This window comes from Equus quagga, chromosome 1 (genome assembly GCF_021613505.1).
Source record: "Equus quagga isolate Etosha38 chromosome 1, UCLA_HA_Equagga_1.0, whole genome shotgun sequence".
Classification (NCBI taxonomy): domain Eukaryota; kingdom Metazoa; phylum Chordata; class Mammalia; order Perissodactyla; family Equidae; genus Equus; species Equus quagga.
This window is the reverse complement of record NC_060267.1, coordinates 181176907-181427646: the sequence shown is the minus strand read 5'-3', so window position 1 is coordinate 181427646 and position 250740 is coordinate 181176907. Positions and strand designations below refer to the sequence as shown.

The window sequence follows — 250740 nt, the reverse complement described above, 5'->3', positions numbered from 1 at the left end:
TTTTTTTTTTTTTAATTCTCCAAGATGGCGAACTGCCATTGATCTCTCTCCGCCTATGGAGACTCATCGATAGACCGTTATCCCCGGTGACGCAACGCAGCCCCGCAAAGGGGGCGCTCCCGCGGGGCGCCGGCGAGGTGCGGGCCGGGGAGTCCCCGCCGCCGAGCCCCACCCTGCGGAGCGCGGGCGGGCGGGCGGGCGGACGGCGCGGCTCGGCGCCCGCGGCGCTCTCGGACCGGGCGTTTGACTTGGGCGCCACACGTCTGCGGAGGACTCGTCAGCGACCTGCGGGCTGCCGTATTGTTGTGCCTCTCGCTAAGGTCGTGGCGAGCCGGTCGCACACGGGAGCGTTCCCTTAACGTGCTGGCCTCGCGCTCCCGGCCCGGCGCCGGGCCCGCGCCGCCCCCTGCCCGTGCCCCGGGCTGCAGAGCCGCGGCGGCCGTCGCCCGGCCCTTTGTGTGCGGCCCGCGGCGCTGCGCGGGTGCGGGCGCGTGCCTGCCAATGGCTGGGCCTGCTATGACTCTGCAGTTCCGAGGGGGGCGACGCCTTCCTGCTCGCTCGCCGAGCGTTGGCAGGCACGTTTCTGCTTTCCGGTTTGCTGGCTGCCTCAGTTTCTTTCCCCCGCCGTCTCCCTCCATTTTCTCTCGCCTCTCCGTCGCCCGCTGCGCTGCTGCGGGCAGCGGCCTGTCTGCGTTTGGCGGGAGGGGAAGGGAAGTTGGAGAGAGCGAGGAGGGAAATCGGAATCGGGCCGCGCGCTGAGCTCTGCGGTTGGAAGTTCGTCCGGGGCTCGTTTCGGGCGGCGCGGAGCCGAGGGCAAGCGCACGGATCCGCTGAGCACCGGCTTTGTGTCGGACTTTCAGGCAACTTTGGATCTGATGCAACACGACTGACTAACGTGACTGATGCTGATGGAACCGCTGTCAAGTTTCTAGGTGGCTCCTTACCATTACATAAGCTCTTCAGGGACCGCCTGACTTGATAGTTTATAAATAACTCAAGTTTGCGGTTTGTGTAGTGTCAACGACCAGCTATTTGAGAGTCTCTGCCTGGACTGGTCTTTAGTTCGCAGACTGCACTAACTGAACTCTGGCTAACTGATGTAGAATATGGAATCACGTGGGATCGAGTAATTCTGTAGACCAGACTGAAACCTCATTTTACGCTAGCGCAAAGTGGATGTCTTGCAGTGGTAATACACACTTGGCGCACAGTCTTCTTTCCTGTTATATTAAGGCCTGAAAGAAATTAACTGTAACTTCATGTTTCTTTTTCTTTTTCTTTGGTGGGGGCAGCCAGTAGAAATAGATATGATTGTAGGAAAAGACCGGGAAGGTTTCTTTACCAACGGTTTGACTCTTGGCGCAAAGAAGTGCTCAGTGATCAGAGATAGCCTATACGTCGATGGTGACTGCACGATGGACATCCGGACGAAGAGTCAAGGTGGGGAGCCAACATACAACGTTGCCGTCGGCAGAGCTGGTAGAGGTAAGCCAGGTGCTCTCTTGGTTAAAAGCTGCAGGCCACATTACAACTTATTAAGCAGTTTCTTTACCATTTTGAATAAAAGTGTTAGTCCATAATGGCTATTAAGGTGGTTTTTGTGAACTGCCAGCACTGAAGGGTGGCACTGCTTTAGAGGTGCTCACTCCACAGCAGCTGCATGTACAGCCTGGTCTCCGAGGTCCGGACTTTATTCTAAAATAGAATGTTCCTGTGAACTCTGCGTTTTCAGCTCCAGTAAACTGAAAGTCTGAATTCGTCTCTTAAACTGCTTGACATGATGAATGATGATCTTATGGTATATCCAAATTGTAAAATCATTCAAACTGTTGGGTGCTTTAATCCCCTTGAGTCTTTGACATTTGGATCTCTTCCCCTTTTTTCTTGCTCACATTTTAATCATTCACTGCTCAGCATACAAAAGGAAAGATTAATACTGGCTCATTTTCCTATTAGATTGCTGAGGAAGAGAGAAGGAATTAGAATGAGGGTTTTGGAGCAAGTTCATTTACTAAAATATTTTCAAAGTAAGTGTGTCTGTAATTTAGATTTGAAAAGTAGCAAATTATATTTCATTTATACACTTGGTCCAGATATTCTGCTGTTTCCTGACTGTTGTCAACGTTGCAGAAATTCTTACTGCACTAAATAAGTCTCACTACTTTTATAAAAGAAACTTTCAAAACTGAAGTTTATTATGACATCTGATTTACAAATACGTTTAGATGTGATAACCTGTGAAAATATTGTGTAAATAAAGAAGGCTCGTGTAGGCTTACATAGCAGTCTTGGCACATCTAATTTTAAGATCAGCTCGAAGGAACGGAAGCTGCTCTGAGCTGCAGTTTATTGCAGTGGTCCTCCCAACTCCCTGCGATTGTCCCAACGTTTACTCTTACTCTGCTGTGAGTGGATGCTCATAAGTATTGTCGATAGGAAACTTAGATGACTGTAAAATAGTAGGCAAATCTCTAAACATTAGCCGAGCTCAGATAAATATGTTAAAAAGAAGTATCAACCATGTGACAAAACCAGAATGAGATTTTCATGTCATGAAGCACTACTGACATCTAGTGGCCGTGAATATAAAATCTGACATACACATCTACTTTGAGGCTAGACCTTTGAATTGCATCATAGAAGAACCTGTTGGAAATAGTAAACCTATTTCAGGATTTTAGACTCAATTAAAAACAAAGCTTGCAGAGTGAGGATGTCAGTAAGCAAAAGCTTTAAGTGCTTTCAATTTGGCCTTTTCTGAATGGCACTGAAAATGCTGTTTAAAATTTGGTCTTAGTTTTCCTCTGGAAGTAATAGACCCATTTAACCTCAACTTAATGGTTCTTAAGCATGTTAAATTTTGGGAGAATTTTGTAAATAAATAATCACCTAGGTTTTTTACGTTTATATTTTTGGGGCCAGTCTAATATGTATTTGTCATATTAACTAGAAGTTTTTTGGTCATAGAATAGGAGATAAATGATGACACTTTTTTCCCCTGGCTAGCCTAAAGATGTGTTTATGCACTGCTGCAGCTGTATTGATTGGACTTCCAAGATGCACTTAGTAGTTACAGTGTTTTTAGTCTATTACAAGTCGGAAAGTTCTCCTTTTTGGAGATCTGGTTGACTTCAGTGCTTGACTGTTCATGGAAAACTAACTTAATGTTAACTTATTGATCGGGGTTCTGTCTGCTGAAACTTATGTGACTTTCTTGATTAACACTTCTTTTGAAACACTTTTCTTCTTTCTCTTTCAGTCTTGGTCTTTGTAATGGGAAAAGAAGGGGTCCATGGAGGCGGATTGAATAAGAAGGCATACTCAATGGCAAAATACTTGAGAGACTCTGGGTTCTAGCTGCTAGGCAGACTGTTAAGTATTAGGGGAAAAATTGCTCTTAAACTTTCCTAGCTGTAAGCTTGAGTCTTAATTCTGGAAATTTTATTAGCAATGCAGGGTGATGGGGTATGAACCTGTGTCTCCTTTGTATCCCTCTGTTGGTGGGGAAAGGTGTCTTTCTTTCTGCCCTCCCCCCCTTAAATAATTCTGTTCACTTTTGTTTTGTTTCCTTGTGTACTCCAGCATTGGTTATAGTCATGGGAAAGGAAGGTGTCCACGGAGGCACACTTAACAAGAAAGCATATGAACTCGCTTTATACCTGAGGAGGTCTGATGTGTAAGCAGCCTCTCCCCATCTACCTAGCAACTGTCTTCATCACCACCCCAATTATGGTCATAGTGCTACCAGACTATAGATGGTGGCTAATTTTTCTTTACCTCTTTTCTAATGTCACAATTCCTGTTTGCCCAATGGATCATTTGTATGTTAACCACTGTATGTAACCACCCTTATCTGGCAACATAATTGCAGCACAATAATGATTTGCATGATACCTTGAAATTTGGGGGGCGGGGGCATGCCAAGTTGGGCATCACTTTGTCTTAGCAATTAATGGGATATTGATTACTAAAATAAGTTAATCTTAAGCAAGGTGCCGGTTGTACAATCTCTGATTTGATCAATGTCTTTTCAGCACTTTGAGCATTTACTTAGCTCATTTAGTCTTCCTTTGGTAGCGCATGGTTGGGAGGAAGAAGTGCATGCATCTTTCCTTCACTCCGCTCTCTCCCACCCCTCCCTTCACACGTAAGGTGTTTGGTTTGCTTCCCTCCTCTTTTGCGCAGTGCCTGGTTTATAACAAATTACTAGCCCTTCGTGGATGAGCTCTCGAGAGCTGCGGGAGTTTGCTTTCAGTGTTGTTGTTGCACTTGAGTAGCGACAGCCCTTTTTTCAGAGTGCACAGGACACATGAAGAGTGCAACTTCAAAACAAGAGCAAAGGCACTTCCTCCCACGACCTCACAGTCACCACACTGATTGATCCCCAGGGACATGCCATCATCGCAGTAGCTCAGATTTTTGTTCCTGTCTTTTTCTTTGCACACCAGCTCTACTCTTTAGTAAAATTGTAAAAGGCTGCCATTATGGACATTAGGTATCCCAACATAACCATCTGGAGTGTGTCCAGTTTGTTCTTCATAGGACCAATTTTTATTTGCAGCTTGAGTTTTTATATGAAGTTGCATTATTGTGGACTTGGCTGTCTTGTGATGAGTTTTTTTCATATGTATTCTGTGCCATACTATTGTTAAAATGAACTGTTGCTATTGTGAGATGGATTTTAACTGACCTATTAAAGGTTTCTTTCGAATGGCACTACTTTAGGGACATTCTAGTATTTGCTTCTATTGTTTGGGCCTTGTGGATAATGTACAGATTTAAAAACAAATCTTGTTGCTGATTTGTCCATTTTCTTTCCCTGCACTTTGTTACATCTGGGATACAGTCTAACTCATCTGATTTAATATGCATTTCAAAAAATGCCATAACTATTAAACACCTTGTTTACAGACAGATGAAATAAATTTATTCCAACCAAATATTCTAGACTCCTGTTGTTTATATAAATCATTGGCTTATGTTAATTTTTGACACAATGGGAATATACAGAATAGGCCAAACTGTGCTGCAAGCAGAAAATCTTAAAAAACTTAAGCTGACAGCCTACTCCCATTTCCTGTGGTATTTATTATAAATAATGAGCACCTGGGAATTTCTTTGTAATGGGCTTTGATCTCTTAAAAATGGCTTTTAGTCATTTCAGGCTTATGAGAGGAAAATGAACTTATCCACCAGAATTTAAGTATCTTTCTCTTGTTGCTGGTCTCTACATGTGAAAGCTTTGTGAACAGTAAGGGGCCCAGTACCAAGCAGGGTTTCTGCATTGTGGATTCTTCTGTGTTGAACTGTCACATGGCTAGATTTGGAGGCTGTGTTGGCGGGCTGCAGCCAGCCAGCTGGGCCTCTCAGGAGACAGGATACTCTTTAGGCAGCCTCTAAGATAACTGGGGAGTTCTTGCAGTTTCTGGCTTTGGAGTGACATGTTCACTATGCCTGTGTAACAGTCAAGTTTAATCCCAGAAGTCATAAGGTCCCTGAGATAGACTGAAATTCAGTAAATATGTTAGTTTAATACTACTTAGATAAATCATTACGATGAACTGTCAAGCAGAAGTTCAGAGCAGGGTGCTCAAAAATGTGTGGCTCTAAGAAAAACTGGGGAGCTGGTTATAGTGCAGATTCTGGGTTCTGGAGATGGAGATTCCATAGACCCTGCAAGTCCCTAGAAACAGTCGCCAGGTCAGTCTCACTGCAAGTGGCCTGTTGCGCTACCCTTTGAGAAACGGTGGGTTGGGTTAGGGAATGGGAGTTAATCTCTTTGCCTTACTTAAAATATACGTGCATAACCAATTTTTTCTTTGACAGTGTTGTCAGGTATCATTTCTGAATTTGTACACACAGCGATGTAAAAGTATGCAAGATAAGGGAATTGGTGCTACTTTGGTAGTTGGACATATCTTAGAAATTGGAAAACAACAAAAACCTCAACTTTTTGACCTATTAAGATCCCTGTTAGGAAAAGGTTGGTCAAATGAAAATTTGGTGATTGAGTTGTGATGATTTGAGATTTTACAGTAACACACTCACACTTCAGTTGTACGCAACTGTTAGGGTAACTAGAAAGCAGTGGCCAGAACTGTGAAACCCTTAATGAGCGAACCTCTAAGTAGGTGAGGGGGGCGTGTGTTGTGGGTTTGGGGAGGGGAGTAGAAGAGGTAGAGGGCACCCATGTCACTAAAATAGTAAATAAGGGACTGTCATTGGCCCCATCCACAGCTTCATTAGAAAGACACTTAGGAAAATGCATCCGTGTGCCTTCGCTTTGGACTCAGATCTAGGACTAACCTGAGGAGATGGAGCCATACAAATTCGCATACCAGGTTGTCCCTCACAGCATAACTTGGAATGACTCAACTTGGAAAACTACAAGATTTAACTTTCAGGGTTATGGGTTCAATAAATGATTGTATGTCCAGAGGATAAAATACTCATTGAGGGGCTGGCCCTGTGGCCGAGTGGTTAAGGTCGAGCGTTCTGCTTCAGCGGCCCAGGGTTTCGCCAGTGCAGATCCTGGGTGTGGACATGGCATCACTCATCAGGCCATGTTGAGGCAGCATCCCACGTGCCACAACTAGAAGGACCCACAGCTAAAAAATACACAACTATGTACTGGGCTTTGGGGAGAAAAAGAAAAAGAAAATCTTTAAAAAAAATAAAAGTGATTGAATGACTTGAGAAAATGCTCACCAATGAATGTTACATAATATGAGGCTGTAAACAGATGTTACAGGGTAACTACATAGAGTGTGTAGAATAATATACAGGTATTTTACGTATGTATTTTTGAAGAAAAAATTTAACTCTGGGGGCAGGTTTCCGGGTGACTATGCTTTTATAATCAGGAAAATTTTAAGTTGGGAAGGTACTTTTTAATAGAAATTGGATTTTAATTTTATTTAATGTCCTATTTAAAAAGCTGTATATTTATACCATGAAATTATAAAAGATTTCAAGAGAATATTAAGAGAACTAATAATAATCCTAGACAGTGCTGTTAAATAAGATACACTCTGTTAAATTTTTTTTTTTACAACTAAAAGTAACAATTTTGAGTTGCAAAAAAAAAGTAATTTTTGCCTCAGGAAAACTCCTAACTTCAAGGAACTAGGTCCTGGATCTGAACTGTGGAATAAGGACTGAGGGAATACAACATCTAATACACGTGACAGTGACTTTTAACTTTCCCCTCATTAAAAAAAAACGTGTTTTAGGTATGATGTCTTTATTATTTACTTCAGTAATTATAAAGCTATTACTAACTGTATTTCTGTGTCAGGCACTGAGCTCACTGTTTGTCCTCACATCTCCCTTAGGCTAAACAAAATTACACAAATGACCAAACAGGTTTAGAAGGGTTAGGGCCACGCAAGTATGCCGAACTCCCAAGTTCTGCTTAACGACCATAGTAAACAATGTTCTGTTTTTCAGGCCTGTGTTGTATTTTTAAAATGGGAGGCGGGGGGGGGGGGGGGGGGGGGGGGGCGACATGGCACTGCTTGGTAAAAAAGCCATGCTGCGGTAAGCATCCCATGTATAGAGTAGAGGAAGATGGGCATGGATGTTAGCTCAGGGCCAGTCTTCCTAGGCAAGGAGAGGAGGATTGGCAGTAGTTAGTTCAGGGCTAATCTTCCTCAAAAAAAAAAAAAAAAAAAATGGGGGTTATGGCAGGGAATGAGGTGGTATCATACAGTAGATATGGAATTCAACTTTCTTTTTTTCTAAGTGGAAGTACCTATTTTTTTGGTTGATTATGAGGAGTTTTTTAGAAAGCGATTCAGAAAGTGAAATTTCCCCTAATAGTATTAGATTTCTTTTACAATGTATTAAATTTTTTCTTTTTACAACAAAAGGCTCATATACATAATGTACTTATTCTCTGATGTGCTTTTGTTCACTAACAGTCTCCCATGTCAATACAGATACACCTAGATGCTTCATCCTTTCAAGGCTGTACAGCAGCCTACTGTAAGGATTACCATGATTACAGTAGGGTACCATAATACACACTACTGTTGGAATGATTTTCGCTGCCGTTTTAACTTCTTTGGGATTACATAATTGCTTGTGAGCAGTCAGTTACCTTGTATAAAATTCTAAGGTGATGTGTCTTTACCTGACCTAAATTGTTTTAATCATTCTACCTTTATAGGACCACATATAAATAAGGCTAATGTGGGTAATACCACAGTAGAACAAATATTTGCCAGTTCTTAAAGTGGAAAACGTGTTTATTAACATTCAAACTCCCTTCATACAAGGCCATATAAAAATTCTTAGCATTTTGATTATACATGAGTCTATATTTTCAACATAGTTACCGTGACGTATAATATAATTTAGCTTTTCATAATACGTTGTTTAAATACATCATTAGTTCTGTCTGTTAAACATAAGCAATTATTTTCAAATCCAATACTTGAATGGTTTCCTCTGTACATAGTTTAGCAGGGCTAATTAGCATAAGATGCTCTTTATTAAGAGGTATATGATCTGAGTATTAACAGTTGCTGAAGTTTGGTATCTTTATACAGCATTTTCTTTTTGCTTTGATCACAACATAAAACCCTTAAGGATACTGAAATTTAGTAAGTAAAGTCCAGAGACATGTTACTTTAGCTGATGAATTAAATTCATACATAACACTATAGTATTAAAAATCTTGAAAAAAAGCTTTTGAAATCTGTGCTAGTACAGACCTTTCCTATCAAGATAAGACTACTTGGGAATAGAAAGGAAAAAGAGCTTTAAGTTTCTCTGTGGTGCCGATAGGAGGAAAAATGCTTGATTACCTTGTGGCCTCTCACTAATGATGGCATTTGGGGAAACAGCAGAGCAGACATACGCCAGCTCGCCGCCTCAAGGTAACTGAGGGAGACGGAGCTGCTTCAGCTCGTGCTGGGGCCACAGCAAGGATCGCGTGTGTAAAACCCGGAACATTGGCACCCTGTGATCTAGGCCTTAACTGCAAGCAATACTGAGGAATTTTTTTTCATGTTTTGGCTATATTTCATTCCAAAAAAGAGTTGATGTGATGCTTGACTGCAGCACCAGTCAGTTGTTAGTGAAATGAAGTACACTCCTGCAGACAGACACCAGACCAGAACAACCTGCTTCAGTATCTGATTAAACTGTAGAATACTAAAAACTAAGTTATTTCTACAGAAATCTCTGAAGGGAGCAAAAAGATCAAATTATATACCTAAGTAAACATATTAAAGGGAAATAACGCAGTCACCCTCTGAAGGTCAGACAGTGTTCGCTACGCTGTAATCGCGTTCACCGTTAGGCTGCAGCTGGACCACAACACTGTGTTCATTAATTTCGTTTTCTGCATCACTACTGTCGGTATCTTCATTGTCATCTTCCTCATAGTCTGAAGATTCTGTCATGTTCTGTTGTGAGCGGGATTCCGACAAAGCCCCAAATGACTGGGTGCTGACAGAAGCCAAAGGTCTGAGTAAAGGGGTATGTTCTGAGACTTCGTTTTCTTCTTGACTAGTGTCTGTGTCAGAGTCTGAATCGCCTTGAGAAGGAACAACTTTTTGCTTGCAGACTGGACAGGTTTTTTTGGTTTTAGTTAGCCAAGGGTCTACACACTTGCAATGATAAGCTGTTGAAGCAAAATACACGTTTTAGGTAGTATACTGTGGTCGAGAACATTATTTTTAATCTCTTGCTGTGTTTATTAATGTTCTGATCGATATGCATCATGTAGGGACAAGAGAAGAAAAGTACACTTTTATCACTACACCTCCATCCTTTAACGAGACCACTAATTAGTACAGGGCCTGGCCTGTGGTGTGCTAGTAACTATTTTCTGTCTCCCCCTGTAATATTGAACCTAAATATAAATTACTTGTTGCATAAATTCAAAGAAGTGTGTAATTATTCATACCATGGGAACAGGGAAGGACTCTCAGCTTGTCTCCGTCTTCATATTCATCCAAACAAATGGCACATACGTCATACTCATCTCCTGTGACAGAAAACAACACATAAAATTAATTAAAAGAGGTAGAGAAATATTCTTTTCAAACTTTTTAAGTTATCTTCCTCAGTTATTTTAAATGCTTTTTGGGTTTTTTGCTTTTCTTGTGTGTGAGGAAGATTGGCCCTCAGCTAACATTTGTTGCCAATCATCATCTTTTTTTTTTTCTCCCCAAAGCCCCAGGACATAGTTGTATATCTTAGTTGTAAGTCCTTCTAGTTCTTCTGTGTGGGACGCCGCCAGAACATGGCTTGATGACAGTGTGTAGGTCCACGCCCAGGATCCGAACCGGTGAACCCCAGGCCCGTGGAAGCAGAGCGTGTGAACTTAACCATGTGGTTACGGGGCTGGCCCCTCTGGGTCATTTTTTAAGTAAAAACAGAAACATGTTAGAACACACTCAAAATTGTAATATGTTAGCAAATAAAAACATACTTGGAATAAGATGCACTGAGCTTTAAATCTCCATTCTGACATTTACTAGTTCTGTGGGGCTGGCAGGTTCATTAGCTTTGACACCCAGGGCTTTTATCTGTAAAAAGGTTCTGTCTACCTCGCCAGGTTGTGAGGATGGAATGAGATAGTGTGAGCCAAGGGCCAGGCACAGAGGGATTCACCAAGTGGTGTTTATTATTAATATCACTGCCCTTTTCTTATTGTTGAACTTATCACCTTTATAATCATGAACGTTTATTAATTCATAGCTCTTTTTGGAATTCAAGTGCAGTATAAGTTTTTAAGGAACTGTCAGTCTCACATACAGCAGCTTTTAAAGTTGAGTCAGTAGTGGCTTTTTGTGTAATGGCAGTGACCATTGTGACTGCCTTCAATTCAGTGTTTTCCATTAAATGTATATGTTAGGTAAAAACTTACAAAAATCTCAGGGAACAAAAGACAGTTAAAGTCATTGCCTGTCCCACACACAGGTGACAATTCTGGGAGGCATGTGAGAAATAAAGCCACTGGATGGATGGACGGACATGATGCATGGAGAAGGGAATGATGGTTCCCTCCCAACAATCTCGGTAACAGCCTCAGCCATTTAAAATAGCGCGTTCAGGAGGAGTTCCCAGTAGAAGCCTTTCATGTACGTTACTAATTGTTGTTCAGTTTCTTGAATTCGGTCACTGTAGTATCACCCATCAAGTATATTCTATAAGAAATACAAGATTCCATTAGAGGCCATGGTTCTACTAGAACCTTGTGTGGGGAATGTGGTGAGATTGATCATACACATCTCAAACTATCAGATGAAAGGATTCCAATATATCTGTAATTATCTTTAATTACACAGTTGATCCATTTACATGGACTTCGAGGATAGTTTTAATATGGTAAGCAATTCAATCATGACCAATTTCTCACACAAATCAAACTTTCAGTCTTACGACTTCGTGAAAATGCCCATTAAAAACATACAGTTAATATAATTGAACAGGAACAGACTGGTCCAAAGCTGTGCCAAGACCCTGAGCCTCGTTTTCCTAAAGTAAGCAGGTCATCCTGCACTATCTAGGAGCCCAATGTAATCGTGGAACAGTGAGGCAGAAGAGTTCGGAGTCAGAGGGAGATGCGATGTTAGTGGCTTTGAAGATGGAGGGCAGGAGAGTCACAAAAGAATATTGTGGCCTCTAGAAGCTGGAAAAAGCAAAGGAATGGATTCTCCCTGAGAGCTTCCAAAAAAGAATGCCAGCCCTGCTGTCATCCTGACTTAGCCCAGTGAGATCGTATTGGACTTCTAACCTACAAAACTGTAATATAATAAATTTGTGTTGTTTTAGGCCACTAAGTTTGTGGTAGTTTGTTACCACAGCAGTAAGAAATGAATAGGGAGTACTGGGGTTAGCCCTAAATGTATGGAACTGATGCTTCAGCAAGTCCCTCTGCTTTCCCATTAATCCTCTGAATTGTTGCAAGTGATGGATTTATATTGAGCTCCCGTATTTTCTAGACACAGCACCTTTTTTTTTAAAGATTGGCAGCTGAGCTAACATCTGTTGCCAATCTTTTTTTCCCTTCTTCTTGTTCTCCCCGAAGCCCCCGAGTACGTAGTTGTACATTCTAGCCGTAGGTCCTTCTGGTTGTGCTATGTGGAACGCCGCCTCAGCACGGCCTGAGGAGCAGTGCCATGTCCACACCCAAGATCCAAACCAGCGAAACCCTGGGCCACCTACACAGAGTGTGTGAACTTAATCACTGGCCATGGGCCAGCCCCTAGCCACAGCGCTTTACTTTGAAGATGACAGGTCAAGATTCAGAGGTGTAGTCTGTGATCATGGACCAGACTGGAGCCTCGTGCTCTGTAGAGAATTAACCCCCGTAGCCTTGGACTTATGATGAAATGGTAAAACATGTTAGATGCCTAGGTTTCTCATCCTAACTATTTTATTTCTTAGGTGTGTAACCTTGTGCAAGACACTCAGCTCTATGTTTCACTATTAAAGGCAAAACAAAAATTTTGATGTATCTATGTCTTAGGATTGTCGTGGATTAAAAGAGATAATCAAGGTAGAGTACTGCATAACGTTTGGCCATACAGTACCTCTTACTCAGTGTCCACCTGATGACACTGGCATATGACGTGGCACACTGAAGGCTGTGGCTAGGGGGCTGCTCTCTTGATACCCACAAGTGCTTCTGTCCCATCACGTGAACTGTTGCTTACAGAGTTCACGGCAATGGTCACTGAACCTGTTTGTTGTAATTAGAAATAATTATGTAACTTAATTAAATATTCAGCCGCTCTAGAACTGTGAGGATGAAAGACTTCTGGTTTTATTTGAAAGCGAGCTTGACTGTATTAGGAGCACTTACTGAAAGCCAGGTGCTTCTCCAACCCTCTCCAGCCAAAATGTTATTAAAAGATCGGACTAACTTACGTGTCAATAAAAAGAATGAGAGCATAATCCAATTTTTGTCCCATTTTAAAATACCTAAAACTAAAAATGGTAGAAAATACATCATGCACCGTGACAACTTGGACATCTAGTCAGTGGATTCATATTCAGGACCATGGCCCAACATCAAAACATACTGAATGGATTTTTATTTACTTTTAACCAGGAGATAAATTTAAGGCATTTATGTATTTTTTTTTATGATTCACAACTTTATCAGATGTTTTTAAATAACTAATCTGTCCACTGGTTCTGGCAGCATAAGACAATTTTGGTTTTCACAACTGGGAGTTGGGGCTGCTAATAGGCTAGGGATGCTGCTGAACCTCCTACAAGGCTCTGGACAGCCCCTCAAAGAATTATCTAAAGTGTCAACAGTGCTGAGGTTGAGAAACCTGACATACAACCTCTCCAGGCTTTATCAAAGACTTGCTAACTCACCAGTGGATGATGTTCAGAAGTTGTGGGCAGGTAAGACTCATGTCTATTGTGTGAAACAATATGGAAATACTTCTGTCTGGAATGTTTCTGTCATGACTGTTATTTGAATAATGTTTCAGAAAAATTTCATAAAGCACTTTTAAAGTCTCATCAATCTGGGAATGTTATAATATGTAGGTAGACAGAACTTTGATTTTCCCCTCTAAACCTGTTCTTCCCTAGTTTTTCCCCCAAAACCTGGGGTCATCAGGTACAGCAAAGGCAGTGACCCACCAGAATGGGAATCACAGAAAGACTCAAGGCAGCCATTACAGTGGTGTGACTGATTCCTGGGCATATTCCTGATGCCTCTTTCCCTGAGGGCCTACATTCAATCTGTCACCAAGCCCTGTGTGGCTTTTCTCCAGAGCAGCCAGGGTGGTTTTTTAAAAACGTCAATTCCATCATGTTAATCCCATTTAAATAGTTCCATAAAATCTGAGCTCCTTATCATGGCCTTCAGATAGCTGTATATGATCTGACCCCTGCCTCTCTCTCCCATCTCATCTCACACCAGCCGACCCCACTTCACTCATGCTTCAACCACACTGGCCTTTCAGTATTGAACAAACTACTGCAAGAGTTAGGTGGGGACCTGCATTTAGCCTTGTTACAACAAAAACATTTGGACATAAGATTAGGTATAGAAAGAGGAATCACCATTTCTAGAGATGACTCAGAAATGAGCTAGTATGAAATAATCTAGTCAGAGTGCATACAAATTGATGCAGGGCTTAACTGTTCAATTTTGTAACAAACTCCTCCAGGCCTTAAGTCAACCAGAATGGGCTTCCTCAAAGTAAAAGACAAAAGAGAGTGAACTTTCAGGGCTAAACACACAGGCTTCAGGAGACAGAATGACTTACCATATACAGTGTGAATAATCTGCCCAGGGAAGATGTGGCATTGGATTCAGGAGCTTTAAAGCAAAAATGACTGTTCTCCTAGAGTATTGCTCCATTTTTATGTAAATATTATAAAATGCTATATTGCTTTTTTCCAGTCTCTGAAATAAAATCTTTCTCCTTCTGTACATATTATCTTGGAAAATCACAATGATTAAGCTATAAAAGAAAAATGCCTAGTAACTTAAAATCTCAAATATGAAACCCATTTTTTATCATTTGTATCTCAGGGTTCTGGCTCCTTCACATACTGATGGAGTAGGAGACAGTTCCCCCAGGACAGCCTGAAATGCTTAGTAGAGGGACCGTTAAGTGAAAACATAAGAATTTTTCATCTGCTAGGAAACATGGTGTGTGGTAACCAGTCCTTAGGGTTACAGACTTGGAGAAATACATTAATTGAAATGACACAGGAAACTCAGGAAACCACAATTTCAATTGAAGAGCTATTTTTGAGGACAATAATGAGTAATGAAGAAATGCGTGAGGAAGCTGGCTGCTTCAGAAGCAAGAAAACAACTGTGAGGCTATTATTATTTTATATGTGCTAGAAACGGCCAAGTCAATATTTAGATCATTTAAGTATTAATCAGCACAAACATTTCTGAAAGAGTTACAAAGGTGAAGATCAATAAGAGTTAGGAAGATTTAAGATGATCAAGTTCATGTACATCCTTACATACTTGTGTGTTCTAATCCAGTAATTATTTTTCTTTTCTTTATATAGAGGAAATAAAATAAAGAAACTTAAGCAGCCTCAGGTACACTTGGAGTTTAAAGTAGAGGTGGCACTGGGCCTACAGTGTTTAGCATAAAGCAGAATTGCTTGTAGATGACTTCTTCCTGTTGACTAAATTGGGCTGATATTCATTACAACTCTGAATGCAGCACAGATGACTATAAAAACCACACATAAAACTTCCTTCTATAAAGTGCATATAAAGTGATAAGAAAACACTAAGATCCCAATAGAAGCATGAGCAAAGGACAAGACAGGTTACAAAAGCAGAAATAAATAGGTAATTTACCTTGTCAATGTAGAATATGATGAAATGAATATTCTCATATACTGCTGGTAGACTTGAACTGTTAGGAAATAGTTTGGTCTCAAAAATGTTCTTTTTCTTTGACATAGTGAGTTGAGGAGGAGGGTAAGTGCAAGTGGAGATAGGAGAGGACGAGAGAAGGGAAATGAGTAGGATTAAAGCCAGGAGGCAATTTGTTTTATTTTGCAATAGTAGTACCTGGAGAGGAAAGATAGGCTAGGGTAGTATTTACAAGTACAGTGTTTGGAGTCAAGAATTTGAACTGCAGCCCTGCCACGTACCTTTACTAGCTTTGCACACTCAGGTAACTTATTTGACCTTTCTAAGTCTCATTTTCTTTATCTATAAAATGGTTGTGACAATACTTTTCTAATTGTGCTGCTCTCAGAGCTAAAATGGAAAATTATCACAATTTTATTGGGTGCAGTGCCCATCTCAATCCAATTTAATCCCAGTTAACTCATTTGGTATAAAAGTGGACTGAAGGCACAGTTCTCTGTAGCAGTCACAGCTCCAGACAAGAGATAAAGGTCAAGCGTGCCATGACAGAAACCACCCTACAGGACCAGCTCTCAGTCCCTCAGTCCATCTCAAGGCTACACTGCAGACCTCAGGATCTCTGTTTCTGGACATGAAATAATAAAAGAGTTCATCTTCCAGTAACTCAGGAATGCACTGATCTCCCAGGAGCCATAGCCATGACAGTAACTCCTGCCCAACTTGGAACCTCACTGTTGTACTACTTTGTGGCCGTTATGAAGAGTACGCCTTTAGAGGAACTGAGAAATATTCCCTTTTCTGATTGGCTTTTTGAGAGTAAATTCAGAACAGTTTTCCCTTGAAATAGTTCGACACAGAACAAGTATCAACTAGCATTGGTTGGACTGAACTCTGGTTAAAGATTCTTAGCTTTATCAGTAGATGGGCTGTATCTTTTACTCACCGTTATATCCCTAGTGGTTACTACAGTGCCTGGTACAGAGTAGGCTCCCATAAATATATGCAGAATAACAAGTGCCACAAAGCATTTGTTCATTTCATGATGAATGGTTAACAAGGAAGCATCCACCTCTCACCTGGAACCTGCCACGTGGGCTCTCCCTGCTTCGCATCAACCCCTAGTCTGTTCTCCATTCACCAGTGTGAGGGATCCTTTTTCACGGTAATCTGAGCATGTCCTTCCTCTCAAAGTCCATCCAAGTTTTACCATCGCCCATCAAATCACAAGTCCTTCCCATGGCATGATCTGCCTCCCCATCTACCTCTCTGATTCCTCTAACGACTCTCCCTCTAGGCCGCTACATTCTAGCCACATGCTCCCTTTACTGTTCCCTGAAGATACCAAACGCACTGTTGCCTCAAGGCCTCTGAATTGCTGTTCCTCCGCCTGCAGAGTTCTCCCCTCCCCTTCCCGCCTTCCTCCAGTATTTATTCTCTCACTTTATTCAGATGTCTGTTCAAAGTCTCCTTCTCAGAGACGTCTTCCTGTCTTATCTAAAGTAGCAACCCATCCCTCCCCCATCACTCATCATTTGTTGTCCTTCATTGCACTTATTGCTATATGACTGAATTTCTTTACCTATTTGTCTGTTTGCCCCCACTAAGCTCCACAAAGGCAGGAGTTTTTTGTTTTACTTGCTGCTGTTTCCCTAGCACCTTCACGGCGCCTGGCACATAGTACGAGCGCTTGGTAAATATTTATTGAAGGAGCATATGAATAACTACACAAGTTATTTCCAGGAAATCCTGATTTCTGCTGCTAACTGCTAATTGGAGGACCTAATCACATAGATCTGACTACAAAAAGCTAAATATTTTAATGTAGATAAAGTCTATATAGACCCTGACTGATAGAGTAAAACTGGCCTCAGATATTGCCACCCTAATTCAATGCTGAATATGCCAGCCAGCTCTCAAGACCACAAAAAACAATATACAACAAAGCACTGTAAGGAGTATGATGTTTGCACAGTGGCAATACTAGATACTGTGTCTACTGATAATCAGAAGACATCCAAGAAAGAAGAGCTCACTGTACCAGGAGACACTGGAGAAGGGTTCTGAGAGAGGGACTAGGGCCAGGCCTTAAAGACAGGCTAGATTTAGAAAACTAAGGAGAAAAAGACACTACTGGGAGAGTAAACAATTGAAAACATTTGCAAAGAAGAAATAAACACGGGAAAATCAAAGTTATGCAAGGTTAGAAATAAGGAGCAGTGGAAAATAAGGTTGGATGAGTACAGTGGAGCCAAATTATGAAAAGTTTTGAATACCAAGATGAGGACTCTAATGTGATCTCTTAGGCAGCAGACGCCAATTGAAAGCTTTCAAGCAGAGGAATGCTTGATGTATGAAAACAACACCTTAAAAATTCTTCATCAGTGTGCTGATGGGACCTGGGCCTGGGATGTGGAGGTGAGCCTAGCCACAGTAAGACTGACCGACTGTTTGGCACCCCCAAGATTCAAGTAATAAACTGATGTGGGCCTGAATGATAGAGTGACAAGAATGGAGAGAAATGGTCAGATCCAATAGTCATTTTGAAAGAACAACTCAGTGGATTTGGGGACTAGACACAGGTAATAAAAGGGGTCGACGAATCAAAGATGATGTACATAATCTTACTTGATGGCTGTTTCCTAACTTTTAAGTGTGTTATTTGACATTAAGATACACTGTGTAAAAGGAGCAGGAGGGGGAATGGGAGCAAATTAACTATTTACAAATAATCTGGTAATTTTTTTTAAAACTAAGAATTGGTAAGTTAATTCTAGATATTAAGGAGATGGTTAGTGATTTGTGAGCATATATATATATTTTTTATTGAGTTCCTAATAATTTACATCATTGTGAGATTTCAGTTGTACATTATTTCTTGTCCGCCACCACATAAGTGCTCCCCATCACCCCCTGTGCCCATCTCCCACCCCTGTTCCCCCTGTAACCACTGAACTATTTTCTTTGTCTATGTATTTGTTTATATTCCACATCTGAGTGAAATCATACGGTGTTTGTCTTTCTCAGTCTGGCTTATTTCGCTTAGCATAATACCCTCCAGGTCTATCCATGTTGTTGCAAATGGGATATTTTATCCTGAAATAATGTGTAACTACTGCTAAAGACTAATTATAGCCTGAACAACACATGCAGCTTATTTAGACTACAAGATGTCAGAATGTAATAGCTCTGCAAAGACAGAGTATCTACTCTTCCTCACTGGACCACACACTTTATTGTAATATGAGAAATACAGTACTGTGATGGAAAGTCATGCCCTCTATGGAAATATATATATATTACATTTTGCCCTATCTCCACTGGATTGGAAATTCCTTGAGAATGGAGGGGCCACATTTCTTCAAGTTTTCTAAAATATCCATTATAATAGCAGACATACATTAACATTTATTTGGGAAATACAGATTAAGTACCTGCTAGGCACCACGAACTGTATTAAAGCTGAGCTTAAAGGAACAATTGAGACTTCAAGGTAAATAAAACAGAGAAAGGGAATAAAAGCCAAAGAAACTCAAAGAGGTATGTGGGCGGCACAGGAAGTAGCTTATTAGGCTAGTATGTAGGATGAATGGAAGAGAACAGAGGATAAGGCTGGGGTGTAAGCAGGGGTCTGGGACCATAAGGTCCTTATGCCATGCTAAAGTGTAAGTCTGACTTTATTCTTACATATAAACGATTCTCAGAATGAACCATAGAGGTTCTCTTGCTGTATATAATTATGGACAGTGAGCTCCTATCGCCAACATCAAGCACAGTGGCTGGTCAAATAGATGCTGACTAAATACATAAGGAAAAACAGTTTTGGACATACTACATTTGAAGAGTGTACAGGTTATCCTGACAGAGATGTCCATTAGTTAACTGGATATATGGGACTGGATCTTAGGATAAAGGTCTAGATGGGAGATGCAAGTATGGAAGTCTTCGGGAAACAGCTCACCAGGAAGAGCCAAGGGATAAGGAGAAAACAATCTGAAATAAAACCATAGGTCTGTGCCTAGCACACAGAAAGCTCTCACATGTTTGCTGTGATTATAAGTAAGCAGTGAACCAAAGGATAAATGGCAGCAAAGGAGAATCCTGCCTTACAGAAGCAGAGGACAGAAAATACTGATGACGGACTGCAACAGTGCTCGTGGGTTTCCATCCAACCATCCCCCACCATGATGAGACACATGGCACCTAAGAAGAGAAGCCGCTGATGGCAGCGGGGTGCACATGTAAATTCTATGGAAGCAGAAAGCAGAAAAAGGTTGAGGATCTCTGGACCACAACATACCTCCTTTTTTTTTTTTTGAGGGAGAAACTGTGACCTCATTGTATAAATGCTTCATTCTGTCTTTCAGAGTGTGGCCAACGTGAAACCACTTAACATTTGTTAAATTACTAAAGTCACAAAGGATGATCAGGCTATGAAAATTTGCTGATATAATACCATTTGGGGAAAAAATGTATTTAAATAAGTCATAAAATAGGTCATGGATAAAGAAGCCAAATGAGGCAATTACGTGAAAACATTTCCCATAAGACAGAGTACAAAACAAATGTAATTTTACAACTAGAAAAAAGTGAATACTGAATAATTGAGAGGATAACCATCCAGTAGGACACAAAGGAGACACCGCTATATAAAACAACTTCAGATTTCTTTTTCTTCAGAAGACAAGGCATCCTGAATATCTAACCTGGCCTGTGAGACTTCAGAGACTGGACAGCTAGCATGATACTAGACTTGCTTAGTTTTGGTCTACAACAATTGGTATTTGCAAAGTCTTGGTTTTGCATTATTTCCTCCTCACATCTTAGTGAGGTACTTAGGGCAGGTACTACCACAGAGGCAAGTTAAGTGGTTTGCTCAAGTTCACACATCTAATCATGAATAGAACCAAGTCTTTTGGTTCCAAATCTTGTATTCTTTCCATTGTACCATTTTACTGACTTTCTAAATTAACTGCTAACTTCCTCATTGCTATGGGGTTCATAAGAACTACTTCCATTACTTACATACCCCCACCCTTCCAATTAATACACTTTTGATATGAACTGAAGTTTGTGGTAAAAGGAAACCTAGGAGCCAGCTAGAGGCAAGGAAATGACTTGTGATCCCAGTGGAGTTCTGGAGCTCTAATTCCTAATGGAATGATTCCTGCAGGGAGCATAGGTAACATAATTAACATTCCTCACTGACTTCTACTGGACTTCCCTTTGGACACAAGATCCAGTGAGAGTAGGTAGTTTCTTTCTTTATTCCTTTTTTTTTTAAGAGAAATTTTCAAACATGATGAACCATTATACCACCTCATGTACCATCACTGACTTTCTTCTGCTATTCTTGTTACATCTACCTTCCTCTGCTTTTTTTCCTGAAGTATTTTAAAGTAAATACTGAGACATACCATTTTACCAACACATACTTTAGTAAACACCTCTAAAAGATAAGGACTTTAAAAAACATAATCACAAACTATTCTCACACCTAACAAAATGAGTAGTAATTTCTTGATATCATTCAATGCCCAAGGCATATTCAAATCTCCTCAATTGTCTCAAAACTGTCTTTTTACAGATGATTTATTTAAACTAGGATCTAAGCAGGATCCAAACATTGCATCTGGCTGATGACTTGTAAGTCCCTCTCAATCTAAAACAGCCCTGCCCCCTTTGTATACCTTATTGGTTAAAGAAACTGGATCATTTTTCCTGTAAATTTCTCTGCATTCTGGATTTGGGTGATTGCACAGATGATTGTTTTTTAAGATAGCTACAGAGCTTCATCAATCATTCTACATTCAGACCAGAAACTCTACCGGCTCAGTGGCACCTTTGTGCAAATTAGGGGAAAAGCAACACTTCGTCAATGTACTTTATTGCTATCTGCCAAAAAATAACTTTATCACAAATATAAAAATCTCTGGTGACGAAGACTGAATGATAACCTTCCAGAGCTGTGCAGTGTACTACCTGTACAATCCTATGTTGCAGCTGGATTCAGAATTCGTGGTGAGATAATTTCCCACGAGTAAGAAGAAGTGGGTGGAATTTCTTTTTGATAAACTGGATTACTTTAGTCCTTAAACTTGAAAGGCAGAAAAAAACATCAGTTTTCGACACTATTGTTAGTCTCTGACAGTCCTGAACCTCACAGGCTTTTCATACTCTCAGGCTGTGTAGCCCCAGGCATCTAGATCAAGAAAAAAAATTCCAGTTTAAGGTGTCTGGCAAGGAATAATTTTTTTAAAAATCAAAATGGTCTCCAATTCTCTGTTCATGTGGAAACCATTTTGATTTTATTCTTTTCGTAACTATGACAAAAAGTATGACTTTTTCACGGACAATAACAACTATCAAAATGTGTGCAGCCTGCCACTTCTGAGAAGAAACCCATCCATTCAGTGATTGGTTCTAAGTTTCTCATAATTCGGCTTGCAATGGGATAATCATGGGTATACTGAGAACAGAGTTTTATAATGTTAAATCAGTTGTGCAAATTAAAAACTATCTACTGTCAATGGATACAATAGAGGGTATATTAGCAAAGATGTGGAACTCTGACAGCTGCTGGTAAGTTTAAGTAATATTTCTAGTCCAACGTAACTGAATTTAAATGGTTTGTGATTTAACTATAATTTGGCACAAAGAGTAAATATTTGAGTTCTGACTAAGTGCCATGCTAGGAATGAATGTTTCTTAGAAATTAAAGTAATACAACCTATGCAAAGGAAAATATCTTCAAGATGTAGACTAATAAATAATTTTAAAATGTGAGGCCTATCTCATTGTATGCATTAGGAATTCACAAAAGCTGCATTACATCAAAATGTTTTCTAAACTATCTCTATTAATTCAATATTAAAGAAACCCAATGTGAGATTTTCTGGTAAATTTTATTAAAAAAATAGCAATATGACAGTTCCTTCTTGATTTACATTCACTATGGCATCCCCAATGTTTAAGTAGTGTATCTAGAGCACAGCAAGTGCCCAGGATATATTTATTGAATGCATGAATAGTATTTAAATCTGGAATTTACTATATAAGTTAATGTATAAGTTAAAGGCAGCACTTTTTAAAACTATTTGTAAAAAAGCAGTCTGTATAAATTAGTAATAATATTAATGAATAATTTTGTTGGTACTAAAATACTAAATGAAGACCTCATGTAAAACAGGTGGATGTGATCAGACTTAAAACTTGCTAATTATGCTGGATTGACCTGGAAATGTGTACAAGTAGCAGGAATCCTCATCCTCCTCTTGTAGGAAGGTAAAGTACTATAAGTACTTTGGAGATCAGTTTGGTGCTGTGCAGTGAACTTGATGATGTACATACTTCCTGACTTAGCAGTTTCACTCCTAGATTTGTAAATAAATGATCTAGAGAAACACACACATATGACCAAAGTGGAATGAAGTAGTAGTAGGACCAGAAGGGAAGGGAGGAGACTTCCAGTTTCTGGTCTGGCACATAAGGAGCTTGGAAGTTGTCACTCCTGTGCTCACAACAAGGGAAAACCTGAACAAACTGAAAATCAACACCTCTTCTTAGAGCTATCAAAAGAAAGAGGTCACAGAGAAAACTGCTGCCCCCAAACTGGACAGACGGGCAGGCAGCAGAGAATCACAAGCTACTGGAGCTGAGCCAGGAGCAAACCAACCGTGGGAACCAGCGCTAGGGGAGAAAGAGAAACTGTAACTGATAAACTGCTGGAGGCTCAGGGTGGACAAGGTTGAGAGTCAGAAACTCTACAGAAGGTTTTCTGGTCCAGCATGTGAGGAGCTTGGAAATCACCACTCTGTCTAACAAAAAGTGAAAAGCTGAGCAAACTGAAAAATCAACAATTCATCTTAGATCCACCAGAGAAGTGAACTCACAGGGCAAACTGCTGAACCCAACACTGGAGCTACAAATGCAGATACAGAGAATCTTACAGATCAGAAAGCCCCTGAGTAGCAAATTCCACGGGAGCTAGTATCAGAGGAGGAAAACCTGAACTGTAATGGATGAATTCCAGAGGCTCAGTGTGCACAAGTCTGAGAGTTTACAACTCCAGGGGAGCTGGACATTTTGTGTTTTCCTTGTGGAGCTCCACCAGGTTTTCACAGTGGACGATTGGGCTTCTGGCAGTGGAGGGGGAAAGCAGCCATTTTGAAATAACGCCAGCCAGAGCATTCTGTTCTTAACAAGCCTGCCCTCAAGAGGAACTGTCTAACCAGATCGTAACCTACTGGGGTTTTTATCAGAGTCTAACTGACCTGAAGGAAGAGAAATACCCAACTCCAACCAGCTCCACCGTTCTACGTTGGGGCAGGGAGATACCAACTCCAACCTCTCCAGCCATCAGTTTCCACCAAAGGCTGGGAAAAAACTGAGAGGCACTTGTGAAGTTCACAGCCCAAAGCCACAGGCTCACTAAAGGACACACATGATCATAGGACTACAGAATGCTTCCCAGCCCCCACCACACCTTACCACTGCATCACCAACCGTCTATTTACTGGAGTTCCTTTCACTCAGAACATCATGTCTGGCTTTCAACAAAAAGTTAACAAGAATACTAACAGGCAAAAAACACAGAAGAGGGGCCAGCCCCATGGCCAAGTGGTTAACTTCGCACACTCTGCTGCGGTGGCCCAGGGTTTCGACGGTTCGGATCCTGGGCACAGACATGACACCGCTCATCAGGCCACACTGAGGTGGCGTCCCACATACCACAACTAAAATATACAACTACATACTGGGGGGATTTGGGGAGAAAAAGCAGGGAAAAAAAAGAAGACTGGCAACAGTTGTTAGTTCAGGTGCCAATCTTTTTAAAAAATAAAATAAAATAAATCCTTAAAAAAAACAAAAAAAAAACTGAAAGAAAAAGACTCAAAAAAAGAAACAAAAAAAGAACAGTAGGACAACTAAAACAAAAAGAAAAGAAAAAAAGGTGTAATATATGCATAATGGGAATACCAGCAGAAGAAAGAAAGAAAGGAACAGAAGCGATATTTGAAGCAATAATGACTGAGAATTTCCCCACCTTATTGTAAGATAGCAAACCACAAATCCAGGAAGACCAGAGAACATCAAACAGGGTAAATGTGAAAAAACACAAGGCATATCATATTCAAACGGCAGAAAATCAAAGATAAAGAGATCATCTTGATGCTGATCATCACTGATCATCAGGGAAATGCAAATCAAAACTACACTAAGGTATCACCTTATACCCATTAGAATGGCAAAAATAACCAAAACAAAAAGTAACAAATGTTGGAGAAGTTGTGGAGAAAAAGGAACCCTCATACACTGCTGGTGGGAATGCAAACTGGTGTAGCCACTATGGAAAACAGTATGGACATTTCTCAAAAAATTAAAAATAGAACTACCATACGATCCAGCCATCCCACTACTGGGTATCTATCCAAAGAACTTGAAATCAGCAATTCCAAAAGTCCCATGCACCCCTATGTTCATTGCAGCATTATTTACAATAGCCAAGATGTGGAAGCAACCTAAGTGCCCATCAACTGATGACTGGATAAAGAAGATATGGTGTGTGTATATATATATATATATATACACAATGGAATACTACTCAGCCATAAAAAAGGATAAAACCGTCCCATTCACAACAACACAGATGGACCTTGAGGGTATTATGTTAAGTGAAATAAGCCAGATAGAGAAAGACAATCTCTGTATGACTCCACTCATATGTGGAGTTAAACATGTAGACAAAGAGAACAGATTAGTGGCTACCAGGGGAAAGGGGAGGGTTGGGGGTGGGCACAAAGGTGAAGGGGTGCACCTACAAAGAACTGACAAACAATAACGTACAACTGAAATTTCACAAGATCGTAAACTATCATAATCTCAATAAAAGTTTAAAAAAATACTAAAAAAAGAGATGATCTTGTAAGAAGCCAGAGGAAGAAAACACCTTACCTACACAGGAACAAAGGGAAGGGTTGCATCCGACCTGCCTCAGAAACCATGTGAGCAAGAAGAGCGTGCAGTGAAATATTTAAAGTGTTGAGGGAAAAAACCACCAACCAGCAAAATTATCCTTCAAAAGTGAAGGAGAGGAGTGATGCTAGCAAGACAGCAGAATGGGAAGCCCTAGAGCTGCGTTCTGCCATGGAGACACAGACCACCAATAACAAACAGACCAGATGCTGCTGGGAGGAGTCCAAAAAGTAGGTAAAACGTTCCTGCCCCCAGGCCAGGGTGCAGCCTACAACATTAAAGCCCAGTAAGAAAATTCATGACACTGTTCCCTCTCTCATGCCAGAGCCCTCTCCCCTGGCATGGCACATTTGGGAGGAAATGCCCAACTCCTCTCTTCTACCTGGGGAGGGAAAAGTGTAGAATGTATGTTAAATGGCAAAATTTTATGGGGGCCGGCCCCGTGGCCCAGTGAGTAGGTCTGGTGCACTCTGCTTCAGTGGCCCAGATTCCATTCCCAAGCACAGACCTATACCAATTGTCAGCAACCATGCTGTGGTGGCAACCCACAGAGAAAATAGAGGAAGATCGGCACAGATGTTAGCTCAGGATGAATCTTCCTCAAGCAAAAAGAGGAAGATTGGCAACAGATGTTAGCTCAGGGCAAATCTTCCTCAGCAAGAAAAACAATTTAGATGGGCTGCCCAAGGGCATGGTTTCTGTCTTGATGCATCCAAGTAATGAGAAAAATAGGGTGCCAGGTTGGGGATCTCTAAGAACAAAGATGATACACCATGCACTAGAGTCTGCAGTACCACAGACACACACTAGGTAGAGCGCCAGTGTCACAATTTACTACAGCACCAGAGAGGCTGCAATATCATACACAGACACCAGAGGGAGCTCCTGAACAGAAACTAGCAAACCTCTTCAAATAGGGGATTACATGCACAAGCCCAGAGAGGATGCAGACCCAGAAAAGGATTTAGAGATCTCCAAATCTTAGCAGTGCTGAGTGGAGAAAATCCTCCCTACTTGAAACCAGACTGCAAAGTCTGGGAGAGTTGGCTGATTCTTCAAATGCCAAAATCACAACAATGCATAATAACAAGATACACAAAGAAACAGGGAACTGTGACATATTAAAGGAAGAAATTAAATCTCCAGAAACCAAACCTAAAGAAAGAAAAATATATGAATTGCCAAAGAATTAAAAAGTACTATCGGGCCGGCCCGGTGGCGCAGCGGTTAAGTGCGCACGTTCTGCTTCGGCAGACCAGGGTTCGCCAGTTTGGATCCCCGGTGTGGACATGGCACTGCTTGGCCAGCCATGCTGTGGTAGGCATCCCACATATAAAGTAGAGGAAGATGGACATGGATGTCAGCTCAGGGCCAGTCTTCCTCAGCATAAAGAAGAGGATTGGCAGCAGTTAGCTCAGGGCTGATCTTCCTCAAAAAAGAAGGAAAGAAAGAAAGAAATTTAAATAAATACATAAACATTATTTTAAAAAGTACTATCAAAAGGATCCTCAATGAATTAAAAGCACAGGTGGACAACCAAACAAAATCAGGAAAATGATGAAAAACGTAATATCAACAAAGAGAAACTATGAAGAAGAACCAAATAAAATCTGCAACTGAAGAACACAATAACTGAATTGAAAAATATGAGAAGGATTCAACAACAGACTTGACCAAGCAGAGGAAAGCATCAGTGAACCTGAAGACAGGACTTCTGAAGTTACTGAGGCAGAGGAGCAAAAGCAAAAAAAGGATGAAGAAAAATTAAAACAGTCTAAGGGGCTTACAGGACACCATCAAGCAGAACAACACATGCATTATGGGATCCTTGGAGGAGAAGGAAGAGAAAGGGGCAGAGAACCTATCTGCAGAAATAATGGCCAAAATTTTCCCAAATTTACGAGAGAAATGCACGTACAAATTCAAAAAGTCCAAATAACTCTAACAGGATACGTCTAAAGAGACCTATACCAAGACATATCATACTCAAACTGTCAAAAGTCACATAAAGAGAATCTTGAAAGTCAAGAGAAAAGCGACTTGTCACATACAAAGGAACTCCTTCTAGATTATCAAATTTCTCAGCAGAAACCTTGCAGGCTAGGAGGAAGTGAGATGAGACATTTGAAGTAGTGAATGAAAATAACTGCCAACCAAGAATACTATATCCAGCAAAAAATTTCTTCCAAAAATCAAAGGAGAAATGAAAACTTGGCCATCTTAAAAAAAAACAAACAAACAGGAAGTTCATCACCACTAGACACCCTACAAGAAATGCTGAAGAGAGTCCTACAAATTAAAGTGAAAGGACAATAAACAGCAACACAAAACCATGTGAATATATAATATTTCCTGGTAAAAGTAAATATACAGACAAATATAGAATCCAATAGTGTTGGAATTTAGGGGAGAAAATCACATATAAACCTGGTATCAAATTTTGTAAAAAGCATAAAAAATAATTATAAATCAATATTAATGGATATATGCAATATAAAACATAAGTTGTGTAACTGATACGACAACACGGGAGGAGGCAGAGACGTAAAGGAGTAGAGCTTTTATATGTGACTCAAGTTGTTATCAGCTTAAAATAGATTGTATAACTTTAAGACATTTCATGTAATTGCAATGGTAACCACTAGGAAAATAGTGATAGAATATATACAAAGGGAAATGAGAGGAAATCATAACATATCACTAAAGAAAAAGATCAAGAAAATACAAAGGAAGACAGCAAGAGAAGGAAAGAGATACAAAAAAGCAATAAGGCAGGCAGAAAACAACAAAATGGCAATAGTAAGTCCTTCTCTATCAGTAATCACTTTAAATGTAAATAGATTAAATGCACCAATTAAAAGACATAGATTAGCTGAATAGATAGAAAAGATCCAACCATATGCTCTCCACAAAAGATTCGTTTTACACCTGAGGACACATATAGGGTAGAAGTGAAAAGGTGGAAAACGATATTCCATGCCAATGGGAGCCTAAAATAGCAGCGGTGACTACACTAAAAGCACACAAAATAGAATTTGAGATAAAAACTGTCACAAGAGACAAAGACATTATATAATAATAAAAGGTCAATTCATCATGTAGATGTAACAATTATAAATATATACACAACCTAACATTAGAGCACTCAAATGTATGAAGCAAATATTGACAGACTAAAGGAAGAAATAAATAGCAACATAAGAGTTGTAGGAAACTTCAATACCCCACTTTCAGATGTGGACAGAACAACCACATAGAAGTTCAGTAAGAAAACAGAGGACATGAACACCACCATAGACCGACTGTGCCAAACAGACACATACAGAACATTCCACCCAGCAACAGCAGTATATACATTCTTTTTAAGAGCACATGGAACATTCTCCAAGGTAGACCACAAGTTAGGCAACAAAACAAATATTAACACATTTAGTAAGACTGAAGTTATACAGAGTACATTCTCCAACATAAGGGGAAAAAACGAGAAATCAATAGACAGAAAACAGAGAAGTCCATAAATATGTGGAAACTAATCAACACACTCAAATAACTAATGGGTCAAAAAAGAAATCACGAAGAAATTTAGGAAACATCTGAAGACAAATGAAAATGAAAACACAACACACCAAAATTTATGGAATATAGCAAAAGCAGTACTAAGGTAAGTTTATAGCAGTAAATGCTCATATTTAAAGATGATTTCAAATCAACAACCTAACCTAACACCTCAAGGAACTAGAAAAAGAAGAAGAAACCAAACCCAAAGTTAACAGAAGAAAGGAAATAATAAAGGTTAGAGCAGAAATAAATGAAATAGTGAGTTAAAAAAGAATTGTAAAAAAAATCAATAAAACCGAGAGCTGCTTCACTTTAAAGATCAACAAAGCAGACAAACCATTAGATAGAATAACTAAGAAAAAGAGAAGACTCATAGGTAAAATTATAAATGAAAGAGGAAACAATACAACTGATGTCACAAAAATAAAAAGGACCAAAAGAGACTACCGTGAACAATTATATGCCAACAAACTGGATAGCCAATAAAATCTGGATAAATTTCTAGAATCATACAACCCACCAAGATTGAATCATGAAGGAATAAAAATCTGAATAGACCTATAACTAGTGAAGAGATTGAAGCAGGAATCAAAAACATGCCAATGAAGAAAAGCCCAGGACTGGATGGCTTAACTGGTCAATTCTACCAAACACTTAAAGAAGAATTAACACTGATCCTCAAATGCTTCCCAAAAATCCAAGAGGAGGAAATACTCCCAAACTCATTCTATGAGGCCAGCATTAGCCTGCTACCAAAATCAGACAAAGACACAAGAAAATTACAAACCAAATTCCCTGATGCAAAAATCCTAAACAAAATACTATCAAACCAAATTCAACAGCACTTAAAATGATCATACACCATGACCAAATGAGATTTACTTTATAGAATGCAAGGATGGTTCAACATATGAAAATCAATCAATGTAATACACCATATTAACAAAATGAAGGACAGAAAACACGTGATTATCCCAATTAACGCAGAAAAGGCATGTGACAAAATTTAACACTCTTCCATGATTAAAAAACACTCAACAAATAGGAATAGAAGGAAACTACTTCAACATAATAAAAACCATATATGAAAAGCCCACAGCTAAAGTCATATGCAATAGGGAAAGGCTAAAAGCTTCTCCTCTTAAGATCAGAAACAGGTCAAGGATGCCCACTCTTGCCACAACTATTCAACAAAGAACTAGAAGTTCTAGCCAGAGGAATTAGACAAGAAAAAGAAAGAAAAGGAATACAAACTGGAAAGAAAGAAGAAAAATTATCTCAGTTTGCAGATGACTTGATCTTACTTGTAGAAAACCACAAGGATTTCCCGGAAAAACTGTTATAATTAATAAATAAATTCAACATAGTTACAGGATACAAAATCAAAAATCAGTTGTATTTCTACACACTAACCATGACCAATCTGAAAAGGAAACTAAGAAACAATCCCATTTATTATAGCATCAAAAAAGATAAAGTACTTAGGAATAGACGTAACCAATGAGTTAAAAGACTTGTATACTGAAAACTACAAAACACTGCTAAAACAAAATAAAAGAAGTTACAAATAAGTGGAAAGAGATCCTGTGCTCATGGACTGGAAGACAATATTGTTGAAGTGCCCACACTATCCAAAGTAATCTACAGATTCAATGCAATCTCCGTCAAAGTCCCAAAGACATTTTTCGCAGAAATAGAAAAAAAATCCTGAAATTCATATAGAGTCTTAAGAGATACAAAATAGCCAAAACAATCTTAAAAAAGAACAACAAAGGCCTCACACTCTCTCATTTCAAATTTACCACAAAGGAACAGTAATTAAGACAGTGTGGTGCTGGCATAAAGATAGCTATGTACACCAATGGAAAAGAATAAAAAGCCCCAAAATGAACCCTTGCATATCTGGCCAAATGATGTTTGACAAGGGTGCCAAGATTACACAACAGGGAAAGGATAGTCTCTTCAACAAATGGTGTTGGGAAAACTAGATTTCCACATGCAAAAGAAGTTGTTGGATCCATATATAAAGATTAACTCAAAATGGATTAAAAACCTAAATCTAAGACCTAAAACTATTAAACTCCTAGAAGAAAACACAGGGAAAAAAGTTTCAGGACACTGAATTTGGCAATGATTTTTTGGATATGACATCAAAAGCACAGGCAACAAAATTAAAAAATTAAAATTACACCAAACTTAAAAAACTTCTGCACATTAAAGGAAACAATCAACAGAGTCAAAAGGCAACCTATGGAATGGAATGGAAGAAAATAACTACAAATCTTGTATCTGGATAAGTGAATATGGAACTTCTACAACTCATCAATAACAATAAAAATAATGCAATTAAAAATTGAGTAAAGGCCTTAAATAGACATTTTTCCCAAGACAATATACAATGACTAATAAGCACATGAAAAGATACTCAATATCACTAATCAGTAGGGAAATGTAAATCCACACTGCAATGAATATCCCCTGACACCAGTCAGGATGGTTACTATCAAAAGAACAAAAAATAAGTGTTAACAAGGATGTGGAAAAGTTGGAACCCTTGTGCATGGTTGGTGGGAATATAAAACGGCACAGCCATTATGGAAAACAGTACAGAAGTTCCTAAAAAATTTAAGAATAGAATTACTACATCATCTAGCAATTCCACTTCTGGGTACACACCCTAAGGAATTCCAAGTAGGGTCCTGAAGAGATGTTTATATACCTATGTTCATAGCAGCAATATGCACAACAGCTAAGAGGTGAGAGCAATCCAAATGTCTGTCAACAGATGCATGAATAAAGAAAAAGAGTTATATATATACAATGGAATATTATGCAGCCTTAAAAAAGAAGGAAATCCTGCCACATGCTATAACATGGATGCACCAGGAGGACATTATGGTAAGTAAAATGAGTCAGTCACAAAAGGACAAATATATGATTCCATGCATATGAAGTATCTAAAGTATTCAAAAGCATAGAAATAGAAGGTAGAAAAGTGGTTATCAAAGACTGGGGGAGGGAAATTAATGAGTATAGGGTTCAGGGTTGCAAGATTAAAAAGTTTTAGAGATGTATAGTACTATATCATAACACATTTAACACTACTGAAGCATACACTTAAAAAATGGTTGTGATAGTAAATTTAATGTTATGTGTCTTTTATCACAATTAAAAAAAGATAAGATTTAAGAAAAAAAATTGCTGAAGGTAAAATAAAGACTTTCTCAGACAAAAAAAACTTAAGGAAATTTATTGCCAGTATACCTGCCCCATAAGCAATATTAAAAGAAGTTCCACAGAGAGAAGGGAAAGGATACAGGTCAGAAACAAAAATATACATAAAGAAAGGAAGAGCGCCAAGGAATGAATAAGTGAAGCTAAAATGAAAACTTTAATTTTTCTAATTCTTAATTGACCTAACAGATAACGGTTTGTTTAAAATAACAGCAGCAACAATGTATTCAAATATGTATGCTTATCTATATTTATATATGCCTACATATACTAAGATGAACAACAGTAATGATGCAAGGGATGCGGGACGGGAGAAATTAGGAATATTTTGTTATAAGCTACTTCGGTACCTGTGAAGCAATATATTGTTATTTGAAAGTACACTTGGATTAGTTGTAAATCTGTAGTGCAAACTCTAGGGTAAGCACTTTCTAGTAAATTTTAAAAGTATTATAATTGATATACTGAGACAGGAGGGAAAATGGAATCATATAAAATGCTCAATTAAAACCACAAAAGGAAGAAAAAGAGTAGAAGACAAAAAGTAGGAAGAAATAAGGGCAACAACAACAAAAAGTAACAAATATAGCAGATATTAATCCAACTACATCAATAATCAGTTTAAATGTCAATGGTCTAAATATGTTAACTAAAAGACAGATTATCAGAGTGGATCAAAAAACAAGGACAAGCCAACTACATGTTGTCTGTAAGAAACCCATTTTAAATATAAAGACATATATAGCTTAAAGGTAAAGAAATGGAAAAAGGTATACCATGCTGCTTTAGACTGCATGTGTTTCCCCAAAATTCATATATTGAAGCCTAATTTCCAATGTGATGGCATGGAGGAGGGGGTGCATTGGGAAGTGATTAGGTCATAAAGATGGGAGCCCGCATGAATAGTATTAGTGACCTTATAAAAGAGACCCCAGAGAGCTCCCTCGCCCCTTCTGCCATGTGAAGACACAGCAAGAAGACAACTGTCTATGAATCAGGAAGAGGCCCTCAACAGACATCAAATCTGCTGGCACCCTGATCTGGGACTTCCCAGGCTCCATAACTGTGAGAAGTATATGTTTGTTGTTTAAGCCACCCACTCTATAGTGTTTTTGTCATAGCAACCTGAACATACTAAGGCGCATGCTAATAACATTAATGAGGCAGAGTAGTTGTGTTTCAGACAGAGCAGACTTCACAGCAAGGAAAGTTATCAGAGATAAAGAAGGGCATTACACAATGATAAAGTGGTCAATACTCCAAGAAGACATAATAGTCCTTCATGTGTACATGCCTAAAAATAGAGCATCAAAATACATATGGCAAAAACTGATATAACTAGGGGCTGGCCAGATGGCGCAGCAGTTAGATATGCAGCGAACCAGGGTTTGCCAGTTTGGATCCCAGGTGCGGACATGGCACCATTTGGCAAGCCATGTTGTGGCAGGCGTCCCAAGTAGAGGAAGATGGGCACAGATGTTAGCTCAGGGCCAGTCTTCCTCAGCAAAAAGAGGAGGATTGGCTGCAGATGTTAGCTAAGGGCTAATCTTCCTCAAAAAAAAAGAAAAAAAACCTGATATAACTACAAGAAGAAACAGATGAATCCACAATGATATTTGAGACTGCAACACCCCTCTATCAGAAAAGGACAGACTCAGTAAGCCAAAAATCAGGATATAGTGGAACCCAATAGCATCATCAATCAAATAGATATAACTGACATAAAATATTTCATCCAACTAGAAGCAGAATATATATTCTTCTCAAGCTCACATGGAACATTCACCAAGGTAGACCACATTCTGAGCCATAAAACACACATAAGCAAATTTAAAAGAAATCACACAATGTCTGCTCTCAGATTACAATGGAATTAAACTGGAAATCAATATCAGAAAGAGGGCTGGAAAATTCAAGAACACTTGGAGATTAAACAACTCATTTCTAAATAACACATGGATCAAAGGAGAAACCTCAAGAGAAATTTTTAACTAAATGAAAATGAAAATACAACTTAGCAAATTTGGGGAATGCAATGAAAGCAATGCCTACAGGGAAAGTGACAGCACTGGATATATATATCAGAAAAGAAGAAAGATCTAAAATCAATAATCTAAGCTTCCACCTTAGGGAACCAGAAAAAGAAGAGCAAATTAAATCCAAGGAAAGCACAAGACAAGAAATAAAATTTAGAACAGAAATCAATAAAGAAAACTCAATGAAACAAAAAGCTGGTTCTTTGAAAAGATCTGTAATATTGACAAGCTTCTAGCCAGGCTAAGAAAAAAACACAAATTACTAATATCATAAATGAAAGAGGGGTCATCACTACTGATTCCATGTATATTAAAAGGATAATAAAGGAATAATGTGAACCATTTTATGCCCACAAATTTGATAACATGAAATGGGCCAGGAGAAATAGATAATCTGAGTAGGCCTATTATCTGTTAAAGAAACTGAATCAATAATTAATAACCTAACAAAACAGAAAGCACCAGACCCAGATGGTGGTGCAGGTGAATTCTACCAAACATTTAAGGAAGAAATGATACCAATTCTTTAATAATCTCTTCCAGAAAACAGAAGCAGAGGGAATACTTCCTAATTCATCATACGAGGCCAACATTGCCCTAATACAAACACCAGGTAAAGATATCAGAAGAAAAGAAAACTATAAATATCTCTCATGAACAGAAGAAAGGAAAACTATTAATATCTCTCATGAACAGAGATGATAAGTTCTCAACAAAATATTAGCAAATTGAATCCAACAGTGTATAAAAAAATTATACTCCATGGTAAGTGGGAATCCCAAGTGGATCAGAGATTCAATGCAATCCCAATCCCAGCATTTTTTGCTTTTTTGGATGTTAACAAACTGATTCAAAAGTCTCTCTGGAAACACAAATGACCAGAACAGCCAACACAATATTGAATAAGAAAGTTGAAGGACAGCTACTGTCCCACTTAAAGACTTACTATCAGGCCATAATAATTAAGACAGTATGGAATTGGTGAAAAGAACAGATGTATAGATAAATGGGACAGAATAGAAAGCCCAGAAATAGATCCACACAAATATAGTCAAATGCTCTGACAACAGAGCAAGAGAGAAAGGACAGTCCTTTTAACAAATGGTGCCAGAACAATTCGGCATGCCAAAAAATGAATCTAAATAAAAGAATTTTATCAACATGATAAAGGGCATTTTTGAAAATCATACAACTAACATCATACTCAACAGTGAAAGACTAAAAGCCTTCCTCCTGAGATGAGGAACTAGACAAGGACGTGCACTTTCACCACTGCTATTCAATGTTGTACTGAAGGTTCTACCCAGAGCAGTTAGACAGGAAAAAGAAATAAAAGGAATCCAAATTGTAAAGGAAGAAGTAAAACTATGTCTATTCACAGGTGACATGATCCTGTATATAGAAAATCCAAAGAATCTACAAATAAGCCGCTAGAGCTAATAACTTCAGCAAAGTTGCAGGTTAGAAGCTCAACATGTGAAAACTAGTTGGGTTTCTATATACCAGCAATGAACAATCCAAAATGGAAATTAAGAAATCAATTCCATCTGCAATAGCATCTAAAAGAATAATACACCTAGGAAAAAAAATCTAACAAAGGAGATGACAGACTTGTACACTGAAAACTACAAGACACTGATGAAAGAAATTAAAGAAGAACTAAATGGAAAGACATCCCATGTTCATGGATTGGAAGACAATATTGTAAAGATGTCAACACTAACCTAAGAAATCTACAAATTCAACACAATTCCTATCAAAATTCCAACAATCTTTTCTGCAGAAATGAAAAATTTGACCCTCAAATTCAAAAGGAATTGAAAGGAATCCTGCATAACCAAAACAATCTTGGAAAAAGAACAAAGTTGGAGCACTGAACGCTTCCCAATTTCAAAACATGCTGCAAATGTAGAGTAATCAAAACACTGTGGTACAGGCATGAGGACAGACATATCGACCAATGGAATAGACTTGAGAGTCTAGAAATAACCCCATACATCTATGGCCAATATTTTTAACAAGGGTGAAAGTCCATTCAATAAGGAAACAGTTTCTTCAACTGATGGTGCTGGGACAACAGCATTTCCACATGCAAAAGAATAAAGTTGGAGCCCTACCCCACACTATATAAAAAGATGAACTGAAAATCCATCAAAGGGGGGCTGGCTCGTGGCATAGTAGTTAAACTTGTGCACTATGCCTTGGCAGCCCAGAGTTCGTGGGTTCAGATCCCGGGCACAGACCTACACACCACTCATCAAGCCATGCTGTGGCAGCATCCCACATGTAAAAGTAGAGGAAGACTGGCACAGATGTTAGCTCAGGGCCAATCTTTCTCACCAAAAAAAAAAAAGAAGAAAATCGATCAAAGACCTAGTATGAGCTAAAACCATAAAACTCTTAGAAGAAAACACTGGGGTAAATCTTTATGACCTTGGATTTAGCAATGTATTCCTAATTGTGACACCAAAAGCATGAACAACAAAAGAATAGAGAAATTATACTTCATCATAATTAAAAATGTTTGTGTTTCAAAGGACATCAGTACGGATGTGGAGAAATAAGAACACTTATGCACTGCTGCCAGGAATGTAAAATGGTGCAGCGCCTGTGGAAGATAGTATGGCAGTTGCTCAAAGAGTTAGACACAGAATTACCACATGACCAAGCAGGACCACTTTTAGGTATGTACTCAAAAGAACTGAATCCAGGAACTCAAACATATACTTTTACACCAACTTTCATTGCAGCATTATTCACAATAGCCAAAAAGTAGAAGCAACCCAAGTGTCTATCAGCAGATGAATACATAAACAAAATGTAGTAAAAACATACAATGGAATATTATTCAGCCATAAAAGAAATGAAGTTCTGATCCATGGATACAACATGAATAATCCCTGAAAACATTATGCTAAGTGAAATAAGCCAGATACAAAAGGACAAATGTTGTATGATTCCACTTGTATGAAATGTCTTGGATAGGCAAATTCATAAGGACAGAAAGACTAGAGTGTCCCAGAGATGAGGAAGGTGAGAACAGGGAGTTATTGTTTAAGGGGTACAGAGTTTCTAGAGTCATGAAGATGTTTTAGAAATAAACGGTGGTTATGTTTGCAAAAACATTGTGAAAGTAATTAATACACTGAATTGAACCTTTAAAAATGGTTAAAATGACAAATTTTATATGTACTTTATTAGAATAAAAAGAAATTATTAACAAAAGAATCTAGACAAGACCTTACACTATTCCCAAAAATTAACTCAAAATGGATCACAATAAAAGGCAAAACTATAAAACTTTCAGAAGATATATCTTCTATGTTATCTTCTAGAAGGTAACAGAAATCTAGATGATCTTGGGTTTGACAATGAGTTTTTAGGTAAAACACCAAAAGACTGATCCATGAAAGAAAAAACTGATAAGAGGGACTTCATTAAAATTGAAAACTTCTGCTCTGAGAAAGACATTGTTAGAGAATGAAAAGACAAGTTACACAGTGGGAAAAAATATTTGCAAAATACATATCTGATAAAGGCCCGGTATCCAAAATATATAAAGAGCTCTTAAAACTTAACAATAAGAAAACACAACCATCTTAGGCTGCTATAACAAATACCATATATTGGGTGGTTTAAACAACATTTACTTCTCAGAGTTCTGAAGGCAGGAAGTCCAAGATCAAGGGGCTGGCAAATTCAGTTCCTGGGAGAGCTCTCTTCCTGATCTGCAGATGGCTGCCTTCTTGCTGTATCCTCACATGACAAAGGATCATCTCTCTTGTGTCTCTTCTTATGAAGGCACTTAATCCCATTCATGAGGGCTCCACCCTCATGACCTAATTCCCTCCCAAAGGCCCTACCACCAAATAGCATTCCAATGGGGATTATGGCTTCAACACTGAGTTCTGGAGGGACAGAAACATTCAGTCCAGTGCACAACCCAATTAAAAACTGAGCAAAAGATCTCACCAAGGAAGATACACAGATGGCAAATACAAATAAGCACATGAAAAGATGCTCAACATTTTATGTAATTAGGTTATGAGATATCACTATACACCTATCAGAATGGCTAAAATACAAAACACTGACAAGACCAAATGCTGAGGAGGATGTCGAGCAACACAACTCTCGTCCATTGCTGGCAGGGATGCAAAGTGGTACAGCCACTTTGGAAGACAGTTTAGTAGTTTCTTATAAAGTCAAACATAGTCTTACCACATGATCTAGCGATCATGCTCCTTGGTATTTACCCAAATGTGTTAAAAACTTATGTCCACACAAAAACATGCATACAAAAGTTTATTGCAGCTTCATTCTTAAAAACAACTAAGATGTCCTTCAACAGGTGAAATGGATAAACATCGTTTGATACAGCAATAAAGAGAAATGTGCTATCAAGCCACAAAAAGTCATGGTGGAACCTTAAATGGGTATTGGTATTCCAACTATATGACATTCTGCAACAGGCAAAACTATAGACAGTAAAAAGATCAGTGGTTGCCAGTGGTCTGTGGGAGGGAAGGAAGGAGAGAGGACCAGATAGAGCATGGGATTTTTGGAGCAGTGAAACTATTCTGTGTGATATCATAATGATGACTATATGACATTATACATTTGTCAAAATGCAAAGAACTGTACAATGCGAAGAGTGAACTCTAATGCAAACTATGTATGCTAGTTAATAGTGTATCAATATTTATTCATCACTTGTAGCAAATGTACCACATTAATGAAAGATAATAATATTAGGAAAAATTGTAAGAGGGGAGGAGCATATGGGAGCTCTCTCTACTTTCCACTCAGTTTTTCTATAAACTCAAAACCTCTCTAAAAATAAAATCCATTAACTAAAAAGCAAGCAAAAATGTTCTTTAACCAAAGGCAGGGGCACTATTATTTAAAATGTCAATGTCATAAAAGACAAAGAAAGGCTGAAAAACAAGTCCAGATTAAAGAAACTTAAAGAAATATGGGGGTCTGGCCCTGTGGCCAAGTGGTTAACTTTGCACGCTCTGCTTCAGTGGCCCAGGGTTTCACCGGTTTGGATCCTGGGTGCAGACATGGCACTGCTCATCAGGCCATGCTGAGGCGGTGTCCCACATGCCACAGCTAAAAGGACCCACAACTAAAAATACACAATGATGTACCGGGGGGGGCGGGGGGGGGGGGTGGGGCCTTTGGGCAGAGAAAGGAAAAATAAAATCTTTAAAAAAGAGAAAAAAAGAAAGAAGTATGGTAACTACATGCAATAGGTGATACTGACTAGATACTATAGTGGAAGAAAAAAATAAAGGAATCTTATTGGAACAATTGACAAAACTGGAAAAAGGACAGTAAATTAGATTGAAATAGTCCATCAACAAACTTCCTGAAGTTGGTGACTTCAGTGAAGCACAGTAAAGGAATCTCCTTATTCTTAAAGAAATACACATGAAAATATTTGGAGATAAAGGATCATGATGTATGTAAATTACTCTCAAATCCTTCAGATGAAAAATTTTATATACATACATACGTAAAGAAGGAGAGAGAAAGCAAAACTGATAAAGTAGTGGGTTGACTAGTGGCCTCCAAAAATCCATGTCCACCTGGAACCTGTAACTGTTACCTTATTTAGATACAGGTCCTTTCCACTTGTAACGAACTAAGATGAGGTTCTGGGTTTGAGCGTCCTTATAAGAGAGGGAAATTCGGATGCACACACGCAGAGGGAAGAAGCCCATGGGAAGATGGAGGCAGAGATTAGACTCACGCTGCCACAGCCAAGGAAAGCCAAGGATTGCCAGCGGCCTCCAGAAACTAGGAAGAAGCCTTCCCTGGAGCCCGAGGAAGAAAACACCTTGGCAACCGCTTGATTTTGGAATTCTACCTTCTAGAACTGTGAGAAAATAAGTCTCTATTGTTTTAAGCCACTCAGTTTGTGGGACTTTGTTATGGCTGCCCTCTGGAAACTAATACAGTAAGTAACAGGTGACTCTGGGCAAAAGGCATGTGGCTGTTCTTTGTACTATTCATGCCAAGTTTTTGCCCTGTTAACAGAGTCTTTCTCAGAGCAAAAGGTTTTAACTTAGAAGCAAGATTTTTCTAGGTTTGAAATTATTTTCCAAAAGGTTAAAGAAGAATACAATAGGACAAATGACTTGAATAGACACTTCTCCAAAAAAGATGGACAAATGGCTAATAAGCACATGAAAAGAATTTATAAAAAAACCCAGAAAATGACAAATGTTGGCAAGGATATAGAGAAAGGGAAACACTTGTGCACTGCTGGTAGGAATGTAAAATGATGTAACCACTAGGAAAAGTGGCATGGCATTTCTCAAAAAATTAAACAGAGAATTAGCATATGATCTGGAAATTCCACTTTGGCTATACACCCAAAAGAAGTGAGAGCAGAGACTCGAATAGGTATTTGTGCACCCATGTTCACAGCAGCGTTGTTCACAATAGTCAAAAGGTGGAAGCAACCCAAGTGCCCATCGACAGATGAGTGGATAAATAATATGTGGTAGACACACAGAATATTATATTATTATTCAGCCTTAAAAAGGAAGAAAATTTTGACACATGCTACAACATAGATGAACCGTGGAGACATGGTAAGTGAAATAAGCCAGTTACTTACTATTTCACTTAAATGAGGTCCCTAGAGTAGTCAAATTCATAGAGACAGAAAGTAGAAGGGTGGTTGTCACCGGCTGGGGGAGGGAGAAATGGGGAGATGTTGTTTACTGGGGACAGAGTTTCAGTTTGGAATGACGGAAAAGTTCTGGAGATGGATAGTGGTGATCATTGCACAACAATGTGAGTGTAATGCCACTGAACTATACACTTAAAAATAGTTAAAATGGTAAATATTATGTTATGTATATTTTCCTATAAGAAAATACAATAGCTGTGTGTACGTGTTTGGAGTGGGGTGACCTGACAAGCTGATTTTAAGTTTTACGCGAAATGCAAAGTGTCAAGAATAGCTAAAAACTGTTGAAGGAGAACAAGGTGGGAGGATTAACTCTATCAGAGATCAAGACCTGCTCTGACCCTACAGTAACTGAGACAGTGTGACACTGGCGTGAGGATAAACAGCAAGGTCAACAGAAGTCCAGAAACAGCCCACACATACATGGCCACTTGATTTATGTCAGCGGTGACAGTGCAGAACAGCGCATTTTTAATAAGTAGCTCTGGGACCACTGGATATGCTTATGTAAAACATCAAATTGGAAACAACTTAAATTGGACCCCCATTTTACAGAATCACTTTAGGTGAATTAAACACCCAGACATGAAAGGCAAAACTATAAAGCTTCCAGAAGATCATATAACACCTATGTGATCTTGGGGTAGGGAAGAAGTTCTTTTAAAACATGCAAAAACTACCATAAATGAAAAGAACTTTAGTCCTGTGAAAAAAATAAGCCACAAACTAGAGGACAGTTAAAACACATAAAATCAGGGGGGCTGGCTCTGTGGCCTTGTGGTTAAGTTTGGCATGCTCTACTTCAGCAGCCCAAGTGCAGGTCCCAGGCACAGACCTACACCACTTGTTAGCGGCCATGCAGTGGCAGTGACCCACACACAAAATAGAAGAAGAGTGGCAGAGATGTCAGCTCAGGAAGAATCTTCCTCAAGCAAAAAGAGGAAGACTGGCAATAGATATTAGCTCAGGATGTATCTTCCTCAGGAAAAAAAAAAAAAAAAACGACTCCTGAAGCCAGTCCTCAAACTACTTCTGGTCTATGAATAACTCTTACTTAATCCATACTGTATGATGATAGTGCACGGCACTTTTATAAATTTTCATCTCTATTTCTTTTAACATGTGATTTTTCCTATTTTTTGTTGTTAAATTTTGTATTTTTCATAAAATAATAGTTATTGTAAATGGTAGGTTTTTCAAACATTTTATTACTTAGAAAATAAAAATTTGGCAGAACTAAGTTTTAATGCCTTCTTATTTCTCCTCTCCATTCTCTTTACATTTTCTCTGCTGAATTAATAAACAGAACATTTTTACTAGTATATGAAATTGAAAAGTGGGAACTACTAGCCAAAAGGATTTAACAACCATGTACCTGCACTCAGAGCTCACCAGAGCATGGACAGGAGAAACAATATTGGTTAGAGTATTAGACCCATGCCCCTCCTAGCTCTGTCAGTACTGGCTGTGTGACATTAAAGGTTTTCCCCTCTCTGACCCTCTTATTTCCTCATTTATAATACCTGTTATAGTACCCATTTCACAGAAATATGAAAATTAAATGGGCTGATACATTTAAAATGAAATGACGCATAATAGCTACTTAGGTGTTTAGTTAATAAAACACTATTAACCATGTGTTTAGTTAATACAATGTTAATACAGTGATGTATGGTGGGAGAGAGTGGGAGGAACTCAGTGGGAGCAGGCCACCTGAGCACAGAGAAATAGATTTAATCCACTGATGTTTAGAACTGCTAGCACATTACGATAATAAAAAGCATTTGATCAACTTCATTATTGTTTTTAAATTCTCTGCAGACCATGTACCCACTTCTTGCCTTCACCAGAACAGACCACAGCAAAAGAGCGTCTCCCACCTTCATTCACTCCTGATTAACTGAGCGTCAGGCACAGAGCATGGCAAGGACTGAGAGGGCAGGATCAGAGCACGGTCACCATGTATTCTTAGTAAGCTAAGTGTACTTCTTTAGAAATGCAAGCGTTCCTTTACCTTTTTTGAATTTATGTACAGGCAGTTTCTTCAGTTGATCTTTACGAAGTCTGTTTCTTCTAGCTCTATGTCTATCCTGGACAAATTTTGTGATCTAAAAATAAAAGAGAAAAAAAGGGAATTAGATATTAAATATGCAAATAGGAAATGACCAATATCTTTGAAATAACAAATATCTTCTAAGCTGCTACAAATCAATTCAATTTACTTAAATTCTAATTGCAATATTATTAAAGCATTAAATTACAGTAGTGATTAGTTACCCCATAAATTATTCTTTGAATTTTTGTTCATTGACTTAAATGATCTTTAATGTACTCTGAGAGAAACATTATAAATCACATATGACTATTTATTTGTAAAAATACAGATGGTAGACTATAGGTTACAAAGACTCCACTGGCTCAAAAAAAACAGGAGGGCTGAAATTCCTATAAGTTACAAACTAGTAAATTTTCAAACATTCACTTATTAGTCACCACACTTTCAGTTCTAGTCGCAAAATAGACAGAACTAACACAGAACGCCTGTACTACAAATATTCAGAAACACTAAATAAAATATATAAAATATTTTTAACTATAAATTACTATGCTTACAAGAATGAAAAGGAAGCCCAGAGGGTGAGAACTAAATGCCAAAAGCAACATCCGTAAAATAAAATTTTGACAAATTTGACTGTATTGAAGTTAAGGAGTTCTGTCCTCAAAAGACACTGTTAAAAAATAAAAGATAAGCCACAGAGTGGGAGAAAATATTGGCAAATTTCATATCTGATAAGGGCTTTTCATCCAGAATATATAAAGAACTCAAAATTCAATAAAAAGAAAACAAGAGGAGTGAAGTCAGCATCACGGCGGAGTGAACTTGCCCTTCTCTCTTCTCCAACATATAATGAAAAGGGACATTCCTACTCCAACGGAGGACATCCTAATACAACCCAAAAACATCGGAGAGGCATACGCAGCCATATGATGCAGGGCAGAGAGGCTGGAGCCCCCCTCAGAAGAGCTGGAACGGGGTAAGAGAGAACTTCGCTCACTCCCCTAAAGACTGCGATCCAGGACCAGGGGTGGCCTCTGAGAGGAAAGGAATGGAAGACGGGATGTCCGTTTGCAGGAACATCAAGGACCCCCAAGAGCCAGTGCAGCCTAGAGGGAGGACCTCTACCAGGGCGAGAGCTTTCGCGGGGGGTGAATTCATCAAGCCAACACCCCAGGAGAGCAGATAGCGAGAGCAGAGCAAGAAAGCCCCAAGAGCACACAGGAGAAAGCTGCCCTCCCCCCACCCGCCCCACACCTGCTCCAAGCCTGGGATCTCAGCTGAAGGCACAGGGCTCAGAAAACATGGATCTTGACCCACACACAGTGGTGATAGCCAGTAACTGCAACAAAATAATATCAGGACACATAAGACAAGAACCACCCCTTCTAGCAATATCAAACATTATATCAAATCTCCAGAGAGAAAACGACAAGAATCCAGAATTCAGTCATGAGGACACAGAAATATGTAATCTAAATGACAATGAATTCAAAAGAGTTATCATAAAAACTCAACAAGGTAAAAGACAATGTAGAGGAACAATCCAATGAGTTCAAGAGCTACTTCACAAAAGAGATTGAAACTATAAAGAAGAATCAGTCAGAAATATTAGAGATGAAAGACACAATGGAAGAGATAAAGTATGGATTCCCCAAATGCTCAAGTGGACATCACAGAGGAGCAAACCAGCATAATCAAAGATAGACATGTTGAAATGTTCCAGACAGAGGAGAGAGAACCAAGACTAAAAAGAAATGAAGAAAGTCTCCAAGAAATATCCCACTCAATGAGGAAATGCAACATATGAATTATAGCTTTTCCAGAAGGAGAAGAGAAGGAGAATGGAGCAGAAAATGTGTTCAAAGAAATAATACCAAAGATTTTCCCAAACCTAGGGAAGGAGATGGAAATCTGTGTGGAAGAGGCTTCCAGATTTCCTACATTTGTCAGTGTAAAAAGACCTACTGCAAAAGCATATAGTAGTAAAACTGGCAAAAATGAATGACAAAGAAAGAATACTCAGGGCAGCAAGGCAGAAGAAAATAACCTACAAAGGAACCCCTATCAGGCTTTCAGCGGATTTCTCTGCAGAAACCTTACAAGCTAGGAGTGAATGGAATGACATATTCAAATCTTTGAAAGACAGAAATTTTCAGCCAAGAATACTCTATCCAGCAAAAATATCCTTCAGATATGATGGAGAAATAAAATCTTTCCCAGACAAACAAAAGCGAAGGGAGTTCATAGCCACAAGACAACCCCCCTACAATAAATCATCAAGAAGGCCCGCATACCTGAAAACACAAAGGGGGTTGAGAAAGGGGTTAGAAAGCATGGAGTAAGGAGATAAATAGGTAGACAGAATCAGAATAGGATAAGAAATATTCAACTATAGCATTAGGCTAAAGAGAAGGAAAAAACAAAAAATAAAGATAATCGCCATTTTAACCAAAAACTCACAATACAAAATGGAATAAAATGTGAGAAAAAACAACTTAGGAGGGGAGGAGGAAAGGGACTGAATCGGTCTAGACTAAGGAAATAAGAGGCCATCAGAAAATGGACTACCTTATACACGAGATTCTGAATACAAACTTCAGGGTAGCCACTAAACAAAAAAGCAAAACAGACGCACAAGTAATAAGGAGAACACAAAGAAACACATCATAAAAAACTACATAAGTCAATGAGTAGACCAAAACACACAAGACAAGAAACAAAGGAAATGCAGGAGAACTGGAAAAGGAGTGATAACATGACAGCATTAAGCCCTCATATATCAATAATCACACTAAATGTAAATGGACGGAATTCTCCAATAAAAAGACAGAGAGTGGATTGATGGGTTAAAGAACAAGACCAAACAACATGCTGCCTCCAGGAAACTCAGATCCAATGACAAACACAGGCTCAGAGTGAAGGGGTGGAGGATGATACTCTAATGGCAAACAAAAGAAAGCAGGTGTCACAATACTTATATCAGACAAAGTAGACTTCAAAATAAAACAGGTTAAGAGACACAAAGAGGGGCAGTTTATAATGATCAAAGGGACACTCCACCAAGAAGAAATAACACTTATAAATATCAATGCACCCAACACAGGAGCACCAAAGTACATAAAGCAACTATTAACAAACCTAAGAGAAGATATTAATAAGAACACAATAATAACAGGGGACCTCAACACTCCACTCACATCAATGGACAGATCATCCAGACAGAAAATCAACAAGGAAACAGTGGAATTAAATGAAAAGCTAAAACAGTTAGACTTAATAGACATATATAAAACACTACATTCAAAAACAGCAGAATACACATTCTTCTCAAGTGCACACAGAACATTCTCAAGGACACACCATACGTTGGGAAACAAGGCAAGCCTGTATAAATTTAAAAAAATTGAAATAATAACAAGCATCTTTTCCAATCTCAATGCTATAAAACTAGAAATTAATTACAAGAAAAAAGCTGAGAAAGGGACAAAGATGTGGAGACTAAACAACATGCTATTGAACAAGCAATGGGTCACTGAAGAAATTAAAGCAGAAATCAAAAAGTATTCAGAGACAAATGAAAATGATAACATACCCTACCAACTCATATGGGATGCAGCAAAAGCTGTATTAAGAGGGAAATTCATTGCAATACAGGCACACCTTAACAAACAAGAAAAATCCCAAATAAGCAATCTCAAATAACACCTAACTGAATTAGAAAAAGAAGGACAAACAAAGCCCAAAGTCATCAGGAGAGAAATAATAAAAATTAGAGCAGAAATAAATGCTATTGAAACAAGAAAGCCAGTAGAAAGGATCAATGAAACAAAGAGCTGGTTCTTTGAGAAGAAAAATAAAATTGACAAACCCCTAGTCAGACATAAAAAGAAAAAAAGGGAAAAAGTTCAGATAAACAAAACCAGAAATTAAAGAGGAGAAATAACAATGGAAATAACAGAAATAAAACAGATTATAAAAGAATGCTACAAAAAACCATATGCCAACAAAATGCATAATCTAGAGGAAACAGATAAATTCTTAGACTCTTACAATCTCCCAAAGGTGATTCAAGAAGAAACAGACAATCTGAACAGACCAATGACAAGAAAAGAGATTGAAACAGTAATCAAAAGCATCCCAAAGAAGAGAACCCCAGGACTAGACAGCTTCCCTGGGGAATTCTACCAAACTTTCAGAGAGGATTTAATACTTATCTTTCTCAAGCTATTCCAAAAAATTAGGGAAGATGGAACACTTCCTAACACATTCTATGAGGCCAACATCACTCTGATACCAAGCCTGACAAGGACAGCATGAGAAACGAGAACTACAGGCCAATATCACTGATGAACATAGATGCAAAAATCCTCAACCAAATTTTGGCAACCTGAATTCAGCAATACATCAAAAGGATCACACATAATGATCAAGTGGGATTCATACCAGGGGCACAGGGATGGTTCAACATCCTCAATTCAATCAATATGATACACCACTTCAACAAATTGAGGAATAAAAACCACATGATCATCTCAAGAGATGCAGAGAAAGCATTTGACAAGATCCAACAGCGATTTATGATAAAAAAAAAAAAACCTCTTAACAAAATGGGGATGGAAGGAAATTGCCTCAACATAATACAGGCCATATATGACAAACCCGCAGCAAACATCATACACAATGGGGAAAAACTGAATGCCATCCTTCTGAGAAGAGGAACAAGACAAGAATGCCCACTATCACCACTCTTATTCAACACAGTACTGGAGGTGTTGGCCAGAGCAACTGGACAAGAGAAAGCAATAAAGGAATCCAAATAGGGAGTGAAGAAGTGAAAAACTCTCACTGTTTGCAGATGACATGCCCTTATATATAGAAAACCCTAAAGAATCCAACAGAAAACTATTAGAAATAATTAACAACTATAGTAAAGTTGCAGGGTACAGAATCAACTTACAAAAATCAGTTGCTTTTCTATACTCTAATAACGAACTTACAGAAAGAGAACTCAAGAATACAATTTCATTTACAATGGCAACTAAAAGAATAAAGTACCTAGGAATAAATTTAACCAAGCAGGTGAAGGACTTAAACAATGAAAACTATTAAGACATTCCTGAAAGAAATGATAATGATGTAAAGAGATGGAAACAGATTCCATGTACATGGATTGGAAGAATAAACATAGTTAAAATGTCTATACTACCCAAAGCAATCTACAGATTCAATGCAATCCCTATCAGAATCCCAATAGCATTCTTCATGGGAATAGAACAAAGAATCCTAAAATTCATATGGGGCAACCAAGGACTCCGAATTGCGAATGCAATCCTGAGAAAAAAGATCAAAGCTGGAGGCATCACAATCCCTGATTTAAAAATATACTACAAAGCCATAGTGATCAAAACAGCATGGTACTGGTACAAAAACAGGCAAACAGATCAACAGAACAGAACTGAAAGCCCAGAAATAAAACTGCACATCTACGGACAGCCAATTTTCAACAAAGGTGCCAAGAACATACAATGGAGAAAAGATAGTCTCTTCAATAAATGGTGTTGGGAAAACTGGACAGCCACATGCAAAAGAATGAACATAGACCATTATCTCAAGCCAGACACAAAAATAAACTCCAAGTGGATCAAAGACTTTAAGATAAGTCCTGAAACCATAAAACTCCTAGAAGATAATATAGGTAATACACTCTTTGACATCAAAGTTAAAAGGATCTTTTTGAATACCATATCTTCTCAGACAAGGGAAACAAAAGAAAAAAACAAGTGGGAGTTCATCAGACTAAAGAGCTTCTGCAAGGCAAAAGAAACTAGAATCAAAACAGAGACAACCCACCTACTGGGAAAAAATATTTGCAAATCATATATCTGACAAGGGATTAATCTCCATAATATATAAGGAACACACACAACTGAACAATAAAAAAACAAACAGCCCGATCAAAAAATGGGCAGAGGAGATGAACAGACATTTTCCCAAAGAAGATATACAGATGGCCAATAAACAAATGAAAAGATGTTCAACATCCCTAATCATCATGGAAATGCAAATCAAACTACACTAAGATACCACCTTAAGCCTGTTAAAAAGGCTATAATCACACTAAAAAGAACAAATGTTGGAGAGGGTGTGGAGAAAAGGGAACCCTCATACACTGCTGGTGGGAATGCAAACAGGTGCAGCCACTATGGAAAACAGTATGGAGATTCCTCAGAAAACTAAAAACAGAACTACCATATGACCCAGCCATCTCACTACTGGGTATCTACCAAACAATTTGACATCAACAATCCAATATAACACATGCACCCCCACGTTCATTGCAGCACTATTCACAATAACCAAGACATGGAAACAATCCAAGTGCCCACTGACTGATGATTGGATAAAGAAGACGTGGGATAAATATATACAATGGAATACTACTTAGCCATAAAAAAGACAAAATCATGCCATTTGCAACAACATGGAAGGACCTGGAAGGAATTATGCTAAGCGAAATAAGCCACACTGAGAAAGATAAACACCAGATGATTTCACTCATATGTGGAATATGAACACACACATGGACAAAGAAAACAGTTCAGTGGTTACCCGGAGAAGAGGGAGAAGGGGAGCACTTATGTGGTGATAGTCAAGAAATAAGGTACAACTGAAATCTCACATTGATGTAACAATTATGAACTGAGTAAAAAAAAGAAAACAAGCAACCCAACAGGAAAAAATGGGCAAAATATTTGAATAAACATTTCACCACAGAATATAGATAGATAGCAAATCAGCACTTGAAGAGATGCTCAATATAATTAGTCAACAGGAAAATGAAAATTCAAATTACAAATACCACTATACAACTATCAAAATGACTCCAATTAAAAAGACTGAATGCGGGAAGCTATGAAAAAAACATATATTTTGGAAATTTGAAACTTTATTAAAACAGTTTACAAGTCGTAGAAGAAATCACAATGGATATCTGAGTTCCTGAGGGGGCCTTATAATCAGCATGCCTCTTTGCCACCTGGGTTCTAAATAACTTGAGAAATAAGATCATGAACTGGCAAGTGGAGGCAGGTGGAGCAGCTAACTCAGTGGAGAAAGAAAGAGAGCTTTTTACTGAACCATAGGATTACAATACTTTACCCACTCAGATACAGACAAAAACGACTCTGGAACAGAGCTGGCCTTCCCTTCCCCCTCCCCCAGAAGTGCAGAACCAGGTCTGGAGGAGCTGAAGACAGGCTGGCCCCAAAAGAAAGGGAGAGCTCAGCCAAGCATGCCCTAGTTTCTTCTTCCCAAATGTACCACACAGATAAGATACTGACTTCATCTCTTTGCCAAAAAAGCTAGGAGTTGCAGCTGAAGTGATTGTTAAATTTATAACCTAAATGCATATACTAGAAAGAATAAATAATAGTAAGCATTCAGCTGAACAAGCTAGAAAAGCAAAGCAATATATCTAAAGTAGAAGGCAGAAAATGATGCTAAGAGCAGAAATTCATGAGGTAGATAAAAAAGAAAGTAAAGACTTTAGAACGTAAGTTCCACTGGAATGTAAGCTGCCCGACATCAGGGCTTTGTACCTCTGTTGTTCACTGCTGAGTCTCGGACCCTAGAGCAGCGCCTGGCTCATAAGAGGTGCAGAATAAACGCTGTCTGAAGGAAAGGGAAAAACTCTCCAAGTCTACTTCTTTGAAAGACAGAACAGATGAACTTCTGACATCATGAAAGGCACAGATGGATAGGAATAAAGAGAACTCATTCCACATAGAGTAGAAATTCCTGTTATATCTATATAAATATAAATAACTTTATGCCACTATACTTGAAAATAGAAAAACTAGACAATTTCTTAGAAGTATAATTTAGTATGAAGAAGCAGACAACCATCTTAATGTCCAGGTAACTATGAAAAAGATCAGTAGGCCTAGATGATTTTATAGGCAACCTTCACCCAAAGGTCAAGTAATAGATAATCCCAATTTTATAAAAACTACTTTAGAAAACAGAATACAAGGGAAAGCTTTAGTTTTATGGGGCTAGTTTTATCTTGTCTAGTTGTTTTTATGTTATTTTAAGTTTCCGTAAAATACACATAACTTAAAATTTGCCATCTTAACCATTTTCAAGTGTGCAATTCTGTGGCATTAAGTACATTCACATTGTTGTGCTACCATCACCACCATCCATCCATAAAACTCTTTTCATCTTGCAAAACTGAAACTCTGTACCCATTGAACAATAATTCCCCACCCTTCCCTCCCCATAGCCCCTAGCAACTACCTTCCTATTTTCTGTCTCTGAATCTGATGACTCTAGGGACCTCATACAAATAGAATCATACAGTATTTATCCTGCTGTAACTAGCTTATTTCACTTAGCATAATGTCTTCAAGGTTCAACCATGTTGTAGTATACGCCAGAATTTCCTTCCTTTTTAAGGATGCATAATATTCTATTGTATGTATATACCACATTTTGTTTATCTGTTCACCCATTGACTGACAACTGGGTTGCTTCCACCTTTGGCTATTGCAAATAATGCTGCTATGAACATGGGTGTACAAACGTCTGTTGGACTCCCTGCCTTCAATTCTTTTGGGTATGTACCCAGAAGGGGAATTGCTGGATCATATGGTAATTTATGTTTAATTTTTTGAGGAACTGCCATACTGTTTTCTATAGTGGCTGGTCCATATAACGTTCCTACCAACAGTGCTTTACTCTAGCCCCATAAAACTAAAACTTTCCCTTATCTGGACATTCAGATTGCTAATATTTTATTTAGGATTTTTACATCTACGTCCAAGTATAAAACTGACTGACCCATTTTAGAAATCTGAATAATCCAAAATGCAAAAACAAAATTTATACATCATCATCAAAGGCAGCTTATCCTCGAAATAAAAGGTCTTTTTAAGTTTGCAAAACAAATTAATGTAATCCAACATAAGAACAGAGTAAAAGAGAGAAAAACCCATGGTCACTACAAAATCCCCATGATATACTACAGTTCAGCACCCATTCATTATTAAAAAACACAAAAAGCAAATAAAAATTTGGCTCCTTTATTTCTAATCCTTCCATTACTGGGGTTCTTTTTTCTTGTTTTACCAGGAAATACAGCACAATGTTAAACAGGAGGTACAACAATAGCCATCCTTTTTTTGTTCCTGACTTTCAAGGAAAGGCTTCTAATAATTCACCATTTAATGATGTTCATTTTAAGTTTTTAGTCAATAATCCTTGTTAGCTTGAGGGTATTTACTTCTACTCCTGGTTTGCCAAGGGTATTAGTTTGTTGTTCTAACCTTCTATACCTCCTTGCTTCTAGGCTGAAAACCCCAAAGAATCAATAATTTCAAATTACCAGAATAGGAGAATTCAGGAAGCTTGTAGATACAAGATTAATATATAAAAATCAATAATGTCCAGGGACCAAATCGTGGTTTCTATCTACAACTCTTCAATAAAAGAAACCAGGGTTCCTTGGAGAAATGTCTGATTCTAGGGCTAGGGCAAGAAAATGTAAGATGAGCCTGGAGCTTCTTATAGCACTGGACACTAAAGAAGTGCTTGCAGGGCCAGCCCCATGGCCTTGCAGTTAAGTTGGTGCACTCCACTTCAGCAGTCCGGGTTTGCAGGTTCAGATCCTGGGTACAGACCTATGCCACTCCTCAGCCATGCTGTGGCGGTGACCCACATATAAAATAGAGGAAGGCTGGCACAGGTGTTAGCTCAAGGCTAATCTTCTTCAAGCCAAAAAAAAAAAAGGAAGATTGGTAACAGACACTAGCTCAGGGCTAATCTTCCTCAGCAAAAAAAAGAAAGAAAGAAAAAGGAAAAAAAAAAAGAAGTGCTTGCAAAATAGAAGGATGGGTTGAATCCAAGGGACATAGGACCCAGCCTATCAGAGCTCCCAATGGACAAAGCTCACACAATTTAAACAATAAAAATAAGTAATATAGTATTAGATTATAACCCAAAGTATAAAATAAAAATACTTGAGTACATATTAATATAAATAAATGATTGAATAAATAAATGACAAGAGGAGACAGATCTTCCTTACAAAAGAATTTCAAATAATATATGTAGATACTCCCTTGCTCCAGTAAGTGGAGCTTAACTCCTGCCCCTTCTCACCTTTAAGGTGGGCTATACTTAGTGCCTCACTCCCAAAAAAAGAATAGAATATAGAGAGAAAAATATTAACTTTATAGTGGAGAAACTGGCAAACACTACCTTAACCCAGGGATGAAGGTTAGCATCATCAGTGATTTTATGCAGATATCATGTGCCCCCTGACATGATATGATGAGATGGGCACTGGACTGGACCTCTGTGATTTTCTTAAAAACCTATAACCCAGTCTAATCACAAGAAACATGAGATTGAGGGACATTCTACAGGATACCTGGCCAGGACTCCTCAAGACTGTCAAGGTCATGAAAAACAGAGAGTGAGAAACTGTCATAGGTGAAAGGAGATAGGGAAAACATGATTAAACTAAACACAATGTGGTACCCTGAACTGGATCCTGGAACAGAAAGGGGCCATGAAATGGAAGAACTGGTGAAATCATTACAAAGTCTGGAGTTTAGTTACTAGCAATATACCAATGTCAGTTTCTTAGTTTTGATAAACGTAGCATGGTAATGTAAAATGTTAATAATGGGGGAAACTAGATGAGAGACATAAAGGAACTCTCTTCTTTGCAATTTTTCTGTAAATCTTAACATTATTCCAAAATTAAGTTTATTTTAAAAAATTAGTGTTTTATATCCTAATAATAACCAAGTAGAAAATGTAATTTCAAAAAAGTCTAACAAAGGACATGCAAAATGTTTACAGAAAAGAAATTATTAAACTGATGGATATGAAACACCTACATAAATGAAAAGAAATATCACAGCATCACAGGTAGACTGAACTTTTCAAAGATGGCATTTAATCTTTAATCTGTAAATTCAATACAATAATAAACTCACTGGATGTTAATATAAATATTCTTCATGAAAAATAAACAAAAAAGTGAGAATAGTGGGGTTGTTTTATATCTTTGCAAATCTCTTTAAATATCTGTCTTAACAGAATCAGAGGGATTCTCATATCTGCTTTTGCCTTCAGTTTGTTTTGACATCACACACCATGTAGCCTCTAGAAACCTACACTATAAACCCTGAAAGAACAAGAGGGACAAAGGCATTGCAAAAATAATTGTGACCTTGCAGACCCACCAAGAGTCCTGTGACCATACTTTGGTAACTACTGTTTTGGAGAAAAAAATATGTCATCCCCCTTAATCTACCACTACCTAGATTCTACAATTAATATTTTACTATACATTTTATCATGTACTTATCCATGTCTCTGTCTACCCATCAATATGTCTTTTTTCTCTTAATTTTTTACAATGCATTTCAAAGTAAGTTGCAGGTATCAGTATACTTCCCACAAAATATGTCAGCATGTATATCATTACTTAAGAGTTATGGTTTTTGTACAGTTCTTTTTAGGTAAAATTTACTTACAATAAAATGCACAAAATTTAAGTATACAATTTGGTGATTCAGACATTTGTGCAACCCAAACCCATCTCAAGACACAGAACGTGACTCTCACCCTAGAAAGTTCCCTCGTACCTTTCTCAGTAAATCCTTCACCCCTCCCTAGCCCTCCAGAAGCAATCTCTGTCCTGATTTTTTTCTATCCAGATTATCTTTGCCTTTCCCAGAACCAGTCACATAGATGGACTCATACAATATGTACTCTTTTATGTAAGGCTTCTCTCACTCAATACAATGTTTTTTAGAGCCATCCATACTATTTTTTAAAAGTATTTTAAATTAATTTACTTACCATGAAAATGACTATCAAGATGAGGCAGATGCCTACTATGATAAGAAAGGGGATTAGGTAGTATTCCAGAGGCAGACTAAATTCTGGAACTAAGAGAATGTGGCCCCTGGAAGAAAAAAAAAATTAATAATTGAGAAATACTAAGAGTTGTCAAATATATGTTAATTAAAAACATATAAAAATATTTTTAAAAGTTATTTAGACATTACAATTCAATCCACTAGACACATCTCAATTCCTAATATATGATTTCTAATATTTTAAGGGATCCTTTTTCCATCTTTAAGGCTATTTTACATATTTGCCAAAATAACTTCCCTACATAATTAAAAGAAGCTTTATACTGGGTAGAGGAAATCAGTCAACCAATACTTACTGTGTCCATCCTGCAAACACGTTATTTACTGAATTTAGTAACCTGGGTAAAAGTTTGCATATTTTACATGCAAAATCAGCATTTAAAAAATGGTAGTACCCAAGCCAGCCCTGATGGCCTAGTGGTTAAAGTTTGGCACGCTCCACTTTGGCAGCCCGGGTTCAGTTCCCAGGTGTGGAACCACACCGTTTGTCTGTCAGTAGCCATGCTGTGGCAGTGGTTCACATAGAAGAACTAGAAGGACCTACAACTAGAATGTACAACTGTGTACTGGGGTTTGGGGGAGGTTAAAAAAAGGGAAGATTGGCAACAGATGTTAGCTCAGGGCCAATCTTTCCCTGACAAAAAAAAAAAAGGCAGTCCCTTGGGTAGGATGTCAACAAGAACCCCACCCCAACCAGATGACTGTTCATTGGTTCCTCCTACAGAAACACTCTGGAGCCACCACTGATGAAAACATACTCCCTCCTCCCTACACACTTTACAAGAACTTGTACCAGATACAGTGGACACAGCCCTGTACTCTACATCCACTTGGGAGAGATGGAATGGAAAACTGGTAAAGGAATCCAGCAGAGCTGTAGCTTCCACTCTATTCTCCACCTTCTCCATTGCTGGACTGAAAGAAAGTACAAAACTGTGTATGCTGTGGAGGGAGGGGTGGAAAGTGTGACATGCCTTATTCCCCTTTGTTATTAACCACGTTATTAGTTACTGTGATATTACTATTATAAAAATTGACAGGGATTTGTGACATGAAACTGTAATCAGAATAGGCACACCATCTGTGTTGCACAAGCAAATTTTACAAGACAGCAAAATCCTGCATTAGAAAATATACTCAGTCTAGGGAAGGCTCTCTACCACGGTCAGTAATAGGACTGACTTCTCCACTGTACTCCTGTCTGCTTGACTAGTATGGTGCCAGCAACACGACTTTGTTACCCACTGTTCAGTGATTTTTGTAGGTACCCAAGCTAGTTACCTCATAACACAAGGGGTTAAATGCAAAACAAAAATTCACAATATAAAGGGAAATAAAAACAGGTTGACTCCTTCCCCCATATACAGATGCTCAGGATACCGTAGTTCTTAAGAAAAATAACATGAAAGCAAATTATTTCTATTCCAAAACGATTTTTAAGACTTGATGCTATTATTTATTATATTCAAATCCAAGAAGCTCTATCAAGCTTCACCAGAAACAAAAATATACAAAACAGATAATACCAGGAATCCACCCCCCATAATTTAAACATTTTCTAAAACCTGCTAAGATTCCTACAGTAATCTACTGCGCAGTAGGGTCTACTGCGCGTCCTACATTCAACCCATTGTGGCATCTAAATATTTCAGTAACAGCAAAGTCTACATCTCTGAAATTCTGTACTTTTCTTCTCCTTTTGTGTTAATGACTTCCAAAGGTTCATTTGGTATGGATGGGATAAACAAATAAAGACTGTCCTTTGAGGCAAGCCCAGGGTTGCTCAGAAATGAAAAGAATTGCCAGGTGAGAGGAAGTAAAGCTAAAAGAACAAAGCAGGAAGATCCAGTGAACCAGAAATTAAGAGACTTCACTGGAAACTTCCTGTGTGCGCATAACCACAGAAAAGGAATCAGTTCCACAATTTCCTAGTAAGCACTACTAGCATTCATAGGCCTGGGTTCTCAATCTAATGTTCTATATGTTCTATTAATGCTTGCCTACAATATCTCAAACCACTTTAGTTTACTGTCAAGATACATCATGAGGATTTTTGAAGGGTCTACAATTGATAGAGGGTTTTAAGCATCTTACATCAAAAGCTCAGTGCACATTCAAGATACTGCTTTTTCTTAACCAAACCGCTAATGGTAGAGGTGGGGACAGTGATGGTACAGGGTGGAGAACTACAACAGAGTGTCAGTCCCCTAGCTTTATTTCTATTTCCTCTGTCCAGGCTCCACAGCTGAGCCTGCAGACTCATCCCTGGTCCTAATCCCAGATCAATCTGTATTTGAAGAAAGACATTTAAACAGCTTTAGTAAGTATCTTACCACATTCGCTCCATGTCCACCCCTAAACATAGTGCATTCCAAGAGCTCTGCAGCTAAGACTTGATCACTGAAGCAGAGCCCTAAGCAATCCAGGAAACAGTGTCTAACTCTCCTTTGCATGAGTTCCCAGGCTAATTTCAAACCAGGTGTCTAGGTCTAAACTTTATAACAACAATCTATCTAATTTCCTAATCCCTCTGTTGACACATGAGATCTTGCCTTCTTGTCTTTTGATATCTCATCCCCACCATCTTGGATCAAAGAACTGAGCCCCAATGGATATATAGCCAAACACTAAAGCTTTCTTTTCTATAAACCAACTTTCCAGGCAATGACCTGTGATCAGCCCAACTGTTGGACACCTTCCTATTTCAGATGAATACTTGCTTGAACTTGCCATTTTCAGATAAAGCTCACAGCTCCTTCACCAAACATCCTACATCCCCTACTACACAGACGTATTGCTCAGTCCTGTGTCACCATTTGTGGCACATCCTCTTTTGCTGCCAGTACACTGCTCTGTCTTGTTGAAGAATGCTGAGGTAGCACAATAGCAGTTTAACTTCACCTGCATTTACTGAATAGTGACTTGACGCAGTCACTGTACCCAGGGCTGGGGATGAGATATGAAAAACAGAGAGTCCCTAAATATGAGTGATGGAGATTTTAGAGTTGAAAGGAACTTTAAGGATTCTGTCTTCAACTCCTCATTTCCAAAAGAGAAAACAGGTCCACAAAGATTAAATGATCCTCTAAAGGCCACACCCCAGCTGTCTCTGCAGTGCACCTTGCTAGCACTGTGATCAGAACCAATCCTTTCCCCTGCCCACAGTTGTCAAAAGTTGTATGTCATCCAACATGTTATCCTTCCTACTAAAAAAATGACAAAATGCTTTTAGAGTTCAATTTTTAAAAAGACCAAAATAGACAAAGGACACCAAACAGTATACTAGAATGTTCTCTATGAATAAAGAAATGCTAACTTGACTAATGAGTTTTCTTCTTTTTTCTTTAAGATTGGCACCTGAGCTAACATTTGTTGCCAATCTTCTTCCTTTTTTTTCCTTCTTCTCCCCAAAGCCCCCCGGTACATAGCTGTACACTCTAGTTGTGAGTGCCTGTGGTTGTGCTATGTGGGACGCCGCCTGAGCATGGCCTGATGAGCAGTGCCATGTCCACACCCAGGAGCCAAACCTGCAAAACCATGGGCTGTCGAAGCAGAGCACACGAACTTAACCACTCAGCCACAGGACCAGCCCCTGAGTTTTCTTCTTATTAGAGTGGTGGGTAATTTAAAAAACTGATAATATACATTATTGGCACGAGTAGAGGAAAACGTGGGCTTTCCTAAAATATTGATGGAAACATAATTGGTTCACATTTTTTGGAGGGCATTTGTTTACTAAATGACAATTGTTTACTGAAATCTAAAACTGCTGTACTCCAACAATTCGACTTTCAAGTGCTTTTGATAAAGAAATGTTTGTATAACTGCACATGATATATGATCAAGGATACCGTCATAGAACTCTCTGAAGTGGACAAAAATTGGGAGAAGGGATTAAAAGTTAACATTTGTGAACCATTTACTATGTACCAGGTACTCCTGTAAGAATTTGATTAATGTTTTTAATCCTCATAGTAATGCTGTACTATTAATAACATCATTTTTAAAGATAAGAGGCTAAGGCCCAGAGATGATAAGTTTTCTGTTGAAGGTCACAAAGCTAAGAAGTGATGGAAGCCAGGATTAGAATCCACACAAGTCTGACTTCAGGGCCCATGCTTATAACCAGTGGCTTTACTAGTTAAGTAAGTAAAGGAATATCTAAACAATGGACTACTTTTAACATTAGTTAAGGAATGAACAGTAGTTAAAAAGAATGAAGTACAATAAAACAGAAGTTGATGGGTATTTTCTTAATATGATAAAAAGCCAGAATCTTACTTTAAGAGGAAATAAGAAACTTTCTCACTAAAGTAAAGAAGACAAAGATGCCTACCATCTCCATTCTTCTTTAACATGGTGTTGAAGGTACTGACCAATGCAGATAGATAAGAGAAAACAATTAGAAGCAGAAGAATTAACAAGAAAAAGATTAAGCTATTCCTATTGGCAATGGAAAAATTACCACCAGTGGTAAGAGAATTTAGTCAAATTACAGGTTATAAAGTCGATATACAAGAAAACCTCAGTAGATATAATGAAAGAGTAGACCCACTTATAATAGCAAAGAATAAAATATCTAGGCATAAATTTAAGAAGAAATGTTTTTCTCACACAGGTTTTGGACTAAAAAGATACCTCCGGAGTCTATAAAAGCAGAATTGAACAAATGGAAGGATATAGCATGTTCTTGGATAAGGAGACTTAACATCCTAAAAAATCTCAATTCTCCCTTATTTAATTTATAAATATAATGTAATTCCAATAAAAATATCACCAGGCTTTTCTGGAGGTAGAAGACAAGTTGATTATTAAACTCCTTCGGAAGGAGAAAGTGGAACCCTCATACGCCGCTGGCAGGAATATAAAAGACTGCAGGCACTCTAGGAAAGAGTCTGGCAATTCCTCAAAAAGTTAAACAGAGAGTTACCATATAACCAGCACTTCCATTCTAGGTATATATCCAACAGAAATGAAAACATATGTACACACAAAACTTGCACATGAATGTTTACAGCAGCCTTGTTCATAATAGCCAAAATATGGAAACAAGCTAAATGTCCATCAACTGATGAATGGATAAACATTGCATGGTATGTCCATACAGTGGAATATTATTCAGCAATAAAAAAGAATAGGGGCCAGCCTGGTGCTGCAGTGGTTAAGTTCACACCTTCCACTTCGGCGGCCTGGGGTTCACCAGTTCAGATCCCAGGTGCGGACCTACACACCACTTGTCAAGCCATGCTGTGGCAGGCGTCCCACATATAAAATAGGGGAAGATGGGCATGGATGTTAGCTCAGGGTCAGTCTTCATCAGGAAAAAGAGGAGGATTGATGGTGGATGTTAGCTCAGGGTTAATCTTCATCACAAAAAAAAAAAGAAACAAAAAGAGAATAAAGTGCCAACATGGCTGAACCTTGAAAAGATTATGTTAAGTGAAGAAAGCCAACCACAAAAGACCCCCATATCATATGATTCTTTTTATATGCAATGACCAGAAGAGACAAACCCACAGAGACAGAAAGTAGGTTAGTAGTTGCATGGGGCTGCTATGGTTGGAGAGGAAGCGGGGAATAGAGAATGACTGCAAATAGACACATGGTTTCTACTTGAGGTGTTGGAAAATTCTAAAATGAGAATGTGATGATGGCTGCACAACTCTGTAAATATACCCAAAATCATGACCTGTATACTTTAAATTGGTAAACTTATACTATGTGAAATATATCTCAATAAAGCTGTAAAAAAATTTGTTTGAAAGAACAAACAAGCAAGAATAGCTATGAAAAGTCTGCAAAAGAGGAGAGGCTGTGGGGAGGGCTAGCCCTGCTTATTACAAAACCCTGCAATGAAAAACAGTGTGGTATCGGCACACAGAAGATGAAGAACGGAAAGTTTTAAATTATATACGGAAATATGGCAGTATCTCAAATGGAGTGAAGGGATGAGCATTTTAAGGAGTAATGTTGGGATAACTGGATGTTTATCTGGAAAAAGGTACAGTTGGATACATTCCTCAAGCCATATATAGGATAAATTACAAATGAGCCAGAGATTTAATGTTAAAAATGAAGCCATACAAGTATACAGGTGGGTAAATTCCTCTGAAACCTTGAAGCAGGGGAAACTTTCCTAAGAATCAAGACCAGCAGCCCAAAAGAAAAGATTAATACATTTGATTACATTAAAAACCAGCACCATAAGTGAAATTACAATGACAAAGTATGAAAAAATATTTGTAATATACCTCAAACAAATGATTAACATACCTAAAAAATAAAGAGCTCCTAAAAATATAAAAGAAAATTACCAACAATCTTAGTGGGAAAAATGGGCTAAAGATAAACAGTTCATAGAAAATGACATGCAAATAGCTCTTAAGCATAAGAAAAGATGCTCAAATGCGCTTCTAATAAGATAAATACATATTAAAACTACAACAAGATGCTGTTTCTTACCTACCTGATTAGTAAAAATCTAAAAATCTGACAACATACTTTGTTGGTGAAGCTGTGTGAAAAGAGACACTCTCATCTACTACTGGCATAACCCTTATGGTTGGGAATTTGGCAGTATCTAGCAAAAATACACATTTAACCTCTGACCTTGCAATCCCAGATCTAGGAATCTATTCTGAAGGTATACTAGCAAAAACATGAAAATACTTCTACATAAGGCAGTACACTCTTTGACATCAGTATTAAAAGGATCTTTTCGGACACCATGCCTTCTCAGAGAAGGGAAACAATAGAAAGAATAAACAAATGGGGCTTCATCAGATTGAAGAGCTTCTTCAAGGCAAATGAAAACAGGATTGAAACAAAAAACAACCCACTAACTGGGAAAAAATATTTGCAAGTCATATATCTGACAAAGGCTTAATATCCTTAATATATAAAGAACTCTCACAACTCAATCACAAAACATCAAACAACCCAATCAAAAAATGGGCTGGAGACATGAACAGACATTTCTCCAAAGAAGATATACTGATGGCCAATAGGCACATGAAAAGATGCTCATCATCGCTGATCATCAGGGAAATGCAAATCAAAACTACACTAAGATATCACCTTACACCCGTTAGAATGACAAAAATATCTAAAACTAATAGCAACAAATGTTGGAGAGGTTGCGGAGAAAAAGGAACCCTCATACACTGCTGGTGGGAATGCAAACTGGTGCAGCCACTATGGAAAACAGTATGGAGATTCCTCAAAAAACTAAAAATAGAACTACCATACGATCCAGCCATCCCACTACTGGGTATTTATCCAAAGAGCCTGAAGTCAGCAATCCCAAAAGTCCTGTGCACCCCAATGTTTATTGCAGCACTGTTTACAATAGCCAAGACGTGGAAGCAACCTAAGTGCCCATCAACAGACGAATGGATAAAGAAGATGTGGTACATATATACAATGGAATACTACTCAGCTGCAAAACAGAACAAAATCATTCCATTTGCAATAACATGGATGGACCTTGAGAGAATTATGTTAAGTGAAATAAGCCAGCAAGAGAAAGATAATCTGTGTATGACTCCACTCATATGAGGAATTTAAAACTATGGACCAAGAACAGTTTAGTGGATACCAGGGGAAAGGTGGGGTGGGGGGTGGGCACAAAGGGTGAAGTGGTGCACCTACAACATGACTGACAAACATTAATGTACAATTGAAATTTCACAAGATTGTAACCTATTAGTAACTCAATAAAAAAAAAAATACTTCTACATAAGGTTAGTCATTGCAGCACTATTTATTACAGCAAAAGATTGCAAACAATTCCAGTGTCCATCAACAGGAGACTAGCAGATTAAATTGTGGCCCATGGACAAAATGGAGTTATATGCAGCTGTTAAAAAGGAATAAAGAATATCTATATCTACTCACATGGTGTGATCTCCAGGATACGCTGTTATATGAAAAAAAACAAGATGGAGAATAGTATTTATGTACTGAAGGTGGAAGATGGGGAGGAGAGATAGGTTATTTGTTTATAATTTAAAAAAATAATTAAAGAATAAATTAAAAACTTTTAAAAATTGTTACTTGTGAGGTGAGGATGGGAACAGGATGGACAAGGTACATGATACTTAGATAGAAGCTGGCCTCCTCTGAATACACATTGTTTTGTTGATTTTGACTTTAAGTTTACATATAATTATAAAAGTCACAATGGGAAGTCTTTAAAACATGATAATTTGACTTTACATCCTTATTATGATATACTTTAAGCAGAGAGAGAACTGTTTTTTAAAAATATTGGTAGTAGTGTTGGAATTTTCTTTTGAATCTGTTGTGTGTACTGTATAATTAAAAAACAAAATAAATAATTAGTTGGAGTCTTTGAGCATGAAAAAATAAAATACAGATGTAAGATCAATGAAGTAAAGCAAAAATCCTAAAGTCCTGAATTTAAATTGAAAGTAACAGTATGCACTCATGATTTATTGTATCTTTAAAAACATATATACTTCCTAGCTCTAGCCACTGAAAAGCCATAGAAAAAATGACAAATCCAGGAGCAATGATCACCCCTTTTCTCTATCATATCCAATTAAAAGGAACCATAGCTCCCTGAAGAAATGCTGGTTGCAGGTCAGGAGGTGGAAAAGAAGAGAGGGGGCTGGAATAGCGTGTCATGCAGAAAACAAGAAGCAATCAAAAGCTTCTAGATTCATGTTGAAAGAAACCAGGAGTAAACGTGAAGAAGTTTGAAATGGGACAGTGTGAACATCAGTAAAGATAACTGCAATGGAATGAATGAAGCATACAAAATAGGTTTACACCACAAGTTCATTATGATAGTTTAAATATATATATTAAATTAACTTTGGAAGAGGCTAGTGAACCAAATAATTTGAAAAATAGTAGTAAAGGGAAAGAATCAAGTGTCTATCCTATCTTTCCTAAACAGACTGTACATCGAGGTAATCAAATAATTGATAAGGTGCAAGTTCTCTTTATAGAAGTATTTTAACTAACAAATGAAGAAGGAATTAAAAAATTAGGTTACTTGCAACTCCTAGAGAACTAATGGATCTAAGCAATGATCATCAGTGACTGTTCACATCTCAAAGAGAGAACCAAATACTGTGTCTCCTGAAGGAAATATATAAAACCGTATATAATGTATTCTTGCCTTACCTACCCTTCCACCCCCCAATCACACATGAACTGGGACAAACCTCAAGATCTAAATGAAGTAACAAAAGAATATTCTACGCAATACTCCAAGGATGCAATCAGAAAAGTCCAGACCTTAGTAAACTTTACAGGACAAAATGACACTACTTCTTCAATAAACAAATGATTAGGGAAAAAAGAGGCATGGTAAACTTAAAGATTAAAACTAGGGTGATCACACATGCCCTGATTTGCATGGTTGAGTTGTGGTTTATGCCTATTGTCCCAATTTAATTATTAAAAGTGACCCTTCTCACTTTCGAGAGTCATCTCAACTAAAGGAAACTTAAGACATAAGAACCATTACAATGTATAGACATTATTCGGATCCTGATTCAAACAAGTGTCCTAGAAGAAAATAAGATTTCAGACAGTAGGGAAAAACTGAAGACTGAAATATGTGTTGATATTGAACTAATGTTTACTTTAAGGTAATAATAATGATAATGTGGTTCTGTTTTTTATATATAACCTCATCTCCTAGTGATATATTCTGAGATACTTACAGTTGAAATGATGGAATATTTGGGACTTACTTCAAAATAATCATGCCAGGGGTGGGAGGGAAGTGGGAGAGGGTTGAAGGTGGACGGTCAGAACAAAATTGGCCAAGAGTTTATAATTTTGAAACTGAATGCTCATTCATTATACTCATCTCTCCACTTTTAAATATGTTTGAAAGTTTTCATAATAAAAAGTAGAATAAATTAACAGGTGGGTAGGCAGACAGATGGACTGACCGACCTTGCCAGCCAGCCAACCGACTGTTGGACAGATGGATGAGGTGGATCTGCATGTCCAGGTCTACAATCCTTGATGCACAATTCTGAAACCTAAGAAGCTTTAAAAAATAATGTTTGGGGGAGTGATGTCAGCATCATGACAGAGTGAACTTACCTGGGACTCTCTCCCCTCCAACATACAACAAAAAGGGGCAACCATAATCCAACAGAAGACATCCTAACAACACAAAAACCTTGGAGAGACATGCAGCCACATGACGGAGGGCGGAGAGGCAGGAGCCCCGCTTAGAGGAGTTGGAACGAGGTAAGAGAGAACTTTGCTCCCTCCCCTAAAGACTGCAGGCTGGCCCAGTGGTGCAGCGGTTAAGAGTGCATGTTCCACTTTGGCAGCCTGGGGTTCACCGGTTTGGATCCTGGTGTGGGCATGGCACCACTTGGCATGCCATGCTGTGGTAGACATCCCACATATAAAGTAGAGGAAGATGGGCATGGATGTTAGCTCAGAGCCAGTCTTCCTCAGTGAAAAGAGGAGAATTGGCAGCAGTTAGCTGAGGGCTATTCTTCCTCAAAAAAAAAAAAAAAAAAAGACTGCAGTCGCTGCTGGGGAGGATCCATGAGGGAAGGAGTCAGGGAGGGTTGCATGTCCACAGGATCACCTAGGACTCCCTAGGACCCTTGCAGCCTAGAGGGAAGCCCTCTAACCGAGTGAAAGCTTTCCCATGGGGTGACCTCATCCATCCAAGACCCCAGGAGACCAGATAGTGAGAGCTGATTGAGAAATCCCCGACTGCACACAAGAGAAAGCGCCCCTCCACCAACCCGACATGTGCCCTCTCAGCTGAAGGCACAGGGCTCAGAATACGGGGCTCTCAACCCCAACCCAGAGTCGAAAGGCTGTAACTGCAAACGAATAATATCAGAATGAGAAAGAGCCAATGTTCCAACATCAGACACTACATCAAATCTCCAGACCAGAGAGAAAATGACAAGCACCCAGGACTCAGTTCTGAGGACACAGAAATATGCAAGCTAAACAAAAATGAATTCAAAATAGCTATCATCAAAAAACTCAATGAGGTAAAAGAGAATGCAGAGAAACAATTCAACGAGCTCAAGAGCTACTTCACAAAAGAGAATGAAACTATAAAGAACCAATCAGAAATATCAGAGATGAAAGACACAGTGGAAGAGATAAAACAAAGTACAGATTCCCTGAACGCTCAACTGGATATCATAGAGGTGCAAATCAGCATAATCGAAGATAGACATGTTGAAATGCTCCAGACAGAGGAGGAGAGAGAACTAACACTAAAAAGAAACGAAGAAAGTCTCTGAGAAATATCCCACTCAATGAGGAAATGCAACATAAGAATTATAGGTATTTAAGAAGGTAAAGAGAAGGAGAATGGAGCAGAAAGCATGTTCAAAAAAATAATAGCAGAGAACTTCCAAAATCTAAGGAAAGAGAGGGAAATATGCATGGAGGAAGCTTCCAGATCTCCTAGATTTGTCAATGTAAAAAGACCTACTGCAAGGCATATAGTAGTAAAACTGGCAAAAATTAATGACAAAGAAAGAATACTCAGGGCAGCAAGGCAAAAGAAAATAACCTACAAAGGAACCCCCATCAGGCTTTCAGTGGATTTCTCTGCAGCAACCTTACAAGCTAGGAGAGAATGGAATGACATGTGCAAAACTTTAAAAGACAAGAATCTTCAGCCAAGGATACTCTATCCAGCAAAAATATCCTTCAGATGTGAGGGAGAAATTAAATCTTTCCCAGACAAACAAAAGCTGAGGGACTTTGTAGCCACAAGAACTGCCCCTCCCCCTGACCAAGAAATATTCAAGAAGGCCCTTATGTCTGAAAAAAGAAAAAAAGGGAGAAAGGGGTCACAAAACACAGAGTAAGGAGATAAACAGGTAGACAGAATCAGAATAGGATAACAAATATTCAACTATAGCATTAGGCTAAAGAGAAGGAAAACACCAAAAGCAAAGACAATCTTGTCACTTTAACCACAAACTCACAACACAAGTTGGAATACGATATGAGAATAATAACGTAGGAGGGGAGGAGGAAAGGGACTGAATCGGTCTAGACTAAGGAAATAAGAGGCCATCAGAAAATGGACTACCTTATACACGAGATTCTGAATACAAACTTCAGGGTAGCCACTAACAAAAAAGCAGAACAGAGACACAAAACATAAATAAGGAAAAAACAAAGAAACACATCATAAGAAACTACATAATGAAATGGGTAGACCAAAACACATAGGACAAAAAAGAAAGAAATGCAGGAAAAACGGAAAACAAGTGATATAATGACAGCATTAAGTCCTCATAGATCAATAATCACACTAAATGTAAATGGATTGAATTCTCCAATAAAAAGACATGGAGTGGCAAGATGGATTAAAGAACAAGATCCAACAATTTTCTGCCTCCAGGAAACACATCTCAGCTCCAGTGACAAACACAGGCTCAGAGTGAAGGCGTGGAAGACAATACTCTAAGCTAATGGCAAACAAAAGAAAGCAGGTGTCACAATACTTATATCGGACAAAGTAGACTTCAGATAAGGTGGGTAAAGAGAGACAAAGAGAGGCAGTATATAATGATCAAAGGGACACTCCATCAAGAAGAAATAACACTTATAAATATCTATGCACCCAACACAGGAGCACCAAAGTTCATAAAGCAACTGTTAACAAACCTAAAAGAAGATATTAAAAATAACACAATAATAGTAGGGAACCTCAACACCCCACACACATCAATGGATAGATCATCCAGACAGAAAAACACCAAGGAAACAGTGCAATTAAATGAAAAGCTAAACCAGTTGGACTTAATAGACATATATAGAACACTCCATCCAGAAACAGAAGAATACACATTCTTCTCAAGTGCACACAGAACATTCTCAAGCATAGACCATATGCTGGGAAACAAGGCAAGCCTCTATAAATTTAAAAAAATTGAAATAATAACAAGCATCTTTTTCGATCATAATGTTATAAAGCTAGAAATTAATTACAAGAAAAAAGCTGAGAAAGGGACAAAGATGTGGAGACTAAACAACATGCTATTGAACAAGTAATGGATCATTGAAGAAATTAAAGGAGAAATCAAAAAATATTTAGAGACAAATGAAAATGATAACAGACCCTACCAACTCATATGGGATGCAGCAGAAGCTGTATTAAGAGGGAAATTGATCACAATACAGGCACGCCTTAATAAACAAGAAACATCCCAAATAAGCAATCTCAAATTACACCTAACTGAATTAGAAAAAGAAGAATAAACAAAGCCGAAAGTCAGCAGGAGATAAATAGTAACAATCAGAGCAGAAATAAATGCCATTGAAACAAAAAAGCCAGTAGAAAGGATCAATGAAACAAAGAGCTGGTTCTTTGAGAAGATAAATAAAATTGACAAACTCCCAGCCAGGCTCACAGAGAAAAAAAGAGAGAAAGCTCAAATAAAATCAGAAACGAAAGAGGAGAAATAACAATAGACTTCACAGAAATACAACAGATTATAAAAGAATACTATGAAAAACTATATGCCAAAAAAATCAATAACCTAGAGGAAATGGATAAATTCTTAGACTCTTACAATCTCCCAAAGCTAAGTCAAGAAGAAGCAGACAATCTAAACAGACCAATCACAAGGAAAGAGATTGAAAGAGTAATCAAAAGCATCCCAAAGAACACAACACCCCAGGACCAGATAGCTTTCCTGGGGAATTTTACCAAATCTTCAGTGAGAATTTAATACCTATCCTTCTCAAGCTATTCCAAAAAATTAGGGAGGATGGAACACTTCTTAACACCTTCTACGAGGCCAACATCACTCTGATACCAAAGCCTGACAAGGACAGCACGAGAAATGAGAACTACAGGCCAATATCACTGATGAACATAGATGCAAAAATCCTCAACCAAATTTTGGCAACCTGAATTCAGCAATACATCAAAAGGACCATGCATCATGATCAAGTGGGATTCATACCAAGGACACAGGGATGGTTCGACATCTGCAAATCAATCAATATGATACACCACTTCAACAAATTGAGGAATAAAAACCACATGATCATCTCAATAGATACAGAGAAAAGTATTTGACAAGATCCAACAGCGACTTATGATACAAACTCTTACCAAAATGGGGGTAGAAGGAAATTACCGCAACATAATAAAGGCCATATATGACAAACCCACAGCTGACATCATACCCAATGGGTAAAAAGTGAGCACCATCCCCCTGAGAACAGGAACAAGACAAGGATGCCCAGTATCACCACTCTTATTCAACACAGTACTGGAGGTGTGGGCCAGAGCAATTAGGCAAGAGAAAGCAATAAAAGGAATCCAAGTAGGGAGTGAAGAAGTGAAACTCTTGCTGTTTGCAGACGACAGGATCTTATATATAGAAAACCCAAAAAAATCCATCAGAAAACTAATAGAAATAATTAATAACTACAGTAAAGTTGCAGGGTACAGAATAAACTTACAAAAATCACTTGCTTTTCTATACTCCAGTAACGAACTTACAGAAAGAGAACTCAAGAATACAATTCCATTTGCAATTGCAACTAAAAGAATAAAGTATCTAGGAATAAATTTAACCAAAGAGGTGAAGTACTTATACAATGAAAACTATAAGACATTACTGAAAGAAACTGATAATGACTTAAAAAGATGGAAAGAGATTCCTTGCTTATGGATTGGAAGAATAAACATAGTTCAAATGTCTATACTACCCAAAGCAATCTACAGATTCAACGCAATCCCTATCAGAATCCCAATGACATTCTTCACAGAAATAGAGCAAAGAATCCTAAAATTCATATGGGGCAACCAAAGACCCCAAATTGCTAAGGCAATCCTGAGAAAAAAGAACAAAGCTGGAGGTATCACAATCCCTGACTTCAAAATGTACTACAAAGCCATAGTGATCAAAACGGCGTGGTACTGGTACAAAAACAGGTACACAGATCAATGGAACAGAACTGAAAGCCCAGAAATAAAACTGCACATCTACAGACAGCTAATCTTCAACAAAGGTGTCAAGAACATGCAATGCAGAAAAGATAGTCTCTTCAATAAATGGTGTTGGGAAAACCAGACAGCCACATGCAAAAGAATGAAGGTAGACCACTACCTCACGCCATATACAAAAATAAACTCCAAGTGGATCAAAGACTTGAAGATATGTCCTGAAACTATAGAACTGCTGGAACATAGTATTGGGAGTACACTCTTGGACATCGAACTAAAAAGGATCTTTTCAAATTACCATGTCCTCTCAGACAAGGGAAACAAAAGAAGAGAAAATAAACAAGCGGGAACTGATCAGACTCAAGAGCTTCTGCAAGGCAAAAGAAACTAGGATCAAAACAAAGAGACAACCCACCAAATGGGAGAAAGTATTTGCAAATCATATATCTGACAAGGGATTAATCTCCATAATATATAAAGAACTCACACAACTGATCAATAAAAAAACAAACAACACGATCAAAAAGTGGGCAGAGGAGATGAACAGACATTTTTCCAAAGAAGATATACAGACGGCCAATAAACACGTGAAAAGATGTCCAACATCACTAATAATCAGGGAAATACAAATCAAAACTACATTAAGATACCACCTCATGCCTGTTAAAATGGCTATAATCACTAACACTAAAAATAACAAATGTTGGAGAGGTTATGGAGAAAAAGGAACCCTCATACACTGCTGGTGGGAATGCAAACGGGTGCAGCCACTATGGAAAACAGTATGGAGATTCCTCAAAAAAACAAAAATAGAACTAGCGTATGACCCAGCTATCCTACTACTGGGTATCTACCCAAACAATTTGAAATCAACAATCCAAAGTAACATATGTATCCCTATGTTCATTGCAGCACTATTCACAATAGCCAAGACATGGAAGCAACCCAAGTGCCCAGTGACCCATGATTGGATAAAGAAGACGTGGTATATATATACAATGGAATACTATTCAGCCAGAAAAAAAAGACAAATTCATCCCATTTGCAATAACATGGAATGGCCTGGAGGGAATTACGCTAAGCGAAATAAGCCAGTCTGAGAACGACAAACACCAGATGATTTCACTCATATGTGGAATATAAACAAATACGTGGACAAAGAAAACAGTTCAGTGGTTACCAGGGGAAGGCGGGTGGGAGGTGGGCACGGGGGTAGAGGGGAGCACTTATGTGGTGACAGTCAAGAAATAATGTACAACTGAAATCTCACATTGATGTAAACTGTTATGAACTCAATAAAAAAAAATAAATAATGTTTGCAATTCATTTGAGAGTCAACCTGAGCTAAAATGACATGATAAATATTCAGACATTCATTGCAGATATATAGAATTTGTTTGATTATGGGATGCTGCCTCAAATGCTATTTGCGACATAACTTTTAAACGTCTGAAAATTTTTCAATCCCATTATACATCTGTCTCTAAGAGTTGGGATAAGGGACTTTGTGGACTTGTATTAACATGGATGGGGCTAAATATAAAGTACATAGAGCATGTTACAAAATACCGTGTATTGTATGGTTCTATTATATGAGCACGTTATCAGTAATAATGTGAACATTCAAATACGGAAAAACATTAAAAGCTTTTTTTAAACGGTAGCTGTTGTTAAGAGAACAGCATCAAAGGGGCTTTCACTTAAATGCTTTATATTTCTGAATTTTTCAATATTTTATCAGCACGTATGTACTACTTAAAAAGGTATGATTTTATAATTAAAAACGAAAGGACTCTTTAAAATACATACTAATTCGAATTTTTCTAAGGGAACAATATTGAGGTAAAACCAAGTATTAATTTTCCCTTCTGTTAACTACACAAACATGGGTAACCAAGAGCATCTTGCATAACTATTTTTAATACATCCAAAATTATGTCCCTAATTTAATAAAGATGTTCTAAGTATATAATACGTGAACAATATTTTAAACATCAAAACTGAATAGAGAAAATGACAAAAACAGTAAACGGAAAATCTTTCCCTCTTCTTTTTATGCATTTTCAAACTCAAATATTCATGGATTTTTTTCCCCCCCTAAATAATAATAATTGAATTTCATTGTGCCAGTTTCCTCTTTGGGCAAATGTAGACAATAAGAGATGATAATAACCTCTAGAGGGTTGTTGTGAGAATTAAATGGATAACAAATATTAGTCTTGCTTTCATGAGAGCCTGATACTTGCTAAATACTCAATAAATATTACGTAATAAATATTTTATTATTAATATTGTTGTTATTGTTCCTTTTAGTCAAAAACCTGTTCCTGCCCACGATTACTTGGGGCTGTTTCACGGAAGAAGCCCTCAAAGGTCAGCGGTGCTGTTTTCAGTGTGAGATGAGACAGCAGTGCCTTAAGTGAGTTCCAGTCTGTATGTCACCTTGGTAATGAGATTTCTAGGGGAAATTCCATATGGAAGTTTTATTGCAAATAAAATTTTTAAACTTGAAAACAAATTTTTTATCGTTGTAAACGCCACTTAACACACTGTTTTGGATTCTGTGTCTATAAAATAACAAATTTCTTTTTAATAAAATACAAGTATGGCTTAAAGTGTCACAGAAATGTAAATCACATTGTCTGTAAATACTAATGGTTTGATTAAACTATAAAAATGAAAGTTTTATCTTTTTAGCAACATAGGTGTCAACCTCTCCAGCATGAATATATTTTCAATATGTAATCATACACAGAGGAAATAGTAAAGTCTTAAAATCATGACTTAAGAAGAAATAATTTAGCACAGTAGAGTTCATTCTAAAACATGACCTTGATTATAACTAGTATTATATAATTCTACCCTAATATAAAGAAGAATTTTAAGCTACATGATTATTTTTTATATCCATTACTTACCCTTTTTCATATGTGAATTCATCTTTCAGGGAATTAGCTGATGATTCGCCAATAAAGACAGATGGAATGTCAATTTTCTTTAGCACATCAACTGTATAAAACAATAATGAAATTATTCTCAAAAGCCCATACTTAATGTACAATCAACTTAACTTTCTTCCTAATAGCAGCAAACGCAGGTAGAAACGATTAGAATCAACTCGAATTGTCTAAGGACTGATTTTCCCACTTGGAGATTTACACCATCATCAAAGTGGTTCAGAAGCATTATTACATTTAGAATAACAAAAGCTGTTTGCATATAAATATTACCATATTATCTCAATAATCGTATGAGATTAAGATGTAATTATTTTTAATATTTCCATTTGATTTTTTCCTCTGTGGACATAATTAACTATTAAAAAAGGAAGAAGAGGAAGAAATTTTAAGTTTTCTTTGTACACATAACTTAATTCCTAAGTGAAAAAGCTTTTTTTTACATACCCATTCCCAGGAGAAGTGTAAGCCAAAGAATGTAAGAAAAGACCACTTTACAACAGTCTGAAAAATAACACCACAGATCTACGGCTGTGCAGAGTGAAGAGCTGACAGGAGTTGAGAAAGGGCTTAGGAGAGGAAAGCTGGGTAAATTTCTACTTCCTCCTAAGCCTGGAGTTCGTGGTAAAGCTTTGTGTTTTAATTGGTATCTTAAAAAATTTGACTCTCATACCTATATTACAAAACCAAACTCAAATGCCAACAAAAAAGAACTTTGTAAAAATTACTCATTTCTCAGAAAGAGAAATAAAAACAACCCTCTTAATGTCACTAGAGAAACACCCAGTATGCGTTATCTTCCAGCTTTGGCATTTGCTGTTCCCTTTCCTTGGAACACTCCTCCTCCAGAAACCTACGTGGCTCAGCCTCTCACTTTACACCGAAGCCAAATGTCGAAATCTCACGGAGCCCTCTCTGACCGCCCCATCTAAAATAGCCACCCTCCTCTCATCCCTATTACCCCTTTAGCTGAACATGTTTCTCTTCATAGCACTTATCACTACTTGACATTTGCATACCTCTTTGATTATGGGTTCATTTCCTCTCCCACTCTAGAATGCAATAATAATACCAGCAGCAATAACAATAATATCTAAATAACCATTAAATGATTACTAAGAACCAGCAGTCTTCTAGCTGCTGTATATGTCTTAATTCATTCAATCCTCACAACAACCCAATGAGTACTACTATTATCATCCCCATTTTGCAGATCAGAAAAGTGAGGCACAGAGATGGTGGGTACCATACCCAAGGTTACACAGCTGGTAAGTGGTAGAACTGGGATTCAAACCCCGGCAGGCAGTATCCAGAAACCACACTCTCAACTACTGCCTTCTGCTACCTCAATGAAAGGCAGGAGAGCAGAGCCTTAAACTCAGTCATTCCCTGCTCTAGGCATGGTGCCTCAAACAGTGCTTGATGCACAGGAGGCTGTCAAAAAATATTTGTTGAAGGAGAAAAGAAGAAACAAACCTAGTTATGTGGATAACTTGCCCTGGTTATACAGTAGGAACTTGCACAGCTTAGACTCGAACTTAGGGCTCTGATCCCTGATCCAGGCTCTTCCCACTCCGCCGTGGCAGGGGCTTTCTCACACACCTGCTCTCATGTTCTTCACAACCACATCAGGTCCAGTACAAACTGAAGTTATTCACACTTTTACAGATGAAAATAAAGGCTCAGAAAGTTAGGTAACTTTCCCAAGGGCACAGGTTAGGTTCGTATACTAACCAGCCTGGAATAAACCCACATTTCCTGGGTCTGAAGTTGTGTTTTCCCCATCACATTCTGCTGCCTCCCGAAGATGACACATTATCGGCTCACTGACTTAACACCTCCCATGTCCTAGCTGAAATAAAGACACACACATTGCTCATGTAAAATGTCGGCAGCAAGGGCCTTTTAAAACTTCCGCTTGCTCCCAGATTTCAGAACCTCTGCTCTTAGGAGCACGTGTGCGGCACTTCTTGTGGCTGTGGACTAAGCTAAAAAGGCGGAGATATAAGCCTCTTTTAATCAATCCACGCTTTCTTTTTCTGTACCAAGTAACGGCAAAGATGAAAATGGTAAAGATCTTTACAACCTGTGTCTTTGGATATACGAAATGTTCACACACACACACACACGCAAAGACAGAGTAAAATATCACAGGCAGTAATACAAGCAACACAGTCAAGAACTAAAATTCTGAGCACTCTTCGACATATGATAACTCAATTGGAACATTTCCATGGCAACAGCAGGATTATACGGTTATGTGCTACTTTGACTATTTAGCACATTTTCCTTAGGAACTGACATGAGTATCACAAAAAGGTTTTATGGTTTTACAAAGGTTTTATAAAGACAAAACAGGTGCTAAAGGGAACGTACAATTCCAGCTTGCAAAATTTTTAGTGGAAACATGTCACAAGAGTAAACAGTTTACAAATACTAATCAATTTGTTCAACCCAAAACCCTCGAGCAGGTCTTGAGGGTTGCTAAACTCTGGGCTCAGGCCTTCAACAAAATGCAAAGAGTAAGTACCTTGCTCAAAGTTAACCAGCTAATACAAGTGGGAGTTTGGATATGAACTCAGGCCTGTCTATTTCTAGACTGTCTATGCTTTCCATTTTGCCAATAATGAATATAGGTCACAAAAGTCACTGACCTGGAAGGTATCACGTGGGATGATATTTTTTTTAAGGGACATAGTTAAAGGAGAAGAAAAATGTCAACTTTGAAATACCAACAATACTAGTTTATTTGGTAAGTAAAATCCCTTCATCAATTCCTCTAATTCCCAAGCAGCAGTTGTCAAACTTTCTGTGAAATGCTAGAACCTCTTAAGGATACTTTATGCATTCTACAAGTATGATGATTTAATCAGCTAGAAGATTAAAATCATTTAAAATATAAAGAAATTAACTAAGGAACTTACTACTAAGTTGTAATTTTTATACATTGTAATTTTTCCTCAGATTATATCACAAGAAGGAAAAGAGTTCTACTCAACAACAACAAAAAACACTGTATTACGCAATAAAAAGACTTTTTTGGTCAAGGAATCCAAACTACTTCCTATTGAGAATGTAGTTATTTAAAGTCCTAAATACATCCTAATGTAGTATATCAGTCCATAGCTTGATGTCTGCTCTTTGTTCCAAGTTCTTTCTTGCATATATGAGTCAATGGAACCTAGTAGCAAGACGTATTATGGTTACGTATGTACTCAAAAAAAAAGGAACAAAAATAAAATACTTAATCATGGATGCTGGCACTGTATTTTAAGTTCTGGACCCAACTTTTAATGTGTGTGTGCAGAATCTCCCCCATACCATCAAACAACTCAATTCCCCTCAGTTCTGACACTATCTACCCAGAGACGGCATCAGATTCCACAGGTTAAGGGTTTAGTCTCACAAGACTGCCGCCTCACACTTCAGACACCAGTTGCAACTCCAGGTTGTCACCTGTGCTTCTGACCAACAGGCTATAGATTGGGGGTTCCAACAACCCCCCTCCCTTTTGAGTTCAATTAATTTGCTAGAGTGGCTCCAGAACTCAGAGAAACATTTTACTTACAAGATCACTGGTTATCATGAAAGGATGTAACTCAGGAACAGCCAGATGGAAGAGATGTACAGGAGGGCAAGGGATGTGGAAAGGGTGTAGAGCTTCCACACTCGCTGCAGGGTGCAATTCTACCAGCACCTCCACGTGTCCACCAACCAGGAAGCTCTCTGAACTCCTTCCTTTTGGGTTTTTATAGAGGCTTCATTACAAAAGCAGGACTGATTAAACCCTTGGCCACCAGTGGTGACTGATTAAACTTCCAGTCCTTCCCCTACCCGGGAGGTCAGGGGTATAGGACTGAAAATTCTAACTCTCTAATCACATGATTGATTCTCCTGGCAAGTGGCCCCCCCATCCTTACTTGGGATCTAAAAGTCCCTTCATTAACGTAATAAAAGACACTTTTTAGCATTCTCACTAAATTAAGTGAACGCATACGGATTAAAAATCACTGTCTGATTAAAGCCAGTTATTTCATTAAAATTGGTTCATTTTCCCTATAAGCTAATATTTAGCAGAGAGTAAGGAAAGATATTCCCATTTTGAATGAAAAACAACAGGCATGCCAATGTATGTTAAGGGGCTAATAACCAAAAGGAGTAAAAAAGCACAAGAATGCAGCTTTGAAACTTCACAAGAATATAGTGGCTACTTAGTATATCCGCATATCCTAAAATTTACTGTCGTGAATCTCTAAATAAATCACAAAAATTCTTCAATGGCATCCTTTACTCAGCATGTTTATCTCTATTTAAAGCTTTGGTTTCCCTTTGGTTTTTACTAAAATATTAACACATCTTCTAAAAGGGGACACGTAGGTGAAACAAACAAACAAAAACCTCACTGTTCCAAAAAGAACAAGTCAATGCAACTCCTATTGTGAATAAAATTGTCCAGAGAGGGTTAAGAATTGGGAATTATCTTTCTGATAGAGAAGAAATTTTGCTTTTTAGAAAATGAGAGAAGACAAATCCTGTTAAGTTTTAGTTTCAAAAGGTCTGTCAAACAGGAGAGAAGAAAAGTGATACCTGTACTTACTGTCGTTGGATCCCATGCTAATGAGGTCGTCAGAATCCACATTGTGCACTATGGCTGCTTTGTACCCTGCTCTCTGCGCGTTTAAAACCTGCAAGTCAGAAAACAGTCAAGATTTGAGGAAGAAAGTGCTTTGTCACAAAGTCCCTCAACTTTAACAAACATAAATCAAGTCTACACCATATATCTAAGGACCAGATTATGTATATATATAAGAATAGATCTCAAGTGTGTTCTTGAAACATAATGGATGTTTTACAAGTGATTATCAAGGACTTCTTTAGATATCTTCTCGATTTCATTCATGGCATTAAGTGAAACAAGAAGCAAATAAAGGATAGGGAACCAACCTAAAATATTAAAAGGCCCAAAAGCATTAAACCTGTCTGGTTCTAAAGACGTAGAGACTTGCTGTGATCGGGCTCAAGAGTCATCAATCTACCTCCACTACTTATTAGTGGGATAAACTCGGGCAAATTATTTCTCTTCCTTAATCCTCAGTTTCTCCAACTTTAAAATGAGAATGACACAGTATTTTTCTCATATGTAAAAAATATTTTTTAATACTTAATACCATGCCTAACACAAAGAAATGAGTCAAATAAAAGCTATTCTTATTATTAGCTTCATCATCAAACATGTTCTTTAAAATTCCTTTCTGAAGCTTTGAAAGAATTAAAAATACTTCCAGCCTGAGTTTCTTACTTTGGTTCCATCTAGCTATTTAATCTTTGCTAAAGCTAGTCTCCAAAATAGTAACTTTCGCACCATACGAATATGGCTAAACGTGTGGCAGAATTTTCTTACATGAAAGATCTGAAAAGTACCCAAACATGTTAACACACCTCACTCTAAAAATGCCAATCTGGGGGGGCCGGCCCAGTGGCCTAGTGGTTAAATTCAGCACACTTCGCTTTGGCAGCCCAGGTTAGGTTCCCGGGCCATGGATCTACACCACTCATCAGTGGCCACACTACAGTGGAAACCCACTTATAAAATAGAGGAAGACTGGCAACAGACGTTAGCTCAGGGTGAATCTACCTCAGCAAAAAAACCAAAAAACAAAAAACCCAATCTGTTTTAAATAAAAATAAACCCAGAAATAAGCTACAAATGAAGGATCAGATCATTATTTACATATTATATATTGGTTAAACCAAAATGAAAATAGGGTAAGAAAATATATCTATAATATTGTTTTGAATACTTGAAATACTTTAGAATACTTTCAAAACTATGTATATATATAGTTTATATATATATATATATATATAGTTTTGAATACTTAATATGGTAAGAAACTCTTGAAATATATCACCTTATGACCATCACACAGTGATAAGTCTCTCAAAGTGTTTCTTTATACTTAAACTTCTAAAAAACAGGAAAATTAATCTCAAAAGAATTTTTAGAAGGTCTGACATTATTTCTGTTTTAGTTATCAGCATTATAATGATTCAAAACTCTACTGTAATTTAATAAAAATAAAATCTGAGTCAAGTTCCAAAGGATAAAGGAAAGCCCAAAGAGTCGAGGTCCCAAGAGGGAAAGGAAGGCTCGGGTATTCGACAGACTCTGATTTGAAGGCCAGGTAAGAGAAATGAGGTTCACATATTCAACCCTGGTCAGGCCAGTCTGCTTCGCACAGAGTAAAATTCTCTTCTACAGTACCCTTCACTTCTCTAAAACCACCCCACAATGCAAGCTGGGTTTCCAAAAGAGATGATAATGTAGATTAGTTAGAATAATTTTATCCTATCACTGAAAAAAACTGAATTTGTAGGAGATAAGAGTGCCTCAAGGAATTAATATTTTGTTCATCTTTCCAGTTTCTATAGCATCTATGGAATAGCCTGACACAGAATAGGCACTCATCAAACATTACTTGAGTGAACAGATGTATAAAATATGTGCTTAAATTAATAATTCATGTTATAACGTTATAAACATGAGAGAGAAAATTAGGCAGAAACTTATTTTAAAACTGATTAAAATAGCATAAATAGTTCACTGAAATAGGACCTAATGCTCTAATGTTAGGAATAATGGCAAGAAAATCAACCGGCCAACAAAACTCTTACTAGGAATCTTTTGCAGTCATGCAAGGAAAGGTCAAGAAATAAGTTTACTATTTTGTGTCTACGTGTGCATGTTTTATTTTTAGGTGGATTTTGTTATCCAACTAAAATTGAGAAAATGCCAGCTCCCATAGTCTCTTCCCCATAGATATTACCACTTTCCAAGGGGAGAAAAAAACCTTTCAAGAAGGATATTATAGTTTCTAAGCCCTATTTCTTATTTATTACTTATATATTAATCTATCATTTATTCATTTTATTACCATAGCAGTACAGACTTCACTTAGCGTTTATTTAAACAAAAGTATACTTGCTTGGGGTTGTTATTAGTTTATTTGATGCTTTAATGATCATTTTAACTGCTCCCAAAAGGCTAACCAAGTAACCGAGGAGAAATGTTTCTTTCACATCCAAAAAACGACTGTTTCCAGAGATACAATTTAAGAAATATAAATTCTCTATCAAAAGCTGTTCTCTGCTAATATAAAACAAGTTTCACCTTTCTTTTTTAAGCCAACTAATGTACATGCGCCATTGAAATTATATGATTTAACTTGTTTCCCTGCAAAAATATATATTTGTGAGCAAAGATACAACATGTTAGGGCACAGAGAAGGTTGGTCTCAGGAACCATGATAAAGAGTAAAAAACGCAGTTCAGTTCAATAAGTATTTACTGAGTTTACATAATGAGTGAGGTACTGTGTGTTGTGCACTGAGCAGACTCAAAAGTAATCAGAAACAATCACTGTCCTCAAGGAGACCTCAGTACTCAGGGACATCCCCACAGATCAGCTGCTTTCCTGCCTCCCTATTTTGCTCATGCTAACATCTCTGCCCGGACCAGGTTTTGTCTTCTCAATGCCTATCAGGCCTTCAAATTCCATTATCTCCACGAAGCCGGCCCCGTTCCACATGCTGTCCCCAAACACCCACCTCACTGCTTCCTGCTAGAGTATTTCTATCAGTATTTTCACAGTTTTCTTAAAGATCTTATATAGTGCTTACATTATACTTATGCATACATGTACCAATTCCATTTTCAAAACAAGCCCTTATGGAGTCCTTAAGTCTCCTGCAGTTATCTACGAGTGAACTTTTCTGGTAAGAAGGGGACAAAGCAATTACCAATTTTACAAGAGGCTTTCTGACCCCTAAATTGTTAAGAACCACCAATATAAATGAATAGATTTACAACAATCTGCTATGTGTGTAACTACATCTAGCCATGAGATTCCTACACCAGCACCGAGCAACTGAGGAGAAATGATTCTTTCACACATCCAAAATGCAATTGTTTCCATAAATACAATACAAAGTTGTATCAATATCAAAAGCTGCTCTCTGCTAACAAAATGATAAAATTCCTAAAATAGAAGACTTAGAAAACCACTAAAATAGGAAGGAATTCTGTGAGCACAAGTGTGAATTCCAAAAAATAGAAACATGTTTTAAAAAACTTAACAAGAAGGCTTGGCCAAGGTTTTTGTTGTTGTTTTTATTGATTTCTAAAATAAAGCAATGAGATTAAATCAAGAAACACTATAACATATGGACCAACAGGCTTATGAACACAAACAAGGAAAATATATTGTGTTTATAAACTATAAAACTCATGTGTCAGTCAAATTAAATTACATTTTTAACTAGGCAGCAGCTGGTATTTTTAGGAACACATAAGGCAGAAATACAACCTAAATCATTTAGTAAGCATGTGCAAGGTTTCACATTCATAAAACGCAACCTCAAACACAAGGAGTCAGATGGCAGCAGAGAACTCAAAGATTCATGAAGGAAAAGCATGCACAGTGAACAAACCTAAACTCCAAAACAGACATCAAAACTAAAAACTGTATGAAAAAGCCTTCTGAATTATATTGCCAATCTGCCTCTTTATGGAGACTGATCTGAGCTATGAGTTCAAATTGTGGCAAATGCACTAAATATTTTACATCTAATCAACAAATTAACTGCAACTGAATTATGAGGACCAGGTGGCACCTAACCAAGAGTTTTAAAGAAACATGGGACTGCTGGGTTGTTATTATAAACAGCTAGTAAGTCAGAAGATAGCAGATTGCTAACAGAAGAGCCTTCAACAAGACAGGTTCTAAAAGGAACCATGGAAATGACACAATAGTTTATCTTATTTCCAGACTGGACAAATTGGTAGGTAATGCTGACACTAATAAAACAGGCCTTGTAAGAAGAAAGAACTGATTGTGCTGTAAGGATGATCATGAGCAGAGATCTTTTAAGGGACGTGTAGGCACGAGGAGATGGGGAAACTGTTGATAGAATATATATAACAAGGGTCCAGACCACAGGCTGTATGACCTCTCCGAGCTGATGCTTTACGTATCTTATCCTTAATACCTAACACAACTCCACAATGTAGATATGCTTTCCTATATTTTAGAAATCAGAAATAAGGAAAGGTGGATAAACAAAATTGCCCTAAGATCACACTTAGGCAGAACTGAGATTTGAACACAAATTTATCTGATTAGATAGAGAAGCATGGGGTTTCCCAATGAATCAGGATGAGAACCAGGATTACTAACCTTATTTAACATTTTACAAATGTCTATGGAAAGGAACTGAACCAAGAAAGCATCAAGACTCAGACAACATTAATCTTAAAATCTTGTGGTCAAAATAAAACCTATACACTAAACAGAGTATAAGCCAACAAGAAAAGTGCTAAAACATTGTGGTAGAGTTTACAGAAATTTAGAGGGGAAAAACCTGTGGGCTGAAATAGGCATGGCAGATTTTATGGGACCTGAATTACACCTAAATAAAAAGGAAATGTGGGTTAACAGTGGAAAGAGTTTGGGAAAATTTCTCATATGAAAGGAAGAGAGAAATAACAAGACAAAAAAGCAAGGCATATTAAGAACAAAACAAAAAACAGCAAGAGTGACCTCACTAAGTAAAGAAGAGCATTACTCAAAGGAAGAACAGCAGAGGAGTTAAAAGTATAGACTCTTGGAACAAGATTACCTGGATTCAAATTCTGACTCTGTCATACACAAGCTGTATAAACTTGGCAGGTAACTTAACTTCTGTAAAATGGCCTGATGACAGACCCAACTTACAGAGTTATCTTGAGGATTAAATGATCTAATATAGGTAAAGCACTTAAAATAGTGCTTAGATATCGCCTGGCACATATCAAATAAGTGCTTTGTCATTGCTGGTGAAGGGTCAGAAGCGAGGCGAGACAGGACAAAAAGGGACAGATTGTGCAGGACCCTGAAGACCATTCAGAGAGCAGACCTGGGGTCTCCTCTGTCAAGGGTTCACCGCAGACACGTGAAGGGTTGACATGACTAAAGCAATGTTTTAGAGCAATCTGGTAATGCTTAGATTGATACGGAGAGGAGACACTGAAAATTTAGAAGCTGTTACGACAAGGCAAGATGATGGCAACGATGTGAAAGAACACTATCTTTTTCATTCTTCAAAACCAATTTTTGAACCTAGGAAATTTGGAGAATGCATTTACCCCAAAATGGGAGAGCTGAGAAACAGAGCTTGTTTTCATAAAGAAGAAGGGAATGGCTCTGAGAGGCAGCAAGGTTTCTACACATAGATTTTCTAGGTAAGTAGAATACAACAGATCAGGACTTGAGATAAAAATTTAGAGATTTTCAGCAAATTAGTTCATTTATTCATTCAACAAATATTTGGAATAAATCTAGCCACCTGGTTGTTATAAAACATAATTAAACTTCCAATAAACATTAGCCTTTTACATTTCCTATACTCTTCAACCCCCTTTAACATCTGTACATGAACTGAATTAAGTGTACTTGGTTTCTCCCCTGGGAGGAGACACGACAAATAAGCAGATCTGTGCATATTTCTAGGCTATACACCTGCAAGAATGGTAAAAATGCAACAGAGGTGACTTTCCTTGATGGAAAAGAACCTTGAAAGGAACTCAGTTATATCAGACAGAAGTCTGGATGCTCATGTAAAATGAGACACACCTGGAACAAGAGCATTTTTATGTAAAATACATTTCAAGTTCTAAAGTCTTTATCTGAATTATAGTGTTGTTTTTCCCTCACGTGGAGAATAATTTGTAATGCTTGAACAAGAGTGAAAAGGCAAGCTCAAAACCAGGATTACTTCAGACAGACAGGTAGACGATGTCCCGTGAAAACATGCAGGCATCTCCTGCCACTGCCTGGTGTATCTGAGAACATCCGTCTTCAGGTGATGGGCAAAAGATGCTGGATTCAGAATACCAGCCATTTTAAATACATTCTCTTCTAATTTTAATGGTAATATGACCTTAAGTTTAGTTCATTATTTCAACATTTTTATTAAAAGTTGTTAAAAGATCATTTATTTTCATTGGGAAGCTGAAAGAGAATATACTGAAATATGTCAGATTGTGAGTAATTCATGCAGAATAAAAATATATGTGATTTAGAGGACAATTTCAGTGACACTATAATTTTATTTACTAAAACAAAGAAATAAGAATAGAAGTAGAAAGAATGTAACAAATATTAGGGAAATTCAACTATCCTGGATTAAGTATAACACATCTAACTTGAAGTGTATTTTGAGTGCTTAACCACTAGGAAGACAATGACTAAATTTTCCTAAACTCCCATTTAATTACATGACACCTTTGGTGACTTGAAAGCATCTTTATTTGCTTTTTGTTCTCAACCTACTTTCCTCCCAAGGAATGAACTTAGGTTCACATTTTGAATTGATAATTTAAAGTATTTCCTAGTAGTAGTGTTATTTACAAAAAATCAACAGCTAACATCGTATTTTCTGGTAAAACACTGAATGCTTTCTCCTGACTAACAGGAACAAGATGAAGATGTTCACTCTCACCACTTCTATTCAGCATTGCACTGAAGGTCTTGTCCGGTAACATAAGGCAGAAAGCAGGGGGCTTGCAGGTAAGGAAGAGAAAGAGAGGGAAGAGAAAGAGAGGGAAAGAGAAAAAGAAAGAGTGAACACAGATTACAAAGGAAGAAGTAAGATGCTCTTAATTTGCAAGTTGACACAATCACCTACTTAGATGAATCTATAAAAAGGCTATGAGAGAGGCCCGCCCGTAGCGTAGTGGTTAAGTCTAGCGCTCCAGTTTGGCGGTGCAGGTTCAGATCCCAGGCCCAGACCTACCCCACCTGTCAAGCCACGCTGTGGTGGCAACCCACATACAAAATAGAGAAAAGTGGAACAGTCATTAGCTCAGAGCTAATCTTCCTCAAGCAAAAAAAAAAAAAAAAAAAAAAAGAGAGAGAGAGAGAGGAAGAAGGACAACAGATGCTAGCTCAGAGTGAATCTTCCTCACCAAAAAAAAAGAAGTTACAAGAAGAAATAATTGAGTTTAGAATTCTACATCCAGCTAAACTCTCCTTCAAAAATGACAGTGAAATTAAGACACTTCCAGATAAACAAAAACTGAAATAATCTGTCAGTAGCCTTATAAGAAATATTAAAAAGAGCCCTTCAGGCTGAAATGAATGATGACTAACTTGAATCTACACAAAATAAACAGCAGCAGTAAATATAACTACATAGGTATTATGAAAGCAGTATAAAGATATTTTTATTTCTAATTTTTTTCTTTTCCTATTTGTTTTAAAAGACTGCTGCATAAAAAATAATTATGTGTTGATGGGTTTATAACATATAAAGATGCAATTTGTATGAAAATAATAGTATGATACTACAATAGAGGAGGTAGAAATTAAGGTATACTGGAGCAAAGATTTTAGGTACTATTTAAATTGAGTTAGTATTAATCTGAACTACACTGTTTTAAGATGTTAATTGCAATACCCAGGGCAACCACTATGAAAATAAATTAAAAATATATAGTAGAAAAAACAACAAGGAAATTAAACAGGTCTGCTAAATAATACCTATTTAACACAAAAGGCAGCAGGAATTGAGGAAAAGAGGACTAAAAAAGACATACGATAAATAGAAAACAAATTACAAAGTGGCAGATGTAAATTCTACCTTATAAGTAATTACATTAAACATAAACAGATTGAACGTCCCAATCAAAAGCCAGACATTGGCAGAATGGATTAAAAAACACGATCCATCTATGTGTTAGCTATAAGAGACTCTCTTACTACAAATCAAAGACACAAGCAGGTTGAAAAGAAAAAGAAAAAGATACACAATGCAAACAGTACAAAACTAGACTTTAAGATAATAATTGTTACCAAGACAAAGAAAGACATTTTATAATGTTTTCCATCAGGAAGATAGAGGTACTTATAGTACATATTTGCACCTAATTACAGAGTTCCAAAACACATGAACCAAAAATTGAGAGAACTGAAGAGAGAACTACACAATTCAACAACAGCTGGAGACTTCAATGCCTCACTCTCTCTAATGAGGAGAACTAGACAGAAGATCAACAAGGAAATAAAAGATTTGAACAACACTATAAACCAACTAGACCTAACAGATATCTATAGAACATTCCACCCAACAATCAACATTCTTCTCAAGTGCACATTCTCCAGCAGAGACCACATGTTAGGCCATAAAACCACCCTCAATAAGTTTAAAAGTACTGAAATCATATCAAGTATGTTCTCCAACCACAATGGAATCAAACTGGAAATCAATACTAGAAGGAAATTTTGGAAATTCAGAAATCTGTCAAAATTTAAAAACAAACCCTGAATAGCCAGCCAATGGGTCAAAAAAAGCAATCACAAGGAAAATTATAAATACTTTGAGATGAATGAAAACAAAATATATAAAAAATATGGAACGTGGAGGGGCCAGCCCAGTGGTGCAGCAGTTAGGTTCACACGTCCCGCTTCAGCAGCCCAGGGCTCGCCGGTTCAGATCCCGGGTGTGGACACAGCACTGCTTGGCAAGCCATGCTGTGGTAGGCATCCCACATAGAAAGTAGAGAAAGATGGGCATGGATGTTAGCTCAGGGCCAGTCTTCCTCAGCAAAAAGAGGAGGATTGGCAGCAGATGTTAGCTCAGGGCTAATCTTCCTCAAAAAATAAAAAAATATATATATGGAATGTGGGGCTGGCCCAGTGGCATAATGGTTAGGTTCAGCATACTTCAGTTCAGAGACCCAGGTTCATGGGTTCAGATCCCAGGCATGGACCTACACCACTCATCAGTCATGCTGTGGCAGTGACCAACATACAAAATAAAGGAAGACTGGCACAGATGTTAGCTCAGGGCTAATCTTTCTCAAGAAAAAAAAAGAGGAAGATTGGCAACAGATGTCAGCTCAGGGCAAATCTTCCTCAACCCAAAAAAAAAAAACTATGGAATGCAGCTAACACCATGCATTTGACAAAATCAATGAAAACATGAATGCGTAAAGATACATGCACCCCTATGTTCACTGCAGCATTATTCACAATAGCAAAGACTTGGAAGCAACCTAGGTGTCCATCAAGGGATGAACAGATAAAGAAGATGTGGTATATATATACACAATGGAATGCTACCTGGCCATAAAAAAGGATGAAATCTTGCCATTTGTGACAACATGGATGGACCTTCAGGGTATTATGCTAAGCAAAATAAGTCAGACGGAGAAAGTCAAATACCCTATGATCTCATTCACAAATAGAAGATAAAAACAACAAACAAACACACAGAGACAGAGATTGGATTGGTGGTTACCAGAGGGCAAGCGTGGAGGGAAGAAGGCAGAAGACGTGGGTAAGCACACGCATATGGTGATGGATTATAATTAGTCTTTGGGTGGTGAACATGATGTAATCTAAACAGAAGTCAAAATATAATGATGTATGCTCAAAATTTATATAATGTTATAAACCAATGTTATTGCAATACAAAAATTAAGGGGAAAATCTCATACATAGCAGAAGCAAAAAGAATAAAATATCTAGGAATAAATTTAACAAAAGAAGTACATGACCTGTACACTGAAGAACTATAAAAATGTTGAAAGAAATTAAAGAAGATCTAAACAAATGGAAAGACATTTCATGATTACAGGTTGGAAGACAATATTGTTAAAATGGCAATATTCCCAAATTGACCTACAACTTCAACTCAAGCCCTATCAAAATTCTTATGGCTTTTTAAATTTTTTTTGGCAGAAATGGACAAGCTGGTCCTAAAATTCATATGGAAATTCAAGAGACACAGAATAGTCAAGACAATATTGAAAAAGAACAAAGTTGGAGGACTCAAAATTCCCAATTTCAAAACCTCCTGCAAAGCTAGAGTAATCAAGGCAGTGTGGCACTATGTAAGAACAGAGATATAGATCAATGGAATAGAATTAAAATTAAGAAGGACACAATATTTCATATGTAGAATTCCTATCAAAAATGTTTAACTTGAATCTAATCATGAGGAAACAATCAGACAAATCCAAAAAGTGAGGGGCATTCTGCAAAACAACTGGCCTGGATTCTTCCAAAATATCAACATCACAAAAGACCAATACAAGATGGAGAAACTTGTGCATCTCACCATGATGGAGTAACTGATATGGATTTCCCTTCCTTTTACAAATAAATAGAAAACTGAACAAAATTTATGAAACAGCTGCTTTCAAACACTGGACAACAGTCAGCACAGGACTGTGCTCCCTGAGCAATGGAAAACAAGGTGATGTCTACAAATGTCCTGGCTTTCTGCCTGGAGAAATGTTGTGGACCATGGCCTAGCAGAGCAATGCAAACTAATACAGAACACAGTAGTCTCACCAAGTTGTGGACACAGAGACCTGAGTTCAAGGAAGCCAAGGTGACTCAAATTTGAATTTCCAGGTTAGAGTACCATAGAGAAGGGAAAGTACTTCAGGAATCTGCACAGGGTCCAATTGGGTCTTTGGCTGAATATGAAGATGTGTATGCATACACTGAGACTCTATGAAGCTAGACAAACAAGCCCATTGGGACACAAAACCAACTATTGAGGAGCTTAAGAGGAACAATTCCCAGAGCTCAAACAGGGTCAGGAGAATTTCAAATTCTAACCAGCCAGAGAGGGACAACCACCTTGAACACCCAAGGCATTCAGAGGATACCCTAAAAGGATCACAACTTAGTAGAGCTAAAATAGTAGTTCTAGAGTAAAGGCTACTCTTGACCACGTTGAACTTTAAAAACAAAACTCAAAAGGAGCAAGCCCAACTGCAAGTAACTTAAATGCCAGTCAACATAAAATTAAATGCTCTTTACAGAAAGACAATAAAACCTAGACACTCAACAAACATAACACAATATCCAGCATCCAATCAAAAATTACCAGACATGCAAAGAAGCATGAAAACGTGACTTATAACCAGGAGTAAAATCAGTCAACAGAAACAGACCCAGAAATCACATGGATATGGAATTAGCAGATAAGGTCTTCATAACAGCTATCATAGATAATAATTTATTGTAATTAAATTTATTTACAATCATATATAATATAAATTACATTGAACTATAAATTATGTTTAAGGATTTTAAAGAAAATATGAACACAACACTGAGAAAAACAGAAAGATACACACATACATATATATTTTAAAAGACTTCAAGAGAAATTTCTAGAGAAGAAATACACTACATCTGAAATGAAAAGTTCACTGGATGGGCTTAACAAAAGATTAGATACCGTAGAAGAAAAGACCAGTGAATCTAAAGATAAAGCAATAAAAATTGCCTAAACTAAAACATAGATATAGAAAGCTGGCAGAAAAAGGATCAAGAACAGTTGTAGATTAAAGGAGACATGAAAACTAACTCAATGTGTAACCTGTGATTAAATCCTGAAATGGTTAAAAATAAAACTGTAAAGGATATTTTGAGGACATTTTTAAATTTTAGGAAATTTTAACATGTATTGTATATTATTAGATAAAATATACTACCTAAAAATATATACTATATATATATATACTAATACTCTGTATTATTATAGTATTTATTGATATTAATTTTCCTAATTGTGGTAACTGTGTTTTGTGGACATGTAGGAGAACGCTGCTGTGGGAAAGAGAGAATAATAAGACATAAAATATGGGGCTATTTTAAAATAGTTTAAGACAAAACACTTGGGAATTACTAACAATGGTAACTTCAGCAGGATACCTACGTTTTCATCTTTGTTATTATATAAACCAACCCAATCTCACATAATTAACTTTAAATAGAATAATTTTCAACTGTGATGGTTCATTAATAAAATGAAAAATGTGGACTACTTTCACCATGGTCTCAAAAAGATAATAAAAAGAAAATCTTGCTGCACTGAAAGATAAATGAAAATCACAATAGAAAACTAAATTTGTGGTAATTTATATGTTAAAGTATTTCCTTAAAAAATTAATGAAAGATCATTTTTGCATGCCTCTTGGTAAAAACGTTAATTATCAGAAAAGTAAGTCTGTTATCACCTTGAAAAACAGAGATGATAAAATAACATTTAGAGCATCCTGAATCCAGACTTTATATTCCTTAAGGAAAGGATCTATTTTGTTTACTTGCACACATCTCAAGCCTAGAAGAATCTCTCTCACATAAATACCTGTTTAATCAAACTAAATCACAGCTAAGGTAACTGTCTACCCAGCTCTACTCAGCAAGATACACGCCACAAAAATGAAATTTCCTTCTATCTGTTGCTTAGTTTCCTCTAAAAAACATGCCAAAAATTTTACTTCATTGTGGATAAAAAGTTTCCAAAATATTTTGCATCTTTCCAGCCTTCCACAAAAAGGCAGCAAATGTGATTGACCTTTTCCAGTGACCTGGGGATCATCATGAACAAGCTTCCCCCTCTAGCTGGTTTTCCTCCTTACGGTAAGCATCGAATGTCACTTCCTCTCTCTCTGTGCTTACTACTGGCAGACTGGCAGACAACCAGCAGTGATACCAGCCTCACTTCACTCTTGTAATGTTTTCTATAATAGACAAACAAAGAAGTAAACCTGATGAAAATTCTATTCTTTAAAAAAATTAAGTATATAAAAGTTCCAAGAAAAGCTCTCAGGCAAAGTATATGGTTTCAGTGCTGGAGCTTTGTGGCATTTATCACAGTAGCACAAAGGCACGTTTCCTTCTCTTATCTTAGGTTATGTTCTAAGAGCACTGATCTTTTGACAAATGGCATTATTACAACTGTACACGTTTACTTAGGCTCAGAGATAAGTTGAATTTAATTGTTTCATTAGAAAATATTTTTGGTAGGGCTGGTAAAATCTGTGTTTATATACAAAGCCCTACTTATTTGTTTCAAGTACAGCAGAAAACAAATGCCAGAATCCTTGGAACTTTAAAAATCAACTAAAGATTTTATGTTATGTTCCAGTGGCAGCATTTTAAAGCCAATCTTTGGTACATGGGAAAAAAAATTTTAAATATTGAGGCTAGTGAAAATTGTGGGTAGGACCTTGGTGAACTTCTCTGTTTTTAAATAAAAAGAAAGACCACATATCAGAGTATTATACATAGCATAGGTCAGAACTGTTTCAGGAAACTTTATTAGAGGCTGAGTGTTGTATACATACTGGGACAAGAGTAAAAATAAATTTCTTACTGTGGGTTGCAGTCAAAAAATTTTGAAATTTCAAAATGTTCTGTGGGCTGTCTGCAATCAGAAAAGAGATGTGTGCTTTTCCACTCACTGCAACAACAATATTCTGTAACATACTGTGACAAAATCAGAGTCATGAGCTTATGACTTTGAGGGTGGCTATTTCCAATGACGTTTTAATACTCTATCTGATATATAATTCGTACTGAAGATTAAAACTAAAAATAATCTTTTTTCTTAGTGACATTAAGAAAACCCAAAAAAACCTTTATGTGCAGCTATTTCTGATGCTTGCTATTAGTTTGAAATAAAGATTAAAAAAAAAAACCTTTACTTTGTAATGAACTATACCAGTTAAAGTAAAATACATTAGTTAAAACTGCTTAAATCTTTAATTTTCAGAATTGCAATTTAAGTTTAACAAAGGTATCCATAAAATAATCTCTAGTTACCTATGTATATTACAGCACATATTAAAAGGAAGAATCTAATCTAAGTTCATACTTTTTAGATACTGACAGGATTCATATTCCAACCAAATCTTAATTATTTCTCATACTAATACAGCAGAAGCTCCACTTCAACCCACCTACCACTGTGAAAAAAGTTTGCTGGAAGAACTTTTTGCACAACAAAAGTATAACTCTCTGAACTTGCTATCAGCCTTCGAGGAATTTCCAAGTAATGAGGGACTCACACTGAAAAATAACCCTTGGAGCACTTAGAATGCAAATTTTGATGCTCAGCGCCACCCAGTGGCAGGTCTCTGTGTATATTCCTCCCTTTACTGCCTATCCATTTTCAAGATCTAGGTTCTGTACTAAAAGCTCAGTACCCAGAACCGCATAAAACATAAGCTCTCCTCCCAAGAAGCTAGTGTGAGAAAAGATACACCCATGGGTTTTTTAGGCTAGAATCAAGTGAGAGGGAAAGAAAATAATATTATGGAGCAAAAGAAGGAATCTACTTCAGTAAAGAAACAAGAAATGCACAGTACTGATGGGGTTTGCTCCGTCCTTAGCAAAGAATCTTTCCTATCACAAGCGTCTTCAAACACAACACTGAAAATGAGCAGATTTAACAAGTCGTCACTTTATCATACACTTAACATCACTTTATCAAAACATATGAAATTACTGTAAAAATATTCCCAATAGGAAGCTCCCTCATGAAGATCAGACATTTGCAGATGGAATAAAATCTAAAATATACACAATTTACCTGATAAAGTCTTTAATGAAGTCTGGTTAAAGTAATTAACAACTTTAACAAATTAACCTTAGTAAGTAACAGGTCTCTCTCAAGCTGAACACTGAGTACTCAGATATTCATTTTACAATTATTTAAATTGTACATACATACATTATAAACACTTTTTCTGAGTATGCTGTGTTTCAAAATACAAAAAGGTAAGAAGTCAGAACAAAAAAGACAACAGCATAACGCAGATCCTGAGTGGTTTTGGAGCCCGGCCTCTTCTGCGCCCCCTGGCTATACACCAGGTGTGGGCAGCTTCAGCAATTGGAGACAACTGGAGCTTCACTTTACTTTACGAGACCTCCACGGATCCTCTGCAGAAAATGTAGGCTAACTCTGCTTCAAAATCTTTCCAAATGCCAAGTGAAAAATTCTCTGGAAAACTGATTTTCGTTTCTTTCAGAACTGCCAACACCAGGCAACAGTTAACTCATCCCTCAGCCTGGGTACAACCTACCCTTTCTCCCAACCGAGATGTCTAACACAGGAGAAAAAGCTGTTTTCCATATAAGGGAAAGAGATGAAGTACAGAAATTAAAGGGGGACTTAGAGAACAGAGAGAGTTCTCAAAACCTGGCTATGACATTCCTTTATCGCCTGAAGAAGGAAGAAGAAATTAAGAAGTAGAATCTCTCTTGGGTGATCAAAGCAATGCAGATGAGAATGCAGCAACAGTAGAGGATTCAGACGTGAGTGTCAAACCTTTCACTCTACCTGTAGGACAAAAATTCCTGGAAATGTTATGGTAGGGAATAAGGAATTGTTGAAATAGACGCAGAAGTGCGGCAGCAATCCTGCCAAGATTAAATGCCATTCTAACACCATCGTCTCCCGCACGGTACTTTAGGATTACTACAGGCCGTGTTGGGAAGAACTGCTCCACAGAAGACATTAGGCCCTAGGCTCTAATGACATTTTCACTCTCATTGATAGGAGGAGCTCAATGATGTAAGCCATCCTTCTCTCTTTAGAGGCTGTCATTGCTCCTTATCTAGGCATTCTTTATTTACAGTGTTTGAGTAATTTGAATATCTTGATTTTGAAAGAAAAGAATGTGTGAGGAAGAGATATGTAAATAAAGTTACTGGCATTACACTGCTGCATTAGTTTAGGGTAAAGTACATGTAATTTACTATTTTTCAGCTTTCTCCTTTCATTATATATTACTTTCCTGGTAAAAGAGGAGAATTTTGCTTTGTTGTTTTAATACTGAATAAATTTGTCCATAAAGGAACCTAAATATTTAGAGGAGGCTATGGGGGCTGGCCCCATGGCCAAGTGGTTAAGCTCGCGCGTTCTGCTTTGGCGGCCCAGGGTTTCACTGGTTCGGATACTAGGAGCAGACATGGCACCACTCATCAAGCCAAGCTGAGGCGGCATCCCACATGTCACAACTAGATGGACCCACAACTAAAATATGCAACTATGTACTGAGGGGCTTTGGGAAGAAAAAGGAAAACAAAAATCTTTTTTTTTTTCCTGCTTTATCTCCCCAAACCCCCGCTGTACACAGTTGTATATCGTAGTTGCAGGTCCTTCTAGTTGTGGGATGTGGGATGCCGCCTCAACGTGGCCTGACGAGCGATGCCATGTCCGCGCCCAGGATCTGAACCCTGGGCTGCCACAGCGGCACAGGCGAACTTAACCACTTGGCCACGGAGCCAGCCCCCAAAAATCTTTAAAAAAAAAAAAAAAAAGATGCAGCTATCTTTATCACTTACAGGGTGGAAGAAAGGAACAAATGAATAAATTAACAAACTAGTAGCACCAGGGTGGATGAACCCCAAATGGGTAAAAATGTTTCTATTCACCAAGTATCCTCAAACATGTTCCTTTAGTGGAATCTTGTAAATATGATTCTGAAGCAGATTAATAACAGATGCTATAAATTGATTTGTAGTAATATAAGAAAGTGTAGGAAAAATTAAACAACGATATTAAGCGACTTTGAGACAATTTGCAGAGTTTAATTTATACCCAAGGTCATATCTACTTACCTGGTACTACTGAAATAAAAGTGCAATTCTGGGAACACCATGTAATGTGTCAGCCTGGAGGCCTGAGAGGATAATGAAAGGTAAACCCAGAAAAAGACTGGAGGACTATTTTGTAAGACGATAAAATTTCACCAAAAAAAAATGTTTTTTTATTATTTATTTATGATGATGAAGATGAGGTCACCCAAATAATTCAAAAAATGTTTATGGGGGCCGGCCCGGTGGCACAGCGGTTAAGTTCGCACATTCCGCTTCGGCGGCCCAGGGTTCGCCGGTTTGGATCCCAGGTGCGGGCATGTCACCACATGCCAAGCCAGGCTGTGGCAGGCGTCCTACATATAAAGTAGAGGAAGATGGGCATGGATGTTAGCTCAAAGCCAGTCTTCCTCAGCAAAAAGAGGAGGATTGGCAGCAGATGTTAGCTCAGGGTTAATCTTCCTCAAAAAAAAAAAAGAAAAAAATGTTTACAGTAATTTTTTAAATTCTCATAAAACATTTGGACCTAGAGAAAAATGTCTGTGGGATAAAAGAATATCTAGATTTAGAAATACTGCTAAGATCATCAAGTGAAACGAACATGAAGCCAATAGAAGCTTCCAATAATACTGTTTATTCTCTAATCCAGTTAAATGTAACTGTAAGCCCTTAGAGTTTTCTAAATTACTTCATTCGGCAAATATTTATTAATCATCTACCAAGCGCCATACAATGTATTAGGCACTAGAACTACAGAATCTAAAACATTATCTTTTCCCTTATAGAGACTGGTAATGAAAGACAAAGAGGAGCAGTATATATGATAAAAGGGACACTCCACCAAGAAGACACCACACATAAAAACATATGCACCCAACACAGGCACACCAAAGTACATAAAGCAACTATTATGAAAACTAAAAGGAGATATTAACAAAAACACAATAATAGTAGGGGACCTTAACACCACACTTACATAAATAGATCACCCAGACAGAAAATCAACAAGGAAATAGTAGATTTAAATGAAAAACTAGATCAGATGGAGTTAATAGATATATATACAAGTCTCCATCCAAAAACAGCAGAATACATATTCTTCTCAAGTGCACATCAAACATTCTCAAGGACAGATGATATGTTGGGAAACAAGGCAAGCCTCAAAAAATTTAAGAAGATTGAAATCATATGAAGCACACTCTCCGACCATAAGGCTATGAAACTAGAAATCAAGTACAAGAAAAAAGCTGGGAAAGTAAGAAGTATGTGGAGACTGAAACAACATGTTACTGAACAACCAATGGATCACTGAAGAAATTAAACAAGAAATCAAAAAGTATCTGGAGGGGCTGGCCCCACGGCCAAGTGATTAAGTTCGTGCACTCCACTTCAGCAGCCCAGGGTTTCGCCCGTTTGGATCCTAGGCGCAGACATGGCACCATTCATCAGGCTATGCTGAGGCAGTGCATCCCACATAGCACAACCAGAAGGACCTACAACTAGAATATACAACTATGTACTGGGGGGCTTCAGGGAGAAAGAGAAGGAAAAAAAAAGAAATCTGGCAACAGATGTTCAGGTGCCAAAAAAAAAGAAGAAAAATATCTGGAGACAAAGGATAATGAAAATACACCATACCGATTCATATGGGATGCAACAAAAGCAGTTTAAGAGGGAAATTCATAGCAATACAGGCCAACATTAACAAACAAGGAAAATCTCAAATAAGTACTCTTAAACTACACCTAACAGAATTAGCAAAAAGAGAACAAATAAAGCCCAAACTCAGCAGTAGGAGGGAAATAAAAAAATTAGAGCAGAAATAAATGAAACTGAAACAACAACAACAAAAAAACAGTAGAAAGGATCAATGAAACAAAGAACTGGTTCTTTGAGAAGATAAACAAAACTGACAAACCCCTAGACAGATTCACTAAAGAAAAAAAAGAGAAGGCTCAAATAAATAAAATTAGAAATGAAAGAGGAGAACTTACAATTGATATCACAGAAATACAAAGGATTCTAAGAGAATACCATGAAAAGCTATATGCCAACAAATTGGACACTCTAGAAGAGATGGATAAATGCTTAGACTCATACAACCTCCCAAAACTGAACCAATAAGAAATAGAGAATCTGAATAGACCAACCACAAGTAAAGAGATTGAAACAGTCATCAAAAACATCCCAAAAAATAAAAGTCCAGGACCAGATGGCTTCTCTGGAGAATTCTACCAAACATTCAAAGAAGATTTAATACCTATCCCTCCTCAAACTATTCCAAAAAGTTGAGGGTGATGGAACACTTCCTAACAAATTCTAGAGGCCAACATCACCCTGATACCAAAGCCAGACAAGGACAACACAAAGAAGGAAAATTACAGGCCAATATCACTGATGAACACAGATGCAAAAATCCTCAAGAAAATGTTGGCAAACTGAATACAGCAATACATTAAAAACATCACACACCATGATCAAGAGGGATTTACACCAGGAATGCAGGGATGGTTCAACATCTGCAAAGTAATCAATGTGATACACCACATTAACAAAATGAGGAATAAAAACCACATGATCATCTCAGTAGACACAGAGAAAGCATTTAAAAAGATCCAACATCCGTTTACAACAAAAACTTTCAATAAAATGGGTATAGAAGGAAAATACCTCAACATAATAAAGGTCATATATGACAAACCCACAGCTAACATCATACTCAGTGGTGAAAAACTGAAAGCCATCCCTCTGAGAACAGGAACAGGACAACGGTGTCCACTCTCACCACTCTTATTCAACATAGTACTGAAGGCCAGAGCAATTGGGCAAGAAAAAGAAATAAACGGAGTCCAAATGGGCACTGAAAAAGTGAAACTCTCACTGTTTGCAGATTACATGATTTTATAAATACAAAACACTAAAGACTCCATCAAAAAACTATTAGAAATAATCAAGAACTACAGCAAAGTTGCAGGGTACAAAATCAACTTACAAAAATCACTTGCATTTCTATACTCTCATAATGAACTAACAGAAAGAGAACTCTAGAATATAATCCCATTTACAATCTCAACAAAAAGAATAAATGTAACCAAGGAGGTGAAACACCTATACAAAGAAAATTACAAGATATTATTGAAAGAAATCAATGATGACATAAAGAAATGGAAAGATATTCCACACACTTGGACTGGAAGAATAAATATAGTTAAAATGTCCACACTACCTAAAGCAATCTACAGATTCAATGCAATCCCAATCAGAATCCCAATGACATTCCTCATGGAAATAGAACAAAGAATCCTAAAATTCATATGGGGCAATAAAAGACCCCGAATAGCTAAAGCAATTCTGAGAAAAAAGAACAAAGCTGGAGGCATCACAATCTCTGACTTTAAAATACTACAAAGCTACAGTAATCAAAACAGCATGGTACTGGTACAAAAACAGACACACAGATCAATGGAACAGAGCTGAAAGCCCAGAAATAAAACCACACATCTACGGACAGCTAATCTTTGACAAAGGAGCTAAGAACATACAATGGAAAAAGTAAAGTCTCTTCAATAAATGCTGCTGGGAAAACTAGACAGCCATATGCAAAAGAATGAAAGTAGACCATTATCTCTTGCCATTCACAAAAATTAACTCAAAATAGATCAAAGACTTGAAGGTAAGACCTGAAACCATAGAACTCCTAGAAGAAAATATAGGCAGTACACTCTTTGACATTGGCCTTAGCAGGACCTTTTCGAACACCATGTCTACCGGACAAGGGAAACAAAAGAAAGAATAAACAAGTGGGACTTCATCAGACTAAAGAGCTTCTGCAAAGGAAAGGAAACCAGGAACAAAATGAAAAGATAACCCACTAACTGGGAGAAAATATTTGCAAATCATATATCCAACAAGGGGTTAATATCCAAAATATATAAAGAACTCTCATAATTAAACAATAAAAAAACAAGACACTCAATCAAAAAATGTGCAGAGGATACAAACATTTTTTCCAAAGACAATATACCGACAGGCAATAGGCACATGAAAAGATGTTCAACATCACTAATCATAAGAGAAACGCAAATCAAAACTTCTCTAAGATATCACCTAACGCCCATTAGAATGGCTATAATCACCAAGACAAAAAGTAACAAATGTTAGGATGTGGAGAAAAGGGAGCCCTCATACACTGCTAGTGGGAATGCAAACTGGGGCAGCCACAATGGAAAACGGTATGGAGATTTATCGAAAAATTAAAAATAGAAATACCATATGACCCAGCTATCCAACTACTGGGTATTTATTCATAGAACTTGAAATCAACAATTCAGAGACTTATGCACTCTATGTTCACTGCAGCATTATTCACAATAGCCAAGAAGTGGAAGCAACCCAAGCGCCCATCGACTGATGATTGGATAAAGATGTGGTATATCCATACAATGGAATACTATTCAGCCAAAAATAAAAGACAAAATCATTCCATTCGCAACAACATGGATGGACCTTGAGGGTATTATGTTAAGTGAAATAAGGCAGACAGAGAAAGACAAACACCGTGCAATTTCACTCATATGTGGAGGATTAACAAACACAAGGATAAAGAGAACAGATTAGTGGTTACTAGAGAGGAAGGAGGTTGGAGGGTGGGCACAAGGGGTGAAGGGGCACATATGTATGGTGACTGACAACTAATGTACAACTGAAATTTCACAACATTATAAACTATTATTACCTCAATAAAAACAAAATGTACATGCAACAAATGAAACCATAAAAATATCCAAAGGAGTAAAGAAACACATGGTATAATCCTGAAAACCAGTAAAAGAGTTTATCATTACAGCAAAGCCAGAAAACGTAAGATACTGATGGCTTTGTCTGCAAAAGACTCCATAAATCAAGTTGAAAAAAAGATGATATACTGCAAAAGTCATTGTAACATCTGTGTTGACAGAAATGTACTACACAAATACATCTTACTAATCAATAAAAACTTAAGAAAATAGGGGCCGGCCCAGTGGCACAGCGGTTAAGTGGGAATGCTCCACTTTGGCAGCCCGGGGTTTGCTGGTTTGGATCCCGGGTGCGGAATGGCACCACATGGCAAGCCATGCTGTGGCAGGCGTCCCACGTATAAAGTAGAGGAAGATGGGCACAATGTTAGCTCAGTGCCAGGCTTCCTCAAGCTAAAAAAAGGAGGATTGGCAGCAGATGTTAGCTCAGGGCTAATCTTCCTCAAAAAAAACAAGAAAACAGAAAAAATATATATATAAGGGTCTGTTTCATTAATCAGAAATACATCAGACAAAGCGTATGAATTTTATTTTCCACTTTGTCCTTTGTATTTCAGAATAATAACAACAATAAAAAAAAAACGTCCTGAGCCGGCTCGGTGGCGCAGCGGTTAACTTCGCACGTTCCACTTCTTGGCAGCCCAGGATTCGCCGGTGCGGATCCCGGGTGCGGACATGGCACTACTTGGCACGCCATGCTGTGGTAGGCATCCCACATATAAAGTAGAGGAAGATGGGCATGGATGTCAGCTCAGGGCCAGGCTTCCTCAGTAAAAAGAGGAAGACTGGCAGATGTTAGCTCAGGGCTGATCTTCCTCAAAAAAAAAAAAAAAGCCCTTAAATTTGGCAGCCCAAAGAAATAAATAAAGTAAATTGGCTATTCAAAGAAATTGTTGACTTAGCATTAAAACCACATGATAGAAATATCTTGAACTACAATACAATGAACAGATTTCTGATAACTAATCTGTATTTGGTTATAAACATAGAAACTTGTGCAGTTCTGAAAAGTTCTATTTTAAGTGATTATATATTTTTACAAATTTTTTTTTAAATGTCATATTTCCCACTGGGATGCCAATTCAAGTCTTCTGAAAACTCTCTGCCTCAAAACGCTACAAAGTCACTTTTCTAATTAAAAGATTTAATATAACCTTAATTCATTTACCCATGAGCCCTTTTTTAACTTCAAATACTCATCAAAAACTAGTATTTCCAAACAATTATATTTTGTCACAGTAAAGAACAGCATTGTAAAAAGATAAACAAAATAACATTGTTTTGCTTTTCCTCTAAAGAGCTGTGTTTTTCAGAGGATACAGTTCTCGTCAGTGTGAGTAAAAGTGATTGTTTTCAGAATAAGCAGCTGGCGTGTAATCAACAGTCGTTCCTACTGGTCTTCTGGACATCCCACGTATCCAAATACTGATTCTGAGCTGGGTTTTGCTGCATCTTTTCAGGGCAAGACAGATTTAAAGGGGTCAAATGTGCTTCTCTTGACAGAAGATAAAAAAATTAAAACAGTGCCCTCTTTATTGAAGAACGTTACAAACAACGCAATTTCCTACCCTCCAAAAACTGCTGATTGCATTTCTGCTGTCTTATTGGCTATCTTGGAGTCACAAAACACTTGGGATAGTTCCTATAAAGAAAATCTGTCATTTTCTTCATTGTAGCACACAACTTTCACTTCATCATTTACTTTTAAGGAAGAAATAAGAGAAGTCTAGATTTGTTTAATTACAGTACAATATTCATCTTCAAACAAAATCTAAAGAATTACAAAAAGTAAACCCTAAATACCCACCACCATTAATCATTTGCAATATCTTGACAAAATTTTATTTCTTACTTCCTTTCTCTTCTGTTGTCACCAATGGAAAGGGTTCCTTTCTCCAAGGAAAGCTTTGTAAAACAGAGCCAATTTGCATTTGTCTGAGATAATCTGGGTATCACTTTGGATAGAAGGCATGGGAAAAAAATAACCTTCAACTACCTCCAACTGCAGCATTCTGCATGGTGCTCAATTAAGCTTTTCTAATACTCAAGCCCAGGATACTACATCAGGAACAAGGAAATGAGTTATTTTCCTATTTTCCTAATTTTGTATGAAGTCACTGCATTCGTACAAAATTGTGGATATATACGAATGAACAACTATTGGTTATCTACAAAGAGCTATTTATCAGCAATTCAGAAAAAAAGTACTATACATATATTGTAAATGATTAGGTTCCATAACATACCTAAATACAAAACCTTAGATAGTCATCAATTTGGAAGCCCAGAAAAGACAAGCATAGATTTCTGACCTGAAGATTATAGGTAATAAAGCTAAGAGCCTCTCTACCAGTGACCACCCATAGAAAGGCAATTCTCTTCGGGATGAAATTCCAGTTGTTTTTCCAGTAACCATGATGATTTTACCCTTATCCATTCACACTACCTTAACTGGTGATCCATAATTCTTTTTCTTGTGTATTTAAGAAACTCACACTTTATACATTACACAGTGGCATGACTAAACTGTCCTTTATAAGCAAATTTGAAATTTTACAGCTCAACTGACACAGAGTTACTATATCACAATTTGACTTTCCAGCCAATAATTTAGTTTCTGAAAGATCGGTGTGATGGTTAACTTTATGCGTCAACTTGACAGGGCTAAGAGATGCCCATAGAGCTCACAAACCATTATTTTGGGATGTATCTGAGAGAGTCTCTGGAAGAAACTGGCATGTAACTCAGCAGACTGAGTAAAGAAGATCCACCTCATCAACGTGGGCAGGCATCATCCAACTAGCTGAGCGCCCAGAGATCATGAAGGGTGAAGGGGAGGCGAATTCCCTCTCTCTCTGACATCCATCATCTCCTGCCCTCAGACATCAGAGCTCCTGGTTCTGGGCCTCTGGACTCCAGGACTTACACCACCGGCTCCCCTGGTTCTCAGGCCTTCAGACTTGGACTAACCACAGGCTTTCCTGGGTCTCCAGCTTGCAGACAGCAGATTATGGGACTTCTCGGCCTGATACAGTCAGCATCTTTGCCATCTTTACCCTTTTATTTTAACCAATGCTAAAAAGTGTAAAATATCAATGGCTAACACCTACTGCCTACTTACTGTGTGCAAGGCACTGTTTGATAAGCATTTAACACTGATTATTTCATTTGACCCTCATAACAATCCTATGATCTAGGGAATATGATAGTTCCTATTTTATAGGTAAAGAAATTGAGACACACAGAGGTGAAATAACTTGCCAAGGTCACACTGCTAATAAATGATAAAGATGGGACTCAAACGCACGCGGCCTGCTTCCAGACCTGATTAAAATCAACGCGTCTCCTCTGCAAACTGACGCCTCACAAATTTAATGCAACTGAGACAAAGACAGAAAGCACTAGGAACGACTGAGCAAGGAATCTTTAGCCTTAAATGGCTATAATATACTGTTGTTTATTTGTGAAGGAAAAAAGAATGAGGTTAAAGAACATGTACAACAGACTAGAACCTTATCCACTAAGACTATGTCTACATGATAAGGTATAACAATGGGAAATTTTTTAACATTTTCCTTTCTGAGACGAGAGAATCCTCAACTTAAACATTTTCACATGTACACGTTTTTAAAGAATGCATTATACAAAAAAGCAAAAGGCTTACTACTATACTACATAGTTTGATTTAAAAAGCTTTATTGCTCTCCTACTATGCACTATGATATAAATTAGACATACAAATATAATTAAAACATGACCTCTAAACACAGTAAGCTCAATATATGTGAAATATATAGAGAATAAAAAATAATAATGTGATAAAGAGCAGTAAAGGAGGTATTTACATAGTGGAAGGGTGGCACTCGAGCTGGAATGCTTGCTCTGCCAGAAAGAGGGTAGGAGGAAAAGTAAGGAATCCAGAGGAACAGACACCCTCAGCTGGCACTTAAATGATGAAACAGTCAGAAATACAGATGGTACAGGTCATCATGGACAGAGATCTTAAACAGAGAAAACAGTACGTAAAGGCACAAAGGTGCAGTCAGCACGGCACAGCAAGCTGAGAGACTTCAAGTAGAGGAACGGCTGCAGCATGAAGTGAAAAGAGATGAGCTGGAGCAACAGCTACACCATAAAACTCCACTAGAAGAGCTGAGATTCACGACGACGATCCACTAACAGGACAGGAGGACTAACAAGCCTACCTACTCATTCCTGAACTGTGTTTTCACCCTCAAAAACAAATATTCAGTGACACTATTTCCCTGAAACTTGTGGTGAACCACCTCCCATCCTCACCTGAAAAAGAAAGTTATTAAAAATAAAAGGTATTCTAGTTTCTAGTTAACCCAAGACGGGACTGAGCCAAAAATTACATAACATGATAGTGCAACAAACCTCGGAATCAGCAGATTTAGGTTTACTTTTAATTTCTTAGTGGCAAGAAGTTAATGAAATATTACAATAATACTTCATTTTTGTTGGAACAATCTACAATTATTGTACTTTAGTTCTGGATCAAATCTCATAATGGTTTAAATTTGAACTACTATAAAAGACAACTCTGAAGAGCAGGAAATCTACTACACCTGACTTCAAGCTCTAATTTATTTCCCATCTAAAGGCAATTGAGTTTAGATTTGGAACTAATATGCAATAGTAGCAATACCTATCATTTACAAAGTGCTCTACATTTTCAAAGCCCTGTACAGTTATTATCTTATAACTTTAATAAGCTTATTATGGAGGTGTCATTTCTTTCATGAAAAGAAAGGAACAGAGACAAAATTCAGGCACAGCAGGAGTTAGGGCAGCCTTTCCTACTGAGCAGGCGGATCATCTAAGGTCAAGTGATGGAAACTACATGAAATAATATCCCATGTCTATTCTCTAAGACACATGCCAGATACTCTATGACACTCAGGTCTGAGGCAGTCCAGTAAAAGTAATATCCAGGCTTATTTTATACAGGACCCAGTGTGGCTCTTCTGCCTAGGCCAATCCAAAAACAGATTTGTAAAGACTTATATTAAAGTATCAAAAAACCATACCTTTAGAGCAGCACTGACGATCATGAGGCAGGTCCTACGGCAAAGTTTGTTTTACTATCTGAAATGCCAGCTTAACCCACTCCAGGGAGACAAACCTTATACAGGTGACAGAGTCAGCTTATTACAAAAGAAAGGGCCGAGTGTCAACACAGCTACGGATACAGGTGTAGTACTGACAGTGGAGGGTGAAGGCGTCGAAGTAAAGGCTAACATTCCACTCCTAGATTAGACCAGCAAGATTACACTATTAAACCGCAGTTCAAGATGCCCAACGACCATCAGTAATTACTTATAGCCTAGTCAATTTGTTTGTTTAGAGTGAGTTTTGTAGCAATGAAAAGGACTCAAGTAAACCCATTCCTGTCTCTCCTGCCTTCACTATCTCCTCATTCGCCTTTTGTCCTCACTCCTTTCCTTCTCTAATCTGAATGAATTGTGTAAACTTTCTTAAATCCTTTCTGCAATAAGGGAGAATTTAAGTTAGCTAACTAAACAAATAGCAACACAAAAATGAAAAAAGCAAACATTACCTTTACATCAAAATTACAATCAAGTCTTCGAATTAACACGATGAAAGTGCCAGATGAATTGTCTCTCAGTGGTGGAGGCACTATGGGTTCACAGGCATTCTCTGGTTTTGAGTTAATCAAAAAGCCCTGAAAAAGAATTGGCAATAAGTTTTTTCTCTGTTAAACTCAAAAAATCGATTCAACTTACTTCTACAAACATCTTTTGACTTTGCTTCCTGTGTTTTGCATTGTGCTAGGTGAATTATCTGGCAACTACAACAGTTCCTACCCTCCAAGTGCTCACAATCCCAGAACTTCTAAAGTAGTATTTGGTTTCATAAATGTTTAGCTTTTTTAAGTAACTTCCATTTTTACTATTAAAATCTTTTTAAAAGTCACATATAAGTCCATCACCCCAAGACAACCACTGTTGGCATGCTGGTATATTTTCCAACAATGATTAACATTTCTAAACCAAGCAAATACTTTTCTAAATTAACTTTTAAATTTCTTTCATGTTATTAACAATGAAAATGCATAGCATTTCTAGGAATTTATTCCATAGAAACACTAGCCTGAGTATATAAAGGTAAATGTAGATAGATGTTCCCACTACACTGTTTTTAATAACAAAAACTGGAAATCATGCACATCAACAAGGCAGCCATTTAAAAAATTATAGTATATTCATACAATAGAAAAATAATGGAGCCACTAAAAGATCTAAGTAAATCTATAAGCACTAAATTGAAAAGATGTCCACAAGATAACTATTAATTTAAAAAGAAAATAGTAAGTTGTTTTCCCAGAAATACAGGACAGTTTGACATCAGAAAATGTATTAATATAAAAGGTTATATCCATAGATTAAAACGGAAAAGCCAAATGATTCTCTCAACGGATGTAAAACACTGAATAAACACATAAAAAGATGATCAACTTCATTAAATTCATTTATAAGCAGAAATGAGCAATTAAAGCTATGACACAGTGCCTTGACAACAGTCCTGTATGGTGTGTGAATTGGTCCTACCAACCACCTCTTCCACGGGATCTGGCGATTTCTCCTGCCTTCCGTTGCATTGCTTGGCTTGTGAAAGGGAATGCTTTTGCACATGTTTCAGGAACAAAATGCAGCACACTTTCATACACTCCTAGAATGGCTACCCTTCTTGACTCCATAAAGCACTTGGTTTTCACTTTGCAGGGAAACAGAACTTGTATCCTTCCAATAATGAATATTTCACTCATGTTAAGGCACCTTGCTGCCTTTTCTGTGCCTTTCTACACACAAACTTTCTGCTTTAATGCCAGATCACATACAGTAGTCCTCCCTTATCTACAGTTTCATTTTTCGCAGTTTCAGACACCTATGGTCAACCATGGTCAGAAAATATTAAATGGAAAATTCCAGAAATAAACTTATAAGTTTTAAATTGTGCACCACTCTGAGTAGCATGATGAAATCTTGTGTGGTCCTGCTCTGTCCTGCTTAGGATGTGAACCATCCCTTTGTCCAACATATTTACACCGTATGCGCCACCTGCTACTGACCCGTTAGTCACTTAGTAGCCAGCTCATTATCAGATCTACTGTGGAGATATCTCAGCACTGGTGTTCAAGTAATTCTTATTTTACTTAATAATGACCCCAAAGTGCAAGAGTAGTAATGCTGGCAATTCAGATATGCCAAAGAGAAGCCAATAAAGTGCTTCAAGTAAAAAGGTAAAAGTTCTTGAAAAAAATCATATGCTGAGGTTGTTAAGGTCTACAGTAATTTTTATTACAGTATATTGTTATAATTGTTCCATTTTCTTAGTAGTTAGTATTGTTACTCTCTTACTGTGCCTAATTTATAAGTTAAACTTTACATAACTATGTACGTATAGGAAAAAACATAGTATACAGGGTTCGGTACTATCGGCAGTTTCAGGCATCCCCTGGGAGTCTGGGAACACATCCCCTACAGACAAGGGGGTACTATTGCAGTGCAGTTCTTTTCACAATACTTATAACAGCAATTAAAACAACCTATGTCATACCAACAAGGCATATAACTCAAGTGAAGTGAAGACAATAGGAACAGCTATGGCCAAATTTCCATGTCTGGGTGATGACAACTCCATCATGACTGCCACCTGGTGGACAGCAATTGAGAAACACATCCCAAGTTCAGAGATATTAAAACATGGAGTAATAAAATGCATCTTAGAATCAATAAATTTATAGTATGTACCGACACAAAAAAGGGTCTACAAGTGGAACTGCAAAAGAGTATTTGCTTCTTAATCATTTCTGTATTGTTGAATCTGTTATGAGAGGCATGTATTATTCTTAAACATAAGAAAATTTATAAAAATCAAATACACATAAGTAAAAGTCCAAAAACCAATCTATTTTTATTAATAGAAAACTGACTGAACCCTTCAAAAAAAACAGGTCTTAGATAATTAAATATTATCTTTCCTGTGGATGTTAAAATGAATAACTTGCTAAAACAGCTTACAAATTCCTATCCTTCCCTCAGATGTGAGTCACTTAAAACTAAGTGCAAATTTACTTTGTTTCATCCACAAAGTCTACAAGGTATCATAACAGGCTTTGTCAATTAACTTGGCAAAACTCTCTGGTCCTTTAAGTAAGATGGGCCAAGAAGGTGCTGCCTTAAGCCAGGACCACATGCCTAACGTCACCCTCCAAGGTCAATATCTTCTTATTAAAAGGATGCTTGCTCTGCGATCAAGGATCGTCCTCATCCGTATCTTCTGACAGGGGCACTTTATGACAATATGTAGGAAGCCCAAGAAAACCACCAATGCTAGGAGACTAAGAAACTGGATGCCCACCTTTCTTCTCTGTGTTGTAATTCTCTGATGATTAAACAAGGATGCTGGTCAAAAATAGTGCATGCAGACCGGCACCTCAATATCATCAAAGTATAAAGGAACAGGTTTATGATATATAAATGTGTTGATTTTTTTAAAAGATTTTATGACTATATATAAAGTGCACAAAATATAACTTTTCAGCTTGATGAGTTTTCACAAACTGAAGATACCTGTATCAGGAGATGGAAGATTAATGGCAATCCAGAAGTTCCCTTCATCTTCCCCACCAGTCACCAGTGTCACTACATGGACTCCTAACAAATTAGTTTTGCGCAGTTTTACACTTGACAGAAACAGAATCGTGCAGCATAGTAAATGCTCTTTTAGACTTCTTTCTCTCAGTACTCTGTGAGATTCAGCCTACTGCTGAGCAACCACACTGCTGAGATATACTTGGCAGATCTTTCATTTTCATTTCTACCTAGTATTACATTGTGTGAATATACCAAAATTTATTCTACTGTTGATGAGCACTTGGGTAATTCCTAGTTAGGGGCAACTACGAACAGTGCTGTCATAAGCATCCCAGTACTGTCTTCATGAAGACGTGCCCACATCTGCCAAGCACGTGCATGGGAGCAGGACCACAGGACATCAGGCTTCAGTAAACATCACCAAGCAGTTTTCCAGATTGGTTTGGGTCACGACTTTAACTGGAATATTCAAATAAGCCAAACATAAAAATCACACAATATAATTTTGCTTTAATACTTCAGAAGGTATTTAGAACTGCAATATTTCAGGGTAAATGTTATGGAAAAATTACTTTTGCTGATAAATTACACTGGTTAATAAAGTTATAAAGAGAGAGATAATTCGATAAAGTGGTTTTGTTTAAAAGACTGTTTCAGACTGAAAAGAGCCTTAGGCTTTCCTTTCCTTCAGCCTGCACTGAATAGGAAACTATCTAGTGAGCAAAACTGAGGAGAGTATATGCAATGATAATGTCAACAAAAATGCTGAAAGCAAGGCAGCAGTACACCTTTCCCTTTGTAAGAGTATAAAAGTAAAGGCAGGAAGAGAGGAAGGGGAGTGTGAGTTGTTTTGTTTGTGAATACCTGAAGTTATGAACTAATAACTGCAGTGACAGCAAGCAGTTAACACTTGTTGAGCTATAGCACACAGCACTGTGTCAGGCACCATGCCCTCTAAGTATTCCAATTGAGTCAATCTTTGCAGTAATCCTATGAGGTAACCACTATTATTATCATTCCCATGTTAAAGATGAGGAAACTAAGTCTCAAAAAGGAGAAGTAACTTGCCCAAGGTTACACAGAGCAGGCAATCGCAGGAAGCCTGACTCCAGAGTCTGTTCTCAACTGCTACGCTATACCGCCTCCACAAGACGAGAACTAGGTCAAGAACAAAACCAGCAACAAGAAGATGAACGGCCACTGACAAAAGCGAACAAACCAAAACATCAGTCTAAAAGGCAATTAAGACTGATTTCAAAATCTGCTACAAGCACTTCAAATGATGAAGATGTCAACAGAAATCTTTCTGACATAATCTTTACATCCAAACACAGACCCAGAAGACTTCATCAGCTAACGTTTTCCTAATGAGAGACGGATGAATTTATTGACATCAACGCTTTCTAGAATATTAAAAATATCCACTGCCCTTTTCTCTAATTCTTTAGTAGATCATTCTTCCAAAATCTACTAGTAACTTGCAAACACAGGGCAACTGTGATTCCTTTTTCACAAAGAGCTGGAGATTACTCTCCTCTTGCGCAGCCAGACACACTTTCACCATTACTCATATCCTATTCTTTCATGTTCCTTTAACACTATGCTCTCAGTACGCTGGTCTCATTTCATGAGGGATCTGTTTAAGCACTAGCATGGATGAGGCAAGACTGAGTCCCCACCCAAGCAATCAAGATCCAGAAAGAACTATCTCCAATAAGATAGGAGAAAACAAAGTCTAAGCAGTATGTGGTACAACCGCACAGAACACAACAAATCCTTCTAACTACGGGATTCAGTAACAGAAAAAGTGGCATTGCCTTGGTTCTTAAACTATACTGTACTTCAGTTTGGCCAAAACCTGAACATATTGCTGTAAGTGGTCTGACCAATATAACACGGAGGAACTATCGCTCTTTAACCTGTTCTACAGATTATACTTCTATTGCTGCACTATAAAACCAAAAACCACAGTTGTTTCAACAAACTTTTGACATATATTGCTGCTAAGCTAGATTTCTCCTCTTTTCAGTGCCTATCTTTTAAGACTCAAGGGCAAAACATTAGAATATGAACCACTCTAAGCTTCACGCCGTCTGCAATGTGACAGCACACCTTCCACGCCTTTCTGCACATCACCGAGGAAAGCACTGAGTAAGGCAGAAATTTAACGGCTATATACTAAAAGTTAAGCCCTTAACTGGATTAAAAGAAAAGGCTTTTAAAAACTCCTCACAGGTTAGATATTACATTCGTAGCATTATTCAGAATAGTAACTGAATATCTTTCATCTCAAAGTTACATCTCACCATGTATACTCTGCTAGAATTCTCCCCAATAACCTTTTTTGGTTACACATTTTATCAATGAGTTAGATTTTAGATTTTAATAAAATCTGATTAAAAGATATCCAAAAGTACAATAAGCTCATTAATAACTAAAAACATTTAAAAAATACTTAACATCACTAAGTAATATTGTTTAGAACAACTACATACTATTTAAAACATATTTCTGAAAAAGTTCAAAAAGCATTAGAAACAAAATTTGGCTCATATTAAAATTCTAAGAACATCAAAGCTTTAAAAAAAAAAGTCCCAGATTACTATACTGGCTTATCAATTGCACTAAGATTAAAAACAAACCAGGGGCCAGCCCTGTGGCCAAGTGGTTAAGTTTGCACACTCCACTGTGGCGGCCCAGGGTTTCGCCGGTTCCGATCCTGGGCGTGGACATGGCGTCACACGTCAGGCCATGCTGTGGTGGCATCCCACATGCCACAACCAGAAGGACCTACAACTAAAATTTACAACTATGTACTGGGGGGCTTTGGGGAGAAGAAGAAAAAGAAAGAAAGAAAAAAAAGAAGATTGGCAACAGATGGTAGCTCAGGGACCAATCTTAAAAAAAAAGGAAAAAAATAGCATGATGATTTATACAATGTTGATATGCAGCTCTGAAATCACCCATCTTAATAATTTCCTCAAATGAGAATTTTTGAGTGATTTGTCTTAAAAGGACTTGATAATTAGAATGTGTTGATTACCCACTGGATGCTAAGTTGAATTTCCACTTCCCAGCCGTGATGGAACAACAGGGGCTACTTTCAGCCTCGTGCTTTAAATAAGTGGAAAACCAAACAAAAGACATGAACCATGAGCTTCCAAACAATGGACAATAGATAGCACAGGACAGTGATTCCTGAGAAGAGAGAAACAAACGAGATGAGACCTACAAATACCTCAGCTCCCTGCCTGGAGAGATTCCAGGCCTCAGCACAGGGCAGGGGAACCCAACAGAGTCTGGTGGTCTCAATGAGTTGAGGAGACAGAGTTCAAAGTTTGAGGACGCCACAGCAGTCAGATTTCTGTGGGGCAAAGTATTAGGGAAGAGAGAGCCACAAAGAGAGAGGGTTCCAGATACACACAGAGGCATCCACTTGAGTCCTTTGCTGAGCAGTAATCTGCGCATGTGTGTAAGGGACCAACATGACGAAAGAACCATCAGAAAGGAGGAAACAGCACAAGTCCTGGAGCTCACACGGGGCAGGAACAGTTCATGTTCCCACCAGCCTGAGGGGGAAAACCTCCTAAGACAGAGCGTCAAATGCAGCCCTCAGGGGCCGGCCTGGTGGTGCAGCCGTTAAATTTGCACGTTCTGCTTTGGAGGCCCAGAGTTCACCGGTTCAGATCCCGGGTGCAGACATGGCACAGCTTGGCAAGCCATGCTGTGACAGGCGTCCCACATATAAAGTAGAGGAAGATGGGCATAGATGTGAGATCAGGGCCAGTCTTCCTCAGCAAAAAGAGGATTGGCAGCAGATGTTAGCTCAGGGCTAATCTTCCTCAAAAAAAAAAAAAGTCCTCAGACTACTGCCTCAACAGCGGGCCAAATTAGCCCTAAATATTTGAAGCAAAGGAAAATAAAAACAGAAACTACCAAAACTTGTGGGACATAGCTAAAATAGCACTTAAAGGGAAATATACAGCACTAAATAGCTATATTAGAAAAGAGGAAAGGTCTCAAATCAATGACCTCAACATTCATCTAAAGAAACTAGAAAAAACAAAGAGCAAATTAAACCCAAAATAAGAGAAAGAAGGAAATAATAAATAATAGACACTTTCCTCACACTTGTCCTTTGGATACGTACTGTTACAGATGAGTAAACAGACTTAAAGAAATTGAATAACTTGTCCAGTGATTAAACCAGAATTTTGAGCCCAGTAACTCTGACCCAAGAGCCCACGTTCTTCCCATTCTAGCACACTACTCCTCTCTGCAAAGACAGGGGTTAGAACAGGACCAGGTCCAGGTCTCCCTCTTCCCAGCCCAGCACCCTAACCGTTTTGGCACTGTGCTAAGAGAATCACCACTGCGATGGCGTAAGTGGAACAGTTCACACGTGCGGATTAAAATTATTAGCGTTCTAGTTCACCCTTTTCTCTTCTTTTTCTTACACGTTCCTATTTTCTCCTACTATCCCAGCCCCTTTCATTAGACTGCCCTGAAGTCTACAAGGTGCTTTACAAACAACTGGTGTTCCGCGCCATTTGCTGCTCTGGAAGTTAACCATCACAACTACACTCAAGTCCTGGAATACACAGACAGCTTTACACTCACAATTCACACACGCATTATCATCCCTGTTCTAGAGAAAAAGAAACTGAAGCTTCAAAGAAGGTAATATACCTAAGAACACGCAGCTGCTAACTGATGGTGCTGTGAGCCAAAGCCAGAGCTGACTCAAAGATGCTTCTTTTCTCCAAAACGCAGTGTCTTTCAAATTTAATACAAACAGAAAAAGAAAATGATTTTGGTGAGATTGGTGAGACTAAACATTATTCTTTAATGCTATTATTTCCATTATGATGATGATGATGATAATTGTGCTAAACAAACACACTTGGAAAAGAAAAAAACTCAAACTCCTTGAAGAGTGAATAAGAAAGTATCCAGAAGGGAAGTGGGAGCATCAAACCAAAGACAGTTCTACATTTACAAAACCAGGCAGTAGAATTTTTACCTTATTTCAATACTTTTATTTCAACTAAAAGACAGCAATACAATTATTTATTTTAAGAAAAGATTCCTTGCTTTACACAAGGATTCATTTTCAAATTCCATTACAAAGCAAATTCTCTTAGCATCTTCTTTATCATTACAAATGTCAAGTATTATAGGTAAAATATGTTCAATTTGGAAGAGGAAAGGTTAGCAAACAGGGCTAAGGCCAAAAATGTATACTGATGGAGAAGTAATAAATAACCACAGGCAGCTATGGTTCAAGCTATGCTCCCCTTGATGAGAACTAACTGTTAACAGTTTTGCAACTCTGATCTGTATGATGTTTGATAATCAACATGAAAAATACTTCTAAATAAGACATAAAATGAGCTAGTCATCAAGGTATGAAGGTGAGCACAAGAGTTTGGTTTATCTCCAATCTATTTCCTATTGTCAGAGAACAAAATCAACCCTGAAGTTGAAATTTTTATCCTCAACTTTTCTCCAGAGACTTTGAGGCCAAGCAGAAAACAGATGGCATAAATCACCCTAAAAACTGCAAAGGTCAGGCTACCAGGTTCTTAAATATAGCTTTTCATGCTCACTAAAGAACACTAAGAAACACATGAGATAACAAACTGGTCAATATATTCCGGGACATCTTGGCCATTTCCTACTTCATAATTTATTCCCAATAGGTCAATCTGAAGGATTAATTGCAGCTTTCTTTATTTTACTGATATACTCACTCACTGAACAAATATTTACTGAATCCCTACTATAAGCCAGACACTTCCAGAGATAAAGATTCTGGCTTCAAGAAATTTACATTGTATGCCAGACACTGTACTACACAGAAATAAGTAAAATACAGTACTCGTTGCTCTTGAGTACATCGTGTAACATTCTCCTTCCTGGTTTTACATTTATCAACATTTCAATTTATAAATACTAAATACAGCTCTTATATCTACTTATATTGGTAAAATTGTTCAGAAAGAATTGAGAGAAAATACTCCCACAAAATTACAATCATCTTGGATATGCACACTTCCAGAATATTTGATAGAGTTGGTAATTACTCAATTTTTATAAAGTATATCATACAAAGAAGTCTCAGCTTAGAAATCTTCTTAATATTGCAACAGTATCTCTACAAAAGAGGAGAACATGAAAGAATATCCTTATTATCAAAGAGATTGTTTCAAAGGACTAGGAGAATCAATTCATTTGACACAACCACTATGTTAAACCAAGAACGGTAGTTATTAGGTTGAAGCGAAATTTATGCTAAAGGAGAACTGAGACAAGAAAATCAAAAGTTTGTAGCACATGAGCCACAACCCACTGCCCAGACCCCATTAGCTCAGTAAGATGGAAGCTCCGCTCTGACCGTTGGGGCAGAGACAACAGGGTCCTTCTCCCCTCAGCTCCCAGTGAAGAAATATGATATCTCAGAGGAAGGGAAGGTCACCACCATTTCTCATCCTCTCCAGCTCCAAATTGCAAAGGCTAAACTCCTAGTGAAAGTGACAAAGTGCACAGGCCAAGAACACGGGGGCCCTGAACACCCTCGCCTTTGCTCACTTGCAGGGCAGAGGATCCATGCTGCGAAAGGCAAACAGAGAAGAGCAGAGACAACCACTCCAGCCAACACACTGCACATAAGGCAGGGTGTCACTGAAAAATGAAAACCTATCTTTATGCTAGGCAATCATCCAGTAGATACAGAGACAGTAGCACTGGAAGAACAGGCACAGGAAATACTAATTGTACAGGCAGTGTCCTAGATTAGAAAGAAAACCAGTGAGGCTGACATATTTTGAATAGAGCCAGTTCCAGAGCAACGACTCAGAAAGTCCGTCCACTGGGAGAGGCAGTCCATAAGAACAAAGACCTCCAAAGCTCTTCCCAAAGAAACTGACTTTACTTGAAACAGAGTGTAGGAAAGCTCAAGAAGAAACATGACTGGACAATACGTACGTGAAAAGATGCTCAACATCACTAATCCCTAACGAAATGCAAATCAAAACCACAATGAGCTCCCACATCACACCCACTAGAATGACTATAATAAAAAAAAAGACAGATGAAAAGTAAGTTTGATAAGAACATGGAGAAACTGGAAGCCCCATACACAGCTGGTGGAAATTAAAAATGGTGCAGGCAGTTTGGAAAGCAGCCTGGCAGTTCCTTGAAAGGTTAAACATAGAGTTACCATATGACTCAACAATTCCACTCTTCAGTATATACTCAAGAAAAATGAAAACACGTTCATATAAAAACACATACACAGATGTTCATGGCAGCATTATCAATAATAGCAAAAAAGTGAAAACAACCCAAATGTCTATTAACTGATAAAGAGATAAACACAATGTGGTATACCTATACAATGGAATGGTATCAGCCAGCAGAAGGAACAGAGCACTGATACAAGTTACAAGATAGATGAACCTTGAAGACACACTGAGCAAAAGAAGCCAGAAACAAAACGTTATACGTTACATGATTCTATTTACAAATGAAATGTCAAGAATAGGCAACTCTATAGAGACAGAAGTAAACTAACAATTGCCTAGGACAAGAGCTGGCGGGGTCGGGGAGAAACAGGGAATGACTGCTAATGGGAATGGTGTTTCTTTTTGGGGTAATGAAAATGTTCTAAAATTGACTGTGGTAATAGTTGCATAACTCTGTAAATATACTAAAAGCTATTGAAACATACACTTTAAATGGGTGAATTGTATGGTATATGAATTATGTCTCAGTAAAGTTGTTATTAAAAAAGATAAGGACATAAGTCACGTCTATGAACTAGATGGTTTTTAGCATGACTTAGGTTGTATCTTAAATATTCCCGTGTTTATTGTTAATGTTGTTGGTTAAATTCTTACCCAAAAAAGTATCTGTTGAATATATATATGACCTAATACCATGTCATCTTAAAAACACAAGGCTCCAGTTCACTGTAACCAGTGATACACTATTTTTGAAGACAGCAGAAAAGATGTCTTATCTTATGGAGATACTTTCTTGTTTTTGCTTGTTCCCCTTTTGAGTTGGTTTTAGAATACTGGCTGTCCCATCTAGATATAATTTATCTTGTTAAACATCTACTATCTTTGTTAGTGCTGCTAAGTGGATTCCGACTCCTAGTGACCCTGTGGACAGCACAGCTGAAAGATGCCCAGTTTTGCGTCACCCTCTCCCCTTCCAGCGCTGTATCAGACAATGCTCCATTGCTATTCATTGGGTTTTCATGGACAATTTTTTTGGAAGTGGGAGGTCAGGTCCTTCTTCCTAGTCTGTCTAGTCTGGAAGCTCTGCTGAAACCTGTCCACCATGAGTGACCCTGCTAGTATACGAAACACAGGTGGCATAGCTTTCAGCATCACAGCAACAACACACACCACCACAGTATGATAACCAACGGACGGGTGGTGTGGTTCCCTGACCAGGACACAAACCCAGGCCGAGGTGGTGACAGTGTCAAATCTTAATCACTAGACCACCAGTGCTGGCTAAAGCATCTACTATAACTTTCTTTACGTCATCAAAATTCAATTAACTTGATTGCAAATAGAATTTCACATTTACATATAAATTAACAAATATCTCCTCCCAAAGTTAACTACCCCAAACTATTCTGCAGACATAAATAGTATGCTAATGACCTTATCATTAAAAAGAAAAAAAGAAGCCAATAAATCATGGTGTCCAGCATAAAGCTAGAAATAAGATCAATAATTCCTTTTCACTCAAATTGACGTTGAAAGATTTAAATAAAGAGAAATCATAACATCTGGTTGACAATCCTTTGGTTTTTCTATTATTGAAGTTAATTCTTAAAAATAACATAATTGATTAAAATTTAAAGACTGTAGCCTTGAGTTTTACTTAACACAGAAGTAGTTGTCTGTCAGGATTTTGATTTTATGATATTCAAGCTCTCTGAAGAAAAGGCCATCTGGTATGTGCTTTTCATTCAGCACACACAGATAAGGCTTCACTCAGTGAACATATCTTTTGACATTTTAGAAAACAAAACGACTGTGCCCTCTGGTGGACAATGCCTTCTAGCTAATCTGCTACACAGCACACCACCATCATAACCACATCATTATCATCCTTCAGAAACAATCAAACCCTGTCACTCCAATCTAAACACTGAACCAACAAAGTAGAAAATCAGAAGCTCAAAAGACTGTGGTGGACTTGTAGGACTTGCTGCATCCAACACGACAGTTTCTCCAACAACAAGAACAAGTCTAGATGGATTGAGCTTATGCTGGAAATACACATCCTCTAAGACGGCCTTCTAAATTGCCACATAGTCAGTCCATGCTAGTATGGAATATTTATTCATATTTTATATTCTGTAGTACCTGACAAGTCCTCTAAGATCATAAAAGCTTTAAATGTGTTAATCAATTACAGAATTCTTAACAAAATCTTTGATAGCAAAAGAGTTCAGAAACAATTATGGAGAGTAAATCTGTGAAAAATTAAGAGGCAACAGAAAAATTCTCCTTCAGTTTTACAAACAAAAGTGAATCTTGAATAAAAGGAATTCTTTGGTGATGAAGTCAAAAACATATCGTTTTATGAAAAAGAAACAAAGACTTCAAGCCTTCATTACTTACCACATCATTTACCATTTACAATTTGTCATCATAATAACTCAGTCACAGTTGAACATAATCTGCTTACCTAAAGTTGATTACAATCTGGTTATCAATCTGCTTAAGGGGGTCAGACGTGAAAACTACTGATGGAAATGGTCAGATCCTAGCTAAGGAATTATTTCAGTATTCAGAATTCAAAGAGAACAGCAACTGACAAGAAGGGGTAGTACCAGTAAATAGAAGGAGGGAGAGCAACAAAAAATAATAATGATGCTGGAACTGGTATTAGCTCTTCTGTTAATTTCAAAGGTGATGATCACTGACTCATTTATTAAATGAAATAAAAAATATATTAAATATGGAAAAAATGAATTATTTCATTACGGCAAATTATCACTTAAAGAAGGAGGAGAATATTTCAAATCTCTCCAAAGTGGTCAGACACTCTCATATACCAGTAATATACAAGAATACTGGTGTACCATATACTTGCTAGCCATTGATATTGTTAGACTCTCTATTTTCACTAATCTGATGAAGGTGAAGTGCCATCTGGCTATAATGTACACAAGGAGACATTTTTAAGGATGTTCAATGCAGGAAAAAAACTGACATCTTACATATCTGCCAACAAACAATGAAAACATAAAGTGTGGCATATTCATAAAATGGAGTATTATGCAACAGTTAAAATGAATGAAGACCATATAAATTTCAAATATAGTGTTGGATGAAAAAAGCAAGTTTAAAACAGACCAAACAAAATTTAAAAGCAGGTACAGCAATGTTTACAGATGCATATATAAGGTAAAAAGTGTTTTATAACATAAATAGGAAAGATATACATAAATTTCAGGATAATGATTATCAATGATGAGGGAGAAAATGGAATACAATTTGGAAGGATAAAAAGAATGTTCCAGGAACATTCTATTTCCTCTTTTAAAAAACGGCAAAATATTAACATCTAGGTAGCAGGTATACAGGATATTCTATTATTCCCTTACTCTATTCCATGTTTAAAATATTTCATAATTTTTAAAAAGTGAAAACGATCTAAATGTCCCATGACACAGGGCTTGGTTACATCATGGTGTAACAATTCAAGGACTGAAATAAATTGCAGAATTTCTAGTGATGATATGAATGCATATGTTTTTATATGAAAAGACATCCATGATATTGGATATGCCGTGATATTGCCAAATTTGAAGAAGTGCAAAATAGCATATATAAATGCATAAAATGAAGGTACAAATGTGTCTATAAAAATCACATAATTATACCAAATGTCTACTACTATAATCTCTCGGTTGCAGAATTATATATGCTTTTCATATTCTTCTTTATACATGTTCCGTATCATCTTAATTTTTATGGTGAGCATATATTACTCTTATAATCAGGAAAATATTTTTTTCATAAGCAGAAGAATAAAAAATTACTCTTTCACCATATCAAATTGAGAAAGCCAGCAGGAAAATCTAATGAAAACTACTAAGTGAACAACAAAGACACCCAGTAATGAAACAGGGAAGGGGGGGAGGAAGTAGATTTATGAGATCAGACACCTAAGCCTCCTCTACATCCAAGATGGTACGAGACTAAATAGAACAATGCAGGTGGGTCCAAGGAAGGTGGAAGAGACTCCGGCCCAGACCGTGGAACAAAGGAGAAGAACCCAGGTTGGATTTGGGGAATTCCATGTAAGATGGGTGGAATATCTGTAGAGTTTCCCATGCATCCTTTCAGGTCCTCCCGCTTATTCTCTCTCCCTACATCCACACTTCTGTAAGTGATAACTTGTCATGATGAAATAATTCTTATTTTCCACATCTAATGAAACACTATATTCCCTGATTCAGTTAACAAATGAATGAGCAATCATTACTTTTGAAATTAACAAGGAAAAGGTTTATTTCAGAAGCTCAAAATCCACTGAAGAAGCATTCTTTTTATACCATCTAACTCTGTGCATTTGAAAATGTCTTTAGAGTTTAGAATTCCTATTTTATGCGTAGCCAGGTGGTTTTCCTCCTTATTTTGCTGATGCTATTTCCTTATTTATCTTTTAAAAACGGAACTCTGACCTTTATTTTAGTCTACAAACTGAAGGTGATATTTCAACAGTGAACAGTTCCTAAGAGTGAGGAAGGCAAGTACATTCAGCCTTCATGAAGACTTCTTCACAAAACTGTCAAGAGTTCTGGGGGGAAAATACCATAGCTGGTACTGAGCATCTTCTCTACAAAGAAAGTACAGGCGGTATCACCAATGAGCCATCCAGACAACCACATGTCCTTATAATATTTGCATTTTCCTTCACTAGGAAAAGAAAATTGCTCTCCTAATCTCAAGCCTTTGCATTAAACAAAATCACTTCTTCTAAAAGAATCCTAAAATTAACTAATAAAGTAATTTTCCACAAATAAGTCAAGTTTGTGGAAAATTAACTGATAATTATATAGGGCACTGATTTAAGAATAATGATAAGGAGAAATAAATCATATATCATATAAGGAAAACCCTTTCCTTGTACCTTTGTTCTGGATATTAAGAATGATACAGTCAAGGACAAATCTGCATCCCATGACCTTCATCCTCTGTGTCCCCTCCTCATCAACATAAAGAACATATGTTGAGTACCAGATTACAAAAACACTGTATACAATGATCACAGCAAATCTAGCCCAAAAGGTATTTTGCTGAAAACAAGATCTGCCATTGATAGTTCTACAAGGAAATATGATGTGAGGACTACTGATCAAGGCTTCCTTCTGAGACATAAAGCTTGTTTGAATTCTTTAGTAATCATCATTATCTCCTGTACCTATCAAGGCACTTCTTAAAAGTACAGAAACAAGAAACCTAGAAAAGCTTGATCTTCCTGAGACTGGCCTTTAATGTGTACTAAATTATTCCAACTATACTGATAACAAACAGAGTCTAGAAGGAGACCTTGCTGGCATTACAAATCTACATGTAATATCGTGACTATTCAATAATGATGCTTTAATAGTTGATTATTCATTTCAAGTTAAAAACAAGGGCTTTTACACTATACAATAAAGAAAATATTGGGACATAAAATGGGAAAATAAAGACATCCTAAGCACGGAGTGGGGGGGTGTGGAAAAAATTTACAAACTTTTTGGAGGAAAATATCTCAAGACCTCAGGTAAGGAAGGATTTACTTAAGACACAGGAAATGCAAAATATCAAAAAAGAGGTCTACATTAAAATTTAAACAGGCATAATTTTCAAAGGCAACTTAAAATTAAAAAGCAAGCACAGAGAGAAAATATAAGGATTAGTGTATAGAAAAATGTGCAAAAAAGAAACACAATTCAAACTAGAAGAAACCTGCTTCACTAATAATCCTATAAAAAGATGCTTGGTCTCACTAACAATCCAAGAAATACCAATTAAAACCAATAAGATACCATTTCGTATCCATCAGGCTGGGAGAAATTTAATAGTGACAATACAAGGTCTTGGCAAGCACCTGGTAAAACAGCAACACTTGCATGTAAGTTTCCTTTGGCATGGGAGGGGAAGGAATGGGCCTACCACACCAAACCTTGAGGTTAAAGACCTTCTGAAATGTTTACTGGGTACTCTGAGTAATGAACTCCTTCTCAGTGTCTAACTCTGCACAATGACCGCAATGTACAATATTTCACTGCCAGGTCTCACACAGGGTATTTAGACTTAAGGGAACATATTGACACCATACATCTTCCCTTCTGATCTGAGGCACAGCGACAGGGTCTATATATACAAATAAATAAATACATACATACATAAATCAATAAGTTAAGGTTTTCTGGACAAGTTTCCTGCCAAAACAGTCAGTTAAAACATATTACTGAAAACACAGAGCTTGCCCCAGGTAAAAGTATCGAATCATTCCTTTAAAACTCTACAACACTGGAGCGACGTCAGCATCATGGCGGACTGAGCTTGCCTGGGACTTTCTCCCCTCCAACAAAAGGAGCAACCATATTCCAACAAAAAATATCTGAATAGCACAGGAATGCTTGGAGACCCACAGCAGCCAAATCACAGAGGGCAGAGAGGCTGGAGCCCCTGTCAGAGGAGCTGGAATGGGGTAAGAGAGAACTTTCCTCCCTCCCCTAAAGATGGGGATCGCTGAGCAGGAGGCTCCGTAAGGGAAGGAGTGGGAGCAGGGTCATGCATCCCACAGGATCACCAGGAAATCCCTAGTGCTCTTGCAGCCTAGAGGGAAGCCCTCTAATGGGGTGAAAGCTTTCGTGTGGGGGGGACCCCATCAAGCCAAGACCCCAGGAGACCAGATAGCGAGAGCTGATCAGGACACCCGACTGTGCGCAAGAGAAAGTGCCCCCCCAACCTGCGCTGCGCTGCACCATCTCGGCTGAAGGCGGAGGGCTCAGAATATGCAGCTCTCAACCCCCATCTAGTGGCGACAGGCTGTAACTGAAACCGAATAATATCACTATGCGGAAAAACCATTCTAGCTTCAAACAATTCATAAAAGCTCCAGACCAGAAGGAAAACAATAAAAACACAGAATTATGTCCTGAGTACTTGGAAATAAGTAAACTAAATGACAATGAATTCAGAATAGCTATTGTCAAAAAACTCAATGAGGTAAAAGAAAATACAGAGAAACAACTCAATGAGTTTGGGAGTTACGTCACAAAAAAGATTGAAACTATAAAGAAGAATCAATCAGAAATACTAGAGATGAAAAATACAATGGATCAGATAAAACAAAATACGAATTCCCTGAATGCCCGTGTGGAAACCACAGAGGAGCAAATCAGCATAATCAAAGACAGACAGACTGAATGGCTCCAAACAGAGGAAGAGAGAACTAAGACTAAAAAGAAATGAAGAAAATCTCCAAGAAATATCCAACTCAATCAGGAAATGCAACATAAGAATTATAGGTATCCCTGAAGGTGAAGAAAAGGAGAATGAAGCAGAAAGCGTGCTTAAAGAAATAATAGCAGAGAACATCACAAATCTACGGAATGAGAGAGAAATATGTGTGGAGGAAGCTTTCAGATCTCCTAGATATATCAATGTAAAAAGACCTACTGCAAGGCACATAGTGGTAAAACTGGCAAAAATGAATGACAAAGAGGGCCGGCCCCGTGGCCAAGTGGTTAAGTTCGCGGACTCTGCTTCGGCAGCCCAGGGCTTTGCCAGTTTGAATCCTGGGCACGGACGTGGCACCGCTCAGCAGGCCCTGCTGAGGCAGCATCCCACATGCCACAACTAGGAAGACTCACAACTAAAGAAATACACAACTATGTACCAGGGGACTTTGGGAGAAAAACAAAAAATTTAAAAAAAAATTTAAAAAAAAAATGAATGACAAAGAAAGAATACCAGGGCGGCAAGGCAGAAGAAAATAACCTACAAAGGAACCTCACCAGACTTTCAACACATTTCTCTGCAGAAGCCTTACAAGCTAGAAAAGATTGGAATGACATATTCAAAACTTTAAAAGATAAAAATCTTCAGCCAAGAATACTCTATCCAGCAAAAATATCCTACAGATATGAGTGAGAAATTAAATCTTTCCCAGACAAACAAGAGCTAAGGGACTTCATAGCTACGAGACCCCCGCCCCACAAGAAATCCTCAAGAAGGCCCTCATACCTGAAAAGAGAAAAAAAGGGAGAAAGGGGTCACGAAACACAGAGTAAGGAGACAAATAAAATCAGAATAGGATAGCAAATATTCCACTATCACATTAGGATACAGGGAAGGAAAACACCAAAAAGAAAGACAATCTTATCACTTTAACCACAAAGTCACAACACAAGTTGGAATAAGAGACGAAAATAATAATTTAGGAGGGAAGGAAGAAAGGGAATGAATCAGTTTAGGCTAAGGAAATAAGAGGCCACCAGAAAATGGACTATGTTATGCACAAGATTCTGAATACAAACTTCAGGGTAGCCACTAAACAAAAAAGCAGAACAGAGACACAAAAAATAAGTAAGGAAAAAGCTAAGAAACCCAACATAAGAAACTGCAGAAGTCAATAGGTAGACCAAAACACACAAGATGAGAAACAAAGGAAATGCAGGAAAACCGGAAAACAGGTGACAGAATGTCAGTATTAAGCCCTCATACATCAATAATCACCCTCAATGTAAACGGACTGAACTCTCCAATAAAAAGACACAGAGTGGCAAGATGGATTAAAGAAGAAAACCCAAGAATTTTTTGCCTCCAGGAAACACACCTCAGCTCCAATGACACTGGCTCAGAGTGAAGGCATGGAAGATGATACTCCAAGCTAATGGCAAACAAAAGAAAGCAGGTGTTGCAATACTTATATCAGACAAAACAGATTTCAAGATAAGGCAGGTAAAGAGAAACACAGAGGGTCAGTATACGATGATCAAAGGGACACAACATCAAGAAGAAATAACGCTTATACATATCTATGCACCCAACACAGGAGTACCAAAGCTCATAAGGCAACTATTAACAAACCTAAAAGAAGATATCAAAAATAACACAATAACAGTAGGGGACCTCAACACCCCACTCACGTCATTAGACAGATCATCCAGACAGAAAATCAACAAGGAAACAGTGGAATTAAATGAAAAGCTAAACCAGTTGGACTTAACAGACATATATAGAACACTCCAGCCAAAAACAGCACAATACACTTTCTTCTCAAGAGTGCACAGAACATTCTCAAGGATAGACCATATGCTGGGAAACAAGGCAAACCTCTACAAATTTAAAAAATTGAAATAATAACCATCTTCTCCGATCATAATGCTATAAAGCTAGAAATTAATTACAAGAAAAAAGCTTAGAAAGGGACAAAGATGTGGAGACTAAACAACATGCTATTGAACAAGCAATGGATCACTGAAGAAATTAAAGAAGAAATCAAAAAAATCTGGAGATAAATGAAAACAATAACATGCCATACCAACTCATATGGGATACAGCAAAAGCTGTATTAAGAGGGAAATTGATCACAATACAGGCACACCTTAACAAAGAAGAAAAATCCCAAATAAGCAATCTCAGATTACACCTAACTAAATTAGAGAAAGAAGAACAAAGAAAGCCCAAAGTCAGAAGGAGAGAAATAATAAAAATCAGAGCAGAAATAAATGCTATTGAAACAGAAAAGGCAGTAGAAATGATCAATGAAACAAAGAGCTGGTTCTTTGAGAAGATAAATAAAATTGACAAATCTCTAGCCACACTTACAAAGAAAAAAAGAGAGAAAGCTCAAATAAACAAAATCAGAAATGAAAGAGAAGAAATAACAACAGACTCCACAGAAATACAATGGATTATAAGAGAATACTATGAAAAACTACATGCCAACAAAATCAATAACCTAGAGGAAATGGATAAATTCTTAGACTCTTACAATCTCCCAAAGCTAAGTCAAGAAGAAGCAGACAATCTGAACAGACCAACCACAAGGAAAGAGATTGAAACAGTAATCAAAAGCATCCCAAAGAATAAAACCTCAGGACCAGATGGCTTTCCTGGGCAATTCTACCAAACTTTCAGAGAGGATTTAATACCTATACTTTTTAAGCTATTCCAAAAAATTAGGGAGGATGGAACACTTCCTAACACATTCTACAGGACCAACATCACGCTAATACCAATGCCTGACAAGGACAGCACGAAAAAAGAGAACTACAGGCCAATATTGCTGATGAACATAGATGCAAAAGTTCTTGACAAAATTTTGGCAACCAGAATTCAGCAATACATCAAAAGGATCACACATCATGATCAAGTGGGATTCATACCAGGGACACAGGGATGGTTCAACATCTGCAAACCAATCAATATGATACACCACATCAACAAATTGAGGAATAAAAACCACATGATCATCTCAATAGATGCAGAGAAAGCATTTGACAAGATCCAACAGCCACTTATGATAAAAACTCTGAACAAAATGGGAATAGAAGGAAATTGCCTCAACATAATAAAGGCCATATGCGACAAACCCACAGCCAACATTATACTCAATGAGCAAAAACTGAGCGCTATCCCCCTGAGAACAGGAATGAGACAAGGATGCCCTCTATCACCACTCTTATTCAACATAGTGCTGGAGGTTTTGGCCAGAGTAATTAGGCAAGAGAAAGCAATAAAAGGAATGCAAATAGGGAGGGAAGAAGTGAAACTCTCGCTGTTTGAAGATGACATGATCTTATACATAGAAAACCACAAAGAATCCATCAGAAAACTTTTAGAAATAATCAACAACCACAGAAAAGTCGCAGGGTATAAAATCAACTTACATAAATCAGTAGCATTCCTATACTCTGATAATGAATTAACAGAAAAAGAACTCAAGAACACAATACCATTCACAATCGCAACAAAAAGAATAAAATACCTTGGGGTGAATTTAACTAAGGAAGCTAAAGATCTATACAACGAAAACTACAATGCCTTCCTGAAAGAAACTGATGACAACATAAAGAGATGGAAAGACATTCCATGTACATCGACTGGAAGAATAAACATAGTTAAAATGTCCATACTACCTAAAGCAATCTACAGATTCAACGCAACCCTAATCAGAATCCCAATGACATTCTTTACAGAAATACAACAAAGAATCCTAAAATTCATATGGGGCAACAAAAGACCCCGAATTGCTAAAGCAATCCTGAGAAAAAACAGCCAAGCTGGAGGCATCACAATCCCTGACTTCAAAACATACTACAAAGCTATAGTAATCAAAACAGCATGGTACCAACACAAAAACAGGTGCACAGATCAATGGAACAGAACTGAAAGCCCAGAAATAAAACCACATGCCTATGGACAGCTAATCTTCGACAAAGGAGCTGGGAGCCTACAATAGAGAAAAGAAAGTCTTTTCAACAAATAGTGCTGGGAAAACTAGAAAGCCATATGTAAAAGAATGAAAATTGACCATTTTTTTTCACCATTCACAAAAATACACTCAAAATGGATGAAAGACCTAAAGGTAAGTCGTGAAACCACAAGGCTTCTAGAAGAAAGTATAGGCAGTACACTCTTTGACATCAGTTTCAAAAGAATCTTCTCGGACACCATAACTCCTCAGATGAGGGAAATAACAGAAAGAATAAACAAATGGGACTTCATCAGACTAAAGAGCTTCTTCAAGGCATGGGAACACAGGATTGAAACAAAACAGGAACCCACTAATTGGGAAAAAATATTTGCAAGTCATATATCCAACAAAGGGTTAATCTCCATAATATATAAAGAATTCACACAACTCAACAACAAAAAATCAAACAACCCGATCAAAAAATGGGCAGGGGACATGAACAGACATTTCTCCAAAGAAGATATACAGATGGCCAATAGGCATATGAAAAGATGTTCATCATCACTGATCATCAGGGAAATGCAAATCAAAACTACACTAAGATATCACCTTACACCTGTTAGAATGGCAAAAATAACAAAAACAAAAAATAAGAAATGTTGGAAAAGTTGTAGAGAAAAAGGAACCCTCATACACTGCTGGTGGAAATGTAAACTGGTGTAGCCACTATGGAAAACAGTATGGAGATTTCTCAAAAAATTAAAAACAGAAATACCTTATGACCCAGCCATCCCACTACTGGGCATCTATCCAAAGAACTTGAAGTCAGGAATTCCAAAAGTCCCATGTATCCCTATGTTCATTGCAGCATTATTTACAATAGCCAAGACGTGGAAGCAACCTAAGCACCCATCAACTGATGAGTGGATAAAGAAGATATGGTATATATACAATGGAATACTACTCAGCCATAAAAAAGAATAAAATTGTCCTATTCACAACAACATGGATGGACCTTGAGGGTATTATGTTAAGTGAAATAAGCCAGATAGAGAAAGACAATCTCTGTATGACTCCACTCATATGTGGAAGTTAAACATATAGACAAAGAGAACAGACTAGTGGCTTCCAGGAGAAAGGGAGGGGTAAGGGGTGGGCACAAAGGGTGAAGGGGTGCACCTACAACACGACCGACAAACAATAAGGTACAACTGAAATTTCACAAGATTGTAAACTATCATAAACTCAATAAAAATTAACTTTAAAATAAAAACTCTACAACACTAACATGCCATATTTTAATCCATGCAAGATTCACAGTTTTTACATTAAAACTCAAATAGCTAAAATTTGTTTGGCTTTCTGATTTTCCTATACTTGAAAATTTTTTTGTTCACTTTATTTTTGTTGAGGTAACACTCGCTTATAACATTATATAAATTTCAGGTGTACATCATTATATATTTCTATTTCTGTGTAGACTACATCACGTTCACCATCCAAAGACTAATTACCAACTGTCATCATACATACATGCTTTCTTACCCCTTTTGCCCTCCTCGCTCCCCCTTCCCCTCTGGTAACCACTAATATAATCTCTGTATCTGTGTGTGTGTTTGTTGTTGTTGTCATCGTTTTTAGTTTGCACTTATGAGTGAAATCATATGGTATTTGACTTTCTCCATCTTATTTATTTCACTTAGCATGATATCCTCAAGATCCATCTATGTGGTCGCAAATAGCAAGATTTCATCTTTTTATGGCTGAGTAGTATTCCATTGTGTATTCCATCCCACATCTTTATCCATCCATCCATTGATGGGCACTTAGGTTGTTCCAAGTCTTGGCTATTGTGAATAATGCTGCAATGAACATTAGGGTGCAAACATCTTTGTGACTTAGTGTTTTCACGTTCTTTGGATAAATACCCAGAAGTGGAATAGCTGGATCATACAGTAGTTCTATTTTTAGTTTTTTGAAGAATCTCCATACTGTTTTCCAAAGTGGCTGCAGCAGTTTAAATCCCCACCAGCAGTGTATTAGGATTTCCTTTTCTCCACATCCTCTCCAACACTTATTTCTTGTCCTGTCAATTATAGTCATTCTGACAGAGGTGAGGTGATATCTCATTGTTTTAATTCACATTTCCCTAATAATCAATTATGTTCAACATCTCTTCATGTGCCTGTTGGCCATCTGTATATCTTCTTTAGAAAAATATCTCTTCAGATACTCTGCCCTTTTTTTTTAATTTTTTTATTTTTCTTTTTTTGAGGAAGATTAGCCCTGAAGATAACATCTACCACCAGTCTTTTTGCTGAGGAAGATTGGCCCTGAGCTAACATCTATGCCCATCTTTCTCTACCTTATATGTGGGATGCCTGCCACAGCATGGCTTGATAAGCAGTGCATAGGTCAGCATCCGGGATCCAAACCAGCAAACCCCAGGCCACCGTAGCGGAACGCACAAATGTGACCATTGTGCCACCAGGCCAGCCCCCTTTGCCCATTTTTTAATTTGGTTGTTTGCTTTTTGTTGTTAGTTGTATGAATTCTTTATGTATTTTGGGTATTAACCCCTTATCAAATAAACGATTTGCAAATATCTTCTCCCAATTGGTAGGTTGTCTTTTCATTTTGTTCATGGTTTCCTTTGCTGTATAGTTTTTTAGCTTGATGTAGCCCCATTTGTTTATTTTTTCTGTTGTTTCCCTTGCCTGAGGAGACATGGTATTCAAAAAGATACTGCTAAGACCCATGTCAAAGAGTGTACTGCCTATGTTTTCTTCTAGAATTTTCATGGCCTCAGGTCTTACATTCAAGTCTTTCACCCATTTTGAGTTAATTTTTGTCTATGGTGTGAGATAATGGCCTACTTTCATTTTTTTGCATGTGGCTGTCCAGTTTTCCCAACACCATTTACGGAACAGACTTTCTTTTCTCTGTTGTATGTTCTTGGCTCCCCTGTTGAAAATTAGCTGTCCATAGATGTATGGGTTTACTTCTGGGCTCTTGATTCTGTTTCATTGATCTGTGTGTCTGTTTTTGTGCCAGTACCATGCCGTTTTGATTACTATAGCTTTGCAGTATATTTTGAAATCAGGGAGTGTGATAACTCCAGCTTTGTTCTTTTTTCTCAGGATTGCTTTGGCTATTCGGAGTCCTTGTTGTTCCACATAAATTTTAGGATTCTTTGTTCTACTTCCATGAAAAATGTTGTTGGGACTTTGATGCAGATTGCACTGAATTCCAATCAATGAGCACAAAGTATCTTTCCATTTCTTTGTGTCTTCTTCGATTTCTTTCAACAATGTTTTCTAGTTTTCAGTGTACAGGTTTTTCACTTCTTCGGTTAAATTTACTCCTAAGTATTTTACTCTTTTTGTTGTGATTGTAAACGGGATTGTACTCTTAATTTCTCTTTCTGCTCTTTCCTTGTTAGTGTATAGCGACTTATTTTTGTATGCTGATTTTGTACCCTGCAACTTTACTCTATGTACTGTTTTTTACTTCTATTAGTTTTTTGGCGGATTCTTTAGGGTTTTCCATATATATAAGCCATCTGCAAATAGTGATAGTTTTACTTCTTCCTTTCCAATCTGAATCCCTTTTACTTCTTTTTCTTGCTTGATTGCTCTGGCTAGGACTTTTAACACTAGGTTAAGTAAGAGTGGTGAAATTGAGCATCCTCATCTGGTTCCTGTTCTCAGAGGGATACCTCTCAGTTTTTCACCACTGAGGATGTTAGCTGTGGGTCTGTCATATATGGCCTTTTTATCTTGAGGTACTTTCCCTCTATACCCATTTTATTCAGAGTTTTTATCATAAATGGATGCTGTATCTTGTCAAATGCTTTCTCTGCACCTATTGACATGATTATGTGATTTTTATTCTTCATTTTGTTAATGTGGTGTATCACGTTAACTGATTTGTGGATGCTGAACCATCCCTGCATCCCTGGAATAAATACCACTTTATAATGGTGTATGATCTTTTCAATGTATTGTTGTATTTCATTTGCTAGCATTTTGTCGAGGATCTTTACATCTACATTCATCAGCGATACTGGCCTGTAATTTTCTTTTTTGGTGTTGTCTTTGTCTGGTTTTAGTATCAGAGTAATGGTGGCCTCATAAAATGAGTTAGCAAGTGTCCCTTCCTCTTCAACTTTCTGGAAGAATTTGAGAAAGACAGTCATTAAGTCTTCTTCGAATGGTAGAATTCACCAGGGGAGCTGTCTTGGCCTGGAATTTTGTTTTTTGGAAGGTTTTTTATTACTGTTTTGATCTCCTTACCAGTGATCAATCTATTCAGATTTTCTATTTCTTCTCGATTCTGTTTTGGAATTGTTGTATGATTCTAAGAATATTTTTTTAAATGATGGAGGAGGGTAGAGAAACCACTACTCTCTTGACTACTGTTAGCTTAATATTAGGGCATATGTAAATGGAACAGAAACAAAGAATTTCAACTGATGTGTGTTATACTATAAATATCCGATCTCTTATAAATGGTGGAATCCAATGATATTATAAAACCTACAGAACACAGGATATAAGTTTACAAAAACTATCCTAACTAAACTCTCTGGGCAAAGTTTAAAAGCAAAATAGTTCTCAGCTACATCTCTTAATAACCATATTGTATCTTTAAATTAACTTGGTTATATTTTTAACACATTCATTTAATTGGTTTTATAGACACTATACTACAATGAGATATCCCCACTTCATCACCAAGTCTTCCTTGTAAACAATAACGAATAAGCTAGCATTTGTGAATTCTCAATCTGGGCAATGGCAAGCCAGTCATGCAAATATAAAAGCTATCTATAATGATCCAACAATTTTTTAGAACATTCTCTCTTCTGTCACTGCATTTCAATTCCTGAGCTTGCCCTGTATTGCCACAGTGCAAAAAGCAGGCAGATATTTAACACTACTCTTTCTTAGGCAGTGAATAAGCAAATTTGTCAAATACCTTTTAAGTGTAAACTGAATTTACACTAACATAGTAATAGAGGAGCCCCAGTAGGACTATGGTTACCAGGAGTTGATGGAACTCTTTAAAACAAGCTTGCAGGGTTGGCGCCCTGGCCAAGTTGTTAAGTTATGCTCTGCTTCAGCGGCCCAGGGTTTCGCTGGTTCAGATCCTGGGCACAGACCCATGGCACCACTCATCAAGCCATGCTGAGGCAGCGTTCCACACAGCACAACCAGAAGGACCTACAACTAGAATATACAACTATGTACTAGAGGGCTTTGGGGAGGAGAAGAATAATAAAGAAAAGAAGAAGAACATTGGCAACAGATGTTAGCTCCAGCGCCAATCTTTAAAAAAAACAAGGTTGCTAAGCAGAAAGGCTCTTCAGTGAAAAGGGATGGTCTGACTCCTTGGGCTGAATGAAAGAAAGGTTGCCAGCTCAAAATCACGGGCAATCAGAGAAATGTAAATTAAAACAAGATAATACTTTTTGCCCATCAGATTGGCAAAAGCTGGAAAGACTAATAATATCCAGTGTTGGCAAGACTGTAAGGAAATGCATATTCTCATACACTGATAATGGGAATAAATTAGTACAGCCTTTTGGAAACGTAATTTAGTGTATCTATGAAAATTTTAGATGTACATACTCACTGACTCATCAACTGTACTACCAAACCTCTATCCTAAAGAAATAACTGGACTTTGGATAAGAAACCAAAATATGTGTTAATAGGAAATAATGAATAAACTATGGTCATTCATATTACAGAATACCATGCAGTGCTTAACAGGAACATGACAGATCCACAGGTGCAGCTGTGGAAAGATCTCCAAGGAATAAGGCTAAGTGTGGGGAAGCAGAGGAATCAAATTACAGAGTACATTGTAGTGGATGCCTATCATGCATGGTGCCTCAAACTTTCTGAACCCACTCTCCCCACACTATGAATCTCACCTTCCCAAAGTAGACTAAAACAAAAAAAATTTAAAAACAAACTATATTGTATTACCCAGCTTCCCTCATAGCTAGTATTTCACTAAAGTATGTTGCTAGTAACTACACGGCCTCGAGTCTGTCAATCAGAAAAATCCAGGTGTTAGATCTGAGGAAACAGTCTGGCAAAGGATCTCTCTTTGATTAGCCTGGGTGGCAGTAAAGGCAGAATGTTTTGGGATACGACCACAGAGGCTTCCTGTTCAGAGAAAGGGCAATGTGCTTTGGGGGTCAGTGGCTGCATCAATACTTTATCAAGCCAGTTCCACAAGGTGGTTCAGGGTTTTATTTCCAAAACAGTTTGTAAACTGCTTCTCCAGGCTGTGATACTCTAAACATCTTTATCCCTTCCCAGAATGGATTCTATTATAAAAATGAAGAAACTTTTCACATACCCAAATGATAAACTACTTATGAACTTTACGACTTCATAAATTTATGATCTAAAAAGTACTACATATTCAGAAAAGGATCTGAAGGTCAGATCACGTAATACCCTGATGTTTACCTCTGACGAGGTTAGTGGGATTGACATGTATGGATGAGGAAAGGGGGAAGGTAGGCTTTTTCTTTTTTCTCTGTATACTTCTTTTCTGTTTAAATATTTTTACAATGAGAAACAGTCATACAATGCTGGGAATTATTTTTAATAATTTAAAATATTTAAAAAATTAAAAACTGATATGTTCCTCCCATAGGTGCATGCCATCCTAACTAGAATGATAGTTTTATGGTACTTAAATAAGGAATTTTAAGAAAGTTAGAACAACTGAAAACATTCTGTGGAGCATATACACACAATTCCATGTACTCTAACCCATATAACATAAAAACCTCATCTTATCTTGGAATGGAGAAGGACTTTCTAACCATGATCCCTGAGGTAGAAGGAAAAGAAAGTAACTTTTAACTATATACACCAAACTTCTGAAACCTTACAGTTAAAAGATGAAGGAAGAATTATCTGAAGCATATACGGCAAACAATAGATTGAAACTCCCAACATATAAAGAATTCTTACAAATCAAGAAGAATGGACATCTTAATTTAAAAATGAGCAAAGAGTATTAATAGGAAATTGATTCTCTCTTTCTCTCACATTCACACACACACGAAATGGACAAAAAAATTAAGATTTTCAATCTCAGATGCTTTTTATCAATTAACAAAAACTTGGTAATATCTAGTATTGAAGAGGGTGTGGGAAAAAGGAAAGTCTCAGACACTACTGGTGGCAATCTAAAATTGTCCCAAACTTTCAAAGGGCAACCTGGAATATACAACAATATTTTAAACATACGTTCCACAAACAAAGCAATTCCACATCTGGAAATGTATCTTACGCAAACAAACAAATACACAAAGATGAAGACATTCATTGTAGCACTGTTTATAATAACAAAAACTGGATAACCTAAACATCTACTATGAAAAATTAAACCAATGTTCAAAGATCCATAGTATTTCATGATATTGTAAAATCATGCAGCCACTGCAAATAAAAACACAGATCCTTCTTTATTTGCGTAAAATGTTCGAGATATACAATTAAGTGAAAAAGGCAGGTAATCAAGTAGCATGTTTCTATTAGTGTTAAACAGAGATTCATTATGTATGTAAACAATTACATAAATATATACGTGCACATATATCTACACACACACAGAACACATATCCTAGAAAACAGGTCTGAGATATTATATACCAAAATGTTAACAGTAGCTAGTTCAGAATAACACAATCATAGATCATTCTTACTTCCTTCTTCATACCTTTTGAATAGTATGAACCCTTTATAAATGAATATGTATGGGTTTTATGATACAAAATAGTAAGAAATATTTTCATTCTTTAAACAAATAAAGAATAAAAATCACTTTATTAAATACTTCATGCCTTTATCATATATTACTATTTTCTTACCTTTAAACCTTCAGCTGGAAGTCTATATCCAAATCTTGCTGGAAGGTCATCAAATGTCTGAGATGCATTTTCAAAATTATACTGAATATAAAATTAAAAACAATCAAGTTACAACCAATTTACACATAACACTAAAAACAAGTTTATTAAATTATTTATGTTTTCATTTCTTCAATTCTGATTTACTATCACAGCTTACCACAATAGAAATCAACTTTGTAAATGCATCACTAAAAGAGCAATGAATACAAACAATTTACTTCGTATACAACTGCTTAAATTGGATTCTGATTTCATATAATTATCATTAAACAGCAGAAATAATTCTGTAACATTGAACAACCTACTGTTTTCTGAGTTTTTCCCACAGACAATTCCCTAGCAAGGAATTTTCTAAACAGATTATTTTCCAGCAAGAGTTCCATTTTATTTTCTCTATATTTAAGGGTCTGATTTAATAGAAGAGATTTACAGGATTTCTGGCTGTAGCTATGAAAGATGCCTTTTCCCCAGAGAAAGAAGGAGCACTAAATCATACTTTGAAGGCATTGTCATTTTTTATATAATCTGAACATTTTTATCCGGGGCTGAGCAATGAAAAGACTAAACTCAATGAAATACATACACAGAGACAGCTGAAGGTAGTCAAACTCTTTCACAAGTTTCCCTTTCTTACAGATACAGATTCCTATGCTACAATGCTTGTCAGTCCTCTACCAAAACAGAACAAAACAAAGGTTCTCTGTGCTTCAGAAGATAATAATAATGATAATTGTTGTGAGTTTGCTATATTATTTAAGAACGTTCAGTGTGCTATATAGAAAACAAGACAAACAAGGAAGGTAGATGAAACTAAGCAAAGATGGTAAACAAGGGACTTTTGAAACACAGGCAAAACTTACACGATGTATTAGAAGTTAAGATAGTTGTCTATAAACTCTAGGCCAAAAATAGAAGACATCTGTTTTGAATATAGATAAAAAGATGGAACAAACTAAGTGTTCTGTATAGATAGCAAGGGACGCAAGGATCAAGCAAACCTTAAATATTCACTGAGTATAAATTAGGTCACATATCCAGATTGACAGTTATGTCTTCCCTAAATCAAACACCCATTGGTGATCCCCATCCTACCCTCATGTGTCATCTCCCAGAGACAGGCAACAGAGTACAGGTCAGCTGCTCAGGTTAGCAGCAAGGCACAGCTGCGTGCAGATTTAAATACCTTGCGTCGCTCCAAAGAGCAAGCAAACACTGGATCCAGACAACCTTCATCTGTCAAGTCCCCTTGTCCACCCTCAAACCAGGTCCTGGTAACCACACTGTCACCTGGGAAAGCTGATACAGCATAGAGAGACTGGACCAACTAATAATGGGCAAGACAGGACTCGGGTCGTGTGGTTCTTGCATTCCACTCGCACCCAATCCTGAGTGTCTTAACATACTGATCTTTCGCCTCTGCTCCTCACTGTATGTCTGTAATTAATTCCATAAACTGTGTGATTTAAGTGTCTGAATTTGGTCACTGAACCTATCCATTCTGTTACCTCCGGATAATCAGCCTGGTAGTACACTTGGAGATCAGCATCGCCTCAAGATAATTCCTACTATAACAATAATTCATATTTGCAGAGTGTTCTATGGTTTACAAAGTGCTTTTGAGTCACAAAATTGCTTTTCTATCCATTATCACAAGGTGTCATTTAATTCCAATTAAAATACCTTTCTTTAACTGATTTCATTCAATTATGATCAGCTTTGTGTTGAACTTGAGAAAGACATTTGACTCCTCCAAGGCCAAAGACACTACTATAAAATAAAGAAATTGATTTGGATCAACATAGATAGACCAAAGAAAAAACACAAATGTGTGCAGGCAGTACTTAAAAAAAGTACTCTTAAAATCAGGAAATGGAAAACCTATAACTGTACTAAAGTATTCTTTTATCACTTCCTATTATGCACTGAGGAATGTCATTTTTTTGGCTAGAATTTTAGAAATAAAATATCTAGCTTGAACTGCAGTACTTGTAACACTAGGACTTGGAGTAAGTTTTGTTATTGAGTGAGACCCATTTTGAAACTGCTTCGTCTTTCTTAACAGCAAAGTAAGAACTGTCTCACACCGCCTCTTAGAATCACGTTGTTTAAAAACAAAAAATGTTCCCATCGTTCGTGAAAAAGACAAACAGAAACATCTTTAGCACAAAAGTGCTTTACATTTTTAGTGTTGCAGTAGGAGCTGCCGCTCATGAAGTTGAACCATGCTCACTGGTAACCTTCTGAAGTAGAAACTAAAGTTACCCCGCTCTGGAATCCCATCCTCAGTAACTGCCAGGTCACAGTTTCAGTCCACTTATTTCAAAAAGGTCTTTTACTTAACCAACTCTCCTCTTTGACCGCAGCCTTAATGAAAGTTTAATTTCACTTAGAAAGAAACAAACAGCTAACGATTATTGAACACTTATGACATCATGCCAAACACTTGACAGGTATTCACTTATTTAATCCTTACAACAATCCTATAAAGCCAGCCCCTATGATCATCATTCTCATTTTACAGAACGTCAAAAATAACTCGCTCCTGCAAGTTCGAGGAACCCAATTCTCATCCAGGCAGCTGGACCCCAGGGCCCTGGCTCTCAAGTCACTGCCCTACAAGGTCTCTCATGCTGTCTCATTCTCACAAGTAAATTAAGACTTCAGAGATATTAAAGAATTTGCCCAAGGTCATGCAACTACAGAGTGGTAGAACTGGATTTAACTCAGATTGTAAATCCACTGCTGGAGCTCTTAACTACCACGCTACATAATCCAATCCATTCACACACCAACCAAGGGTGCTTCTCTCCTGCTCTGCCCACTGATCCTCACAACCAAGCAACAGATTCTCTCTGACAAATGCCTACACCAGAATCAAAGGGCAGATTGGGAGTAAACCAAAATTGGGTTGTTTGACTCTCTGAAAATACACAATATAAATACTACTTCTCAATATGATCATGGCACAGCTCAAAGTAGCTTGTAGCCTATGGGCCTCAGAACATTCAACACTGGTCCATGATCTCTAACGTATAATGCCCGTGCCAATTCTAGCTCCACATTTCTAGATGCAAACCTACACACTCGATCATTACACAATTACACATTTCCTTCTGGGTCAAAGGAAAGAGAAATGATGAGATAAGAGACAAAAAGAGAATGAACTGCTAACAGAAATAACAATAATCCAAAGTACCAAGGAATAAATGCTATTAAAAGAAGATATGAAAGAACTAAACCTCTGAGGAAAAGCTATTAATCAGTTCAAACACTTACCGAACTCCTCCTCTCTAACTCTCACTAGGGACTAGGAACATGAAGTTTAGTTAGACACAGTCCTGCCTTCCAGAGGCGCATGATCTAGGAGGCTCACTGACTAGTCAGCAACACACTCCAGTAGCATCTCCACAGCCTCTCAGAACTCACCGACTAGCTGAACGAATACTGCTGTCAGGGAATTAACAGTTAAGTGAGAGAATTCAACTGCCAAAAATAAAATCATCTCGCATACAAAGAAGATGACTAAAACTGACTTTATTTTTTCAAAAGCAGTATCCTGATACCCGTCCAAAATGGAACTGGAATCAAGCTGATGTCCAACTTACATAAATCTCTATTACTACAAATTTCAGGGATGCTCTTATTCAATTAAAAGGAAGAGCTAATATTTTCTGCCTCTTGACTCACGGCCTTTTAATGTCCATTCTACTACAGCCAGTTCCTCCACTCGGGATTTAGTTCCCCTTTGTGCCAGTTACGCGCCTTCACAACCCACTCCCCTCCAGCTGTCCCTGCATTCAGGTCATCCTTCTAGCCTTTAGTGTCAGCATAAAAACCATATTTAAGCAGCTCCCATGCTTAAATCTGACGGCTCCTTCAGGAGATGACAGCACCACGCATTCCACGCTTTCCTGCCTGCAGCACAGAGCATACTGCTGGCCAGGACTGACTGTTCTTCTATACCTAACATTTAGTTTTATCTCTACATTAAAAAGTACATCTTGGGCAGTCTCATACACTGCTCGAGGGACTGAGTGAAGAATGATGAGAATGATAATTACAATGAAGATAAAAAGATAAATGTTTACTTTGTGTCAAATACTGTTCTAAGCAGTTTACCTTATTTAATCATCACTACAACAATCGAGCTTATAAATAAAGATGCGCTTATAGTGGCTAAGTAATTTGATCAAGATCATACAGCTGGTTAAGTCCCCAGGGCAGGCCACTGAAAATCATCTAACCCATCACATAGCTGAACCAGAGAATAACAATCCACTTCAGGTAAAAAGAAAGAAAGAAGACAAGGAGTGGCAGATGTTAGAAACAACAGAGGGAAAAAAGAGAGAGCAAACGAGAATAGAAGAAATCAAAGGAGAAAAGAGACCATAAGAACTTCAGTCCCTGATCGGCCCATAAATCCTCTCCCTCATTTCAAAAGTCATCCCAAGAACACCCCAAGGACTCTGGAGACAAATTTAGAGGTGAGATTTGAATAGCAATGGGCACTTAGTCCTTAAACGTTTCACTTCCATTCACTCTATAAAGATCCAGACTATTCTAGAAAAAAACCTAATCAACCAGTTTCCCCAGCAAAGAGTGTAACAGAAGGTGAGAAATCTCATAGGGACTAGAGTTGCTATGCCTTCAAAAGCTATGGTATAGAAACCAGCCCAGCTCTCCCAAGTTCCTCAATGATCCTAGACCTTTCCACAAGTGCCACAGTAAACAGAAGCAGCGCTGAGGACCACAGCAAGCTGTGGTCAGCAACAATTTTGGCCCTTCTATTTCTCACCTAATGTCAGTCAGTAAGCCTATCACTTGCGTGCAGAAAGTAGAAACAATAAATCCTTACATAGTATCTAGAGAATAGGTGTGTGCACGTACACACATATACACACAGAGTTAATTCTTCTTTTTCTAGCTTCACGGAAATGAGAAACAGGAAATATACACATTTCCCAGTTTAGAGGACAGTAAGACAGCAGCATAGAAAGGATACATAAGGTTTTGAGGACCAGTCCTCCTCTAAAAACTTTTCTATCCACCATCAAAGATAAGACCATTGTTCTTCTCTTCTGACTCATTAATGTTAATCATAGGTTTAGATTTTCTATGGACATCTTACACAATTTTTTAAATATCATTATCAAAGTCATTACAGATATACTAATTACCAAAATGAGTAAGATTCTACCTAAATATACAGCATATAGATAAATGAGTGCATGAGCCCTCTTGAGAGTTCACACACCCTCTCAAGAGCAACATTTATCAGGTACTTAGTGTACATGATAAATTGTTAGATATTAAGCAATAAAAAGATGAGTAAGGTCCCCACTTTCAAGTAACAACTATGTGTATGTGTCTGTATGTTTGTAGGTAATCACCTTATAAGATTCCATCATTTGGGGCTTTTTTTTTCTTTTTTGAGGAAGATTAGCCCTGAGCTAACATCTCCTGCCAATCCTCCTCTTTTTGCTGAGGAAGACTGGCCCTGAGCTAACATCTGTTCCCATCTTCCTCCACTTTATATGTGGGAACCCTGCCACAGCATGGCTTGACAAGTGGCGTGTAGGTCCACACCTGGGATCCAAACCAGCGAACCCTGGGCTGCCCAAGCAGAATGTGTGAATTTAACTGCTGTGCCACCAGACTGGCCCCCCATCATTTGGGACTTCTTTTAAAGCTTTTCCTTAAGGAATGTTTTTAGACATGAACAAATTTTACTGTACTTACTGCTAAAATGTCCGCTTCTACAGGCAGTAGGTTTAAGAATGCAAAGAGCTGGACAGTCAAGATGGTATAGACTTGTGTGGCCGACAGCATGAGCATCCCTATGGAGAGCAGCATCTTGCTGTAAATCACCTGGAAGATAAGCAGGTAAGTAACAATGAGCTCTGGTGCTTTGTCCCTGAAAATAAGTCATTTCATATATCAATTCCTGATGTCCAAAAATATCTTTCAATTAAAAACATGTGCGAACATTATATTTCAAAAGCCTAACAATTTACATAGATTTGGGCATTTAGGTAAACACCCAAGGTCAGCCAATACCTACATAACTCATGGTTACTAAGTTCTGTATTTTAACCACAAAACCCACATCCTCCCACAGTTCTCAGTTTACAGTACAGCTTGTCTACCAACTCAATTACAGGGGAAACTAGGTTTCAATCAAAATAATGATTAAAAAACGGACAAGCACATTTGCTTTAAATTTTTTTACAATTTTAAAGAATTTTCCTAATTTTTTAAATACAATTTATAAATTCACATGTAAATTTACTTTGTATTTATCCTTGCATATTGTATTCATATTAGAGAATGGAAAAAAAATAGCCACATGTTATAAAGTAATACTTTTTTCCCTTTCCGTCCTAACAACGCACCTTTTTCCCTCCCTACATCCTAATTGCAACAGTGCAACCTCCCCCAACCTCGGCCAATTCCCTACATGAGTCCCTATTTATCTCACAACAAAAAGGTACCATGAAAGGACTAAATGTTAAACAAGTAAGATCAAAATTCTCACTGGGAAGCCTCAACCAATTGTATAACACACTTCTTAAAAGATGAGAATGAAGTTTGGGGGCCTTTGGAACGAATTATTTCATTAAATGCCAGAAGCTCATGTAACAGTAATTCTGATGATTACTGTTGGAAGCCTCTGGACTTGGAGACTACCACACAGACTCTGACTCTCTGACACACACTGAAAGAGAAACACCTCTGAATAATTTCTGAACTACCGTTTTATAGAGCCATTAATACCAGAGATGAAATAAAGGTGAAAACACGTTATGTGTATAGATTTGCTCCACAGAAACAGAAAGTAGATTAGTGGTTGCCTGGGGCATTATAACTATTCTTTAAATCATACACAAATGGTTTATGCACTCTCCAGTATCTATGATGTCTAACCATTTTTTAAAAGAAAAAAATAAAGCAGCCTACCATTTAAATCAAGTGCTTGGGTTTGTTTTCCTGACTACATGGAAATATCATGAAAGCTAGCGAGCAGTAGCCTACCGAGATCACACACACACACAAGCGAGTCCACAAAGAAGCAACTATTAAAAACCAGACTTACATTCAACCCCAGAGTTAAAGCGTCTCATTCAGTGCCCATGAGGTGGATCTGGTAATCTGTTTTACTCATATCATTAACATGCACTCCAGGTGGTTCTTATCACGAGGGAACTTTAGAAAATATGCTTTAGTCCAATACAGCACATATCAGCCAGAGGCCTGTGATAAAAAACAAATGTTCCCAGGCCCCTCCCCTGGAGATTCAGACAGAAAGTCTAAAATTTTACTTTCAAAAATTGTCCTCTGTGAATCTTTATGATCAAGCTAAATTTGGAAAACACTGTTCTCAACCACAGATTGGCAAGTGGCATACCAAGCCATTATTCATAAATTTCTTACAAGTCAAAGAGGAGTGGACTAGAGGGTAAAATTAGAGAAAGGAAAAAAAGAGAGAGAAATAGAAGTGCTAACAAAAATACACTCCACAATTCTTTCAAATACCACTATTGTCACTAGGGGTAGGTTGCTAACCCCAGCAATAAGCCACACGGCAAACAAGAAAAAGACAATTGACAATGAAATTGCTTTCATGAATATAAGAATCTTAAGCACCATTCCGGGAAACATGGCAGAAAATTCTGATTTTCTAGGTTACCAAAAACACCACGCCCAGTGCACTTCAAAGTATCAACCTCCCAAATCAGAATTTTTTCTGAGGGTGCTTCACACAAATGTCACCACCATCACCACAGACAAATCAGTGGAGAACTTAACTTTGTGTCAGGGACTCTGATAAGCATCTGACATAAATGTTTTTCCATCTAATCCTCAGGACAACCTTGTCAAGTAAAACAAAAACAATGAGGGAAAAAGTAACTTGCACTATCATTCAGTTTCCCTATTTTAGCAGACTCAATTTCTATGTAAGTACTAAGACTAACTGACCGAATAAATGAACCAATTCCCTTACCCATTATCCCGCCCCCAACCCTCTTCTTCAATTTATGCATAATTTCTAAACAAAAAGCTGAGCATGGCCCATGACCCACACCTAGTTTGGGTGTTACACATGAAATCTGGCCTACTACGTGATGGCGGACAAGTATGGGGCACCAGATCAAGTCATACCATTCCCCCTGACTATAACATGTTCCTTTAAAACAGCACCCCAAGCTCTGTTCAGGACATCTTTTCTGTACACCACGATCTCCCCTGACAAACATCTGTGACCTGCCTACACACCTACCACACCTCTCTCCTCTTAATCTCCTCTGTGTTTTTTATTTATCATAATACTCATTACTTTGTCAAACTATAATTTGCTTGACTGTTATGTTTATTGTTTAGTCTCCATGTTTTCTGCAAGAATATAAACTCCTCCAAGACAGGAATCTTTATTTTATGGCTCTATCACAAGTATCTAAGTGGTGCCTGACACATATTAGGTGCTTAACATCTGTCAGATGAATGCACACACGGCCTCTCTTGATATTCTCCTTCCACAGAGCCTCTGAATATGCCACCTCTTAACCATGGTTAAAAAAAAATTTTACAGGGCTAGCCCGGTGGCACAGCAGTTAAGTTTGCACGTTCCACTTTGTCGGCCCAGGGTTTGCTGGTTTGGATCCCGGTGTGGACATGGCACCACTCATCAAGCCATGCTGTGGTAGGTGTCCTACATATAAAACAGAGGAAGATGGGCACAGATGTGAGCTCAGGGCCAGTCTTCCTCAGCAAAAAGAGGAGGATTGGTAGCAGATATTAGCTCAGGACTAATCTTCCTCAAGAAAAAAAAAAATTTACAGCCTCAACATTAAAAGTATTTTATGTATACACTAAAAATATGCATAAATAGTATGAAACAAAATAATTTGCTAATACATGTAAACTCTGGGTGGTGGGACTCTATATGGTTTTTATTTTCTTTATAATTATCTGCATGGTTTAGAATAAAAAACTAAAACTTTCTAAAATCTATTTCATTTTATATAACATACCAAATAAAAGCCTAAAAGAAAATACACAGAAATCCGTTCCACTTGTTCAAGTTTTCTAAGTGTGCATTACTTTTTTTTTTTTTTTAAAGATTTTTTTTATTTTTTCCTTTTTTCTCCCCAAAGCCCCCCGGTACATAGTTGTATATTCTTCGTTGTGGGTCCTTCTAGTTGTGGCATGTGAGACACTGCCTCAGCGTGGTCTGATGAGCAGTGCCATGTCCGCGCCCAGGATTCAAACCAACGAAACACTGGGCCACCTGCAGCGGAGTGCGCGAACTTAACCACTTGGCCACCAGGCCAGCCCCAAAGTGTGCATTACTTTTATGCCAAAACAAAATTTTTTTAATGAGCAAGCAATTCACAAGTCTATTCACAATTTGGAGAAGATGAAATTATTTCTTCTGAGTGAAATGTGCAATTAAAAAAGAATGACAGAAGGGCAGATCTCAAGCTGAGAGTTAACAAATGCAAGCTGTCATTTTTCTCTGTGAGCACCCAATTACACTCAAAAGATTCCATCCCACCCTACAGTCCTTACAGTTATCATTATGGTGATAAAGGTCAAATGTAGCAGCCATGTGGGCTCTGAGGCAAGTGCGTTCAGTTGGCAACACATCACAATCGACTACAGATGATAGCTCGACTGACTGCGATGCCATGGATTACTAGCATCCCATTTCCCTTGGCGAGGAGCTCAGCACTGTGCTCAGGCCCAAAAGCAAGACCAAGTCAATACCAAACCCTCAAAGTTTTAGATCTATCTCCTGGAACCACTCCAGGCACCAATTCTCTATCAGCAGGGGTTCAATCAGGAGACAGAAACCGTATAGTAAATTAAACAGAGAGTGTTTAACATATATAACTATTAAACTATGATAGGACAGTAACTATGAAGATGTAATGAGGAGTGGCAAGGGGCAGGATGGAGAGATTCCGAAGGGGCATGAGGAAACCTCTGGGAGTGATGGATATGTTCATTAACTTCATTATGGCGATGGTTTCATAGTTACATAATATATCAAAGCTTATTAGGGCTGCCCCCGTGGCCGAGTGGTTAAGTTCTCACGCTCTGCTATGGCGGCCCAGGGTTTCACCTGTTCAGGTCCTGGGCGCAGACATGGCACCGCACATCAGGCTATGCTGAGGTGGCGTCCCTCATGGCACAACTAGAAGGACCCACACCTAAAGTATACAACTATGTACTGGTGGGATTTGGGGAGAAAAAACAAAAAAAAAAGCTTATCAAAAGATATATTTTAAATATATAGTTTACTATATGTCAACTATGTCAATAAAGCTATTTTTAATTTTGTAATAATTATTTAATAATGAAATAATAAAATAAATAAAGTTATTTAATAATAAAATAATTATTAAAACTATGATAAGAAAATAAGGCTGAGGGAGAGTACCGGGACAGGATAAACTTGGAAGAAAGGTCCCCTCCCCAAGGCTGGGGTTTCTCACTGGAGAAGGTATGGGTGCAGCACACTAGATAACAGAATTTCACTGGGCGTGCAAACCACAGCTGGGCCAGTGTTGCCAAGCAAGCAGGAAACCATCCTCCAGAGTGCAGGCAAGTGAGGCTGGGGAGCAGGTGTGCAGAGGTAGCCAGGACACTGCTGCAGGCATAGGCCTGGAATGCACAGTATCCACGACAAGAGAACTGCAGGAAACAACTCCCTGGGGTGTAGGCAAGTCAAAGCTAGTGGGCAGGCATGCAGAAGTAGTCAAGGCACAGTGTCCCCTTCAGAAGAGCCATGGCAAAGTGGTCACCAGGTCTAGACTGGGCCTGCAAGACTGCTGAGGGCCTGTGTACTTGTGCACATGGCTGAGGCAGAGTACCACCAGATGTCCCTGTATGTCCTGCTGACAGATGGTGCCACAGGAGCAAAACAAAGAAAAATGCAGCTCATCAGAACTAGGAAGAAAAATCCCCTTCCTCCAGGAAGTTCCCTCCAGCACCCCCCAGCACCTGATAAAGCTTACCATCAGCAGAGTAACATCACCAAGATGGCAACACAAGTCATCCTGACTTCACTCCCCCTCTCAAGGAGAACAACTAACATCTATTCAAGAACGAGACACCACTGAGAGAATCCTAGAACACCGGGGTGAGGGTGAAGCACCCCCTGCACCTCAGAGACCAAGACAGACTGCACTCGGAGGGTAAGAGGAGCGGCCGCCCGTTGACTGCACTGCTTCTCCCCCAGGCCAGCACAGCACCACAGGGAGAGGTCTCCCCTGAGCCTCCTGTTCCTCCGGTGGGAAAAAGACAGCCCAGGCAAGACAATCAGCCCCCTCCAGCATGGTGGGTCGCTTTGTAAGAGCCCCTACTCTGATCTCACACCACGGAGATTGTTAAGGGAATCTGCTGGGCTAGCCACTGGAAATCTGACTGTAATGGAGAAGGTGGGAGGGGCTAGCAACAATGCGTTAACTCCTGCAGTACCCAAGTAGTAATCCCAACCAATGGCTTTGCACATCTGTAGAACCAAGTTAGGGGCACACTCTAACCAGAGAACCTGATGGGGTGCAGATCTGTCTGATTCGGATCCTCAAATGAGGAGTTCTGCCAGTCCTAAAGACCAGTTTGCCAACACCTACGCAAGCTGCTGAGTCCCCACCCACTGTAGAGCACCTTCCAGCCCCATCTGACCGGAGGGTTGGTGACAACTCCTGAAAGCAACGTGGCCCAGCAGCACTCTAGTCGAGATGGGTAGACAGAGTCCATCACCCCCAGAGCGAGGCTAGTACCAGGAGTGGAGGCTTCCTGTATAACACACAGGCGGAGGGGTTAATTCATAGCCAAGGCTGAGGGTAGTTCTTGGACTCTCCCAACTGGAAAACCTGCGTGGGAAATTGAGAGTAGCCAGGAGGATCCCCTGCCCTTCCCGCCCAGGCAAGAGGGCTAAGCCAAAGCCCCACCTGCTGCGGAGAGTGTCTTCCAGCCCCCTATGACTAGAAAGGCTGGGGAAAACACCTGAAAGTTGTGCAGCCCAGGGGCACTCAAGCCAAGAGAAGGGCAGACAGAGCAGATAGATGGCAGAGCAAAGCCAGTGACCCTGTTCAGCCAGGGAACATGGGGGGCAGCTTGGCTTGAGTTAAGACAACAAACAAAGGGCTTTACTGGTTTTAGAGCTGCTTCTCTTGCTGTGCCCGGGCAAGGAATTTAATACATAGCCCCACTCATCACTGAATATAGCCTTCACCCAGTCCAACCAGGGAACCTATCCAGAGCACACAGAAAGCTGTGTAGCCCATTCAACAGCCCTATGTACAGTGGCAGTTGAACAGAGACCATAGACCATGGCTTTCTATCTGCAAAGCTAAATCAATGGCCTCACCTGATCAGGGAATTTGTACACACTCAGACCCAATTCAAGCCCCCAAACAACAAGCTGTACAGGCCCTGAGCCCTGGCCTGCTGCCCTACTAGGGCAGGGAACCTAATTCATAGCCTCATCTACCACTGAATATAGTACCCAGTCCCAACTATCCAGTAAGCCTGACCAGAGAATTCAGGCAACCACAAAGCCCATCCTACAGCCTCACTTGGGTAGAGAACCAAGCCAGCAATCCTGTCCAACTGTTCTCAGCCAGTGGCACACCCCCCTATCCCCATCCTCAGAGCTTAAACAGTTGCCTCACCCAAAAACAGACCATAATAGCAAGCCCCACTTGCCCAAAGACATTACCAGCAGATGCACCCAGAAACCCAAACTGTGCTGACTGGCGAAGAACCATCTCTGCCAAAGCAAACCCATAAAGTCTGAAGAGAGCCCTACTACTTAAATGTGCAGATACCAGTGTGAGGAATCAAGGGTCACAAAAACCAGGTAAAGATGACACCACCAAAGGAAACTAATAAAGTTCCAATAACTGACCCTAAAGAAATGGAGATCCACGAACTGTCAAAGAATTCAGAACAACCCTCTTAAGGAAGTTTAGTGAACTACAAGAAAACACAGGCAGACAACTAAATGAAATTAAGAAAACAATGCATGAATGAGAAGTGTAACAAGAAAACAGGAACCACCAAAAAGAAACCCTAGAGATGAAAAACACAATAAGTGAACTGAAGAATTAATTCAATAGAGTGTTTCAAAAGTAGACTCAACCATGCAGAAGAAAGAATCAGCGACCTGGAGGATAGGACACTGAAAATTATCCAGTCAGAGAACCAAAAAAGAATGAAAAAGAGTGGAGAAAGCCTTTGCAAATTAAAGGACACAATGAAAAGAAACAACATTTGCATTATGGGAATTCCAGAAGAGAAAGGGACAGAAGGTATATTTGAAAACTTCTTAAACCTAGGAAGAGAAATGGACATCCAGATGCATGAAGCCCAAAGGATCTCAAATAGGCTGAACCCAAACAGGGTTACACTGAGACACATTAAGTTGTCAAAAGTCAAAGACAAAGAAAGAATTTTAAGAGCAGCAAGAGAAAAGAGAGACATTACATACAAGCAAACCCTCATAAAACTATCAGTAAATTTCTCAACAGAAACTTTTTAAGCTAGGAGAGAATGGAATGACATAATCAAAATATTGAAAGAAAATAACCTGTCAACCAAGAATTCTTGGTGAAGCTGTCCTTCAGAAACAAAGGAGAGACAAAGACTTTCCTGAACAAACAAAAGCTGAAGGAGTTCATTACCATCAGACCTGCCTTACAAGAAACGCTAAAGAGAGTTCTTTGAGTGGAAGTAAGAGAATGCGAATTAACATCATAAAAACACAAAAAGATAGTGTAAATCTCACTGGTAACAATAAATACATAGTCATAGTTAGATTCTGCAATATGGTAATAGTGGTGCATAACTCAGAACTCTACTTTAAAAGTTTTAAAAAAATGAATGTAACAAAAATAACATAAATATAATAATTTGTTATTAGTCACACAATATAAAAAGCATGTAAATTATAACAGCAACAACCTAAAACATGAGGGAGAGAAGAAGTAAAAGTGTAAAGTATACAAATTCTATTGAAGTTAAATTGTTACCAGTTTAAAATAGGGTGTTATAAGTTTCAGATATTTTATGTAAACCTCATGATAACCACAAGGGAAAATCTTGTAGTAATTACACACAAAAAAATCAATAAAGAAGTCAAAGCATACTGATACAAAAAGACATCAAACACAAAAAAAGACAGGATAAGAAACAAGAAACAATGGATCTACAAAACAATCAGAAGACAATTAAAAAAATGGCTACAGTAAGTTCTTATCTATCAATAATTACTTTAATTGTAAATAGATTAAATTCTCCAATCAAAAGACAATAGAATGGCTGACGGGATAAAAAACAAGATCTGACAACATGCTGCCTACAAGAGACTCACTTCAGGGGCCAGCTCCGTGGCCGAGTGGTTAAGTTCATGCACTCCACTGCAGCGGCCCAGGGTTCGGATCCTGGGCGTGGACATGACACTGCTTGTCAGGCCACGTTGAGGCAGCGTCCCACATCCCACAACTAGAAGGACCTGCAACTAAGATATACAACTATGTACAGGCGGGGTTTGGGGAAATAAAGCAGAAAAAAAAAAAAAAAAGACTGGCAACACTTGTTAGCCCAGGTGCCAATCTTTAAAAAAAAAAAAAGAGACTCACTTCAGCCTTAAAGATACACATAGACTGAGAGTAAAGGGATGGGAAAAGACATTTCAAGCAAATGGTAAAAAAAAAAAAAAAGCAGTAGTTATACCAGACAAAGTAGACTTCAAACTAAAAATGGTAAAGAGAGACAAAGAGGTCATCATACAATGATAACTAGATCAACACACCAAGAAGATATAACAATTGTAAATATTCGTACACTCAACATCAATGCACCTAAATATATAAAGCAAAAACTAACAGAGCTAACAGGAGAAATACACAGTAATACAATAGTAGTTGGGAACTTTAATAATACCCCACTCTCAACAGTAGATAGAGCATCCATACAGAGAATCCCAGCACATTTGAATGACACTATAGACCAAACGGATCTAACAGACATATACAAAACACTCTATCCAACAGCAGAATTCATAATCTTCTCAAGCGCACATGGAACATTTTCTACAATAAACCATATGTTAGGTGGCAAAACAGGTTTTAGCAAATTCAAGAAGACTGAAATCACACCAAGTATTTTCTCTGACCACAATGGCATGAAACTAGAAATCACAAGAGGAAAATTGGAAAATTCATAAACACATAAAAATTAAACTACAGGCTCAAAGAAGATGAAAGGGGAAATAAAAAAGTTTCTTCCAACAAAACTGGAAACCCAGGGGCCAGCCAGTGGCATAGTGGTTAAGTTCACAGACTCCACTGCAGTGGCCCAGGGTCCGTAGGTTCAGATCCTGGGAGCAGACCAAGCATTGCTCAGCAAGCTATGCTGTGGCAGCATCCCACATAAAATAGAGGAAGACTGGCACAGATGTTAGCTCAGGGCCAATCTTTCTCACACATACACACAAAAATGGAAACAGAATATACCAGAACATATGGAATGCAGCAAAATAAGTTCTAAGAGGGAAGTTCATAGCAATAAATACCTACATTAAGAAGAAAGATCCCAAATAAACAACTTATCTCTATGCTTTAAGGAACTAGAAAAAGAACAAACTGAGCTCAAAGTTAGCAGAAGAAAGAAAATAATAAAGATTAGAGCAGAAATAACTGAAATAGAGAACATAGAAACAATAGAAAAGTTTATCCAAACAAGAGTTGGTTCTTCAAAAAGATAAACAAAATTGACAAACCCTTAGCTAGACTAACCAAGCAAAAAAAAGAAACAACTCAAATCAACAAATTAATGAAAAAAGAGACACTACAACTGATACCACAGAAATTCAAAGGATCATAAGAGGCTACCACAAACAGCTACATGCCAACAAACTGGACAACTTAGAAGAAATGGAAAAATTCTTAGAAGTTTTACATACAACTTGCCAAGACTGAATCAAAAAGTAATAGAAAATCTGAATAAACCAATTACTAGTAAGGAGATTAAATCAGTAATCAAAAGTCTTCCAACAAAGAAACATCCAGGACCAGATGGTTTACTAGTGAATTTTACCAAACATTTAAAGAAGAAGTAACACAAATCCTTCTCAAACTCTTCCAAAAAATCAAAAGGAGGGAACATTCCCCAACTCATTTTACAAGGCCAGCATTATGCTAATACCAAAATAAGAAAAGGACACTATCGGAAAAGAAAACTACAGGCCAATATCCCTGATGAATATAGATGCAAAAATTCTTAATAAAATACTAGCAAACTGAATTCAGCAGCAAATTAAAAGGATCATTCACCATGAGCAAGTGGGATTTATCCCTGGGATGCAGGGATGGTTCAACCTACACAAATCAATCAGTGTGGTACATCACATTAATAGAATGAAATAAGAATCATACGATCATCTCAATAGACACAGGAAAAGCATTTGACATAATTCAGCATCCATTCATGATTAAAAACACCCTTAACAAATTAGGCATAGAAGGAACACATAATAAAGGTCATATATGACAAACCCACAGCTAACATCATACTCCATGGTGAAAGGTTGAAAGCTTTTCCTTTCAGATCAGGAAGAAGACAAGGATGCCCACTCTCACCACTTCTATTCAACATAGTACTGGAGGTCCTAGCTAAAGTAATCAGGCAAGAAAAAGAAATAAAAGGTATCAGAATTGAAAAGGAAGAAGTAAAATTGTCTCCATTTGCAGATGATATGTCTTTATATATAGAAAATCCTAAAGACTCAACCAAAAAACTTAAATTTAATCAATAAACTTAGTAAAGTTGCAGGATACAAAATTAACATACAAAAATCAGGGGGCTGGCCAAGTGGTTAAGTTCATGTGCTCGGCTTCGGTGGCCCAGGGTTTCTCAGGTTCGGATCCTGGGCACAGACATGGCACTGCTCGTCAGGGCATGCTAAGGCAGCATCCCACATGCCACAACTAGAAGGACCACAACTACAATATGCAACTATGTACTGGGGGGCTTTGGGGAGAATAAGAAAAAAAAAGATTGGCAACAGTTGTTAGCTCAGGTGTCAATCTTTAAAAAAATATCAGTAGTGTTTCTACACACTAGGAACAAAATTCTTTAAGAAGAAATAAAGAAATCAATCCCAGTTACAACAGCATCGAAAACAATAAAATTTTTAAGAATAAATTTAATTAAGGAGGTGAAAGATCTCTACACTGAAAACTACAAGACATTGATGAAAAAAGATATGTAAGAAGACAAATAAATGGAAAGGTATCACATGTTCATGGATTGAAAGAATTAACATTGTTAAGCTGTCAACACTATCAAAAGTCATCTATAGATTCAAGGCAACCCCTTTCAAGATTACAACGGCATTTTTTACAGAAGTAGAAAAAACACTCCTGGGGCCCACCCGGTGGCACAGCGGTTAAGTGCGCATGTTCTGCTTCGGCGGCCCAGGGTTTGCCAGTTCAGATCCCAGGTGCGGAAACGGCACTGCGTGACAGGCCATGCTGTGGTAGGCATCCCACATATAAAGTAGAGGAAGATGGGCAAGGATGTTAGCTCAAGGCCAGTCTTCCTCAGCAAAAAGAGGAGGAGTGGCAGCAGATGTTAGCTCAGGGCTAATCTTCCTCAAAAAAAAAAAAAAAAAACTCCTAAAATTTATATGGAACCACAAAAGACCCCAAATAGCCAAAGAAATCCTGAGGAAGATGAACAAAGCAGGCAGCATCAGACTCCCTGATTTCAAGCTATACTATAAAGCTACAGTAATCAAAATAGTATGGTACTGGCATAAAAACAGACAGACCAATGGAACAGAATCAAGAGCTCAGAAATAAACCCAAGCTTCTATGGTCCACTAATATTTAACAAAGGAGCCATGTATGCTCAATGGAGAAAAGACAGTCTCTTCAATAAATGATGCTGGGATAATTGGATATTCATATGTAAAAGAATGAAACTGGACCCATATCTCACACTCACAAAAATTAACTCAAAACGGATGAAAGACTTAAATTTAAGACCTGAAATCATGAAACTCCTAGAAGAAAATACAGGAACAAAGCTGCCTGACATGGCTCTTGGCAATGATTTTTTGGAAATGACACCTTAAGCTTAAGCAACAAAATCAAAAATAAACAAGTGGGACCAGATCAAACTAAAAAGCCTACACAGCAAAAGTGAAAAGACAACCTACAGAATATGAAAAAATATTTGCAAACCATATACCTGATAAGCATTAATATCCAAAACATATAAAGAACTCATACAACTCAACAGCAAAAAAACAAATAATCCAATTTAAAAATAGGCAAAGGACCTGAATAGACAGTTCTCCAAAGATGGTATATCAAAGACCAACAGCTACATGAAAAGATGCTAAACATCACTAGTCATTAGGGAAATGCAATTAAGACCACAATGAGGTATCACCTCACACCTGTTAGAATGGCCATCATCAAAAGACAAGAGATAACAAATGCTGGCTTGGATGTGGAGAGAAGGGAACCCGTGTGCACTGTTGGTGGGATTGTAAATTGGTACAGCCATTATGGAAAACAGTATGGAGGATCATCAGAAAGTTAAAAATAGAACTACCCTATGATCCAGCAATTCCACTTTGGGGAATATATACAAAGGTAATGAAAACAATAACTCAAATAGATATTTGCACTTCCACGTTCATAGCAGCATTATTTACAATAGCCAAGACATGGAAACATCCTAAGTGTCCACTGATGGACGAATGGATGAAGAAGTTGTGGTATAGATATATACAATGAAATATTATTCAGCCATAAAAGACAAGGAAATCCTACCATTTGTGACAACATGGATGGACTCTGAAGGCATTATGCTAAGTGAAATAAATCAGACAGAGAAAGACAAGTACCAGATGATCTCACCTATATGTGGAATTTTTTAAAAAACCAAAATCATAGAAAAAGAGATCACACTCTTGTTACCAGAGGTGGAGGGTGGGGGGAGGGGGAACAGGAGCAAGGTGGTCAAAAGGTACAAACTTCCCGTTACAAAATAAATAAGTACTAGGGATGTAATGTATAACATGGTGACTATGACCACAGCTAACACTGCTGTAAGATATACAGGAAAGTTTCTAAAAGAGTACATACTAAGAGTTCTCATCATAGGAAGAAAATCTTTCCTTCCATCTTTTTTTTATTGTTTCTATATGAAAAGATGGATGTTAGCTGAACTTATCATGGTAATCATTTTATAATATATGTAAATCAAACCATCATGCTGTACACCTTAAACTTATACAGTGATGTATGTCAATTATTTCTCAATAAAATAAGAAAAAAATTAAATATAAAGCTTAACTTCATGCTCTTTGTAAAGGAGAAATGCTCAGAGTCCAGTCAATTGTTGGAGAGCAGGTATTGAAGGGTGAGTTTGGAGCAGAAAGAAAATAAACTGTTAACTGACACAGTTATCTTTCTGTTCTTAACAGCATTTAAATAAGGCAGTGCTTCTCTCACTTAACAATAGAGGAGGCCGGCCCAGTGGCCCAGCAGTTAAGCGCGCACGTTCCGCTTCTCAGCAGCCTGGGGTTCGCTGGTTCGGATCCTGGGTGCAGACATGGCACCGCTTGGCAAAAGCCATGCTGTGGCAGGCATCCCACGTATAAAGTAGAGGAAGATGGGCACAGATGTTAGCTCAGGGCCAGTCTTCCTCAGCAAAAAGAGGAGGATTGGCAGTAGTTAGCTCAGGGCTAATCTTCCTCAAAAAAAAAAAAACAATAGAGGAAAGAGGAAAGTGAATATATGGCCATTAGTGTGTTATCAAGGTACAGAATCTGAAAGAGTACCCACAGTCTCTTTGAAGTATCACTTATTTTTAAAATCACACAAATTTCTTATTCTAGTCTAGGTTATTATCCATGTTTGTTTTAAAATAAAAATGTTTTAAGTTACACAATAATTGATTGTTATGCTTATCAGCCTCTAGAGGCTGCCCACAGTCCTTGGCTTGTGGCCCCTTTCTCCATCTTCAAAGCCAGCACTGCAGATTGATTCCTTCTCACATCACATTATTCCAAACTCCTCTTCTGCCTCCCTCTACTTTTAAGGACGCTTGTGACTACACTGGGCCTACCTGGACAATCCAGGATAATCTTTCCACCCCAAAGTCCTTAACTTAAACACATCTGCAAAGTCCCTTTTGCCATATAAGGTAACATGTTCACAGGTTCCAGATATTAGGATGTGGACGTCTTTGAGGGTCATTATTCCGTCTAGCACAGTCATTATCTACTTCTCACCATATTTTCAATTTATTCATTTTATACCAGCATGGAATCATCGACTACTGTTTTATTCAATGGGTTATAATCTGTTATAGTAATGATTATTTTGATGCCCAATGGTCCCCATTTGGCCAGTGGACACTCATTTAAACTGGCTTCTGTGTATTTTTGACATGACCCATCATTCTTGAGCACTTTGTTTTCGGGCACAAGATTTCCTAATCCCACATTGTACTTTTCCTGCCCCAGCCCTTAAATCAGCCATTTCTCCAAGGAGAATATCCTTGTTTATAGAAATCTTACACAAAAGTATTTGGTGGGAATAGAGCATGAGGTCAACAACTTGCTCTTAAATGATTAAGAGGGAAAAAAGGTCTCTGTAATGTTCTTATAACTTTTCTGGAACCTTGTGATTATTTCAAAATCTAAAAAATAGTATTTTATTTTAATCATATAATGTCTTCCAAGTTCAAAATAAATTATTTGAGGCTTGTCTAAACAGTAGTGCAGATGATGAAAATCTGCCAGCTATAAAAATCACCATGGTTTCTCTCAGAACCTGACAAACTGAATTTAGCTTTTAAAGTATAATTGCAAAGACTATAATGAGAGCTGTAACACAGGGATCAAAGTTCTAATCCTGGTTCCATCATTTACTGAGTTAACGCCATTGTAATTACTCTCTAATCTTCATATATTATTCATTACATTGCTATCTAATAAGATGTTTATGATTTTTTTTCTAATGCTAAAAATAACTCTCACTGGTATCTGTAGGAAGAGCGGGGGTCATGGAACAAATTCTCCACGGATTCTGAAGGATAACTGTAATTGGACGGTACAGAAAGGCTGGGATTTCACGACACAGACCTGTATTGATTACCCATAATGGTAACATTCACAGATAAAATCCGTGTTTGCATGCTACATGTATTTCATTCTCAGGTTCTGATATATCCTTGCGCTCCCAACCTCACTTTCAGCTTTCCTTCTCCACTGCCCCCAGCTGACCCATAACAGCCCAGCACACCCAACAGACAGTCATACCAGCTGCCAGAATTTCTTAAAGTCTAACCCCTGATTCTATGTCATTCACATCATTCACAATGGTTCTGCTTCTCTGATCCAACCACGAGGAACAGTCTTTTTTCCAGGCGTATTAAACATCATTTGTATCATATTGTATCATAATTTTTATGCTTTTTTAATTAAAGTTGTAAACATTTTCCCTTGTTACTAAAACCCTTCATAAACATGATGTCCAAAGCTGCTGAATATTACATTACATAGCTAAATCATGACTAACTGTTCCCCTACCGTTCAATATTAAGTTGAATCCAATTATTGCAATTAGAAATAAATCTATGATGAATGTAAATCTGTTTCCACATTTCTGATTATTTTCTTAGGATAGATTCCCAGATGTGGAATCGCTACGCCAAAGAGACATTTTAGGACTTTATACATATTACCAAACTGCTTTCCAGAAAAAATGTTCCTATTAATATCTCCAAATAAATGTGCATTTCATTGCACTTCAGATAAGAAGATTATCCTCTTCTTATCTTTGTTGGTGTTAGGTAAAGTTATAAATGATAATAATAACTAACGTTTATTGAATGCTTACTACATTTCTGGCTAAGTACTTAATTATCTCATTAGCTAGGATTCAAATGCAGATCTGTGTCCTGGAAGCCCAGACTTTCTAGACCAGCCAGTTACAGCTGTCCCTCAGGATCTGTGGAGTTGGTTCCAGGACCAGCCCTCTGCCCGCAGACACCAAAATCAGCAGACGCTGAAGTCTCATATAAAATGGCATAGCAACCGCATATAACCCACGCACATCCTCCCATATATTTTAAATGATCTTTTGATTACTTATAGGTATTATTTTATAGGTGTTTACAGTGCAAACAGTTGTTACACTGTATTGTTTAGGGAATAATGACAAGGAGAAAAGACTGTACATGTTGAGTAAAAATCCAACCATCAAAGGCTTTTTGATCTGTAGTCGGCTGAATTCAAGGATGCAGAATTCGTGGATAGAGAAGGCCTACTGTATTGTAAAAATCTGCACTTTTTTAGTTGCCTGTGAGGTTGAAATTGTTCCTATGTCTAGTCATAATGAACTTTTAAGCCTAAATATTTGAAAACTTCAAAGAAAACCAAAAAAGGTAAACTAATGTACAGTAATAATTTATACATTCAAGTTAGCTTCCATTCCCATCTTATTTCTATTATTTATGGATCTCTAACGGGATTCCGCAATAAATACGGTTTATCCCTAAATCCTTCTCTGTTACATTAGAATTAAATTGCAAAAAAAATTAACTTTTAAAATGAATTATATATTCCCACCTTTCTTCAAGCTTAAAAGAAACATTCTATCTTCTATTACAATGGCCAAGTATATGTAACATGATACCAGGAATGCAACAATATAAGTATAATTAAATAATCATTCAACACTACGGTAAGACACCCATGTTATTCATCTTCAGGATAATCATACATTACAGAGATCAAAATTCTTTAGTGTTCCACTTTCCACTTTCTTATTTAGCTGTATGATCCAGCTTACAGGTAAAAAAGAAAATAAATGACTGTTAAAAGCAATTAATGTTACGCACAAAAATCAGTGTTTCTACACACTAGCAATGAACAATCCAAAAATGAAATTAAGAAAACAATTCCATTTATAAAAGTATCCAAAAGAATAATATATCCAGGAATAAATTTAATCAAGGAAGTGAAAGACTTGTACACTGAAAACTATAAAACACTGCTGAGCAAAATCAAAGACCTAAATAAATGGAAAGATATCCCAAGTATTAGAAGACAATATTCCCTATCAAAATTCTAATAGCCTTTTATGCAGAAATGGAAAGATCAATCCGAGAATTCATATGGAGCCAGCCCTGGTGGTCTAGTGGTTAAGATTTGATGCTCTCACTGCCGCAGCCCAGGTTCACTTCCCAGTCAGGGAACCACATCACTCGTTGGTCGGTTGTCATACTGTGGCAGCTGTGTTTTGCTATGATGCTGGAATCTACGCCACCAGGATTTCAAATAACAGTAGGGTCATCCATAGCGGAGAGGTTTTAGTGGAGCTTCCAGACTACGACAGACTAGGAGGAAGGACCTGACCACCCACTTCTGAAAAACGGGCCATGAAAACCCCATGAATAGCAGCAGAGCATTGGCTGATAGGATGGCGCAAAAACACCAGGCAGGGCTCCACTCTGCTGTACACAGGGTTACTAGGAGTCAGAATTGACTCCACAGCACTAACAACAAACAAATTCACATGGAAGTGCAAGTGGCCACAACAGTCAAAACAATTTAGAAAAAGAACAAAGCTGGAGGACTCACATTTCTCAATTTCAAAATCTTATTGTAAAGCTACAGTAATCAAAACAGTGTGTTACAGGCATAAGGACAGACATACAGACCAAAGTAAAAGAATTGCAAATCCAGAAATAAATATATACATCTAGGGCCAATTGATTTTTTTTTTTTTTTGAGGAAGATTAGCCCTGAGCTAACTACTGCCAATCCTCCTCTTTTTGCTGAGGAAGACTGGTCCTGAGCTAACATCCGTGCCCATCTTCCTCTACTTTATATGTGGGATGCCTACCACAGCATGGCTTGCCAAGTGGTGCCATGTCCACACCAGGGATCCAAACCAGTGAACCCCAGGCTGCCGAAGCACAATATGCACACTTATCCACTGCGCCACCAGGCCGGCCCCCTGGCCAACTGATTTTTGACAAAGGTGCCAAGGCCATTTAATGGGGAAATAATAATCTCTTCAACAAGTGGTACTGGTTCACAGGCAAAACAATAAAGCTGCACCCCTAACTCACACTATCCATAAAAATTAACTCAAAAGGGTTCAATGACCTAAGCGTAAGAGCTAAAATGATAAAACTTAGAAGAAAACATGGAGATAAATCTTCATAACCTTGGATTCAAGAATGGATTCTTAGATATGACACCAAAAGCATGAGCAACAAAAATAAATAAATAAATAGGGCTTCATTAAAATTAAAAACTTTTATGTATCAAAGGACATTATCAAGAAAGTGAAAAGATAACCCACAGAATGGGAGAAAATATTTATAAATCATATATCTAATAAGGGTCTATTATCCAGAATATATAAAAACTCTTACAACTCAATTATAAAAAGATAAACAACCCAATTAAATGGGCAAAGAACTTGAATAGACATTTCTCCAAAGAAGATATACAAATGGCCAACACTCAAGCACATGAAAAGATGCTCGATGTTACAAGTCAAGGAAAATGCAAATGAAACCACAGTGAGATACCACGTGGTACCCCTGAGTATGGCAATAATATGAATTTTTTTTAGTGGAAAAGAACACGTGCCAGTGACAATGTAGAGAAACTGGAACCCTCATATATTGAGGGTGGGAACATAAAATGGTTCAGCCACTGTGGAAAACAGTTTGGCAAGTCCTCAAAAAGCTAAACATAGGATTACCATATGATCCAGCAATTCCACTCATGGTACACATCCAAAAGAAACGAAAAACAGGTACTCAAACAAATCCTTGTACGTGAGTGCCCACAGCAGCAATATTCACAATAGCCAAGGGTGGAAAGAACTCAAAAGTCCATCAATGGATGAATGGATAAAGTGTGGTGTATACATACAATAAAAATTATTTAACTGTAAAAAGGAAAGAAGTACTGAAACATACAAGAATGTGGCTTGCAACAATACGGCAAAACCCCGAAAACAGCATGCTAAATGAAAGAAGCCAGACACAAAACGTGATGTATCGTATGCTTCCATTTATATGAGATTTCCAGAATAAATATGGGATACCCAGCAAATCCACTGAAACAGAACGCAGACTGGGGATTGCCAGGGGCTGGGGGCAGTAGGGAACAGGGAGCAACTGCTTAAGGGGTATGAGGTTTTATTTTGGAGTGATAAAACTGTTCTGAACTAGATAGCAGCCATGATTGCACAACACTGTGAATGTTCTAAATGTCACTCAATTATTCACTTTAAAATGGTTAATTTTATGTTATATGCATTTTACCCCCCAAAAAAATTTTAAGCAATTAATGTTTATAACACATGTTGCACAAACGTGTAAATCACAAGCCCAGTTCTTCCTTTTTGAAGGTGAAACATGTAAATTACAAGCACAGTAATTAGGCAAATAAAGTACTCTTCAACATTTGATGAGGTGTTTTACAGCTGAGCAAAGAAGTTCAACTTCTACTCTCTCTCATGACTTGATTTAGAAAGGTTCACCCACCACCAGGTGGGTGGGATTCCAGTGGGATTATTTCCCCTCTGGAAATTCATTCCCTCTATAAAGTTTAACTGGATATCTTGAGCATTAGAAACTGAGCCTGAACTAGAGTCACATTCAATCAATTAAACTTAAAATTTCTAGCCCTTTAGAAATGATTTTAAATCAAATTCTTGTGCTGATCAGAAGCTTTCTTATTTCCATGAGCAGAATATCCCAAAATTTGTGTTTTTTCAATTTACATTAATATGGCTGTGAACATTTAAATGTTTTAATGTCCAAATATTTCGTGGTTACTGATACTCTAAAACCACCAAATTAACACTGTTCCTCAGAATTTATTTGAGTTAACAACTGATTTCCTCAAGCAGGGCTACATCATTGAAATAAGGAGAAACAACCTAGACATCTTCCTCATGGATCATTCTCTTAAGATAGAGGATGGTAGGCAGATACAATAAATAAAATAGAATAAAAATGCCTGACCATGTTACCCCATCCATAAAATTCCTTAACAGATTAAATAACCTTCAGACTAAAGTTCAAAACTAAGTCGTGACTCAGGCCAGAAAGTTCTTCACACACTGGCTCTGCCTGTGTCTTCCAGCTTTGCCCCTTCCACGCCTCCTAGTCACTCTCCTCCCAGCCTCTCATTCGCACCTCCTCTGCACCACCACAGTGAAACAGAACTAACGGAAATTGTGCATCACTGCCATTATTCTTTAAGCTCCTTGAAATCAGGAGCTAAAACTTTTCTGATTTGGTATACTTAGCACCTAGCACAATAATCAAAGGCTGTTGTAAAATTAAAGTATGAATAACTATTAAATTCCATTCTTAGGGTCTAAAATACTATGGCTTATTTTTCCTACATAATGGCAAAAGGGGAAACTATATATTAAGCTATATTTTGCTTTTTTTTAATTACAGTGCAGTCTTATTACTAAAAAACATCAAATAGACATTAATTTTGCAGACATTTTTAAACACCTAGTTTGTTAACTAAGAGTATAAATTTAGTCTGATTATTATCCAATGGAAGCTCATGATCAGCTCTAGCTTATCTACATTAGGAAAGTGAAACAGTACAGCAATAGACATGCTGTAAGAATTCTTAAAAGCAGATTTCTTAAAAATGGAAAATTCCAACTACCTCATTTTACAAATGAGGAAATGAACTGAGAAGTTATTTATGCAAAGTCACCAACTAATAAGTGGGCAAGTTGGGTAACACCCAGATTCCCTTAATGTTGATGCTTTCAGCTACAATATTACCTTATTTCCATTTCAACCTCATAGGCAAGCCAGGCAACGCAATTCACAGCACCCTCCTTTTTTCCTACCTTCAATCTAGTGAGTACATGGGTCCTTAATACTTGCTACATCTACCTGATTCCTTTACCTTTAAGATCTGAACACAACCTCCCTCTCTCCATCATAAACATTTAATGAGTACCTACCTTGGTTGAGCATTAAATATATCTAAGTCATTCCATTGGGAAGAAGAGGAAATGGGGAGACACACATGAGTAAGAATGACATAGTCCGTTCCTTCAAAGTGCTCTACAAGATTAGTCACAACTTGGTAGAGTAATCTCATATTATCTGTTTAAAATTGTGATTTTATGAATATGCAGTACAAGAACATCCAATTACTTTCCATTATTAACGCACATCTTATTCCTCCTTATTTCTCCATGAGGGCAAGGACTTTTGTCTCTTTCGTTCACTGATGTACTGTGAGAGCCTAGAACGGCACCTGACACAAAAGGTACTTCATGAATACTTGTTGAGTGAACGAATACTAGAGAAACACCCATAAGTAGTAAGATCCAAGGAATGTTTCCAACAATGATGTGACAGAATATGTAAACCTTTCCTTGTCCTAATGCTTATGCCTAATGTCCATTTTTATATTTCTTTGGCCAGTTACTTGGGCCTTGCATTACAGGGAACTAAAAATAGTTCAGAGTTGGATAATTATACTGCTTAACATCATGCCCAACCCAACTGCACCAAACTCTAGAAAATCTGCCAAGAAAGGAAACCTACAGGCCCTTCTCCAGCTTAGACCCCGGCCCTTTTTCAAATATAAAGGGTCTCCTTTCTTTCTTTCTTTCAACAGGTCAGAATTGGTATTATCATCATCATTTTACATAATAGGTAACTGAAGCCAGAGAACGGGTGGCACAGGGATTCATTCATTCTCAGAATCTCTATTCTTCCCACCACACCATGGGCCTCTTACCCTTTGAGGTTCTTCTCCCACAATCTTGGCCGTAGGTGGAATACAATCTCTCTTGGTCCCCTCTTCCTTACCGCCCCCATAACAAGCACACAGGCTCTCGGTTTTAAAGGATTTGCTATTAATCAATTCAAGGTAACAAAGAGAAGATGACAAAAATAAGAAATCTGGAGATGTTACAATTCAACATTCAACATGTGTGTTTAAATGCCTGGCACTACGTAAAAACCACAGCATCTTTCCAAGTTCTTCGTGAGGCTCCAATCTACTGGCTCTCTTTTGAAATATCAAATAGGAGCCTTGCTCGGTTTCCAAAAATTTTCCCTCCCCACTACCTTCCCTCTATCCTTTCAAGACACAAAATATGTTATGGGGGGGGAAAAAGTGGGTACATCTCCATCAAGTGAGAAATTTGCACTTCCGAGGACCTGCAGGAGTCACACCACTCTGTGAAACTTTAACCCACAGCGGGGGTGACTGCTTTAGACCATTTCCTCACAACGTGAGCAACTGTTCTCTTCTCTTTTAGTGGAATACACAGAGCTCCCAGTTTCCATTAAAGTCTGAGCAATGCCTTAGCTCCAAAACGAAAATCCCTATCATAAGTTCTCCTCCTAAATCCCCTTCCATCAAAACGTATTCTTCATCATAATATCCTTATTTTTGTTCACAGCATCACTATCCTCCCAAAAGTGTGCCTTAGGCCCATACTCAAGTCAGTTCCCAATGTCAATGCCAACATTTCTCAAATCTGTACGTTTCACTACAACCCCACCATCATCACTTCTTGCCCCAACTACTCTAATTAAACTTCATGGAATTCCTTCATAGCTTCAAGCTTCCACTCCTTCACCGGACTTCTGCTCCAGATTAATATCCATAAAAAGGGGTTCTTTTCAACTAAGAATCATGTACAAAACCCTCAGACTGGTATTTAAGGATCTCCATAATCTGTATCCATCTATCCTTACCAGCCTGTTCTTAAACATACAACCTTGGCAAATATTCTCTGCTTTCCTAACTCCGTACCTTCACCTGGACAGCATCCTTATGTGGAACTATCTTTCTTCTCCCATCCTCCTCCAACTGCTAACAATCTTTCAAATGGCCACATCCTCAATGAAAGGAAAAAGGCTGAGACATATCATTTATTGAACACACATTCTATCTAGTGCTTTACAAATTATCCTAATCTCCACAAAAACATAATGGTTTAATACTAGACTTTTGAGGGAGGAGTTGAGGACACTGAAGGCTAAAAGAGCTTACCCAAGGTCATCCGAACCAGCAAGTAAAGAATCCAAAATAACCCAATAGCATTCTGTATTTTTTAACAAAACGTGACGACAAGACGGACAGCCTTTACAGCCAGGATGCCTAGCTTCAAATTCCAGTGACTCCACTAACAACCTGTGTGAACTCAGAAAACTGCGTACTTGTGATGCCTTTGTCTCCCCACGCATTGTACTACCTACCGCACGGGTAACAGCAAGAATTACATGAGATAATATAAAATGCTTAGAATTGGACTGGGCTCACCGTAAACAATCAATGCTAGCTATTATTACTGTTGTTATATATATGCTATGATAGGTAAACTCTGACAATACCAATTATATATTCTCATTGTTTCCAGATCAACTTCTGCACAAAGCAAAAGCTTTGTGAAAGTTTAGTACTATATTTTTGATATGTGCTCAATAAATACACGAATTTTTAAACAATGACTAACCACCATCCTTTATTAACAGAAATTCACTTGTCTATTAATCCTGTTTCCTCTTTTGAGAAAACTAAAATGCTCACTAACTTTCTTCCCTTTTTCATGTCATGTGAAACCACCATGTGCAACGCCATATGGTAGTAATATGTCAAATGGTGCAAAACACTATTTTGATTCAAACTCATTTTGTCTTCTGCTAAACATTATTAATTCCCAGATTTTAAAATGTCCAAAATCGTACTTTTTATTTAAACATCCACCGTTTTTAGGTCATAACAACATGAAGTCAGCATACCATGATATTTTATCAAGCCATTTCATTTCCTACAGCTTCATGGTAAGACGTACAAAATGTAAAATGTCTTCCTATCCAACTTAACTCGATGACATAAACATATCATACCTTAGTCTTGCTCTTACTTTGCTAAAAATAGTGCCTGAAAAACTTCTGATAAATCCATGTTACTCGGGATGCAGAAAAACATTAAAGGAAGGGAGTTGAATGCTAGTAACAGTTTAGGACCCTCCAAAATGCTTAAGAGAAATGAGCTTTAGACAAGGATAGATGAGAACTTCCTCCAAATCCTCCAGTACTAAACCTTGCAAACCAAAATTCTGTCCACGTTTTACTATTACACATGGAGACATCGAGCTGGCTGGCTTCAAGTGAAAGAAGAGGTAAAAAATATATTAATAAAACAATTGTCATTCCTAACAGAGAGAAATAACTGGGCTTCTCTCCAACCTTTTCAAAAAAAAAACAAACAAAAAACCTTTGAGGCTTAACTAATTTAATTAAGTCTCACAATTCTCCCCTTATTTACAGATGTCACAGAATTAGTAAGTGGCGGAGCAGAGGGCTGAACCCAGCCGGACTCCCAAATTCGGCATCCAGTGTTTTGCCATAAGCTACAATAATACAGTACGCATTTACATCTTCCTCTTCACACACACACATTAAAAAAAAAAAAAAAAACTGAAACAAAAGCTTCATGAAATATTTACTCTTACTCCATAGGATGTCCTCGCGTATTTTTTTTCTCTTTGTTCCTTTCTTTCTAACGCTAATGTCAATGCACTAAACTGACTGCAAAAACCATTACTAAGTGGCCACGGGCCCTCCACTACAGCACTGCATTAACACTGCCTACCTCCTGCCTCTAGTTCCTTTCAACTGCGACCACAGTCCAGTTTCGTTACTCAGAAGTGGAGCTCATCTCCTGGACCCATTAAAAATTGTCCTTAAATAGATTAAACCGCTGACAGCCCTCCCTGAAATCTTGATCTGTTCCCCTACCAGAACTCTTCGGAGGCACACCCATCTTGCTTACTTGTATTGTATCAAAAACTGCAGACGTTCTCCTTGGAGAACAACAGATCATTGTGGACAGGAACGCGTTCGTTTTCACTGTTCCCGCTGCACCACCCACCACAGTTAACAGGCAGGCAGCTTTGGGGGCAACAACAGGGGACCTGAGCAGCTGCCCACGGTGCTGAAAAAAGAGGATGAAGCGACAGTTCTGGAAATTTGCTTTTGCCAGATTAGGACAAAATAGAGGAAATTACCGAAAGCTGGCAGAGAACACTCAGTGGTTGCCACCAAAGTTGCATGAGAGCCTCGGGGCCCGCGTGGCCCCGGGGTCTGCCCACTCCCTGTCTGGGACAGAGTTTCTTCATCAGGGCGGGTCAACCCTAAAAGCGTCCAGGCAGGGCTGCTGACTTCTAAGAGGGCAGGGACGCGGAATCCGGCCCTCGCGGAGTCACGTCCCACCTTCCCGTCGGAGCCTCCGGGGGGGGGAGGAGGGGTTAGAAGGAACGGAGGTGACTGCCCTCTTTTTTTCAAAGACTCAAGAATCCCAGCAACTTGCAGTCAAGCGATTTCGCCCGTGACTTTGCGACAAGCGCTGGACCCGGAGAAGCCTTCCGGACATCTCAGGAGGGGAAGGTGAGAACAAAACGGATAACCAACAACCGAGCAACACAGCAGCTCGCGGGATGGGACGCGGCGGACGCGGCCCTCCGCGGGCAGGGCTTTTACTTTCCTTTTGCAGACAGCCTCCCTGGCTCGGCGCCCCGCCCGGGGAGGAGCGGCCGGGCCCCCAGCCGCGGGCCGCCCGGAGCCCCGGCGCGCGAGGGGGTGTGTTCTGCGGGCCGGGCCCCCGGGGACAGCCCGGCCCGTGCGCGGCCAGGCCGGAGCGGCTCTTACCTGGAAGCCTGGCCCCGCCGCACAAACAGGCTGGGCGGCCGCGTAGCTGCGGGAGCGTCCCTACCCCGACTTCATGACTGAAGCTCCGCACCGACCCCACAGCCCGAGCGGAGCGCGGACGACAACACTGCGGCCGGGCGGAAGTCCCGCCCCGCGCGCCTCATTGGCCCGCGCGCGGAGGCCGAGGGGAGCCATTGGGCCACAGAGCCGCCCGCCACGGCCCCTTCCCACTCTCCCGCCGCCCTGGCTGCGCCCCGGCCCCGCGCCGCGAAGAGCCCGGGGCGCGGAGTCGCGCTTTCGGCCGCGTGACCGGGGTACCCGGGCAGGGCCGGCGGGGCGGGGCGGGGCGGCCTCTGGAGCGCGGCCGGAGGCCCCGCTCTGGCGGGGAGGGCGCGGGCTGGCCGAGGGGGTTGGCTGTGGGCGCTTGCGCGCCTGCAGCGGAGCCCGTGCGCTCCGGAGGGGACGGGACGGACCGAGCGGCGGGGCCGGCCGCCTGGTCCGCTCTCGCTGTGGGGCCGGAGCTGCCCGACCCAGCTGGCGGGCTGCCCTTGGGCGGGCTGACTCCGCGCCTCTCCTGCGCCACGCTCCCCCGACCCGCTGGAGAGGCGAGGACGAGGCCTCATGCCCTCTGCACGGTGTCCAGGCTGAGATCGGGATGGACGGGACCGAGGCCACCCCTTGGGGTCCGGGCGCGACCAGCCTGCGAGCTGGCTCGGAGCCGAGCTGACGTCAGCGCTCTGGGCCTGACACGGCTGTCCCGGGCTCAGCAAAAGGCAGACCATGTGATGAAGGGCTAGGCCAACACTTTAAAACCTTGCCTCCTTTTGATGAACCGTAAAATGTCGTCCCCTACCGCCATTCCGATAAACCTTCCCCGTCCGGGTGTTGCAATCTTAAACCAAGCCACTTTGAAACTTAAATTACCCAGATTGGACCGTCCACGCGGATTAACCAGTTACCAACTAGCCACTTTAAAGAGGCAATGTGGCTTAGTGCAAAGATTGCAGAGTCCTGAATTAGAATGCCAGGAGACCTATACTCTGGTCCTGCTTTTGCCTCAAAATAAGGCGCCTTGAAAAGGCCTTTACCGGCTTCACATCCTTCCCGCTCATCTTTTAAACAAAGGAGGGGCTAGAGGGGGCTACCACGTAGAACACCTGTGGAATATCATTGCCTGTAACTTGTAACCTTGATTGCTCAGAGGAGACCTGAGTAGCTGGGACACAGGAATGGGAGGAAGACTCTTCCTATTGTGTATCTTTTTGTGCCTTTTGAATTTTGAGCCTTGTGAATATTACTTACTCAAAGAAACTTTAAATACGGAAGTGTAAGGATCAATTACGATAAAATAACATAAAGCCCACCAAAGGTACTTTCCTTTGGTTGTGTATCCTATGAATGTATGTTCTATATATTCTGCAATTTTCATCAGCTATGAAGACATTCAATACTTAATACATAGTCCTCTTTTAAGAAAGTCGTAAGTAAAAGTCAGAGTTGGGAATATTACTATGAAAGCTAGTGTAATTAGTGTAAACATAATTAGAATATCTCTATAAGCATTTCTTCATTAAATTATCTCAAATTGATTTTATATTAAATCAGTTTTCTAGCATGACATCGAAAAAAGTAAAAAATAATGTCCACATTTTACAGGTTAAAAAAAAGAACAAAGAAGAGTTTTGTGTATTCCTTAAATAAAGACACATTAAGTACAGGACATTTAATCTGACTTTATTTCGCTCTTTAGGTCACAATGGGTATCGTTCTTCCAGTTACGAACAAGGGAAGGCACTCTGTGCTGCATCCAGGCAGAGGAACTGCGCTACACCCTGGAGACCCATTTCTTCTCCCCTTGGTGTTGAATGAAGGCAAATTGGAAGAAAATAGATTGGAAAAATGTAATTTTTTGAAAAGTAGATTAGACAGTAAGGTTGATAGCTATCTTAATTATGGTTTTCAAGAACATGAAGGTTTCATATAGCATATGATACTAATAGCCACTAATTATCTCTTTATAAAAACAAATAAGAGAAAATGAGCTTTTAGGACTTTGTGTTTGAGACTGTTTTAAAAAATCCTCCTGAAAGTACAAAACAGAAACCATGTAACATTGTAGAATTTCCTGCCTCCAAAATATTGTAAGACAGCACCAACAACTAAAAAGACAAGATACCCAATTACTTAATTGTCTAAAATGGCTTAGAAGTAGTTCTTCCTAGGTAATAAAAAGAAAGCAGGCAGTCTCTTTAAGCAATTAGATCAACTAGAGACATTAAAATGAATAGAGGAATTATTATATTTAGAATCAGAAAAAAAGATAATTTTAGAATCACATAAAAAGCTATTTTCATTTTGAGAAGAAGAAAATAAAGTTATTACTGTGATAAGAGAACGAATAGAATCCATAGGAATCCGTACATGTAGGGAGAAGGCACATTGGGAAAAGTACCAAACAGAATTTCTAAAAACTGTTTTAGGAAATTTTTAGCTAAATACTGGAAAAGACTCCCATTTCTTTATGAAGTTCCAAACAAATGAATAAATTCATTTTATAAGATAGTAAATTAAAAGTTCAGAACACAAAAAGTCAGGTAACAGTCAGAAGGGTTTTTCAACAAAGTTTATTTATTTTCAAGGAAAAAAGGTCGTTTAAGGTTAAAAGCCTAAAAAAATGACCTGGTCATTGTTTCCCTTGAGCTGAATTGCTTCCCCCTTTTGTGTCTAAGATGACTGACACACAATTTCAACTTTTCCTTTCTTATTTGGGGCATTGAGAGGCAGTCTTCCTCTGTTTGCTAACAAAGGTATTGCAAAATAAGCATGCAAAAATTCATATGACATAATGTAATATAAAGACGTAAGAACTCAGGAGTGTGAATCAATTCAGTCACTTTGGGAAACAACTTCGCATTATCTGGGAAGGCTGAAAAAAAACCATGTTCTATAACACAGCAATTCCAGTCCATGGAATATACCCTAAAGAAACACAAAAGAAATTCACCTTTAGGTACACTGTAGTGAAATTTAAAGATCAAAGAAGAACCGAAGTTCTTAAACAGAAAGAACAATAAATTACTTACCAAGGAATGGCAGCTAGCTTCTCAATAGCAACAAAAGAAAACACAACTCAATGAAATATGTTCAAATGTTAATATAAAATAATAATTACAATTGTCAACCTAGAATTGTATGCCATGTTAAGCTATCATTTAACAGTGAGGGTAAAATAAAGATATTTTCAGAGGAAAAACAGCATTTACTCCTAAGAGACTTTTATTGAAAGAACTTCTAAAGATGTCTTCAATAAGTGAAAATTGAACCCAGAAAGATGGGCCGAGCGGCCCGGCCCATGCCCAAGTGGTTAGGTTCACACGATCCACTCCGTGGCCCGGGGTTTCACTGGTTCGGATCCTGGGCACTCTTGTCAGGCCATGCTGAGGCGGTCCCACGTAGCACAGCCAGAGGCACTCACAACTAGAATATACAGCTGTTTACTGGGAGGGGCTTGGGGGGGAAGAAAAAGAAAAAGAAGGGGTGAGACGCAAGAAAGTATGGAGAGCAAGGAAACGGAGTACAATTTTTAAACCAGTAGATATAAAAAAGGGAATAAAGAAAATGTAATTACTCAAAAGAAGTCAGGGAAGGAGCGGGGGAAAGGAGCAAATAAAGAGTATTGTAAATGGCAAATACAACATGCGATAGAAGGAATCTATCAATAATCTCTAAAAGAGGTAAATGGGGTTAATTTACCAGCTAAAAGATTGTCAGCTATATTCTTTTAAACAAGACATAATACTAAAACTTAAAGGACACCAACAGGTTGATAGTAAAAGGAGGGGGAAAGATATGCAAAGCAAATAGCAACCGAAAGAAAGCTGGTATACCTGTATTACTATCAAAGGGTAAAAAACAGACCTAAAGTCAAAAGCATTGTTATTAGGATAAGTAGAATTATTAAATAATGATAAAAGGAAAAATTTGCAAAGTAGTTATAATTGCGTTGAACCACCACGCACCTAGAAACGTAGACTCAAGATATTTAGAGCCAGAATTGACAAGCTTCCAAGGAAAAGTTGGCATATCTACAATCAGAGTGGAATTTGATAAACCATTTTAAGTAACTGGTTAAGTAAGCAAACAAAACATTAGTAAGAATATAAAATATTTAGACAACACAGCACACACAGAGAAACTTGCAAATGTCCTTTTTAAGCACACATGAAATAATCCTTCCCACATGGCAGCATATGATGTTATCACGCAGATATCAAAGACATGAAGGCATACAACCCAGGGTATATGATGAGAACACAACATTAGGTTTCAACTATAGATAGAGTAGATATTTTTTAAAATTCTAAGGGAACACTATGAACAACTTTAGATAATAAATATGAAAAAATATCAAATGGATGGTTTCCTAGAAAAAAGTTTGAACTTACCAAAACACCTGAGGAGATGAAGGAAACCTGAGCAGGCTAAGGAAATTTAAACAGCACACAAAAATCGGCAACCCTCCCCTCAAAAAAGTCAGCTCTAGAAAGTTTTAAAAATGAGGTCACCATACCCTCAAGGAATACATGATAAAATTTTCACAAACAGTTTCATAGAATTCAAAGGGAAAACTATTCAACTAATTCCATGAGGGCAGTAGAACCTTGATACCAAAACTGAGCAAAGACCGTACAAGAAGGAAAACTTATAGGCCAATCTCACTTTGAATGCATATGCAAAAATCCCAATTAAAACATTGGTAAACTAAAACCAGCAAAGATTAAAAAAAAAAAAAAACTATGGCCAAATAGTATTTATTCCTGAAATGTAAGATAACGCTATAAAATGTATTCCTATGATTCACCACATTAGCACAGTAAAAGTGAAAAGCTAAAAGATCATCTTAATATATGCAGGAAAAGCATTTGAGAATTAAAGGAGGGACCCATATTGCACAAGACTGTCCGAGAAACCTCTCTGAGAAGTTGACATGGGGTGAGACTTAAAGAATGAGGGTTCTTAGGTTGTGAGCCACAGGCGCCAACCCTGGTAAATTCAAGTTTAAAAAGGCAGTTTACGTGAAGGATATGGAGATACTCACAGGATTCAAAGGATGCCTGAAGTACAGCCTTAATTGTCCCACGGAATCAACATTTTCGTCACGACAGTACCACTCCAGCCATTTCCATCACTATGTTCACAGTTCATACTTGGGGGAGGAAGCCTGCCACTGGCTCACCTTGTGACACATGCCCATCTCCTGATCAGGGTGCCTTAATTAACTGCCCCATGAGATCATACATCAAAGGAGAGAGGTAAGGAAATAGGCATGATGCTATCAAAAGAATAGAATAAATGCTGAGAAAGAATTGAACAGCATGTCCAAAGGTCCTGGGGCTGGAACAAGCCTAGCATATTTGAGGATAAGGAAGCCAGTGGGGCTCGAATGTAGGGAGAAGAAGAGTGGAAAGAGATGAGATTGGGGTTGGACATCACTATTCAAGTGTGGCCTTTGACTGCCCAAATCAGCTTTCTCTGGGAGCTTGTTAGAAATTTATATTCTCAGGCTCAGGCTGAGAATCAAATTCCTGGGAGTCAGGCCTAGTAATCTGTGTTTTAACTAGTTCTCCAAGTGATTCTTAAACATGCTTAAGCCTGAGAATCACCGACATAGGAGTTTGTAGACCATAGTAAAAGTCTGGGTTCTATCCTAAGGGCAATTAGGAATTTCAAGGAGAGGAGTGGCGTGATCTGAATTGTGTCTTAAGATTCTAAGGGAGTACTATGTAGGAAATAGATTGAAGAAAGACATGAGTGAAAACAAGGAAACCAGTCAGGAGATTGTTGTAACAGTCCAAGAAGAAAATAATGGCCTGGACCAAAGTGATGGCAGTAGAGATAGAAAGAACTGGTCAGAAAAAAGAAATATTTTGGAGTTAAAATTATGAGGATTTGCTGATGGCTGTAGAGGATGAGAGAAAAAGGAAGAATTAATGATGACTCCCAGGTTTCTGGTTTGAGCAGCTGGGTGACTGGTGGTACCATTTATGACAGAGATAACTGGGTGATGGGGGCCGGCCTGGGGCCAAGTGCTTACGTTCACGCACTCAGCTTTGGCAGCCCAGGGTTTCCTGGTTTGGATCCTGGGTGCAGACCTAGCACCACTTATCAGGCCACACTGAGGCAGCGTCCCACACAGCACAACCAGAAGGACCTGCAACTAGAATATACAGCTAGGTACTGGGGGGCTGTGGGGAGAAGGAAAAAAAAAGATTGGCAACAAATGTTAGCTCAGGTGCCAATCTTAAAAAACAAAACAAAACAAAAAACTGGGTGATGATGGAAGAGAAAAATTTGCAGATGAAAAAGCATAAGTTCACTTTTGTACACGTTAAGATTGAGATATCCAGATGGAGTTGTCCAGCAGGCATCTGGATGTGAAGAGGAGTGGTTACAATAGGAGAGATAAATTTAGGGATCTTCATTGTAAAAGTGGCATTAAATATACAGGAACATATGAGATCATTTACAAGCAGCCTCCTTTGCAGAATTGAATAAAAACTACTAAACTAAGTAAACTATATTCAGAGCTAGTCTTTAGTGGAAGTCGAGCGGATGGCCACCTTCATGTTATGTTTTGAGAGTTCCTTGGCTCCTGTCCCGAATTTTTTTCACATGGAACCCTTACAATGAATGGTAGCTTGAATTCCTACATTAATAATTTTCTTTGGATTCTAAAAGAAGGGCAGATGTTAGAGATTTAATTGTTGGCCATCGACACCTCATATTTGATAAGTTCTCCTCTCCCCACCACTCCCTTGTAGATTGCAAGATCAAATAGGTTTTCCGGGCAGAGAAGTAAAGTCCATAGAATGGGAAGCGCTGAAGAGGAAAGACGAGAACACAGAAGATCTGAGATGTCACTGTCCTAATTTGTGGGGATTTGATGAAAATGTAAGTTTTCGCCACAATTTAGACACAATTAAAGGAGACAAGACAATAGCACGTGCAAGCAGAAGAGACAAGCATGATGTGTTTGATCTTTGTAAATGGGGAAGCAATTAAAGTTAGAATTTAATTTAAAAGTTATGTACTGATATAAAACATTCCAACTAACACAACGATACTTAGCCTCCTGTTTGTTGTGTTTCAGTTAAGTTGACAATAAACCGTTTATAACTGCTATTTCCCCAATACTGCTTGTTTTCCTAATTGTAGACTTCTTTTCTGTTCACCGCGTATTTCCTGTATCAAGCATGAGTTTATTCCAGCTATCAACTACACAATTTCACTTCCTTGAAAGAGGCTTTGCATCTGGTGATGAGCTCTATAGCCTGGAAATTCTCCTAGCTTTCATCCTGATTATAGTTGTCTTATCAATCTTGGCGATTCAGTGAAATGCACCTGCCCCTAATTTTTTCATTTCCAAAAATAAAGACGTGGGGGAACTATTTAATTACACTTGCCACGTGCTCAGATGATCAAATTAAAGACACTAGGTATGTTAGTAATAATAAGCAAATAATTAAAAAAGACATACATTGTATGAGAATTGCTAGAGTTTATTGCTATGTTTAGCCTTTCCTATTTTCACTTCCAATCTTCCTTCTCTGTCTTACCCCTCGGCTACTTCATAATGACTTCACTTTTTATTCCTTGGCCTCTTCATGTTCACTGCTAAGTAAAATTTTTAATTAGGCAAAGTTTATTCTCAAACCTTTCCAGTCTTTCCTTTCAACATTGTTATTTCCCATCTTTAACTCTATCCCCAAGAGAACAGTGGTCTCAAAATATTCCCAGACTTTTCCTTGTTCCCTCTGCTCCCCTCACTAATAACAATAACAACAGTGGCAGCAGCCATAACACTGTACTAAGCTCTTTTATACATTATTTTATTAATCCTCACGACAACCTTAGGTCCTACTATTGTGTTTATTTTTACAGATCAGAAAACCATGGTTCAATGACATTAAATAACTCATCCAAACTCATGAGCTAGTGAGAACAGGAGCAGACCTCTGGAGCTCTGGGACTGGGATTTGAATGCAAGTCCATCCACATCAGAGCCTGAACTCTGAACCGAAATGCTAAACAATGAGTGGCCAGTATAATATGAAAGAGAGGGCTCCAAGTTGGAACCAAATGACTCCTGTGTTATCTGGGGCAAGTAATGCAACCTTTTCTCCCTAGATTTCATCATGTTCTAACTCTGCATGGCTGTCCCGTCTGAATAGTACCTCTTATCCGGGCCTATCCTGCACTCTCCAATACCTGAGATTTACCTGTCTTAGATCTCCAAAGCTCTGCTTTCAGCTAATTGTCGTTTAGAAAACCGTTAATAAATGAATACAAGAGTCTTAGCCTTGTTAAAGGTCTATGCTTTATAGGGTATCTTCCAAAACCCCAATACCTTAAAAGAAAATGAAATTTTAGATACCGAAATGAATAGATGGAAAAACTTAGGGGTTAAGAGAAGTCTTCCTAATATCCCTCAACTGTTACATCCTGTAGACTAGTGCTTCTCAGACTTTATTATACATAGGAACCCCTGGGAGTCTGTTAAAATGCAGATTCTGGTTCAGCAGGTCCGGGGTGGAGTATGAGACACTATATAGTTCCAGCAAGTACCCAGGTGATACTGATGCTGCTTCTAAATCGCTGCCAAACTTCCAAAGCATCATCCGTCCCTTTTACAGGTGAGTCCATCTTCTTTAATCTATTGATTCTTTTCATGTTTTTCTTTACTAAGTAGCAAATTCGAGAAACTATAAAATCTGATTTTCAGTTCCCTTTTTGGTTGACCCAGGAGGGTATCCCTTACTTTCTTGCAAGCCCCGTGTGCACTTACAAAGATGTATTATATTTAATTCAATACATCTAGATGTTTTAGGATTGCCTAAACCTGCATGATTGTCTTCCAGTTAAAATAATAATAATAACAAATTACTTTTAAAAAACCAAAATTAAAACTCTACCTTAGAAGAATCAGGAATAATATGAGGACAGGAAGAATATTGAGAATTAAGAATTCTACTTCCTTTTTTCGAACTTGTTTTTATTCTCAAAAACCTGGCGTATTGCAACATAAGGTCCAACCTGGCAGAAGAGACAAGTGATTCCTATGAAAGGCTTTTCCAGACAGCAAGAGCTTCTCAGAAGTGGGTGTCAAAACAGTAAATTATCATACCTAACTCATTTTCAAAATACAGACTACTAGTTCTTAAACTTTTGGGAGGTTGAGAAATGTGAAGAAAGTTTTGTAGTCAAAATAAGCTTGCATCTTTTTATTTGCTAAAAAATTATTGTTTAATAAGTGTGACTTTTAAAAACATGAATTTTAAACTGAGGATAGCTCACTTTACTTTCATTAATCTACAAATTAATATGCTGATTGAGATCAGTCATATCTCAATAGATTGTTTTGCTTATACCTTACTTTTATCATTCTCAAGAAACTAAGTAAAGCTGAATTGAAATCACGGTTGGTAAGACTATTTACAGTGGAATTTTAAACAATAATTTTCTTCTGGTTTTCTTTGTATTAAATCGGGAGTCAGCCGGGTGAAAATCTCTTTCTGTTTACAATTAATTTTTTAAAATTTCCGGATAGCTTCGAGTTCTTTGCTATTTAGAATATGGTCCAGGGAGTTTGTTAGACTGAAAATCTTAGGCCCCACTTGAGAAAACACAGTCAGAATCCACACATGGAGAGGGGCATCAGGTGATCCAAAGACACGTCTGTGCCTTCTTAGATGGAAAGAACAGAACTCAATGACAAATTTTAAAGTTACAATAATAAAAGCATAACTGTATATTAAAAACAGATGCTATCAATTCTTTCTCAACACATCAGCTCTGAGAATTTTTCATACCAAAGCAGATACTCCTAAGGTGAATATACTACAGTCATGCGCTGCATAATGTTTCTGTCAACGAAAGACCACGTATAGGACGGTTGTCCCATAAGATTAGTACCATATGGCCTAGGTGTGTAGTAGGCTATACCATCTAGGTTTGTGTAAATACGCTCTATGACATTCGCACAACAACAAAATTGCGTAATGACACATTTCTCAGAATGTGTCCCCGTGGTTAAGCGACACGTAACTGTATTCTTGTAAGGACCACCAATCACTCAGCATTTCTTTACAATACTGTGTACCATGTGACATAAAATTTTATTTCTTATTATTTTGTATATGTCATATCACATGTATGACATATCAATATATCATAAATTAGAAAATATTGTAAAGTCAATTTAAACGTGTAATTATTTCAGGGTTTTTCAAAGGAACCTGAAGTAAAGGATTAGACTATAAGAGAGAGAATGCCATGACTAAGTACAGAAGTAAGAATCAAGTAACTGATTTCCATCTTTGAAATATGTAAGAGATCAGAGGACTAAAATATTAGTCACTGACTGTGGCATCGTTGTTTCTTTTTTACCCTGGTCTGGATCTTGTAACATTATTTTTCTCTTTCTCCCTTGGTGTGTGTCATCTTCCTATTTACTTGTTTTCCATGCATTTAACCTAGTTCTTTCCTACCATTATTCCTAGCAAGCAATTCCTTTCCTATTTCTCCACATTTATTTTGTCTTTACTTTTTCCATGATTATCCCTACTATCTGACCATTCTCTTTAAACAAAGCTTATTTACTTATTGCTTGTTAATTGTTGTCTTTGTCCCTTCTCCCTATTCCTTGCCTATCCTTAACCTTTCCTCCACCCCAAATACACACACACATCACACTAGACCAAAAGCTCCATGTTTTGTTCACTGCAATGATCCGGCACAGAACAGCCCCTGACACATAGTGGGGGCCCGGTGTATCTGTCCTGAATGAATATAACTAATGATCAGTAGAGCTTCATCTCAGATGAAGATCAAACGTCTCTTCACTTGCGTACAATCTATTGTGTTGGCACCTGTCTTATCACACTTCATCCTATAATACAGTTCCTGGTCCAGGTGTTTTGGACAGCTATCATCTTCCCTATGCATAGCAAATCCATTAAAGTCACATCATCACCAAATCTTCCAAAGATGTACCATATTCCATTGCACGTAGGAGGCACCCAATAGGCTAACTAAATTAATTTAAAACTCTTAGAAAAATAAAAAAAAATAAAAAGGGCCTCCAGATGCTAACCATACTGTTCCTACATTGCAACTAAGAGAATTTTCAAGTCTAATCTTTATCATTTCAAGCTGTCCCCCGATTGCTAAGAAAGTTTACAAGTCTGCTTATCATTTCGTTGTTACAAGTGTTAAAAAAAGAGACAACAGGTCCAAAATGGAGTCACTTGTGCTAAGGCCCACATCACCAAACCAAGACTTAATACCTAGTTTAATTACAGCCTCTCCCAGGAATAGAATCTTAAAACAGTCAATCTGGAATTGCCTGGTCGGCACTAGTGAGGCCATCTACTTGATGGACCCTGCCATCCCGTAACGGAAGATGACCTTGCCACAAACAATCTGCTCTTTGCTAGTGTAACCTTTGTCCCACTCCTTTCTGCCTATAAAAGTCTTTCATTTTGTACAGTTCTTCAGAACTCCTTTCTATCTGCTAGACGGGGTGCTGCCCAATTCATGAATCATTGAATAAAGCACACAAGATCTTTAAAATTTACTCCATTAAATTTTGTTTTTTAACACAAGGCAACTTTTAATTATATCAATCTACAATAATCTAGCTTGTCTATTCAGTTTCTGCAAGGCACTGGGCTAGGCCACTGGAGATACAAAGGTGACTGAGACACTGTTGTCCATCAAGAAGCTCACAGTCTAGACGGAAGGCTGACACTGACGTAATAAATGGAATGCAGTACAAAAGCTTCTGTAGTTAAAGAATGTGTGATGCCGTGGAAGAATATAGAGAGAGGTCAGCTTTCCTGGGGAGATCAAGAAGGCTTCTTGAAGGCACTGAGTTGGGCTTCTTTTTTTTCTTCGTTTTATTGTATTTTATTTCTAATTTAATTTTTTTGACTCATTAATGCATTCACATGGTTCAACATTTTAAGAGAATTGAAAGATAATGCAGATGCTGACAACACCAAATGCTGGTGAGGATGCGGAGAACAGGAACTCTCGTTCATTGCTCGTGGGAATGCAAAATGGTACAGCCACTTTAGAATACAGTTTGGCAGTTTCTTACAAAACTAAGCCTACTCTTACCATACCATCCAGCAATCACACTCCTCGGTATTTACGCAAATGACTTGAAAACTAATGTCCACGCAAAAACCTGCACTCAGATGTTTATAGCAGCTGTACTCATAATTGCCAAAACTTGGAAGCAACCAAGATGTCCTTCAGTAGGTGAATGGATAAACAAACTGTGGTACGTGCGGACAATGGAATATTATTCCACGCTAAAAAGAGATGAGCGATCAAGCTATGAAAAGATGTGGAAGAAACTTACATGCATATTACTAAGTGAAAGAAGCTTATCTAAAAAGGATACATACTGCGTGATTTCAACTATATGACATTCTGGAAAAGGCAAAACCATGGAGACAGTAAAAACATCAAAGGTTGCCAGGCGTTAGGGGAGAGGAAAGGATGAATAGGCAGAATACAGAGGATTTTTAAGACTGTGAAACTATTCTGTATGATAATCTAGTGTTGGATACATGTCATTATACATTCATCAAAACCCATAAAATGTACACCACCAAGAGTGCACCCTAATGTAAACTATAGACTTTGAGTGATAATGATGTGTTAGTGTAGGTTTATCAATTGTAACAAATGTACTATTCAGTTCAGGATTTTGCTAATGGGGGAGGCTGTCCTGTGTGGGGGCAGTGGGTCTATGGGTATATGAGAACTCTGTGTACTTTCTGCTCAATTTTGCTGTGAACCTAAAAGTTCTCTAAAAAATAAAGTCTAGGGGCCAGCCCAGTGGTGCAGCGGTTAAGTGCACATGTTTCGTTAGGCGGCCTGGGGTTTGTCACCTCGGATCCCAGGTGCGGACATGGCACCGCTTGGCAAGCCATGCTGTGGGAGGCGTCCCACATATAAAGTAGAGGAAGATGGGCATGGATGTTAGCTCAGGGCCAGTCTTCCTCAGCGAAAAGAGGAGGATTGGCAGCAGTTAGCTCAGGGCTAATCTTCCTCAAAAAAAATAAATAAATAAAAATAAAGTCTATTTTTAAAAAGATCAGACAGTGAAAAGTATTGTTCTTATCCTTGATCCCTGGTCGCTCAAGTCTCCTCTCCATGGGCACCAATGTTTCTAGTTTCCTGAGTGTATTTCCAGGGATGTTGAAGTATATGCAAATTATCTGTATCTATATCATATCATATCTATATCTATAGCATATATATTATATTATAACTATAGATACAATTTCCTCCTTTTTTCCTCAAATGTTGCTATACTACACACTCTGTTTTCCACCTCACTTTTTTCACTTAGTGCTATACCTTGGAGATTTTTGCTTATTGGTATAGAAAGAACTTCCTTGTTCTTCTTTATAGCTGTATAGCATTGTATGAATGAAAAATAATTTATTTAATGGGTCCCCTATTGGTGGATGTGGAAAATGTTTCTAACCTTTTCCTATTACCAAGAACTCTGCAATGAATAGTGCTGTACCTATGTCATTTTGCAAATAGCCATATATATTTGTAAGGGTAAAATCCTAGAAATGGAACTTGTAAATCAAATAATATGTGCATTTGTAATTTTAATATACATTCCCAAATTTTTCTATGTATGGAATTGTACCAAATAATACTCTCTATGGCAAAGTATGATTGCAGCAGACTCAGCAAGAGTGTGTGATCAAACTTTTGGATCATTCTCAACTTCCTGGTAAGAAATGGCATCATGTTATAGTTTTAATTTACATTTCTCCTGTTATGAACTAAGTATATATATATATTTGAAAGCCACTTGTATTTCCTTTACTGTAAACTGTTTATATCACTTGTTCATTTTTTTACTGATTATTGATTTGTGGGTACTCTTTATGTATAAAGGAAATTAGCCTTTATCCATAATAGTTGCAAATATTTTTCTCAGTTTGTCTTTGACTTTATATCAAGTAGTTTTTGCCATGCAAATTTTTTTAAATATAGTTGAATTTATCAATATTTTCTTTTATGGCTTCAGTAATTTTGTGACAGAAAGGTCACAACTAGAGGTGAGTTAAAAAATATTCTCATAGAAATATTATGAAACATTTTTTATAGTTCTATTTTTTACATTTAAATCTTTGTTCATTTTTAATTTCTCATTATGCAGGGTAAAAAGTATAACTCCACTTTTTTTTTTTTTTCAGGTGACCACCTGGTTAATCCAACACTACCTTATTTCCCCACACCATCCCCACTGATGCAAGATGCCATTTTTATCATATGTTAAATTCTTCTGAGTCTATTTTTATGCTTTCTATTTTTCAATTGATTTTTCTGACTCTTCATGTGCCAGGACCACACCATTTTAATTATTGTAGCCTTATAATATGTTTTAACATCTTGTAGGTAAGTGCCTCTCATTACTCTTCTTTTCCAGAGTTTTTCTAGCTATACTTGCTTATTTTTCTACATTAATTTTAGAACCCCCTCGCCTAGTTTAGAAAAATCCTGTTGGTTAACAATACAGTATTGTATACTCGAAAGTTGCTAAGAGTAGATCTGAAATGTTCTCACCACACACACGAAAAAGATGACTGTGTGAGATGATAGATGTTACCTAACCTTATTGTGGTAATCATTTCACAATATATACAAATATCAAATCATCAGTTGTACACCTTAAACTTACACAGCGTTATATGTCAATTATATCTTAATAAAACTGGAAAAAGTTCCTGTTGGTGTTTTTAGTGGGATAATATTAACTGATATATTTACTTAGGAAGAACTGATAACTTTAATGGTTTTGAACCTTCCTTCCGAGGTTATGGTATGCTGGTCCACTTGTTCAAGACTTTCATGTTTATCAGTTTTGTTTTCATATTTATTTGTATATCTCTTACATGCTTCCTGCTAAGTTTATTCCTAATATAGTTCTTTTTTTCTTTTATAAATGGAGTATTTTCTTCCATCACATCCTCTATATCTGTTATTTGTTTCTAGAAAGTATTAATTTCTGTGTATTAATTTTAAACATAGCCACCTAGTTAAATTATTTCGTTATTTCTAGTAGTGTTAAAATTTTGATTGTCATGATTTATTGGGTTACAATTATGTCTTCTATGATAGGGATAATTTTACTTGCTCTTTCCCAATTTTTATTTCTCGCGTCAAAACATTTTGGCTAGTATATTGAGAAGAACAGTAGACAACAATAGCGGTAATAGTGAATATCCTTGTTCCAAAGGAAGCTGAATCTTGAAAAATAATCGTTAGAACACTTTTTATTTTAAGTAACAGAAACCAACTGGAGCATGCTTAAGCAAAATGGGGACAATTTACTATGTAGAGACAGGGTGTCTCACAAGATTCAAGGGCAACAGAAACCATGGGAGTGCTCTCTGTCTCTCTGTGTCCTCTGGTCCTCTTCCTGTGTCTGCCTCATTCTTTCTTCTTAGTCAGCTTACTCTGCCATTCAGTCACATTTGGAGGAAGAAGATGGTTCATATAGTTACTAAGTTGCATGTTACAGATTCAACACAAAGTCCTATTTTCCTTCAGTCTGAAAAGAAAGGATTCTGAGAGTTCCATTCTGGTCCATCCAACTGTGACGGATCCAACTATGGTGACGAGAATAGGGTCACATTGCAAACATGGCTGCGTGTGGGCAGGAGAAGGGAGCAAGTACTTAATGACATCATTCTGAGATGGGCATTTACTCCAAAAGGCAAGTCTACGACAGTGTACAAAAATACATGTGTATAAATAAACATGCAGTTCATTCAGGAAGCTACAAAGCAGTTGGTTGTGATTTCTTAAGGCATATGAGCTTCCTGAAGATCCCCTGCCTTAGGTTGGTTTCTCTGGAAGCAGAGCCTGAGGCAGGAATCGGGATGCATATCAATTACTGAGGCAGTGCTCTTCAAGCAAAACTAGTAAGGGAGAGAGTTAAGCATGATTGGGAAGAAGACAGCCACAGACGGATGTAGTGTCAGGTAAAGTCCAGCCATGGCCTGATCTACAGGGATCCTCTGCACAATTTTCACCTCTTGATATAAGCAGGCAGGCCTTTTGTAGCCCCTTAGCAGTCAGTTATTGAAGGAGGTGCGTTTCCTGGCAAGGCAGCTGCCATCAACTGAGGGCAATTCTTCGGAGAAGGGGGTGTAGCTATGAGCCCTTAGCAGTCAACAGTAACAGTGGCTGGAAGTGGTGGGGGAGGGTGGACAACACACCCAAACAGCATCAAGTACATCCTATGTTAACATGCTTTCTCTCAAAACGTTGACAGATCAAGAAGATATCATTATGTTGCCACACGTGAAAAATATGAGGCAAAAATAGTTAGCTTTGCAATAAAATCCTTTGCCCGTTTTATGTTTTCCATTTTCTCAAATTTCTTATAGTTGGAACTCCAGTTGGGAATCAGAATGGAATCAACAGGTTGACATTTACCAAGCACCTATCACATGACTCACATTGTGCTCAGTGCTGCTAAGAATAAAAAGAAATGCAAGATGAGGATTCTGTCCTAGGTCAGAAGGAATTATCAGACATGGTTAACGATAGCATTAAACCAGGTGTATCATACTGGGGATTTCAGAGGAGAGTCTTAGAATTAAGCTGCAGGAAAATGCTTACTCTATAAAACTTGAGTAATGGTACTTAATATCTTTGCTCATTTATTGAGTGGGGTTTGAAATATTTTCCACCAACACTAAGGGAAGTTGAAAGAAATAACAATGGTAAGTTGTTCTAAATAACATAAAAGCAAGGACCGAAAGAAATACCAACTATATTGTGTTGCTATTGGGTAGATTCCATTAGGCAGAAATGGGAAGCGAAAGCCACAGAGTCATTTGCCTACACATTCATCTCCCTGATGTAAGTGGGTATTGTTCTCTATCCCATGGCAGGATTAGAAATACCATCAGGGAACAAGTACACAAAGTTGTTATGGAAACTAGAAGGCTTCAGCTCAGAGTTATTTACAGGGAACTTTCAGGATTATCACATTCAATTAATTCAACTCTGTTTTGCTTTACTCTGTGCCACTGCATCTCAATCAAATATCTATTTTGAAGGGTCATTCAATCAGCTGTACCCAAGTGAAGATGGATTCAAGAGGCAGTGGATGGTGTAATTTACGTGTGGCATCTTTGCATTACATGTTTGAAGCTTGTTCACACTTGCCCCGACCATTGTCAAGTTTGCTGGTTTCCATAATACGGGACAAAAGTGGATGTTGACTGCTGCCACCAGCAGAGAACGTTTCCTCCACATAGCTGCTGTCTGCCTTGCCCCCGATGCTGTGATTCTGCGGGACCCGCCTCTTCACATTGGCTCAACTCACCTTCGGGCTGGATAGCAACAGCTGCCTCCCGCCACCAATTTTGTTCTTACCTGTGAATCGGAATTTTTCCAGCTACCCAACAGGATCTTTGAAAAAAGTGGTGGGGTTTTTTTTTTTTTTTGGAGAAAATGAGAATTTTCATAGCCTTTGAGGGATCTTTTGACCCGTTTGACGTTTCTGCAGATGAAACTGTGGAGGCTGTCAAGCTGATGATAAAGGTATGTACTTTGTCCCTGAGCCACTAAGATGTTTATTAATTTTAACTGTGCAGTGAAGTTTAAACTGTGCATGAGGTAGACATAGTACTGGGGACATTTTTCAGCAAACAAGGAACCAAAACTATTTCAAAATATTGTTTGCTTACACAGTAGTCTGATAGGAAGATTGTAACTATGGAGGTGTTAGGCAGGAAAAGGGTCAGGAAAAAAAAAATGTAACTTTTCCTTATGAGATTTGTAGGCTGTGTATGGGCCAGATGGTATTACTGCAATTCTTCGTGAAAGGACACAAACAGGACACTAACTCTAGGCTATGTAAGTGGAGCATGCCAGTTTTCAGATGGCTTGTTTGGTAAGCAAACAACTATAAAAAACCAAAGGATTCTGGAGGTAGAGAGGACTTCAGAGACCTTCTGGGTTACAGCTTCATTTTGCATCCAGGGAAAACAGAAGCTCAGAGAAGTTGTTACCTAGGATCCATGTTACCTAGGATCACAGAACCAGCATAAGCAATAATTTGGGTGCAGTCACTTCCTTATAAATTTCTTACAAATATTCACTCTAAAATGGGAAATTAGGACAAGTATTTAGGTCCTGACCATCAAATGGTATTTAACTTGGAGATGACCATTCCCATTTGCTAAGGAGCACTTATCAAATCATAGTTAAATGATATTTAGTGGATTACAGTGATCACTGAAATCTAGATCTTCTAACACTGAGGCTCGTAACTGTTACGTATCATGGATCCTTTGGCAGTCTGGTGAAGCACATGGATTCCTCAGAATGTCTTTAAATGCTAAAATAAAATACAAACAAAGAAAAGGAAACTAGCTATATTGAAATACAATTTTCAAGTTTAAAAACAAATTAGTGATATAGAAACATCTGGGCTTCTTTGCTAAGACAATAACAAGTTCTAGCAGTGTATCTAATAACTATTACAATTTCAAAGTAGTGATCAGTATAAATAATATTTTGAGATATCTACGACAACTGTAATGTGATATGAAAATATCTGTGATTTCTCTCCATGACAAAGTCACAGGTACAGCCAACAACTGCTACTTTAGTATGTTGCCTACATGCATAATTGAGAGAAAATATCAATTTCATTTGGAGTTAATAAAAATAAAATATAGTTTTTTCCCATCTAAATTCTATCTATAAACTTTTGGGTAGTTCTGAAGACGCCAAGTTAAGAACCTCTGTCTAAAATATCTTCCCTCTTTCCCAAACAATTTTATAATGTTCAGTGGAAAAATGTAAAAGAAAAGAGATTACATTGCTGGTCTAGAAATGTAGAGATGTACTATTTTAATAATATGCTATTGATTTTTAAGGATTATTTCCACATTCCTCTCTCTGAGGACGAACAAGGCAGGCGGTATCTGGAGCTGACGTATGCTGGAGCAGCCCTGAAGGACAGCTGGAGTCTTGCTGATGTTGGAATATCTTTTTGTTCAACTCTCAAATGTTTTGTTAAGGTATGATGATCCGAATGACACCTGTCCAAGATGTCTTCCTCGTTTTGAATAAACTTGTGGGTGGTACCATAACTTAGAAAGAGGATTACTCTTCTTGCCTTCTCTTCTCTTCCGTTTGGATGACTGGTCTGATGCACAATTTGTGCTGTAAGGGGATAAGGTGCGGAGACCAGAGAGAGCTCCCTCTGTTTGCTCCTTCTCTCCCTCCCCCCCCCCCATCCCCCTGGCTGCCTATCGAAAACAGCCATCACAGAGCAACCCACAAACCAACGCTGGGATGAGGCCAAGGACGGATCTGGAATACTGATGTGGGAGAAAGATTGGGAAACTTCCGTGAGTTCACAGTGAATTAGGGGCAGCGGAGGGAGGAAAGGGAAGAAATTCTCAGTACCAATAAGAATGAAGGGGCAGTTTCTACATCTACAGCAGCCATGAAATAGGTGTGCACACAGCAGAGACAGCCTTTTTCATTTATAGTGTCCTTAGTCATGGTGCTTAATTTGGGGTCTATGGCTGGGCTTTAAGAAGTTTACAAAACCCTAAAATTGCAAAATATGCAAAATTATGTACCTGGAGATTTTCTGGGTGGAGGATCCTTAACTTTTGACAATTTCTTAAAGAGACAGGTGGTCTAAGGAGTTTAGGAGCTGCTCCCTAAAGTAGAAATATTATTCAGTACTAGTTTCTTACCCTATATGAAAACAAGAACCTCAAGGAACTTGTAAATTAAATATTCTCTGCTAAATGGGACACTAATTTGTTCATATTTAGCATTAAGAAAAATTTTTATGGTAGCCAAAGCTCTTTTTATTTTCATATGTTTTATTAATTGACTAAGTGAGAAGTCTGTGTTTAAAAGGAATACTCTAGAATATTTGTTAAGTAGCAAAAATAAGTCACAGAAAGATAAGCATTGTATGATCCCGTTTATGTAAACAAAAACACATATGTATATGTGTTTTTAATGTTTTATGAGCATTCATTCATGTATTATTTTTATATTCTTGATGAATGTTTAATTATCAAAGAAGGGAATAAAAACAACTCTGATTTCTTCTACTTTTCTCCCTCTGATTCTCAGAAAATTATAGCATAATATAGTACTTTTTTAAACAGACTAAATTCCATGTCATTTCTTAAATGTCTTTTCTTTACATCTTTAAATATTTACATACTGTGGTTTTGGTTCTGTACGGGATAAACCCTCTGAAATTTCCTGGAATTTTCCAAAGCCAATGATTATGTTCAAAACTTTTGCTGTTTGCTTCCTTGGAGATGGTGTATAAGGTCAATGCAAATATGTGAGCTGGCTGGAGGAATCTGACTGAACCTTGGCTACTCAGGGATGGAGATAAAAGTATGTTAAGAATGTGGATAGGATACTTTTTTTTAACTAAGCACTGACTTTTATTATTTAAAATTTTTAAATTTTATTTATTTTTGACTAGTACATTCACATGGTGCTCAATTCAAAAGATAAAAAGGATATACACTAAAAAGTCTCCCTCCTACCTCTGGCCACCAGTTTCCCTCCCGAGAGGCAACCTATGTTCACAGCCTGACTTATAAAAGTATTTCATAGGCCGGCCCGGTGGCGCTGCGGTTAAGTTCACACCTTCCGCTTCAGTGGCCCAGGGTTCACCTGTTCGGATCCCGGATGCGGACATGGCACCACTTGGCACGCCATGCTGTGGTAGGCGTCCCACATATAAAGTAGACGAAGATGGGCATGGATGTTAGCTCAGGGCCAGTCTTCCTCAGCAAAAAGAGGAGGATTGGCCCCAGATGTTAGCTTAGGGCTAATCTCCCTCCAAAAAAAAAAAAAAAAAAAAGGATTTCCTAAATTCTGCCAATAAAACATCATCTATCCCAGTGAGCCCAGCTGCCCTTGCACTGAACTCTGACCTTTCCCTGGAGTTCTAAACTGCTAATGACAAGAACAGAATGTAGAGGTCAAAGACTATTCAAGAGAGCCTAGGCAGAGTACCATGAGTCACAGGACCAGCCAATGCTTAGGATGTAATTATAAACTCTCAGGGTCCATGGAACTCTTACTGATCTTAATGTTTGCCTTCTCCAGTAGAATCACCTTTAGAAAATTTCTTATCGCTAGATTTGGGGAGGAAAATAATATCTTGAATAAGGAAGAGAGTCACCTGCAAAAGCTATAAATGTTGGTTTCCATCCTAACTTGGTTGCTGTTCAGATGAGGTGATAAAACAGGCCTATTCCGAAGTCCACAGTGTTTACTGGGCGTGTGCGATAACAATCCAAGATGGGCTGACAGCAACAGAATACCGCGTGCAAGCGTCCATGCCTCAAAGAATGCAGTCAGACCAGCTGCACTGTTTGATCTCTTAGGTAACCCAGGGCTGCGTTCTCTCAGGCCATTGCTTCATTGCACAATGAGATGCGTACAAACTTTAGTACCCTTCCTATTCAACCGCGTTCCTGCATGCAATTAGTTCCACGTTCCGAGAATCGAGGAAAGCTAAAGTCTCTTAATTTACTTTGGAACAACTTAGAAACATCATGATGTGAACCAAAAACTTGGCAAGTAAGCAATTTTTCTTTTCCAAAAGGTGCAAGTAGATACTGTTATCAAATGAATCCACAATATTTGGTTTCTTTATTGTGCTTCTATTTTTGTGTGAATTGCGAGGTTTTGCTTGGTTGAGAAGAGGGAAAGACATTAGATAAATTAAGAGGTGGTCTACTCTTCAATACATTTTTAAAGTAGACAATAGATTTTCCAGTTTCCCTGCACGTTACACCTTCTCCTTTAATGGTAATGTAGACACATTTGGAAAAGTAAATAGTGAGGCAAGAACATTGCATTAACTCTTCCTTCTTTGGGAAAAAACCCCTACGGAAACCATTAGAAATACTTTCTATGGTGTACATCTCCAAGTTCTGTTAACACAGGTGTCGGTCCTGCTCATCCTTTGCTGTGCTGTTACAGTTCACCGCGTTCCTGTAAACCACAGCACGAGGGCTGCGAAGGCCGGGATTATGGTCCAGCAGGTCGGGCTGCTCTTGCCTTCAATACCTTTATTCTAACCCATGTTATTGTGGAAACTATTGCTTGGGTTTTGTTCATTGTTGTCACCCAGTGCCTAGAATAGTACCTGGAACACAGTAGGCTCTCCATAAATATGTATTGAATAAATGAGTTTATAAGGGCCTTGAGAGAGAAAGTATGAAAATTAACAAGAAGGTACATAATTGTCAGAAACGTTATAGCAAAGTATCCAGGTGCATTTCAGGGTTTGGATTCCCTCCTTTACTGTGGCATCTCTCTACCTCCTCTACCCACAAGGCATGGCACTCCCGTATCCTTGCACTTTTCCCTATCCAGCATCAGGGTTCTTAGTTACAAGCAGCAGAAATGAACCCTGGACAATTTAAGCAGAAAATAAACGCATTGAAAGGCTGGTAGGTGGTTCACAGTCTTGACAAGAAGATTGGAGAGTTGGGCTCAGAGATTCCGCAGCCAGAAACAATTTCTAAATTGGGCCCCAGAACCAGCCCAGGAAGGCCACCACTGCAGCTACCTCTGTGCCCTCAGAGCAGGCACTGGACACTGCTGCCAGCCTTGCTGCCAGGCCAGCAGTGCTTCAGACCTGCCTCTGACACGGAGAATTCCCTGTGTCTGCTGCTTCTCTGCCCTACTATCTCCTAACACAAAGCGGGGCTGGGTGGGTAGGCCTGACAGGGGGCGCCCTGGTCACATGTCCACGCGGTACTGCAAAGTGGGCTGAGAAGCAGCTGCCGGGGATGCTGTGCCTTCTAAAGTCTGAGCTGGGCTGTCTCCCTGACACTCCTTCTGGCTGCCCTGCCTCCTTCTGTTGCCATGCTTCCACCAACCAAGGGCTGAGGGTAAAACTTAGCTCATCCTTTCTGGCATCCTTGAAATGTTGTTTTACAGTGAGAGATTGGATTAATTGTGGTACCACTGAGTAGATGTGTATCAGACAAGTTGGAGTAGTGTGAACTATATTAACAGGTCTAAAACGGACTCAACATAATACACATTTTAGCTTTGAAGAGGCACTCTTAATGTATAAACACCAAATCCAGGAGATAAATAGTATGTGAATTTAGATTTTAAATGCATTTTATACACAAAATATGTATAAACAAGCTTCTTAAAAATGTATAGTAATGGAGTTGGCCAGTGGCGGAGCAGTTAAGTGCGCACGTTCCGCCTCAGTGGCCCGGGGTTCACAGGTTCAGATCCCGGGTGTGGACATGGCACCACTTGGCAAGCCATGCTGTGGTAGGCATCCCACATATAAAGTAGAGGAAGATGGGCACGGATGTTAGCTCAGGGTCAGTCTTCCTCAGGAAAAAGAGGAGGGTTGGCAGCAGATGTTAGCTCAGGGCTAATCTTCCTCAAAAAGAAAAGAAAAGAAAATGTATAGTAATTCATAAACAAAAATATGTTTCTTAAAAAATGGCTATCTTTTCTAAGATGAGCCATAAAGAATAGTATGCAAAGAATTTTCGAAGAAAGATGTTTCAATTCAGTGTTCTAGACTCCACGTATGACCTCTCCAGGATGACTATCATCCAAAAAGAGAAGTTTAGGAAGCTAAGATGTTCACGAAAACATCTCAACTTGATTTCATCCAGCTCAATAAAAACAAATGCTATTTCCCCTTTTCGTCTCGTCTGGAATATTTGGGGCAAGTTTCCGCTTATTTGGTGCACAATTTCAAAACAGCAAAATATAAAAAAGCAGAACTTGTGAAAACAGTCCAGCAGTGTTCAAAATTTGCTTTAACTTCTTTCTTTCCATCTGTTTCTCTTTAACTTTTCCTATTTTATTGTTAATGCCCATGTATGTATTTACAGTGAGTTTGCACTTGTTTTTTGAAGACAAAAGTGAAATTATTCCCATGAAACAGATCTATGTATTTGTTTTTATTGAAAAGTAAGACACTTTGTATGTACCTCCTACCATGGTGTTTTGGTTTGTTTGTAAAGGAGAAAAATCTGATTTTACGTATGTCCAACAATGATTTGTGTATGACCTTGTTTATTTAACAGCATCTGACTTCCTTGGGTAGAACCATCAGTGTTCCCTCACTCAGGATCTTTAGGGAGGGGCATCATCTAGACGCAGAGATGCTTTCTCTTGTGCAGATAAGGTGAGTTGGCAAGTTGCAATCAGCACCCACCTGCTTCCTCTCCATATAACCACCGTGAAGAAGTGTCTCCAACTGGTGTGTCTCATTAGAACTTAAAATGGGTTTTCCCACAAAAACAAGGTTTATAAAAGGTGTATGTATTGAGTTAAAATAGTGCGATGAACTATGTTCCAGATACATTATGAATTAAAGAAGCCTGAAAAGTTCCCAAGTGCTAAAAAAATGAACAAACTCTTTAGGCGTTCATTTCTTGAGATTTAAGAACCGGGCTTCGTTAACAGTTGATAGTATTTTCTTCCTTGCACTTTTGATTTCCATCTAAAGATTGCCAGATGTTTTGCAATGCTCCCTCGTTATCACTTGTTTCGGAGCTGTATGAATGCCTCGGTTACCGATGTTTACTTTATGTATATATGACCCATCTATTCCTATTCTGAGAAGCACCTGTAAGCTTGTTTCTCTGCCCTGGTAGAGGAGCTAGTCAGCTCTCAGAGTGACGGGGCCTTTGCTGCTTTGCACATTAATTGCACATTTAATTCTACATATAAATCAGGACCCATGCCAAAAGCTAAAGAGAAGTCAGAGGAATCATAAAAGAAATAAGGAACAGCTATTACATAAAACGTAACATTTCTCTCTGCCTCATTGTCTCTCTATTCAGTTTCATACGCATTTCTCCCCGCCCATAGACGTCACGTGGATTCTGTTGGGCAGATACTTGCCCTGACGGAAGCGTAGGAAAGCGGGCGCCGCGGGGACCGGAACGGCTGAATCTGTGCCCCTCAGTTTTTGTTGAGCGGGCTTGTGAGGCGCTGTGGAGAAAGAGCCTCCCGAGCTCTGCAGACTCAGGCAGCAGCTCAGCTTGCAGGGCGGCTTTATGCTCAGCCCCAGAGGCCGCGTTTGAGTTACTGCTCCCGGGGATGTGAGTTACTGGATCAAAGCACTGCTGCCTAAACTTTCATCGCTAACCTTACTCCTTAAAGGCTCTTTCAAAGAGATCTGCATGTTGATTCTATTACGGCCACGCGTTATCTGGGAGGCGGGGAATGCATTTAATGCGTGATGAGCCTGAAGCAGGGAGGGGCCCCTGGAGAAACCGGAGACGCATTTGGTGTGGGGGGTGGAGGGCAAGAGAGCAGGGAGCGGCTGGAGCCCCCTTGGGCACCCTGGAGGCCAGATGCCCGTTCTCGGCTTTGCTTGGCGCCCCCGAGAGCCCCTCACCGCGCTCGGCGGCTGCTCGGTGCGCGCACCAGCCAGGCCAACAACACGGCAGTGAAGAAAAACACGATTGTCCTCAATCCGCTGAAGAGGAAGTGAAGCCAGTTTCATTTTTTTTGTTAGAAATGCGAAAGTGTTAGTAATCCTTTCCTCCCCACCCCCTTCGCATTTTCGCTGCTCGCTGGGTTTTTAGTTCGGGTTGGCTTGATGCAGCTGTTGCTAACGGCAGGATTACCATTTTCCCAGACTTTCCTTCTGAACTCTGCTTCAGACGTCGCAGTTCCACTTGCTTTCCTATTCAGACTGCAAAAGAAAAGGAACAAAGGCAACTATTTTCCCGTTATATTTAGTACTTCCCTTTTTAAATAGTAAAAGTAAATACATGTGGTTATTAAAAAAAGTCGAGCCATTCAGACAGTGAAGAGCATACAATGATAAGCAAACCTCCGCTCCCACCCTGAACTCGGTCCACTGTCCAGAGAGAACCTCACAGGAAGGGTTCTTTTTCAATTGAGGTAAGGTTGGTTTATAACATTACATACATTTCTGGTGTACATCGCTATATTTCAGTTTCTGTGTAGCCTACATCGTGTTCGCCACCCAAAGTCTAATTGCCGTCTGTCACCGTACACATGTGCCCTTTACCCGTTTCCCCCTCTTCCCGCCTCCCTCCTCTCTTCCCTCTGGTAACCACCAATCTTTTCTCTGTGTGGATGTGTTCGTTTGCTGTTGTTTTCGTCTTCCACAGATGACTGAGATCAGACGGTATTTGACTTTCTCCCTCTGACTTACTTCACTTAGCATAATGCCCTCGAGGTCCATCCATGTTGTCACAAATGGCCGGATTTCATTTCCTAGGGCTGAGTAGTTTCCATTGTGTATATATACCACACTTCTTTATCCATTCATCTGTTGATGGGCACTTAGGTTGTTTCCAAGTCTTGGCCATTGTGAATAACGCTGCAGTGAACACAGGGGTGCATATATCTTTTTGAATTAGTGTTTTCATGTTCTTTGGATGAATACCCAGAAGTGGAATAGCTGGATCATACTGTAGTTCTATCCTTAATTTTGGGGGGAATCTCCATACTGTTTTCCATAGTGACTACACCAGTTTACATTCCCAACAACAGTGTATGAGAGTTCCCTTTTGTCTACATCCTCTCCAACATTTATTTCTTGTCCTTTTTTTTTTTTTACTGAGGAAGATTGGCCCTGAGCTAACATCTGTTGCCAATCTTCCTCTTTTTTTTTTTTTGAGGAAGATTAGTCCTGAGCTAACATCTGCCACCAATCCTCCTCTTTTTGCTGAGGAAGGCTGGCCCTGAGCTATCATCCGTGCCCATCTTCCTCCACTTTATATGTGGGACGCCTACCACAGCATGGCTTGCCAAGCGGTGCCATGTCTGCACCCGGGATCCGAACCGGTGAACCCCAACTGGCAAACCCCGGGCCGCTAAAGAGGAATGCGTGCACTTAACCACTGCGTCACAAGACTGGCTGCCCTATCTTCCTCTTTTTTTTGCTTGAGGAAGATTAACCCTCAGCTAACATCTGGTGCCAATCTTCCTTTATTTTCTGTGTGGGTTGCCACCATAGCATGGCTGATGAGTGTGTAGGTCCATGCCCAGGATCTGAACCTGTGAACCTGGGCCACTGAAGCAGAGCGTGCCAAACTTAACCACTATGACACTGGGCCAGCCCTTTCTTGTCTTGTTAATAATAGCCATTCTGACAGGTGTGAGGTGATATCTCATTGTAGTTTTGATTGCATTTCCCTGATAATTAGTGATGTTGAACATCTTTTCATGTGCCTCTTGGCCATCTGTATAGCTGTATATTGGAAAAATGTCTGTTTGTATCCACTGCACACTTTTTTGACTGGGTTCACTTTTTTCTTGTTGAGTTGTATGAGTTCTTTATATATTTTTGATATTAACTCCTTATCAGATATATGATTTACAAATATTTTCTCCCAGTTGGTAGGTTGTCTTTTCGTTTTATTGATGGTTTCCTTTGCTGTGCAGAAGCTTTTTAGTTTGATGTAGTCCCATTTGTTTATTTTTTTCTTTTGCTTTCCTTGCCTGAAGAGACACAGTATTCAAAAAGATACTGCAAAGACTGGTGTCAAAGAGTGCGCTGCCTATGTTCTCTTCTAGAATTTTCATGGTTTCAGCTCTTACATTCAAGTCTTAAATCCATTTTGAGTTGATTTTCGTGCATGGTGTAAGGTAATGGTCTACTTTCGTTCTTTTGCATGTGGCTGTCCAGTTTTCTCAGCACCATTTATTGAAGAGACTCTCCTTTCTCCACTACATATTCTTGGCTCCTCTGTCAAAAATTAGCTGTCCGTAGACGTGTGGGTTTATCTATGGGCTCTCGATTCTGTCCCATTAATAACCTCACAGAAAGGCAGTTGGAAAATTGGCGGAGGGTGTAGAATCCACAGTTCTTCCAAATTAAAGTCCAGCATGATGGAGGAGCTGCTTCTAAACTGGCCTCCACAAGAGCAGTGTGGCTATGAACCATCACCCTCCTCCTGGGTATCTGGGTCTGCAGGCTGAGGACTGAGAACCGTCTCACGGCCCCGCCACGTCTCCTTCACTTTGCTCAAAGCAGGAGGACTCATTGACATCCTCAGGGCAGAAGAGCAAGACCCAGACCAGAAGTCAGAGAACTGAACTGGCCTTTGCTTCATCCTCACCACCTGTGTTGTGGGAGCTGGAGGCACTCAGAGGCACCTCCAAGATGTTTGTCCCTTGTCCTGTCCTCCAGACAGTGCTTATTCCTGAGCTGCCTCCTTTTCTCTCCCCTTAGGAAGAAGATAAGCCCACTCTCTACGTGTTCAATGCTGTGACCCAAGAGACGATGCCGATAATGGAGAGCATTTCCCTTCTTGGTAAAAAAGTGTCTGATCTGAGAACACTGGTATCTCTGAGGTGTGGCTTCCCCGTGAGCGTCTTCTGCCTCAGGACCCCAAAGGGACTAGAGATGTATGACTGCAACACCCTCAGGGACTACCAGACTGACATCGGTACTGCTCTCTGCATTTGATACCATGTAATACTACTGTTCAGTACTAGGGCCTTTGATACCAGATTCGCAACAGAGGAGGTGTCTCTAAACTAAAACCTCTGTAAGCGCAGTGTGGGTGTAAATGAGCAACACTTGTCTCTGGTGCCTGGGTCTACAGACTGAGAAATATGAACCATTTCATGGCCCTGCCATGTCATCTTCTCTTTGCTCAAAGCAGGAGAACTTGTTAATATCCTTGGGATGGAAGAGCAAGACTCAGACCAGTTTGTATTTTTCTCTTTCAAAATATATGTCAAGCATATTTAGAAGCAAGTTCAAGTGTATACTCTTTTTCCTCTTTTTAATGACAGTAGTAGCATGTGATGCACACTGTTCTGAACCTTGCTTTTCGCAATCTTGTTTTACAGTATTGTCAGTTATATGGAACAATCTTCTAAGCAGTGTGAAGCCAATACTGTGCAGGCTGAACAGGTGCCTCAGTGAGCTGGCATTCATCCCTGATGGGCAGAGTACAACCTCTCTCTAAGTACTGTACCTCCAGGTCATGTCTGCTGTAGCCAAACATCATTAAGCCAAACTCAAGTACTGTCATATTTGTTTTAACCATGTTGGAACCTTGTAGAAAGTCTTGCTTGAAGTGAATGAGTCTTTGCCGACATTAGCGCATCCTTAGGTAATGTTGTGGTGTAACATTTGTTGCAATGGAATTTGAGTTCTCCCAATTCATAATAGGGCCTGGTAGACATCCTTGAGTGAAGCAGTTTGCTTTTTATAACTGCTAAATTTGCATTTATTATTACTTCCCCTATTATATTTGCTTATTCTTTCATGTTATTTTTAATTGAGGCTCTCAAAACTTTGACATCAGTTGTCATCCCTGTTTTTGATCAGAAGAAGCAAGGTTCTGGGATTTCTCCCAAGAGTACCTCACTGTAAAGCACACCACTGTTCTGCGTGCTTGCTGGGGGACCAGCCCTGCCCAGACATGGCAGGGCTTACATGAGTGAGGGCACACAAGTGGTATTTGTCCCCAAGCAACTTATAATCTAGTTATTTAATGAAATTCCAAAGGAAAATGAGCAAACTAGGGTGACTGTTCTTCAGGCCTACGCTGCTCAGATCACTATGTGACATTCTAGAGCTGGAAGAGAATTTAGAAATGGCTTGGGCCAACTCCAAATTTTTATAGATTTAAAGAAAGCAGAAAGGTTCCCAATGGTGAAATGACCTGTATTGCTCAGGTGTGTCAAGAACAACACATCGGCCTCTGGGAGTGAGGGTCTTCAGATGTAAGGTTGGAGGCTTGAATGTGACCAGGGTAGATGCTCTGCCATGGTGAGAATACAGGGCGTGCAAGGAGAGGCAGGGAAAGATGGGCCTCGAAGGGAAGGAGGAAGAGTCTTTAGCTGGCTGTCTGACTTTGCCTAAAGCAGTGCAGCATTCCGGAAGTAGCCAGCCCACCTTTTTAAACTGGAGGGAAAGGAGTGCTTGATCATCCTCTCTTCCAGGTTCTCCCCTTGCCTGTCCGGGGTCATCCCTGGTGCTGTCAAGAGCTGAACCTTGACACCTTTCCAAAGGCAGTGGAAAATCAGAAGGCTTTGGAGAAGCAGTCAAATTCAGGTTGAAAATAAAAGATCTAAGGAGCTCAATTAGTCACTGCACATACCAGTTCATACAGAAATAGACAAATCGGCCTCTGCACTCTGGGCCTTCGCAGTCAACAGGTGGAAACAAGCATGCACGTGTCCTCGGTTATAATCCAATAAGCCGGCTCAGCACAGGTTGAAGGGCTCAACGGAGGCCGTTCTGGGGACTGTGGGGCTTGAGCATACAACGATGTGGGAAACATGGATCATCTGAGAGGAGGAAGGGAAGACATTCCAAGCTTCCAGGCCAGGAGAAAAGCATGAGCCACAGGTTCACGAACATGGGCTTAATCCAGGAGGGCAGAAAGCAGGAGACTGTTCTGAAGAGGGGAGGACCCCTGCTGAGACCCATGGGAAACACAGCTGAGGTCAGACTGAGGGGTCTCAGGGTGAGGCCATGAGCGCAGGCTTGACGTGTGCAATCAGAGCCCCGTGCATTCTGGAACAGGAGTGTTTCAACAGAAGTTGAATCTGATCGCAAGCAGCATGAACTATAGAAAGGAGTGTGGAGAGCCTGGAAGCAGGGGGGTGTGCTAACAGGCACTTTTGGTAACCCCAGCATTAACTAGTTCCACTAGCAATGGAAACGACAAACCTGGGAAACTCAGGAAGGAGAGACGGAATGTCATGCTGGATCACATAAAAGGAGAGGGAAGCACCAAGGCCGGTCACCAGGACAGCGGTGGTGAAATTGGGAAAAGGAGATTGTGTTTTGGGTCCTAAGCTTTAGATACAAGCAAACTCAGACAGTATGTTTTTTTCTGAAAGTAACTCAGCTAGTACTCAGCTAGTGGCAAAGTGGTGAGTACAACTGTGGAGTGAGGGCTTGAGTGACGGGGATGGGTTAGCAGACATTGCTGTGGGCGTCCTGCCCTTGGAGCTGGGGGTTGAGCCCTGTAAGAATAATAGAGAGGGTCATGTCAAAGTCCAAGGGCCAGCGCTCAGAACACGACAAAGGCAGGGCAAGAGGACAGAAGAGGAGTCAGAAAATGAGACACAGAAAGCCGTCAGAGTCACGGGGAGAACTGGGACTTTGCGTTGTCACAGATGACGAAGGGGATACTGTCTGGATGCTGGTAAGAGACCAGAGACAAAGTCTGAGAAAAACCTTTTGATCTGGCTTAAAGGTCATTGGTGAGCTTGGAGAGAGTGGCTTTAATAAAGTGGATGGAGACAGAAAGATCGTAGGGATTAAGAAGATAAGTAATAAAGGGACAAAAGGCTTCTTTGGTGGTAGAACATTTAATAATTAATTTATCAAGAATTTATCAAAGCTAAACATCCGCTAATATGTGTGATTCTGGGACTTGAGGCTTAGTGGCACGTCATACAGGTCCAATACACACACACACACACACACACACACACACACACCCCTTCTCTTGTATCAACCGAGATGAGACAGATGTTCATTTTCGCCCCATTTCTAGCTCCTAAGTCTCTATCCTGGCTTTGCTTTCCTCTTGCTTATCCACATGCTTACCTGCTTGCTATTCTGTCTGTGCCCAATGTAAGCTTGTAGAAAGACATTAATCCTTTCTGGAACAAGATGTGCCTAAGCAAATGAGAAAATGAAGGAATGCCTCCCCGTTACAGGACGATGCCTTCGGGACTTCTCACGGCATGCACTCAGGGCCAGCCTGAACTTGTCGCATCTGAGAGACTGTTCCAGGAGCAGGGCCCATCGGCTCAGACCCTGAACTCTGGGCTGGCTCCGGGGTCCCTCGACCAGCCCTTAGGCCTGTGGAGCCTGACTGTGCCATTTCAGTTCCTTTTAGAGATGGGAACACTGAGGCTCAGAGGAGTGAAGGGACCTGCTCGAGGTTATGGTGCTCCGGCACTCAGGATTGCTCCTTTCCCACAAGCGACACTGCCAGCTCGGCACACCTTGATTGATCCCTACTTTTGTTGGAGCCCTTGAAGCTCTGATCTATGTGTTGTTTTGCTCCCCATTAGGGGAAACCCAAACCAGAGGAATGGTTTCCACTTTCAGGAAGAAAAAGCCCAAATCAGATGGGCAGATATTGACCCCAGAGTATGGATGAGGATACAGAAACTTGGGGTACAGGGACCACCAGGGAGAGGCTGGAGCCGATCCCCTGGAATAAGCACTGTTGCTTGCATCTGCTTTCCTGCGGGGCTGGGGCATGGTGGATGGGTGTGCAGGTGGAAAGTGGGCGGATCCAGGTTTTGTAAATGCATACAATTTTGGGGGTCCTCTTTAAAAAAATTCAAAATTAAGAATAGAGAATTAAAAAGCTCATGTTGTGAGAGGCCCTGAAGCTTAAGTCTTGCTAGTTTTACTTTCATTTCAGTAATAGATTTTAGTTACATTTTCCAGAGCAATATAGCATTTTTCAAGTAAATTTCTACTTTTCAACAGAATTCCTAAGCTTATGAAGTAATTTAATGTGTGACCAAGGAGGCATTACAAATCAATTGGGCTGAAAGAGTTACCCAATAACTGGTGCTGGTTAACTTGCTTAGAAATTCTCTGTATATTTAAAAGTTGAGCATTAAGAGAAAAACTATCCATCGTTATCTTTGTTCTTTGAAAAATTAGGGCTGCTTCATTGCAAGGAACTGAAATTGATAGTTATAATACTTGTAATATTTGCTCCCAGAGAGAGAATTAAAGCAGAATAAAATAAGGGTTTGATGGAGGTGCCCTGCTGCTGATGAGCATTTAAATCCCTTCTCTGTCGTTTTCAGAATCAGGGCTCCTTAGCAGTGGACAGGTTGAGCTAGGAAGAGCCGAGACTCTGAGGCTAGGCAACCACCCGGAAGGACAGATGGGCCAGGAAGCACCCACCTGTAGACATTTAGCAGCGGGAGGTGAGCTTCAAATAAGTCCTGCTGATGCGGGTCCTGGAATAGGCAGGTCAGTCTGCAACTGGCAATTGGTAAGACGGAGGAAGGCTGAGGGCAAGGCTCAGGGAGACCCAAGCTGGCAGGGAGCTGGTGGGTGAACCATAGCACTGAGGTGGTGAACGAATAAACGAATGAACGACCTAAGAGAGGGAAACTAGACAAGCCGGTTGTTGACCCTGGAGGCTCTGACCACCTGTAACAGAAATCTAACCCCAGAGACTGAGGTTCAGAGTAGGAACTTCAGCTCCAGGCTCCGAGAACAGAGATGGGACCTCAGTTCTAAAACCCAAAAGGTAGGGTAGGAGACTGGGACTCAGGCTCGGGGCACGAGGTGGGGGTTTAGTCAGGAGGAATAAGGCAAGTTACTAGAGCGGGTCAGCATCTGAGCAGGGTGAACAGAGCACCACCTTCCCACCAAACCTCTGAGCTGCTGGCCTGGAATCTTAACAAGTGCCGTCCTCCTGGAATTGCGATTGTTCCCTGGGCCTGGGGCTGGGCTGATCCTTCAAATGGAGGCTGTGTCCTCAGCTGTGGAGGACCAAGGAGGCTGGGGGGACAGCACCAGACTACAGCTTTCCAGTGCTCATCTGTGAGTGCTTTTCATAATAAACTAAAGACACAGCAAATCATTTAAGTCAGGAGTTGAAATAAATGCACTTGGAACAGTATTTAAAGTCCTTTGTTTCCAGGGCTACCCGTATGAATCAAACATTTGATAAGAAAGTTTAAGTACAGCGAGAAGCTTTAGAGAAACTCAATCTATTATGTGAAGGATGACCCATATTTTGGAAAATGTTTATCAAGGCATTTCTACACGGATATTTGCAGAACCACCACGTGGTCTCTACAGAATAATTCCATAATCCTGCAGCAAAAAGAGTGAACTCTCCTAGCTGAGGCTGGATTTGCGAGGGTGAGGCAGGCTGAGGGATAAGGGCCATAATGCAGACCAGGCTCCGTGAGTAAACAAGCTGGGAAGCAGCCCTCCAGGGAGAGCGAGGCCCAGGTCAAGAAATCCAAACCCGGAGTAAGGAGGAACGGAGGAAGAGCCCCATTTCAGGGCTGGGGGTTATAACACGAACCTCCAGAAAGGGAGGGATCAGCTGAGAGAACACACACTTCGGTGTGAGTCTACCGGTGGAGTGGAGGCGAGAAGAGAAAAGAAAGGGAAACAGAAGGAAAAGAAAGAGAAAGGCAATGGAAAGGAGGGGACTTTCCAGGCCTTGGAAAGAGTCCCAAGACAAAAATTCCAGGCCAGATCCTCCTCCCAGCTTGCTGAGCGGCCTCTCCCTAGCCTGCCCAGAGGGCAACGGAGGGGCTGGCCTTTTAGGACCCTTCTGTCTTCTGCACCCTGTGACTCTAAGATTACTGGTGTTAGGAAATCCCAGTTAAGGAAAATAAGGGTGGCTTAGAATCTCTGTATGGCTCCAAAGAGCTAATGAGGGCTGCCTGCCTGCCTTCTTTCCTTCCTTCCTAGCTTCCTCCTTGCTCCCTTCCTTCTTACCTGCAAGTATTTACTATGAACCTACTATGTGTCTGAGCCTGAGCGTATGTATGGATAAGCCAAGTCATGCTCACTCCCAGCTCCTCCGGCCAAGGCCATCATACTGATTGAGAGGCAGCCAATCCACGGGCTGCCCAGCGACGTCAGCTGTCACAGCAGTGTCAGTTAGGTTCTCATTTGGAGATCAGTATAACACAGAGCACAGGAACGTGGGCACAGGAGCCAGGCTGCCCAGCTCCAGCAACTACTCCCCCTGTTACTGATGTGTAAACCCCGGGCGAGATACTTAACCGCATAGCGCCTTGGTCTCCTCGACTGCCAAACGGAGAGAATGATACAACCCACCACTTAAGGTTGTTGTGGATTTTAAATCAGCGTACTCATGTAAAGTGCTTAGAACAATGCAGAGCACATAAGCATGCAATGAATATTAACTATTCATATTCTCTCTCTCTATATATTTTTTAAAGATTGGCACCTGAGCTAACAACTGTTGCCAATCTTTTTTTTTTTTTCTTTCTCCTCAAAGCGCCCCAGTACACAGTTGTATATTCTAGTTCTGGGTCCTTCTAGTTGTGGCATGTGGGACGCCACCTCAGCGTGGCCTAATGAGTGGTGCCATGTCAGCACCCAGGATCCAAACCAGTGAAACCCTGAGCCACTGAAGCAGAGAGCGCGAACTTAACCACTCAGCCATGGGACCAGCCCCTCAATATATTATTATTATTAATTGTTATTAGTCTTGTGAATTCAAATTGGGAAATGCAGAGAGACAAAATTGGTTATCAGTAGAGGCAGAAAATGAAAGGTGTCATGAAGTAAGGCTGGGTCATAGGCATGCCAAAGTTCTGACAGGACAGAAACTGTGAGTAAGCAGGGCAGCCTGTCCATAGAGAGAGGGAGAAGACACACCCCCAGACACAGGGCATGAGAGGGGTCCTGGGGCCCGCAGGAGAGCTGGGGAGTGGCCCCTCTTGAGGGGTGCCCTGGTTCCTAGTGTCCACCAGATCCAATTATTGTCTCTGAGTATAATAAACCCCATTTTCTCGAGGGCTTCCTTGCAACCCAGGAGCATAACTAAAGCAGAGCCTACAGGCTAGAGGAGACATGATGATGGGCTCAAAGGGTTCTCTATTAGTGTTTGCAAACCAGCAGTTCCAAAGCAGCAATGTATATACAATGATAAAGAGTTTCAGAGTATATTATGGCAGCCAGTTGAGCAGTCCTTTACCCTATTTGAAGAGGTGAGAGGATGGTATAGTCAAGGAGGGCTTCCTAGAGGAGGTGATGCCGAGGTTGCATTATAAACAATTGGTAGGAGGAGGTGAGGAAGGAGTCAGAAGAATTCTGACAGAAGGGGCACCGAGAGAAGAAGTGCCAAGGCCAAAAGCAGCCTTGTGTGCACACAGAACAGCAGGCTGGCCTGCTGGGCTGCTAAGGGTTAGGAGGGCGGCACACGGCCAGAATGGGTTCTGGGAGTGGGGCCAAACTTCATCCAGCAAGTATTTACTGAGACCCCACCATGAGCCAGCAGCACTGGGGGGCGCAGGCACAGGGCTGTGAGCAAGAGCAGCAAGGGCTGCCCCCTGGGAGCTTCATTTCACGGGGAAGGCAAGCACATCAAGTAAGCAGAAATATTTCCAGCTTAGGTACCCAGGAAGACAGCGGGGCCACAGACCAAGACCCTGGATGCAGGAGGAAAAGCAGGTTGGGGAGGAAAGACGCCGAGCTGTCTTTTGGAACAGTGGGGTCATAGTGCGATCACTTGGATGGCAATGTCCCCAGCAAGGGGACCTGGAGCTGAAGTGAGGGTCTGGGCTGAAGATCTGGACCTGGGAGACAGCGGCACACGGGTGGCCAGAGAAGCCAGGAGCATCTCAGATTGCCAGTCAGTGTGTGTTCAGGGAACACTTACCGAGGGCCGGCCGTGCGGCAAGTCCTGAAGGAGCTTTCATATTAGTGGGACATGAACAAAAATCTCCAAACAGGTAGACTGATTTCAAGTACTGATGACAGGCGCTGTGAAGACGTTAAAGTGAGCTCACGGGATAGAGAGCAAGGGAGGGGAGGACGCGTGGTGGCAGAGATTGCTTTAGCTGTGGTGGCCGAGAGGGTCCTCTGTGGGGACATGACACTTGAGTTAAAAGCTGAAGGACAAGGGCACCGCAGGAAGCAAAAGAAGTTGTAAGTCTTTAGGTCCAGAGATGGAGTGCAATTGGTGTGTCTGAAGGACTGGAAAGGTCAGAGCAGCCGGCATAGAGTGAGTGAGGTCGAGCAAGGAGGTGAGAGAGGTCTGGGTGGGCCAGATGGGGAGGAGTTTGGGTTCTATCCCGAGGGAATGTGTACAGCCAGAAGAGCAAAAGGCTGAGGAAAGATTCCCCAAAACGCCTGCCTGAAGAACAAAGGGCATGTGGTGGCACAGAGAGCAAAACAGGAGAGACTTTTGAGGAGCAAGTGATAAATCCTCCAGCAGCAGAGAACACTTTCCTTTTATGTTCACAACAGGGAATGGCTCCTCTTTTGTGAAGGACAGAAGGAAAGGATGACCCGGTGAGCATCACTCAGCTCCACCCACAGCCACTCGTAAGCTAAGGGCCCAGCAAGCCCACTTGTCCTGCTGCGTATGCTTCACTTTCCTCTTCCAACGTAAGGGCTTTGGTTTACATGGTGATGTGTATATCAGTGATATGGGGTTGGCGAGCCGAGGAGGTGAAAGAAAGATTTCTTGGACACTGAAGGTCTGGCAGTAGTGCTTTTTTATTTACAGAATAGTGTGGAATAGCATGGGGACAGGACCCATGGGCAGTAAGAGCTGCTGCAGTGTGTTGAGGGTTAGAGCTAGATTTATAAGGCATAGATATGTGACTTATCTCTTTACAAGACAAAGGAAAGAATATGTAAAAAAGTCGTTAAAATGGTATCAGTGCAGGTGGGGCCTGGTTATTGGGTGGTCCTATAACTGTAGATAAGAATCAGATCTGATTAAGTAAATGGCTGAAGCCATCACCTTAAATATCATCTTCAGCTAAAGACAAAGGAGGATGGTGGTGGTGGTGGGGGAGTCCGTTACATGAGGTTACCAGACAGTAAACAAGAACAAGATTATGCAGACTGAAGTCCTAGCCTTCCCCATTAAGAGTTTCTAGAGATAAGGTCATCCCCCCTTCCTCCTGGGGCAGAGAGGGAGATGCCCCCACAGATGGGGACTTCCTTCACAAATGCAAATGTCTCTCATCAAAGGGCAAGCATACTCTACCTTTCAGAGTCTCTTTCCTGTCTGCAGTTTTCAAAAGTAACCAGCCCAAAATAATCCTCATCATCAGTACAGAATCAATGACCCCGGGACTTTTTAAGATAACTGCAAAATAGATTTCAGTGCTATGTGCGGTGACTGTGCAGATGAGAAAATGGAAGTGCGCAGAAGCTAAATGGCTTTCCAAGTCAATACCGGCCTACGCTGAAAATAGCATCACTGTCCACTTATCCCAAGGTTACTGTTTGTTTTGCATTTAGCTCACGCCTCTGTTTGGGGAAAGCTGTCGGGAGTTTTATGGATGGCCCACCACAGTGACGGACGGAACCATAAACTGCCTCTCTTGATCCACAGGCGCAACACTTCGCTTGGACGTCTGGGATGGATGGAAGGAATTTCTGATGGGTTGTCTCCTCGGACAAAAACTTAAAGTGCAACGCTATTTATCAAACGAAGGACCAGTACTCAAGTACGGAGATAAAGCCAATGCTAAATTAGTTTAAGTAATCTTCACTAAACTTCCATAGGACACTGAGTCTGCAGCTGACTCTGCAGCTGGGGTGCTGCTCGGGCCAGTTCCACTTAGCACGCCCCAACCAGACATTCTTATGGAAAAGTTGCTAGAACAAGGCAGCAGGGGTGGCTCCAGGGCTGACAGCCTTTGGTGGTGGATCGCAATTCAGGTAGACTGTCCTCAGGAAACACTACTTAAATGGTCTGGATATCAGGCTTTTAACAGCACTTTTACAGGCTATCAGAATAAGTACCTTGCCACTCTCACATTCAAGTATGTTAAAAAACACTAAGTGCTAATTGATTGGCTGAAAACATTGGCTGCCTCTTCTCAAGCTCCTATGCAATTTTTCAAACTGCATTTAATACAAGTGTTCATACTTTTGCCACACATGTACACATGCATACCTACAGACAAGCACACCGTGTGTGGCTGGGGCCGTGGGGGAGGGAGGCTCAGGGAAGCAGGTGGACATTTTAATGTCATTCCGCAGTCAGCGGCTTCCCAGATGCATAAGCCACAGCGCCCTTCGGGTTTTAATTCCGCCGCGTCTTAGAGCAGCGCCCCCTCGTGGGTGATTTCCTCGCTGCACGGAAGCCCACACCCACAGGAGCTCTGGGGGCTGTGTGAAGGGACACACTGCAATACCAGCTTTTGCAATTTTACAGATATTCAAATATTTTAAATTAATTTCTATTTGGGGATAGTGATAATTCTCTTTTTTCAGGTTCTGAATCCAAAGAAATAGCTGTGTGGCACTGTTACTTTAAATAGGGCGCATTTATTGAATACTTTGTGGCAGACACTGCTTTCTATTTATTACCTCATTTTGTACTGATAAATTTATGAGGTGGATGCTATTTTGTCTTGTTTTATAGATGAGGACACTGATGTTTGGAAATCTGCCCAATGTCATACAGCTAGCAAGGGCACAACTGGGTATTGGATCCTGACAATTTAACACCCGTGCTCATGTGCTTAACCATCTCCACTTGACCTAATCTTTAAATAAAATCTGAGAGCTTGGGGCTGTCAATGATCACACTGAAAGCTCCTTTTATTCCTCCACCCAATCAACAAATATCTATTCAGCATTGACTATGCACTGTGCAAGATCCTAGGAATATAGCAGTAAATAAGATGTGGGCCTGCCTTCAGCAAGCTTACAGTCCAGTAGGAGAGACAGAAAACAAGTAACCCATTCCCGCAGAAGCAGAATTGCAAAATGTTTGGGAGTATAAACCCAGTGCCCATCCGTCTAGGTTCAAAGCCCCACTCCCTCTGTGTTTAGTTGTATAAATTTGGGCAAGTTATCTAAATATCCTGTACCTCAATTTCCTTTTCCATTAAATGGGAAATAGTATCTATCTCATAGAACTTTCTAGAGATTAAATGACCTAGTAATTACAAGGAACTTGGAAGGCTGCCTGGCATATGGGAAACAGGATATAAGTGTTGGACGTTGTTGCTGTTCCTATTCAGTGTGAAAAGTGTTGTGACATGGGCATGGTGCAAGATGACATGGGAATGTATATTATGGACAACGAACTAGACTTAGGGGGTCATGTAAAGCGTCCTGAGTAATGGAATTTAGGTTGAGACCTGAAGGGTTGGTGCTCAGGTAGATGACAGAGAGAAGAAAAAAGATGTCCCCAAATAGATGGAACCACGTGTACAAAGAGCTGGGGGGCAAGAGAATAGATTCAAGGAACTAGAGAAGTTCCACGTGGTAGATCACAGAGTGAGAGGGAGCTACTGGCCCGAGGCTGGAAAGATAAGAGGCCAGCTCAGGCAGGCCCCTGCAGGAATGTAAAGGAATTTGGACTTTATCTTTTAAGCGTTGGGAAGACATTGAAAGTAGAGACGGGCCATGATGAGATCTGCATCTTAGAATGCTGGCTCTGGCTGTGGTGTAAGGAATAGAGGCAGGCAAAGAGAGAGCGAGACAGTCAGGAGATGATGGCAGCCTGAACTAGGATTATGGCAACAGAGGTGGAGCTAAGACAGATATATTCAGGAGGCAGAGTCAACCGGTCTAGATAGCAAATTAGATATGGAAAGAGAGGGAAAGGAAGGAGAAGACAAGGATGAAGTCTAGGCTCCCAGCTTGATAATATGGTGCATAGAAGGTCTGTTCATCCAGGAAGGGAACCTTAGAAGAGGAGCAAGTCTGAGGGAGAAGATGAGGAATTCAGTCATGGGCATGTTGAGCTTGAAGAGTTTATTGGACCCATAAATCCAACTGGAGATGTTTGAAGGAAAGATGTGGGCCAAGAACCTGGGGTGCCAGGGGAAGGATAGCTGCCCAGCCGCCCAGAGATCTCAGGGGCCATCTTCACAGTCCAGCTAGGAGGGAATCTTCTCCCCAAATGGAGAAAACTGGTCATATTGAAAGATGCTGACTTGCCCTAATGAATTTCAAAAGAAATTTATGTGAACCAAAATACCAGCATATTAATGTATAACCCCAATTAGTTATAATCTAACTGCCAGAGGGTCCTACACACCCATATGTTCTGGGCAGATCATCTTCCTCATACAGAAAAATTATATGGGAAGCCACATAGACATCAAAAGATGGTGTGGTGAGCATGCGATCAGAGACAGGAGAGTTAGGTATATGCAGTAGATCTGGGATGATACCAGGTTAGCTTGCCTCCATCTCTACAATGGGGCCAGAGAGTTTTGCCCAAGGGTACCCTAGACAATACCTGGCGGGACTTTGTCTAGTTTGCCTCCCTAACTCTCGTTTCTCCGAACAGCCTTCACCAGTCTCTCAACTTATGCCTTATGGGGTATTGGCGGGATACCAGGAAGGCCAGTGCGGCTCTAGCACAGTGAAAGAGAAGGGGAGTGGGGCAGGACAGGCAGGCAGGGGCAGGGGACAGGGGCCTTGAGGCCAAGGTGAGGAGTCTGAATTTCAACTGCAGTGAGAAGTTCTTGGGGGGTTGGCAAGAGAGGATAGGCCGCTTGCAATCCATGGTCCTCCAATCCAGTCACTGAGGACCACGTGAGGAAAGCCCACAGGGAGCTGAGAGACCAGAGCACTGGTGGGGGTGCTGGTGGGGCAGCCGGTGGTGTAGACCAGAGTAGCAGGAGAGACTTTGAGAAGCGGGAAAATAAGGGTTGTCAGAAAAGACAAAGCAAACATACAGAAATTTCAAATTTCTAACATGTGTTGAATTCCTTCTAACACTTTCCGAATTAACAGAAAGCTTGATATTTTCCCTGAGCATTTGATTTTCCTAAGAAAGAAAACCGCTCCTAAGAAACCAGTTTGGATTATTATTTACATGTGCCCAGTAAGACGATGTGTGTAAGCGGCATCTGTGCTGTTTAACCTCTATGTTACTCTATGCCTTTTCTGAAAACATTTTAGGTAAAAGTAAGAAGTGAACATTTTAACTAGATGTTTCGTGGGTATTAGTGTCCCTACATTTGTGTGTTTGCTGAGTCACTGAACACCCCTCTCCTACTCGTGTCACTCCTGCAGGTATCAGAAAAGGGTCGCCCTGTACATCGCCGCCTTTCACGGCCACATCGAGCTCACTGAGTGGGCCCTGAAGCAGGGCGTGCGGCCCAACGAAGCGGTGGGTGCTCACCCCTGTCGAGCATGGTGCCACGAAGCCCTTCACGCGGACGTCGCGAAATGCCCCATTCACGCAGCTGCAGAGGCAGGCCAGCTGTTGATTCTGAAGGCCTTTGTCAACGGCAGCGTGCTGTGCCTGGAATGCAAAAATGCGGAGGGACAAACTCCCCTGACCGTCGCGTTCAAACACAGGCACAAAGACTGCGTGTTATATCTGTTGAGTAAAATGTGGTCCACAGTTTCTTTTCCGAAAATTTCAGTCCCCATGAGGGTTTATATTAAAATAAAACAATGGATCCTGAGAGCTCAGAGTCACGGCCTTAATAAAAGCCAGCTTTGCGGAGTCAGGGTCTTTGGGGCCAAAGTCGGGGACACTGTGATGGTGGATGGTTTCAGCAAACCCAGAATGACCTCCAAGAGCTGGCATAAGGCTGAGAACCAGGACTCGCAAGGCACCGTGGGCAAGCTCCCGCCCCTCGGGGAGCAAACTGCAGGCCAGAGACCTGTCAGTCCTTGGGCCATTCCACAGCAGGGCACAAGGGAACCAACCTGCAAAGTTCCTCCGCTGGGAGATGCAGATGTGTTCTCTGAATTGCAAAGATATCAACAACAAAATCGGAAAAAAGTTACTGCCGCAGCTGGGAAAAAAGTGAAGCTCATAAAAAATACGTATCTTCCTCAAGTCCCCCTCCCTCCCGTTTCAAGAGTGGGCTACTCACACCCCTCGTTTTACTACGCAACCCCCAGTGCTGACTTTCTACTCAGATCCTCCTTCTCATCGTTCTCTGAGCACAGCGGGAGGACTCCAAGGGAGAACGCCATCTACTGCTTGGCCGTCGCCAGGTAATGCTTTCTCTGCAAACATGCGGGGACAAACCTTTAAAGGGGCAGGGCCAGCGCAGGAAACGGTCCAGGCAGTCCTACAACGCCCGATAGCTTAATACAGGTTGTCCACTTCAAGGACCTCATCTCAGTCTCGGGTCCAGGAGAAAATGAACTGATTCTATCGGCCAGTCCAGTCTGGGTAGCACTTTGCTCCTCAAGATTTCAGGAAGGGAAGAGACAGTGGAAAGAGATGCATCAAATTCTCTTGCTGCTGCTTCTTGTTCTTTTTTTTTTTTTTTAACTAATAAGACGTTAATTATAACTAAAGGGAGAAATGTGGGAGGGAGATAGCAAAGCGTCGTGGAAGACTGGGTATAACGGAAGTGGGAGGAAAGAAAGGAACAATTTAATGACAAACTGAACCATAAGGACTTCAGCTGACTTACTGGGCAAGATATACAGGTTGGGGGAGACCTATACTGGATAGGGGGAGAGAATTGACACTAATATCTAAGGTCAGTTAAAAAAGTAATCCATTATCACATTTAAAGACATAAACAAGTGTATCAGAAGTGGACTTTTCAGGCACATTCATTTCATAAGGTAAAATTTTATATATTGGTCATCAGATTTCACTGAAAACACAACTCTGATCAGATCTCGGGGCCCATGCATTCCTTATGAGGTATGACTGGGTGCCCACATTACAGAAGAAATACAGATTTATGAATGGCTTTTTTCCTTACTCAGTATATTGAGAAGGAAAGGAAAAACAAGCCCGGGTTGTTTTAGCTGCCTTTTTGTTTTGGTCCTTAGCTCGGCTCTACTTTAATTCAGCGAGGTTGTTGCCACCTAGCGGTGGGAGTAATTTGGGCTCCAAAACGCAAAATTCAGGATCCAGCGCAATGAGGTTGACAGCAGATGAAGAAACTGCTTAACAGCTGCAGTCTTTGTAATTTGTGAGGTATAAAGAGATCATGTAAAATTCTAGAAAAAGACTGGAAAATGATTAATTAATTAATTTTAGAAAGACTAGAAAAAATTATATAGCCCATCTTAAAATCAGGCTGTAAACATAAGAAAGGAAACACTGATTAGTTTTATCAATAGATGCACATTAAAAATGAGTTTACTTTCTACACATCCAGTAAGTGCTTATTATGGCCCAGCGCAGTGCTAAGCAGAGCGGAAACTTGCAAAAGTATCTGTGTTTAAGGTGGGGGTGTGTGTGGTTTTGGGTGAGAAAGACTGCGTGTGTGTAGCGCTTTCTTGGGGAGGAACTGAGTTGTGAAACACATCGTAAAATGCACAAGGAGCACTATTCTCACATGTACGGCGTGTAGAACTTTTACATTTGCATACATCCACATAACCACCGCTCAGATCAGACACAAAATATCCCAGCACCCCAAAAAGTTCCCTCAGGTCCCCTGCCGGTCAATAACCCCTCCCAGATACAAGCGTGACTCTGATCTCCATCAATGAAGATGAATTTCGCTTGTTCTTGAATTTCGTATGAAGGGCATCATATGGTATGTACCTTTTTATGTCTGGCTTTTTTGCTCAACATAGTGCCTATGAGATTCATCTATGTTTTTCCATGTATTGATTCTTCTTATTTCTATCTAGTGTTCCATTTCTGTGTAATATTCCGTATCAATTTACCTATCCCTTCTCCTTTTGATGGGCATTTGAGTTTTACCTAATTCGGGGCTCTTTTGAATGAAACTGTCTGATTATTCTCACATATGAGGTTAGTGGACTTTCCCATCCATTTCACTCGACTCTAGGCCTAGGAGTGGAACTGCTGGGCCGGGAGGGAAGTTTAAGTTTAGCTTTAGTAAATACTTACAGTTTTCCAAAGAGGTCACACCGGCGAGCTATTTTTGTAGGTCTATCTCATGAGGATTGGAGCTATCCAGTGGAGGCAATTTCAAAGTTGAGAGGGGCATTGCTGGAGCAAACATTTCCTTAAAGAAAGAGGCTAGTGCAGAAGTGAGGCTCCCAGAAGGAGGGGTGGTCGGTCTGACTGTGTGCTGCCCCTGGCTGAGTTACTCTTAGCCAATCTTCTTTGCAACCTTACTGCTTCTCTTTTCCCAGCACTTTTCTCTTCCCTCTATTCATACTCTGTCCTTCCTGCCCATCTGTTTCTGCCCCTTTCATTGCCTCTCTCCCAAGATCTGTCCCAAGTCCGCCTGTTGGTGGGCTGTGGTGGGGGGAAGGGGACCTGTAGCCCCTGCACAGCTCTTTTTGGTCTGGTTCCTGCCCCTCGTACGAGCCGTGAAAGCACTTGTGTCTCCTGAAGCATAGGCAGCCAGGCAGTCTAAGCACCTCCCACGAAAGGCCAGGACAGCTCTTGTGCCAAAAAGACACAAACATGGGGAGCATCTTGATGGCTGGGTCCACTGTCACCAAGCTAGTGTCACAGCCAGGAGATGAGGAAGAACCTAACGTGACCCTTCATGATGGAAACCCAGGGAAACTGTGTCAGGGTGGGTGACGTAACCATCAGATGTTCCTGAGTGTGGGGAGGAGAGTCTCCCAAACCAGGAGCCCACACATCTCATCTGGCATCATGAGAAGGCACTTGCTGGACCACAGGTCATGCAGGAACTCCACCTTTAGATTCATGGAAATATACTCAGGGCTGACTCAAAGATGGCATTGCTGTAGTTGGCTCAGATCAGTGTGAACGTGGGTCTGAGCTGTGAGCACACGCAGCTGACGGACAGGCAGTGACTGACGCCAGACTGAGTCTCACCCCTCAGAAGAGAGTGTCAGCTTTATAGAGACCAAAGAACATCTCCAAGGCCTGTCTAGAAAACAGCCTTCCTTGTCACTTCTGTCCAATTCCAGGGAGGTCTGTGTGACCTGGAAGTCCAGTGTAGTGAAGATTCAAATGTAGAGGGCTGGTCCAGAAGGTTGAGTGTCCTGAGCGGACTGAGAAGAGACGGCCATCTCCTGTGGTGACTCTGATGGGCTCTCGTGCGCCTCACGAAAGTAGAGCTCTCTGTTTTTTAATAAAAAGCACCAGGGATGGGGCAGGGGACCTCTGCCACAGTTTAAGCCACTGTGGTTGATGAGGGTGTTTGCCTCAGGCTTGGAAAGCGAACGCAGGGAATAGCCTGCTCGGCATGGCCACGCCTCTAAGCCCCACTCTTGACGTAGGAGTAACTCCTCCCCAAACTGGTCTTGGTGAGTGGCCTGTGTGTTGGGGATTCTAGGAACAAAGGACAGTTGGCTCTCCTGAGGGGGAAGAAAGCAAAAGAGCAGGTGGAGCGGAAGCCTGTGTGGCCTATAGGCCGTGTTGGTGCAGAGGGAAAAGCTGGGCAGTGGAATACTTCCCCTTAAAAAAAAGAATTTTAATTACAAATACAGTAATGTGCTCTCCGGGAAACATCCAAACAACACGGGAATAGACAAAGTCAGCATGAAAGTCTCCATCCATGTCCTGCCCCACGCCTCTCCCCTCTCACGCGTCCCAGCCCTCTCCCCAGAAGGCACCATGATCACTATTCGGTTTGTAGCCTCCTAGAACTTTTCTATGTATCTCAATACATGTATGTGAGACACGCATATGTGCATGCCCTTTTTATGACGAAAGGGACCTTACTGTACTTATTCTTCCAAAATATATAGCTCTCGAACATGTCTGTCCAATCTTTCCACACTGGGGAGAATGAACTACCCCATCCTTTTCATGGCTGCCTAGTATTCCACTGTGTTTCTGTATAATAAGGTATTTAACCAGGCCCTCTTGATTTACATTCACGTTGTTTCCATGTTTCTGCCATGATAACAGTGGTGCAGTAGATCTTTTTATATATAACACTTACTCATTTGTGGAACTATTTCTATAGGATATTTTGTTCAGAGGACATAGACATACTGCTAAGTTAACTTCCTAAAAGGTGGTACCAGATTATCCCCATTTATAGAGGATGAGAGGCTACTTTTGAGTTAATGACAAATCTCTGGCTAGAAGGGACCAAGGCCCAGAGGGCACTGTAGTGAGGGGTAGACCTGACAAAGTCTCTCAGGGTCAGTCTGTGTGGAACAGTGTTATAACCCTTCCCGGAGAAAAGACTGTCAGTAGCACCCCCGCCCCAACTAGGAACAAGTTTGGTGCAGGTCAGCTGCCGGCCCTTGTGGCACACGGCCTGCCCTGTGTACTTCCCAAGTATGCCGTGTAATGGGCACGGAGCAGGTGTTTCCTCTCATCCTCAGGGATATACACCACCCTCTCCTGTCACTCCCCCCAAGTCCCCCTTCATCAGGTGCTAGGGCTCATGGGAGTGGAGGCGAGGGCTCTGCTGATCTCCTTTTACTGGCAAGTCTGCCCATTTTGCACAAGTGAGCATGCGGTCCCAGGAAAGTACAGGTGGCAAGCAGGGCGCTGTTCTCGTGCATTCCATAGCACCGGGGTCCTCTCCTCAGTTCTGCTTTGGATGAGAAAGAACGCACAGGAGCAGCAAAGGGAGGCATGAGCTGGGCCTTCAGCCTCATCACAGGTCAGAGAGCTGACTGAAGCCTGAGGTTCAGCCTCCCAGACCAGCTTGTCAAACAGCTCATGCTCAAGCCTTGCCCTCCAGTGAGGCATCTTGAATTCCATGACCCAACCAGGTGGGAAGAACCTTGTGTCTTGAGTTCACTTCTGCATTTCTAGCATAGTGCCTGGCATATAGCGAGGGCTCAATACACAGTGGTTTAATGATGCGCAGAGCCAGGGAGAGGGGGATATAGTCATGCCATCCTTTCCTCCCGGAGCTAGGAACGCCTATGCTGAAACGTAACGCTGAGATTCACTTAGGTGGTTGGGCTGATGGTCCAATTAATGGTTATTAATGGTTATTCATACTGAGCTGAAGATATAGTGGTAGGGTGACATTCCTAGTTTTACCACTGAAAGTCCTGTTTCCTGGGAAATCCCTCAGTCCTGGGCAAACCACCCCCTTCCATGGGGTAGGAAGTAGGTAGGAGGCTCGCAGAAGTCCTTTTTTAACAGGCAAGTCACATAATCAATTTTCATTTATTTTTGAAGACAAATCTGGTGGAGACGCGTGGAAGAGTCACAGGAAGGAAGTAACACTGAGAGTGGGGGAGGACTACAACAGAGTTGCAGTAAGAGAAGCAAGAGAGGATAAAGCCCTGGACTAGAGCCGAAGGAGTCAGGGAGGAGGGGAAAGGTGAAATATCACAGAGATCGCTAAGGAATAATCTACAAAATTTGGTCACAAGTGGGTGTAGGAGTGGACAGAGAAGGAGGAATTGAGCTTCGTTTCCAGCTTTGGAGATGGTGAGGATGCAAAGCCACCGCTTAGAGCAAGGAAACTGCAGGGGGAGAGGCGTAGGAAGAAGATTTGCCTTTTAAGACATGCAGATTGGAAGTGTCTGTGGGATGACCAATTACTAAATCTGAAGAAACGTCAGGATTTAGGAGTCACGGATATGGGAGGTGAAGCAATTAGTGCATGAGGCCTCCCAGGATGAGCGTGTAGAAGGAGAGAATGGCAAAGGACAGAATCTTAGAGGACCCCAACATTCAAGGGAATGTCAAACCCCTCTGTGTAAATCACACTTGCACCCTAGAAAGTAGGAATAACCACATTCAGATTTACAAGTCTTTATTAGTATATAGCCAGAGAATAGCTGTCAGGAAACATTAAGTTTCACTGCATTTCAGTTAAAGGCTATCAAAATATCGAATATTTTATCAGTGAAGAAATGTGTGTTTGTGGCGGGGGAGAAGGACGAGAAGGGAGAATAGGCTGGGGAACATGTTCCGTATAGGGATGCAGGGGGAACAGACGGAAAAAGTTTCAGCCCAGAGAATTCCGAATGACATTGAGTGGTTTTCTAATTGTGGGTTCTAAGCTTCCAGCACTGCCTGGAAAAACGTCATTCCCCTGCTTTACAAGGATCTGGTTTTAGAATGATTCCTCTTTCCTATTTTACATCCTACCTCATGTGAGAAGATAAACTACCCACAGCTATAAAATCAACCTAAATTTTTCCATCATTTCAGCTATAATCGGGGACAAGATTGGATCTCTTTATAAATTACGTCTTCTTTTCTTGCAGTGCCTTTAAAGAGAAACGATGGCTTCAGCAGTTAGGAATAGCAAGAGTTCTAGCAAAAAAGAGCATTTCTAACCTGACTACCCAAGGAGGCCTGACAGCATGTAAAAATCCTTGGGAAACTGAAACTGCACTGAAAAGTCATGACAACCCCAGTGTGGGCGAAGACCTGTTCAAACAGAACCTCCAGCTCTAATGTTAACATTCCTAACAACTCAGCCTATAATTCCTAACAACAGTCCAAATGCTGCACGACTTTCAACAGGATATTTAATGTTTAACACCATGTTTTCTTGAACTCCATCACACTAAGTGAAAATCTAGGCCATTTGTTTTTGCACAAAGAGTCTGAGGAAGAATTCATAAGAACCTGAGAATGCAGTCGCCTACAGGGAAACTGGGAGGATGGGAAACAAGGATGGGAGTGAGAATTTTTACTGTTCCTTTCTCTTTTTTGGTTTTCCTGGGTTTGTTTTTAATGCTTTTATTTTTTTAAACCATATGAATTGTAGTCTATAGTTAAAAAAAATAAAGAGAATTCTGTAAGCACAGGGAAAGCCCCTAGGACACTTACAAAGACCACGTAGGACTAGTACTGGCCTCAGACATCATCTGAACTTCTGCTAAAGCATTGCTTTCTATTAGTGTTTACAAACTGACGTAAAGTTTGCAAACAGTGAACTGCACAGATCTTAAACGTAAGATTCAATGGCTGTGACAAATACATAGATCTGTGTAACCAACACCCCAGTCAAGATGTGAACACTTCCATTACCCCGGAAAGTTCCTTCAGGCTCCTGAGTCTGCCCCAGTCCCCTCCAGGCGCACGACTCTGATTTCTCTCTCTGTGCAGTTTCCCAGTCAAAGGAATCATACAGTCATGCACTTTCGCACCTGGGTTATTCTGCTCAACTTGACGTTCTGAGATTTATTTCCTTTGTTGCATGGATCAGTAGCACACCCTTTTGTTCTTTGCCACTCTATGTAGTAATGGCCCCTTTTTCATTCCTAATATTGGTAACTTTTGCTCTACTTTTATTTTGTCATGAATATTCAGTCTTGTAATGGTTTTATCAATCTTACTAGTTTTATTAATTTTTTTTATAATGAACTATTACTTTTGGTAATTCTTTCTATTATATATTTGCTTTCTAATTTGTTAATTTCTTTTTTCTTTTTCTTTTTTTTTTTAGTTTCTACTTCTCTGATTAAGTTCTTTATCTGTCATCTAATATTTTGGACATATTATTCATAGTTATTTCAGAATCCAAGTCTAATATCTCCAATATCTATACTTCCTTCATACAGCTCTTTCTCAGGTCTTTTTTATTACTAAGTAATATTCCATTATATGGGCACACCATAATTTATCTCTCCAACTGTATGTACATTTGGGTTGCCTCCTGTTTTGTCATATTGTGAATAAAACAGCTATGAACATTATTTTAAAGGTATTTTTCTGGATATATGCTTTCATTTCTTTTGAGCAAATACCTAGGAGTGGAACTGCTGAATAATAGGGTAAATGTACACTTAACATTATAAGAAACTGCCTAGCAGTTCTTTGAAGTGGTTTTATGATTTTACATTCCCACTAACAATGTACAAGTGTTCTGGTTGCTTCACATACTTGCCAAAATTTCATGTCATCAGCGTTTTTGACTTTTAATTATTCTAGTGGGTTTGAAATGACATCTCATATGGTTTTAATTAGCATTTACTTGATGACTAATGGTATTGAATGCTTTTTCATGTGCTTTTGGCCATCTGAATATCTTTTGTGAAGGGTCAAGTCAGGTCTTTTGCCCATTTGAAAAATTGTGTCGGGGCCACCCCGTGGCCAAGGGGTTAAGTTCGCACGCTCCGCTTCAGCCACCCAGGGTTTCTCTGGTTCAGATCCTGGGCATGGACCTAGCACCTCATCAAGCCATGCTGAGGCAGCGTTCCACAGAGCAGAGCCAGATGGACCCACAACTAGAATATACAACTATGTACTGGGGGTCTTTGGGGAGAAGAAGAAAAAAAAATGTGTTATCTTTTCATTCATTATTGGTTCATTGGAGGTTTTTTTGGTTTTTGTTTTTGGGGTTTTTTTGGTGAGGAAGATTGGCTCTGAGCTAACATCTGTTGCCAATCTTCCTCTTTTTCCTGAGGAAGATTGTTGCTGAGCTAACATCTGTGCCAATCTTCCTCTATTTTTTGTGGGATGCCACCACATTGTGGCTTGACAAGCAGTGCTAGGTCTGCATCTGTGATCCAAACCTGGGAACCCCGGGCCACCAAAGCAAGCATGCGAACTTAACCACTAAACCACTGGGCTGGCCGCCACTGGAGATTGTTATATACTCACGATACAAGTTCTTTGTCAGATCTATGTATTGTGAATATTTTTTCCCCAGCCTATGGTTCACTTTTTCATTTTATTAATGGTGTCTTTTGATGAATGAGAGTTTTCGACTTTGATAAAGTACAGTTTACCATTTTCTTCTTTTATGGTTCATGATTTCTCTTTCCTCTCTAAGAACTCTCTGCCTACACCAAAGTAATGAGGATATTCTTGTATGTGTTGTTCTAGGAGTTTCATAGTTTTAGCTTTTATGTTAGGTCTATAATCCATCTCGAATTATTTTTTTAATTATTTTATTGGGGTCATATTGGCTTACAACATTGTGTAAATTCCAGGTGTTTATCACTATATTTCAGTTTCTGTATAGACTGCATTGTGTTCATCACCAACAGTCCATTTTTTATCTGTCACCTACATATGTGCTCCTTTAGCCCACCTTCTCCTCTGGTAACCACTAATCTATTCTCCTTATCCATGTATTTATCTTCCATACCTGAGTGAAATCATACAGTATTTGTCTTTCTCTGACTTATTTCACTCAGCATAATACCCTCAAGGTCCATCCATGTTGTCAGAAATGGCACAATTTTGTCTTTTTCCTGGCTGAGTAGTATTCCAGTGTGTGTGTGTGTGTGTGTGTGTGTGTGTGTGTGTGTGTGTGTGTGTATCTATCACATCTTCTTTATCTGTTCATCCACTGATGGGCACTTGGGTTGCTTCCACATATTGGCTATTGTGAATAATGCTGCGATGAACATAGGGATTCATATACCCTTTTGAAGTATTGATTTCGTGTCCTTGAGATAAACACCCAGTAGTGTAATAGTTGGATGATAGGGTATTTTTATTTTTAATTTTTTGCATCTCAAATTGTTTCTGTGTGTGATGTGAGGTCAGGGTCAGGATTCACTTTTCCCCCGTAAGTTTATCAAATTGTTCTAGTACCAATTGATGAAAATACTTTCCTTTCCCTCACTGAATTACCTTGGCACCTCTGTCAAAAACCAATTTACAATATATCAATGGATCTATTTCCAGACTCTATTCTGCTCCATTGATCTATTTACTTATCCTCATACTGAGATCACACTGTCTTAATTACTATAGATTTCTAGCGGCTGTTGGAATCGGGTATTATGAATACTCCAGCTTTGTTCTTTTTCCAGGTTTGTTTTGGCTACTCTCAGTCCTCTGCATTTCCATATAGATTTTTAAATGAACTTGTCATTCTTTACAAAAAACCCATTGAGATTTTGACTGGGCGCAAGTGACATCTTACTAACACTGAATCTGACAACCCACGACGTGTTTCTTTATCTGTGGTGTTCGTCCCCTTTCATTTAGGTCTTCCTTAATTTCACTCATCAATGTTTCTTAGTCTTCTGTGTAGAGGTCTTGTAAGTCTTTTGTTAACTTTTTTCTTAAATATTTTATATTTTTTGATGTTATTTGCTAGGAAGATTTTTAAGATAGATTCTGTTACAACAGTCAGAGTCGCCTAAATCTAAAGCTCATTTGAAAAAATACCTTTAGGGGCTGGCCCGGTGGTGCAGTAGTTAAGTTCACGTGCTCTGCTTTGGTGGCCCAGGGTTCACAGGTTTGGATCCCAGGTGCAGACCCACACACCATCATCAAGCCATGCTATGCAGCATCCCACATGAAACAGAGGAAGACTGGCACAGATGTTAGCTCAGCGACAATCTTCCTCAAGCAAAAAGAGAAAGACTGGCAACAGATGTTAGCTCAGGGCCAATCTTCCTCACCAAAAAAAACAAAAACAAAAACAAAAAAAAAACCTTTAAGTTCCTAGTTAGATATTATGGGCTTGGGGCACATAGAAGGTTAATACAAAAGAAAATGCAAAGATAATGCCAAAGAGATGTTGTGTAAGGTAGCATGTGTAAAGGTGTTAGTTCACTGTAGAAACAGTAAGAGGGGAGAGTGACTGGAAGAGGGCACAGCGGAGGTTCTGGGATACTGGTAACAGGCAATTTCTTGATCTGGGTCAACAGGCGTGTTCAATTTGAGAAAATTCAACAAAGTATTTTTTATCTGTTCCCTTTTCTGTGTGGATTTTATAATCCAATTGAAAAAGTGAACTAAAATAATGAAAAAAAAAAATCCAAGGAGCTAATTCACACATTGGTTGCCAACCTCAGACTCATGAGAGGGCAGTTCATGTGAGTGATGGGTGTCACCACGCTACTGTCCCCTTGACAGTATGCTGAATTGAACTGCAATTCCTAGCAGGAGATGATAATATTTTAGGTATCATTGAAACACAGCCAAGTGAATGCCTGGTGCAAAGATTCTGGGCTGGAATGCCTAGGAAGAACAAAGGAATATGGGGAAATATGAGGGAAAAGATAGGTGGGTGAGGTGGAGGGAGATAGAAAGATGAGGACAGAATGTGAGAGGACCATTGATAGAAAGTCGTGTTCCCTGCCGGAATTAACTGAAAAAATATGGAGTATTTATTCTTTTTTCACTTTAGTCCCAGAAGTGAGACAGCATGAAGTAACATTAAGAGCTTCTATATTATGTTATACAATTGTAAAGCATTATTATGAGCATGCACAGGATACCCTGCGACATTTATTCTAAGCCTGAATCTTATTGAAATCAGAATTAATTGCCACCTTCTTTTGCCGGGAGCCGTGGCTACATCATTTGATTGGCTGTTTGACAGGGTCCAGCCGATTAACGCCTAGGGGTGCAGGGTCGCCCCTTGGTGAAGAATAACCGGCCGGCCCCTCACATAGTTCTGAAACCTGTGCTGCTTCTATTTGCCCTTCATTCCTTTTCCTTTCTTAACCTCCAGTTTTCACTCCTTTGGGTGGCTGCTTGGGAGGCACTACCTCCTGGGAAAATTAGATATAGTAAGAGAATGTGACCACCTGTAGGTAACTTTCAAGATATTTTTCAGTTAATTAATGGAGGAGCACACAGTCCCATTTGAGACAAGCAGAAAGGAATCCTGCCCAGATAAGATGTCGAATTAGGTTTATGGCCTCTATCTGGTTAATGTTTCCTTCTCCCTCCAGTTCTTTGTCTAAATATATATGCATCATCCTTCTAAGTTTGCTGGTTAATTGGATGATCAAGAAGTATCTATATATTATTCTTGACCTTCTGCTTTCTGTTAAAATGTTATAGAGGTTTTCTCCTAAAAGCAATAAATAATAAACAATTGATGAGTAGAAGGGCCGAGGGGTGCAGGGATGCCCCTCGGTGAAGAAGGGCCGGCCGACACCCCTGATATTTTCTGAATTATATGCATGCTTTCTAGCAAGGTTATGTCTATACTTATTTCTGTTTTTCATTCTTGAAGATATATACTTTAGCTTAGCTTTTCAGCCCTTTACTTTACTAACAAAATGATACTTTCTCTGGCAGTGTGCTTAAGGGACTGTTAGCTCCACAATCTAAAAGACAAAGGAATGCTTTCACCCCCTAAAGGGCGCGAAAATGTAAAGATGTTTAACTGCCCGCTGAGAATGCAGATAGCCCTGGGGATAAGATACCTTGGAGTCGCGTTTTGTTCCCACTAACCATCTACACTAATGGCATAAATGATTGAGGGAGGGAGGGATGGCTCCACCAGGATGCAACCAGACGGACTGCTGTCCTGTCCGGAGGCCTGGACCTTCTCTCTTTGATTTAACTTTACCATGAATTACAACAGGTGTCTAGGTACCTATCTCTTTTAGCTTAGAGACAACAAACACTAGTTAGTTGCGGAGAAGACTACCATTAACCTTATGCTATATAGAATGGAATGCTAATAAATATTCTTGTGCTCGTTTTTTTTACTTCCTTATCTCTCTGAGAATATTTGTAGAACCATTTCTGTACTAATCCTGAAAAATATATAAACGACACTTGTGCACAGTAAAGTCGGACTTGCTAACACCAACCCAAGTCTCACGTCCTCTTTATTTTCCCCTCATTGCGCCGACGCCGTCCATCCCTCAGGAACCTGGACTCAGCCGGGGCAGGACCCCGGGATTCTTTACGCTTCCATACTATTTTGTTCAGTCCTCAAGTATTACCACTCACACACTGTATCAAAATTACTTGATTGTCTCCCTCACTTTACTGTCGTCTCCTAGAGGGCAACGACATTGTTTTATTTATCTCCAAACTGCCAAGGCACAGCATACGCTTGAACCTCTGAGTAATTGCTCTAAAAGTATTTGTTGAATTAAACGAATGGGTTTTAGGATGACCGTGCACAGGAATTCTCAATGATTTGTGCACAGAAAATCGGCTCCTATAAAATATAAAGGCTTCAGCTCACAAATCCTTCAGTTGCTTAATGTGAATTTGTTTCATTTGATCATCAAAATCAATTTCTTAACGTGAATTTATCAGTTCATCTGAGCACCATAACAGCCCCGCTGGCAAAGCAGGGCAGTCACCGTTCAAACAGCCATTTGACAAACGAAGAGGCTAAGTTTATAACGTATAAAAACACCCTTTTGGAGCCTTACCAGTAGGAAGTGTCAGAGCCAGATCTGGAATCTAGATGTTTGATTTCTCACACAGGTAATTTCCCTTAAACAACTACATGACATTTGGTAACAAAAAGTCACTCTATAAATTACTGTAGGGAGTTTAGCTCCCAGGCTGGTTCCCCGCCGTGGTCACTCGGCTTCTTGACCACCTCATTCTCCCTATTCCTCACCTTCACCTCCCCTGCCCACACTTCAGGCCCTAAGGTCACAGGGCAGAAAGGCTTCATCACATTGGCATAAGGTTGTATCTGTTTGTAAACTCATTTCCGCATTCCTATATACATCCCTACATGGGCATGCTTCTTGAATACCTCTTTTGAACCAGTTGAAAGTGGTTCTTACTGAAATCTTACTGATTCCCTCATTAATTCATGAGTTCAATACAATCTTTGACATTTATTATATATTTGTAGAAGAATCATGATTTTACCTTTTCTGAGAATTATTCTTAAATAATAACAGACATTTTAAATAACAGACATTTTCTCAATGACACATGAGTGAAAGCTTCTTCAGGAGATGATGTCATTTTTGCTGATCTGCAATTTACAATCCAAGTAAAAATTGTGCTCTCTCTGCAAACGCTGCTTCAGACCTAACTAAGAAGTCTAAGGACCTGCCTTTCTGTGCCCCAGGGGAGGAAACAAACAACTTCAACTTCAATAAGATGTGAGGGATGAGATAGACACTGAGAGAAAGCTGAAAAACTCCAATTTTCACTTCTGCCCAGGAGACACGGAATACGGAAAGGGTTGTCTCAATCCCTAGATATAAGGAGAGATACAAAGTCTCTCTCCCTCCCCCTGCTCTTCCCCGCCCCCCCCCCTCCCGCCTCACCAAGGAGCTGAGATTTGGAGACTCACATGCCTATCAATTAGCAATTCTGTAGTCTCTCATATTCGAACCACAGCAGGTGAGAAGAGAAAGCTGGGAAAGGAACCACATTCTCACACGCCCACAACACATAAAAATAGACATTGTTCTGGACCCTGCAAGCATCGGTCACTGTCATCATCATCATCATCATCATCACCAGCTTATCCCGATTTATAGTCACTCACAGAACTTGTGACAAACCTTCCGCTTCCCGCCTGCTGTGTAGACTCGCTTTGGGGCAGGTAGTGGTCAAGCGATCTGGCTCTCTTCTCCCAGCTCTGCCTCTGGCTCATTACACAATCTTTGGAGTTTTCATGCCTCATCTATAAAAACGAGGTCACGGCTATTGAGCTCATTAAATGAGATAAATCAAACAAGATCCATATACAAAGGTTCTGTGCAAATAACAGCTCTATAAAAGTGAGTTTCAGTTCCTTGACCTGTCTCTCAGTTTCTTCATCTCTAATGGGAACCGTCATGGTCCCGACTTCATTCTAGTGAACTCTGAGTTAGTAAAATGTAAGGACAGTTCCTGACTTAGCGCTTAACAAACGTTAGCCATCGATGTTATTAGCATCAGCTCCACAAGGGGGCGTGTCGGATCGACAGCATCCTTGCCTCTTCCACTGCGCGGGGCACCGCGCACCCAGCCGCAGGCCGGAACCCAAAGCTCGGGACGCGGAGGCGCCCGAGCCTCTCGGCAGCGGAACGTGGGTGCCGGAAGTGGTGAGGGCGGGGTCTCGCTGCCGGGGGACAACGGGTTGCCCGCGAAGATGCTGCTGGACTTGTCGGAGGAGCATAAGGAGCACCTGGCCTTCCTGCCGCGAGTGGACAGCGCGGGTCCGGGGCGCGGTGGGGCCGGCGGCGCGGGAGGGTGGGGGGCGGCCCGGGCCGCGCGCGGCGCTCACGCCCGGCTCCCGTTGCAGTGGTCGCCGAGTTCGGGCGGATCGCGGTGGAGTTCCTGAGGCGAGGCGCGAACCCCAAGATCTACGAGGGCGCCGCCAGTAAGGGGGCCGCGGCGGACGGCCAGGGGGGCGAGAGGCCAACGTGGCCCGGGGAACGGCAGCCACCACACTCGTCTTGGGCCAGAGTCGGGCTCCCGCCGCTGGCGGCCGGCGCGCTCACGAGGCTGCGCCTGCGCAGAAGGGCGCGCGGGCGCGGGCGATGCTCTGTGGGGGGAGTGGAGAGGGGCGGCAGGCTGGTGGTAGCCCGGTTTCATTGTGGTGTTTGAGGCCGCGGGATGGTGGGTGATACTTATTCTCGAATGAGAGTCTGAATGACAGGGTAAGCATCGCACAGTCCTCGATTTGCTCGCTGTCCGTCTGTCCCAGGAAAGCTCAGCGTGAGCAGTGACACGGTCCAGCATGGGGTGGAGGGGCTGACGTACCTCCTCACGGAGAGCTCGAAGCTGCTGGTAAGGGCTCCTGGGGCCTCTGTGCATCCCCCGGACCTCAGGGAGGTCCAGCGCCCGCTGCATCGTAGTCCCGGCGGGGACCTGCTTAGTTCAGGGAGGCGCGAGTGGTTCCTAACAGATTTAGCGAAGCCGTGCCTAGACGGTGTAAACTAGAGCGTGACCCCCGGGTATGGACGCTTCTCGCCAGTATAAATTAGAAGTGCCTCGAATGTGCGTGTTATGACGCCATAGGCTGTAGTGCATATCCTGAGAGGGGGCAGAATTAAATTATTGACCATTTGTTTTTTGCATATTAGGAGAATCTGGCTTGATGGAGAATAGGACAGAAAACTGGGCGTTTTAACAATTCTTTCCCTTTTAAACTTTAATATGGCATTTTTATATATCAGAAACTCAGATTTTGGAATAGTGGGCAGGGTTGCCTTTAGCTATAAGGAGCGTTTTTTATTTTACTAAACAGAAAAGAATTAGGGAAGATAATGTTTTAGGTGTATCAAGTATGTTAGCGTTTCCTAGACAAAGATAAGTTTTGATGTTCTTTTAACCTTGGTTCACTCTTAGATATCTGAGCTGGATTTCCAAGACTCTGTTTTCGTTCTGGGATTCTCTGAAGAACTGAACAAACTGTTGCTTCAGCTTTATCTGGATAACAGAAAGGAGATCAGGACTATTCTAAGTGAGTTGGCACCAGACCTTCCCAGTTACCACAGCCTTGAATGGCGACTGGATGTACAGGTAGGACTTTTTTTTTTAGCCTGACAGAATATAAGATTTATTTTAGGTTTATGTTCTCAGGTTTATTGTGTTCTTTACCACCTTAACCAAACTCTGGTGTGAAACTTTAGGGTTTTTTTTTTTTTTTCCTGAGGAAGATTTGCTCTGAGCTAATATCCGTGCCAATCTTCCTCTATTTTTAGTATGTGAGCTGCCAGCACAGCAGGTCTGCTAACAGAGCAGTGTAGATCTGTGCCCAGGAACCGAACCCATGCTGCTGAAGCGGAGTGTGCCAAACTTAACCACTAGACCACCGGGGCTGGCCCAAAACTTTAGTTTTTTAACATTCATTTTCAGGCCATTTCACAAATAGTTCATTTTCTTATATTTTTTTAGTGGGTTTACATTCGTTTAATTTGCAAGGTTTGTTAGAAATAGGTTATGTTGGAAAAGGAGATGGTTATGCAGATTTTTCAAAGGGTGCTTAGATTTTTAAAAACTTTTCTGTTTAAACAAAACACACATATAGAAAAGTGCACAGGTCAGTGTACAGCTCAATATGAATTATCGAGTAGTGAAAACACCCATGAAACCGGCGTTTACCCAGACCAGCACCCCAGAAACATCTTCCTTGCCTCCTACTTTTCCTTCCATCCTTTCTAAAGGTAGCCAGCGTCCTGACTTCTAATGCACAGATTACTTTTGCCTGTTCTTTAACTTTCTGTGAATGGAATGATTCAGTAAATATTCTTTTGTCTGGCTTCTTTTACACAACATTATTTTTGTGAGATTCAATTGTGTTTTGTTTTGTTTTTTTTTGGTGAGGAAGATTCACCCTGAGCTAACATCCATTGCCAATCTTCCTCTTTTTTTTGAGGAAGATTAGCCCTGAGCTAACTGCTGCCAATCCTCTTCTTTTTGCTGAGGAAGACTGGCCCTGAGCTAACATCCGTGCCCATCTTTCTCTACTTTATATGTGGGACGCCTACCACAGCATGGCTTGACAAGCAGTGCGTAGGTCTGCACCCGGGATCTGAACTGACAAACCCTGGGCTGCTGAAGTGGAACGTGGAAACTTAACCACTGTACCACCGGCTGGCCCCCAATCTTGCTCTTTTTTTGCTTGAGCAAGATTAGCCCTGAGCTAACATCTGTACCAGTCTTCCTCTGTTTTGTATGTGAGATGTCTCCACAGCATGGCTGATGAGTGGAGTAGGTCCTCGCCCAGGATCCAAACCCGTGAACCCAGGCTGCTGAAGCAGTGTGTGGAACTTTAACCACTCAGCCACGGGGCTGGCCCCAAGATCCAGTTGTTTTGAGAGCCACATAGATAACCAAAAGGGAGTTTTCAGATGATTGCATGTAGCCCTTTATCGAGCAGTGACAGATAAGTTAATAGATATTTATTGTATGTTATACATTTGCTGATTAGGGCTGTGCTAAATGCTTTGGGACATAAAAGGAGTGTAAGACACTGTCTCAGCTGGAAAAATGTTGTTATCCAGTTAGGGATATTAGATGTTCTCAAAATAACCAATAATTAAAGTTAGTTATAAAGTAAGGTTCTAGAGAGGAATAAAGAAGATGTTTGTATAAATGAAAGTACCACTGAGTATTTAAAAAAAGCTGTCGCTCAGGGAGTTCAGTGTACACTGCATGATCCAGAAAAGCTTCAAAAAGGAGGTGAAATTTCAGAAAGGTGAATGACTAGAGAAAAGCAGGGTAAATATTCTTGACCGAGGAGACAGGGTAGGTTGTAAAGGCCCACGTGGATGCGGGAATGAGCGTATGCATATATGGTATAGCGCACTAGTTCCCAAACTTCACTGCATATTGTAATAACCTGGAGAGCTTGGAAAAATTCTGATGTCTGTGTTCCATTCCCAGAGATTCTGATTTATTGGGATGGGGTTTGGCCTGGGCATCAGGGTTTTTTAAAGCTCCCCTTTCACCCAGGTAATTCTAACGTACAATGAAGTTTGTAAACCACTGTTATAGTGGATTCTTCCTGATTTGAATGGTGGTAAGATGGTCCAAATAGGTTATAGAAATGCAGTTAGAGGAGTTTAACAATTGTGATCGAGTGTGATGAGAGCTTGAATGGATATTAACACAAGATACGGTATAAACCAGATTAGAGGCTCCCTAAGGCCAGGTGCTGTGTCTCATTCACTGCTCTGTCCCCAGCATGATACCTGGTACATAGTGGGTATTCAGTGCTGAATATAAAAAAGGGGTGGGGGTAAGCAGCTTCCTAAACAAACTATTTATCAAATATTTCCTGTACACCTATCGTGTGCCAGATGGTGTGGCTTCAGCAAAGAACAAGACACAGTTTGTGGTCTTGGCGACATCGCAGCGGGTCCTGTGGGGCTCACGGGGAGGAGGAGGGGATCGCTGCCTTAAGCCTTTGTGTTTACGTCCTCTAATAATAACCAGGTGGAGGTGATGTGGGCATGGTCCTGTTCATGAGGTTCAGCAGTAATTTACCTTGTACATCTTAACCTTGCTGTTGTGTGGGCATAACTTCCGACTATTGGGGTCCAGTAGCCCTTAGAAGTGCTTTTTTTGGCTTTATTGATTTGCTTTGCGCTTTTCTATTATGAAGACATTGTTAGAAGTTAGAAACTTAAGCAAATAAATGTTCTAATTAATTAATTCTAATTAAGCTCAAGAGAGTTCATTTGCCCAGTGAAATGAGTTTGAGTAGCTGTGTTTCTGCAAAGGCTAAAACAGTTGAAATTGAGGGTGTACTGAATGAATATTGCTGCATGTGCTGAAATGCATTTAAGGGCTAAAAAAGCGGCTCAGAGAACGAATTGATTTCCTGAGCTCATTGGTTGAAATCGTTACAAGGGATTTTAACTGGAGTGGATTCTTATGCTTTCTGGGAGGAAGACGTCAGATGAAGACCCACTGAATGGCTGGAAAACTGGGAACATGACTCAGGACCTTTCGTTTTTGAGTAACTGATTTATCTCATGGAGACTGGCAGTAAATGGACAGTTACCATCTAATTGTGGTGCAGTTGCTTATGGGAAATAAATTAATCATCATAGTTTAGTTTCTAATAGAAACATTTCTCATACTTCCTCAATTGCCAGCACAACTAATGCCTTTGTTAATAACATCAGTAAATTGAATGCATCTGAGATCGGTATAGGAGGGTTTACCTTTAGGGCTGATCCACAGAAAGTTGCTGTTGTTATTTTTACAGGGAGAAAGAGTATTTCATCCCCATTAAAAAATAAGTCCATATCACAAACTTTGTGGGGTACTTTTGTTTATCCTGTAGTACTGAGCATCACTCAGATTTCTTTCTGAGAAAAAATTGGGCCTGATCATGTCTTACTAGGTGTTTATTAAGCATGTTATATAATCTTTACCTAGAAATTTTAAAGAATAGTATAGATACTTACCTGTAAAGGTTATTAATTTAAATATCGTGTTATCTAAAAATTTGAGGATAGATTGATCTTTAAGTCTTTCAACAAAAAGTTCATGGCTTAATTACACACCGAGATACATTTGGTCCCTATGAGTGCAGATATAGAGAAAAAGAAGTATAAACAATGCGTAATTGAACGAGTAAGTAGTATTTTCAGTCATGTTATTTATAGTTTGCCTATCTGTCATATCTGTAATTGTAGAGAAATGATCTTAAAGAGATACTTTACCTTACAAGTACCTGTTTTGTGTTTGGGGACTAGCTCACTCAAAGAGATTGAGCTGTGGTTCCCAAATTATTTTGAGACATTAAATTTCAGCCTTGCATCAGTATTTTGGGTTCTTTTGGAAGCCCGGGTCACCTAGAGTTAATTGAAAGTTATTAGAATATTCTATGTTGTGGTATTACGTTAATCCTGAAATCTCGAGTTTAGATTTTACTCAGAGACTTGTTGGAAGTCTCTTCAATTGGCTTCTTGTCCTTTTGACATGACTCCAGTAGGGTTTGGATAACAGCCTTGCTTTCTTGTATAACAGATGTTTCAGGTTCATCTTGGATAATTCTTGTCCCAGATCTCGAATCAGCTATTACTTCGAGGAGGTCCTGGTTCCTTTTAAGGAAGACTGGTCTTTAGAGGGCTAGTCTGGTGCTAGGATTAAATACTATCACTTCCAATTCGGTCATTGTTTCTAGTGGTTTTATTTTCTTTTTAAAATATGTGAGGGCCAGCCCTGTGGCCGAGTGGTTAAGTTCGTGCACTCCACTTTGGCAGCCCAGGGTTTCGCTGGTTCAGATCCTGGGTGCAGACATGGCACCGCTCATCAAGCCATGCTGAGGCGGCGTCCCACGTAGCACAACCAGAGGCACTCACAACTAGAATACACAACTAGGTACCAGGGGGCTTTGGGGAGAAGAAGGAAAAAAAAAGAAGAAGAAGAAGAAGATTGGTGATAGATGTTAGCTCAGGTGCCAATCTTAATAAATATAAGTAAATAAATAAAATAAAATATGTGAATAGTACTTACTTTAAAATTTTGGAATGTATCATACAAACAAAAGGTTATAAATATTCGGTTTAAAGAATAATAATAAAACAAGTACCCATTGCCAAGCTTAAGAAATAGAAAAGCAGTACCCTTGATTCACCGGTGCCCTTCCCCGTTCCTGATCAGCCCCCTCCCAGCCCGCTGGAGGTAATTATCCTGAATTTTCTGTTACTCTTTTCTTTATAGTTTTCTTAACACATTTTTTCACTAAACTATGTATATTTTAAATTTTCATGTATTTTTCTGCAAGTTGCATTTTTGATTTAACATTTTCTTTTTATATTTATCCATGACAATCCATTTTGCTGTAGTTTGTTTCTTTTTGCTGCCATATGGGATGTGGCCTCAGCATGGCTTGATGAGCGGTGCCATGTCTGCGCCTAGGATTCGAACCAGCGAAACCCTGGGCCGCCAAAGCGGAGCATGGGAACTTAACCACTCGACCACGGGGCCAGCCCCTATTTGTGTTTTTTCTTTTGTGAAGTGCTTAATTAGGTCTTCTGTACATTTTTCTCTTGGTCTTCTGTTTTTTTCCTTATTAAATCAGCAGATCTGGGACTGGCCCTGTGGCCAAGTGGTTGAGTTTGAGCGCTCCGCTTTGGCGGCCCAGGGTTGCACCAGTTCAGATCCTGGGTGTGGACATGACACTGCTCATCAAGCCATGCTGAGGCGGCATCCCACATGCCACACCTAGAAGGACCCACAACTAAAAATGTAGAACTATGTACCGGGGGGCTTTGGGGAGAAAAAGGAAACAAATTAAAAAAAGAAAATCAGCACTTCTTCATACATTCTGGATACTAATCTTTTTTTGGTTATATATGTTACAAAAATCTTCTCTCAGTTTGTGGCTTGTTTTTCTACCGTCTTTAGGTATCCTTTGAAGAAAATTTAATAAGTTTAATATAGTTAAATTTATCAACTTTTTCTTTATGGTTTATGCCTTTTAAATCATGTTTAAGAAATCCTTCTATACTGTAAGGTTGCATATATATTCTCATTTTGTTTCTCTTTCCAAAAGTTTTAAAGTTTACTTTTTATTTTGAGGTCTGTGATTCATCTGAAATTTGGGTTTTGTATATGATATAAGGTAATTATAAACATTTTGTACTTAGCATCATTATTAAATAGTTGTTATGTTCTTATTCCATTTAAAATGAAGCTTGCAAGCAGAAGCCTCAGACAACAGATTAAACCATCAGTGACTATAAAACTGCACCTTAACCAGAATGGAGCTCACACCACCCAGGTTTTGCAGACGGACCCAGCCACCCTGGTCCGTTTGGTGCAGCAGCTGGAACAAGCACTGGAGGAGATGAAAACAAACCACTGTAGGAGAGTCGTGCGCAACGTCAAGTAGTCCCAGGTTTAAGGTTTTGTTCCCTTTGAATCACTTGTGAATTGATGATATACAGCAGTTACTTCTCAAAATTGATTTTTTTAAGTTGATGGTGATGAGTATCCTGTGACAAGGTATTGAGGCCACGATGAAAAGCTAAAGTAAAGTTCCTCTCCCGGGGCTAAATGGTCAGCTTCTTGACAAATTAAGATGTACTTTGTTTTTTAAATGTGTAAATAGGACTGAATCAACTGGAAGTGAATCTATACTGTTCGTATCTTCTGTATATATGAATGACTGTCCTTTTTTTGGTACTTCTTTTGACTGTTTAACTTTATTATTTTCTTTCTTATTGACCAAGATTTGAAAATAAAATTCACAATGTAATACTATTACTATTCAGAATATTTCTCGACAGTTCAATGTTTCTGACCTTTGATAGCACCCCATGATGTTAACAGCCACAGAATAGTTAGAAGAAAATGAGAATTTTTTTAAATGCTGTATTGTTTAGGCTGTTCATACCTTTTTCTTTGCATGCGAAAATTGTAAGTACTTACCACGTCGTTTAAGTTTGAGTTGTCATGGCTGATTAGCTTAAAAGTACTCACATTTGTGTGATCATATATTGCATTTTATTAAGGACTACTTCTTTCCCTAGTACCCAAAACATCTAAGAGACACACTGCTGATTACATTTATAAACAATAGATGCAGGAATAATATACTCATTCTTTAATTACTTGGATATAGTCACTTTTTATAATTTTGTTTGAATAAAGTATAAAGAGGACAAAGGGAGGCCATGTTTACTACATGCCAAGCAAATATCCTGTCTTCCTTATAAACTTGGTCTTTGTTTTTTTTATTTTTATTTTTTAATTTATTTTTATTTTGTGTGTGTGTGAGGAAGATGGTCCGTGAGCTAACATCTGTGCCAGTCTTCCTCCACTTTGTATGTGGGACTCTGCCACAGGATGGCTTGATGAGCAGTGTGTAGGTCTGCGCCCAGGATCCGAACCTGTGAGCCCCAGGCTGCCAAAGCAGAGCACACAGACTTACCACTATGCCACAGCCCAGCCCCTTTGTTTTGTTTTTCAGGAGGTGACTATAAGCTGTTGGCCTGAAAAACTCAGATGCTCATGTGTCAGGTCAGCCTGATAGAGTGCAGGGACACAGGGAGACTTAGGGAGACAAGGAGCCTTAAGGAGTAGCAGACTCAGGGGGAAAAGTCATGTGAAAGGGTAGAAATGGGGGGTCAGTCTGAAATATGTATCCAGGGCATTATTCTGAGAGTCTCATCCCTACGGAGCAACCGAGGAAGGCCTTAGAACCCTTGGACTGTAAGCTGTACTCTAGGCTCTGTCAGCACTCTGCCTCCTAAGAGTTAGAGATTTCAGGTCAGAGCGACATCATGTTTCTTCTTTCTCTTAAGAGAGAGCTTAGCAGGGAACAGAGGCCAGTGGAAGAAAAGCATAATTGAAATTGCCACCCGTTGTCCCCCTGCAGGCATCTGGGCCACCCATTTCCCATAGATGTATGTTCTGCAATTGTAAAATAACTATAATATCAGATACTGGCAAACTATAATCAGAAATAATTTTTAATTATAGTGGTAACTTGATTAACAAAGCTTTCATATTAACCTCACAAACAAAAGGGAACTTTGTGTATTATATGAAATAGTAGCATATGTGGTTGAGTTTAAAAGCAACATGCCTGCCAAGCTGATATGTGATAAAGATAGCTCTGTGAGGCTTCTCATTTGTCCACATTTGGTAGAAGACAAGCAGGCCCGGCCCCAGCCCAGATGGAAAGAAGAGCCCCGTGTCGTCAAGGGCAGCCTCTCTCTTCCCTCTGTACCCACTGTTCTTACCCTGGTCAGAACAAGACGGCATGTGGTCATCTTTGTTTGTGTCAAACTCCCCTGGCCTCCTTCCTCTGTACTCCATATTCTTTTTGATGTTCTGCCTTCTTCACCTTTTCGAGCCTCTTCCTTTTCTTGTTGAAACATTCCATACCCTCTGGATTCCTCTGCCTTGCTTGTTTTGGGCACATGTAATTTTTTGTAGCTTCTCTATGAACCTACTTTCTGCCGATGCAGTCACTGTTCTGCTCTCCCGTATGACCAGGCTTCTTGGCTCTGGGTAATGTGCCTTTCCATCTGTAACTATCTAAATTGTTATTAAAATATTTTGGATTGTGAGTATGCTGATTTTTCAGGATTGGCTGATGCATCTTTAGACTTGTGTCATATCCTTCATGTCTTGAAGCCTGAGAACAGAGCTGTGAGTAGGAATAACCAGTGTATGCATCTATATATACTTCACTCATTGGAAGTCTCCATTGTGTTTCACAAGATTTCAGTGAACTTGTTGTGTTATTGATGTTTCCAAGGTTAAGTAAATGTAAAGCAGCAAACTGGAAAGGTGATGGGTATACCATAAGAAGAAAATATACCTTCTTTGAAAACTGAAAAATGAGGACCGAACATCAAGGAAAGTTTGAAAAATCGTTAAAAGTGTGTGTAGGCGCTGGCCTGGTGGTATAGTGGTTAAGTTCACACTCTCCATTTTGGTGGCCTGGGGTTTGTGGGTTCAGATCCCAGGCACAGAGCTACATACCACTTGTCAGGCCATGCTGAGGTGGCATCCCACATATAAAAATGGAGGAATATTGGCACAGATGTTAGCTTAGGGGCAATCTTCCTCACCAAAAAAAAAAGAAAAAAAAAGTGTAAAGGATGCATGTGGGGATCACTTAAAATTTATAGCAGTATGTGGCCTTTCAGGTTATAATCCTAGGAGAAGGTTAAGAGGTCAGACTTTGAAGCTGGACAAGGGTTTGGATTTAGGCTCTGTGGCTTTTTATGGGTCCTTGATAAATTCCCAAAGCCTTATTTTCTTCCACTCTAAGACAGAAATAATAACACCTACCTCTTTGGCTTACAGGGACTAATTGAGACTGTGTATATAGAATGTCTTACATAGTACCAGGCTTTAGAAAATACTCTTCTAGACTGAGGATCTCATTATTTTATAGCCTTAAATTATGTGCAGTATACTCTGTTTAAGAAACTGAAAGAGGAGCCAGCCCAGTGGTGCAGTGGTTAAGTTCACACGTTCCACTTCGGTGGCCCAGGGTTCGCCAGTTTGGATCCCAGGTGCAGACCTAGGCACCACTTGTCAAGCCATGCTGTGGCAGGCATCCCACATATAAAGTATAGAAAGATGGGCATGGATGTTAGCTCAGGGCCAATCTTCATCAAAAAAAAAAAAAAAGAATGTTACTTGGTTTCTGGATGGTAGAATTATGATGGTTTCTTTTCCTTCTTAATTTCTATAATGAGTTTGAATCTTTCCTAATATTTAAAAAAAAACTTGGAGAGCCAGCTCTGGTGGCCTAGTGGTTAAGTTCTGTGTGGTCTGCTTCGGTGGCCTGGGTTCGGTTCCCAGGGGGGGACCCATACCACTCATCTGTCAGTGGCCATGCTGTGGTGGCAGCTCACATACAAAAAGAGGAAGATTGGCAGTGGATGCCAGCTTAGGGCGAGTCTTCCTCAGTAAAAAAATCCCCAAAACTTTGAAGTCTGAAGGAAGAAGAAAAAAGATCAGGGAATATAATACATTTTTGGTAATATTTTCATCCAAAATTTTAATTCTTAGAATGATATACACATAGCTCTCCAGAAAACTCAGCTGTTCAAAACTACTCCGTCCCCAAAGCACTCAGGTGGACAGGCTGAGGGTTTTGCCTCTGGGCTTAGTCTTGAGTCCCTTTCTTCCGTCTTTTTTTCCTCCATGCTAGTGAAAGAAGCATGGGAATCTCGAGACTATCTAAGGCAGTTCTTTTTTTCTAGATAATAGCACATCTAAATGGAGAATTGTCTGTCTTGTTTTTCATCTCCAAAGGAAAACACGGAAAACTTCTCTGTGGTTTTTCACAGCCCTTACAGTCAGGAAGTTCTGCCGGCTGCTGTTGAAGCCTTCCTGCTATCATTTAGTCACTCTTCTCTGGACTTATTTTTTAAAGTATATATTTGATTAAGTTCCTTCTTAGCTTACCTTCCACATTTTCCATAATCTTAGGTTACTCTCATCTCTTTTCCTTTCTTTCATGCATGGTGGAAAATATTTTGGTGAAAAGGATTTTGTACTACGTTGTCTCTGGTTTAAATATGTTCAGTTTTAAAACCGCCATGACTCTTATGTTCAAACTTAAATACTTTCCTTAAAAACAAAACAAGCAAGCCCGACTCCATCATTGATGTGGTTAGTTCAGTGAGCTTTGCAAACGTTGAAAGTGATGTTTTAATTATAAAAGCAGAATAAGCCCATATTTCTCAGCTTTGTAAAACAGTATACCATGGAGATGAGAAAGCGATGCTATACTTTATGGCAAAAAACTATATATGTAACAGTTTGATCACGGAATAGTAATGGCTGTTTGATTACGTTTACATAGTACCATGACTCTCTGCCCAGGAACTCAAAGCAGTTTAGTTATGCTTGATAGCCATGAGTCCATAGTGTTCTAATTAGCATAATGGGGAAATACAGGAAAAGTAATTGTATTTCTTTAATGGGCTTAAAGTAAAAAGGAGCATCGGGAATACAAATGTCTGCATTTTTATAACATGAATTATTAAAATAATTATAGTGTTAATTCTGTTTGTTATCATCAGAAATATTACTAGTTATGTGGCCAGCAGAGTAAGAGGCCACTGTCACATTTATTGTGCTTGAGCCTAAATTGACACTTTCTAGTTGCAAAGACTACAGTTTTCATTTTCCTCTTTTGCAATTGTCATATCTTCTCTTGCAGAACAGTCTGCCCAACAACCAGCTAAAAAGAAAGGCAACACAGAAAAAAAGGATTTTTGCTCTTTCTCACAAAGCATATGAGGTCTTTTACTTCTTTAATTCTTAATTTTTCTTTTTTTTTTTTTAAAGATTTTATTTTTTTCCTTTTTCTCCCCAAAGCCCCCCAGTACATAGTTGTATATTCTTCATTGTGGGTCCTTCTAGTTGTGGCATGTGGGACGCTGCCTCAGCGTGGTTTGATGAGCAGTGTCATGTCCTCACCCAGGATTTGAACCAACGAAACACTGGGCCGCCTGCAGCAGAGTGCGCAAACTTAACCACTCGGCCACGGGGCCAGCCCCTCTTAATTTTTCTTACTCTTACTATAATCTGCCCACTTATGTATGGCATTGTGTTGATAGGAAAAACAAAGCAGATTTTAAAACCTTTTCTGGGCTGGCCCCATGGCCTAATGGGTAAGTTCGGTGAGCCCCACTTCAGTGGCTGGGGTTCACATCCCAGGCGAGGACCTACACCACTCATCTGTTGGCGGCCATGCAGTGGTAGTGGCTCACATAAAAAAAGAGAAAGATTGGCAACAGATGTTAGTTCAGGGTGAATCTTCCTCGGGGGGAAATAAAACCTCACCTTTTCTAACTTTTTTACTATGGTACTGACTCAGTTTTGTTAAATATTTGTTAAGTGCTTAGAGTGATCCATGTTGTGCGTTGAACAAAAGATAAAGTCTTAATCTCAGTTTAGAATGCTGTTGGGCCATTCCCTCCTTGAAAATAATTTAACCCATAAACTCGTGAGGCTGCAGGAAGGAATCTCCTAAGGTGGCTGTTCTGAAGAAGGGAGATTCCTCCAGGCTGCTGTCTATTGATCTGCTTTTCCTTGAAACTCCACCTTCTTCCAGAAGGCAAAACTCTAATATGATTCAATGGCTGGAGCTGTAGAAATGTACAGAGGAAAGGACAGCGCACTACAAAATGCTGAGGAATGCTCGGACGGGGTTAGGATGGAGAAAGTCTCCTTCCTCCTTTGCCGTTGAAGTGGGGTTCCCTGAGGTAACCAGAGGTGTGATGGGAAAGCAGACGGAGTTTTTTTACCTGCATGCCAATGTTGTGATTGTCATAAATCCAATGAGAAGTGGATGCCTGTGGTTTTGAAGGAATGTGCTTAGTTCACAGAACGAAAAGCCTTCTCAGTTAACTCAGAGACTAAAAACACACAGATTAACATTCAGAGAATGAGGAAAAGCAAATCCAAGGAAGTCTGAGTTTCACTGGGGCAAATGTAGATGATTGGAATATGATTTCCTGGCACGGTCTGCAAACTATGCTTTTATTCCGAATAAAAAGTTCTTACAAAGCTTAAATGAGTTGAAGTGCTGCAACATAACAAAATTGCTTCATTTGCAGCTGAGACTGTTGCACAGCTCACAGACTCAGAACTAAGAAAGCCTGCTGGCGATTTTTTTCGGTACCCAAAAAACAAATGAGCAAGTCATAATATGCTTTCCAAAGAGGCGAAAATGATTTGTCTCACAATGTGAGGAATGTAATTAAAACTTTTTTTTTTAAATCTTTAGACGCTTAAGGATGTAATTGTTGGATATTCTTTTCTATGCTTTTTTCTTCCACTCTTTGTTTTTGACTAGACATAAATACCAAATTCCATGCCTTTCTTGGGCCCTTAGAACAATATCTTTTCATGCCAAATCTCTCATTAAGACTCCTCCTTCCCTTAAAAAAATTTATTTTTGAGAAATAATTCACAGAACATAAAATTCACCCTTTTCAAAGTGTACAATTCAGTGGTTTTAGTATGGTCACAAAGTTATGCAACCGTCACCACTATCTGATTACAGAACATTTTCATCCCTCCCAGAAGAAACACACGTCTGTCAGCAGTCATTCCATTTCCCCCTCCCTGCAGCCCCTCGCAACCACTAATCTACTTCCTGTGGATTTGCCTCTTCCGACCATTTCATGTAAGTAGAATTATACAATATATGGCTTTGTGACTGGCTTCTTTCACGTAGCATAATGTTTTCAAGGTTCACGTTGTAGCATGCATTAGTATTCATACCCTTTTTATGACTGAATAATATTCTATTGTATGGATACTCCCTTGCTTTTTACAGTATTTGGTTGAGTCTTATTCCTGGTCTTACTATGGAATTAATCTGTTGCATTTTATTTTTTAGTGTTTATAGAACCTCTGATAAATTTAGTAATATGTTTTCTACAATGATGGTTTTCCAGGATTATCTTCCCAGGTACAAGTTAGAAAAGTCTGAGAGCAATTTCTTCTTAGTCAGTTATTAGTAGAGTTACTCTCCAGTGAACTGAGTGTTTTATTTTGAGTCTTATTCCAAAGTTGTAGCAGGGAGGGAGCCGGTCAGCCAAACTGAGGAAGAGACTCTTAGCCGAAGTCAGCTTCAAAGAAGATTAGTATTACATCGTTTTTTAATTTAAAAGATCTCCTACTAAAATGAGGGATGTTCTGGGGGCATTTTGTAGATTTAGAGAAGATAGGAAGGCAACTAAGGAGGACTTGTGTTTCTCCATATTCATTTGAAAGGTAAAACTATTAAAAATTAAACTGTTAAAACTTAAAAATTTGTAAAAGTTGTCTACAGTGGAATAGAAGAAAAAGGCACTTGCTTGTGCTTAAGTTCACTGCCCAGAATATATCTGAACCGATTTTGAAATCACGCCCTGAGGGTCTCTAGGACGCCGTGTTCCTGGCGATGCGGCTGCCTCCTGGAGCTCAAGAGCTGGCGCAAGAAATGGCAGGGACGGAAACAGCGTTGATTCAGCCAGAGTGCGGTGAGGTCGTGGAAGAGAGGCACCAAATGAGGGGCTCTGCGTCCGGAAGAGAGGGAGTGAGTACTCTAGGGGGTTGGGACGGCGCTTGTTTCCCTGGCTCATTTTTGCTGTTGTGGTAGTTGGACCCAGTTTACATGTGGGGAATAATCCCTGCCCAGTTGCACGTTGGGGCTGTCAGACAAGAGACTATGCCTTTTGCTCTTCATGCTGATGCTGTAAGTCTGTCTCCTGGGACCCTGAAAGCTGAGGAGACAGAGAGAAGGTTGACACAAATCCATCTTAGTGGCAGCCTTGCAGGATGCAGTGACCTGTTACATGCCCTCATGAAGATGCTCCCGTTCTTGGGCTTTGTGGACCTAGTCTCAGAGCCGCCCCTTGATTCTGTAGGCTACCTAATGTCCAGTAAACTCATTCTCTGCTTAAGTTAGCCTCTGAATAACCCTAAATCCTACAGAGGATAACAATCCAATTAGATTAATTTTATAAAATTGCATACTTTATTTCATAAAATGGGATTTTTGTGAAATAGGTCTGCAAATTGTCATACATCTGAAAGTCAGGCATTATTTTAGGATGTCGTTTGACTGCAGCAAATTCATAGGACCTCACAGTCTGGTTGGGGAGAAAAAATTCAAACATCCTTAATTAGCATTTTCCTTTTAATGCTCTACTATTCCTTTGCTTTGCTTTATGTATCTTCTCTATCATGTCTAAACTATTAGAACTTAAAATAATCTGGTGACTTCACTGTAATCTTTTTAGTTGGTATATTACAGTTTGCTTGTAGAAATAAGATAAAAACATAAAACAGTAATTATCAAATGAAATAATGCCTAGAACAGTAGCTGGCACATCATAGTTAAAGAAGTGGATGAAAAAAATGAATGAGTAAATAAGAGAGATGAGTGAACAGTATATACAGTTTACTCTGTGGAGCTTCAGAGTATGGAGCAAGTGCTTCAGCCTGAGTAGTCAGAAGGATGGTTGTGAGTCGTTGACAGAAGGGCAAGACTGAGCAGACAGCAAGGCGGACCTTCTAAGCAGGAGAGGAACCTGAGCAAAGGCACAGACGCAGGGAACCGGAGGCTGCCTTTTGTAAGCTTGAGCTGTGGTGTGGACTGTGGCTGCTGCTCCTGTGGGCCCCGTGCAGGATGAACCACTGTTCGTGCAACCTTAGATCTGGTCCCCTCAGGACCCCGGTCCCTTTGGCCTTTTCTAGTGGAGGCTGGTGTTCTCTGGAGTTTTGGGTATTTCAGGAATGGGGGATGTCAGTGTCATGTACCCACTGTGCCTTTCAAACTTCCGCTTTCACCCTTGCTTTAAAGGCCTAGGTCACTAGAATCCATGCCAATCAGCATGCCCCCTTTATCATGAATAGCTGCCTTTCCTCTACTTCCTGGATTCCGCCTCTTTTCTGTCCGTCCATCCATCCATCTGTCCATCCATCCATCCGACATGTATTTATCGAGGACCTACTCTGTTCTATGGTCTGTTTTAGGTCCTAAGACAGTGGGGACGAGATCACTGCCCTCATTGAACTTACATTCTAGAGGGGTGATGCATAATAAAGAAAATGTGTACTGTAATTTCAGGTTGTGCTAAATGCTCTGAAGAAAAATAAAAACAGATTAGGGGTCAAAGTTGAGAGCTGCGATTTTAGGTAGACTGGTCAGAGACAGCTCTGAAGAGGTGATGTTGGAGCAGAAACCTGAATGAAGTGAGGGAGTGAGCTGTGGAGTATTTGGACGACAAGTATTCAGACAGAAGGAAAGTGTATGCAAATGCCCTGAGGTGGGACTGAGCTTGGTGTGATTGAGGGGGTGCAAGGAGGGTGGTGTGGCTGCAGTTAAGTGAGGGTAGAGGTGATCAGAGGAGTGGGCAGCAGGGAGATCGCATGGGACCTTCAGCTTCCAAGTGTTCTCCACCAAGTCCTTCCTCCAAACTGGGTAAGTGGGTGATCCGTCCAACACCATGGCTTCTCCTTTCCTTGATCTCATTTACCAAGGCCTTCCCTGTTTCAGCCACTTGCTTCCACTGCTACACCCTGGACCTTGTCCCCACCTGAACTATTCTATTTCTGAAATCACAATTTCAGACATCCCATCCTCTGAAATCAATCCAGCCCATTGGTCAATTACTTCCAACAATTACTTCCATTGGTCAAGTCTTCAGCTTCAAACGGACCTTCAATTCTCTTACTCTACTCTCTATCTAACAGCCTCTGCTTCTCTATATTTCCCTCCCTATCCAGCTTGTATGCACAACCTGTCACGTCAATCAGCCCATCACTGCCAATATTCTAAGTCCTTTCTGTTGCAACTTCCATTGCACCTATCTTGCCATATATGAATTCAGCTGTCTGTCTTTTTTCTTGCTGGTTCATGCGCTGCTAAGACCTACAGGAGAAAATATGCAGAACTACACAGACTATCAAGCTTGTACATTAATGGTTATCAATCTCAATTAAGCCCTTAACACTGCCTGACTAGCCTACTGTTTCCTTAGTCAATTGTCTCCCATTTTCAACAACTATTTCAAACCCTCCCCACTCCCCTAAACCTCTGACCCACCCACCACCCCCTCTCATTCTCTGTCAGTGACTGTCTCCTTCACAGAACAAATAAAAGTGATCAAATAGGAATTCTCTCCACTTACGCCAACAAACCTACAATCCTCGCTGTTCTCTGCACCGATACTCCTCTTTCTCTCCTATTCCAGTAGACGGGGCACCCTTCTCGTTTCTGGATCCCATGATTTCCAGTATCCTGACACTTTTGTATCTTCTGCTTTCCGTCTTCCTGATTTCCTTCTATTAAAAAAAACTCATTTTCCAGTCTATCTCGTCTTAATTATCCCTTGACCCACATCCCTTTCCAGTTACCACCCTCTCTCTCTCAGCCCCATTTCAGTAACTTGTGAAAAATTTCACTTTCCCTCCCCAAGCCACTCTTGGTAACATTTCCAGGATCTTGTGTGTTGCTAAATCCAATATACATTTTTCAGTCCTCATCTTACTAGATGTTTCAGCAGCATTTGACATGGTTGCTCACTCTCTAAAAAACATACCCCTCCCCAGCCTTTCCTTTTCTGTCAAGCTCTCTGCTGTTTTGCCTCCTGCATCTCTAGTGATGTGTTCTCATTCTTTGCAAGACTATCTTCTACTTTCCTCTTAATTGTAGGTTTTCCCCAGAGCTTTGTCCTAAGGCAGTCTTTCTGCAGACGCATACCAGGTAATTTGGTTCATTCTCTTGCTTTACTTACCGTCAATTTGCTGGTGACTATCAACTATCGATGTCTAGTCCATACTGCTCTCCGGAATGTGAGACACGTGTAACTCCCTATCAGCTGTCTGCACTTAGATGTCTAACAGTACTTCAAACTTAAGAAGAACAAAATTCAACTGATCTCCTACAAACTTGCTCCTCTTCCAGTTCTTTATCCCAGAAATGACATTGCCATCTACACAGTTGCTCAAACCAGAAACGTGTGTCACTGTTGACTTCTCTCCCCTTCACTCACCACGGCAGGTCAATTACCAAGTCCTATCGATTCCACCTTCTTAAGGGTCACTCAGATTAGTCCACTTCTCGCCAGTCCCACGGTCTCAGTGCTCTTGCCTAGGCTACTGTATCTGCCTCCAGTTAACGGGTCTCCCTGAGTCCCTCTTATTAAGCTCCCTGCTCCCCGATCCCCTTGCGTGCCCTACAAGGCAGCCAGAATTATCTTCCAGAAAGAGGAGTCACGTACTTTGACTGCTTACCACCCTTCAGTTGATTTGTATTGCTTTGGGATAGAGTCCTGGCTCCTGCCTTTATCTCCAGCTGCCACCACCACCACCCCCCCACCCCCACCCCACCCTCTTGCATTCTCCGCTTTCCACGCTGTGTTCTTCATTTCCTTCACTTCCACTGTCTGGGTCCTCTTCCATCATCTACCAAGTAACTCATATGCATTCCTCTGGTTTCAGCTTAAACATCACTTCCTCCAGGAGGTCAAGAGCCACTGTCCTGTTTACATAGTGCCCCATGCTGCCCTTAGCATAAATTTAATAAGTTTTGTTGTAATTACTCGGTTTAATTACCTCTTTTTTCTGGATTGTAGAAACTGTGTTTTTCTTGTTTTCCTCTGTATCCCTGATGTCTTGTCACTGTGACTGGTACATGGCAAGCTCCTATTAAATGTTGAAGGGAGAACGGGAGAGAGAGAGAGAAGGGAATATAAAATGGAGTTGAGTACAAAATTTGCATGCATTTTAAAAGTAAAACAAGGCTCCAAATAAATTTTGCTTTTCTGTCACACAGTATGGTTTGCATTAACCTCACAAAACAAGTTACAGGTCGGCCTTTTTTTCCTTTAGTGGGAAGACATACTTAGGACATTTAGTCAGCAGATTCTTTAGAATGGACAGAGCCAGATAATTGCTTAGACCAGTGGGTCTCAGCCCAGGCTGCCCTTTGGAATCCCTTGAGGAGTTTTTAAAAATTCTGTTTCCTAAGTGCCACCTTCGTAGATTCTCATTTAATTGGCCTGAGATTTGTAAAAGCTGTCCACGTGATCCTGATGTACAGCAAAAGTTAAGAGCATGACAGTTACTGGAGTTTTTTCTTTGTGACTTGCTTCCCTGACTGATATTTGAGCCTGTTGGAGAACAAGAAATTCAAACAACCCAGATTCAGCAGTGCCCTGATCCACCCACTAGTGCTTTCAACTACAACTAAAAATGGCGGAAACAGGAAAAGGAATTCATTGGTACAAATAACTGTCAAGTCCAGAGTAGTGTTGGTTTCAGGCAAACTTGATCCAGGGGCCCAGTGATGGGCCCAGTGACCTCGTATCTTTCTGTTTCTCTGACTGTCTTGGTGTTGGCTTTCTCCTAATTTAGGCCCTCCTCATGGGCAAAGATGGCTGCCAAAGGCACCTGGAAAGTGAGCCCATCTTTGTCCCAGCATCTTCGTAGAAAAGGTTTTCAGATTCACTCTGATTGGACTGGTTTAGGTTACAAACCAATTACCACGTTCAAGGGGTTGGAATGTGCTAGAACAAGAGTTTTTGTTCCTCTTCCCAGGAACCATAGTAATCCCCAGATGAACAGAAGATCTTTGGGGAAGGAAGAGGGGAGAAAAATCCACGCTGAAACCATCAGATGTCCGTGGTAACTGCACGGTGGTTTGGCCTGGCTGCAGCATCTGCTCCCCAGACTGTAGTGGCACTTTACAGTGTTATCCTGTGTTCTCTACAGTTCATAATGCTTCATAAGTAGCACAGATACATTTCTACATCAGTTCCCACAGTGGGTGACTAATAAACTAAATATGACTCTACTCTTCACAAAACTGTTTAGTGAGAAAGAACTTGAGAACAGAGACTTTGATTTGGATGCTGAAAATGTAAGTTGCCTCATGTATGGCTTTTGCCTCAGTGAACAATGTTTTCTTGCCTCATTTTCAAAAACAAAAAATCTTAGACCCTCCAGAGAGTCTGATTTGTGGCTTCCCACCCTCCAAGATGCGTGTTACCAGCCAAGAAGATTCTGTTGAGCTTTGCTTTTTATAATTTTCATTATGAATGAATAGGGTTTAAATTTCCCCCTGAAATATATTACTGAATTATTATATTGGGTATGCCATTTCTAATGACATATGCTAAAAAAGAAAAAAAACACCACACGCAGATTCCCCTAAAAGCACCCCTCCCTCTACCTATCCCCGAGAGGATGCTAACTCTCCCTAGTTGAAAACTCACTATTCTAGAGCTTGCTCTCACTGAGTACCCTTCTGATTATAATTTGGCTTTGCGTAAAAAGTTTCCCATAGACAGAAAATGTGCTAACCAGCAAACATGGATTTAGGGTCTGCTTGTAGTTATGTTTCCCATTGCAAGTTAATTAATTGGCGTTCATCAGCCATTAGAGTCCCATTGAGTCTATGTGTGCTAACATTTAAGTTTCTGAGTTTATAAAATTGAGGACCACATTCTGGAACAAGGTTCTTGTCATAAACTTTTCTAAGACCAGAGATGTTATCCTGTCTTGGCGACCAGACAGCCACCCTCACCAGACTCCTTTCCATTCAAATTGTACCAGTAGAGTCCTGTTAAAAAAAAAAAAAGAAGCAGCATAAAATAGCACAGATAGAGTTTCTTTTACCATTTAGAAATACAGTGCCTGAATCCTCTGTCTATGTATCTAGCAAGATGGCACACATTCCTAGATGTAGTGAGAGGCGAACAAAACCCCAGCTGTCATCATCCTAGGGCTGATTACAGAAAGTTCCCTTGAAGAGAGTGCTTGTGGTGAGCAAGAACTTAGTAACTAGAACGTGAGCATTGAGTACATATTGGCCCTAAAATCTCTGGAAGCATCTGCAGAGGGAGAGAAGAGGCTTATTTGCAGGAGGTAGAAACTGAATTCATCTGCAGGGCTGCAAGTTCTATTCTGGAAAACAAAGAAGGATCTTCCGGGAATGAAGCACCAGGGGCAAACCCTCTACAGAGATGCAGTTGTGGCTAGGTGTGACCACAGTGGTCCACAGGAGACCCTTACTGTCACACACCATTTTGTTCCACGATTGAAGAATCCAGACTGAGGAAAATGTCCTGCGTTCTGATTTGGGTCAAAATCAACTTTCCAGAGTAAAAAGGTAAAGGCTTTCCCTCAAGGGAGTGGACATTCCCATTGTCATCTGGAGGGGGACAGTCACAGTGGGCTTTGATCGAAGTTAAGACATACTCCTTTCTCTCGTGGCCTAAGAACTCGGGAGCCTGGATTACAGGTAGGAGAAACAAGCTCAAGGGCCACCTGGAAGAGGGGGGAGGATTGGAGGCCAGTCCTGACGTCTCAGGAGATATTCACCCAGAGGTTCACCCCCTGGAGCCAGATGCAATGACATGACGGTCCTATGGGACAGGAGAATGTTCCCAGGGCTTCTTAGCATTATTTGGGAGGGGAACCTGGTCAAAGACTGGGTTTCCTGTTAACCCTGTGGGCAGGATGGAGGTAAAGGAAACGTGCCTTCATGCTAATCTCCAGACCTGTGAGTCCTGAGCCCATCACAGATAGATAAATACTAACGTATCCTATATGCAGACTTGGTGTGGATAGCAAATTTCTAGAAGGATACATAAGAATCTGCTCACTGGTTTCCTCTCGAATTTCGCTTTGCATTCTTTTGTAAGTTAAAAAAATGTTTACAAAGTATATGTATTACTTATATAACAAAAATAAGACAAAAATATGTATATTAAAAAATATGTATTACCTAAAACCATATCCCAGCTGAGCCAAGAAGTTTATGCTACATTAGGAATTAAATAGTGGAGAAAAGTAGCATATTTTAAATATTCCTCCCGGATGGCTTACATTTGCCAAGTCCCTTGTAAATTTTCCTGCTTTTTTTTTTCAACAAGACAAAATCTCTCTCTCTACTATTGAACTACAAGCTGTGGAACAACTTCAGTGTTCTCCCAGCATTCACCTCTAGTGATAACGTGAATTCCTTGCACCCAGCTTCAGAGCAGGGTTCCCATCCCTGGCTGCGCATCCAGGAGTCTGAACCCGAGGGCAGTGCACCTGGAGTGTGCTCATCTGACTCCCCCCTCTTCTTAATTTTAAGAACTCTACGGGCGAGTCTGATGTGCGGCCACAGTTGAGGTCCAGCCTTAGAAGAAGAACTGGGGAGACCGCTGCAGGGAAACCGCCAAGGACTCAACCCAACCTTCTACACAGTGTGAGTGGGAGTTAGCTGACGGGTCTCTCCCAGAGATTCCCCCGGAATGAGCAAGTAACAGAGCCAAACAAACTGAACCCCAACAGAGAAGTATGGACACCTTTGTAGTTAAAATAAGCTTGGTAAAAAAGTTATTTTGAAGGGTCGGCCAGGTGGTGCAGTGGGTAAGTGCTCATGTTCCGCTTCAGCAGCCCGGGGTTCACGGGTTCGGATCCTGGGTGCGGACATGGCGCCGCTTGGCAAGCCATGCTGTGGGAGGCGTCCCACATATAAAGTAGAGGAAGAGGGGCACGGATGTGAGCTCAGGGCCAGTCTTCCTCAGCAAAAAGAGGATTGGAAGCAGATGTTAGCTCAGGGCTAGTCGTACTCAAAAATAAATAAATAAAATTTTAAAATATGCTTTAAAAAAAGTTATTTTGAATTAATTTTTCAATTAATTCCAATCTGATTTCTGAGTCTATTAGTATTTTTTCTCCTTGCATTTCGTGAAAATCCAATGCTGGGTGAACAAAGAGAAGGGAGGAGAGAGAATAGGGTGTACTGAAGAAGGTAGTTTTAGAGAGGGTTTTAGAACTATTTTGGCGTTCGCATTAATCCACTTCAAAAGGGCAGGAAAATGTTCAAACAGGTAGCGTGAGGTTAGAGTGAAAAATGTTGCTGAAGCATCTAGTTCTCTTGCTCACTCTTCAGGATTTGGGGCCAGCACATTAGTTCTTTGTGTCTAGTTGCCTCAATAGCACAATTAAAAGGGGGTGGAAATGGGGCCGGCCCTGTGGTGGAGTGGTTGGGTTCGCGCACTCTGCTCCGGCGGCCCGGGGTTTCGCCAGTTCGACTCCTGGGTGCGGACGTGGCACCGCTTGTCGGGCCATGCTGGGGAGGCATCTTGCATGCCACGGCTGGAGGGACCCACAGCTGGAAGTGCACAACTGTGTACCGGGGGGCTTTGGGAAGAAAAAGGAAAGATAAAATCTTTGGAAAAAAAAAAGGGGGTAGGACTGGATGCTCTCCCAGCCTTACGTTCATGTATCTGTGAAAGAGAACTGTGGCAAGAGGGCAGGTGAGGCCTAGGGAGGGGGAGCTACCTTTTAGAGTAAACTAAAACTGGGGTTCCTAACGTGGGATCTTTGGAGAGCTTCAGGGTGCCCATGAACCTCCTGAGATGGCATATAAAGCTGTGTGTGTGCCTTTTTTTCTGGAGTGATGGAGAGTGGCTTTCATCAGATTTTCAAACCATTGGGAAGGATTAACTGGTGCTTTCCTTTTCCTTTTTCTTTTTTAAAGGAGTCGGGGGGTAGGAGCAGAGAGTATAAAAATTATTCAAATTAGGAAGATAGAAAAGGGGGGCTTGTTGATTTAGTCAGGTATGTGGAGGGACCCCATTGGTTCTAGGAGCTGGAGCAGAAGGCAGGGACTCACATGGTTTAAGTTTACACCTCAAGTTGGAAGCCTGCCATGGGAGGAAAGGCAGGGAAGAGGTGGACGAGAAACCACAGGTGGAAATTCAAGATGAGGGAGCAGCTCGTTGGTCGTTGTTGAAACCACATGACAGTACTTAAGGATTCATTACACCATTCTCTTCGCTTTTGATTAGGTTTGAAATTTTTCACAATATTTTTGAAAATAAAGGGCCCCAGGGAGGGTTCTGGGAAGAGGCAGAGTAGGAAGCACCAGAAATCTGTCTGCTCATTGAGACAGTTACACTGGCAGAATCTGTCTGAGGTAATTATTAAAACTCTCAAGTCTCTTGAAGGCTTGCAGACTCCAGGGGAAGGGATGGATGGTAAATTGTGGTTAATTTTGGTCAGTTCAAAACAGCAGCAGCTACCCATCTTCCACCCCTCAGCCACGTGGCAGGCAGCCATGCACCATCCTGGGGCTGCCTCCACACACTTTGTGGGAGCTAGACTGGGCATAAAGAACCCTGTGGTCCAGTTTCAGGCATCTGTACTCGGACTGCTGCTTCTGACCACAGATGCGCACACAAAAAGGTGGCAGCCATTGTTGCTGGGCCTCCCCCACTGTTGCAAGCCCCTGCCCCTCTGGTTGAAGTGCCTCCCAGGGAATTCAAAGGGCCGGCACCTTCCCCCTACCCTTCAGTTTTTCTCTTTCCCCCTTTTGGGAGCCAGATGTTGAAGACTAGGACTTTCAAAAGCAGCTACATATAAGCGGAAATTAAAAGGCCTCTCCACATGCCCAGGGGAAGGCACAGACTCAGGAAAGACCCTAGAAGACCTGAAGTTCACATGTCAGGCTGTCCCTGGGCACAGAGACAGCCTAGAATAAAAAACAAGAACAAAAAGCAGCAAACCTTGGGGAAGGTGGAGAATCTGATTTTCATTTACCACATTGCTAGAATCAAATGTCAGTTTTCAACAAAGAATCACAAAGCTACAAAGAAACAGGAAAGTATGGCCCAAAGGAAAAACATAGCCCAGCAGAAACTGTCCCACGAAAGGACCTGATGGTGGATCCAAGAGATGAAGACTTTCAAACAACTGTCTTAAAGATGCTCAGAGACTGAAGGAAGATGGAGAAAGTCAAGAAAATGATGTATGAACAACATGCAAATATGAATAAAGAGATAGAAAACCTCAAAAGGCACAAAAAAGAAATTCTGTAGAAAGAAAGCTGAAAAGTACAATAACTGAAATGAAACATTTACTAGAAGGAGTCAAAGGAAGATCTGAGCAGACAGAAGAAAGAATCAGTGAACCTGAAGATAAGACAATGGAAGTTATAGTGTCTGAAGAACAGAAAGAAAAAAGAAGAAACGTAGACAGAGCCTACAGCAGCTGTGGGACACCATTGATGACCAACATATGCATGGGGAAGTCCCAGGAGGAGAAGAGAGAATGTGTGAAGAAATATAATGGCCAAAACTCTCTAAGAATTCAGAAAATTCACAAATTTTGGAAATTTTGGAAATACACGTTTTGGAAACACACTCTTAAACAATCAACGGGTCAAAGAAGAAATTAGAAAATACTCAGAGGTGAATGAAAACAAAAACACAACATACCAAAACTTATGGGATACAGTGAAATCAGTGCTAAGGGGGAAATTTATAGCTATAAATACTTACATTAAAAACAAAAGCGGACCGGCCCTGTGGCCAAGTGGTTAAAGTTCTGTGCTTTCCAGTTCGGCAGCCTGGGGATCACGGGTTTGGATCCCAGGTGTGGACCTACTCCACTCGGCCATGCTGCATCCCACAGAAAAGCAGAGGAAGATGGGCACAGATGTTAGCTCAGGGCGAATCTCTCCCTCTCCCGCCCCCTAAAAAAAGAAATATCTCAAATCAACAACCTAACTTCACAACTTAAGGAACTAGAAAAAGAAAAACAAATTAAACACAAGCTAGCAGAAGGAAGGAAATAATAAAGATTAGAGCAGAAATAAACTAAATAGAGAATAGAAAGATAATAGAGACAGAGAGAGTGGAAGGGTCGTTGCCAGGGAATGGGGGGAAGGAGGAGTGGGAGTTACTGTTTGATGGGTATAGAATTTAGGTTTTGCAACGTGAAAAGAGTTTGGGAGATGGGTGATGGTGATGGTTGCACAGCAATGTGAATGTAATTAATGTCACTGAAACTGCACACTTAAAAATGATTAAGGGGCCAGCCCAGTGGCACAGCAGTTAAGTTCATACATTCAGTTTTGGCATCCTGGGGTTGGCTGGTTAGGATCCTGGGTGCGGGCATGGCACTGCTTGTCAAGCCATGCTGTGGCAGGCATCCCACATATAAAGCAGAGGAAGATGGGCACGGATGTTAGCTCAGGCCAATCTTGCTCCGCAAATAGGAGGATTGGTGGCAGATGTTAGCTCAGGGCTAATCTTCCTCAAAAAAAAAGAAAAGAGGGGCCAACCCCATGGCCAAGTGGTTGGGTTCACGCTTCAGCGGCCCGGGGTTTTGCTGGTTCGGATCCTGGGCGCAGACATGCCATGGCTCATCAGGCCATGCTGGAGTGGCATCCCACATGCCATAGCTGGAGGGACCCACAACTGAAGGTACACAACTATGTACCGGGGGCTTGGGGAGAAAAAAGGAAAAATTAAAAAAAAAAAATCATTAAAAAAAGAAAAAAGATTAAGATAAAATTTTATGTTTATTTTACCACAAGAAAAAAAATTGGAGGGGCCGCCCGGTGGCACAGTGGTTAAGTGCGCACATTCCACTTTGGTGGCCCAGGGTTCGCCAGTTCGGATCCCGGGCGCGGACATGGCACTGCTTGGCAAGCCATGCTGTGGTAGGCATCCCACATATAAAGTAGAGGAAGATGGGCACGGATGTTAGCTCAGGGCCAGTCTTCCTCAGCAAAAAGAGGAGGATTGGCAGCAGATGTTAGCTCAGGGCTAATCTTCCTCAAAAAAAAAAAAAATTGGAAAACGTTTAAAAATAAAGGGCTCCAGCTGAGATAGCAAGAAGACCCTGAGAAAAAGTCTTTGAGAGCCACTGGGCTTGTTGTAAGAGCAGAGTGAGTGGCCCGTGGCTCCCTGTGGCTGAGGGAGAGGTTAGTAATGGTCTCCCACTTCCCACCATCTGAATCCCTGAGAGAACAACTTCACTTCTTTCAGATTTTAAATTCCAAGTCTGATGTGATTATGCAAAAAAACAAAAGGTGTGAGCTTACTATGGAAGGCCTTTAATTTCTTTTTTTTTTTAATGCTTTTCAGTGAGGAAGATTGGCCCTGAGCTAACACTTGTTGCCAATCTTCCTCCTTTTTATTTTCCTCTCCCCAAAGCCCCAGTACATAGTTGTATATTTTAGTTGTAGGTCCTTCTAGTTCTTCTATGTGGGATGCTGCCACAGCATGGCTTGATGAGTGGTGTGTAGGTCCACACCCAGGATCTGAACCAGCAAACCCTGGGCCGCAGAAGCGGAGTACGCAAACTTAACCACTCGGCCCTGGGCCTGGCCCCAAGGCCTTTAATTTCTGATAGTCGCGTAGACTTTTAAAAAAAAAAGATCTCTGGGGTCTGGTAACTTAGCGGTATCAGTACAGGTGCGTG

At 39.6% G+C, this 250740-nt stretch overlaps 3 protein-coding genes and 1 long non-coding RNA gene across 13 annotated transcripts; 3 read left to right on the top strand and 1 right to left on the bottom strand.

The window, feature by feature from the left end:
• Window positions 1-8231: 8231 nt before the first annotated feature.
• Window positions 8232-165978, bottom strand: RNF13 (ring finger protein 13). The gene is made up of 10 exons (XM_046657344.1): window positions 165833-165978; window positions 139796-139924; window positions 134015-134095; window positions 104589-104714; window positions 77364-77451; window positions 72728-72818; window positions 54780-54885; window positions 42858-42951; window positions 9917-9997; window positions 8232-9631 (listed from the first exon to the last, which is right to left on the bottom strand). The coding sequence occupies exons 2-10, from the start codon at window positions 139907-139909 to the stop codon at window positions 9267-9269; spliced, it is 1146 nt and encodes a 381-aa protein (XP_046513300.1). The 5' UTR covers window positions 139910-139924; window positions 165833-165978; the 3' UTR covers window positions 8232-9266.
• Window positions 165320-216433, top strand: ANKUB1 (ankyrin repeat and ubiquitin domain containing 1). Of its 10 annotated transcripts, XM_046657323.1 has the most exons (13): window positions 165320-165571; window positions 167583-167733; window positions 172654-172783; window positions 174415-174525; window positions 179595-179657; window positions 180127-180328; window positions 183004-183372; window positions 183456-183490; window positions 184834-184977; window positions 194166-194382; window positions 204013-204127; window positions 207666-208604; window positions 214668-216433. In XM_046657323.1, the coding sequence occupies exons 8-13, from the start codon at window positions 183482-183484 to the stop codon at window positions 214858-214860; spliced, it is 1617 nt and encodes a 538-aa protein (XP_046513279.1). In that variant the 5' UTR covers window positions 165320-165571; window positions 167583-167733; window positions 172654-172783; window positions 174415-174525; window positions 179595-179657; window positions 180127-180328; window positions 183004-183372; window positions 183456-183481; the 3' UTR covers window positions 214861-216433. The 10 variants fall into 10 exon arrangements, with proteins under 10 accessions (XP_046513279.1, XP_046513269.1, XP_046513207.1 ...); XM_046657313.1 differs by having other exon boundaries at window positions 183004-183490; window positions 184861-184977; XM_046657251.1 differs by having other exon boundaries at window positions 183004-183490.
• Window positions 216434-223089: 6656 nt separating this feature from the next.
• COMMD2 (COMM domain containing 2) lies at window positions 223090-230757 on the top strand. Its single transcript, XM_046657358.1, has 5 exons — window positions 223090-223244; window positions 223331-223408; window positions 223736-223818; window positions 224380-224553; window positions 230189-230757. Exons 1-5 carry the CDS (start codon window positions 223178-223180, stop codon window positions 230384-230386), a joined length of 600 nt encoding a protein of 199 aa, XP_046513314.1. The 5' UTR covers window positions 223090-223177; the 3' UTR covers window positions 230387-230757.
• Window positions 230758-237039: 6282 nt separating this feature from the next.
• On the top strand, window positions 237040-243440 carry LOC124249408 (uncharacterized). The gene is made up of 3 exons (XR_006891384.1): window positions 237040-237163; window positions 237908-238060; window positions 243070-243440. It is a non-coding gene; the product is annotated as an uncharacterized LOC124249408 (long non-coding RNA).
• Window positions 243441-250740: the final 7300 nt, after the last annotated feature.

Coding starts and splice junctions, on each gene's coding strand:
- RNF13 (XM_046657344.1), bottom strand. CDS start 139,909: ATGCTGCTCTCCATAGGGATGCTCATGCTGTCGGCCACACAAGTCTAT. Junction 77,452..104,588: donor ATTGTAATTTTGATGTAAAG/GTAATGTTTGCT, acceptor TCTGACTTGCAG/GTTTTAAACGCGCAGAGAGC. Junction 42,952..54,779: donor TCTTGATAGTCATTTTCATG/GTAAGTAAATTA, acceptor TTTTATTTTTAG/ATCACAAAATTTGTCCAGGA.
- ANKUB1 (XM_046657271.1), top strand. CDS start 183,401: ATGAGAATTTTCATAGCCTTTGAGGGATCTTTTGACCCGTTTGACGTT. Junction 184,978..194,165: donor CTCTCAAATGTTTTGTTAAG/GTATGATGATCC, acceptor CTCTCCCCTTAG/GAAGAAGATAAGCCCACTCT. Junction 204,128..207,665: donor AACGAAGGACCAGTACTCAA/GTACGGAGATAA, acceptor TCACTCCTGCAG/GTATCAGAAAAGGGTCGCCC.
- COMMD2 (XM_046657358.1), top strand. CDS start 223,178: ATGCTGCTGGACTTGTCGGAGGAGCATAAGGAGCACCTGGCCTTCCTG. Junction 223,245..223,330: donor GCCGCGAGTGGACAGCGCGG/GTCCGGGGCGCG, acceptor CTCCCGTTGCAG/TGGTCGCCGAGTTCGGGCGG. Junction 224,554..230,188: donor AATGGCGACTGGATGTACAG/GTAGGACTTTTT, acceptor TTTAAAATGAAG/CTTGCAAGCAGAAGCCTCAG.